General features: G+C 41.8%; 4 protein-coding genes and 1 long non-coding RNA gene across 10 annotated transcripts; 3 read left to right on the top strand and 2 right to left on the bottom strand.

The window, feature by feature from the left end:
* The first annotated feature begins 9,083 nt into the window (after positions 1-9,083).
* On the top strand, positions 9,084-57,662 carry timp2a (TIMP metallopeptidase inhibitor 2a). The gene is made up of 5 exons (XM_034194563.1): positions 9,084-9,213; positions 40,026-40,126; positions 40,239-40,347; positions 45,633-45,757; positions 55,583-57,662. The coding sequence occupies exons 1-5, from the start codon at positions 9,084-9,086 to the stop codon at positions 55,778-55,780; spliced, it is 663 nt and encodes a 220-aa protein (XP_034050454.1). The 3' UTR covers positions 55,781-57,662.
* An 11,686-nt stretch (positions 57,663-69,348) lies between these two features.
* On the top strand, positions 69,349-140,132 carry cyth1b (cytohesin 1b). 3 transcript variants are annotated; one of them, XM_034194154.1, is made up of 12 exons: positions 69,349-69,430; positions 121,239-121,321; positions 123,603-123,667; positions 127,905-127,971; positions 128,475-128,593; positions 128,921-129,114; positions 133,820-133,968; positions 135,917-136,029; positions 139,394-139,472; positions 139,608-139,679; positions 139,814-139,968; positions 140,046-140,132. In XM_034194154.1, the coding sequence occupies exons 4-12, from the start codon at positions 127,912-127,914 to the stop codon at positions 140,122-140,124; spliced, it is 1,020 nt and encodes a 339-aa protein (XP_034050045.1). In that variant the 5' UTR covers positions 69,349-69,430; positions 121,239-121,321; positions 123,603-123,667; positions 127,905-127,911; the 3' UTR covers positions 140,125-140,132. The 3 variants fall into 3 exon arrangements, with proteins under 3 accessions (XP_034050045.1, XP_034050043.1, XP_034050044.1); XM_034194152.1 differs by lacking the exon at positions 69,349-69,430 and adding an exon at positions 92,645-92,992; XM_034194153.1 differs by lacking the exon at positions 69,349-69,430 and adding an exon at positions 114,544-114,708.
* On the bottom strand, positions 77,196-78,016 carry LOC117531118. Its single transcript, XR_004566530.1, has 3 exons — positions 77,933-78,016; positions 77,476-77,622; positions 77,196-77,355 (listed from the first exon to the last, which is right to left on the bottom strand). It is a non-coding gene; the product is annotated as an uncharacterized LOC117531118 (long non-coding RNA).
* A 5,633-nt stretch (positions 140,133-145,765) lies between the features above and the next one.
* Positions 145,766-198,793, bottom strand: LOC117531115 (CDP-diacylglycerol--glycerol-3-phosphate 3-phosphatidyltransferase, mitochondrial). Its single transcript, XM_034194150.1, is given in 13 exon segments — positions 145,766-146,619; positions 154,313-154,434; positions 154,521-154,669; positions 155,009-155,300; positions 158,584-158,615; positions 158,618-158,655; positions 158,657-158,780; positions 162,761-162,942; positions 166,011-166,200; positions 166,297-166,396; positions 172,067-172,144; positions 178,027-178,237; positions 198,617-198,793. Coding segments are annotated over 12 exon segments (1,632 nt in total). The 5' UTR covers positions 198,733-198,793; the 3' UTR covers positions 145,766-146,619; positions 154,313-154,314.
* On the top strand, positions 198,200-213,330 carry socs3b (suppressor of cytokine signaling 3b). 4 transcript variants are annotated; one of them, XR_004566529.1, is made up of 4 exons: positions 208,175-208,407; positions 208,983-209,316; positions 209,731-211,562; positions 211,849-213,330. XR_004566529.1 is itself a non-coding variant. In XM_034194157.1 (3 exons), exons 2-3 carry the CDS (start codon positions 209,200-209,202, stop codon positions 210,286-210,288), a joined length of 675 nt encoding a protein of 224 aa, XP_034050048.1. In that variant the 5' UTR covers positions 198,200-198,324; positions 208,983-209,199; the 3' UTR covers positions 210,289-213,330. The 4 variants fall into 4 exon arrangements, 3 of the variants coding, with proteins under 3 accessions (XP_034050048.1, XP_034050046.1, XP_034050047.1); XM_034194157.1 differs by lacking the exon at positions 208,175-208,407 and adding an exon at positions 198,200-198,324 and having other exon boundaries at positions 209,731-213,330; XM_034194155.1 differs by having other exon boundaries at positions 209,731-213,330.
* The last annotated feature ends 14,793 nt before the right edge of the window (positions 213,331-228,123 follow it).

Below are 228,123 nucleotides of genomic sequence, written 5' to 3'. Positions count from 1 at the left end.
GTAATGGGAGCTATTGACTGCACATGTTGCTATAAAGGCGTCATCACATGATGAATGTTTTTGTTGATAGGAAACAATTTCATCAATGTAAAAATCATATGTGATGTGCAAATGCATTGGGTTGGGTTGGGAACCGGCCAGAGGCTGGCACAGTGCATGATGGGTGACTTCTTAGAGATGCAGTCACTCAGGTCTGTGGCCACTGGATTAGTTTAAAGGCATCACCTTTGGTGGGGGCGGCACCAGGCTGCTCTGCGACATCTCCACTGGACAGCCACGGCCCGCTGTCCCCACCGCATGGAAGCGTCATGTTTTTGATGCCGTGCACATCCTTTCCCACCCGGGAAGGAAACCATTACAAAGACTGGTGGCAGCCAAGTTCATCTGGCATGGGCTCAAAAAGGACATTAGAGCCTGGGTGGACTCTTGTGGTGACTGTCAGCGCCCCAAGATCATTTCACAGTACCTAAGTGGAAGTTCGATCACATTAATCTGGACCTCATGAGCCAACTGCCCCCTTCCTCAGGTTTCACGCACCTCACCATGGTGGAGAGGACCGCCTGGAGGCCGTGCCGCTGGCATTCATCAGTACATGGGTCACCTGGTTCAGCACTTCATCAGACCTCTCTTCAGACTGAGGCTCACAGTTTACGCCTGAGCTCTGGAACGCAGTTGCAGACAGCCTGGGTGTGAAGCTCCACCGGACCATGGCGTATCACCCCTAGGCTAATGGACTGTGTGAGCACTTTCACTGTTCCATGAAAGCTACTCTGTGAGCCGGATTAATGGACACCAGTTGGATGGGCAAGCTCCCATGGGTGATGCTGGGCCTGCGGACTGCCCCCAAGGAGGACCTCCAGTCTTCATCAACAGACTTGGTTTATGGACAACCGCTACCGGTCCCTGGGAATTTCATTACCGACACCACCGCCCCCTGGTCAGCAGCCCACCAATGGAGCGAGTTCCAGGACCAAGCTGCGCTTTTCGCACCTTTGCCTACTTCACAGCACAGCTTCCCTCCTTCCTACACGCCCCCATGCCTGCAATCTGTGGATTAAGTTTTTATTTATCATGATGCTCACAGAGAACTGTTGTAACCTCCGTATGATGACCCTTTTTGAGTATTGGAAATGGGGGACAAAAACTTTGTGGTTGACATCGGCGGGAAAGCTCAATGTATATTGGTGGACCGCCTCAAGCTGGCCCACCTAGATCTTGACAGGTCCTTAGAGCTGGACCGGCCACCTCCATGGGGCTGCCCCCTAACCGGCCCAGCCGCCCAAGGCGCATGCCTACAGCTCCTTTACGCCACAGTGCCTCCGATGCCCCGTTGATGACGTTTTCCTTTTTGTTGTCCTTCCTGATGGTGAATTCTGAGGGGGCCTGTGTGGCGCACACGCAATGTACTGTTCGAGTAGAATTCACCAAGTCACCACATGTAGTTACATTGTGTGTCCGGCTCTATATGTAAACCTGTTCACACGTAAATGTCCACCACGTGTTATACTGTGTTCCCCGAAAGGACCCCTGCTGGGCGACGTCCAAAGCTGTCTGAATAATGTGTATTTAGTTGACAGGAGCAGACAGAGCTCTGCCTCCTGCTGTGAGTGAAAACTGCCGGCCCGGTCCTTTGATGTTTTACGGTTAAGAGCGAAGAAAGGAGCCAGCCGAGCCATATAAAAATCTGTGTGCGTGTTGTGAATGCTTTTTCAGTGTGCTTTTCAGCAAATAAAGTAACTCACTGTGCGTTCATGAAAGGTAGAAACTCTCTCTATTTCGCCTGGCTCAATTTCTACATAAAAAAAATTAAAAGGTATGTCTTGTTTTCAGTGAATTGTGTGAAAAATGACTGAATGTTTTTGAGTAATCACAATCCAAGGTACAATTTGGGAGGGGATGGGGACAGACTCTTGGGGGTCTCTATGAATGCATCAACTATGAAGTCAAATTTAACATTTCAAACAATGGTAAACCTGCCCAGCTGTAGGATATTTCCAGCATAAAGCTCAGTCTAAGAGATCTTCTGGTTCACATATTCAACTACCAGCATTGCCAGGATTACAAATCCTCTCTGTCTTTGAGGTTAAGGACGGGATACTGATGGTGGAGAACAACCAGTCTGGTCCCATGCTACATTACAGAGATTCTTCCTAAATATCCCCCAGTCAGTCTCCTGTGGGCTTCTCACAAGCAGATGATAAAATGATCATTCTTACTTGCAGGAGATACAAATTACAAATTTCACAAGACCATCATATTTTGTGCATTTGAAATGCTAGTGTATATACAGACCTGGCGCCAGCTTTAGCCATTAAATATGAAATTTTTATTTTGAGGTGGTTGCCATTACTGAACTGTCCACCAGGTGGGAGTGTACAGCAACTGGCAGAAGTCTTCCTTTTCATGCAGCCTCTCATCTAGATTATCCAGCCCACGTTTATCGCTCCTAAAACTGGATCCACTCACGTTTATCAATTTGTGAAGTGCTGACGAAGCCATTTTGCTCTGAACCTTAACATCAGGCTCTGATTGGCTGAGAACTCCTTAGGTTTCATGCAATGAAGTTGTTGGGCAAGCAGGGTGAATGTTGATATATCAAGACTCTATCATCACCAAGTACTATACAAATGCTTACAGTGTTTGTTGAAGCTTTTGTTGCAGAAAAACCTTCTGCAGGGCCATCTGATGGTGATAATTAATCAAAAGACCTACGTCACCATTATGTCCCATGCTTGTGAAACAGGTCTCACACATGGCTCAGGTTTTTGTGGACTCTGGAACAATGGCATGGATGCTTCAAAGGTTTTGAAATGTTTCAGAACAATCTTTCTGGTTTACCGTCATTAATTTAGTACTGACAAAATGTTCCAGTTTCACTGTCTGGTTCTGTTGTATACATATTTCAATCCATATTTGGCAACATAATGGGCATCATGTTACTCACTGCGGTTTCTAGCTTAACTTGCATGTGAAGGCAGGCACCACATCCAACAGATGGAAAGCACACCTACTTTAAAACATCTAAACAGAGTTGATCTGGTGCATCAAAATTACACCATGTTTTAGTGAGCTTGTCAGTCTGTGCCCTTTTACAGCTAGTGTGAAGGATTTAGTGGTAATTGTTTTTTTAGCAGAAATGGAATATATAGCATTTGCAACCATTTTTGTTAGCATATAATTATTTGTAACAATGAATCAACGTATTTTCATTGAAGCTTTTCAGGTTTCAAATCCCGCAAAACCTTGGAGAGGTCGCGGTGCTGCGAGATCTCAGTAACATTGAAAACTGCATTGAGACGCTCTGATCACGCTGCAGTTTAACCACTGCACACGGACAACACCATTATCATCGCAACATAAAACTATTTTTATATTATGCCTAAAACTCTCATGAATATATTCTCTGGGTTTATAGACGTTGTTATTGTGTTTATTTTATGTAAACATGCGAGAATCACAGGCTGTGAAGTTTGCTCTTTAACGTCTTGATTATTGTTCTTTACAACACTGTTTGTCCTCTGTTCCAGACTAATATATATAATATGTCAGAAATTCGGTTTGCATTTATTAAATTCCACACAGATTAAATGTAAAAGACACGGATTATTTGTTATAATTGTTTTAGCAAGTTTTCAGGGTATCATGCAGCAGTCTCTTATTAACGTGACGAAGAGAATAACAAAATTACATTTTTATAGTATAATATTCATTTACAACTGTCATTGTGTGGATTCTCTATGTTGTTTGACTGCAGCGACTCTCTGGCACGCAAGGGATTATGGGATATGTGAAAACCTCGAATGAGCTTAGACTGAACCCTTCATACAGTATGTATATCCATCACGGAAATTGGCCCGCGTATGAAAGCCACCATTGATACAGCAGCCCAAACTAAACATGCTTTCACATTTTGCAGCACAGCTAGAAGACTGAAGAAAAAAAGAGGACTCGCCATTGTGCCCCAAAATACTGTTGACTGGTCTGAGAACCCTTGTTTTTGTGAAACTAGTGCAGTGCCTGTAGGCAGCCAATCTGCTCTGTGTCAGCCTGATCCCGTTGGATCTCAGAAGCCAAGCAGTGCGGGACCTGGTAAGTGCTTAGATGGGAGACCTCTTTGGAACACCAGCGGCCGTGTGTGTTTCTCCAGGTAAAACTGGAGATGCGTCAGGAAGGGCATCCGGCGTAGAACTTGTGCCAACTACCAATGTGGATCTGATTGTATCCGCTGTGGCGACCCCAAACACAAAAACGGGAGCAGATGGATGGACAAGAACAACAGTGCAGTGCCTGTAGGAAGTTTGTATTCCTATAAAAAATTGGGAGCTTAAGTAGATTTCTCATGGATGGTTGTATGAGGCTGTGTTCGAAGGTGGGATGTACAAAGAGGTGTACTTATGTTATTATTTTAATATAGTATTTCAAATTGTTTAGTTTATCAATTATATGAAGGAATTCTATACTAAACAGGTTATTGGAAGAGATTCAAAATTAAACAGAACATTTAGGGCCATACTAAAAATACAAAATGGACGAAATGGATAGAAATGGGGACTGATAAATATGAAATGGGGTAAAATGTAACGAAATGGAGCAGAGTGAACCAGACTAACTCCAAAAACTTTTAATTGTTTGGCGTATGCTTTTTGTCAGATGCACTCAGAATATGTAGTAGGGGCAGGTGCGCCATTTGGCGTTCAAGAGATGAAACATCAGTCAATGGGTCAGTCTGCTCCATTTCGTTACGTTTTACCCTCATTTCGTTATTATCAGTCCCTATTTCGCTAAAAAAAAAGAATAAATAAAAGTACTTTAATTGACTCATATTTGGAGTCAGTCTGCTGCATTTCGCTACGTTTTACCCCCGTTTAGTTATCAGTCCCCATTTCACTTAAAAACAATTAAATAAAAGTACTTAATTGAATCATATTTAATCATATTTGGACTCAGTCTGGGTCAGTCTACTCCATTTCATGATTATCAGGTTCCATTTCGCTCCATTTCGTATTTTAGTATAGCCAGAACATTTTGAATATTTGAAACAGTAAATCCGAGTCAGTATCCCACCTCCCGAACATCCATCCATCCATCCATCCATCTTCTAACGCTTAGTCCAATTAAGGGTCGCGGGGGGCTGGAGCCTATCCCAGCAGTCATAGGGCGTGAGGCGGGGTACACCCAGGACAGGACGCCAGTCTGTCGCAGGGCCACAAATAGACAAATAGACACACCCACACACACACCTAAGGACAATTTTTAAAGATTCCAATCCACCTAACCCTGTTTATTTAATCTTGAACTCACAGCAAATATAAGATTTTATTCAGCTTATGTACTTACTGAAACGTTGTACAAGTTGTAGGAAAATATAAAATTTTACTCACCTTATGTACTTACTGAAACGTTGTACAAGTTGTAGGAAAATATAAAATTTTATTCAGCTTATGTACTTACTGAAATGTACAAACACTGGGAAATTTGTTGGTGTTAGCATAAAACGGATTTTAGCTAAGGTCTGCTCAGTGTTGTCAAGTTAAACTCAGTCGCAAGAAACACTGACAGCATGTGTTTCACAGTAAAAGTATTTGCTGGGACGCTGGCATTAAATGTTTTATTGTGAAATGGTGCAAGAAACATGAATTATGTGATGGTGTTTAACTTTGCTACCAGTAACATCAGGGTCGATGCTCGTCTGATGCGTGGAAACTGATGACGTCCCAACACATCCCCATTATATATTAAAAGTATTTTCATGAGGGGGATTTTCTGGGGTGGGGGTGGGGAGGCAGTAAATATTTGAAAAACAAAATCTGTCTCTGATATTTGAGGGAAAAAAGCTCATTAAAGTTTGCCGAATTTCCGCATCAGACTTCAGTTGTTGAGCACGGACCTAATGTCAGAGCATGGAAATAGCCACGCCATCTTGGAAGTACGAATGTTACAATAATCAAAATAAAGGTTTCAAAATAAATGTTTTGAGAATTAATTCCCCAAATTTTCATAATAAAGGATGTATGCATCCTATGCACAAGCCATATCCGAAACCTGAGGCCGATATAATAAACAGAGAGATATGCGAGCCACATACACACGCAGACGCGTCTTGACAGATGATTATTACATAAGAAGGCAGGGGAGCATGAAAACATTCGCTAAAGAAGCTAAAACGAAACAAAATTGTGACCGGTGTTCTATCGAGATGAGCTGCTCCATCGAGTTGACATCCCTGTAGTGCAAATCGACAGTTACGTGTGCTGAGTTGAACTCCCCCGTCGAGCTAGGCTCCTCGTCATCTAATGACAATATTTTGTTTGAAAGATTGCATGTACATCCATGTCTTTACATTTTTAAATTGAAAAGACACATTACTGTATTTTTATGTAAAGACAAAACTTACGTGGGTTTTCTTCAGTAGTGGAGTTCATCTCGACGGGTGACTCGAACGATATGAAAATATGGATATTACCAACCTATAACAAGGACTTGTACCAAGTTTCATGAAATTGCTGCTACAAGCATGAGAGGAGTTAATTTCAGAACGGCATGGTAAAGAGAGGTAGATAAACTTGACGGAGGGAGGTGTTAAAGTCTGGGGTGGAGAGAACATGCGGTTGCATGGTGGAGATCCTCTCGATGGGTAGATCATCTCTTTGGGACACCGGCAGCAGTGTAATACAATGACAAAACACCCCTCGTCTGGGGAGCAATGTGAGTGGATGCACTGGATCATCTGCCCACATTGCTCCCCAGACGAGGGGTGTTATGTTTTTATACCTCAGCCATGACTGTGTTTTTACGAAACTGATACATTAAACAAGATTATTAGTTTTTGAAAAGCCGGAGGCGAAGGTGATCCATCCGTATCTGTCCACCATCCCGAACGAGGTAGATCCGGTCATATTGCGTGTTTTGTTTTTTATACCTCCAAAAAACAAGATTAGAAATCATCATTTTCAGGTGGTATCTCGGAGGTCGTAAACCAAAGGATCCACATCCGGCTGAGATATAAAATGTGTAACCTCACCACTAGATGACACAAAATTCTACAAACTGTAGCTTTAAGTTGGAGAGAAGGTGACAGCATTTTGCATGGTTTTTGATTTGCTGCTTACATAAGCTGGCTGGGATGGACTAAAACCATTCATCCACTCATCTACATATTTGCTGTAAAAGATACATACACATGTGTGTGTGTATATATATATATATATGTATATATATATACGAGGTCTGTCAATAAAGTAACGGTCCTTTCAGAAGTTTCAGAAGAAGTCGGTTTCAGCATTTTATCTGGATATTCCACTGTTAAAGGAGATTTTTTTAATGAAAGACGTGCGGACGGGTCCGCGCGTCGGGACGCAGCCGCCACGATGCTCCGCCACAGGAAAAACACCTCTGTTGAAAGCCTTAAGGACAACTTGGAACATGTCCTGCCTGTTAAACAATTTCTCATATACTCACTCCACTGAAAGCCATCAAAAGCCGCCTGGATTTTACAAATGGTTATCAACACGGAGGTGTTTTTCCTGTGCCGCCGCACCGCGTCGGCTGCGTCCCAACACGCGGATCCGTCTGCACATCTTTCATTAAAAAAATCTCCTTTAACAGTGGAATATCCGGATAAAATGCTGAAACAGACTTCTTCTGAAACTTCTCTGTTCTCTCACGACGTCCTGGATCAATAGAGCCTGAAATGTGGAGGTTTTCAGCTTGAAACAGGCTGACGACGGCGGCTGAGAGCGCTGAGCGACGTCTCGCACCGTGGGAAGTCCTTAAAGCGACAGAATCACCTCAAAATCTCTCATCAGCCGTTAAAATTTTCACTGAAAACCAGCTTAATTTTTCGAACCGTGTCCACTTCGATGTGTCTCACAGGTTTAGAAAAAATTTTGATCAAACAAAGCGCCAGTCTCTCAGCAACTTCTCAGACAAAGGAATTGGACGACTCCTCCCACAAGGAGTGCTCATAGGCGAATGACGTCACCGACAGGCGTGGAAAAACTCACGCATGCGCACGAGGGTTCAAGCATGTCTGACGTAAAAACATATGAATGAAATCCGTATAGTTTTTGAAAAAAATATAAAGGACCCTTACTTTATTGACAGACCTCGTATATATATATATATATATATATATGTGTGTGTGTGTGTGTGTATGTATATGTGGTATATGTGTGTATGCATGTATGTGTGTGTGTGTATATATATATATGTGTGTGTGTATATATATATATATATATATATATATATATATATATATATATATATATATATATATATATATATATATATACACACACATACAGTACATATTCTATTTCTACCTCATATCTTGTCTTGTACTGTTACAAGTATTATTATTATTGCTTATCCTTGCACACGCTGTTTGATGAACATTTTCCTCTACTTGCACCCATCTTGTGTGTGTTTTTTTAAGAGCTGACGTAACATGTGAATTTCTCCTCTGTGAGATCAATAAAGTTTATCTTTATCTTTAAAAGCCAAGTTGTATTTGCTAATGTACACTAGTATCTAAAATAAGTGATAGATTTTTGGCTATTACTTACTAGCCCAACGTAGTAGTTAGTGTTCGAATTAAGCCTCTGTTAATTGGCATCTTTAATGAAAGTTTTGTCAATAAAGATTAAAAAATGTGTGGCTAAAGTATGAACAGATGTGTCACAGCAGCAGGAGAGGGCCGAGCGCCCCCTGCCGGTCCAGACGTTTCCAACGGGGGGGCGGAGTCTAACGGGCATCTTTATAAAAACACGTCGATCCAGAAACGAAAACAGTTCAGAGAGACCGCAGGAGACTAACTAGAGAAGTAACGCTGTGTTCCTGTGTCGTGAATCTGACGTTTTATTCCACCGGAGCCGCGTCAGCAGACCGTGCGGCGCTGCTGACGTCTGGAAGAAGAAGGAAAAGAAAAAGAGCGAGCGAGCGAGAGAGAGAGAGAGAAAAAAGAACCGGAGGAGACGCCGCTACGACTAATTTGACAGCAACGCGTCTCTGCCTCGAACAGAACGAAGGCAACCCACAACCACAGCAGCAATAATAATAGTAATTCTGCAGCAGCGCTGGTGAAAATGCCGTTTTCCTTTAACGGCATTCTGTGCGCGCTCGCGGTGCTGGTCCTGTGGCGGGCGGAGGAGCTCGCGGAAGCGTGCAGCTGCGCTCCGGTTCATCCGCAACAGGCTTTCTGCAACGCAGATATAGGTGAGTGGCATCGCCGCCGTCGCTGTTGTTGTTGTTGTTTTCTTGTTGTTTACAGCGGTGACGTCTCCGGTGTGTGTTGTCTGGGCTCGCGTCGCTGCTGAAGCCCGCTGAGAAAAAAAAAAAAAAAAAACGGACGGTAAAAAAGAGATGTGACCCTAAAAGAGGCTACAGGATCAAGCGTTTGAATTTTCTTGCACATTCACCCTCCACACTCACTTTATTTTGTTTTATTTTTTCAATCACGTGGATTCTGCAATGATGTGTTGTCTTTGGAAATGCGCAATCATCTGGGACTAATAATAGTACTGTACCTTTTCAGATAACTAACATCTGTTAAATATTTTATATTATAAATAACTTTAAATCAGTAAAATATATAAACACTTTTCCAGTCTAAAAATGCATAGCTAATTTGCAGAATGCCCCCATGCAGAGTCTGGTTCTTTCCCAGGTGTCTTCCTGTTAAAGGACAAGTTCACTTTTCGTGGTGATTTCTGTCCCTCTGTCCATCCCAAAAAGGGTATAAGCGTTCTGAATTCAACCCCTCTCATGCTTTTGGGAGGAATTTCATGAAACTTGGTTCAAGTCCTTGTTATAGGTTGGTAATATGCATATTTTCAAATCGTTCCAGTCGGCAAAGCTAGACTCTGTCCTTTTCATGTTTGGGTGCCTGCATTCTGAAATCAAGTCCTCTCACTTTTTTAGTAGGAATTTTGTGTAACTTGGGACAAATCATTGTTATAGGTTGATAATACACATATTGTAATATTGCCCAAGATTGACACATTTTGGCAGCGTTGTGGCCCTTGATTAACAAACCTAGACACTACCTGTTTCATGAGTTGGTGTCTGCATTCTGAAATCAACTTCTCTCACGTTTTTAGGAGTAATTTTGGGAAACTTGGTACATTTTCTTGAAATGATATCAGAATGTAGTAAGCAGTTGTACCAAAGTAGCATTTGCCAGTAGGGGATATTGCGCTCTCAGAGCACTCTTGTACACCTATATTTGCATTAAATCATTATTAGCAATCAAGCATGTAGGCACTGAGATATTAATTTATTTTCTACACCTGCTTATTCCAATGAAGGGTCACTGGGTGTATACCAGCAGTCATAGGGCAAGAGGCAGGGTGCATCCTGGACAGGATGCCAGATTATCGCCGGGCCACATACAGGCAAACAAACACTCTCATACCCTGACTCACCTATGGTCAATTTAAAGGTTCCAGTCCACCTAACCTGCATGTCTTTGGAAGTGAGAAGAAGCCGGAGCACCCAGAGGGAACCCACATAAACACAGGAAGAACATACAAACTCCAAACAGAATGGATGCGGGATGCAATCACATGACCTTCTTCCTGTGAGGCAACAGTGCTAATTGCTAAGCGACCACGCTGCCCATGTGAAAAATTCTGTTTTCTAAATACCAAATTTTCCAGAGTATATGTAGTGCAGCTTTTAAAATGTTTTATGTATTTATTTATTTATTTGTAGTCATTTTGGAGGACCCACGACTTATATACCGAAAATTATGACTTTTTCACATAGGGCTTTCCCAGGATTAAAAAAAAAACTCTGATAATAAAAAAATAAATAAATGGCAATAACAAAAATATACTGCAATTATGCACAAAAACCCAAAATTAAAGAGTTGATAATAGAGAAAAAATGTGTGACACACTATAGTAGAGAAGCTTGAATCTTCGACTGGACTGGGTTGCTTGACGCGAGGACGTTTCGCTTCAAATCGCAGAAGCTTCCTCAGCTAAAATTCTTGCTCTGGTGGTCTGACTTCTGTCTTGACTCTTGTAGAGAAGAATAATCAAGAAGTCACAAAAGCTGGAATTTTAAACCTAACCAGACCCCTCCTACCGAGAGGCAGACTGCTATAGGCTAGTGACTAAACAATAGCTTTAATTAGCACCTATTGTGCTCTAGTTAGCACCCTCCTAATGACAGGGCAGCTGTCCCTCCTAATGATGAGATGGACCCTCTCATGATGGCTCCCTTGACGACTCTGCTGATGATGTGAATGACTCATTACCATGAACAAAAGACTGAAATTGCTTTGACCTGAGTACCCCATTGTAAACAGGGGATAAAGCGTGTCTCAGACCCCCTCCCCGGTTAAGGCTGGGTTTTAAACGTTTCACAAAGAATGCCTCCTTGACCCCTCTCTCAAACCATTTCTTCTCTCTGGCTAATATTTTAACTTCCTTGTCCTCAAACGTGTGGTTAGCGTCTTTAAGGTGGAGATGAACTGCAGTCTGAGGTCCACTGGTGCCCTCTCTGCGGTGCTGGTATAGCCTTTTGTGTAAAGGTTGCTTAGTCTCACCTATGTAGTGTTCGTTACAGTTTTCCTGACATCTGATAGAATGCACTACATTGCTCTGTTTGTCGTCAAGGCTGTCTTCTCCACTCGCGCCTTGACGTCTTTCTCGGGCATCTCTCCCAGTCACTGGTTCAGATATGTTGATGACACATGGGTTAAAATCAAGCAACAGGAAGCTGAGGACTTTACAGAACACATCAACTCAGTGGACGCCAGTATCAAGTTCACACGTGAGGATGCCAAAAACAACCATTTAGCCTTCTTGGACTGTGATGTTACGATTGGAGAGAACAGGCAGCTCCAGACAGGGGTTTACAGAAAACCAACTCACACTGACCAATATCTGCTCTTTGGCTCAAACCACCCCCTTGAACACAAGCTCGGGGTGATCAGGACACTTCAACACAGAGCCCTACAGGTGCCCACAACTGCAGAGGGAAGGGCTAAAGAACAACTTTTCCGGAAAGCCCTCACAGTATGTGGGTACCCACGATGGTCCCTGGACAAAGTGCAGAAGTCCCAGAGAACAAAGAGACCAGATAGACAGGAGACGGAGACAAGAAGAAGAGGAGTGTCTCTTCCTTATTTAGCAGGAGTAGGGGAAAAACTACAGAGGATCTTCAGACAGCACAATATCCCAGTTTACTTTAAACCGGTTAACACCTTGAGACAGAAATTAGTTCACCCTAAGGACAGGATCCCTAGTTACAAACAGGGCAATGTATTGTATTCTATCAGATTTCAGGAAAACTGTAACGAACACTACATAGGTGAGACTAAGCAACCTTTACATAAAAGGCTATACCAGCACCGCAGAGAGGGCACCAGTGGACCTCAGTCTGCAGTTCATCTCCACCTTAAAGACGCTAACCACACATTTGAGGACAAGGAAGTTAAAATATTAGAGAAGAAATGGTTTGAGAGAGGTGTCAAGGAAGCATTCTTTGTAAAACAGTTGAAACCCAGCCTTAACCGGGGGGCGGGTCTCAGACACGCTTTGTCCCCTGTTTACAATGGGGTACTCAGGTCAAAGCAGTTTCAGTCTTTTGTTCATGGTAATGAGTTATTCACGTCATCAGCAGAGTTGTCAAGGGAGCCATCATGAGAGGGTCCGTCCCATCATTAGGAGGGACACCTGCCCTGTCATTAGGAGGGTGCTAACTAGAGCACAATAGGTGCTAATTAGAGCTATTGTTTAGTCTCTAGCCTATAGCAGTCTGCCTCTCGGTAGGAGGGGTCTGGTTTTGGTTTAAAACTCCAGCTTTTGTGACTTCTTGATTATTCTTCTCTACAAGAGTCAAGACAGAAGTCAGACCACCAGAGCAAGAATTTTAGTTGAGGAAGCTTCTGAGATTTGAAGCGAAACATCCTCGCGTCAAGCAACCCAGTCCAGTCGAAGATTCAAGCTTCTCTACTATGGAAACCACCTGGACAACTGAGAGCCTACACAAAAACAGTGTGACACACTACTTTGTGGCTTATGGTCCACCCCCCAACCACCACCTTTCACAGGCATTTTTTGACATTTTGACTTGTACTCCAGAAAATACAGTGAATACAAATTGCAGCAGCATCATAGGAAATGCAGTGCAATCAATGTTCTGTGCATTTTGTGAACCGGGACAAAAATATTTATTTAATTATTTGCGTATGTTGTACTCCCGATTCTGACCACAACTTGTGGAAGGGCACTGCGCACTTCTGATGCTGGAATAAGGCTCTAAACCTGATGTCTTGGCTACGTAGCATCCTTGCAAATTATTTGATCTGAAATGGTTTACGATTAGGATAAGGGTTGGCCTTAAAGTTTTGTGAAATGTGTAAAAACAATGCAGCCACTTCCGCACCAGGACTTTTTGCACACTTCTGAGAGTCTTGCACAGTAGCAGAGTTACGCCATGGTCCTTGCGCAATTTTCAAATATTTCCTCTTTTACACTACTGAACATCAACAGTGGAGTTCTAAAATATCTTGCACCACATTCTTCCAAAACTGAAGAAAGCATAGTGTAGCTATGTGTTCTTGTACTTTATGATTATGTCCAACACACAGGAAATTTTGCGTAGTAAAATTTACTCTGCTGGGATAGCATTTGATCCCAGTCTAAATAGAGTAAATTACACTCCATTATAGAGTGAATCAGCTTGACAGTTGTCGCAGACTGAACGGTCCACCCCCTAAACGTTGGTCCACCGTGCCTCCACTGTGCATGTGTCATGCTGGAGCCCAGCCGCCTGTGTGACACAGAGTCTCTCCACCCAAAGCGATCAAATGTATTAATGGGATTATTAACATCAGATGACAAGGTAAAACCTCTTGAATCATTCTAAAGTCAGTTTTAAGCAGAAACGAGGCTTTAAACTGACGCATTGAAATGTCCGACGCGCAGTGAATGCATTAGCTAACAGCTTATGCAGCTGTGCCGCTCTGATCACTTCCTTTGTCTGTTATTCTGGAATAATGCTGAATTTATGCAGACAGGATTGTTTACGAAAGCTTCAGGTATCTGTCACTGAGATAGATGATGACTGCAGTGCAGTTTTAAGCAGAAATTATATGTTAATCAGTGAACTGTGGCTGATGATGATGTAAGTGCAGTGAAGGCAGGGTGGATGGAGGACCGTTCGGTCTGCGACACCATCTGTTCAATGCAAGTGGTTTTATTCCAATAACAGTTGATTTTACACTGTTTTGAGTTGATTTAGCTCTGTGAGTATAATTCACTCTACGAGGGTAGGCTGAAAGTTGTAAGGCTCACTATAATGCAGTTAATGCATTACCCCTTCATGGGGAGCCTTAGAACTTTTCAGCCTATCCTCGTATTTGGACTGGGATCAAATGCTGTCCCAGCAGAGTAAATTTTACTCTGCAAAATTTACTGTGTATATTGCTGGTGATACTAAATTTCTGTTGTGATTATTCACTGGGTGTTGCATCCATGGTTAACAAACTAACCAGAGCTAACGTTTCAGTTTGACAAAGAGTTAATATACAAGTAACAAGTAACGGCCCTGGTGGCCACCAGAACTCTACAATGAGAAAAAAAGTCCTCATCAATCAAATGAAACAAAAGGCCTACTTCACACTTGCCAACCTGAACAACCACAGATACAATGAGGCAAATAAGTATTTGATCCACTGTCGATTTTGCAAATTTTCCCACCTACAAAGAATGGAGAGGTCTGCAATTTTTATCGTAGCTACACACTTCAACTGTGAGAGACAGAATCTAAAATAAATATCAGAAAATCACATTGTATGATTTTTAAATAATTAATTAGCATTTTATTGCATGAAATACGTATTTGATCCCCTACCAACCAGCAAGAATTCTGGCTCTCACAGACCTGTTAGTTCTTCTTTAAGAAGTCTTTCTATTCTGCACTCTTTACCTGTATTAATTGCACCTGTTTGAACTTGTTACCTGTATAAAAGACACCTGTTCACACACTCAATCACACTCCAACCTGTCCACCATGGCCAAGACCAAAGAGCTGTCTAAGGACACCAGGGACAAAACTGTAGACCTGCACAAGGCTGGGACGGGCTGCAGGACAACAGGCAAGCAGCTTGGTGAGAAGGCAACAACTGTTGGCATAATTATTAGAAAATGGAGGAAACACAACATGACTGTCAGTCTTCCTCGGTCTGGGGCTCATGCAAGCTCTCATCTCGTGTGTTAAGGATGATTCTGAGAAAGCCCAGAACTACACGGAAGGACCTGGTCAATGACCACAGTCACAAAGATTACATTAGTAACACACAATGTCATCATGGTTTAAAATCCTGCAGGGCAGCAAGGTCCCCCTGCTCAAGCCATCACATGTCCAGGCCTGTTTGAAGTTCACCTGTGACCATCTAAATGATCCAGAGGAGCCATGGGGGAAGGTCATGTGGTCAGATGAGACCAAAGCAGAGCTTTTTGGTATCAACTCCCCTCGCCGTGTTTAGAGGATGAGAACACCCCCAAGAACACCATCTCAGCTGTGAAGCATGGGGTTGGAAACATGATGTGTGGGGGTGTTTTTCTGCAAAGGGGACAGGACAACTGCACCGTATTGAAGGGAGGATGGATGGGGTCATGTATCATGAGATTTTGACAAACAACCTCCTTCCCTCAGTAAGAGCATTGAAGATGGGTCATGGCTGGGTCTTCCAGCATGACAGTGACTCAAAACACACAGCCAGGGCAACAAAGGAGGGGCTCCATAAGAAGTAGTTCAAGATCTTGGAGTGGCCCAGCCAGTCTGCAGACCTGAACTCAATAGAAAATCTTTGGAAGGAGCTGAAACAAGAAACCTGAAAGATCTGGAGAAGATCTGTATGGAGGAGTGGACCAAAATCCCTGCTGCAATGTGCAAACTTGGTCAAGAACTACAGGTAACATCCGACCTGTGTAATTGCAAACAAAGGATTCTGTACCAAATATTAAGGTCTGTTTTTCTAGTGGATCAAATACTTATTTCATGCAATAAAATGAAAATTAATTATTTAAAAATAATGCAGTGTGATTTTTCATATTTTTTTATTTTTTTATTTTTTTAGATTCTGTCTCTCACAGTTGAAGTGTACCTACGATAAAACATACAGACCTCTCCATTCTTTGGAGGTGGGAAAATTGCAAAACTGACAGTGGATCAAATACTCACTGTAAATATAAGCACATCACTTAACTTTATCTATTGTGTTTCTGAGCACCCACCATTTTTCCACATAATACATAATGCATCCCACCATTTGTGTGTGTGTGTGTGTGTGTGGGGGGGGGGGGGGGTAATACCACTGTGCCTGAAAAAATTCTTAGGGGAAACACTGGTATAACTGTTATTTTTATTATTCTAGCCAGTATATGTTACTGTGACTGAGTTTGAGCTGCATGTGCTTAAATTAAATGAGAGGAATTCAAGTTAAAATGATTATTCTGCTTACATTTGAAAATGCACGAAAATTAGCCATTACCCTCTAAAACCCTAAAATGTGGGGTGAAAGTCCACTCTAAAATATAAATATAATGCAATGCTTAAAATACCCTCGGGTGTATGAGCATTGTGTTCTTTATAATTTTCAGTTGTTTAATTCATTATTAAGATCCTATTGTCTTACAATTTGTACATGTTCAATAAAGCCCCTCTATCAATCAATCATGCACGCTAACGTCCATTAATTGTTTTGTAAATCCTTCCAGGTTTGTTATCAGGTTAAAAAAAACAGTGTTTTCAGTTTTAGAAGTGTTTCTTTCTCGCTATCTCTTACATAATATATGAGAAAGATATTGTTTCTAACCAAAAATGAAGCAAAGTAGGCGACACCAGGAAGTAACGTTGCCACACTAATTTCCGCGAGATCATGCCATGAATTTAGGTACAGAATCTTACTTTTTATCCTCTTAAATTACCTCTTACTATAGGTCAAAGTTAGCCATGTTTGAACTTGTCCAAGGTCTGTGTCCCAAGAATGTTCCCTGTGAATTTGAAGACTCTGGCAGTAATACAACCCCTGGCAAAAAATTATGGAATCACCGGCCTCGGAGGATGTTCATTCAGTTGTTTAATTTTGTAGAAAAAAAACAGATGACACAAAACTAAAGTCATTTCAAATGGCAACTTTCTGGCTTTAAGAAACACTATGAGAAATCAGGAGAAAAAAAATTGTGGCAGTCAGTAACGGTTACTTTTTTAGACCAAGCAGAGGGAAAAAAATATGGAATCACTCAATTCTGAGGAAAAAATTATGGAATCATGAAAAACAAAAGAACGCTCCAACACTTCACTAGTATTTTGTTGCACCACCTCTGGCTTTTATAACAGCTTGCAGTCTCTGAGGCATGGACTTAGAGTGACAAACGGTACTCTTCATCAATCTGGCTCCAACTTTCTCTGATTGCTGTTGCCAGATCAGCTTTGCAGGTTGGAGCCTTGTCATGGACCATTTTCTTCAACTTCCACCAAAGATTTTCAGTTGGATTAAGATCCGGACTATTTTCAGTCCATGACATTGACCCTATGTGTCTTTTTGCAAGGAATGTTTTCACAGTTTTTGCTCTATGGCAGGGGTGGCCAAGTTCGGTCCTCGAGAGCCACATTCCTGACACTCTTAGTTGTCTCCCTGTTCCAACACACCTGAATCCAATGAAAGGCTCATTAAAAGTCTGCTAACGAGTCTTTCATTGGATTCAGGTGTGTTGGAGCAGGGAGACAGCTAAGAGTGTCAGGAATGTGGCTCTCGAGGACTGAGCTTGGCCACCCCTACTCTATGGCAAGATGCATTATCATCTTGAAAAATGATTTCATCATCCCCAAACATCCTTTCAGTTGATGGGATAAGAAAAGTGTCCAAAATATCAATGTAAACTTGTGCATTTATTGATGATGTAATGACAGCCATCTCCCCAGTGCCTTTACCTGACATGCAGCTCCATATCATCAATGACTGTGGAAATTTACATGTTCTCTTCAGGCAGTCATCTTTATAAATCTCATTGGAACGGCACCAAACAAAAGTTCCAGCATCATCACCTTGCCCAATGCAGATTCGAGATTCATCACTGAATATGACTTTCATCCAGTCATCCACAGTCCACGATTGCTTTTCCTTAGCCCGTTGTAACCTTGTTTTTTTCTGTTTAGGTGTTAATGATGGCTTTCGTTTAGCTTTTCTCTATGTAAATCCCATTTCCTTTAGGTGGTTTCTTACAGTTCGGTCACAGACGTTGACTCCAGTTTCCTCCCATTCATTCCTCATTTGTTTTGTTGTGCATTTTAGATTTTTGAGACATATTGCTTTAAGTTTTCTGTCTTGATGCTTTGATGTCTTCCTTTGTCTACCAGTATCTTTGCCTTTAACAACCTTCCCATGTTGTTTGTATTTGGTCCATAGTTTAGACACAGCTGACTGTGAACAACCAACATCTTTTGCAACATTGCGTGATGATTTACCCTCTTTTAAGAGTTTGATAATCCTCTCCTTTGTTTCAATTGGCATCTCTCGTGTTGGAGCCATGATTCATGTCAGTCCACTTGGTGCAACAGCTCTCCAAGGTGTGATCACTCCTTTTTAGATGCAGACTAATGAGCAGATCTGATTTGATGCAGGTGTTAGTTTTGGGGATGAAAATTTACAGGGTGATTCCATAATTTATTCCTCAGAATTGAGTGAGTCCATATTTTTTTCCCTCTGCTTGGTCTAAAAAAGTAACCGTTACTGACTGCCACAATTCTTTTTCCTGATTTCTTATAGTGTTTCTTAAAGCCAGGAAGTTGCCGTTTGAAATGACTTTAGTTTTGTGTCATGTCTGTGATCTGCTTTTTTTCTACAAAATTAAACAACTGAATGAACATCCTCCGAGGCCGGTGATTCCATAATTATTTCCAGGGGCTGTAGAACTGGACTTATGCTGAACACAGTCAGACGGGCGGACGGACGGACGGACACCAGGTCTTTGCAATACCCGATGGCCATATGTTGGCCTCGGGTAAAAATGAGGGTAACACTACACTCTATAGTAAATTTCCAGAGAAGACTGTCAAGGAGAAGAAAAAGTAGTACTTAAAGGAAATAATGACTATATACTCACAGTCAGACTGTCAGCTTTAATTTGAGGGAGATAAAAGCTAAATGAGGTTAATGCTGCAGGAACTGCTGCACTTTTTTTGTTCAGTCTACTGTTTTTAAGAGACCATAATAGAAGTAATTTGACAATTGGGTGCTGAGCCGTTTCCTGTCTGTGTCTGTTAATTACCTCATTATGCCTTTAACAAATCAGCAGATGAAATGTCTGTTTGAGATAAAGTGTTGCATATCTTTTACAGTTTTGTTAATCATAATGAAATCTTTTTTGTTTTTATTGAATTTGTAACAATTGCTTTTGAAAGTAATAGCTTTAGTCTGAATGTTGTTTGTGCATGTGCACCAAATGGAAGTTTGGAGTATTTGGCTTTCTTGGAGTCTGTGGTTGGAGTCCTGCATGGAGCTTCAGTGGGGGAATCCATTGTTCTGCTGGGGGACTTCAGTGCACACGTGGGCAATGAATTAGACTTCAAAGCTATTTTGGCACTGCCTACCTGGTGACATAGCAACTATTTGTCGCTTGTCATTGTAAAACACCCAGTCTGATTGAAAATAAATAGTAGCTGCTTTCTTTGCTTCTGTGTCTTGTAGCTAATGTTACCAAGGGGTGATGGGGTCCCAGTCATGCTTGACAGCACTGTAAACAATGCTGTTGGAGCACCCTCTGCTGGAAAACTACGGTGCATCCGGAAAGTATTCACGGTGCTTCATTTTTCCCACATTTTGTTATGTTACAGCCTTATTCCAAAATGGATGAAATTCATTTTTTTACCCCATAATGACTATGTAAAAAAAAAGGTGTTTTTTGGGGGGGGGTTAGATTTTTGCAAATAAAACTAAGAAATCACATGTACATAAGTATTCACACACAGCATTTGCCATGAAGAGCTTCAGAATTGAGCTCAGGTGCATCCTGTTTCCACTGATCATCTTTGAGATGTTTCTTCATCTTAATTGGAGCCAACATGGGGTAAATTCAGTGGATTGGACATGAATTGGAAAGGCACACACCTGTCTACATATAAGGTCTCACAGGTGACAGTGCATGTTAGAGCACAACCCAAGCATGAAGTCAAAGGAATTGTCTGTAGACCTCTGAGACAGGATTGTCTTGAGGCACAAATCTGGGGAAGGGTACAGAAACATTTCTGCTGCTTTGAAGGTCCCAATGAGCACAGTGGCCTCCATCATCCGTAAATGGAAGAAGTTCGCATCCACCAAGACTCTTCCTAGAGTTGGCCGCCCGTCTAAACTGAGCAATCGGGGCAGAAGGGCATTACTCAGGGAGGTGGTCAAGAACCTGATGGTCACTCTGTCAGAGCACCAGCATTCCTCTGTGAGAGCCTCTATGGTAGAGTGTCCAGATACTGTGGTATGTAAAAGTTCGGGCACCCCTGATGATTTCCGTGATTTTCCTTTATAAAATATTGGTTGTCTGGATCAGCAATTTCAGTTAAATGTATCATGTAGCAGACGAACACACTGACATTTGAGAAGTGAAATGAAGTTTCTAGTATTTACAGAAAGTGTGCAATAATTATTTAAACAAAATTAGGCAGGTATATAAATTTGGGCACCCCAACAGAAAAAAGTCTTTGGTGTGAATGCCAGGCATCATGTTTGAGGAAACTTGGTACAATCCCTACAGTGAAGCATGGTGGTGGCAGCATCATGTTGTGGGGATGTTTTTCAGCAGCAGGAACTGGGAGACTCCTCAGGATTGAGAGAAAGACAAATGCAGCAATGTACAGAGACATCCTGGATGAAAACCTGCTCCAGAGCGCTCTTGACCTCAGACTGGGGTGACGGTTCATCTTTCAGCAGGACAATGACCCTAAGCACACAGCCAAAATATCAAAGGAGTGGCTTCAGGACAACTCTGTGAATATCCTTGAGTGGCCCAGCCAGAGCCCAGACCTGAATCCGATTGAGAGATTTGAAAGTGGCTGTGCACCGACGCTCCCCATCCAACCTGATGGAGCTTGAGATATGCTGCAAAGAGGAATGGACAAAAGTGCCGAAAGATAGGTGCACCAAGATGGTGGCATCATATTCAAGAAGACTTCAGGCTGTAATTGCTCAACAAAGTATTGAGCAATGGTTGTGAATACATATAGTACATGTGATTTCTTAGTTTTTTATTTTTAATAAATTTGCAAAAAAAAAGTTTCATTTTGTCATTACGGGGTGTTGTGTGTAGAATTTTGATGGACAAATTGAATTTACTTCATTTTGGCACAAGGTTGTAACATAACAAAATGTGGAAAAAGTGAAGCACTGTGACTAATTTCTGGATGCACCGTATGTAATGACACAATTTACAACGTCCATTGCATTTTCAGCCCACATACAGTAACTTTACTGGAGTTCCCAATCCTGGCCCACATAACCCAAAGTACTGCTTATTTTTCATTTGTAGCTGCTCTAACTCCATGTAATGAACCATGGCAGGTGTGTTTCATTGTTCAGACAGGTGTTGATTGGCTGAGTTGGTCTGGTCTGAGTAGATCAGGAGGAAATGGAAAAGATGCAGTACTTTGGTTGTGAGGACTAGGTCTTGGAAACACTGTGCTAGGCAGTAGACAACTTTACAAACACAACCAAACATCAAGTAACCTCAGCACCATAAGGCATGGCAAGTAAGGAAAAACACGACTTACTCGTCCAATAGCTTCAAGGTCAGGTTGGAATCTGTCTTAATTATTTTTTCCTCTTTTACCTCCTGTCAATGAGTAATCTTATACACCCTGCAGTGACGTGCGACCCAGAGTAGTACCATTTCATTGTTACGCAGATGATACCCAGCTTTATCTATCCATGAAGCCAGAGGACACACACCAATTAGCTAAACTGCAGGATTGTCTTGCAGACATAAAGACATGGATGACCTCTAATTTCCTGCTTTTAAACTCAGATAAAACTGAAGTTATTGTACTTGGCCCCACAAATCTTAGAAACATGGTGTCTAACCAGATCCTTACTCTGGATGGCATTACCCTGACCTCTAGTAATACTGTGAGAAATCTTGGAGTCATTTTTGATCAGGATATGTCATTCAAAGCGCATATTAAACAAATATGTAGGACTGCTTTTTTGCATTTATGCAATATCTCTAAAATTAGAAAGGTCTTGTCTCAGAGTGATGCTGAAAAACTAATTCATGCATTTATTTCCTCTAGGCTGGACTATTGTAATTCATTATTATCAGGTTGTCCTAAAAGTTCCCTAAAAAGCCTTCAGTTAATTCAAAATGCTGCAGCTAGAGTACTAACGGGGACTAGAAGGAGAGAGCATATCTCACCCATATTGGCCTCTCTTCATTGGCTTCCTGTTAATTCTAGAATAGAATTTAAAATTCTTCTTCTTACTTATAAGGTTTTGAATAATCAGGTCCCATCTTATCTTAGGGACCTCGTAGTACCATATCACCCCAATAGAGCGCTTCGCTCTCAGACTGCAGGCTTACTTGTAGTTCCTAGGGTTTGTAAGAGTAGAATGGGAGGCAGAGCCTTCAGCTTTCAGGCTCCTCTCCTGTGGAACCAGCTCCCAATTCAGATCAGGGAGACAGACACCCTCTCTACTTTTAAGATTAGGCTTAAAACTTTCCTTTTTGCTAAAGCTTATAGTTAGGGCTGGATCAGGTGACCCTGAACCATCCCTTAGTTATGCTGCTATAGACGTAGACTGCTGGGGGTTCCCATGATGCACTGTTTCTTTCTCTTTGCTCTGTATACACCACTCTGCATTTAATCATTAGTGATCGATCTCTGCTCCCCTCCACAGCATGTCTTTTTCCTGGTTCTCTCCCTCAGCCCCAACCAGTCCCAGCAGAAGACTGCCCCTCCCTGAGCCTGGTTCTGCTGGAGGTTTCTTCCTGTTAAAAGGGAGTTTTTCCTTCCCACTGTAGCCAAGTGCTTGCTCACAGGGGGTCGTTTTGACCGTTGGGGTTTTACATAATTATTGTATGGCCTTGCCTTACAATATAAAGCGCCTTGGGGCAACTGTTTGTTGTGACTTGGCGCTATATAAAAAAAAAATTGATTGATTGATTGATTTCAGCTCACCCACCAATTTCAGCAGCCCTGTTCCACCCTTGGGGACCCTCATGTGTGACAAAGGTGCAATGAGTAAAAGATATCCAATAGAGTATAGGCCCGAGGCCCATTGGTGCTGGTGCTTATGTCCGAATTCTGTGGTGTGATGTGGATGAGAGTCAAGACTCAACTTAGACAGGATGCAGGTTACACCCCCTTAAAAATATAAAACTGAGTAGACTGAATTCAGATTACTGTTTTGTCCAAGGACCTAGACTGCAAAAACTGTCCCTCTCAAAATAAGCCTAATAATCCGAAATCTAGCTAAATTGTCTTGTATTAAGCAAAAAAAATCTGCCGGAAAAATTTACATGATTAGAATTCTCAAAACTAGTAAAATGTCTAGGCACTGAATAATCAAAATGTGCCTTAAAACTAGACAGAATTCTTATTTTAAGATAAGATTTAAGATTGTTTTCCTTAAAATAAGGAAAACAATCTTATTCCTTTGCTTGGATGATTTGAAATCCATTGCCTTTCCTTGTTACTGGTTAAATACAGCTGGATATTAGCTGGAAAAACTTAAGAAAAAGTGAGATACATTTTCCCAAAATAAGACATTTTTTTTTCTTTTATAAAAAATGCTTGACAAGATTATTTTTCTATTTAGACAAAAATTCAGTAAAATTTTCTTTAAAGTCTTTTTTTGCTTTCTTAGATATCGGTTTTTGCAGTGTAGACAGGTAGCATGAGCAGGATCATCACCAAGTTAATGCCAGCAAGTAAAAGCCGGTCTGATATTCAGTCTTGTGTTGTGTGGGCTGCCAGAAGAGGAGGTACTGCTGGCCCACCACCAGAGGGCGCCCTGCCTGGAGTGCGGGCTCCAGGCACCAGAGGGCGCAGCCGCCTCACAGGAGCAGCTAGGGTGACAGCTGTCACGCATCACCTGCAACAGCTGTTACCAATCAGCAGGGGTACATCAGCAGGACGACGTCTCCACCTCTTTGCCGAGATATCGTTCTACCTGGAAGGTAATATTCTCAGCTGACTGCTTGACAGTAACCTTTTGTGATTTTTGTGAGTGATAACAGACCTTTTTTCCAAGGAGAGGTGGAGGTAGCTTTCCTGCCGTGCGGATTACTGGGTGCAAACGCGCCCACCTTTAATTGTGTTTTTGTTCCTCGCCAGCAGTACCAGGTCCGACACGCGGAGGCAGTGGCCACCTGGGAGTTCGGGACTTGGCGGCTCCAGTATTCCCGGGGTCTGGTGGCGGAGGAAATCGTGTGGTTCCGGTTCTGCTTTGGACAGGTGTCTCCTATCTTCGAGCCTGCCCACACCTTCGCCATTGCAGGTGCGGGCACTAGATGGCACCCTCCTCCCTTTACTCACACACAAGACACAACTAGTAACTCTGGTGGTGTCTGGAAACCACCAGGAGGAGATTGAGTTTTTTGTAACTTCTTCTACCTCCCGCGTGATTTTGGGCATCCCATGGATGTTAAAGCACAATCCCCGGATCGATTGGCCGTCTGGGGTGGTGGTTCAGTGGAGCGAAACCTGCCATCGGGTGTGTTTAGGATCCTCGGTTCCTCCCGGTTCCCAGGCTAAGGACGAGGTCAAAGTCCCTCCCAATCTGACGGCAGTGCCGGTTGAGTACCACGATCTTGCTGATGTCTTCAGCAAGGATCTGGCACTCACCCTTCCCCCGCACCGTCCGTACGATTGTGCCATTGATTTGGTTCCAAGCGCTGAGTTCCCGTCCAGCAGGCTGTACAACCTCTCACGACCTGAGCGCGAATCAATGGAGACCTACATCCGGGACTCATTAGCTGCCGGGCTGATCCGGAACTCCACCTCCCCGATGGGGGCAGGTTTCTTTTTTGTGGGCAAGAAAGATGGCGGACTTCGTCCATGTACTGATTACAGGGGGCTGAATGAGATTACGGTTCGCAACCGATACCCGTTGCCATTATTAGATTCCGTGTTCACCCCCCTGCATGGAGCCAAAATCTTTACTAAGCTGGATCTTAGAAATGCGTATCACCTGGTACGGATCCGGAAGGGAGATGAATGGAAGACGGCATTCAACACCCCATTAGGTCACTTTGAGTACCTGGTCATGCCGTTCGGCCTCACAAACGCCCCCGCGACGTTCCAAGCATTGGTTAATGATGTCTTGCGGGATTTCCTGCACCGATTCGTCTTCATATATCTGGACGATATACTCATCTTTTCTCCGGATCCTGAGACTCATGTCCGGCATGTACGTCAGGTCCTGCAGCGGTTGTTGGAGAACCGGCTGTTTGTGAAGGGCGAGAAGTGTGAGTTTCACCGCACATCTTTGTCCTTCCTGGGGTTTATCATCTCCCCCAACTCCGTTGCTCCTGATCCGGCCAAGGTTGCGGCGGTGAGAGACTGGCCCCAACCCACTAGCCGTAGGAAGCTGCAACAGTTCCTCTGCTTTGCAAATTTCTACAGGAGGTTCATTAAGGGCTACAGTCAGGTAGTTAGCCCCCTGACAGCCCTGACCTCACCAAAAGTCCCCTTCACCTGGTCGGATCGTTGCGATGCCGCGTTCAAGGAGTTGAAACGGCGCTTCTCGTCTGCACCCGTTCTGGTGCAGCCCGATCCTAGTCGCCAGTTAGTGGTTGAAGTGGACGCCTCGGACTCAGGGATAGGAGCCGTGCTTTCCCAGAGCGGGAAGACCGATAAGGTCCTTCACCCGTGTGCCTATTTTTCCCGCAGGTTGACCCTGGCCGAACGGAACTATGACGTCGGCAATCGAGAACTCCTTGCGGTGAAAGAGGCTCTTGAAGAGTGGAGACATCTGTTGGAGGGAACGTCCGTGCCATTCACGGTTTTCACTGACCACCGGAACCTGGAGTATATCAGGACCGCCAAGCGGCTGAACCCCAGGCAAGCCCGCTGGTCACTGTTCTTCGGCCGTTTTGACTTCCGGATCACCTACCGTCCCGGGACCAAGAACCAGAAATCGGATGCCTTGTCCCGGGTACATGAAGATGAAGTCAAAGCGGAGTTGTCGGATCCACCGGAACCCATCATCCCGGAGTCCACTATCGTGGCCACCCTCACCTGGGACGTAGAGAGAACCGTCCGGGAGGCCCTGGCACGAAGCCCGGACCCCGGAACTGGGCCGAAGAACAAACTATACGTCCCACCAGAAGCTAGGGCTGCAGTCCTGGACTTCTGTCACGGCTCCAAGCTCTCCTGTCATCCAGGGGTGCGAAGAACCGTGGCAGTTGTCCGGCAGCGCTTCTGGTGGGCGTCCCTAGAGGCCGACGTCCGGGATTATATCCAGGCCTGCACCACCTGCGCCAGGGGCAAGGCTGACCATTGCCGGGCATCAGGTTTACTCCAGCCGCTGCCCGTGCCTCATCGCCCCTGGTCCCACATCGGCCTGGATTTTGTCACGGGCCTCCCGCCGTCCCAGGGTAACACCACCATCCTCACGATAGTGGACCGATTCTCCAAGGCGGCCCACTTCGTGGCCCTCCCGAAGCTCCCAACAGCCCAGGAGACAGCGGACCTCCTGGTCCACCACGTCGTCCGGCTGCATGGGATTCCAACAGACATCATCTCTGATCGCGGTCCCCAGTTCTCCTCGCAAGTCTGGAGGAGCTTCTGCCGGGAACTGGGGGCCACGGTGAGTCTCTCGTCCGGGTACCACCCTCAGACCAACGGGCAAGCAGAACGGGTAAACCAGGAGGTGGAGCAGGCCTTGTGCTGCGTGACTGCCGCACACCCGGCGGCCTGGAGTACCCATTTGGCCTGGATCGAGTATGCCCATAACAGCCAGGTGTCTTCAGCCACCGGCCTCTCCCCTTTTGAGGTATGTCTGGGGTATCAGCCCCCGTTGTTTCCAGTGGTTGAGGGAGAGGTCGGTGTGCCCTCGGTCCAGGCCCACCTGCGGAAGTGCCGTCGGGTGTGGCGTGCCGCCCGTTCTGCTTTGCTAAAGGCCCGGACGAGGGCAAAAGCCCATGCAGACCGTCGGCGGACCCCGGCCCCTGCGTATCGGCCTGGGCAGGAGGTGTGGTTATCCACAAAGGACATCCCCCTCCAAGTGGACTCCCCCAAGTTACAGGACCGTTACATCGGCCCATTCAAGATCCTGAAGGTCATCAACTTCGGCTGCCGGCCTCACTGCGGATCCATCCTGTGTTTCATGTGTCCCGGATTAAACCTCATCACTCCTCACCCCTCTGTACTCCGGGTCCGGCGCCGCCTCCTGCCCGGATCATCGATGGCGAGCCGGCTTGGACTGTACGCCGGCTTTTGGATGTCCGTAGGATGGGCCGGGGCTTCCAGTATTTGGTGGACTGGGAGGGGTACGGCCCCGAAGACCGCTCCTGGGTGAAGAGGAGCTTCATCCTGGACCCGGCCCTCCTGGCCGATTTCTACCGCCGCCACCCGGACAAGCCTGGTCGGGCGCCAGGAGGCGCCCGTTGAGGGGGGGGTCCTGTTGTGTGGGCCGCCAGAAGAGGAGGTACTGCTGGCCCACCACCAGAGGGCGCCCTGCCTGGAGTGCGGGCTCCAGGCACCAGAGGGCGCAGCCGCCTCACAGGAGCAGCTAGGGTGACAGCTGTCACGCATCACCTGCAACAGCTGTTACCAATCAGCAGGGGTACATCAGCAGGACGACGTCTCCACCTCTTTGCCGAGATATCGTTCTACCTGGAAGGTAATATTCTCAGCTGACTGCTTGACAGTAACCTTTTGTGATTTTTGTGAGTGATAACAGACCTTTTTTCCAACGAGAGGTGGAGGTAGCTTTCCTGCCGTGCGGATTACTGGGTGCAAACACGCCCACCTTTAATTGTGTTTTTGTTGCTCGCCAGCAGTACCAGGTCCGACACGCGGAGGTAGTGGCCACCTGGGAGTTCGGGACTTGGCGGCTCCAGTATTCCCGGGGTCTGGTGGCGGAGGAAATCGTGTGGTTCCGGTTCTGCTTTGGACAGGTGTCTCCTATCTTCGAGCCTGCCCACACGACACCTTTGTGGATTGATTCTGATCTATTGTTGTAATCTGTTGTATTTGTTGTGCACATTCACAACAGTAAAGTGTTGTTATTTGACCTACACCATTGTCCGTTCCTTTGCGCCCCCTGTTGTGGGTCCGTGTACCGACACTTTCCCAACATCTTGTCCGGTATCTTGCTTGGTTACTCTTTTGTTTTTCTCTTCTCTCTTTGCCCCAACGATGCCCTGTTTTTTTCTTTGTCCATAGTGAGGATAGGTGCTGACTGAGCTCCACCTGTGTAAAAACATTTTGCGTAATTCACACTTCTTGTGACACATCAGAGTTACATAGCGCAATACCAACTATTTCAGATATTAAAAGTTGTTGTAACAGAATGATTTTTAACCCATTATTTTAAAGCAAAAAAAAAAAACTTTATATTCTTAAACATCTCATTGAAACTCTTTATGACATCAGTATAAAGAGTTATAGTTGTTAAATTAACTTTGATCTTCATAAACTCTGTTTTTTGCTCCTGTATGTCATTAATATATGCTTGTAAAGTCCCCTAAAATTCAGAATGGGTTTGGTTGTACCTCAGAGTTTTGACCTCGGCATTCGGCAGATATGAGTTCGAAGACGTTATCTGGATTGCAGGGCAACGTGGCAACAGAGAGGCGGATTAAGGGACATGGCTCCAAGGAGGGAGAGGGGCGAGATGAGACGAAGAAATCGGAGAGGTTTGTCTGTGAAGAGAACTTTCAGCCGATTGGATCTCAGCCGCAGAATCTGTCACACCACTGGCATTCCTCTGCTTTTTTTTTTTTTTTTTTTTTATTTTATTCCATCCGTCCTTCCTCACCCATGTGAGGGGTGGTGCAGGGAGGAATTACAGGAATGCTGCTGGGGTTTTCCCAGCTTGGGACAAATACACACACAGCCCACGTACCTAACATTAGGCCTGTAACACTCTGTTGTGGACTCGGCTTATTGCGACATGACAGCTGTGATTTCACGTGTGATTCAGCCTGTGCTGGCAAGTCTGAGATGCACATTGTGGACAACTGTAATTGTGTGTTTGTTCATACTGATTTGAAATGGACTACATGTGTTCATTGTCAGCTCTTGCAGAGGGGGCGAATGCATTTTTCAAGCGTTGCAGATCTGCTACACGGCAACAGTGGCTGACTTTATTGTCCAGCCTGAGGATGAAAGCCTGGCTTTGATGGATCTGGAAACTTCCAGCCATAACACCCACTGGGAGAAACAGAAACAAGCAGATATTATACTGCGGAGGTGAAGATGGGAACAAAGTTCAGCACTCAGTTGGGATTTGTAGGTTTGCAAAGAGTCGAAACAGTGGAGTTATACAACAAATAAATAATAGAACAACTGGGCTTGTTGTCTAGTTGCCAAGGAGCTGCCCAGATATCAGGGAATATCAGTTAAAAGTTTTGGTTTACTGTACCTCCACAGTCCTAATATTAAAGGTGTCTTCCATTTCAATTTTCCACAAAATTCAGAAAATTTGCTTTGGGTTGAAATCTAGTTATTATAAAGTGTCCATTATTTCTGTGGTATATCACAAAGTGTTTGAGTGATTCCACTGCAACTCTAAGTTTGCTCCGTGAGATCTTACATCTCCATCAGATGTCGTCTTCTTCTGCTTCTTCTTCTTTCAGCTGCTCCCGTTAGGGGTCGCCACAGCAGATCAATCATTTCCATCTCACCCTGTCCTCTGTATCTTCTTCTGTCACACCAACCATCTGCATGTCTTCCCTCAGCACATCAATAAACCTCTTCTCCTCATGCCTGGTGGCTCCATCCTCAGCATCCTTCTCCCTATTTACACTGGGTCCGTCCTCTGCACATGTCCAAACCATCTAAATCTCTCCTCTCTGACTTTGTCTCCAAAACCGGCCAACCTGAGCTGTCCCTCAGATATGTTCATTCCTAATCCTGTCCTGTTCTCATCACTCCCAAAGAGAATCGTAACATCATAAGGCAAATATGCGTATGTGTAAAGCTTCGAAGTTTATGCTGTATTCAATGGAAACTTGAAAAAAAATACATAAAGTTGCCTAATAAAGCTATGATAAAACATTAGTCTCTCTAGTGGGGATGGGAATTGATAAGGTTTTTATCAATACAGTCACCGATTCTGCCTGCCAGTCTGATTCGTTTTCAGTTCCCGAGGAAAAACGAAGGCCTACAGAAGTTATCAGTATCAACACAGCTGTTTTCCTGGTTGCTAAACAGTTTGATGTCATGATGTTACATTTGCAGTTGTGACACACGAGCTGGCAAAAGGCAGCACTGTGGTTTAGTGGTTAGCACTGTTCCCTCACAGCAGGAAGGTGGTGGGTTCACTTCCCACCTGGTGCCTTTCTGTGTGGAGTTTGTATGTTTTCCCTGTGTTTGTGTGGGTTTCCTTTGGGTGCTCCAGCTTCCTTCCACATCCAGAGACATGCAGGTTAGGTGAATTTGGAACTGCAAATTCACCGTGGGTGTGAATGTGTTTGTTTGTCTATATGCGGCCCTGTGATAGAGTGGAACCCTGTACATGTTGTACTCTGCCTCACGCCCTCTGACTGCTGGGATAGGCTACAGGTAAAAGAAATGGATGAGCTTGCAAGGCAGAATTGTTAAAAAAAAAAATACAACCTCAATTCCAATGAAGTTGGGACGTTGTGTAAAATGTAAATAAAAACAGAATACAATGATTTGCAAATCCTCTTCAACCTATATTCAATTGAATACACCACAAAGACAAGATATTTAATGTTCAAACTGATAAACTTTATTGTTTTTGTGCAAATATTTTCTCATTTTGAAATGGATGCCTGCAACACATTTCAAAAAAGCTAGGACAGGGGTAGCAAAAGACTGGGAAAGTTGATGAATGCTCAAAGAACACCTGTTTGGAAACAGGTGAGTGTCATGATTGGGTATAAAAGGAGCATCCCCAAAAGGCTCAGCCGTTTACAAGAAAAGATGGGGTGAGGATCACTATTTTGTGAACAACTGCGTGAAAAATAGTACAACAGTTTAAGAACAATGTTTCTCAATGTTTAATTGCAAGGAATTTAGGGATTCCATCATCTACAGTCCGTAATATCAGAAGTTTCAGATAATCTGGAGAACTTTCTACATGTAACCGGCAAGGCCAAAAAGTCAACATTGAATGCCCGTGACCTTTGATCCCTCAGGCGGCACCACATTAAAACCTGACATCATTGTGTAAAGGATCTTACCGTGTGGGCTCAGGAACACTTCAGAAAACCATTGGACTGCATTTATATAGCGCTTTTCCATCTGCATCAGACGCTCAAAGCGCTTTACAATTATGCCTCACATTCACCCCGATGTCAGGGTGCTGCCATACAAGGCGCTCACTACACACCGGGAGCAATAGGGGATTAAAGACCTTGCCCAAGGGCCCTTAGTGATTTTTCCAGTCAGGCGGGGATTTGAACCCATGATCTTCTGGACTCAAGCCCAACACCTTAACCACTAGACCATCACCTCCCCTGACCATCACCACCATGTCTGAATTGAAAATCTGATTCATGATTGGGGTTGACTGGAAAAATACAGAACCACTTCTCAGTTGTAACCAGTTCTCTATTCCCACTCGTTCTTCCTGGTGATTTATTTTGGCAAACCAAGTAAAACATTATAGCTGTCTAACTTTGACAGTAGACCTGTGTGAGTGTTGTCTGTCCAGCAGATATCCAGCAAAACCTTCATGTGAAATATATCAGACTTTATTTATCCTGAGTTGTTCCCAATGGGATCTTCGGTCGCCTGTGTTTAGATCCTTTGTCCATTTTCTTTATTGTCCATTCTTTATTTCTGTGTTTTTTGTTTGTTTGTTTGCTTGGTTTTTTGTTGTTGTTGTTGTTGTTGTTTGTTTGTTTTTTTGTTGCCATTTTCAATTGCAGTTGAAGGTCTTCTGGTTGTCTTTGGCTCCATGGTGCCGACACTGACCAGTGTTGTCAGGTTTGGCAAGATAAATAAGCAACCACAACTTCAAAATTAATCTCTATATTATTATAGCCTCTTACAGCCTCAATCTTAATATGCTAAGAAATTATTAAACTGAAATCATTCAGAGTTTGTGGGGTGGGGGTTTGTGGGAGGGTGAATTGCACTACAGTACTGATATTAACAAAGCAAACTGTCTGCAATCTGTATTTTTATTAATGTTTCCGCCCATGACTTTTAAATACAAAGCCCTGAAGTTGTGCATGATAAGCAGATTTGGAAAATCTGTTACTGACCACATTTGCCATTCAAGCATGGGAAAGTCCCAACGTTATGTGACGGGATACAAGCAAACTCTAACCGGTGGGGATTCTGCCTCAGGTGGGGACTGGGCAAAAGGCTGAGGCTAACCCGGGTTAAGTTCTTAACTTGGGCCAAGTTCTTCTGGGGGCTGATTTCTCTTATCATATGACATCACCATAGAAAGTGTCATGGTGTCTTTTTGCTGTATTTTAGCCACACAAGCAGTGGTTTGGAATTTTATTTCACAATAAGGAGGTTGTTGGTTTGTTTCCGCCAAAGCCCGATTCTTTTCTCTGTGAATTTGCGTATTGTGCCATGTGTGCATGGGTTTTGTTCCACAATTAAAACATGCACATTAGTTTAATCTCAAAATGGTGGCTTGTGGCAGGATTGAATTGCGCCTGAGTAAAGTACTTCTGGTGGCACAGTATTTTGAATACTTCCATTCATGTTGTGTCTACAAATGCAATCTCACTAGTCGCCAGGTAAGAAAAATTGCAGACTCAGTGGTACAAGCAATTTTTTTTAATTTTTGATAAGTGTAATTCTAATTTTACTGAAGATTTTGTTATGTACTCATGACCTTACTGTAATACTGTGAATGGACTAAGTTTTTGCGTTTGTTTCTTCTTTGAACTATTTCTCTGCTTATATTGGAACCTAGCTTTTGGTACTTTACTGCCACCACTTGGAATAAATTGTGTATCTCAGCCAAAGTTTGTGTTTGTACTCTCAGCCTCACAGGCTAAAGGTGCAGATGTGAATTATAATTCATGTCATTTCTGGGGTCATGAAGTGCAATAAGCCTCACCAGTATATCACTTGTTTTTTTTTATTATTATTATTATTAATAGAAGAGAATAAGTCAGTGAATGTCTGTGTATTTTAATTCCATAACTTAACTCCAGATATGATACTTATAACCATACTTGGGTGGCAGTTTGTATGTATATGTATCCCGATTCTGCAGATGTGATTTTGGATATTGCAGTATATTTGGATTTTTCTTTGCTTTTTGTAACACTACTAGACCATGAGGGGAAAAACTATAATACACTTCTAGAGACTGCATATCATAAATCACATTTATCTGCACATCACATTTTTGGTACTTTTCACCCTCTGCTGAATGACAGCGGTATAACATTATTTCTACATCATCTATAAGCACTTGAAATTGAATTATATTTATTCTGGACTTCAAAAATTGAGTATCAATTCTCCACCCCCACCCCTTACAAATATACTGTATCGGTCAGAGTCAGCCATACACTTGTGTGTGTGTGTGTCACCTCATTTTCCACAATAAACGGGCTATGTCAGACCACAAGCCACAAAAAAAAAGACTGCATCACGTGCTTGCCACACTGTTATGCACAAACACAAGATAACAAACTTCCCCATTGGAGACAAACAAGTTACCCACGAAGGGAACTTCCCCAGCTTCCCTGCCTAGGAAAAATACCCATTAGTTGGCTAGATGTGAAAGAACAGAGCCACTTGTGCTTGCCAAAAATGACCACTGAACATGCAACAGGATGTCTACAGTGATGGTGCAGGATCCCATATAAGGAAACGTTTGGTGCAAAATGGTCAGTAAGGGCCAATTGGTAGGGAATGCTTCTTTTCTTGCTAAACAATTAATGAAGTAATGGGTCTCAGTTTGCAGAACACATTGCGTGTTCTTTTTGACAGACTCCTGAACAATGTTCCAAACAACGGTTTCAAAACTTTCCAAAACAATGTTTCATGTTTGCCATCAGTTATTGGTAGTACAGACGAAAAATTTTGGTATCATCCCCAACAATGCATTCTGTCCACTCTAAAATTCCAGTTTTAATTTTCTGTTCTGTATTTCATCCTATATTTGTTCATAATGAGGATAATGTTTCTCCCCGCGAGATGTAGGCTAATTTGTAAGCTATGGTGAAGGTGCACGCTTATGGGTGGAGTGTACCGATGAGTACACGTCGCGTTCAGCAGGTTCCAGACAGACTACTTTTAAGTTGAAGCTAGAGCTGCAACAATTAATCAGTTAATTGATTGTTAATCAACTATTAATTGGCAATTATTTTTTATTAATCAATAGCTAAATACTATGATTTCAGCTTCTTAAATGTGAATAATTTGTGGTTTATTTTACAGTGCATCCAGAACGTATTCACGTCACTTCACTTTTTCTATATTTTGTTATGTTACAGCCTTATTCCAAAATGAATGAAATTATTTTCCCTCATAATTCTACACGCAATACCCCATAATGACAATGTAGAAAAAATGTTTTTTTTAATAGATTTTTGCAAATTTATTAAAAATAAAAACAAACAAATCACATGTACATAAGTATTCACAGCCCCTTTGTGGGTAACATAAAGCTCAAAATTAAGCTCAGGTGCATCCTGTTTCCACTGATCGTCCTTGAGATGTTTCTACAGCTTAATTGAAATCAACCTGGGGTAATTTCAGTTAATTGGACATGATTTGGAAAGACACACACCTGCCTACATATAAGGTCCCACAGTTGACAGTCCATTTCAGAGCACAGACCAAGCATGAAGTCAAAGGAATTGACCTCCAAGACAGGATTGTTTTGAGTCGCAAATCTGGGGAAGGGTACACAAACATTTCTGCTTCTTTGAAGGTCCCAGTGAGCACAGTGGCCTCCATCTGTAAATGGAAAAAGTTCAGATCCACCAGGACAGGCCTGTATACTAGAGTGTCCGAGCGGGAGCCACACCTTAGTAAAAGGCACACTTGGAGTTTGTCAAAAGAAACCTGAAGGACTCTCAGACCATGAGAAACAAAAAAATGCTGGTCTGATGAGACAAAGATTAAACTATTTGGCCTGAATGCCCGGCGTCATGTTTGGAGGAAACCAGGCATCATCCCTACAGTGAAGCATGGTGGTAGCAGCATCACGCTGTGGGGATGTTTTTCAGCAGCAGGAACTGGGAGACTAGTCAGGACTGAGGGACAGATGAATGCAGCAATGTACAGAGAAATCCTGGATGAAAACCTGCTCCAGAGCTCTCTTGGCCTCAGACTGGGGCGGCGGTTCATCTTTCAGCAGGACAATGACCCTAAGCACACAGCCAAGATATCAAAGGAGTGGCTTCAGGACAACTCTGTGAATTATTATGTTTTAGGTTTTTGTTAACCATTTTTCAGAGAACGAATGATAACACAAAAACTTTTTTCTCTCATAGTTGGTGTTTGGGTGAAGCCATTTATTGTCAAACAACTGTTTACTCTTTTTAAATCATAATGACAACAGAAACTACCCAAATAACCCTGATCAAAACTTTACATACCCCTGTTCTTAATAATGTATGTTGCCCCCCTTTAACATCAATGACAGCTTGGAGTCTTTTGTGGTAGTTCTGGACGAGGCTCGCCACTGAATGTGTCTTGGACTTTATTTACATCAGTTACGGAGAAATACAAACAGTGTGGAACTCTGTGGTAAATCTGCATGGAGTCATCAGTTCTCAAAAACTGACTGTGCAAGAAGGAGAAGAGTGAAGAAAGACACCAAGACAACCCAGAAGAAGTTATAGACTTATGTGGCTGTGATTGGAGAAATTGTGCACAGTGCAAATTTCTTTGTAACTGATACCACAAAAGTCTCCAAGCTGTCACTGATGTTAAAGGGGCAACACAAAGCATTAAGAACGAGGGTATGTAAACTTTTGATCAGGGTTATTTGGGTAGTTTCTGTTGTCATTATGATTTAAAAAGAATAAACACAGTTGTTTGACAATAAATAGCCTCAGCCAACCACTAACCATGAGTGGAAATTTTTTTGTGTGTGTTATTCATATTCTCTGAAAAATGGCAAAAAAAAAAAAAAAAAAAAAATTCTATCAGGGTATGTAAACTGTCATTATTTAAGTGGAATTTTCCAGAATCAGTTTATGTCTGTTTTTTTAATGGTTTCTTATATTTGAGGTTTCATCTTAAACATCCTCCAGCTCTTAAAATTCTAGGATTGTGTGCAGAGAAATTATCCAGCTATAAGCATAATATATGCCTGAAAGAGCTCATTTTAGACATATGTAATAAAAGTTAAGCCAGAAGTTAATTTTTCCTCAAACTACAACTACCCTCTCACCCAGGATTGCCTATTTTAAAAAACCTAGAAGGAAAAACTGATGTGCAAAATGTAAGTTGCTATGTCACCCACCAGTGTCACCAGTTTGTTTTTTATTTTATTGGAGTTGCTAATAAACATTTCAACATGTGTACTTTTTTGCACATTAAGCTTTGATAACAAAGGAAACAGAATCACAAGACCAAACATTTACAATATTGCAATCACAATATTTCCTTATAGTAAGTGCAACAGGAAGTTCCTTCACAGTTTCTTCATTTTTCACTCTGGGTTGCCACAACACATCCCATTTGCGTGTTGCTTGGGCAGAACTTTTACTCCAGATGGCCTTCCTGACACAACTTCATATTACATGGAGAATAGGTGTGTGTGCTTTTGAACCCAGAACCTTCCGCCCTGGACACAAGCGCACTAACCGCTTGCCACCGTAATGTTTTGAGGTGGAATCAGGTTTGTTGCCCATCTACAGTCAAATGCTAACTTGTATTTTTACAACAGAGAAACTCAGAGAATTATATCAATATCACAGACTTTTGTCCTTTTAACCTGCAACAGCATCTGTTGCAGGTTATAAGGACAAATGCTGGGGATTTCTGTGTGAGGGCAGCTTGTCCCTTGTTAAATGGCAGGATAAACAGGAGGCCCAGGTCTGGGCCGTGAGGAGCTGAAAGCAACCACATTAGGAACATCGGGTGATTTGGTGGTCAGTGCAATATGAGGAAAGAAACTGGTAGTTGTGTGTGTGTGTGTGTTTCATTCTATGGGGGTTTGCATGGAAAACATTGCGTAGTGTAACTGATACACATGTCTAAGTCATTAAGTGTTGTCCTGGTGAGGAGCGCGAGGGGAACAGTAGAAATGTGGGTCACCCGGTGGTTTTGTGTTGCGGTGTTTGGGGGGGGGGGCTGCTGCCTGCTGATTGAATGGCACTGATCAGAGGATTTTGAGATCAGTCTGCTGTTTGCTTGTTGCATCATCATACTGTGTCATTTGATCCCTCTTGCTTTCTTACAGAGCAAAGCTCAGGTAGACCAATCAGCTCCCGTAATAATCTCATCTGAATAACAGAGCAATTTATTTACAGTCAGTATTGTATACTGCAGTTTGCTCATTAGTAAATGAAGTCAGGAAATGAGAGCGGAAAGACTGAAAGGAATGTTGGAGAGAGTGCCAGCCAGGTATACCGCTGTGTGTGTGGCGGGCGGATATGGGGGTTTGTTTATGAGTGTATTCTGGCTGCTGTTTCATATTTGCATAAGCATTTGAGTGAAACTTGCATGTACAAGTTTGCTCTTATGTTTCTGGTTTTGGTGAAACTGATGACTAGTTTTATGAATAAGTAGAGAGCCGACTCATATTTAGATTTTGTGTGATTGCGTCCTGATTGGTGTTTCCTCTTTGAGTCAGGTTCTGAGTTATTGAAGTAACTGAAAATGTTAAGATCTGAGTCCAACAATTTTAAAATCTTTTCTTTTTTCAGGCTTTGTAAAGGAATGTAAAATGCAGTGTTGCTCATAATCATTACCAGGCCAATGCACGGCTAGGGACTGGAATCGAGAATCGGTTCCATTTGAGAATTCATTCCCCATTACTTCAGTACATTGGAATCATATGTTTCAGATCTTATCAATTCCTCTTATCAGTGCCAGCATGGTTTTCTGACAGCTTGTCATAATTTCAGATGTAACATCATGACTTCAAACTCTCTGTCTAGCAACCAGAAAAACAGCTGCATTGATACTGAAAACCTCTGTAGGCCTTCATTTTTTTCCATCCATCCATTCATCTCCCCATGTTCTAAACCTGCTTATTCCAATTCATGGTCACAGAGGGTTCATGGTGTCTTTCCCAGAAGTCCCTGGATGAGTCCCCAGTCTGTTGCAGGGCTGACATGTATAGACACACATTCACACCTGCAGTCAAGAGTCAGCAGTTCACCTGACCACCATGTCTTTGGGAGTGTGAGTAAGACGGTGCACCTGGAGGGAACCCACAAAAACACATGGAGAACATGCAAACTCTTGTTAACTTGGGACCTTCTCACTGTGAGGCAACAGTGCTAACCGCAAAGCCACTGTGCTGCTCCACCTTCATTTTCCCACAGAGAAAATGGATCAGGAATTGATAAGGGAGATGGAAAAAAGTTGGACTTTGGCTGAATTGATATCGAGTCCCGTTCCTATCCATGGCCCATCGTATCATTGCTTAGCTCTAGTTCCAACAGGTCCAAGTAGATGAGAGCATACAACTCCTTCTGGATGAGATTGCAGTTCTTTTCCAAGAGAAGTACCCATTCACAGTGGGAAGGATTGAATGTGAATGTAGTAGGGCTCCAGCTAAGGCTTATTTTTCATAGTGAATTAATCAAGAAATTAATTGATTATTTTCTTGATTAAGTGATTCTTGTTAGTTCGATCAAATGTCTATAAATGTTTTCCAGAACCCAAGATGATGCTTTCAAATGTCTTGTTTTGTCCAAAACCCATAAATAGTTTACTGCCAGATAGGACTAAAGAAACTAGTGGTCACCAAGGCAACCGCTGCTTGTTTGTGAGATCATTTTAAAACCAGATTTGAAATTTTCTTGAAGGCATAAATCAGTTTAGTCGTTATGAAGAGGAAAAAATGAACAAGTAGGTGCACATATAACAGATAATCTAATAATAATATAATACATAATAGAGGAGAATTGCTTATCTTAAACACAGAGTTTAAATTTGTTGCTTTGTCACTCAGTGGTGGTTACAGAAAAGCATCTTGGACCTGGAGTAAACTGAGGAAGAACCAAGAGAATGTGAGATGTTACCTTGGGACCCATCATTCCTCATATTTGCGTTTGTTCCAAGCGTAAAACGAACCCAAGGGTGTGCGCTAGCAGTTAGCTGTAAACATGTTTATCTCTGTGCCTGTTTTTAAAATGATCATTGGTCAGGTTTTCCACCCTGACTAAATATCTTTCACGTAGCCGAAGCTTGATGTCATCAGTCGGACCATGAGAAACGCGCCACACGTGCGCTCACAGATGCTGCTCCCAGTCTTTCATTTGCATTTACGTGGTCTCCATATTTCAGTTTCATTGACAGATTTTTGTGTCATGTTTGGAACCACAACAACTCATGTTGCAGGCCAAATCAGTCCATGTTTCTGGATCGATGAGCTGAGGTTTTTCTCTGTCGGGGCTGCTGTAGAAACTGAAGCTGAGCTCAGTGGCGACTTAAATGTTGCCAGAATTTCAAGCGTCACTTTTAAGAAAGAGTTGAAAAAATGTTACCTCATCCATTTTGGATGGCCGTACCCTCAAATTAAAGCTCAAAAACTGACACATACAATGAGAAAAAGAAATCTTTAGTGTCCAGTTATTCATGGTGCTCATCAAGTAAGATGATATTCTGCATGCTTTTATTTAAAAAACAGTTTCATCTGCAGTACTTCCATTGCCGTTCAGTTTGTGTCATTCTTGTCATTTTAAAACCATATCTGATTTTCCCCTTCTTCACAGTGATTCGTGCAAAGGTGGTAGGGGAGAAACAGGTGGATTCTGGGAATGACATCTATGGGAACCCCATCAAGAGGATCCAGTACGAGATCAAACAGATCAAGGTCAGACTACTCGTCCCACCTACATACATCTGCTTCTTTGTACCATCGTAAAAAATACTCAACTGTCATCTTGATTGTGACCTTTGAGCCGCTCTGTGTGGTTCCCTTGTAGATGTTCAAGGGGCCAACCCAGGACATTGAAACTGTGTTCACTGCCCCCATGTCCGCTGTCTGTGGTGTTACTCTGGATGCCACCGGCAAGAAGGAGTACCTGATCTCAGGTCGGTAATAAATAAAAATTTGAAACAGGATTTCTGTGTTGGCAGTAGGAATAATGTTTGCATTTATATGATGAAGTTATTACATTTGGTGATTATTTGGACATGAATGCAAAATCCAGAAGAAATTTTCAGAAAATTTAAATGTGCCAACGTGAACTGGAAATTAAATAACTTTTTAATATTGCAAGAGGACTTTTTGGATCTTGGAGCACCAACGCTACATTATAATTATGTCCCTGATTATCAAAGTTATTTTTCATTTTGCAAGGGCCCCATATTGACATTAAAATTTATGAATTAGAAAACAACAAAAAGACACGTTTTAAATTAAGGTACTTTGAACATGTTTGTCATGTCCCATATTTTTAAAGCGATAATAAGTCATTAATGAACTAACTAATTAATATTCATTGGTTAAACAGTATTAATTGGTAAAATCATAATTTTTTTCATTTTGTTTTGTTTTTAGAATATAAACGTGCAGAATACATGGAAAACAGGAAACAGAACAATTGTAACAGCTGAATAAATATCACATTTCTTATTTAATCTTTTTTTTAGTAGTTTATTAACATTTAACACATTTTAGACCTATATTCTTTATAATTTGGGCATCTGGCCGAACCTTGACATACTGGATGGAATCATAATAAACACCACCAAGTAAAAAGAAAAAAAAAAAACGAAAAAGCTGGTATCCAATAAACACATAAGCTATTTTTCCCCCAAAATATCTTTATTTGTTACTTTAATTTATTTATCACTTGGACAAAGCAGACAGTAAAACTGTACGGTATTACAGTATTTTTGATGGACACTGTTAGTTTGTTCAGACTTGTCATCAAGTATTTTTGTGTTGTTGTGGTTTTTTAGGCCCAAATTAAAAAACAAACAAACAAAAAAACCCACCTATATTTTCTGGTAATTACATGCTTTACTTTGGACAGACCTTATTTGTCTCAATGATGAATATTTAAATAAAAGAAAGAAAGAAAGAATGGAAATTCCAGTAGCCGCAGAGGTATTCACACAGACATGCTGGGATTCAGGTGTTGGTGAAACCAGCACAGCAAACAAGCTTGAGGTTTGTAGACTAAGCAGTGATTTTGTGTGTTGGAGGATGAATTGTTTGTTATTATGGGTAATGATACGCTGCTGACTAAATCCTGTGCAGACTGGGAGTGACATTGTCTGTCCTGGTACCGCTGGAGCTCTTGTGAACTGTAAATATATATTTAATTTTCGAGACACCTGCTGCCAAAACAGTGTTGTAAGATGATTTTTGTTTTTGTGCCCCCTCCGTGTAGCATCTGAGGTTAAGATAAATAAATAAAATAAAATGACAACAGTAGAACAGGTGGTACTAGTTGTTACAGTGATATACACACTGCAGAATAGGACTAACACTTTTCTGCTTTTAGAAAATACTAATCTTGAAACAAAACATTTCCTGTTGTTGTTTTGTGTTATATTAAAAATTATTAAGAAATGGGAACTTCCATACTTGCCAGAATATGTACTGACTAATATAGGGACTTGTTTTTCAACTCCTGTACTTGAAGAAGCATTAAGGGGAGGTGATGGTCTAGTGGTTAAAGCATTGAGCTTGAGCCCAGATGATCCTCGGTTCAAATCCCAGCCTGAAAAGCACTAAGGGCCCTTGGGCAAGGTCCTTAATCCCCTAGTTGCTCCCAGTGTGTAGTGAGTATGGCAGAACCCTCACATCGGGGTGAATGTGAGGCATTATTGTAAAGCACTTTGAGCATCTGATGCAGATGGAAAAGTAAATGCAGCCCATTTACCATTAAACAGTTAATGCACAATAACTAGGAGTAATGCACAAATAGTCAATGTTGCGGAGGCACCGCCATTTATATCAAACATGGCTGCACTGACTTGGTGCGTTTGACTACAGGCAGGCGGTATTAAACAAAATGTTCACTGCAGTTAGCTTTTGAAAGCAACTTACAGGTTTTTATTTACTCTGTGTTTGTATGTTTTAGTGTGTTTGTATGTTTGACGACATTTTTTGGATTTTTTTTTTTTTGTACTCTGTCATATGCTGCTGCTGCTGAATGTAAATTTATGCACTTTCTTCTTTGACAACAAAATCCAGTACAGGAGCCATCAGAAACTACAGCATGTTAACCTAGGCCTCCTTGGACATTTTCGTGCTGAAAAACGACTTTAAGAACCTTGGTAGGAACATTATGGCTCACAAACATAGACTGGAGCCTGCATGATATCACCTGTTGGTTTTCTATAGAGACACGGAAAAGCCGTAATGACCCCCTTTTCTGGGCGTTGTCGTGTTGGGAGCCCCGCCCCCACTGATTCACAATGAACTCATTAATGCATAAAGGGGTGGAGCGTAGTTGGCTCTGTGTGTGATGAAAAAAGCCTGAACACGCCACTCTCTCTAAGTCCAAAACACCAGCTATCAGCTAACCATCGGTTTGGGTGTTTATTAATTCATATTTTTGGGGAACTTGGAACTAGGGATGGTGCCATACCACGCTCATGTCTGATACAGATACTGGTACTTTCAGTATTTACAGATACCAAATCAATAATAAAATGTACACTCCATTAATGCACAAAAAATCTGAATTTAAAGTAATACAGAAAAACAGGTGCGACTCTCTTGAAAATATTGTCTTCATAATCATCATTAATCAGGTCACTGCAGTGTGAGGTCATTGTTCTTTTGTGTTTGAATGAAGTTGTGTTTGAAAGCAGCACAAGCAGTCAGTAGCAGATTGAGACAGAAGGAGCAAGGCACTTTGGATCTTCTTTTCTTCTTCTTCTTTTTATATATACAGTTGTATGTAAACGTTTGGGCACCCCTGATGATTTCCATGATTTTCCTTTATAAATCACTGTTTGGATCAGCAATTTCAGTTAAATATATCTTATAGCAGACAAACACAGTGATATTTGAGAAGTGAAATAAAGTTTATAGGATTTACAGAAAGTGTGCAGTAATTCTTTAAACAAAATTAGGCAGGTGTATAAATTTGGGCACCTCAACAGAAAAAACACATCAATATTTAGTAGATCATCCTTTTGCAGAAATAACAGCCTCTAAACGCTTCCTATAACTTTCAATGAGAGTCTGGATTCTGGTTGAAGGTATTTTGGACACTTCTTCTTTACAAAACATCTCCAGTTGTGTCAGGTTTGTTGATTTCCGAGCATGGACAGCCCGCTTAAAATCACCACAGATTTTCAATAATATTCAGGTCTGGGGACTGAGGTGGCCATTCCAGAACATTGTACTTGTTCCTCTGCATGAATGCCTCAGTAGATTTGAGCAGTGTTTAGGGTCGTTGTCAAGTTGAAAGATCCACCCCTGGCACAACTTCAACTTTGTCACTGATTCATGAAAATTGTTCTCAAAAATCTGTTGATATTGACTGGAATCCATGTGACCCTCAACTTTAACAAGATTCCCAGTACCTGCACTGGCTGCACAGCCACACAGCATGATGGAACCACCTCCAAATTTTACTGTAGGTAGCAATTGTTTTTTCTTGCAATGCTGTGTTCTTTTTCAGCCATGCATATACCGCCCCTTGTTATGTCCAAATAATTTTAGTCTCATCGGTCCGCAGCACCTTATTCCAAAATGAAGCTGGCTTGTCCAAATGTGCTTTAGCATACCTCAAGCGACTCTGTTTGTGATGTGTAAGCAGAAAAGGCTTCCTCTGCATTACAGCATCATCCAGCATCTCTTTGTGCAAAGTGCGCTGTATAGTTGAACAATGCACAGAGACACTGTCTGCAGCAAGATCATGTTGTAGGTCTTTGAAGCAGGTCTGTGGGTTGACTATGACTATTCTCACCATCCTTCGCTTCAGCTTATCTGAGATTTTTCTTGGCCTGCCACTTCCGGCCTTAATTAGTACTGTGCCTGCAGTCTTCCATTTCCTCACTATGTTCCTCAAAGTGGAAACTGACAGCTGAAATAGCTTTTTGTATCCTTCCCCTAAACTATGATGTTGAACAATCTGTGTTTTCATGTCATTTGAGAGTTGTTTAGAGGCTCCCATGTTGCCACTCATTAGAAGAGATGCAAAGAGGGGAAATATTTGCAAATGGCCACCTTATATACTTTCTCATGATTGGATTCACCTGTGTAAGGAGGTCAATGGTCATTGAGCTTACCAAACCAATTTTGTGTTCCAATAATTAGTGCTAAATGTATTCAAATCAATAAAATGACAAGGGTGCCCAAATGTATGCACCTGCCTAATTTTGTTTCAATAATTATTGCACACGTTCTGTAAATACTAGTAACTTCATTTCACTTCTTAACTATCAGTGTGTTCATCTGCTATATTTAGCTGAAATTTCTGATCCAGACAACCAATGATTTATAAAGGAAAATCATGAAAATTATCAGGGGTGCCCAAACTTTTGCATACAACTGTAAAATCCTTTCCTTTGTAGGTTAGCTTGAAGTGTTAATAGATTCTCGTTTCAAGTTGTGCAAGTTTCAAGTAATTTTACTGCAGAATTTTGAAGAAAACAATGCCAAAATCACCCCAACAATAAAATATGTGAAGTCAGTAATTCCTCCTGTATGACAGAAGCAGTTGGAAACAGATTGATTCAGAAGGAAGATGATGTCTTAACGTCTTCTGTTTTCCCCATCGTGGACAGAGATGCACCCGCAAGCACTCGCCCCTAATTACATAGAGAGTTGTAAGGAGGAACTGCTGAAGCCAGCGTTCCCCCCCACCCAACGCCATGTTTCTCATGATTTTCTTCATTGTTTTTTCTTTCTTTTTTTTTGTCCATCTTGAGCAGTGGGAAACACTTTCTCTCTGCCACTGCAAGAGAGATGTACCTATTTACAATAAGTGAATGGATCTGTGTGCTGACTGGTTATCAGTCGGTAAAGTTCCAGCGAAACGTGAGTCACTCTTCCTGTCTGGGAAGGCATGAGTCGTGCACGCACTGAACGCAGCCTCAGCAGATCTGTGAACTTGGAATATCTCCTGTTTTGACGTGTATGTGTGTGTGAGAGAGAGAGAGGCAGAGAAACAAACTGGTACTTTCACTAGGATGTGTGCTTTGGCCTGCACGTCTTAAAATAATGTCGTGTTGGCTAAGCTACAGACTTATCAGTGAGACTTTTTCTTTTGATGCGTGCAGTTCTCAGCAGCTGGACGTCTGTGTGCATATTTTACCCGTCACTAAATATATTGCTCTTTACACCTGAATTCCATGGCTTTCCCATCATTGTTGAGTTTTTTGTGTTCCCATCTCATTTTTTATAGGCAAAGTTGAGGGCAGCGGGAGCATGCACGTAACTTTGTGTGACTATATCATGCCCTGGGACTCCTTAAGTGCCACCCAGAAGAAGAGCCTTAGCCAGCGCTATCAGATGGGCTGTGGCTGCAAGGTAAGCTGGTACAAGGCTGTCTGCTGCATGCACAGTTTTATCTCCCAGACTAAAGACAAAACAAAACTGCAGGAGCCGTTCCAGAGCCTGAAACACAAAACCAGACATAACAGACCTCGCTGATGATGAGCTGGAAGAAAGAAGCCAGAGAATAAGGGAGTTTCAGAATGCCAGTTCAGTTTAGTTATTCAGCACCAAATCACAACATGCGTCGCGTCAAGGTTCTGTACAATCAAACAAGGTTCAAACCAGACCCACCCCATGAGTAAGCACTTTGGCAACATTCATTCATTCATTCATTTATTTGCTGTTGTTTATCTGGATCCGGGTCGCAGTGACAGCAGACTAAGCAGCTCACCCCACACTTCCCTCTCCTTGGCCAAGTCCTGTAATTCTTCCCGGTGGATCCCAAGGCATTCCCAAGCCAGCTGGGACATACAACCCCTGGCAATAATTATGGGATCACCGGCCTCGGAGGATGTTCATTCAGTTGTTTAATTTTGTAGAAAAAAAGCAGATCACAGACATGACACAAAACTAAAGTCATTTCAAATGGCAACTTTCTGGCTTTAAGAAACACTATAAGAAATCAAAAAAAAAAATTGTGGCAGTCAGTAACGGTTACTTTTTTAGACCAAGCAAAGGGAAAAAAAATATGGATTCACTCAATTCTGAGGAATAAATTATGGAATCACCCTGTAAATTTTCATCCCCAAAACTAACACCTGCATCAAATCAGATCTGCTCGTTAGTCTGCATCTAAAAAGGAGTGATCACACCTTGGAGAGCTGTTGCACCAAGTGGACTGACATGAATCATGGCTCCAACACGAGAGATGTCAATTGAAACAAAGGAGAGGATTATCAAACTCTTAAAAGAGGGTAAATCATCACGCAATGTTGCAAAAGATGTTGGTTGTTCACAGTCAGCTGTGTCTAAACTTATGGTTTAGACACAGACTTAAACATCAGTGGCAGGCCCTCCTGGTTGGGTCTTCGGAGTGAGATTGCATCAGAATTTTGGCTCTCTGTTGGGACTGTTTACACAGAGACTGCTACCTGCTGCTTTGGACTTGAACTAACAGTCTTTTTCAAGACTTTTTTACCTTTTTACTTTTTTTTTTTTTACTTTTTTACTGTGCTCCAACGCCTAAGGAAGACCTCTAACGGTCGAAACATCGCGACGGAGCACTTTTTATCAGCTAACTTTCATCAGCGTTGGCAAGCTAACTAGCTTGCTAACGCTTTCGTTTTTATTTTTTATTTATTTTTTTTTTTTAGCACTGTTGTCGTGCGTTATCTGTGCTGCTCCACAGCGTCTTTAGTCGATTTTTATTTTATTTTAGCACCGTTGTCGTGCGTTCGCTGTTGTCGTGCGTTGCCTGTGCTGCTTCATGGCCTGTTTGGTGCCTTGATTGGGGCACTCCTTCTGCTGAATCACCTCTAAATTATTTACACATTATTCACTTTGTGTGTTTTTAGGAATCCGCTAGGTTGCGTAGCTACTAGCTCTTAGCCGATTTAGCATGGTGGCTTCTCCTGTCTCTCCCGTACTTTTCTGCTCTGGGTGTGAAATGTTTAGTTATTCCTCGGCCTCCTTTAGCAGTAACGGTACTTGTAATAAGTGCAGCTTATTCGTAGCTTTGGAGGCCAGGCTGGGCGAATTGGAGACTCGGCTCCGCACCGTGGAAAATTCTACAGCTAGCCAGGCCCCGGTAGTCGGTGCGGACCAAGGTAGCTTAGCCGCCGTTAGTTCCCCCCTGGCAGATCCCGGGCAGTCGGGAAAGCAGGCTGACTGGGTGACTGTGAGGAGGAAGCGTAGCCCTAAACAGAAGCCCCGTGTACACCGTCAACCCGTTCACATCTCTAACCGTTTTTCCCCACTCGCCGAGGATCAAACTCTGGTTATTGGCGACTCTGTTTTGAGAAATGTGAAGTTAGCAACACCAGCAACCATTGTCAATTGTCTTCCGGGGGCCAGAGCAGGCGACATCGAAGGTCATTTGAAATTGCTGGCTAAGGCTAAGCGTAAATTTGGTAAGATTGTAATTCACGTCGGCAGTAATGACACTCGGTTACGCCAATCGGAGGTCACTAAAATTAACATTAAATCGGTGTGTAACTTTGCAAAAACAATGTCGGACTCTGTTGTTTTCTCTGGGCCCCTCCCCAATCAGACCGGGAGTGACATGTTTAGCCGCATGTTCTCCTTGAATTGCTGGCTGTCTGAGTGGTGTCCAAAAAATGAGGTGGGCTTCATTGATAATTGGCAAAGCTTCTGGGGAAAACCTGGTCTTGTTAGGAGAGACGGCATCCATCCCACTTTAGATGGAGCAGCTCTCATTTCTAGAAATCTGGCCAATTTTCTTGGATCCTCCAAACTGTGACTGTCCAGCGTTGGGACCAGGAGGCAGAGCTGTGGTCTTATACACCTCTCTGCAGCTTCTCTCCCCCTGCCATCCCCTCATTACCCCATCCCCGTAGAGACGGTGCCTGCTCCCAGACCACCAATAACCAGCAAAAATCTATTTAAGCATAAAAATTCAAAAAGAAAAAATAATATAGCACCTTCAATTGCACCACAGACTAAAACAGTTAAATGTGGTCTATTAAACATTAGGTCTCTCTCTTCTAAGTCCCTGTTGCTAAATGATATAATAATTGATCAACGTATTGATTTATTCTGCCTAACAGAAACCTGGTTACAGCAGGATGAATATGTTAGTTTAAATGAGTCAACACCCCCGAGTCACACTAACTGTCAGAATGCTCGTAGCACGGGCCGTGGCGGAGGATTAGCAGCAATCTTCCATTCCAGCTTATTAATTAATCAAAAACCTAGACAGAGCTTTAATTAATTTGAAAGCTTGTCTCTTAGTCTTGTCCATCCAAATTGGAAGTCCCAAAAACCAGTTTTATTTGTTATTATCTATCGTCCACCTGGTCGTTACTGTGAGTTTCTCTGTGAATTTTCAGACCTTTTGTCTGACATAGTGCTTAGCTCAGATAAGATAATTATAGTGGGCGATTTTAACATCCACACAGATGCTGAGAATGACAGCCTCAACACTGCATTTAATCTATTATTAGACTCTATCGGCTTTGCTCAAAAAGTAAATGAGTCCACCCACCACTTTAATCATATCTTAGATCTTGTTCTGACTTATGGTATGGAAATAGAAGACTTAACAGTATTCCCTGAAAACTCCCTTCTGTCTGATCAGTTTTTAATAACATTTACATTTACCCTGATGGACTACCCTGCAGTGGGGAATAAGTTTCATTACACTAGAAGTCTTTCAGAAAGGGCTGTAACTAGGTTTAAGGATATGATTCCTTCTTTATGTTCTCTAATGTCATATACCAACACAGAGCAGAGTAGCTACCTAAACTCTGTAAGGGAGTTAGAGTATCTCGTCAATAGTTTTATATCCTCTTTGAAGACAACTTTGGATGCTGTAGCTCCTCTGAAAAAGAGAGCTTTAAATCAGAAGTGTCTGACTCCGTGGTATAACTCACAAACTCGTAGCTTAAAGCAGATAACCCGTAAGTTGGAGAGGAAATGGCGTCTCACTAATTTAGAAGATCTTCGCTTAGCCTGGAAAAAGAGTTTGTTGCTCTATAAAAAAGCCCTCCGTAAAGCTAGGACATCTTTCTACTCATCACTAATTGAAGAAAATAAGAATAACCTCAGGTTTCTTTTCAGCACTGTAGCCAGGCTGACAAAGAGTCAGAGCTCTGTTGAGCTGAGTATTCCATTAACTTTAACTAGTAATGACTTCATGACTTTCTTTGCTAACAAAATTTTGACTATTAGAGAAAAAATTACTCATAACCATCCCAAAGATGTATCGTTATCTTTGGCTGCTTTCAGTGATGCCGGTATTTGGTTAGACTCTTTCTCTCCGATTGTTCTGTCTGAGTTATTTTCATTAGTTACTTCATCCAAACCATCAACATGTTTATTAGACCCCATTCCTGCCAGGCTGCTCAAGGAAGTCCTACCATTATTTAATAGGTATTAAAGGCACTGCGCTGCGGTGGTTTGAATCATATTTGTCTAATAGATTACAGTTTGTTCATGTAAATGGGGAATCTTCTTCACAGACTAAAGTTAATTATGGAGTTCCACAAGGTTCTGTGCTAGGACCAATTTTATTCACTTTATACATGCTTCCCTTAGGCAGTATTATTAGACGGTATTGCTTAAATTTTCATTGTTACGCAGATGATACCCAGCTTTATCTATCCATGAAGCCAGAGGATACACACCAATTAGCTAAACTGCAGGATTGTCTTACAGACATAAAGACATGGATGACCTCTAATTTCCTGCTTTTAAACTCAGATAAAACTGAAGTTATTGTACTTGGCCCCACAAATCTTAGAAGCATGGTGTCTAACCAGATCGTTACTCTGGATGGCATTTCCCTGATCTCTAGTAATACTGTGAGAAATCTTGGAGTCATTTTTGATCAGGATATGTCATTCAAAGCGCATATTAAACAAATATGTAGGACTGCCTTTTTGCATTTACGCAATATCTCTAAAATCAGAAAGGTCTTGTCTCAGAGTGATGCTGAAAAACTAATTCATGCATTTATTTCCTCTAGGCTGGACTATTGTAATTCATTATTATCAGGTTGTCCTAAAAGTTCCCTAAAAAGCCTTCAGTTGGTTCAGAATGCTGCAGCTAGAGTACTGACGGGGACTAGCAGGAGAAAGCATATCTCACCCGTGTTGGCCTCTCTTCATTGGCTTCCTGTTAATTCTAGAATAGAATTTAAAATTCTTCTTCTTACTTATAAGGTTTTGAATAATCAGGTCCCATCTTATCTTAGGGACCTCGTAGTACCATATTACCCCATTAGAGCGCTTCGCTCTCAGACTGCGGGCTTACTTGTAGTTCCTAGGGTTTGTAAGAGTAGAATGGGAGGCAGAGCCTTCAGCTTTCAGGCTCCTCTCCTGTGGAACCAGCTCCCAATTCAGATCAGGGAGACAGATACCCTCTCTACTTTTAAGATTAGGCTTAAAACTTTCCTTTTCGCTAAGGCTTATAGTTAGGGCTGGATCGGGTGACCCTGGACCATCCCTTGGTTATGCTGCTTTAGACGTAGATTGTGGGGGGGTTCCCATGATGCACTGTTTCTTTCTCTTTTTGCTCCATATGCATCACTCTGCATTTAATCATTAGTGATCGATCTCTGCCCCCCTTCACAGCATGTCTTTTTCCTGTTTTTTTCCCTCAGCCCCAACCAGTCTCAGCAGAAGACTGCCCCTCCCTGAGCCTGGTTCTGCTGGAGGTTTCTTCCTGTTAAAAGGGAGTTTTTCCTTCCCACTGTGGCCAAGTGCTTGCTCATAGGGGGTCGTTTTGACCGTTGGGGTTTTTCATAATTATTGTATGGCCTTACCTTACAATATGGAGCGCCTTGGGGCAACTGTTTGTTGTGATTTGGCGCTATATAAGAAAAAAAGTTGAGTTAAGTTGAGTTAAACTCTGGACCAAATACAAACAACATGGGAAGGTTGTTAAAGGCAAACATACTGGTAGACCAAGGAAGACATCAAAGCGTCAAGACAGAAAACTTAAAGCAATATGTCTCAAAAATCGAAAATGCACAACAAAACAAATGAGAAACGAATGGGAGGAAACTGGAGTCCACGTCTGTGACCGAACTGTAAGAAACCACCTAAAGGAAATGGGATTTACATACAGAAAAGCTAAACAAAAGCCATCATTAACACCTAAACAGAAAAAACAAGGTTACAATGGGCTAAGGAAAAGCAATCGTGGACTGTGGATGACTGGATGAAAGTCATATTCAGTGATGAATCTCAAATCTGCATTGGGCAAGGTGATGATGCTGGAACTTTTGTTTGGTGCCGTTCCAATGAGATTTATAAAGATGACTGCCTGAAGAGAACATGTAAATTTCCACAGTCATTGATGATATGTGGCTGCATGTCAGGTAAAGGCACTGGGGAGATGGCTGTCATTACATCAATAAATGCACAAGTTTATGTTGATATTTTGGACACTTTTCTTATCCCATCAATTGAAAGGATGTTTGGGGATGATGAAATCATTTTTCAAGATGATAATACATCTTGCCATAGAGCAAAAACTGTGAAAACATTCCTTGCAAAAAGACACATAGGGTCAATGTCATGGCCTGCAAATAGTCCGGATCTTAATCCAATTGAAAATCTTTGGTGGAAGTTGAAGAAAATGGCCCATGACAAGGCTCCAACCTGCAAAGCTGATCTGGCAACAGCAATCAGAGAAAGTTGGAGCCAGATTGATGAAGAGTACTGTTTGTCACTCATTAAGTCCATGCCTCAGAGACTGCAAGCTGTTATAAAAGCCAGAGGTGGTGCAACAAAATACTAGTGATGTGTTGGAGCGTTCTTTTGTTTTTCATGATTCCATAATTTTTTCCTCAGAATTGAGTGATTCCATATTTTTTTCCCTCTGCTTGGTCTAAAAAAGTAACCGTTACTGACTGCCACAATTTTTTTTCCTGATTTCTTATAGTGTTTCTTAAAGCCAGAAAGTTGCCATTTGAAATGACTTTAGTTTTGTGTCATGTCTGTGATCTGATTTTTTTTCTACAAAATTAAACAACTGAATGAACATCCTCCGAGGCCGGTGATTCCATAATTTTTGCCAGGGGTTGTATAATCCCTCCGGCAGTGGTGGGCACAGTTCCGCTAATTAGCAAAGCTAACTTTTTTATTAGTGGATCAGATTTTCAGCTAACTTCAAAAACCATCAGCAGACCAATTAGCTTCCGTTAAATTTAGTTTCGCTAACTTTTAGTCCGCTAATGTTTTTAACTGGCATAGTTAGTAAAACTGAACAGTCAAAAATATTTGTAAACCCTAAAAATTATACATGTTAGTTCCTGTGTGTGATGTGTTTTGCAGCAGTCAGGCAGCTGTGAGGAGCTGAGCTCAACCCTGAAATCCATAGAACATTGCTAGCTACTGGATGGGAGTGTGAATAGCATCCAGCTATCAGTTGACGTTAATATCAATAAACTGTCCAGAATTAGTTTGGTTTTTAAATCAAACTATAAGTCAAAACTGCTTTGCTTTTGATGCTTTCTGTCACACGATTGGGGCACTGTTTGTTGAATGTAAATGACTCTTCCTTACAGCAGTAGGCAGGGCGCACAAAGACAGAAGCGCTGACTCATTGTTTGTGTTGGGTTTGTGATCGCCTTTGATGCTGTTCAGAAGCGTTGGCAGTGTTTAAATTCAAAACTGGCTTGTCAGTAGCAGACAGTGTACCGGAGTCAATACTTAAAGTTAGCTGTGGCGTCCATAAATTGTTTTAGCACTTTATCGGTTTATCATTATAAAAGTGAACTTTTCAGTTAGCAGATTAGCAGTTATCGAAGCTAACGTTTTGGTTAGCTGTTGCCACCACTGCCCTCCAGCATGTCCTGGGACACCAGGCGGCATCCTCACGAGATGCCTGAGCCACCTCAACTGGCTCCTTTCAATGCAAAGAAGCAGCCGCTCTACTCAAAGTCCCTCCCAGTTAGGTGACCTTTTCACCCTGTCCAAGAGTGTAGTCCAGATACCCATCGGAGGAATCTTATTTCCACTTCTTGTATCTATGACCTTATGCTTTAGTCATTATTCATAGTTCATGACCACAGCTGAGGATAGGAGCGTAAATCCACTGGGAAATTGTCTCGCCTTCTGGCTCAGCTCGTTCACCACAACAGTCTGGTACACCGTCCGCATAACATCAGACGCTGCCCCAATCCATCTTTTGATATCACGCTCCAACTTACTCTCACTCATGTACAAGACCCCAACAGAGGATCATGGTCTAAGATTTGTAGGTGCTGATTCTCATCCACAAAAAGCAGAGATGCAACTCTGATACCAAACTGAACACCCTCTGGACCCTGACTACAAGGGGCATGTCTGGTAGAGTTGTTGTTATTATTATAGGAAGAAACCTTAAGCAGGCCAGTCTCAGAGAGGTGATCAACAGTTTCCACAGTTAGTTAACATCTTCATGCAGAGGTTTCCAAACTCTTACTTGCGCAGCATTCCAGGCAAATAAAAACTGAAACATTTCTGACCTCTTGAAATGGAATGGAACTTGAAGGGAGGAAAGAGGCCACATCATCTACCCAAGTTCATGGAGTCATTAATAATCACCAAACAACTATGAGATTAAAATAAAGATTGATTTTAAATCATGTTGCCAGTTTTTATTCAGTGGTGTTACACTAAATAGGTGGGCACATTGAAAAGGTTTCAATGTGGGTGTAAGTAATTTCAGAAGATTTACTTTTATGCACAGTGTTGATTACAAATGGTGACATTTTTTTTTATTGTGTGCATCTGGTGCCTAGGAGCTTTGGGGTCAGAAGTGGGGTGTTTTAGCTGGGAAATGTGCATACTCAGGGGGTGGGTAAGGTTAGACCTTACTCTCATGAAGCGCTGCAGGCCACCTTATGTTGTGATTTGGTGCTGTATAAATAAATGGAACTGAAATCTCAACATCCAGTTTTGGAAAACAGTGTTATTACTGTATGCTGTGGTGTGGCTTTTCCTTGGCATAAACTTTGCAGACTAACCGATGGAAGATAGTACTCCGGGGGCCAGAATAGCCCGCCATGCACACCCCCCTGACCACTGTTTTGTTTCTGAAGCCTGGATATGTCCACAATGTGAAATGGAAAGGTAAAAACACATTTGCACTACTACTTTATAAGTAATTTCTAACACAGAATCGCATTTTTTCACACTTTTTTTGGTGCGAATTGTTCACCGTCTTTGTTGCAGATGGGTATCTAATTTGTCTAAATTCAACAACAATAACATTTAAAAATAAAGTAATACTTTAATGGCAAGCCAGGGTGCTGTGGCCCACACTTTGGCAATCACAGGTCTGGAGGTTTGAGAGGTCCATCAAGAAAAGTTGCTCCTGGTGTGCAGTCGAGCACCTTACATGGCAGCACCCTGACGTGTGTGTGTGTGTGTGTGTGTGTGTGTGTGTGTGTGTGTGTGTGTGTGTGTGTGTGTGTGTGTGTGTGTGTGTGTGTGTGTGTGTGTGTGTGTGTGTGTGTGTGTGTGTGTGTGTTATCATGACAATTCAGGCCTTTTTTGGTAACACACCTTCAATATCTGGACACTGGGAAAAATGACATTTTCCACATCTTCATTTTTCCAAGCACTCTAAAGCATTCTAGACACCCCACCCCCACCCAACATGCTCCCAGACCAAAAATCTCTTCTGTCCCGAAATATCACAATTTGTGGAAAATAAGTGTTTATCATTTTTGTTCAGGTTCAATTTCACCACTTAGTGGGCAGTTTTGGAACTTAACACTTTAAACACACTTTCAGTGTGACGTTATTGTACTCATAAGTCACATAAACCTGACAGTGTCCTCATATGTAGCATAAAAATCAGGTTGGACCAAAATATAGCCCCAGCCAAAACCTCAACAGATGGACATATTCCTGTAAGCATGAATCAGAATGAGTTTGATTCCCAGGCCTCTAAGCGCTTGGGAAAGGTATGCTCTCATTTTTCACATTTCTGTCATGTCCTGATATGTCATGAAAATGTGTGTGTGTGTGAGAGAGAGAGATTGGGTGAATGTAAGGCATCACTGTTAAGCATTTTGAGTGTCTGCATTGGATGATGCCATAGAAATGTAGCTCAGTAGAGTGTGTTGGCAAGTTAAATTCCTAATTGTCTTTGGGCAAGACAAACCATAAAACCAAATGTTTATAATATCAACCCCACATGCATAAGACACTGAAATATAACTGATTGTGTGTGTGTTTGCAGATTGTGCGCTGTCCCTCTCTGCCCTGTGAGATCTCTGCTCCTGAAGAGTGTCTGTGGACGGACCTGATGACCGAGAAGCAGTTTTACGGTCGCCAGGCCAACCACTACGCCTGCGTCAAGAGAGCGGATGGTTCCTGTTCGTGGTACCGCGGTGTGGCCCCACCCAAAAAGGAGTTCCTGGATGCGGAGGATCCGTAGTGTCGTGACACGCCGTGCGCCCAACCGCCCGCTGCACAGCGTAAACATAATGTAAACCGCTCTATTATGCTATTAAAAACATCTCGTAAACAGGCGGAAGGGTTTTGTTTGTTTGTTTTTTTGTTTGTTTGTTTGTTTTCTTTTGATAAATGGTAATGACAGTGAGATTACCCGCTGGTCTGAAAACAGTCTTTAACCTCCCTTTGTGTTTGTTGTTCATTAGCGTGTCCGCCTGGGACAGAACAACTCAGAGTAGAAAAGGGTTTAGAGGCTGTTCTCAGACACAGACCGTCTTAAAAAAGGAAAAAGGAGAGAGAAAAAAAAGCATCATGAGACATAGACTGGTCAAGTGATGATGTAACTTCCTCCTGAGGCTGGCGTCAGGAGGACATAAATTCTTTTAGAGTGATATAAAAGCTCTGCTCTCAGACGACACCGACCAATCCCTGAGCTAGAAATGACCATACGTTACCCCGTCCGCTTCCACATTCATTATCTCATTCTGTCTTTGATTCCAAAGCCAAATTCAAAGTTGCCTTTTCTTAAAATAATCCATCTCCCTCTTTATATTAAGCACTGTTAGACATCTGTCCTGCTGGGAATCAACACGCATGTGGTTTCTTCAAACGGATCGTGATTCATCTCGTGACTCGTCTCATTTGCCGAAACCGCATCCCTGTACAGATTCAGAGAGAGCAGCCCGTGGCCACCACAGGCCTCACTGGACCAGTCTATGATGTGCGAAAGTGAAGACGAGCTCTCTAAATTTAAATGATAGTAAATTGAAACCTGACGGGGGAGGGTCAGGCGAAGAACTTGCACTGACCCAAGAACCAATCCAAACATTGCGAATAACTCTGCATCCCTCCTTAAACATTCTCACCCCCTCAACTCTGTAGCTGTACAGTACCTATGCATATAGTTTTGTTTTTACTTGATGATGATGATGATGATTATTATTTACTGCAGTAGAACTAGATTTGCACTTTGTGAGGCTGAGTTGTGGTAAAGGTCAGAGTCTGAGCACTCTGACGGGATCACTGTTGTTTTGCCGACTGTCAGGTCCACCTCAGGTGCAGATTTCACCTTATTTCAAGCGCTTTCGGTAGCCGTTATTACCCACAAATGCAGTTCACCAGCTTATTGTCGCTATAATTGTCACAACTGATGATGCAGTTAAAACAGAAGGGGCGCGTGAGAGGATATAAGGGATTTGTTTGCGAAATATTTGTGTGAAAAATAAGCGAAAACGGATGTTTGGTGTCTTTGTGTTACCTGCCAAATTACAACTGTAAATGCAAGCAGCAGGGTTTTTTTTGTTTGTTTGTTTGTTTTGGTTTTGTTTTTGTTTTGTTTTTTGGAGGGATGGTTTTGGTTGTTTTTTTGTTTGTTTGTTTTTTTGACTCGTCGATATACTCTCACCAGCCGTTTAGGTCTTTACAGCTTTGACTCGTCTTTCCTGTGCCGCACAGATATTAACAAAGCTTTATCGCTGTTTTAGAAAACGAATAACTCAACTGAAATTGAGCTGTATTATTTTTATTTTTGTTTTTTACACCTCAAGCTACATTAACGAAAACCTATATATGATGGGGTATTAAATCATAATTTAAAAGTAAACTCTTTCCATTTGCCATGTCTTTGCATTATTTCAGTGTTATTATTATACCTGTCGAGGTTTTTGCGTGCGTTTTTGTTGTCTTTGTCTATGATCTCTAGCAGTAGTGCCGAATTATAAGGTCCTCTTGCGCTGGAGTAACGTGAGAGTATAAAGAAATGATGTGTGAATAGAGGACTGTGCATGTATTTGATGCTTTGTGTAAGTCCAAGAGCAGGACAAAATAATCAGTATTATCAAATAAAAGTCAAACATTTGAAGAAAGGGTGTGTCTATGATTGTTTGGTTCTTGTGAGCGATGCAAGACTTAAGATTTAAGTGGAGGCAGCAACAAATGTTAAGTCTTTCAGATAACGTGATGGTTTGCTTTGATTTATGATCCATCTAAAAGGCCTGTTTAAGTTCTTGCCCCTGCACATCAGCGGGGTTCAACTTGGGATTTTTCCTAAAACAATTATTTGTTTCGTTTGCAATGGACTTGTGCTTTGGATTGCTGTTTTGCTGATAACCTGACATCTCCTCCATGGTTCCATCGATTCTACAGTCACCATGAACCAAAAAAAAGGCACGTAGTCCTTTACATCAAAATAAAAACAATTACTCGTATAACGCAATGCTAAAATACCCTCAGCTGCGTGAGCATTGTGTTCATTATAATTTACAGTTGTTTAACTAATTATTAACATTTTATTGTCTTACGTATAATTTGTGCATGTTCAAGAAAGCCCCTCTATCAATCAAAAACAATATGTTTTAAGAGCGGAAGCTGTGCAAACCAAGGAGTATTTGTAGATCACCCTCTGTGCATTTCCAGGTATTAATGAGACAAGTTTAACCTATAGAAAGTTAGCAGAAGTTAGTATGCAGGCTAACATCTGCAAAATGTCTCATAAATGACTCCAGAAGTGTTATTGGTTACAAAAAACAGCGTTTTCAGTTTTATAAGTGTTAATTTCTCACTAGCTTTTACATAATATATGACAAAGGATATATTTACACACAAAGTCGCCCTATTGACGTTTCAAATCCCGCAAAACTTCGGAGAGTTCGCCGCGCTGCGAGATCTCAGTAACATTGAGAACTGCATTGAGACGCTAAGATCGGGCTTCACTTTAACTGCTGCACACCGACAACAGCATTAACATTGCAACATAAAACTATTTTTATATTGCGCCTAAAACTCTCATGAATATATTCTCTGGGTTTATAGACGTTATTGCGTTTATTTTATGTAAACGTGAGAATCACAGGCTGTCTCTGTTATTTTCAGTGGGAGCTGCTGTGAGCTATGCTCGCTTCCTGATCATGTCGTTCTGGGGGAAAGTGAAGTTTGCTATTTAATGTCTTGATTATTGTTCTTTACAACACTGTCCTCTTAGTTCCAGACTAATATTATATATAATATGTCTGAAATTCGGTTTGCGTTTATTAAATTCCATGCAGATTAAACATAGCAGACACGGATTATTTGTTATAATTGTGTGACCATAGGACCTTTGTGACCGGGACGGTGGTGGGATCGAACCCGGACGGCTTGCGCTAAAGACCATTCCTCTACCAGGTCAGCCAAAGGGGAATTCCTCATTAGCCAAGCTAGCGGGAACATCTTTTCAATCAGGACCCGGGACCTTCTTCCCGCTACAATTGTTTTAGCAAGTTTTCAGGGTATCATGTATGCATTTTCTTAATGTGATGAAAAGCATAAAAATATATATATATATTTGTAGTATAATAATCATTTACAATTGTCATCATGTGGATTCTCTATATGTTGTTTGACTGCAGCGACTCTGTGGCACGCAAGGGATTATGGGGTACGTCAGTAGGGTGAATGTAACAATTTTGCAGCTAGCTACCAGTCTGTGATGTCACCATGCTAATGTCTGCAAAATGTCTTGTAAATAAGTTCAGAGGTGTTACTGGGTTAAAAAACAGCATTTTCAGTTTTAGAAGTGTTTATTTCTCACTACCTTTTACATAATATATGACAAACAGGATATATTTACACACAAAGAAACTGAGTTTTGCAGCTAGCTAACAGCCTGTGATGCCACCATGCTAACGTCTGCAAAATGTCTTGTAAATAAGTTCAGAGGTGTTACTGGGTTCCAAAAACAGCGTTTTCAGTTTTAGAAGTGTTTATTTCTCACTAGATTTTACATAATGACAAACAGGATATATTTACACACAAACAGTTTTGCAGTTAGTTACCAGCCTGTGATGTCACCATGCCAATCACAGATTAGCCTTTCTGTCCATCATTTGCCTGTATTTTGGCATGCTTGGCGCCAGAAAGTTATGTTGGATCCAAAAAGGCTAGGACCAAAAGTTATATTGGATCGGTTCCCACTGACCAATAGCGTTAGAGCTTACTGCCAACAGCTAGCCAATCAAAGCCCGGCATACGATGGTCAGGAACTAGCTGACAGACGCTGGTTGGAAAAAATGGCAACAAACACGTCAACAACAGCAGAAAATCGTCTGCCAGCGAGGTTTGCTGAGTTCACAGAGGAGGAACTGGTGGAAATATTGAACTCCAAGGATACCAAAAACACTAAGAAGGTAGACAAGCACACTACTGACATTTTAGAAACATTCATCTGAATCAATCATATTCTGTTCACAACAAAATAAATTGATCTAATTTACTTGACTCTGTTGTTTGCTTAATTTGGGAGGGGGGTGGAGAACATAACAATTGATGGATGGTAAGTCGTCCAACATAGAGAAATATTGGATTCAGAAAAGTTACATTGGACAAGGCGTATGTTGGACTCCTTACCATCCATTATTTGTATAATAGCTGAAGCTGCTTCAGGAAGGGTATGCCCTGTAAAACCTATGCCGAATTGGATCTGCTGCAGTGATTCCTTGCAAAACGGAAAAACTAATTAGAAATCTGCACAAATGGGTGGACACAGGACACCCCCCCCCTTTTTTTTAATGTCAAATGGAATATAAAACTACAGTTCTTGTTATTATTTAATGTGGTGAAAAGTGATGATGAAAGGTTTGTGCCTGTAAAATACAGTATTTTGGGCTACATGCAGGTAATGCTATGCACTGTAATGAGTGTCCTTCTAGTCTGGAGTATTATAATTGTAGACATAAACCTCAATTTCAAACTTATGCCCTAAATTGTTATAGTGATATACAAAATTAACACAGGCATATATATTTTTGGTGTCAAAATGAGTAAACAAGTTTAATTTCATGCCTCACTCTGTATTGTACTGTGAAAAATAAAGAGAAAGTACTTAAGTATTTAAAACCCTCAGCTTGCGTCTAATGTCAGCGTCCCCTGGAGGTGTGGGCGTGCGATGAGGCCTACTTTAGGTGTTCTGTTGGTGAGACCAGTGTGTGCTGGGAGACTGGCAGACAAATGCACTTTAATAAATGTGGTAATCGACTCAAGTAGGAAAATATTTGAGAAATGTACAGGCTGAGCCCAGAATGAGCGGTTTTCTCATCTCTGTTCATTCTCTTCTCAGTAAGTAGCATTGTAATAAAGGTGAAAGAGGTGAGTTCATTTCTTCTGATAGATTTATTTGTACACAGGGTTCACAAAGCAGGCTGTGAATCTAATTATGGCACCATTTGGCTTATTTAAAGTGTCCATGAGCTGTGGTTTTTATACTGTTGTTTGGAGCTTTGTGTTATTTTGCACTTGTTTGAGGAACTCTTAGTATGTGAAATGCCACAAATGCTGCAAACAGTTTCGCAGTCCTGTTTAAGAAATAATGAAATAGCCACAAATGAAATACACACACTTGTTCTCATTTTACACTCTACAGGTTTAACAGAAGCCTGCAACCCAAATAACCCTAGTTTGTCCAAATGAAGAAAAGTTAACGAATGTTAACCAATTGTGAAATTACAGCAGTTAGCAGTTAGGCCCAAATATACTTGGATTACAAAATATTTCTTACTTTAGCTGCTCATCATATATATATATATATATATATATATATATATATATATATTTTTTTTTTTTTTTTTTTTTTTTTTTTTGACCTATTTGTACTCAATGCAGTTACACAACAGAAGCAAAGAAAGGTTGTGTTGCCACCCAGTGGCTGTTAGTGGGACATACAAGTCTGTTTAAAAAAAAAAAAATCACCAAGTCAAACATTTCATTCTGAGAAGGGGGGGGGGGGGGGGGGGGGGGGATGCTTAAGAACCTTTCAAAAGCATGCTGTTCAGACATGATTCTGTATATATCATATAGCTACCTTAATGTAAAACTACATAATAGGTAATAATCTGATATTTGACTCCAATAACCTTGGCTTTCCCCCAAAGGATTGAACTCTATCTGACCTTGCCAGAGTAATTCTGGAATCCACCCAAGTTTGTGCCACATTTGGTACAAATCAGAATCAGAAATACTTTATTGATCCCAATTGGAAATTGGTTTAAATTGGGTAGAAAATGAAATTTCTCAACCTTTATCAAAATGAACATTTTAAGGGAGGTTTCGAGCTTGATCGTCATTGACACACCACATTTGGTAGAAAACACCAAAAGAATCTGGAAGGAGCAGGTAAACAAACACACAGGCAGCGACCGATGCATTTTTCACTGTCATGCCCAGTACCCATCTACAATCCCATTCCAATAAAGTTGGGACATTGTGTGAAATGTAAATAAAAACAGAATACAATGATTTGCAAATCCTCTTCAACCTATATTCAATTGAATACACCACAAAGACGAGATATTTAATGTTCTAACTGATAAACTTTATTGTTTTTGTGCAAATATTTGCTCATTTTGAAATGGATGCCTGCAACACATTTCAAAAAACCTGGGACAGTGGTATGTTTACCACTGTGTTACATCACCTTTCCTTCTAACAACACTCAATAAGCGTTTGGACTGATGTGGACTCATCAGACCACAGCACACTTTTCCACTTTGCGTCTGTCCATTTCAACTGAGCTCAGGCCCAGCGGCGTTTCTGGATGTTGTTGATGTCTGGCTTTCGCTTTGCTTGGTAGAGTTTTAACTTGCACTTGTAGATGTAGCGACAAACTGCGTTAACTGACAATGGTTTTCTGAAGTGTTCCTTAGCCCACGGGGTAAGCAGTGTTGTATAGTAAAGAAGTAAAAATACTTCATTACTGTACTTAAGTACGTTTTGGGAGACTTTGTACTTTACTTTTAATTCAGCTTACTTTCACTTTTACTTCACTACATTTCCGACCTTAATTGCATACTTCTACTCAGATACATTTTCTATGCACCATGCCGTTACTCGTTACAAAAAACACACACACACGCATGCACACACACGAAAAAAGTCATGTTTTCACCCAGAGACACCACTGATTAGGCTTTTTTGCAGTAGCGCACTTGTTTGTCAGGAAAATGATCATTTCTCTGCATTGATTACAGACCTGCAGCGGGTCTGTAATCAACTTTTCTGCACAGCGGCTTTGCTTTGAACCTTGAACCAATCGAAGCAGTGATTCGCAGGTCGAAGCAGTGCTTTGATCTTCGATTCGTGGATTTTATTTCGCTTTATCCTAATTTTTTCCTGCTAAAACCCTGAAGAACATATGTCTGTGAGTAAAATTTAATATTTTTATGTTAAACCGACCTGTTATGGTCTTCTGAAACAGTTGATTGATGTATTTTATAACTTAAAAACGGGACCGATGCTATCGCGTTAGCATGTCTATGGCGTTTTCAATGTTAAAGGTAGCATTAAGCTGTTTGCATCAGCACGTTTGTGTTGATTTGTGTTCGTTGTCGTAAAAGAGTCAAATTGTAATTTTTTTTATTTATTTTTATTAATATATTATAGCAACAACAATAATAGTCTACATAATTGACAATAATAGACTAATAATGTTACAACACAATTTTAGAGAAAGAGACAAAAAGAACCTAATGAAACAAAACACAACAGAAAATAAATACATATAGAAATAAATAACTGTTTCCTGTGAACACCTAGTGAGTAGCCTGCTCTCGTTTAGGTTTTGAAACCTTGTTTCTGAAGTGTTTTTGTGTGATGTGCACAATTTTCAGTATTTTGACTAATACTACCAGTCATTTACAAGCCTAGATAAACTTTTATAAAAATAAATAAATAAATAAAAAATCAGTCCGTTTTTGATTATTAACATTTACTTGTACTTTTACTTTCAATACTTGAGTACATTTAGTTGTACATTACTTGTCATAGTTAAGTACAATAAATACTAGATACTTTAAGACTTTTACTTGAGTAGCATTTCAGTCGGTTACTTGAACTTCTACCAAAGTCATTTTTTTAATGGGTATCTGTACTTTTACTTAAGTGTGATTTTGTGGTACTTTATACAACACTGGCGGTAAGATCCTTTACACAATGATGTTGGTTTTTAATGCAGTGCCGCCTGAGGGATCAACGAGACATAATCAGTGACTTAGAAATGTTCATGTTTATCTCCTGTTTTACAGTACTGGCTGTAAAACTGATGGCTTTTTTAAAATCATTTAGTTTGTCGACTTGCTTAGGGCCTCTGAAATGAAGTGATTTTGTCTACAAATAGCCATCATTCCTAAATGGTTAATGTGATATTTTGTATGAAATCCCTTGAATTAAAGCTAAAAGTCTACAGTGGAAGAACATCTTGATTATTTCATTGTAACATCACTGTGGTGGTCTACAGAGGCAAAAAATAAAAAAATTATCACTGCCCAAATACTTATGGACCTGACTGTACATCACACACTTTCCAAACAAAAGAGTTGGGCCTAAATAATTGGGTATAAATAATTTTATTTTTTTATTAAAACAAAAATCGTGCCATGTCCAAATAATAATGGATCTGTCTAATTTCCCTGTTGGTTGGAAAAGATTTAAAATAAATAAATAAAGTCCCTCAATTAGCAAGAGGATTTTGCTTAAAATGATCTTGTGTTTCTTATCTTATCGTATCTTTTAGCACTGTTGTCGTGCGTTGCCTGTGCTGCTCCACAGCCTGTCCTGTGGATTTTTATTTTTATTTTATTTTATTTTTTAGCACTGTTGTTGTGCGTTACCTGTGCTGCTCCACAGCCTGTCTAGTGGATTTTTATTTTATTTTAGCACTGTTGTCGTGCGTTACCTGTGCTGCTCCACAGCCTGTCTAGTGTCGGATTCCCTGTTTGGGAATCCGCTAGCTTAGCGTAGCTACTAGCTCTTAGCCGTTTTAGCATGGCGGCTTCTCCTGTCTCTCCCGTACTTTTCTGCTCTGGGTGTGAAATGTTTAGTTATTCCTCGGCCTCTTTTAGCAGTAACGGTACTTGTAATAAGTGCAGCTTATTCGTAGCTTTGGAGGCCAGGCTGGGCGAATTGGAGGCTCGGCTCCGCACCGTGGAAAATTCTACAGCTAGCCAGGCCCCTGTAGTCGGTGCGGACCAAGGTAGCTTAGCCGCCGTTAGTTCCCCCCTGGCAGACCCCGTGCAGTCGGGAAGGCAGGCTGACTGGGTGACTGTGAGGAGGAAGCGTAGCCCTAAACAGAAGCCCCGTGTACACCGTCAACCCGTTCACATCTCTAACCGTTTTTCCCCACTCGACGATACACTCGCCGAGGATCAAACTCTGGTTATTGGCGACTCTGTTTTGAGAAATGTGAAGTTAGCGACACCAGCAACCATTGTCAATTGTCTTCCGGGGGCCAGAGCAGGCAACATTGAAGGACATTTGAAATTGCTGGCTAAGGCTAAGCGTAAATTTGGTAAGATTGTAATTCACGTCGGCAGTAATGACACTCGGTTACGCCAATCGGAGGTCACTAAAATTAACATTGAATCGGTGTGTAACTTTGCAAAAACAATGTCGGACTCTGTTGTTTTCTCTGGGCCCCTCCCCAATCAGACCGGGAGTGACATGTTTAGCCGCATGTTCTCCTTGAATTGCTGGCTGTCTGAGTGGTGTCCAAAAAATGAGGTGGGCTTCATTGATAATTGGCAAAGCTTCTGGGGAAAACCTGGTCTTGTTAGGAGAGACGGCATCCATCCCACTTTAGAGGGAGCAGCTCTCATTTCTAGAAATCTGGCCAATTTTTTGGGATCCTCCAAACTGTGACTGTCTAGCGTTGGGACCAGGAGGCAGAGCTGTGGTCTTATACACCTCTCTGCAGCTTCTCTCCCCCTGCCATCCCCCTATTACCCCATCCCCGTAGAGACGGTGCCTGCTCCCAGACCACCAATAACTAGCAAAAATCTATTTAAGCATAAAAATTCAAAAAGAAAAAATAATATAGCACCTTTATTTATTCTGCCTAACAGAAACCTGGTTACAGCAGGATGAATATGTTAGTTTAAATGAGTCAACACCCCCGAGTCACACTAACTGTCAGAATGCTCGTAGCACGGGCCGTGGCGGAGGATTAGCAGCAATCTTCCATTCCAGCTTATTAATTAATCAAAAACCTAGACAGAGCTTTAATTCATTTGAAAGCTTGTCTCTTAGTCTTGTCCATCCAAATTGGAAGTCCCAAAAACCAGTTTTATTTGTTATTATCTATCGTCCACCTGGTCGTTACTGTGAGTTTCTCTGTGAATTTTCAGACCTTTTGTCTGACTTAGTGCTTAGCTCAGATAAGATAATTATAGTGGGCGATTTTAACATCCACACAGATGCTGAGAATAACAGCCTCAACACTGCATTTAATCTATTATTAGACTCTATCGGCTTTGCTCAAAAAGTAAATGAGTCCACCCACCACTTTAATCATATTTTAGATCTTGTTCTGACTTATGGTATGGAAATAGAAGACTTAACAGTATTCCCTGAAAACTCCCTTTTGTCTGATCATTTTTTAATAACATTTACATTTACCCTGATGGACTACCCTGCAGTGGGGAATAAGTTTCATTACACTAGAAGTCTTTCAGAAAGCGCTGTAACTAGGTTTAAGGATATGATTCCTTCTTTATGTTCTCTAATGTCATATACCAACACAGAGCAGAGTAGCTACCTAAACTCTGTAAGGGAGTTAGAGTATCTTGTCAATAGTTTTACATCCTCATTGAAGACAACTTTGGATGCTGTAGCTCCTCTGAAAAAGAGAGCTTTAAATCAGAAGTGTCTGACTCCGTGGTATAACTCACAAACTCGTAGCTTAAAGCTGATAACCCGTAAGTTGGAGAGGAAATGGCGTCTCACTAATTTAGAAGATCTTCACTTAGCCTGGAAAAAGAGTTTGTTGCTCTATAAGAAAGCCCTTCGTGAAGCTAGGACATCTTTCTACTCATCACTAATTGAAGAAAATAAGAACAACCCCAGGTTTCTTTTCAGCACTGTAGCCAGGCTGATAAAGAGTCAGAGCTCTATTGAGCTGAGTATTCCATTAACTTTAACTAGTAATGACTTCATGACTTTCTTTGCTAACAAAATTTTGACTATTAGAGAAAAAATTACTCATAACCATCCCAAAGATGTATCGTTATCTTTGGCTGCTTTCAGTGATGCCGGTATTTGGTTAGACTCTTTCTCTCCGATTGTTCTGTCTGAGTTATTTTCATTAGTTACTTCATCCAAACCATCAACATGCTTATTAGACCCCATTCCTGCCAGGCTGCTCAAGGAAGTCCTACCATTATTTAATGCTTCAATCTTAAATATGATCAATCTATCTTTGTTAGTTGGTTATGTACCACAGGCCTTTAAGGTGGCAGTAATTAAACCATTACTTAAAAAGCCATCACTTGACCCAGCTATCTTAGCTAATTATAGGCCAATCTCCAACCTTCCTTTTCTCTCAAAGATTCTTGAGAGGGTAGTTGTAAAACAGCTAACTGATCACCTGCAGAGGAATGGTCTATTTGAAGAGTTTCAGTCAGGTTTTAGAATTCATCATAGTACAGAAACAGCATTAGTGAAGGTTACAAATGATCTTCTTATGGCTTCGGACAGTGGACTTATCTCTGTGCTTGTTCTGTTGGACCTCAGTGCTGCTTTTGATACTGTTGACCATAAAATTTTATTACAGAGATTAGAGCATGTCATAGGTATTAAAGGCATTGCGCTGCGGTGGTTTGAATCATATTTGTCTAATAGATTACAGTTTGTTCATGTAAATGGGGAATCTTCTTCACAGACTAAAGTTAATTATGGAGTTCCACAAGGTTCTGTGCTAGGACCAATTTTATTCACTTTATACATGCTTCCCTTGGGCAGTATTATTAGACGGTATTGCTTAAATTTTCATTGTTACGCAGATGATACCCAGCTTTATCTATCCATGAAGCCAGAGGATACGCACCAATTAGCTAAACTGCAGGATTGTCTTACAGACATAAAGACATGGATGACCTCTAATTTCCTGCTTTTAAACTCAGATAAAACTGAAGTTATTGTACTTGGCCCCACAAATCTTAGAAGCATGGTGTCTAACCAGATCGTTACTCTGGATGGCATTTCCCTGATCTCTAGTAATACTGTGAGAAATCTTGGAGTTATTTTTGATCAGGATATGTCATTCAAAGCGCATATTAAACAAATATGTAGGACTGCCTTTTTGCATTTACGCAATATCTCTAAAATCAGAAAGGTCTTGTCTCAGAGTGATGCTGAAAAACTAATTCATGCATTTATTTCCTCTAGGCTGGACTATTGTAATTCATTATTATCAGGTTGTCCTAAAAGTTCCCTAAAAAGCCTTCAGTTGGTTCAGAATGCTGCAGCTAGAGTACTGACGGGGACTAGCAGGAGAGAGCATATCTCACCCGTGTTGGCCTCCCTTCATTGGCTTCCTGTTAATGCTAGAATAGAATTTAAAATTCTTCTTCTTACTTATAAGGTTTTGAATAATCAGGTCCCATCTTATCTTAGGGACCTCGTAGTACCATATTACCCCATTAGAGCGCTTCGCTCTCAGACTGCGGGCTTACTTGTAGTTCCTAGGGTTTGTAAGAGTAGAATGGGAGGCAGAGCCTTCAGCTTTCAGGCTCCTCTCCTGTGGAACCAGCTCCCAATTCAGATCAGGGAGACAGATACCCTCTCTACTTTTAAGATTAGGCTTAAAACTTTCCTTTTCGCTAAGGCTTATAGTTAGGGCTGGATCGGGTGACCCTGGACCATCCCTTGGTTATGTTGCTTTAGACGTAGACTGTGTTTCATAATTATTGTATGGCCTTGCCTTGCAATGTGGAGCGCCTTGGGGCAACTGTTTGTTGTGATTTGGCGCTATACAAGAAAAAAGTTGATTGATTGATTGATTGATTATCTACGAAGAGGAGGAAATTCACGGGTTGGCATGGCAACCTCATGCAATTCAGTAAAGTCTCAAAAAAGGAGCTGAGAGAAGAAGAGAAAATAATATTTGAATCTTTTTGGCATAAACAAGAAGACAGAAACAAATGGTAAACACCAGTACAAAGGCCCGCTGACTGTACTAATATTATCTCATGACTACTGTATGTGTCATCCACATTCAGATTTATTTAATTATTTATTTATTTGTCTTGTGCTCAGTGAGGTTCACCAGTAGATGGAAAAAACACAAGTACGGTTGCACAGATGATGATTTGCTTCTTCCAGGTTTTCCTAACCGTTAATATTTTTCACATACAGTCAAAGGGATGTTATACAGGTGATCATCATATAGCAGCAGTAACTGGGAACAGCGTTGTGCTCAATCCTGCAAGATGAATCTTGATGCTCTGCAAATACAGACTGTGCATTGTTATTTTTGTTTTTCCCTCCCCATCATTTTATATGCAAATTACACAGAAGTTCACTGCACGGGGCGGCTCGCGTTGCACCACCTACTCTGCCTGTGTTTGTCAGTACCACCTGCTGCCTGTGTGGTTTGGCTTCTCAAACTAAACCGCCTGCATTCCACAGTGAGCTGGAATCTAATTTGCAAGATTTCTTCATTACTATGAAGAGAAGGTGAAGAAAAGCTGGTTATTGGCGTAGAAAATGAACATTCAAAAATGACTGAGGTCAAACTGAGCACAAAGAGGTCAGCACACCACAGAGAGGAGAGGAATGGGACCGGATCAAAGATGTAAATAGATTTAATGAGGGAATGTAAGGACAAAAGAAGGTTGGCTAAAGCCTTTGTAGCTTGACTGAAGAAGACAACATTTATTTCAACTTTTGATAATGAATTGTGGTTGTTTTCCAGATCCTGCCATATTCGGTGATTTGCACAAGAAGTTGAAAGTTGGTGATCGCTAGTATTTGTCAGAGTTGGGGGGAAATGGCATTGTAATACCAGGTACCTGCAGAAAAAGAGTAAATATTAAAATTGATGTCGCTATGGTTGGCATGTTAGGGCAGTGATTCCCAAAGTGTGAGCCGCAGCCCCCTGGTGGCTATGACAATACTGCTGGTAGGCCATGAGAGGTTGTTAAAAATCAAAAATAACAAGAGCAATCTGAGATTTCAGATGTCTACCAATCTGGATCCAGATCACCTCCAAAATTCAGTGGAGTCTTCCATCCCCTAATATCCATCTGTGGTGCAAATTTTGTGAAAATCCTTGAAGTAGTTCTGACATAATCCTTAAAAGCCTATATAATGTGATATCTTAATCTAGAATTTGGATCCGGATCATGATCACCTCCAAAATTCAGTGGAGTCTTCCATCCCCTAATATCTAGTTGTTGTGCAAATTTGGTGAGTATCCGTGTAGTAGTTTTGACATAATCCTACTAACTGACAGACCAATAAATAAATAAATAAACAAACAACCATGATTTTATTACGTCCTTGGCGGACATAAAAATGTTTTGATTTTTAATTTTGTAATAAAGTTTAAAATTGTCCCAAAATATTTTTGATAATTTGAAAAGTGTAATTGAGTATAACAAAATAAAGTCATGGGGTTTAAATTACGTTATTCTTCATTTATCTGATGTATCTGTGGGCTGACAATGCAGACAAAAGGACCTATCTTTCAAGTGTCATTGTTAGTTTCAAACAAAAGCAGTTGTCATTTTTACATCAAGTGCTCACATTCTTAAAACAGCAAATGTAATTGCTCTCATCTGTGTGCCCATGAATGTGTTGGTCTTAAAATGCTGTGTTGCTGCATTGCTAAAGCACAGCAATTGATTGTGCCATAGGCCACCAAAAACTTGGAGTTTTCTTACTACGTACATTGCACAATATTCGGGTACACCTTGCATACGCAGGTTAATGGCACGTACAGTCTGCTTGTACACACAATGAAACTGAAGCGTAAGAAAAAATCTGAAAACTTCACTTTACTGCTTCACCTCAGGGAGCTTTGGTGGCTGCTCTCCCCTTGTATGCTTTGACGTGTTACAATCTGGTCCATTAACTTGCCTGGAACCATCTCACTTGAGTCCACTGTTTATATAACAGTGCACAAGGTTCCAGAGTACCCTGGCTAGTAAAGGAGATGACAGATGATATCTGACGTTTTCACGCTATGCCCAAAACACACCCATGACTAATTAAGGGAATAAATACAGCCACTTTGCACCTTGCGCCCTACTTTGCTCTCACAGGTCAGGTCTAGAAACACGTACTGGTGCTTTGTATTGTTGCAATCATTACAACATGGTACTCCCTTGGGTCTTGATGATACCCACCCAGGTAGACACCCAGCACATCCCCACCCCTCAAAAGTTACAGTCGCAGCCAGGTGATATGTGGGCAACCCCTTTGTCCTTCTCCTGTCAGATCATGCCCAGAGAAATACATCACACTGCCAAAATGTTGTTGTTATTGAAAAATGTTAAAAATCAAACCCAAACCAACTGTGATAAAAAAATGAAATGCCTAAAGCAAAGAAGCAAATATCAAAGACGAAATAAAATACCAACATGAAAAGAACACAGAATCAAACAAGAGAACAGAAAAGTGATCAGCAAGAAAATAAAGGCAGAGACCAAACCAGAACGGAACTTAACAGGTGGCTAAAGTATTACCAATAATACCACTAATGACTATACAGGAAATAAATGATCAACGGAGAATAAAACCAGTGACAAAAAGAAAAGAGATAATCTGAACCGAACAAAAACGAGACTTAAGTGACTAAAATGTAATGACCAGATAAATACAACCAGTGACTAAAATCAAAGACAAATGGCTCAGATAAAAAAAAGTCAAACCATAACATGAGCCAGATCCAGGGCAAATCATGACAAGCTGATGTTCTCTCACAATGCAAGTGACATTCCTCATCTGTCTTCTGAAGTAACTGTTCATTTGACACAGTCATTCCAGTGGTGTCCAAGGATCATCTAAAAACATCAAGTAAATGACAAAGTGGAGTTAGACACACCCCAAATGGACTTGTTCTATGAAATTTAGGCTGTGTGTCATAGATCATGAGTAAAGTCAAACGATGACAAAACAAGGACATGCCCCCTGTAATATAAGGAGCACACTTTCAACACAAAATGCTATCAAGACTCAAGTCCAAAGAGGGTCTTTTTCCTTTATATATATCAGGACGATGCTCCAGCTCACAAACTGGTGGTTCCCGTGGCTGCTGTGTGTGACTGTGACTGAGCCTGGCCACATAAGGTCAATAGTCTCTTCTTTTATGATGAGGATTTCTTGAAGTACGGTGATTCAACTAAGATCCCCGAGAGCAAAATCTATATTGTTCTACAACTTAAGAGCTTTATCTGAATCTCCACTAAATACTACACAGTCAGTCACGGGGGCTGGGGGAATCAGCTTCAGCTGCTTCAAAGTTAATGAAATTAACAGCACGTGCACTAGAGGGGTAACAATGAGACAACAGCTCATCATGTTTTCTGACTGATTTTTCACTAATTTTGAATTTGACTATAGGGTCAGTATCACTACTGGTAGCATGGTGTGGTACCTGGACCCTACAGAGGATACTCAGGTAGTCCATCCATCTATTAGGCAATGGGGTGCAATCCTTGAACACAGTCAGACCCTACACTAGTACAGAGGGTCCTGGGTTCCTCTTGGTGCACGACAATACCAGCCTCATGTGATGAGAGTATGCAGGCAGTTCCTGGAGGATGAAGGAAATGATACCACTGACTAGGCCCCATGCTTACCTGACCTAAATCCGATAGAACACCTATGGGACATTATGTTTCAGTGCATCCGAAACCACCAAGTTGCACCTCAGACTGCCCAGGAGCTAAGTGACACCCTGGTCCAGATGTGGGAGAAGATCCCCCAGGACGCCAGCCACCATCTCTTTAGGAACATGCCCCGGCGTTGTCAGGCATGCATATACAGGTACGTGGGGGCCATACAAACTACCAAGTACCATTTTGAGTTGCCGCAATGAAATTTTGGCAAAACAGACAAACTTGCCACATAATTTTTTCACTTTGATTTTCAGGTTTAGATTAGATTCTTCCTGTCTTTGAATTCAGCCCTCTGCAGGTGGACATTTTCATTCCCATCAAACGATGCAGCATCCATCTATTCCTAACACGCCCATATCAGGAAAGAATCAGCAGAATTTTTTTCCTATTAAGATCTCACTCATGGTACACTGTGGCCCAAACAGGAAGTGTTTAATCCACAGTGAAACAGGAAATGTCAAATGTCAAACACTTCCTGGATTGACAGATGAAATCCCATGGAATCTCAAGGGAACTCAGTGGCAAGCTCACACTCACACAGGAAGTGCCAAATTTTCAGTCACAGTGAAACAGGAAATGTGAAATGTTGAACACTTCCTGGCCCAGGGTTTCACTGGACTCCCCTGAAATCTGATTGGACACAGATGATTGACATGTCACGGTACCACATGTCTGGTTGAAAGCCCTGCATTTTGAAATTAGTGAGTTACACTGACTGCTAGGTTCCTCCTGTCCAGTAGTTGGTGCTGTGTACCATAAAAACTTCTAATCCACCTTAGTAGAAGAAGAAAAATGTTTGCCTCAGATTTGAACTGAACACGTCGTTTAAACTATGGACTTCTAATGACACCAGACTTATACTGGTGAGTAAACGACCATATTTTATGCCAGAAATGAGGTCCAGGTTGTTAAAAGCAGCATTTCTCCTTTAATTCAGGTTGCCTTATACACACATGTTTAAACTAACAGACAGCAGTTGGTTCATGCTCTGTTGGCTTATTAGTGCAGCAGATAACTGAAACAATCTTTCAAATGGTGATACAAGCATCAAATTCAGCACAAATACAGCTTAGACACTACACTTAAAAAAAAATGACTGGTGTGGAAGACTGGCCCCTCAAGACCCTTGACCTTGTCTGCCAGTCGCCGTGTGTCCGTTGATCCCAGGGAAGGTGGAACCAAAGAAGTCACGACACAAAAGAATCTGTTCAGATTGCACCCTGCCTGATTTACCGTTCTGAACAGTTTTATTTAAAACAACATTGAGTAGTAAAATCAGTCTTACACAGAGCTCTGTGGATCCTGTTCTCAGCCCTGATGTAGCCTTGGCTCTCAGCAGGCGATAAGAAGAACAGTCCCCCATGCTATCTATCATTCACTTAAATAGCCTCCTCTAACAGTGATTCAGCTATTCTTGAGGTGTTGTTTTGTCCCTTACTCTCATTGGTCCAAGAGGTTGGTGAGAACCGTCTGCTTCTGGGAATTCTCCTCCCTTCACGTTGTGTGGCATAACTGTCTCGGAAGCAGAGGTTTCCAGCACGCCACTTCCCTCGAGTGTTTTTACCACACTCATCCCTGACTGGCCTGTGCAGGACAGGTCATGGCCACATGCTTCAGGCTTCCTCCCTTGTTCCTGTGAGAATCTGCAAAACAACTCTATGTGTGAGCATGAACACACTTCGTGAGATTATCCTTAGCCATATTTTAAATGTCAGCAGGCTAGTGTGCACAGATGTGCCTGCAGTTCAACACTTAGTTCCACAGCAACAATATAGACGGGGCACATCTTGTCTAGACATTCCACTGATACCACACAGGCCGCATAAGCAGTTACACTATTCCCACAATTAGGCCAAAGTAGAATGACGAGTACAATATCTTCAGCACATAATGTGCTCTTACAAACAAGCCCTAAATGTAATAAATGCATATTATACTAATATGATACTGGATAGTGTAAGCATACATGAACACAATATGATCATAAAACAGTCAAAAACATATACATTTTAATCATACAGACCGGATGATTTATTCTGGTTATTTTTGAAAGATAGGCACAAGAATTAGTAGCAGAAAATGCAGTAATACTCTTCACTGGCCGCTTGAATTTTCAATAGGTAGGTAGGGGTCAATTGAAGAATTAGACAGGGGTCAAAATTTAAACATGCTCCAATCAAATTGAAAACTACATTGCATTACTTGTCTGATTATAAAGATTCCAAAAAGGTATAGTTTGGGCTATCTGTAACTGGATGTTATGGAGTTGTGGGGCAAAAACTGCAAGAATGGTGACAAAGGTCCATTTCAGTTTGTACAGGGGTCAAAAGGTAAAGCGTTGCACTAATTTTGGTAATTGTTGGTTGAGTTAATAGGATTAATAAATGGAATAGTTTTGGCAGTGCTGAATGTTTGGTCTCCAAAGTAAAGGTCAAACAAGATCAGTGTCCATTGGATTCTATGACATGTGACATATGTTACCCTGTAACATGAACTAAGCATGACACATGATGCAAACGGTTACTTTTTAAAACCTGATTAACTCACCCAATAATTTGCATCATTTTTTTTTTTTTACCAAAATTGGAGCAACTTTTGACCCCTCTACAAACTGAAGCTGATCTTTGTCACCATTCTTGCTGCTTTTACCTCTTAACTCCATAACATTCAGTCTCAGATTGCCCAAACTATACCTTTTTGCAATCTTTATCATCAAGCAAATAATGTAGTGTAGTTTTCTATATGATTTAAGCTTCTTTTAATTTTGACCCCTGTGTAATTCTTCAGTTGACCCCTACCTGGCTGCCTATTGAAAATTCAAGTGGACAATCAGTTTTTTCAAAAGAATTCATGTCTATGGATTATTTGTGCCGAATTTGATGCTTGTATCACCATTTGCAGGATTCCACTCTAAATGTTCTCTTATCTGCTGCACTGTATATGAGATGTAAAATGCTCCTCCTCAGTGTTTCTCAATTGCCCTCAAAAGTATTGGAACACTTGGCATTTCACACATTTTAATTTGTTTATTCCATTTCAAATATTTTTTTTTTCTAAAATTATCTTCCTTAACTAAAACTGAAAGCAAATCTCTACAACTTGATATAAATTAATTAAAAATATAAAATCCAGCTTCTTGATGAGGTGGTGTACAGGAGGATTTTCTTTAAAAGAAGACCTAAAAGTTCAGCTACAATTTGCCAGAAAGTTTTGGTTAAAGAAACTTTTGTATTTCTTCATAATTGATGTAAATAAAGTCCAAGACATATTCAGTGACTTGGAAATGTTCATGTTTCCATCACCTGACTTGTCTGAAGAAAACTGGCAATAAAATTGATTATTATTTACAGGTTTTATCAAGTTTTAGAGATCTGATTTCAGTTTGAGTTTGAGGAAGATAATTTTAGAATTTTTTATCCTTTATTTTTTTGTATTTCTTGTATTTAAAATGGCATAAACAAATTAAAATGTGTGAAATTCCAAGTGTTCCAATACTTTTGGAGGGCACAGTATCCTAACCTTATGATGAGTGCAAAATGAGTGTGGTATTATTACTCTTTTGTTTAAGAATTGTAATTTTCACTTTTGCCGCACTTTGCGTCAAATCATAGTCATATCGTATATCATATTGATATGACAATATTAAGATACGATAATTTGGCCATATTTTACAGCCCTACTGTCAACTAGCTGAAAACTTGGAATATTAATTTATGTCTACATTTAAAACATGCTTAAAGTGGCAGAGGGTTAAGAGGGCTGTAATTAGGGATGTTGTCAGAATTGGGCAGCGCAGTCTCATTTGAGGGCGGGCGTTAAAGAGGTAAAATATGACGCATATGATGCAGTTTTTCTACTTCTGGGGACAGAAACACTTTCTCTGAGTTTTTAGGCAAATTACATGCAAACAAAGTGAAACTGCAAAGAAAAAGTGACGATGTGGTGGGAAAGTGGACATGTGTTATGGTTTGTTTATAACTCGGAGCTCAAACGTGTCGAGTCGATTGTGTAGGCGAGAGAACACAGCTACTCTGGTTAGCTGTGTAGGCTAACGCTTACCGACACGACCGCTCACATTTGTCTCGTCTTCTGTTCTATACTGGAAACCAAAAAAAACCTGCACTTTTCGTGACTGCTTCAGTGACTGCAGCCGAAAACAAAACACTCCACCATTTTCCCGTGTGAAGTTGTGCTGTGTATATATTCCCCAACGGGAGCGGCTGTCCCTATATGTGGTCAAATCCCGCGATATCACACAGGGTTCAAACAAGACCTCGCTGCCCTATAGTCACCAAAACCATCAAACAGATGAGTTAAACGTCACATCAAAAAATTTAATTTTGACACCTCCAGACAGTTTGTAAAGGATGATGTGAACGTGAAGAAGATCAGACTAAAATGTAACCATGTGTTCCCACCCATTCCCCGTACTTTCTGCTCAGGACCACATGTCCTACAGGTTTGGAAACACTTTTAGTGTCTGATTGTCCACCGAAGACACAGTCTGGTAGTTTTCAGCCAACACCTGACTGTCGTCACTAACAGCTCCATGTCCTTGAAAACCAGGGTGGAGTTGTCACGTCCCTGCTGTTTTTAAAATAATCAAGAAACATTTGCACTCAGTGATTTTACAAACAGGCCAGCAGGACTTTGGAGCGTGCACTGGAAAAGCTGTCATGAAGCAGACAGCAGAACAGAAGAAGCAGACAGGAGTCGTGTGAACGTATGAAATAAAGACGAAGGCCTTAGTCATCGTCCATGTGAGCGTTCACGTCTCCTCCAGCAGCTACATGGTGGCACTCGTGTCACTGACACACACTGAGAGAGGGGTGGATGTTCTCAGGAGGTCCATAACAGAGGAGGCTGCGCTGACTAAGGACCCTGCTGGAATGCTGAATACTGACAAGGACGTCCCCTGGAACAGACACAAACAGACCAACAATAATCACGCGACAGAAAACATGGCGTCAGATATTCATTTGTCACATGGCAACATGTTGTCTGCTTGTGTTTTCCACAATTCTGGAGGACTCACAGGTGCTTCAGCCTCAGCACATTTGAGACGTTCCTTCAGCCTGTGTGTGGAGCGTCTCATCCTCTCCATCTCTTCATGCTGCCTCAGCAGCTGATGCTTCTTCTTTCTGGCTGCTTTGTTATTTTCCAGGAGACACCTGATTTCAGCCTGCAGACATAAGCAGAGTGAGAAGGGGAGACTTCAGACCACAATGATGGAGAAACTCCATTTTTAGCCATTTTATCCTCTTGGAGATAACCAAGAGGATGAAATGGACCAAAAGGCTTTATGACTTTTTCCCTGAGCATGTGGACGCCACTACAGACACCCATCATCAAAACACACTGACGGACAAGAATGCAAATAATCATGAAAAATAAAACCTCAGTGAATAAAATTCAGTTTCTGTCCTCTTAAGTTCAGCTGTCATGTATGTCAGTATGTTCATGAGGGTTTTGTGTTTGTAAGCCACAAGTACCTTCTTCTGCTGGAGGTTCTGAAGAAGGTCCTTCTGCTTCTTCGTGATAGGAGGAATTTTTTTGCTCCTCCCCCATGTCTCGCATTGTGATCTTTTTACACTGAAGCCAACCCAGCTGTGTCTCTGTTTGCTCCTTAAGAGCTTTGTAACAAGCACGCAGCTGGACGTTCTGGACCTGCAGACTCTTCTCAGTCTCCTGGATCAGCTGCCGTGCCATGTCCATGGTGAAGTTGGAGAAACTCTGCTCCCCACCAGAGGACACACTCACATTCAGAGACTGGAAACAGAAGAATGGGATTAATGTCTACATTTATGCACCATCGATGAATAAATCAATAAATCATCACCTGTTCGTGGTTACAAACTCTGCACTGGAAACAACAACAATGTGTTGGCAGATGTTTGTGTGCCTCACCACAGTGATGCAGGGTTCATCCAACACCAGTGAGGCAGCCGGACTTGCTCCATCTTCTTCTGACTTCTCCTGGCAACAAGACTTTTCCAAAGTCTTGTGAGCCTGAGACGGCAGAGGAGAATGAATCAGACTCTCCTCCACCTCTTCCTCCAGCACAGATCCTTCTGGGTTCAGAGAAACCACAGGTGCATCTGATCCACCGTCTCCTCCTGCAGGCCACAAAATGATGAGTTCAGGTTCACTTCTCTGTTGCATTCACTGACTTGCCAATTTGTGCATTTTTACAACAAAGAAATCAGAGACTATATGTTGTGTTTGATAGTTACCATGAATCCTCTAAGTTACAAATCAACTTATAAACTGGAAGTTCTCAGCTCTTTGTGTGGTTTTACAGACCTTCCTCACTCATGGATGTGATGACATCATGGCAGACAGAGACATCTTGTGCAGCAGCACCTTCTTCCTCTTCCACCAGCATCTCCTCAGCTCTCACCTCCACACATTCCTCTTGTTCCTCCTCCTCCTCCTCATTCTTGCTGGCTGAGGACTCCTGTGCAGAGTTGCCGCTGCGGCCACTGAGGAAAAGTAGCAAAATTAGACCAATGTGATGTTTCTTTTCATGCTGACTTTGTAAAAGTGAATAAAGCCAGTTAAAACAATGTTCCAAAAGCAGCCCAATTCTTACCAGATGGAAAAGGTTTCATGGCCAGCAGAGGAGGACACACTCACATCCTGAGAGTGGAAACAGAAGAATGAGATGGTCAGTGGTTACAAACGATGTACTGGCAGCAACGATGTGTCAGCAAATGTTTCTGTGACTGTGATGTTCTCTCACCTTCATGCTGCTGTGCTCCTCCAAAGGCAGGTTTTCATCCTGGCTAGTTCCACCTTCTTCTGATTCCTCCTGGTGATCAGACTCGTCCACAGACTCTTGGAAAACAAATGTTTGAGACGAGTGGACGTCTGCGTCTGATGCACCGTCTCCTGCAGGGACAGAAAATGATGAGTTCAATGTATGTAGTGAACATGAACACCCTCCATGTTACAAGTTAACTTATAAACTGTAAGTTCTCAGTTCTTTGTACTTGGTTTACAGACCTTCTTCACTCACAGATGCAATGACATCACTGCAGACACAGACATCTTCTGCAGCAGCAGCTTCTTCCTCCATCTCCAGCCTGTCCTCAGTTCACCCTTCCAAACATTCCACTGTTTCCATCTTCTCCCCGTTCCTCCTGGCTGAGGACTCGTCTGCAGAGCTACTGCTTCTGAGAAAAAGTTTGAAAATTAGACCAATGTGATGATTTTTTTTAATTTCCTGTGCCACTGAGAAGAAACACTCATACCAACAGTTTGGTGCTTGTACAAGTGATTTAAACAGAGGTGTCAAGTAACGAAGTACAAATACTTCGTTACTGTACTTAAGTACACTTTTTAGGTATCTATACTTTACTCCATTACTTATTTTTCTGCCTACTTCTGACTTCTACTTATTACATTTTCACACAAGTATCTGTACTTTCTATTCCTTACATTTTTAAAACAAACAGCCTCGTTACTCTTGGCTTCAGCGCCGGTGGATGTGCGCTGACCGGTGCGGCTTCACCGAGGCCCGAGGTGCCAGCGCAGTTCCACCGGCGTGGCTTTACCGAGGTGCCAGCGCGGATTTATCTGACCATGAGTCCGAAGAAGGCACTGACGGCGGAGGAGGGAGACGATATCAAGAAGTCCCTGGACTTTTTGTCTGAGGAAATTTCTGTTATTAAAATGCAGCAGAAATCCATTATGGAGCTGGTGGAAGAAGTGAAGGCTCTCCGGATCCAGAATGCCGAGAAAGACCGGCGTCTGGTGTACCTGGAGAACCGTGTTGCGGAGTTGGAACAGTACACAAGGATGAACAACGTTTTTATTACAGGAATTCATATTAAACCTCAATCCTACGCACGGGCGGTGTCAGAAGACATCGGAGGGGAGGCCAGTGAGCAGGAGGCCAGCTCAGTGGAACAACAGGTGGCTGACTTCCTGCAATCTAAAGGTATTCAAATGGACTGTAATAACATTGAAGCGGCCACCCCCTGCCCAGGAGAGAGGATGGAGACAAGCGAGCAGTTATAATGAGGTTTGTCAACAGAAAACATAAAATGGCATTGTTAAAACAGGGACAGAAACTCAAAGGAACAAACGTATTCATCAATGAACATCTGACCAAAAGAAACGCAGACATCGCCAGGAAAGCTCGTCTCTTAAAAAAGCAGGGAAAAATTCAACAGACATGGACATCCAACTGCAAAACATTCATCAAACTGAATGGAACACCAGAACAAGCGAAGGTTATGGTAATCAGGAACATCGAGGAACTGGACAAATACGACCAATAAGGTATGAGGACACAAACACATCACAACACCATGGCACAGACCAGAGGAACCTATTCATCTACTACATCATCTACATCTGGAGACAAGAAGGATATAACTCACAGGATTGCTGATCATGGAAAACTTGAACTGAGAACATTTAAATACACAGACCACAATGTATTGGACTTGGAGCACGATATAGACCCGGACAATAATTTCTTCTCAAATATTAATGACAGTTGTTGCTATTATACAGATGAACAGTTTAATCGGATCATTAAAACAGATAACAAATTATCAATAATCCATTTCAACAGCAGAAGTCTGTATGCAAACTTTAACAACATTAAAGAATATTTAAGTCAATTTAAAAAAAATATTTAACATAATTGCTATATCAGAAACATGGATCAATGAAGATAAAGGAATGGATTTTGAACCAATCGAAGCAGTGGTTCGCAGATTGAAGCAATGCTTCGACCTATTGTTTCGTTTATTCTTTCTTTCTTTCGCTTAATTTTCCCCCGCTAAAACCCTAAAGAGCATACTTCTGTGAGTATTATTTACCTTTTCTATGTTAAACCGACCTGTTATGGTCTTCTGAAACAGTTGATAGATGTATTTTATAACTTAAAAACAGGAGCGACGCTAACGCGTTAGCATGTCTATGGCATTTTCAATGTTAAAAGTTCGGGTGCATTTATTTTCAAATTGTAATATTTCTTAAATTTATTTTTGTTTATATATTAATAATCTAATGATAATTATTATATACAATTTCAGAGAAAGAGACAAAAAGAACCTGAATAGAAACACAACAGAAAATAAAATATAAAAGCAACTAACAATGAACATACATACATACATACAGAAATAAATAAGTGTTTCCTGTGAACACCTAGTGACTCTCACACCTCCATTTCATCCCTGTTTTATTTAAGTTTAATGACAGTTTGTTTCGGTCAAACCATATTGTCAATGTGTTAATTTCTTCAGTGATTTCCTCCAGAACTTTCTGCCAAACTAGAAAACTGCTGCATCCTAGTAAGAGCAGAATACTACTGGAATGAATCTGAATAAGGAAAGTTGTTTTTTTTTTTTTTTTTTCTCTCACTAAATGGATGCTGCACTCACTGCAGTTTATTGTCTGGAATAGTCCCAGATTGCATTTCAGAGCTTCTAGAATTGAAACATTTTCATGAAGGTGGTGTTGGGGAGTAATTTTGGGTTTTGGGTCTTGGGCCACATGTAGAACAAATCAGTTTTTAAATTAAGCTTTCAATTCATATAGTGGCATCTACCTTTTTTTTTTTTTAAGGTTACTTTATACTTTTATACTTTAAGTAGGTTTTGGAGCACATACTTTTTCACTTTTACTTGAGTAAAGAGGTCAAGTTGATACTTCAACTTTTACCAGAGTGTTTTTAAACTGCAGTATCTATACTTCTACTTAAGTAACAAATGTGTGTACTTTTGACACCACTGGATTTAAAAGAACCTGCTGCATTCACCATCATTTCCATATATTTCAAACACTTTTTACGGTCGTGCACAATCAAGTCTGTTGTTGTTTAAACCAACATTTTTCAATAACTGACTGTATATAGTTCAAGTTTGAAGCCATTTTCACGCTGACATTTCAGGTGACATGACATGAACAGCACTCACTATTGGTTCCCATTTCCTGGCTTCAACAAGTCCCTTAATTCCACTGTTTACACTTCAAAATGATGCCATGTTCTTGATTGAAAAAAATAAGATATGAATATGAAAATGTTTGTACATGAGGCCCAGTGGTGGCACTAACAATATCTTGAACATCACACTGTCACCTTGAAATTGACTCCAAGGTCACTGTAATCGACTGCTGTCGGGGAATCACCCAAGTACACCCTTATGCAAAATATGAATGAAAATGGTCAACTGGTTCTTGAGATATTGCGCTAACAAGCTAAAACGGATGGACAGACAGACATACTGATTGCTACTAGGGTCACCACCCGTCCCTTAAAATATAGAATTGTCCTTTATTTGACAATTAGCTGTCATGAACAGTTTCATGTTTCTAAAGTACTTAAAGCTTTAAGTTCGACTAAATGTTTTTTCAAAATTAAACATAATGGGTGGACCTTAGGAGCTGTGATGGGCATCCTTTATTTTCATTTCCAAAAGCTGGCAACCATAATTGCTACATCCCCCCGTATTTCATGCTGGGGGGATAAAAATGTGCATGAAGACACTAATCCTCCACCTGGTGCAAACTCTGGAGATTTCTTTGTTTGTTTTTAGTTAGGTGATTTCACCATCTGCATGATGTTAAATTCAGGATTTGATTAATTGCAGTCTGTTTATCTACTTGTACATCAACTACTGCGGTATGTAGGATAGAAATGTAAAGTTTTGTCATAAAACATACTGCATCCAGCTCCCCCAAAATAAAAAAGTCATCACATTGAGGCTCACATTGACCCATGCAAGGCACAGCGTCCCCTGCTGGCCAGTTTAGAAATTCCCTGAATGCATGCAGATATCTGCAGCTGCTCATCATATATGTGTTTTTCCAGGCAACAGGCAGCTTTCTGTGGACAGGATGAATCTACCTGGATGATGGACGAGCTCCATCAACAGACGAGTCCCTGCTCCACGAGTGCTGTGGTGACCCGACTGGTTTCTCCGTCTCCATTGATGTCTGGTACTTTCGTCTATGTCAAAAAAACAAAAATTCAAAAATCCACTCAAACATTTTTGTCCATCAGTGACAAAATGACACATTTGTTCTGCGTTTTATCTCATTTGAACCACTGCAGATGTCCGATGTAATGTGAATGTGTTTCCTGCACATACAGTACCATTTGAGCAGCTGCTATTTCCTCCAGCTGTGCCTCCTTCAGCAGACGTTTGTTGCAGGTCTCCTGTTGCTGCTTTTGTACACATGCCATTTTTCTAACGGTCATATTTTTTTGGAGCTCTCTTTGATTGGCAAAGAAGTCCTGCAGGTTGCGTCTGATCCTCTCAGCCTCCTCCCTCTGTGCCCCCTTCTCTTCTGCCTGACGTCTCTTCCTGTCTATTTTTTGCTGGGCCATGTATTTTTGGACTGCATCAACATCGTAGTAATGCTTTTTCTGTCCACCAGCTGAACATTTACAAAAAGAGGAGATGTTACAAATGGAAATATGTGGCCTAATTTTCATATTGAATAATAACAACAGGTGTATCTGAAACCATTTTCTGGAAATATTACAAAAATACAAGCATTGGGCCTAAATTTGACCTTGGCCTGTGACCTTAACTTTCAGCCAAATTTTCTCAAAATCAAAGCACTTTGTCTTTGGCTGGATCATAGTCATCCAACCAAGTTTGTTACTAATGAGGGTAACCCTCTGAGAGTTATTTTGTTCAGACATGGACACACAGGGCCAAGAACCATGTCCCCGTTATCTTTACTGCTGTGTGTGGTGGGTATAAATGTGAGGACAGAAAATGACTGAATGGAGAAAAAAAAAAAAAGAGTGAAACATGAAACACTGCTCGTTAGCTGAGTGTTACATTTTTGCCTTTTTGTCATGTCTCAGTAAAAATAAGTGATGGTTACTGACAGAATCTGGAGGTCCAAACTCCAGAAAAGTGACTGGGAGCAGAGTTATTTCTTGGTTGGAGGAGATTTTACAATTAATCCATTTTGAAAATGTTTGTGAGGGTACTTACATGAGTCATGGTTTGAGGCTCACTGCTTGGTGCAGCTATCATCTCTGAAAATAAAAATCAGAGTAAGAGTCAATCATATAAAACTTCTGGACATACACACACACACAGAGTGTGGAAGACATGCAAAAATAAAAAAACTGACACAGAACATTTTCATAAAACAAAAACTTTAAAATAGACTCCAACAAGTGATAACAGCTGATCAGTTCATGCAAAGAAATGTGTCTGAATTCTGTTGTACTCAGATTTCTGCCACCACACATGTATGAGGGTGATTCTTTAACTACAGGCACTATTGGCCTTGTAAATGTAATTTCTACCACACCATTGCCTTACAATATAAAGTGCCTTGGGGCAACTGTTTGTTGTGATTTGGCGCTATATACATGTGCTCTGATGTCACTGTTTATCTCCATAGAAACTACCCAAACAATCTTTCATACAAACGGTTTAAAAGGACATTACAGTGTTGTGGTGGAAATTACGGCAATAGTGTGGGACAACTACATTTTGTTTAAAAAATTCACAACAGTTGTATGACATTGAATACCCCAATTATGTTTTGATTATTTTACTGATATTTTATTTAGAGATATTTTAAAACATTAGAAAAAATGTTTCTTTACCATTCATTTTTATCATTGAAGATCAAAAGTCTGGGTGTGGGACAAGCACAAAACGGCAATATTTGCATATAATGATGCTGAAAAAAGGTGAAAAAGTTATCATAGACTCAAGAGTTTTCTTAAAAACAAAAAAAAACCAACAAAAAAAACAATCATCTATTTTATATAGCTTTGATTAAGACCCCCACAACAGCACAAAATGCTACATCTTAATAAAATTTTGATTTACATCACATGTAGATAGGTGGGACAGAGAGTATCACCTTTTTAAGCCTTTGCTCCGCCTCCTTTTCTATTCATGGGTGATTCTTTAACTACGGGCACTATTGGCCTTGTAAATGTAATTTCCACCTCACCATTGCCTTACAATATAAAGCGCCTTGGGGCAACTGTTTGTTGTGATTTGGCACTATATACATGTGCTCTGATGTCACTGTTTATCTCCATAGAAACTACCCAAACAAGCTTTCATACAAACTGTTTAGGGACATTACAGTGTTGTGGTGGAAATTACGGCAATAGTGTGGGACAACTACATTTTGTTTTTTAAAAAAAATCACAACAGTTGTATGACACTGAATACCCCAGTTATGTTTTGATTATTTTACTGATATTTTATAACATTAGAAAAAACATTTCTTTACCATTCATTTTTATCATTGAAGATCAAAAGTCTGGGTGTGGGACAAGCACAAAACGGCAATATTTGCATATAATGATGCTGAAAAAAGGTGAAAAATTCATCATAGACTACTAGAACAAATTTCTTAACACACTTTCATTGTAAAGATAACTATAAAAGTGTGAAATTTCCCCGTTTTTCATACAATATGATCAAAGGACATAATAAGTGCCTGTAGTCTAAGAATCACCCATGAAGAAGACAAATGGAAAACTACATGAGAAACACGTCATTGATCTGGTGAAGACTAATCGTCACCGCCGCCACTGCTCCTTCCAGCAGGGGGCACACTGTCACTGAGGGGCGGAGCTCCTGCTACCAGAAGCCAACCTGCTGCTTTGCTCCTTGGTCTGAAAGGACTAGACTTGACATTGTCCACATCGTGCAAAACAGAAACAAGAACTGTTTCAAATAATCGGTCCGCACTAGAGTCCCTTTATACTCAGAGTAGTGACATGATGAGCCCTGCCCCTCCCCCCAAAAAATGGTCATGTGACTCATGGTGCCATCTTGGGGCCAAAATAGCGTTCACTGTTGAGCTATCTGCATGTAAATCCAGCTTATTTATTTTTTCTTTGAAAATGCCACGTTGTTGACACTCACAAATAGAGACAGCAAGGAGTTCAAGATGTTCTGTTTCAGATAGTCAATCCACAGCAGTGGGAGCCATTTTTTTTTTTAGAACCCTTTTCTGGTGCTCCTCAGTGAGTCATTGTGTAAAGCTCCCCCCCCCCATATGAAACAAACGGTTGTGATTGGTTCGGCCCCGTTTTCATCTGAGAATTAATCACAATAAATGTGAGGGGAACTGTGAAGTAAATAGGTCTGGTTTGCCAGGCGACAACTTTATCGTAAAATTGCTAATGATGATCATTGTTTTGTAATGAGTCATAACATTTTGTTGTGGACCAATTTCAGTAAAGCCCCATTCAAAAAAAAAAAAAAAATCTTCTGTCTGTTAGACATTAAACAAGAAATACTTGAGAAATGTAGTTTTCCCACAGGAACACTGCATAACTCACCCTGACAGCTGACCGTGGGAGTGGGCGTCTTCTTGGGGCAGAGTGGGACAGGTACCATTTTCGCCTGTGACCACGGAGAAGCATCAAAACAGACTTTTATGTGCCTCATCTGCAGGGAGGAGACACAGATCTCAGCATTTATGCTTTAATGATTTTTTTTTATTATTATTATTTATAATGAATCCATTTTGAAAATGTTTGTGAGGGTACTTACATGAGTCATGGTCTGAGGCTCACTGCTCGGTGCAGCTGTTATCTCTGAAAATAAAAATCAGAGTAAGAATCAATCATATAAAACTTCTGGACATGTGAGCAATTTTTGAGGTGCACACGCACACAGTGTGGAGGAGAGACAAAAAAAAAAAAAAACTTGACATTGTCCACTTCATTCAAAACAGAAACGAGAACTGTTTCAAATAATCAGTTTGCACTAGAGTCCCTTTATACTAAGAGTAGAGACATGATGAGCCAAAAAACAAAACAAACAGACTGCATTTGTATAGCGCTTTTCCATCAGACACTCAAAGCGCTTTAAAAATAATGCCTCACATTCACTGTGATGTGAGGGTGCTGCCATACAAGGTACTCACTACACACCGGGAGCAACTAGAGGATTAAGGGCCTTGCCCAAGGCCCTTAGTGATTTTCCAGTCAGGCTGGGATTTGAACCGATGATCCTCTGGTCTCAATCCCAACGATTGAATCGTATGACTCGTGGTGCCAAAATAGCGTTTGCTGTTAAGCAATCTGCATGTGAGTCCAGCTTATTTATTTATTTATTTGCTGAAAATGCCAGGTTGTTGTGCATATGGATGCACAAACAGACACAACAAGGGGTTCAGGATGTACAGATTCCCGTCGTGACACGGAAGTACAGAGTTATAAAAGCATAAATCAGGCTTTAAATAAATCCTTATTAATTGTAAATTTTTTGTAAACTTGATATCTTAACTATTTTTTATATTTATTTTGCTGAAAACATAAAATGTTCATTCTGTAATTCAGCACAATTGGCCCCAAAATGGCGCCGTGTTCTTAGTTGTCACTACTATCTGTATAAGGGTGATTCTTTAACTACGGGCACTATTGGCCTTGTAAATGTAATTTCCACCACACCATTGCCTTACAATATAAAGCGCCTTGGGGCAACTGTTTGTTGTGATTTGGTGCTATATACATGTGCTCTGATGTCACTGTTTATCTCCATAGAAACTACCCAAACAATCTTTCATACGAACTGTTTAGGGACATTACAGTGTTGTGGTGGAAATTACGGCAATAGTGTGGGACAACTACATTTTGTTTAAAAAAATCACAACAGTTGTATGACATTGAACACCCCAATTATGTTTTGATTATTTTACTGATATTTTATTCAGAGATATTTTAAAACATTAGAAAAAACGTTTCTTTACCATTCATTTTTATCATTGAAGATCAAAAGTCTGGGTGTGGGACAAGCACAAAACAGCAATATTTGCATATAATGATGCTGAAAAAAGGTGAAAAAGTCATCATAGACTACTAGAACAAATTTCTCAACACACTTTCATTGTAAAGATAACTATAAAAGTGTGAAATCTCCCCTTTTTTCTGTTTTTCATACAATATGATCAAAGGACATAATAAGTGCCCGTAGTCTAAGAATCACCCATAAAGGGACTCTCATCTACACCAGTGTCAGCTGTCTTTGTTGTTTAGAACCTTTATCTGGTGCTCCTCAGTGAGTCACAGCATAAAGCCCGTCCCATATGAAACAAGCGGTTGTGATTGGTTTGGTCCTGTCTGGTTTACCAGGTGAAGACTTTATAGTAAAATTTCTCACGATCATTGTTTTGTAAAGCGCCATGACATTTTGCTGTGGACACATTTCAATAAAGACCCATAAAAAAAAAAAAACTTCTGTCTGTTAGACATTAAACAAGAAATACTTGAGAAATGTTGGTTTCCCACAGGAACACTGCATAACTCACCCTGGCAGCTGACCGTGGGGATGGACTCCTCCTTGGGGTGGAGGGTGACAGGTACCATTTTAGTCTGTGACCGCGGAGTAGCATCAAAACACACTTGTATGCGCCTCATCTCTGCTGTTCACCTGCAGCCCAGAGTCATAATGTCATAAAAGATACAAGAACATACACTGCTTCCTGATCTGCACCACACTGCACAAATTTAAATTTACGCAAACTTTTTATTTTTCCCGTAAATGGGGTGAAACACCACAGATTGATTTTAAGGTCTCAAATATTACAGCAAATTTAATGAACAACAAAATTAATTCAAAGTCCACAAATTCTTCCTTTAATAAAGATCTGTTTGATGTGATTTACTGATTGTGATTGTGTACTGATGAAGTTAAAGTCAGTAAACCTTTCCTCTCTGGCAAAGACAGTCAAGACAAGGCTGTTCTCAGTATCATTAGCTTCTTTTTTGTCACAGGGTATTTTACATTATAAATTTGTTTATGTGGGCACTTTTCATTTCAAAAACAACGCTGAAATCCACTGAAAATAATGATAAACCTAAAAAAATAATAAATGAAGCAGAAAACACTGAAATCATCTGATCTGTTGAAAATTCACACACACACACACACACACACACACACACACACACACACACACACACACACACACACACACACACACACACACACACACAAAAAAGACCATAACATTGGCGCTCATAGCTTTCAGTCTGTTTTTCTTCAAAATCCTCTGAGTTGTGGAACTTTCCGGGTTTTTGTATTTTCCAGAAAGCACTTATCTTAACAGACTTGTGGAAAATATACAGAGTTGCCGATATTAACACATATTTGATGTTTTTGTGAGCTGTTAGCTTTGAGTTGGTCACGCATAGAAATACATTGTGGCAGTAAGCTAGCAGAGAGGTTTGTTTTTCCCCAGAAGCAGGTCTGAAATATGGATTAAGGATTTTGGATCGCCCTCAGCATCCTTTTTAATGTGCTTAAACTCCAGGTGATGTCATGCTGGGTAGCTAGTTCAAGTTCAAGCTTATTTGCCATTTGCAGTATTAAAACGACATTGGAAAAATGGTGCAAGGAGCTCAAAAGTGCACTAGCAAGACATACACAAACAAGAGTTCTCTATATGTCCTTGTGCACCCAAACCATGATGATATAACCTGGTCAGATCCATTTCTAAAGGGGAAATGTATCACACTGTCTCCTGGCTTGTTGACTATAGCCAACATTTATGTGTCAAGACAATATTGAGTGCTCGTTTTACAAATTGTGGCCACGTTTCAAATGGCAATAAAACTGATTTTTATTTACAGGTATTATCAAGTTTTAGAGATTTGCTTTCAGCTTGAGTTTGAGGAAGATAATTTTAGAAATGTTTATTCTTTATTTCTTTGTATTTCTTGTATTTAAAATGGCATAAACAAATTAAAATGTGTGAAATTCCAAGTGTTCCAATATTTTTGGAGGGCACAGTATCCTAACCTTATGATGAGTGCAAAATTAGTGTGGTATTATTACTGTTTTGTTTAAGAATGTTTAATTTTCACTGTGGCTGCACTTTGTGTCAAATCATAGTCATATTGTATATCATATTGATATGACAATATTGAGATACGATAATTTGGCCATTCTGGGTTTTCACGTATCCCGTAATCCCTTGTGTGCCAGAGAGTCGCTGCAGTAAAACAACATAGAGAATCCACATGATGACAATTGTAAATGAATATTGTAAGTCCCTTCGGCTGCTCCCTTGTTTGCACTCGGTGGTCGCCACAGCAAATCCAAGGTGGATCTGCATGTTGAATTGGCACAGGTTTTACGCCGGATGCCCTTCCTGACGCAACTCCACATTACATGGAGAAATGTGACAGGGGTGAGATTTGAACCCGGAACCTTCTACACTGAAACCAAGCGCATTAACCACTTGGCCATCTGTTGTGTGGGCCGCTGAAGAGGAGGTACTGCTGGCCCACCACCACCAGATGGCGCCCTGCTTGGAGTGCGAGCTTCAAGCACGAGAGGGCGCCGGAGCCACTGGGAGTGACAGCTGTCACTCATCCTCAGCACCAGCTGTCACTCATTCATCTCATCACCATCACCATAAAGGCCGGACTGCAACTCCACCTCCTCGCCGAGAAATCAACTACCAATCAGGTAATTTTCTCTGCTGACTTAAATTCGAGTATTAGTCTGATCTCTTTTTGCAGTCGTTTTCCTGGGACGGATACCCTGTCTGTGGAGTTGGCGTTTGGTGTGGACTGCGACGGCTTCGCCTCACACCCCACCCAGATAAGTGGTTATCTCAGGAGCTGCACGAGTGTGTGATTGGAGGTGGAGGTTCTCCCTCCTTTACTGAATACAGACTGTGGGATTACTGAGTGTGCAAACTCACACTCATCTGGACTGTCTCTGTTTTCTGCCAGCAGTACCGGGTCTGACTGCTGAAGACAGCGGCCACCTGGGGTGCAGGGCTTGGCGGCTCCGGTGTTCTTCAGCTCCGTTGGCGGTGGAAGCTGTGTGGATCCGGCTTTTCTCTCGCCAGGCGTCTTCTATCGTCGAGCCTGCCCACACGTCACCTGGTGTATGATTGACAGTCACTGTATTGTTATTGTCTGTACATCGTTGTGTGATTCACAACATTAAATTGTTACTTTTTGGCTTATCCATTGTCCTTTCATTAACGCCCCCTGTTGTGGGTCCGTGTCACGACACTTTCACAACAGCCATCACTCCTACCACAATTGTAAATGCATATTATACTACAAAAATGTAATTTTTTATGCTTTTCATCACGTTAATAAGAGACTGCTGCATGATACCCTGAAAACTTGCTAAAACAATTATAACAAATAATCCGTGTCTGCTACGTTTAATCTGCGTGGAATTTAATAAGCGCAAACCGAATTTCAGACATACTATTATATATATTAGTCTGGAACAAAGAGTACAAACAGTGTTGTAAAGAACAATAATCAAGACGTTAAAGAGCAAACTTCACTTTCCCCCAGAACGACATGATCAGGAAGCGAGCATAGCTCACAGCAGCTCCCATTGAAAATAATGGAGACAGCCTGTGATTCTCACATATTTATATATCTCGCATAAAATAAATGCAATAACAACGTCTATGAACCCAGAGAATATATTCAGGAGAGTTTTAGGTATAATATAAAAATAGTTTTATGTTGCGATGTTAATGGTATTGTCCATGTGTGGCGGTTAAAGTGAAGCGTGATCAGTGTCTCAATGCAGATCTCAACTGATATCTTGCAGCGCGGGATTTGAAACCTGAAAAGCCTGAATATTATACAGCCCTACTGTCAACTAGCTGAAAACTTTGAATATTAATTTACCTCTACATAAAAAAAAATGCTTAAAGTGGCAGGGGGTTAAGAGGGCTGTAATTAGGGGGGTCAGCTGAAAAACAAAAAAGAAAAACGTGCTTCACTCATTCATGTCCGCGACATATGCATATTCATGAATTTGTTTCAACATCCATGTAAGTATTTTCTGAGAAAATAATCAAAAATGTTATCAAGCTAACAAATTGTAATGCCAACAAAACCTCCTTGATGAACACAACAATACATAACTCATTCACAATCTTCTCCTTTGACCACCACTGTTATAAGAAAACCCATTCCTAGCACAAATTATACCTGTAACAGAGACAAATAAGATGTTGAACCTTCTGACAGCCTTCATATGACTCAGGGACTTTGGTCACATGCAGTATAAAGACGTCCAACATGTAGTTTTATTCCCACGGTGTGTATCTGAATACTTCACTGTGGGTACAACTCTGACTCAACTATTCTGATCGGTTTTGATGATGTGTGTGTTAACAAGTGTATGTATGGCAACCAAATTCAGCAGTGAGGTCGAGCATGTAGATAGTGAGGAGGAGGAGGGAAGATAGAGAGAGAAAAAGGGAGAGAGAGAAGAGAGAGTCTCTGAGTTCTCTGAGAGTCTGACACAGTCTATTGGCAGGCGTGGGGAAATACCGAAGCCTGGATTTTTCAAGCACTGGGAACAGAGCTCCAGTCGTCTGATTTGCCCCCCTGTCACAATGATGCTGACTTAATGAGGAGTAAAAAGTAACAAGATGCTTGGAAGATACAGATATTGGCAGCCTCAGCACCATTTGTCACAAAGTCCTGAATAACCACGTTGTTGTGATGGGGACAGTCAGTGAGCTGTGTGCCTCCAGTTTCCAGGCATTTCTGTGTCCGACTGTCCGACCTGCAGCACCTGCTCCATCTACAGGTAAGCATTTAACACCTTCTATTATAAAAACATTATTATTTTATGTTTAGGCAGCGATTTGTGATGGAATCTGCGCTTTTGACAAGATTTTCTTCAATCGATAGATCTTTATTCATATGTGCGCAAAGTATATGTACAAATCACATTACACACAATGACAATAGTGACAAGTCAAATAGGGACAATAGAAACTAAGCTTTTTGAAACCTCAAAATGAAGCAATGCCATTTCAAAACACTGGGAACAGTAAAGTAACCAAATGCTTCAGAAATTATTGACTGTTTCAAAGCACTGATAATTGGAAATGAATCAACATTCAGAAATGATTTGCCACTTCAAAATACTGGAAACAGTAAATGAACCAACTGCTTTAGAGCTAATTTGCTATTTCAAACCACTGGAAACATAATTTAACCAAATGCTTCAGGAATCATTCCCTATTTCAAAACAATGGAAACAGTAAATGAACCAAATGCTTCAGAAATTATTGACTATTTCAAAGCACTGGTAAGTGGAAGTTAATCAACAAATTCAGAAATGATTTGCCATTTCAAAATACTGGAAACAGAAAATGAACCAACTGCTTTAGAACTGATTTGCTATTTCAAACCACTGGAAACATTAATTTAACCAGATGCTCTGGAAATTATTCCCTGTTTCAAGACACTGGAAACAGTAATTGAAATAAATGTTTCAGAAATGATTTGCAATTTCAAAGCACTGGAAAGGGTAAATGATCAAAATGCTTCAGAAATTGCTTGCTATTTCAAAACATTGGGAACAGTAAATGAACCAAAAGATTCAGAAATGATGTGACATTTCAAAATGCTGGAAACAGCAAAGGAACTAAATGCTTTAGAAATGAGTCGCCATTTCAGAACACTGGAAAGGGTAAATGAACTGAATGCTTCAGAAATGACTCAGCATTTCAAAACACTAGGACCAGTAACTGAACCAAATGTTTCAGAATTGTTTCATCATTTCAAAACACTGGGAACAGTAAATGAACCAAATGCTTCAGAAATATTTTGCTCTTTCAAATAACTGAGAACAGTAAGCGACCACATTCTTTAGAAATAATTTATTTCAGAACACTAGAATCACAAAATGAACTAAATATTTCAGAAAAGATACAGTATAACACTGGAAAGATCAAATGAAACATATACTTCAGAAATACGAATTTCTGAATCGTATTTCCTGTGTATAAATTTCAGTAGCACACTTTTTTCAATGTTTGTCCATCTTCCCATATTGTGTGGAACACGTGTGCTGGCTAACTCGAAACAGTGCTGTGCTGTCTGTGCTGCGTGACAGGTTGAATCATGGAAAAATAAGAATGTTGAAGAATTTCATGTGTGTATCTAATATTAAGAAATGCAGGTAAATATTCACACACAGAAAACCCAGGTAATAGCTTTCATTTACGTAATATCTCCCCAGGAGAATTGAATTGCTAAGCTAGGCTAACAAGTTTAAAGGTTCTGGCTTCTTCTAAGATATGTCTTCGTTATGCTTAGTGGTACTGTATGTAGCTTTTTTACTCTCTCACTCATCTTCAACCACTTGGGGGGGGGGCTATCCCACCACTGTCATACGGCGTGAGACGGGGTACACCCTGGACAGGACGCCAGTTTGTCGCAGGGCCACATACAGACAAACAAACACATTCACACCTGTACGCACACTTAGGGACAAGTTAAAGTTTCCAATCCACCGAACCTGCTTGTCTGCGGATGTGGGAGGAAGGCAAAACACCCAGAGGGAACTCACACAAACACGGGGAGAACATGCAAACTCCACACAGAAAGGCCACAGGTGGGAATCGAACCCATGATCATCTTGCTGTGAGGCAACAGTGCTAACCACTAAGGCACCGTGCTGCCAGTATGTAGCTTTTAAAGATTTTTAAATATTTTTTGATAAAGTGTGGCTGAGGATGAGGTGGGCACCGAAGTACCCCCCCCCCCCCCACAGTTATGCTCCTGTTTTGACATTTTTTTGAGCTTTAAGAACACATTTGCTCTTTTACTTTGCATCATATTTTTATTTTCTTACATTCTGGAGTTCAAGAAAAGTGCTTTATGAATAAATTATTGTCATCATGATTGGTAACACTATTTTCTTCACATTTAGTTGAACAACATGTCTCAAAATCACAACCAACAGTGAGACCTGGAGAGCAGGACTGGCACAAAGTGCAATCAGTGTTCGGTTGCCGTGGTGATTTTCTGTTGGGATGTGAAGGCACTGTGTGTGTGTGTGTGTGTGTGTGTGTGTGTGTGTGTGTGTGTGTGTGTGTGTGTGTGTGTGTGTGTGTGTGTGTGTGTGTGTGTGTGTGTGTGTGTGTGTGTGTGTGTGTGTGTGTGTGTGTGTGTGTGTGTGTAACAGTACAGAAGAGAGAGTTTGTGCCATGTTGTTGTTTTTGACATTTCTCATGTACACACATGAGTCAGGCTCGGTGTGCTGTTTGTGTGTGTGTGTGTGTGTGTGTGTGTGTGTGTGTGTGTGTGTGTGTGTGTGTGTGTGTGTGTGTGTGTGTGTGTGTGTGTGTGTGTGTGTGGTAAGACGGTGGGCTCCATATGAGAAAATGACGCACACACATCAACCCTCTCCAGTGGGTGATGCAGTGACATAATCGACATCATTGCCCACTAATATCTGTCCACAGTGGTGCTTTTATACACCATCAATAAACTCAAAATGAGGTTTCACACAGTAACACAATAACAGGTTATTTCCACTTGACATACTTCTTTTTTTTTTTTACACTTATTTTTCATTTTCTCTGTTTTTCTCCTTTGTGCGTCTTTTTGTTGCCTTTGCAGCAGTGATGTCTCACACATCCTTTAGCCACGATTTAACTAAAACTACTGTCTGTAAATTTGATTCTAAACAACCGTTTTCATACTTTCTCTACTATATTACAGCAAATTCTTCTCCTCGGCCCTCCTCCTGATTTTGTGTCCAAACTCAGAATAAAGCACCAATTCAAGAGCACAGCTGCAATCCTTTCCTCTCTCCTTCCCTCTGTCCTCTCCTCTAAACCTTTCTCCATTCCTCAGACGGAAGCCAAATACAGTTCTTGATATCATTCTGCTGCTTCTGTGTATATAATGTTTTTGTTAACTACAGTGTTATTATATAGTTACAAGAATGTTTTAGTCCGCACATTGTGCCAGGATTGGTATTCAAATCACAAAATTATATTTTGGAAAAGATAGTGTTGAGAGTGTTATCATGGATGTGACATCACACTTCAGAACTCTATACCCTTGTGGATGTAAAACATCGCAACAATGGCACAATGTAATTTGTATGGGCCCCACATTTATCACAATAACCAACTATCACAAAATTAATAATGTTTAAGATGGTGCAAATGGGCAGTGTGATGTCAGATGAAATTATTTAAATTATTTATGATTGAAATATTTCATATAAGAGATAAATTAGAGTATGATGGGGCTGTACATGTGTGTGTGTGTGTGTGTGTGTGTGTGTGTGTGTGTGTGTGTGTGTGTGTGTGTGTGTGTGTGTGTGTGTGTGTATACAGAGTTCAAGTAGGTTTAATAGATGACGTTTTAATAGTTGAAATTTTTACCAGATGTTGGTAAGTAATCCACACATACAAAGAAATCAAACCATAGATGTCCATAAATTTAATTATTAGATTAGATATTATTTTAGATTATATTAGATAAGAGATTAGACAGAACTGGATTCTCTTAAGGAAATTGAGGTTCCAGCAGCATTGGACAGTAGTAGCACACAGGGTAAGAAGCACACAGAGCATCAAAAGCAGATGTTAAGAAATAGTTTGCAAAAAGTAAATACAAATATAAATACCAGAGCTATGGCTTACTGGCTCCAACTGCTCCTCTCCTTTACCTCCTCTGTCTTCCTGTTACTCCTCCTCCCCCTGAGTGAGGAGTTGTACAGTCTGATGGCCTGAGGGACAAAGGAGATTTTCAGTCTGTTTATCCTGCACTTGGGAAGGAGCAGTCTGTGGATGAAGAGGCTCCTCTAGTTGCTGATGACAGTGTGCAGAGGGTGACTGGCATCATCCACAATGTCCAGCAGTTTGTCCAATGTTCTCTTCTCTGCCACCATCACCAGAGAGTTCAGCTTCATGCCAACCAGAGAGCCAGCCTGTCTGATCAGTTTGTCCAGCCTGGATGTGTCCTTCTTGGATGTGCTGCCCCCCAGCATACCACGATGAAAAAGAGGATGTTGGCTACCACGGACTGGTAGAACATCCACAGGAGTCTCCTGCAGATGTTAAATGATCGCAGCCTCCTCAGAAACTACAGCCTGCTCTGTCCTTTCCTGTACAGGTGGTTGGTGTGGGTTGTCCAGTCCAGTTTGCTGTCCAGCCACAGTCTGAGGTACATGTATTATGTGTAATAATGTAAAATGGCACAGGGAAAGTATTGAACATGCTTCCTGAAATGTATTTAATGCTTTGTACAAAAGCCTTTGTTGGTATTGAAGCTTCAAGATGCCTCCTGTATGGATAAACTACAACCCCAATTCCAACAAAGTTGGGACGTTGTGTAAAATGTAAATAAAAAAGAATACAATGATTTGCAAATCCTCTTCAACCTATATTCAATTGAATACACAACAAAAACAAGATATTTAATGTTCAAACTGATAAACTTTATTGTTTTTGTGCAAATATTTTCTCATTTTGAAAATGATGCCTGCAATACATTTCAAAAAAGTTGGGACAGTTGTTGGGAAAGTGTAGGTACACGGACCCACAACAGGGGGCGCAAATGAACGGACAATGGAGGAAGTCAAATAACACTTTACTGTTGTGAAAGGGCACAACAAACACAACAGATCACAACAATAGACAAAAAGTCAAATCACAAAAGGTGTCGTGTGGGCAGGCTCGAAGATAGAAGACGTCTGTCCAAAGCAGAACCGGAACCACACGATTTCCTCCGCCACCAGACCCCGGGAATACTGGAGCCGCCAAGTCCCGAACTCCCAGGTGGCCACTGCCTCCGCGTGTCGGACCTGGTACTGCTGGCGAGGAACAAAAAACAATTAAATGTGGGCGCGTATGCACCCAGCAATCCACACGGCAGGAAAACCAACTCCACCTCTTGTTGGAAAAAGAGTCTGCTATACAATACACAAAGTCACAAAAGGTTACTGTTGAAAAAATCTCACAGCCAGCTGAGAACGTTACCTTCCTGGTAAAGCGATATCTCGGCAAAGAGGTGGAGATGACGTCTTGCTGATATACCGATGCTGATCAGATGAGTGGTGACAGCTGTCATAGGTGATGAGTGTCAGCTGTCACCCCGGCTACTCCTGTGAGGCGGCAGCGCCCTCTGGTGCCTGGAGCCCACACTCCAGGCAGGATGCCCTCTGGTGGTGGTGGGCCAGCAGTACCTCCTCTTCAGCGGCCCACACAACAGGACCCCCCCCTCAACGGGCACCTCCTGGTGCCCGACCAGGCTTGTCCGGGTGGCGGCGGTAGAAATCGGCCAGGAGGGCCGGGTCCAGGATGAAGCTCCTCTTCACCCAGGAGCGTTCTTCAGGTCCGTACCCCTCCCTGTCCACCAAATACTGGAAGCCCCGGCCCATCCTACGGACATCTAAGAGCCGGCGCACAGTCCAAGCCGGCTCGCCATCAATGATCCGGGCAGGAGGTGGTGCCGGACCCGGAGTACAGAGGGGTGAGGTGTGATGGGGCTTGATCCGGGACACGTGGAAAACGGGATGGATCCGCAGTGAGGCCGGAAGCTGAAGCCTCACTGCGGCTGGACTGAGTACCTTGATGATTTTAAACGGACCGATATACCGGTCCTGCAGCTTAGGGGAGTCCACTTGAAGGGGAATGTCCTTAGTAGACAACCACACTGCCTGCCCTGGCCGGTACGTAGGGGCCGGGGTCCGCCGACGGTCTGCATGGGCCTTCGTCCTCATCTGGGCCCTCAGCAAGGCAGAACGGGCGGCACGCCACACCCGACGGCACTTCCGTAGGTGGGCCTGGACCGAGGGCACACCGACCTCTCCCTCAACCACCGGAAACAGAGGAGGTTGGTACCCCAGACATACCTCGAAAGGGGAGAGGCCGGTGGCTGACGACACCTGGCTGTTATGGGCATACTCGATCCAGGCCAGATGGGTACTCCAGGCCGCCGGGTGCGCGGCTGTCACGCAACGCAGGGCCTGCTCCATCTCCTGATTGGCCCGTTCTGCTTGCCCGTTGGTCTGGGGATGATACCCGGATGAGAGACTCACCGTGGCCCCCAGTTCCCGGCAGAAGCTCCTCCAGACGTGCGAGGAGAACTGGGGACCGCGATCGGAGACGATGTCTGTTGGGATCCCATGCAACCGGACGACGTGGTGGACCAGGAGGTCCGCTGTCTCCTGGGCCGTCGGGAGCTTCGGGAGGGCCACGAAGTGGGCCGCCTTGGAGAATCGGTCCACTATCGTGAGGATGGTGGTGTTGCTCTGGGACGGCGGGAGGCCCGTGACAAAATCCAGGCCGATGTGGGACCAGGGGCGATGGGGCACGGAAGCCCTGCGATGGTCAGCCTTGCCCCTGGCGCAGGTGGTGCAGGCCTGGATGTAATCCCGGACGTCGGCCTCTAGGGACGCCCACCAGAAGCGCTGCCGGACAACTGCCACGGTTCTTCGCACCCCTGGATGACAGGAGAGCTTAGAGCCGTGACAGAAGTCCAGAACTGCAGCCCTAGCTTCTGGTGGGACGTAGAGTCTGTTCTTCGGCCCAGTTCCGGGGTCCGGGCTTTGTGCCAGGGCCTCCCGGACGGTTCTCTCTACGTCCCAGGTAAGGGTGGCCACGATAGTGGACTCCGGGATGATGGGTTCCGGTGGATCCGACAACTCCGTTTTGACTTCATCTTCATGTACCCGGGACAAGGCATCCGATCTCTGGTTTTTGGTCCCGGGACGGTAGGTGATCCGGAAGTCAAAACGGCCGAAGAACAGTGACCAGCGGGCTTGCCTGGGGTTCAGCTGCTTGGCGGTCCTGATATACTCCAGGTTCCGGTGGTCAGTGAAAACCGTGAATGGCACGGACGTTCACTCCAACAGATGTCTCCACTCTTCAAGAGCCTCTTTCACCGCAAGGAGTTCTCGATTGCCGACGTCATAGTTCCGTTCGGCCGGGGTCAACCTGCGGGAAAAATAGGCACACGGGTGAAGGACCTTATCGGTCTTCCCGCTCTGGGAAAGCACAGCTCCTATCCCTGAGTCCGAGGCGTCCACTTCAACCACTAACTGGCGACTAGGATCGGGCTGCACCAGAACGGGTGCAGACGAGAAGCACCGTTTCAACTCCTTGAACGCGGCATCGCAACGATCCGACCAGGTGAAGGGGACTTTTGGTGAGGTCAGGGCTGTCAGGGGGCTAACTACCTGACTGTAGCCCTTAATGAACCTCCTGTAGAAATTTGCAAAGCCGAGGAACTGTTGCAGCTTCCTACGGCTAGTGGGTTGGGGCCAGTCTCTCACCGCCGCAACCTTGGCCGGATCAGGAGCGACGGAGTTGGGGGAGATGATAAACCCCAGGAAGGACAAAGATGTGCGGTGGAACTCACACTTCTCGCCCTTCACAAACAGCCGGTTCTCCAACAACCGCTGCAGGACCTGACGTACATGCCGGACATGAGTTTCAGGGTCCGGAGAAAAGATGAGTATATCGTCTAGATATACGAAGACGAATCGGTGCAGGAAATCCCGCAAGACATCGTTAACCAAAGCTTGGAACGTCGCGGGGGCATTAGTGAGGCCGAATGGCATGACCAGGTACTCAAAGTGACCTAAGGGGGTGTTAAATGCCGTCTTCCACTCGTCTCCCTTCCGGATCCGAACCAGGTGATACGCATTTCTAGCTTAGTGAATATTTGGGCTCCATGCAGGGGCGTAAACACTGAATCCAACAGGGGCAACGGGTATCGATTACGAACCGTGATTTCGTTCAGTCCCCTATAATCAATGCATGGACGAAGTCCACCGTCTTTTTTACCCACAAAAAAGAAACCTGCACCCATCGGGGAGGTGGAATTCCGGATCAACCCGGCGGCTAAAGAGTCCCGGATGTAGGTCTCCATTGATTCGCGCTCAGGTCGTGAGAGGTTGTACAGCCTGCTGGACGGGAACTCACCGCCTGGAACCAAATCAATGGCACAATCGTACGGGCGGTGGGGAGGAAGGGTGAGCGCCAGATCCTTACTGAACACATCTACAAGGTCGTGGTACTCCACCGGCACCGTCCCTAGATTGGGCGGGACTCTGACCTCCTCCTTAGCCTGGGAACCGGGAGGAACCGAGGAACCTAAACATACCCAATGGCAGGTCTCGCTCCACTGAACCACTACCCCAGACGGCCAATCGATCCGGGGATTGTGTTTTAACATCCAGGGGAACCCTAAAATCACACGGGAGGTAGCAGGAGTCACAAAAAACTCGATCTCCTCCCGGTGATTTCCTGACACCACCAGAGTTACTGGTGGTGTCTTATGTGTGATTGGAGGGAGTAGGGAGCCATCTAGTGCCCGCACCTGCACAGGCGAGGTAAGCGCCACCAGAGGGAGCCCTATCTCCCTGGCCCATCTGCTGTCTAACAGATTCCCTTCAGAGCCCGTGTCCACCAGTGCTGGGGCCTTCAGGGTTAAATCCTCATAAAGGATTGTAACTGGGAGTCGTGTGGCAATGTGGGTGTGTCCCACGTGAATGTCTCGGCCCACCCCTAGCCCAGTTTCTAGGGGCGGGCGTTTGGTGTTTAACCGCTCGGGGCAGTCTCTTACCTGATGCTCTATCGAGCCACAAACAAAACACGCTCCGCGGGCCAGCCTCCTCTGTCTATCTGGTGCCCTAAATGTGGCCCTGCTCGTGTCCATAGCTTCGTCAGCAGGGGGAGCTGTAACCACACGGAGCACAGGGGCCGTGGAGCGTGGGGAGGGCGGAACGCGGTCGGAACCGGAAGGGAGAGGGACGGCACATGCCCGGCCACGCCCTTCGTCTCGTTCCCGACGACGTTCTTCTAACCGATTGTCTAATCGTATTACGAGATCAATAAGCCCATCTAAATCCCGCAGTTCGTCCTTAGCCACCAGCTGCTCCTTTAGAACCAATGACAGTCCGTTTACAAAGGCGGCGCGGAGGGCAGTGCTATTCCAGCCGAACCTCGCAGCCGCGATGCGGAAGTCGACTGCATAGGCAGCTGCGCTCCGGCGCCCCTGTCTCATTGACAGCAGCACGGCTGAAGTGGTCTCTCCTCTATTTGGGTGATCGAACACTGTTCTGAACTCCCTCACAAACCCATCATATGTCTGAAGGAGCCGTGAATTCTGCTCCCAGAGCGCTGTAGCCCAAGCGCGTGCCTCACCGCGAAGCAGGTTTATTACATAAGCTATCTTGCTGGCATCAGTCGCATACATGACGGGGCGTTGTGCGAAGACGAGCGAACACTGCATAAGGAAGTCCGCGCACGTCTCCATACAACCTCCGTACGGCTCTGGTGGACTTATGTATGCTTCCGGGGAAGGTGGGAGGGGTCGTTGAACGACCTGTGGAACGTCACTGTTACGCACAGGGTCGACAGGAGGGAGAGCCGCAGCAGCGCCCTGAGGGCGCGCTTCCACCTGCGCGGCGAGAGCCTCCACCCTGCGGTTAAGGAGGACGTTCTGCTCGGTCATTAAATCCAACCGAGCCGTGAAAGCGGTGAGGATCCGCTGCAACTCACCGATCATTCCTCCTGCGGACGCCTGTGCGCCCTGTTCTTCCATTGGCCGTTCAACAGCCGGTTGACGCCCCTCGGGATCCATGACGTTGGCCGAGATATCCTGTTGGGAAAGTGTAGGTACACGGACCCACAACAGGGGGCGCAAATGAATGGACAATGGAGGAAGTCAAATAACAACACTTTACTGTTGTGAAAGGGCACAACAAACACAACAGATCACAACAATAGACAAAAAGTCAAATCACAAAAGGTGTCGTGTGGGCAGGCTCGAAGATAGAAGACGTCTGTCCAAAGCAGAACCGGAACCACACGATTTCCTCCGCCACCAGACCCCGGGAATACTGGAGCCGCCAAGTCCCGAACTCCCAGGTGGCCACTGCCTCCGCGTGTCGGACCTGGTACTGCTGGCGAGGAACAAAAAACAATTAAATGTGGGCGCGTATGCACCCAGCAATCCACACGGCAGGAAAACCAACTCCACCTCTTGTTGGAAAAAGAGTCTGCTATACAATACACAAAGTCACAAAAGGTTACTGTCGAAAAAATCTCACAGCCAGCTGAGAACGTTACCTTCCTGGTAAAGCGATATCTCGGCAAAGAGGTGGAGATGACGTCTTGCTGATATACCGATGCTGATCAGATGAGTGGTGACAGCTGTCATAGGTGATGAGTGTCAGCTGTCACCCCGGCTACTCCTGTGAGGCGGCAGCGCCCTCTGGTGACTGGAGCCCGCACTCCAGGCAGGGTGCCCTCTGGTGGTGGTGGGCCAGCAGTACCTCCTCTTCAGCGGCCCACACAACAACAGTGGTATGTTTACCAGTGTGTTACATCTCCTTTCCTTCTAACAATACTCAATAAGTGTTTGGGAACTGAGGACACTCATGATTGGGTATAAAAGGAGCATCCCCAAAAGGCTCAGCCATTTACAAGCAAAGATGGGGCGAGGATCACCACTTTGTGAACAACTGCATGAAAAAATAGTCCAGCAGTTTAAGAACAATGTTTCTCAACATTCAATTGCAAGGAATTTAGGGATTCCTTCATCTACAGTCCATAATATAATCAGAAAATTCAGAGAATCTGGAGAACTTTCTATATGTAAGCGACAAGGCCGAAAACCAACAATGAATGCCCGTGACCTTCGATCCCTCAGGCGGCACTGCATTAAAAACCAACATCATTGTGTAAAGGATCTTATCACGTGGGCTCAGGAACACTTCAGAAAACCATTGTCAGTTAACAGAGGTCGTCTCTACATCTACAAGTGCAAGTTAAAACTCTACCATGCAAAGCGAAAGCCATACATCAACAACATCCAGAAACGCCGCCACCTTCTCTGGGCCTGAGCTCATTTGAAATGGACAGACACAAAATAGAAAAGTGTGCTGTGATCTGATGAGTCCACATTTCAAATTGTTTTTGGAAATCACGGACGCTGTGTCCTCTGGACAAAAGAGGAAAAAGACCATCCAGATTGTTACTAGTGTAAAGTTCAAAAGCCAGCATCTGTGATGGTATGGGGATGTGTTAGTGCCCATGGCATGGGCAACTTACACATATGTGATGGCACCATCAATTCTGAAAGGTACATCCAGGTTTTGGAGTAACACATGCTGCCATCCAAGCAACGTCTTTTTCAGGGACGTCCCTGCTTATTTCAGCAAGACAATGCCAAGCCACATTCTGCAGGTGTTACAACAGCGTGGCTTCGTAGTAAAAGAGTGTGGGTACTAGACTGGCCTGCCTGCAGTCCAGAACTGTCACCCACTGAAAATGTGTGGCACATTATGAAGCACAAGATACGACAACGGAGACCCCGGACTGTTGAACAACTGAAGTCGTACATCAAGCAAGAATTGGAAAGGGTTCGACCTACAGAGCTTCAACAATTAGTGTCCTCAGTTCCCAAATGCTTATTAACTGTTGTTAGAAGGAAAGGTGATGTAACACAGTGGTAAACATACCACTGTCCCAGCTTTTTGGAAATGTGTTGCAGGCATCCATTTCAAAATGAGTAAATATTTTCACAAAAACAATAAAGTTTATCTGTTTGAACATTAAATATCTCGTCTTTGTGGTGTATTCAATTGAATATAGGTTGAAGAGGATTTGCAAATCATTGTATTCTGTTTTTATTTACATTTTACACAACGTCCCAACTTCACTGGAATTGGGGTTGTAGTCATATGCATTGCTCAAGTGTGATTTTGGCCCATTCTTTCACACAAACAGTCTTCAAATCATAAAGGTTGAACCTGTTCTATGAACTCTGATATTTCTTTCCATAGATTTTCTATTGGATTCAAGTCAGGTGATTTGCTGGACCATTCCAGCAGCTTTATTTTCATTTTCTGAAACCAAGTGAAAGTTTCCTTGACTGTGTGTTTGGGATCACTGTCTTTCTGAAATGTCCACCCTCGTTTCATCTTCATCATCCTGGTAGATGGCAGCAGATTTTTATATTAATCTTTCCTTCAATTATATGAAGTTTGCCAGTGATGTATGATGTTCCCACTATGATGTTCCCACCTCCAAACGTCACTGTTGGAATGGTGTTTTGGGGATGATGTGCAGTGTCATTTGTCCTCCAAACATGGTATGTGTTATGGCATCCAAAGACGATATTCTTCCAGTAGTTCACAGGCTTGTCTAAATGTTGTGCAGCAAACTTTAAACAAGCTTCAACATGCTTTTCCTTCAGCAGTGGAGTCTTGCATGGTGAGTGTACATACAGGCCATGGTGGTTGAGTGCATTACTTATTGTTTCCTTTGAAACAATTGTACTTGCTAATTCCAGGACTTTCTGAAGCTCTCTACAAGTGGTCATTAGCGCTTGGACAACTCTTCTGATAATTCTTTCCACTCCTTTATTAGAAATCTTGTGAGGAGTGGCTGGTTGATGGTGAAATGATGTTCTTTTCACTTCCGGATTATGGTCCCAACAGTGCTTGCTGAAACATTCAGATCTTTAGAAATCCTTCTGCAACCGATGCCATCAGTATGTTTTGCAATAATAAGGTTGTCACATCATGAGATGTTTCTTGTGTGACACCTTGGTAATGAGACATTATTTTATAGGCCACCAGTTGGGACTGAACCAGATTATATTAATTTGCACTGACAAGGGGCAGGACTGCTTCCTAATTACTGATAGAGTTCAGCTGTTGTCTTGGCATTCCATGCCTTTTTTCATTTCCCTTTCCTCAGGTGTTCAATACTTTTCTCTGTGGCATTTCCCAATATTACACATAATTTATGGACATCTATGGTGTGATTTCTTTGTATATGTGAATTACTTGGGTTGTTCCCCACATCTAGTGAAATTTTCATGTCAATGGCCCCTTTACAAATATATTTACTGAGAAAAATTATGACGTGTTCAATACTTATTTGACCTGCTGCATATGAAAACCAGGCTCAAGTCTCTCACTTGCCGTTTGGAAAGCTCTAGTCTGGACTTAATATATTCTCTTTTTAATAAAGTCTTTTTCTGTGCTGCTGTACCATGAAGATGTGAGTGGTGCAGCAACAGACAAACTTTGTGTTCAGTCTTCATTCACAGCCACTGATGCCTGTGAACCATTATTTGTTTTGTGAATGTATCGATGGAAGTGGCAGCTGACTGCAGCCTGACAGAGATCAATGACAGCAGTCAGCGAGTATAGCAAGTGGATGTTTTTTTAAAATATGGTTTTATTCATTGTACAAAAAAACTAAGCAAAAAATATCATGCAAATAAGCTGTTTTGGGGCATTTAATTTTATATAATTTTACCTTAATATGAATATGCCTCCTGGGCATGGTGGTATTCTGCATCAAGGGATTGTTGGTTGTCCTCTAGCCTACAGTTAGCCCTTTCTTGGAGGTTGGTGGAGGGATTTGCATTTCAGCCACCATATAACATTTCACAAACCTCAACACTGACAAAGAAAATCTCATTTACACTCAATGGGAGTAACTCTTCTGTCGGTGTTGTGAAGGTGTCGTAGCACGGACCCACAACAGGGAGCGCAAATGAACGGACAATGACTAAACCAAAAGGTAACAATTTAATGTTGTGACGCTACACAACGAAAAGACACAGAAAATATGCACAGTCAATTAGCACCAGGTGACGTGTGGCAGGCTCGAAGATAGGAGACCCCCCCGACGAGAGAGAAGCCGTACTCCACACGGCTTCCACCACCAACGGTCTGAAGAACACCGGAGCCGCCAAGTCCTGAGTCCCCAGGTGGCCTCTGTTCCCGGCTGTCGACCCTGGCACTGCTGGCAGAAAGCAAAAACAGGATGTGTGAGTGTGAGTCCGCACACTCAGTAATACACAGTCCAACACTGATGGGAGGGAGCACCTCCACCTCCAATCATACACTCAAGCAGCTCCTGTCAGTCACTTATCTGGAGGGAGTGGGAGGCGAAGACGTCGCGGTTCCCACAACACGCCACTCCTGTTGGGAAGGTGTCGTAGCATGGACCCACAACAGGGGGCGCAAATGAACGGACAATAAGTAAGCCAAAAGGTAACAATTTAATGTTGTGATATTACACAACGAAACGTGTCTTAATGTTCACAGTCAATAAACACCAGGTGACGTGTGGGCAGGCTCGAAGATAGAAGACGCCCGACGAGAGAGAAGCCGCGTCCCACACGGCCTCCACCACCAACGGCCTGAAGAACACCGGAGCCGCCAAGTCCCGAGTCCCCAGGTGGCCTCTGTCTTCGGCTGTCGACCCTGGTACTGCTGGCAGAAAACAGAAAGATGATGTGTGAGTGTGAGTCCGCACACTCAGTAATTAACAGTCCAGACACCGTTAGGAGGGAGCACCTCCACCTCCAAATCACACACACTCGTGCAGCTCCTGATCAACCACTTATCTGGGACGGGGTGCGAGGTGAAGCCATCGCTGTCACACCAAACGCCAATCCTCCAGACAAGGAAAGCACCAGGAAAACGGCTGCAACAGAAGTTCAGATTACTATTCAACGTATAAGTCAGCAGAGAAAATTACCTTAGTACTGGTAGTCGATTTCTCGGCGGGGAGGTGGAGTTGCAGTCCGGCTTATATGGTGGTGTAGATGAGTGACAGCTGGAGTAATGAGTGACAGCTGTCACCTCCTCTGGGTCTGGCGCCCTCTCGTGCTTGGAGCCCGCACTCCAAGCAGGGCGCCCTCTGGTGGTAGTGGGCCAGCAGTACCTCCTCTTCAGCGGCCCACACAACAACTCCGACAAAACTGTCCCACAGGAATAAACGGCTGCAAACAGAGATCAAAACGTGGATTAATCCAAATACTGCAGAGAAGGATTACCTCAGGAATGGTAGTCGATTTCTCGGCGAGGAGGTGGAGTTGCAGTCCGGCCTTTATGGTGGTGATGATGATGAACGAGTGACAGCTGGGGCAGGGGATGAATGACAGCTGTCACTTCTTCTAGGTCTGGCGCCCTCTCGTGCTTGGAGCCCGCACTCCAAGCAGGGCGCCCTCTGGTGGTGGTGGGCCAGCAGTACCTCCTCTTCAGCGGCCCACACAACAGGACCCCCCCCTCAACGGGCGCCTCCTGGCGTCCGCCCAGGCTTGTCCGGATGTCTTGCGTAGAAATCGGCCAGGAGGGCCGGGTCCAGGATGAAGCTCCTCTTCACCCAGGAGCGTTCCTCAGGTCCATACCCCTCCCAGTCCACCAGATATTGGAAACCCTGGCCCTTAGGACGGACGTCCAGGAGCCTGCGCACTGTCCAAGCAGGCTCCCCGTCGATGAGCCGGGCAGGAGGCGGCGGTGGTCCCGGAGTACAGAGGGGCGAGGTGTGGTGTGGCTTGAGACGGGAAACATGAAAGACGGGGTGAATCCGCAGTGAAGCCGGGAGTCGAAGCTTCACTGCAGCCGGGTTGATGATCTTGAGGATCTTAAATGGTCCGATGAATCTGTCTTTCAATTTAGGGGAGGCGACAGACAGAGGGATGTTACAACGGGGGCTGGTACCCCAAACATGCCTCAAAAGGGGAGAGGCCGGTAGCAGACGAAACTTGGCTGTTGTGGGCATACTCGATCCAGGCCAGATGGTGACTCCAGGCCGCCGGATGCGCGGAGGTGACACATCGGAGGGCTTGCTCTAACTCCTGATTAGCCCGCTCTGCCTGGCCGTTGGTCTGGGGGTGGTACCCGGACGAGAGACTTACGGTGACCCCCAGCTCCTTACAGAAACTCTTCCACACCTGTGAAGAGAACTGGGGGCCCCGATCCGAGACGACGTCCGACGGTATCCCATGCAGCCACATGACGTGGTGGACCAGGAGGTCTGCTGTCTCCTGGGCCGTCGGGAGCTTCGGGAGGGCCACGAAGTGGGCCGCCTTGGAGAACCGGTCCACTATCGTGAGAATCACGGTGTTGCCCTGGGACGGCGGGAGGCCCGTGACGAAGTCCAGGCTGATGTGAGACCAGGGGCGATGAGGCACTGGCAGGGGATGGAGGAGTCCCGTCGTCCTCCGGTGGTCCGCCTTACCCCTGGCGCAGATGGTACAGGCCTGGACGTAGTCCCGGACGTCAGTTTCCAGGGACGCCCACCAGAAGCGCTGCTGGACTACTGCCACGGTCCTGCCTACTCCGGGATGACAGGACAGCTTGGACCCGTGACAGAAGTCCAAGACAGCAGCTCTTGCCTCTGGTGGGACGTAGAGTCTGTTCTTGGGGCCGGTCCCCGGGTCCGGGCTTCTTGTCAGGGCCTCCCGGACGGTCTTCTCCACGTCCCAGGTGAGGGTGGCCAAGACAGTGGACTCGGGGATGATGGTCTCGGTGGGGTTCGACAACTCCGCTTTGGCTTCTTCTTCATGCACCCGGGACAATGCATCTGGTTTTTGGTTCTTGGTCCCGGGGCGGTACGTGATCTGGAAGTCAAAGCGCCCGAAGAACAGAGACCAGCGGGCTTGCCTGGGGTTCAGCCGCTTGGCGGTCCGGATGTACTCCAGGTTCCGATGGTCCGTCAAAACCGTGAAGGGCAACGACGCCCCCTCCAGCAGGTGTCTCCACTCTTCAAGAGCCTCCTTCACCGCGAGGAGTTCCCGATTGCCGACATCATAGTTCCGTTCAGCTGGGGTCAACCTGCGGGAAAAAAAGGCACAAGGATGGAGAACCTTATCAGCCTCCACGCTCTGGGACAGCACGGCTCCTATCCCTGAGTCAGAGGCGTCCACTTCAACTACGTACTGGCGATCAGGATCAGGCTGCACCAGAACTGGTGCAGTCGAGAACCGGCGTTTCAACTCCTGGAACGCGGCTTCGCACCGATCCGACCAGGTGAAGGGGACTTTGGTGGAGGTCAGGGCAGTCAGGGGGCTAACTACCTGACTGTAACCTTTGATGAACCTCCTATAGAAATTTGCAAAGCCGAGGAACTGCTGTAGTTTCCTACGGCTTATCGGTTGGGGCCAATCTCTCACCGCCGCAACCTTGGCCGGATCAGGGGCGACGGAGTTGGAGGAGATTATGAACCCCAAGAAGGACAAAGAAGTGCGGTGGAACTCGCACTTCTCACCCTTCACAAACAGCCGATTCTCCAACAACCGCTGTAGGACCTGACGTACATGCTGGACATGGGTCTCAGGGTCCGGGGAGAAGATGAGTATATCGTCCAGATATACGAAGACGAACCGATGCAGGAAGTCCCGCAAGACATCGTTTACCAAAGCTCGGAACGTCGCGGGGGCGTTGGTGAGGCCGAACAGCATGACCAGGTACTCAAAGTGACCTAACGGGGTATTAAACGCCGTCTTCCATTCGTCTCCCTCCCGGATCCGAACCAGGTGGTACGCGTTTCTAAGATCCAATTTAGTGAAAATTTGGGCTCCATGCAGGGGCGTAAACACAGAATCCAACAGGGGCAACGGGTATCGGTTGCGAACCGTGATCTCGTTCAGCCCTCTGTAATCAATGCATGGACGGAGTCCGCCGTCTTTCTTGCCCACAAAAAAGAAACCAGCACCCATCGGGGAGGTGGAGTTTCGGATCAGCCCGGCAGCTAAGGAGTCCCGGATGTAGGTCTCCATTGATTCGCGTTCCGGACGTGAGAGGTTGTACAGCCTGCTGGACGGGTACTCAGCGCCCGGGACCAAATCGATGGCACAATCATACGGTCGGTGCGGGGGAAGAGTGAGCGCCAGATCTTTGCTGAAAACGTCAGCACGATCATGGTACTCCTTTGGCACCGCCGATAGATTGGGGGGGACTTTGACCTCCTCATTAGCTGTAGTGCCGGGAGGAACCGAGGATCCTAGGCACTCCCGGTGGCAGGTTTTGCTCCACTGCGTCACAACCCCAGACGGCCAATCAATCCGGGGATTGTGCTTCACCATCCATGGAAAGCCCAAAATCACTCGGGAAGTAGATGGTGTGACGTGGAACACTATCTCCTCCCTGTGATTCCCAGACACAACCAAAGTCATTGGTTGAGTCTGATGTGTGATTAATGGAAGCAGGGTGCCGTCTAGTGCTCGCACCTGCAATGGTGCCGGCAGAGCCACCAGGGGGAGCCCTACTTCCTTTGCCCATCTGCTGTCCAGCAGATTCCCTTCCGACCCTGTGTCTAATAGTGCTGGGGCATGAAGGGTTAAATCCCCACTCAGGATTGTTACTGGGATTCGTGCAGATTTGCGGGGTTTTCCCGCGTGCGTATTATGGCCCACCCTTAGCCCAGTTTCTAAGGACGGGCGTTGTAGTTTGACCGTTTAGGGCAGTCCCTCTGCATGTGCTGACATGAGCCGCAGATAAAACACTCCCCGCGGGCCAGTCTCCTTTGTCTGATGTTTGTTTTTACTTTGGCCCTGCTCGTGTCCATAGCCTCCTCAGCAGGGGGAGCTGTAGCCACACGGAGCTCTCTGGCAGTGAAGCGTGGGGACGACGTCACTTTGTCGGAACCGGAAGGAGGAGGGACGGCTCGTGCCCGGTCACGCCCCCCGGCCTGCTCCCGACGATGCTCGTTTAAGCGGTTGTCTAAGCGTATAACTAAATCAATAAGCCCGTCAAAATCCCGCGGTTCCTCCTTAGCCAGTAGGTGCTCCTTGTATTTTGAGGGAACAACATTATGGACATGAGACAGGTTTCCCATTGCATGATCCAGCACACAGGTGCCTCGAGGTGAGTGCCCCAACATCTTGAGAAGAACAAGAGGATGCTCATCTGTCCAATAACCACAGCAGACAGAAGACTACTTTAAGGACATGGGGATGGACTGGTTATCTGCCTGAGTGGTTGCTAACCAGGACACTGGGTGGTTCTGTTGTCTGGTGGTTATTTTATACTGAAAAATATTCAGACCATAAATGAACATTTGAAGAAAATAAAATTCTTCATTTTTTTATAAATAGGTTGTGGAATAATTTGGCTAATTTCTTATGGTGTTGACGGTATTGTGCAATCCATGATGTGGTGCACTATCATAACATTGATGACTATGATCCCAGTGTACCCCCCCCCCCCCCACCCCTAGCTGTAACTACAGTATTTCCCTAGTTATCAAAGCTTAATGAATAAAAAGCATTGTGAAGTGTACATTAACATTTATATTTAGCAACTCAGTTAAAGTATAAAATAAACTGGTGGCATTGCTGTGTGATGTAGCAACTTTCAGTTTGTGAAGCAGGTTTTTTTTTTCCACAGGGTTTTGGAAAAGAGTGGTAATCCTGGGCTGTCGGGTAGGGGCGGCCTGGCCTTTTAATAATCTCAGTTGAAATTAAAACATCTTGGGGTATATCTGTTCCATATGTCACAGAAGACTAAAACCAATGATGTCAGGCTTGAATTCCGTTTATACTGTAGCAGGAACATTTCTGTTGGCACTGTCATAGAATTATGGGACTTTGAGTATGTTGAACAAATGTGAAAGGTAGATAAAAACTGATATGTATGCCTTATGAATCATGTAGAATGCAAAATGCAGGTAAATCATGTAAATATGTAAATTATGGAATGTTCTTATGTCTCTCTATAAAGTCATGAGTGTCTTCCTCATGAACGTCTTGATGTCTCACAACTTCAGTATGAGACTCAAGTTGTAGAATTCTCCCTGCTAGGGAGGCTAAAACTCTCTCACCTTCATCAGACATCTTGGTTATATGAAATGATCTGGATCCTGCATCTAGAGGTGGGCGGACCGATCCTAAAATCGATAATATCGATACCAACACTGGTACTGATATTAGACGATCCTCGTGTAAAAAGATCCATACTCAAGCTTTTTTTCTCTCCACACGCACTGACTGCTGTGCACACAGATTCATCAAAGTCTACTCTCTGTCTGTAGGAGCAGTGCTGTGCTGTGTCACACAACATGGAGCAGCACACCCTTGTATTGTGGTTTGTCAGCCTGCTACCTCAGGAGATTTTGTTTTAAGTTGTGTTGAGTGATATTTTTTTAAACAAAAATGTTTTATTGTGATAATAAAGTATTTTGTTGTCAAGTACAATGTTTGGTGAAATTCTATCCTAGGTCCTTTGGATCTATAAACCTTAAATATGAAAAAGTATTGGTATCGGTATGGATATCGGCGATACTGGGCCTGTATTTACTTGGTATCAGATCAATACCAAAATTCCCGGTATCGCCCACCTCTCCAGGATCCTGCACTTGTCACCAGGGTAACACAAAATCGGGGTGTGTCATTGGTGGGGCCGAGAAATGGGGGCTTCTGATTGGATGAAAAGCGGGGTGATACAAAGCCTGGTATTTTCAAGGTCTTTTTTTTGTTTTGTCCTGATTTTATTGCCACAGTTTCCAGGGCAGCAAAACTGATATATATATATATATATATATATATATATATATATATATATATATATATATATAAAAATATGATTTATCAGCCCGGTTTTTTCTTGCATCTCATGAGGGCGGGTTATCGGGCAGATTTTTGTTGTAATATGTGATATCGCACAATGGAAACGATTGATCTGCTGTGCCGACCCCTAACGAGAACAGCTGAAAGACAAGAAGATGTGATATCGCACAATATGACACCTTTTAATAAGGATCATATTTATATATACAGTCTATGTATTTGACCAACGACTGTTTTCTTTTTCAAATCTGCTCCTTGAAAGTTAGAACCTGAATGGAAAAACTGCATGAATCAATTAATTTAAAAGTGTCAAATTGTTTCCATCATCTTCAAAACAATTACCTTAAATGCAAAGTAAGTCAAAAGATGATTTGTTTTATTTATGTATTTATTTTTGAAACTCCTGTAATATTATGTCTTTCACAGATTTTTTTTTTTTTACTCAGTATTTTATGAAACACAAGTGAGATCTGCGAAGCGTTCACAAGAATATTTTATTTGCACACATGCAAACATCTTTGTCTGGAGTCTGGCCCTCACGCCAGTTGCTGTTGCATCAGTTTCATTTCTTGCACGTGATTGAACATGCAATCCTGTATTCAGTTTATAGGCCACCAGTTTCCTTTTTGCTTGTCAGCCTGAAGCATCTGCAGGAAAGAAACGTAAAAGCACACAACGCTGTATGACGCACGAGTCAGAAAGAAGGGGAGGCAGGTATGCAGGGACGCAGACGGCACACACATTAAACTTCTTCCTTCTGCGGGAGTGACGAAAGATCAGAGAAAATATCAATATTTCCAAAATACACTGAAGCAGATACTGCTGGCTCCATGTGCACAAGGGATTAACACACACAGATGTGTGTGTGTGACATCTTTCCTTGCGGCTCAGAGAGGAGACAGGGTGGAGTTTCGATTGTGCTTTAACGCTCTCCGATTGGTTCTTACTATTTTAGCCACGCCCCACGCCATCCGTCCTCACACCGGCCGGTGGCCCGACAGTCAGAAATACAGCCGTCACCGCGGAGCTCCTGGTTTATTGTCAAGTTGTTGCGAATAAGTAAAGCTATTAAAAAATTTTTAGGAGAAGGAGAAGTTAGTCTTATCTTCAGAGGCGGTTTGAACAACAGTATAAACATGGTTTTGAAGTCAGAGGATGGAGTTGGTAAGTTGCCTGACCCGCTTAATTTAATGTTAATCACCGCTTGGCTAACCGGGCTAGCTGGTTAACTAGCTAACAGCGTTAGCTAGACTGTTACATCTTCACTGTTTTCGTGTTCTTCGGCATCATTGAGTGATTCTGTGCTCGTTGGCAGTCTTTTACTGGCACAAGGGATCTATTATTATAGTTTGGACTGAGGTCAGGGAATGCGGAGTTTTTTTCTTTGCTAGTGTATAATTCAGGTCTGTAAATACACTGATTGGAAGTTAAAGAATGGCCTTTCTGATCCATGGTTACTTCAGTTTACCTGGCTGTGTGGATTTTATCATTTCATATGATGTGACAGACAGCAGGAGAAACTCAGTTTGGAGAGGAAGTATTTGGCAAAGTTCATTTTTTAGTTCCTCCACAGCTGTACTGATGTTTCTTCTGACAGTTTCAATTTGATTTAAAGGGATCTTGTTTAATACTTTATTAAAACCACTTCCTGTTGTATTGAAAACATGCTTGTATGTAGAGATCTATAATCAGAGATTTTTTTTAAGTGGCATAGCTGTCTTCTTAGACTTTTTCTATCAACCGTTTTATTTATTTATGTCTTAGTTCTTATTTGTGTGCCAAGATTTTGTTTCCCAAAACATGAGTGAATGAATCTTCAGAATAGTACAAACACCTCATATTTTAATTGTGCCACCTCAGTTTTTTATTGTTGTAATGAATAAGCAAAATTAATCAATAGTATTAGTTTTTCTTGTTCAGTGATTATTAATTCTATCATGAGGGAAGCCATTGGTGTGGGTCTGCGGGAGGGATCACAGACACTTCCTTCAAAGTCCTCATTTTCAGCTTGCACTGTGCTTTGGGCTGTGATGGTGACCACCTCACGTTTTCTTCAAACTAACTTGGACCAAAGGAAGTACCTGCTTCCAAATGAGCAAAGGGTGTATTTGAAGATTAAAAGTTTCTTTATTTATTATTTTGCACTTTGGTAGAGGTCACTGTAGATCACACCCCAAAGTACCAAAACTTCATTTTTGCAGTAGGGCTGTGGAATCAGAAACTGAGGAAAAGTTTACTGACCTTGATTTCGTGGACGATGCTGTGATTTATTTATTTATTTATTTATTTATTTTTTTAGAATCAATGGATACTTGATTGCTTGAGAAGTAGAGTTAGGAATCAGAGGGTCTGGATTTGTTATCTTATGAGTATATGGTGAAAGTGTTGCACTAGACATTCACTTATCTAGCCGGAGAAGCCCAAGTGGATGCCCAAGTTTCACCTGGCTGCGGCAGATAGATAATTATTGTAAAGATGCAGGGGACTGTGTCCCTGGGTGGTTCCAAAGCGGTTCTGTAATGTTGTTGATATGGCAAAGCACAATACCAGTGTGTGCTCCTACGCTTGACTTGACATGAAGTTTGGTGTGACAAAAAAAAAATCCTTGTCAGCGGCTAGTTTCAGTGTTGTTATGTCCCCAAACAACTTTCTTCAATAATTAGTTATGTAAATGCAAATCTTTACAATTTTAGTAATTATAGCATGGGAAATTAATTGTGCTGAATGTCGATGAAGCTCAAAGTTGACCCACATCACTTTTTTCGGTGTTTTTTGAGGGCCTTGTGTACAAAGTGACCTTACCTCTCCAACCTGTTTCATACACTTTACGACAGGGATGACGTTTTATCGATTGTACCAGGAAAAGTATTTTGTCTGCTTTAAATCTTTGACAACTTGCCTCAGTCATTTCAACGTTTGGCATTTTTAATGTAATGTTTGTTGAACGAGTGTGATATGAAGACATTAACAGCACTGATCAGTTAACATTGTGAACATGGGGAAACCCCACGCCTTTACTTTGAGGGCGGACCACTGGTAACCTGGTTTGGTGCACCTAATATCCATGTGGATGACAGTGATGGACAAATCAAAAGGTTATTATTATTATTATTACTACAGCGTTTTACTATAACTTTTGTCCACCTGACAAGGGGGAAACTTCACTTCAGAGACTTTCTCCTGTCATTTCGCTTCCTGAGACCACAGTTCAAATTGTCCCCACTTTGGCTTGCTGACATTTTTTCCTTTTCTGTGTCAAAGCATGCTTCATTTTCTCTTTTGTCTTGTTTCTTTTATTTGTCTGCATGTCATTGGGAAGCCTGAAGTAACCAGGGACTTTGCCCTAAGATCAGGATAATATCTGGTTTTTAGCTGCTTGTGCTCAGGCCAGGGAGTAAGGAAATGTAATGTTCCCTTATGACCAGTGAAATGGACAATGGGTGCCTTGTGATAATTTCTAGAATGCAGATAATACTGTTGTCATAACCAAAATAACTTGCCCGTGGTCTTAGGTCAGCTGTCAGTGAATCACTGAGCACAACTATTGACTGAGACATTGTTAATGTTTTTTTTCTTTTCATATGAGGCATATTTGTCAGTGATTTTACGCGTACATATGACATACGTAAAATGAGAGCTGAAGTAATCTGTTTGTATAACTGTGGCATCAACAGTTATACGTGGGGGAGCCTTGCCTGACACTCGGCTCACTGAGGGAAGGAGGAGTCACAGCCACCGGGGTGGGAGTTCAAGGGGTCTCACACACCATCAACCAGTCTGTGTCCTCACACACTTGTCCTAACCCCCAGCTGGCTGCCGGCCTGTTGCTGTCTCTCCTCTGCTGGAATGACTTTGAGGATTAAAGGGCGGGCAGTCAGGACCACATGATTGACAGTTAGGGTTGGGATTGTAAAGCAGTGCTTGGACCAAAATGGAAAACAGCAGACTGGACTGTAGAAATCATGCTGGAGATGCTTCATCAATTTTGTTTCTCGATGACTTAAAGTTTTAAAGCCTTACAACTGCATTTCTTCTGCAATGGGAACTTTGGGCCACAGCTGGAGGTGAAGCTGCTCACAGATAGATTGATTTCAAAGAGATAAATGTCCGGATGATCACCGACACATGGAGGAGTATGACACATTTAACTTCTACTTTCCTGCTCTTTTGCACAAACCTGCGTCAGTGTGTTTGTGTCATCAGCTCTTCTTCAGAAGCCAACAACCAACCGGACGCTCAGCCAGAACATAACACTAACTTCTCACTGAGTGCTGTGATTTTCATTTGGGTGCATTACTGAACCAACTACATCTTCACAGGATGTTGCATAGTAGATGACTGTAGAAGGAGGTCAGGGAGAAGTTTGGGCCTGGATATTCTGCTTGTCTCGAGCAGTATTGCTGTGATGAGGTGTCTCGTTACTTACCAACACACAAACACTGTGTGACCTCCAGACTATGCAGCACAGCTGGTCGATGAAGGAGGAGATGCATAGTTAGTTATGTCAGGATGTGTATTTCTGTGTGTGGTTGCTCAACATTGTTTCATACACCTGCTGCTTGTCGTTTCCTCTGTGATCAAAAAACCAGAGATGGGAAGTGAGCATGAATGCCAGTTTCTGTGCAACTCTGCAGTCTGCACACAATGTATGTTATTCTTGTCACCGGGTTTATAATAAGAGCTGCTCTGGCCTACTTAGACCTTTCTCTCTCTGGACCATGAGGACGTGTATACAGTATGCAAATGATACTTTTAGTTTTTTGTTCACGGCTGTGGCTTTTCTCACGTCACTTAGATGCTGTGGATTTGAATGGCAGATTTTCAGTAATGAGAGTCTGGGAAACGATTCTAAGGTTTGTGATTACAATTAAACCAATGTTTGTGCTAGACACTGTATAAAAAAGTTTTTGTCCTGTTGCACAGTCTATAAATAGGCAAACAAGTAAATTTTTAGTGAGAAATGGGTATTGCGTGCAGTAATAAATTAGCTTAATATAATTGTACCTTTTACTTTAAATTCACTTTGTTTCCCTCTTGTTGCAAAGGTTTAATTAATTTGTAAACACTTTTCTTCAAAGTGATGTGTATAAATGTGGAAAAGTACAACATGAGGTAGCAGTAAATCAGGTTACTAGAGAATAAAAAGAGCTTTCATTAAAACATGAGGCTCACAGCAGTCTTCAGAATTCTTTTAAAGTGTCCCTAGGCTGTTTTCGGGACACAGTCAAAACCTTTTCACTGTGGTGTTCACTAGTGTGGTTAACAGTCTATTGACAGATCAAGCAAACAAGCAGCAGACTAAAAAATAAAAATACATCTATAGAGAACTAGAGGTTGGCTTAGGGGGGTTCTGAACCCTCGAACTTTGCATCAGGATTAACAGTGTTGATGTAATTTACATAATTTCTATAGTTCCTTTTTATAAATTTCAACATTGCACAACTTTTGTCGATATCATGTGAAAACAGATTAGAAGGACATAAGGACATTTGTGTAGATTTAAAAAAATGGACAGAACATTAACAAGACTGAAAACAAACAGTTTTTTTTAAATGTCATCATGTCTCTTCTGAGATGTACAGCGCTGGCACAGCTTGATTTGTGTGGCTGTTTCATTAACCCTCAACATAAATTATTCATTTTCTGCACTTAATGAAGTTGCTACAACATTTAGTCATATTGTGACAGAGGTGGGAAGCTTCAAAATAGTTTTGTGAAAGAAAAACAAACAAACAAACAAAAAAAAACCATTACATGCCCTTCAACTATTACAAATGTTTTGTTTTTTTCCCCCAATTTTTCAAACAAGAAGTCACTGATTTGATTGTCTTCCTCCTTCCATTACCATTGTTGTGCAGATGGTAACATGTCTGTGTGCACATGAAGCTCTGCCCTGTCACAACGCCTGTATATACTTATGGATGTGCGAGTAGGAAAAAAACGACTCAGTGATTAATCAATTATCAAGATTGCTGGCATTTCATTTAATAGTCTAATGTCAAAAGTGATGATTTCAGTTCTCATACGTGCCATATTTTCCAGACTGTTGCACTGGAGTATTGGTCACATCTGTCCAAAAATGCTTAATGATAAGGGGAAAAATGTAAGCTGCATCAATCTATGATGTATTTATTGAAACAAGGTGCTTCTGCCTCAAAAAGAAGCAAACATGAATTTAATTATTGGATTATTTACTTACCAGAGGCTCCCTAATGCTGTCAGAAGTGGGAAATCCCAACTTCACTGAGTAAAAGTACCACCATTTATTGCGTCTGCCTGTGTACCTAAAGCAAGCGATTTCACTGGTGAACTCATCTATCTGCCTGAAAAGCTGAGCTAAGAATCAGCCGTTTTAGTCAGTAGATGGAACAAATGTGGCAGGACCTACACTCACTGAAGCAGAGGTTTTCTGCTTCTGGTTATTGTACGAGGCACAGAGAACTCAAGAGTAAACTGCTTTTTGTCACCTCTGAAGAGACAAAAACATCAAAGCAGAGCTAAGCATGCACTGTCTCACTAAATGTAAGTAAACTTTAAAAAATGTCTATACATTTAAAAAATTATAGTGAGCCTTACCTTAGCCTAGCTGTCCCCTTCATTGTGGGTCTTGCTGTCCAACAACGTGCAGACACGCTGAGTGTCGAGTTGTAAGTTGTATAAGGGTTATTCCCTCTCTCTATTTAAGAGCATGGTCTTTCAGTTAGAGGGCATGATTTATTATTTTGACTCTTTCTCCAAGGCCCAGCAGACCTTCCTCATTCAGAGCTTCTTCTTTTTGCTTTACAGTGGTTGACATCCAGCTTAATATTACTTTACTGCCACCTTCTGCTCCGGACTGTGGATCAGACAATACGTCATTCAGATCTGTAGGAGCAGCTTGTCGTTAGTAGACACTGCCAACTTGTGGCCGTACATAAGAATGAAATGTTTTTTGACATATAAATTGCTTTGAAATATAAGTCACAGAACCAGCCAAACAAGTTTAAAAAAAAGTATGACTTGTATAGTCCAGAAAATACACTACAGAGGCTGTATCGTAAAGTTATCAACAGCCTTAAGAGTGACATTGGTTAGTTAACTGTTTAGGAACACTATGTATGAAACCAGACACCTTTGACTTTTACAAGCAGTCAAACCATAACATTGTCTCCATGTGTGTAGACTATAATTTTGATGAGAAAGTGATTTTCTTCTATTCCTTTTTGTAAAAACAATAGTGTTTTATGTTCTCATTCACTTACGAGTGCAGGATTTCAGCCGTAACCCATCTTTTAGATTTCCACAAACAGGACAAGCAGCAGCTGTTTGCCCACCATAACTTGAGCTATACAAGCTTTATAGTCCTTTGACTTGCATGAGTAACATTTTTCTATAGTCACATAATACGACCCCTAAAGCAGCTGCTTTTTTGCGTGAATAATTTTTCTCTGGAATGAATGAACCTTTTTCTGAAGAACAGCTTTAAAGGAATGATTCCGCTTCTTACTGAAATATTCCCTCTGGTATAATGTTTAATAATGTAAGTGTGTGTGACTGCATAACACAAGGGAGGCTGATCTGTTTTGTGTTTGAATGTTGGTGGTAATTTGATGTAGAAAAAAATGGCATTGCCATGGTGACCAGCACAGTGGGATTCTCAGATCTTCTTCTGTGTACATATTTGATCTTTGTGTTTAAATGTGGTCTTTTCTCAGTGCCTGATGACCTCAGCCCAGAGGAGAGGAAGGAGCTGGAGAGCATCCGCCGTCGAAAGCAGGAACTACTACAAGACATCCAAGTAAGAATACACACAAAAACATGGTCTATTCAGGTCCAGTCTTACTGCAGTCCAACTCTTCCATCTCTTTTTGATTTTCTTTCTGAAAGAAAAACAAGCATTACATTTCTTGTAACATTTTTTTTAAGTTTTAAAATCGCACTTTATTTAAAACAATATAATATTGGCTTCACACTGAGGAAGCACATGAATTAGAAAATCCTACTTCTCTCTTTCGTCTTTGTGTTCACGGGTGGATTTGTGGCTCCACATCGAACATAACATACTTCAGGAGCAGCATGTTTGGAAGGTGGTTGTTTGAACACCAGAGTGTTGCTTTTAAGACAGATGATCCTCCCTGTGTGGGGTCATATGAAGTGGGGGTGGACCACATATGCCAACAGCTCAACCCCAATGTCAGTTCCCTTCACAACCTTAAATAAATCAGCAATGTGACCTTTCACCTCATGAAATATTCATACCATTGAAACATTCATTATTCAGCCATGGTCATCACAGCAGTGCGATCACAATATTGATGATTATTTTGTTATGAATCATGTTTCCTATTCCCTTGTTGTTATTTATTATGATTGTATTGTATTTAATGAAGTAATCTAATAATCAAGTGTCAGTCCATGTGGGCATTGCCCCTGTCCATTGCCTGGAAAACCGTGCACCAGACCTGTTAGATTCTCCTTGTGGGTGGTGAGCCCACATGGCAGTGACTCCATTTTGTTTTTTTGTGCTGAGCCCAACCAAGTCCTGTGGTTTATGACCTGGCCACCAGGCATTCACCTGCAAGCCCTACCACAGGCCTGGCTAGAGGAGGTTGCCACGGTTTCTGTAATCTGGGTGAGGTGACACCATCCCTACATTTGTCCATCATAACGGGTCTTTGTGAAGCCCTTTGTCTGTCTCCTCACCTGGTACCAGTTTTCCAAAGCTGGAACGTGAGATTGCTAGACTGATTGGGACAGTATCTGATGTTTCATGGACGCTGTACTGGACCAGACCATCGTGGTGAAGAAGGAGCTGAGCCAGAAGGCAATACTGTCAATTTACCCGTCAGTCTATGCTCCCATCCTCACCTATGGTCATGAACTTTCAGTTATGACTGAAAAATAAGGTTGTGGATACAAATGACGGAAATGAGATTTGGGTATTTGGGCTTACACTCCTGGACAGGGTGAGAAGCTCAACTATCGGGGAGGGATTCAGAGTAGAGCCGCTGCTTCATTCCATCAAAAGGAGCCAGCTGAGGTGGTTTGGGCAGCTGGTGAGGATGGACCCTGGTCGTCTCCTCAGGGAGGTCTTCCAGGCATGTCCAGCTGGGAGGAGGCTCTGGGGAAGACCCATGACATTCTGGAGAGATTAATTTTCCCAGCTGGTTTTGGGAATGCCTCAGGATCCCCTGGAAGAGTTACAGGACTTGATTGAGGATAAGGAAATGTTGGATGAGCTGCTTAGTCTGCTGCCACCATGACCTGGCTAGGCATCAGGAAATTAATGAATGAATGAATCTAATAATCTAAATGTTTTTCAGTGAGTATAAAACAAAAATGCCTTCATAAAACTATAGAGCCCCCCCCCCCCCCCCCCCAACACACGATAGTTGTGTGACTAGATTAATGAACTCTATCAGAGGTTGGCTGTTCTCTAAGCGCTGCCTCATCTTATCTAGGTGGCTTATGGGTGATGCTGCATCATGTCATGTTCCAGCAAAGGAAATGGAGGATGTGTAGTCATGGAAACCGACTGGAGGAATCCAGATAACTGATGTTTCCTTTAGGCAGCAGACTGTTGTGATGTGGTTGTTCTTTGTGTTGTGCACATTCTTTAAAGTGATTGTAGATGGAGGCCTGTCTCAGTTTTGTCGTCTGCAAAAATCTCTCCATTTCCTGTTCTGTTGGGCTTCAACACCCACTTCATCCATAACCACAGACTCTACTCGCTTACAACATGCAAACTAAACACTTTGATCTCATGTATTCATGTCTCAGTCCTTCACACACTCGGGAGGCACTGAGAGGGAGTAGGGTGTTTAATAAATCTGGGTCAGAATGGGGGTGGGGGTGGTCTGACCCCAGAACAGGTGCTACAGCTCCCAGACACTGTGACTGTAATGTGCCACATACCTCCTGCTGAGAGAAAGCCTGAGTTGTCTGCACTTTCGGAGTCTCAGGTTGTTTGCGTGCTTCGTCAGATCAAAGTATCGTATTATTTTTCCAGTTGTTTGTTTGTATCTGAAAAGCTTCTTTCTTCTTTTTCTTATCTTTTTTTCTTCTGTTTCTGCTGTCAGAGACTGAAAAATGAGATCGCAGAGGTGACCAATGAGATCGAAAACCTGGGCCTGACTGAAGAGAGGTAAAGTATCTCTCAGCCGTACTTGTGGCGGAGCGTAGGCGGCTACAGGCCACTCAGCTTTTCATTTAATGGACACTCACAACCAAAAAAATGCAGCATTGTGGTATTGATGATGGGTTTGTATTTGTTTGCTGAATAACAAATATTTGTAATATTGCACAATAAGGGTACATTAATTAACATTAGTTAATGCAGTAGTAAGCATTAAGTGAAAGTGAATGAAGAGTTAACTGTTTAGTAATCATTTTACTAATGCGTTTATGTTAACTAAGGTAGTAATTTATAAATTATTTAATAATTTATAAAGCTACTCAAGGCCATCAAAAATTACTAGTTAACTCTTTATTCACTCTTAATGCTTGTTACTCCATTAACTAACATGAATACCATTAATAAATGATTACTAAACAGTTAGTTAACTTGTAATTAGCTGTTGGTTGTTTATTACTGCATTAACATGAATAACATTAATAAAATGCTAAACACAGTGAACTCATAATTAACTGTTAATGTTTATTACTGCATTAACTAAAATGAACACATTAATAAATGGTTACTAAACAATTAGTTAACTCGCAATTAGCTGTTGGTTGTTTATTACTGCAGTAACATGAATAACATTAATAAAATGCTAAATAATTAGTAAACATAATTAACTGTTAATGTTTATTACTGCATTAACTGAAATGAACACATTAATAAGTTATTATTAAACAATTACATTTTAGTTAACTGTAAATTCTTACTACAACCCCTGGCAAAAATTATGGAATCACCGGCCTCAGAGGATGTTCATTCAGTTGTTTAATTTTGTAGAAAAAAAAAAGCAGATCACAGACATGACACAAAACTAAAGTCATTTCAAATGGCAACTTTCTGGCTTTAAGAAACACTATAAGAAATCAGGAAAAATAATTGTGGCAGTCAGTAACGGTTACTTTTTTAGACCAAGCAGAGGGAAAAAAAAATATGGAATCACTCAATTCTGAGGAAAAAATTATGGAATCATGAAAAACAAAAGAACGCTCCAACACATCACTAGTATTTTGTTGCACCACCTCTGGCTTTTATAACAGCTTGCAGTCTCTGAGGCATGGACTTAATGAGTGACAAACAGTACTCTTCATCAATCTGGCTCCAACTTTCTCTGATTGCTGTTGCCAGATCAGCTTTGCAGGTTGGAGCCTTGTCATGGACCATTTTCTTCAACTTCCACCAAAGATTTTCAATTGGATTAAGATCCGGACTATTTGCAGGCCATGACATTGACCCTATGTGTCTTTTTGCAAGGAATGTTTTCACAGTTTTTGCTCTATGGCAAGATGCATTATCATCTTGAAAAATGATTTCATCATCTCAAAACATCCTTTTAATTGATGGGATAAGAAAAGTGTCCAAAATATCAACGTAAACTTGTGCATTTATTGATGATGTAATGATAGCCATCTCCCCAGTGCCTTTACCTGACATGCAGCCCCATATCATCGATGACTGCCTGAAGAGAACATGTAAATTTCCACAGTCATCTTTATATATCTCATTGGAACGGCACCAAACAAAAGTTCCAGCATCATCACCTTGCCCAATGCAGATTCAACATTCATCACTGAATATGACTTTCATCCAGTCATCCACAGTCCACGATTGCTTTTCCTTAGCCCATTGTAACCTTGTTTTTTTCTGTTTATGTGTTAATGGTGGCTTTCGTTTAGCTTTTCTGCATGTAAATCCCATTTCCTTTAGGCGGTTTCTTACAGTTCGATCACAGACGTTGACTCCAGTTTCCTCCCATTCGTTCCTCATTTGTTTTGTTGTGCATTTTCGATTTTTGAGACAAATTGCTTTAAGTTTTCTGTCTTGACGCTTTGATGTCTTCCTTGGTCTACCAGTATGTTTGCTTTTAACAACCTTCCCATGTTGTTTGTATTTGGTTCAGAGTTTAGACACAGCTGACTGTGAACAACCAACATCTTTTGCAACACTGCGTGATGATTTACCCTCTTTTAAGAGTTTGATAATCCTCTCCTTTGTTTCAGTTGACATCTCTCGTGTTGGAGCCATGATTCATGTCAGTCCGTTTGGTTTAACAGCTCTCCAAGGTGTGATCACTCCTTTTTAGATGCAGACTAACGAGCAGATCTGATTTGATGCAGGTTTTAGTTTTGGGGATGAAAATTTACAGGGTGATTCCATAATTTATTCCTCAGAATTGAGTGAGTCCATATTTTTTTTTCCCTCTGCTTGGTCTAAAAAAGTAACCGTTACTGACTGCCACAATTTTTTTTCCTGATTTCTTATAGTGTTTCTTAAAGCCAAAAAGTTGCCATGTGAAATGACTTTAGTTTTGTGTCATGTTTGTGATCTGCTTTTTTCTACAAAATTAAACAACTGAATGAACATCCTCCGAAGCCGGTGATTCCATAATTATTGCCAGGGGTTGTATGCATTAGCATGCATACATTGACAAATGTTTACTAAACATATTAACTTATAATTAAATCAACTGTTAATTAATGCAGTGATTTTCAACCTTTTTTGAGCCGCGGCACCCTTTTTATATTTACAAAATCCTGCGGCACACCACCAACCAAAATAATATTATAATTCTATTACCTCTGGTTTTGCGCAAAACCCAATTATCGCAATAGAAAATCGATACAGAAAACACCGCATTTCGAAAATCCTCAAGCATTTTGCGCTCTGATCTCAAGTAGGGCTGTCACGATTAGGAATTACTGGAGACGATTAATTGTCAGACAAATAATTGCGATTGACGAATATATTGTCTATTTTTTTTATTTCAATTATCAGCTTGAAACAGGCTGACGCCGCCTGAGAGCGCTGAGCGACGTCTCGCACCGTGGGAAGTCCTTAAAGCGACAGTATCACCTCAAAATCTCTCATCAGCCGTTAAAATTTTCACTGAAAACCAGCTTAATTTTTCGAACCATGTCCACTTCGATGGGTCTCACAGGTTTAGAAAAAAATTTGATCAAACAAAGCGCCAGTCTCTCAGCAACTTCTCAGACAAAGGAATTCCGACGAGGGGCTGGACGACTCCTCCCACAAGGAGTGCTCACAGGCGAATGACGTCACCGACAGGCATGGAAAAACTCACGCATGCGCACGAGGGTTCAAGCATGACTGACGTAAAAACATATGAATGAAATCCATATAGTTTTTGAAAAAAATAAAAAGGACCTATACTTTATGGACAGCCCTCGTATATTCTCGTTTTTAAAGATATTTGACCGTTTATTTCATCTCATGATCTCATAAATTCAGCATACGACGCGCACATGGTGTGAACAGGACGGTAACGGCAGAATCACACCTTTAGAGAAAGTTCAGAGAGAAGTAAAAGCAGCTTCACTTTTTTTTTTTTTTTTTTTTTTTTTTTTTAAACTTGTTCACTCGGGTTAAAATTCTCTCTGCTCCGCGCTCGCTGCGCACTGATGGTTCTCAGACTGTAACGTGTCGTGCCTGCATTCAGGAATCTCCCTCACGCACCCCCCCCCCCCCCCCCCCCACGCAGTCTGCAGCCTGTTGACTCCGCGCGCACACACACACACCGACAGCTCCGCATTTTAGACGGCTTTTGAAGAAGACGGCCACTGTTTTAATCGGCCGTCTTATCCAAACGGAGGCTGCAGCACAATGATGTCAGATTCTGAGTCGTTTTATGCTTTGTGGATAAAATAAATAATTCACGGTAATCGCGAATATGAAAAATAATCGCGATTGACGAATATTGTAATAATTGTGACAGCCCTAATCTCAAGTTTTTTTTTTTAGACGTGTCAACACAGTTGTGAGCGAGAAGGCCCAAGTCTGACCACGGTGACATCAGCGGAGGTCAGGCCGCCTTCCCCGCACACCTCCACAGCCAACGCGGTTTCTCCTTCCCCAGAGGAGCCATGCTCCATGAGCAGCTGAGATTCACGCTGTAGTCAGCAACCCGTAACCATGGAGACGCACAACGCTATGTGCGCAAGTATGTCTATTATACTATAGTACAGCGCTTTGCTGCCATCTACTGGAATAGAAGAGCATTACATCATCTGCCACACTATTACAGCACATACACCCGATAATGGTGATATTTGATAATTGCCCACGGCACCCCTGACGATCGATCACGGCACCCCGGTTGAGAATCACTGAATTAATGCATGAACTGATGTCTCTTTATGTGCCCTTAATGTAAAGTGTTACCAAAATATTTCTCCATCTGCAGGAAAAGCATGCAGAGGAATAAACAGATGGCCATGGGCAGAAAGAAGTTCAACATGGACCCCAAGAAGGTGAAGACTGATCTCAGGCTCCTCATTAACTAGCAGAGCAGAGTTAAGATGCTTCCTCTCGCAGTTTAATCCAACGAGAAATTAATTCTGCTCTGAACCGCTTAAAGTGAAAATACTCCTGTGTGACCATGGTGACGTGGACGTCAGCAGGTCAGGGCATGGAAACAGTCCAAACTGAGTTGTGTGGGTGTGTCCCGCATCACCAGTTTCCACGGCAGCACCTACATATCAGTTTGTTTGACATGACTCAAGAGAAAAATGCTGTAAGCACTTTAGAAGCAGTGAAATTGATTGGGATATGTTTTCATTCACCACGTGAACTATATTTTGGTACCAGGAGTGTTTTTCAGCAGATGCTGTCAGATAATGTTTCCACGGTGTGGAAGACCACCCGTGTGAGGTGTTAGCCAGAGTAGAGTAAAAACACATTTTTTGAGAGCTTATTGCAAAACAAGATGTGGTGTTTGTATCCGATTGTCTGATTTTTATTCTCTCTCTCTCAGGGGATCCTGTTCTTGATTGACTGCTCCCTACTGAAGAACACCTGTGATGACATTGCTCAGTTTCTCTACAAAGGGGAGGGGCTTAATAAGACAGCGATTGGTGACTACTTGGGGGAGAGGTGAGCCGTGCTGACGACGTTCCTTCACACTCGTTAGTGTAGAAACTGTTCCTCCAAAGCAGCTGATATTTTCTGTTTGTGGATGTTAAGAGCCCACTTGGCAAATTAGCAGCTTACAGCTTAATCAATGATCTCTTTTTATCGGATTAGTTTTTTCAATTTCAGTTAGTTACAGCCAGCTCCTCTAGTTGGCAAGTCTGTGAGGTACAGTCAGGTTCATAAATATTTGGACGGCCAGTTTTTGTACTTGTGGATCTGACTGTAAATCCAGCTGCATGTAGTTCTTTATCCTGATGTAGTTTGTTCATGTTTGGATATTTTCCCCAGAGATGACTTCAGCATCGAGGTTCTACACGCGTTTCTAGCCTTACATGAGTTCACCGATCTTAACTTGGTTCAGGCTCTCAGGCAGTTCCTGTGGAGCTTCAGGCTGCCCGGCGAAGCTCAGAAGATCGACCGAATGATGGAGGCCTTCGCCCAGAGATACTGTCACTGTAACCCTGGAGTGTTTCAGAGCACAGGTACATGCTTGTTGGGGGGCCGTGTGGATTACAGCCCCCCCCACCACACACATGCACGCACACATACATATGTATGTATGTGCGCTCCCAATTGGACTGCACCTATATAATAGAACCAAAGAAGTTTGTACAAACAGCAAAATGGGTTCAGCTGATGCCAACAAGAAAACACTCAAAATAAAACTAAGAAAACAGAGGTTTTATTTGCAGAAGCCCACACACTTTCTCTTAATGTTTTCACGCAATGTGCATCTGATCAAATCCATCTCAGGTGAAAACATGGAGCCCAGCTTTTGAGTGTGGTGGTGTGTGGGGGTGGAAATGAGAGTGGGGACTTTGAATGTTGGTAGTATGACTGGTAAAGGGAGAGAGCTGGCTGATATGATGGAGAGGAGAAAGGTAGACATATTGTGTGTGCAAGAGACCAAGTGGAAGGGAAGTAAGAGCAGGAGCATCGGCGGTGGGTACAAGTTGTTGTACCATGGTGAGGACAGGAACAGAAATGGTGTTGGGGTCATTTTAAAGGAAGAGTATGTTAAAAGTGTGTTGGAGGTTAAGCGAGTGTCTGACAGGGGAGTGTGAAGTTGGAAATTGAAGGGGTGATGATGAATATCATCAGTGCATATGCCCCACAGGTCGGTTGTGAGATGGAGAAAGATTATTTCTGGAGTGTGTTAGATGAGGTGGTGGAGAGTGTGCCCAAGCATGAAAGAGTGGTGACAGGAGCAGACTTCAGTGGGCATGTTGGTGAAGGGAACAGAGGTGATGAGGAAGTAATTGGTAGATATGGTATCAAGGATAGGAATGGGGAAGGACAGATGGTAGTTGATTTTGCAAAAAGGATGGAAATGGCTGTGGTGAATACCTACTTTAAGAAAAGGGAGGAGCACAGGGTAACATATAAGAGTGGAGGAAGGTGCACACAGGTGGACTACATTCTTTATAGGAGATGCAAACTAAAAGAAATCACAGACTGTAAGGTGGTAGCAGGGGAGAGTGTCACTAGACAGCATAGGATGGTTGTTTGTAGGATGACTTTAGAGGTAAAGAAGAAGAAGAGTGAGAGCTCAACAAAGGATCAGATGGTGGAAGCTGAAGGAGGAAGACTGTTGTGTGAAATTTAGCGAGCAGGTGAGAGAAGCACTAGTTGGAGGGGAAGCAATTTTGGACAACTGGAAAAGTACTGCAGATGTGGTGAGGGAGACAGCTAGGGCAGTACTGGGTATGACATCTGGACAGTGGAAGGAAGACAAGGAGACTTGGTGGTGGAATGAATAGGTCCAGGAAAGCATAAGGAGAAAGAGGTTGGCGAAAAAGTTTTGGGATAGTCGGAGAGATGAAGAAAGTAGACAGGAGTACAAGGAGATGCGGCGTAAGGCGAGAAGAGAAGTGGCAAAAGCAAAGGAAAAGGCATATTGCGAGCTGTACAAGAAGTTGAATAGTAAGGAAGGAGAAAAGGACTTGTACCGATTGGCCAGACAAAGGGACAGAGCTGGAAAGGATGTGCAGCAGGTTAGGGTGGTAAAAGATGCACGTGGTAATGTGCTGACAAGTGAGGAGTGTGTGCTGAGAAGGTGGAGGGAATATTTTGAAGAGTTGATGAATAAAGAAAATGAGCGAGAGAAAAGGCTGGATGATGTGGTGAGAGTAAATCAGGAAGTAAAAGAGATCAGCAAGGAAGAAGTGAGGGCTGCTATGAAGAGGATGAAGAGTGGAAAGGCAGTTGGTCCAGATGACATTCCATTGGAGGCATGGAAATGTCTAGGAGAGATGGCAGTAGAGTTTCTAACCAGATTGTTTAATAAAATCTTGGAAAGTGAGAGGATGCCTGAGGAGTGGAGACGAAGTGTGCTGGTTCCTATTTTCAAGAACAAGGGTGATGTGCAGAGCTGCAGTAACTACAGAGGCATAAAGCTGATCAGCCACAGCATGAAGTTATGGGAAAGAGTAGTAGAAGCTAGGCTTAGAAAACAGGTGAAGATCTGTGAGCACCAATATGGTTTCATGCCGAGAAAGAGCACTACGGATGCAATGTTTGCTCTGAGAATACTGTTGGAAAAGTACAGAGAAGGACAGAAAGAGTTACATTGTGTGTTTGTGGACTTAGAAAAAGCTCATGATAGGGTGCCAAGAGAAGAGTTGTGGCATTGTATGAGGAAGTCTGGAGTGGCAGAGAAGTATGTTAGGGTAGTGCAGGACATATACAAGAATAGTGTGACAGCGGTGAGATGCGCAGTCAGAATGACAGACCCATTCAAGGTGGAGGTGGGATTACACCAAGGATCAGCTCTGAGTCCTTTCTTGTTTGCAGTGGTGATGGACAGGTTGACAGATGAGATCAGACAGGAGTCCCCATGGACTATGATGTTTGCAGATGACATTGTGATCTGTAGTGAAAGTAGAGAGCAAGTTGAGTCTAGTCTGGAGAAGTGGAGATATGCTTTGGAGAGAAGGGGAATGAAAGTCAGTAGAAGCAAGACTGAGTACATGTGTGTGAATGAGAGGGAGCCCAGTGGAATAGTGCAGTTACAAGGAGTAGAAGTGGTGAAAGTAGATGAGTTTAAATATTTGGGGTCAACTGTTCAAAGTAATGGAGAGTGTGGTAGAGAGGTGAAAAAGAGAGTGCAGGCAGGGTGGAGTGGGTGGAGAAAGGTGGCAGGAGTGATTTGTGACTGAAGAATATCAGCAAGAGTGAAGGGGAAAGTTTACAAAACAGTAGTGAGACCAGCTATGTTGTATGGTTTAGAGACAGTGGCACTAACAAAAAGACAGGAGGCAGAGCTGGAGGTGGCAGAGCTGAAGATGTTGAGATTCTCTTTGGGCGTGACAAGAATGGACAAGATTAGGAATGAACGTATCAGAGGGACAGCTCAGGTGGGACGATTTGGAGACAAAGTCAGAGAGGCGAGATTGAGATGGTTTGGACATGTGCAGAGGAGGGACCCAGGGTATATAGGGAGAAGGATGCTGAGGATGGAGCCACCAGGCAGGAGGAGAAGAGGGAGACCAAAGAGGAGGTTCATGGATGTGCTGAGAGACGACATGCAGGTGGTTGGTGTGACAGAGGAAGATACAGAGGACAGGGTGAGATGGAAACGATTGATCTGCTGTGGTGACCCCTAACGGGAACAGCCGAAAGACAAAGAAGAAGAGGGGTTTGGAGTCAACACTGACCCAGAGTTGGTTTTCATCCTGTTGAACAGGAAGCTAAGTACTGAAAAGCTGAAACAATAGCGCAAATATCTTTTTGTCGGCTAAAGTTAGCTCATTTTAGCTTGCCTGCTAACACCAATCAGTTGCTAATACTGCTACCTGGCTAAGCGCGGAGGGTCCACTGCTCCTCGGGTCCACTGGTCCTAACCTCTTTATATTATTTAATGCTGCATATTACAACCCCAATCTGATTTTTAAGTTCACAAATAAATGTAATACTTTCAAACAGCTACAAACCAGACCCAGTTTTGTTCAGTTTACAAAAATGAAACATGATTCTGTTGACACACACCATTAATTACCTTTAAATGTATTGTTGTTTATAAATCTGTTGAACTGAAAATCAACATCCATCCATCCATTTTCTTCCGCTTTATCCGGAGTCGGGTCGCGGGGGCAGCAGCTCAAGCAAAGCCGCCCAGACCTCCCGATCTGAAAATCAACAAATATTGGTAATTCACCATAATTAAATGGGTTTATTTTAAATTGTGACTGTTTTGTGTTCAACATATAGCCTACCATAAATGTAAAAACAACTTCAACATACTGTCCTTAATACTAGGACTAGTGGATCCCAGGACTAGTGGGAAGTTTCCTGGCCAAGGTAGTAGGAACACTGTTTGTCTTTCACCGTTATACTTTGAAACAAAGAAACTGTACACATTTAGCATGATGGTTAACACCACCGGCACTTGTAGCTCAGGCATCGCTGACTGGACTCATTGTTATTACTAGAATAGTACAGTGTTAAGTTCATTCAAGATCATCAGTGTTAAAAAAAAAAAAAAAAGTCTGGTTTCTTACCTGACTGATGAACGTGAAGCTTTAACGCGAAAAGCCACCAAACACTTCCTCCTCTCTGCTGCCTCTAGGAAATTCTTGTCACAGCTGTAGAGGGATAGACTGATAAATCCCTTATTGCATAAATTGTCATGCTAGGCAAGTGAGGCCGTCAAGACCAAAAACCTTTAGAAATAATCCACTGGTTTTGCAGCTGGTTTTGAGTGGTGAAATGTGTTTTCACCTGTTTGTCCTGATGTTGTCTTCTGCAACTTTTCTTTGTGTTTTGGTTATTTCTGTAGGGTGTGTTCTGCTTGGAGTTGCTGTTTTGCTGGTGTTGGCTAAATCCATTTTGTCGTCTGTGCAAAATTCCTTGGTTCTGCTATACAGGAATGTGAGAGGCACGGGAGCGTGCACATGCTATGTAAACATAGCTGATGCGCCACAGGCTGTGGGATAGGCTGCTATATCAAATCCTACCACTAGATGTCATCAAAGCCACCTTTTATATTATTAATAAATGGCATTTTAAATTTTGAAAAAAATTATTTCTTGGAAAGAAAGGCGAGGTCCGAGGTGAGTTCTCAGAGAGCTGAACACCAACAGTGTTTTTTTATGACTGGAGCTGTATTAAAAAAACAAACTTATCTCTGAGTAATAAATATTTATTGCTGTAGTAAAGCTAACGGCACAATGTCTGTCTGTCACACAGACACGTGTTACGTGTTGTCGTTTGCTGTGATCATGCTGAACACAAGTCTACACAACCCAAACGTGAAGGACAAACCTTCTGTTCAGAGATTCACTGCGATGAACCGAGGCATCAACGACGGAGGGGACCTGCCCGAGGAGCTGCTCAGGGTGAGACAAGTTCATCTTCTTCAGTCATTAAGTCCACTTGCTACAGGAAAACAAGTTTGCTTTGTAAACAAACGAAGTACCTGCTGCACAGCCTTAAGGTGCACAATGTGAGCAGGTGATGGTAACACATCTCCCAGACAGGAACGTCTCTACGATGTTTAAACTATGCCGACTGAAGAGAGATTCACACATATGAATGTATATAAACTGTGTATTCTCGTGTCAATGACTGTAGTATTACAGTCATTCCTAAATAGTATTCTATGTGAATGCATAGATGCAGAGGTAAAAATTATTCATCCATCTTCTATACCCACTTACTCCAGTTAAGGGTCACGGGTGGGGGGTGCTGGAGCCTATCCCAGCAGTCACAGGACATGAGGCGGGGTTCAGGACAGGACGCGTGTCTGTTGTAGGGTCACATATAGCCAAACAAACACATTCACACTCGTGTGCACACGCACACACGGACAATTTAAAGTTTATGTGACCCTTATTAGACTCTTACAGGTGGCCCTTATTTAATGACAAAGGCAGCAAATATTGTACGTGCTGGTTGCAGTGAAAATCAGAGTAAAATGGGTCATTCCAAACATTGTTCAGAAGAACAGCATCCTTTGATTAAAAAGTTGATTGGAGAGGGGAAAACAAAGAAATGCATAAAATGACAGGCTGCTCAGCTAAAATGATCTCCTATGCTTTAGAATGGAAAGACGTGAAAGAAAACTGAAAACCATCATTCAAATAGATTGAAGAATAGCCAGAATGGCAAAGACTCAGCCAATGATCAGCTCCAGGGTGATCAAAGAAGGTCTAAAGTGAGTACTGTAACAATTAGAAGATGCCTATGTGAACTCAAGCCATTGTCAAGAAGCCCCCACAAAGTGCCATTGTTGGGGAAAAACAAACAAACAAAAAAAAAACGACATGCTGAAGAGGTAACAGTTTGGCAACGACACCTTTACTGTCCTAAAGAGAAATGGTGCAACATTTTGTGGATTGATGAAAGCAAAATGGTTCTTTTTGGGTCTGGGGGCTGCAGGAAGTTTGTCAGACGACCTTCCAAAAGTGAATTCAAGTCACAGTCCACTGTGAAGACAGTGAAGCATGGTGGAGCAAGCATCATGATATGGGCATGTTTCTCATACTGTGATGTCGGGCCTATTTATCGCATACCAGGGATCATGGATCAGTTTGAATACATCAGAATACTTGAAGAGGTCCTGTTGTCTTATGCTGAAGAGGAAATGTCCATCAAATAGGTGTCTCAACAAGACAATGACCCCAAACATACCAGAAAGTGAGTAGCATCTTGGTTCCAGACCAACAAGATTAACATTGTGGAGTGGCCAGCCCAATCCCCGGACTTTAATCCAATAGAAAACGTGTGGGCTGACATCAAAGATACCGTTTCTGAGGAAAAACAAGGAAATGCAGAGAAACTGTGGAATGTAATCCAATTGTCCTGGGCTGGAATATCTGTTCACAGGTGACAAGTTAGTCGAATCCATGCAACACAAACGGAAAGCAGTTCTCAGAAACAGTGGTTATACAACTAAAAGTTCAGTGATTCACACAGAAGCTAAATCTTCAAGCATTTTTTAGTTCATACAGTAAAAGTGCGAGTTTGCTCACGTTTTTTTTTTTTTTTAGGAATTATGCTAGTTTTTACACACACAAACTATGTGCAAACTATTAGTGTGAACATAAATAATCATCTTTTCGTCACACAGTTGAGTGTTGGACTTTATCATTAACACATCATTAACAAACGAACACTATGGTAGATCTGTCTGGAGTTGGAAGTGTGCAAGAAACCACCAAGAACACTCTAGAAGAGTTATAGGCTTCAGTGCTTGTGATTGGAGAAACTGCAGAGTGCAACCATTATTGTCTAGGCCTACTGCACTACAAACATTCATTGCTGCGTTTCTCCTCCACTCTGTAGAACCTGTACGACACCATCAAGAATGAGCCCTTTAAGATCCCAGAGGATGATGGGAATGATCTCACACACACGTTCTTTAACCCTGACAGAGAGGGCTGGCTGCTGAAGCTTGGTATGTATTTGTTGAGATGTCACCAGGCACTCGAAGGCCCTCCAGTGGGCTCAATCTGCAGTGCAACAAACCTTAAGAAAACAAAAAACTCTCATTTGTAATTGAGTGATATTTTGTTGGTTTCTTTTATATCTGACTTGTCTTATGTTCTTATTCTGTTTGTTTTCCGTGGGTTGTGACTGCAGGAGGTACGTATGTATTATTACAGCTTCACTGCCTGCCTTGCTTCTGACCCCCTCCCCTGCTTTTTACCCACAGTGCCTTTGTGCACTTTAGCGTCTGCGACTTGGCATCATGTGTGTGCAGAGTCATCATAATTTGCTTCTGTATGTAACCATCTTTCACAGTAGCTCCCAGTTACTCTGGGACACACTGCAAGCATCATGGCCTGTGTGCTTCAAATGCATTTGTTTGGCTGCTGCACTTTTCTGGTTCTGGTTAATTTAGCTGATACAGCCAACAGCACACTCATGATGAATGTTTTATAATATATAAACTTATACAAATACATAGACTCACACTCTGTGTATTTGTTAGATATTTGTTTAATCCAGATGCTGCGGGGCACAAGAACTCCATGTGGGTTTAGTTGAGGAGCGTTTGGAAAAGTCAAGAGCAAAATGAGTTATCCGGTTGTTAAGCGCTGACGTAACGCATCACGTGATAAATCTGTTTCCGGTACAAAGACCTCCAAGTTTACAATTAGTTACATCTGTTTGATCCTTTTAAGGATTTACAGTTTAAGTTTAGTTTGTTTGCATTGTGCGCAAACCTCCGTCCCTCCCTTCTCCGCCTCTACCTCCGTTAACCGCATTCGTCTGGTTCTATGGTCAGAACACAATAAAAAATGTTTTTTTACTTTACATATGTTATTATGCACGGCTAAAATATACATGTCTTTCTTAATAAAAATTTATTACAATAAACAGGACGTTAAAGTGCAAACTTCACTTTCTCCCCGAACGACATGAACAGGAAGCGATCACAGCTCGCAGCAACTCCCATTGAAAATAATGGAGAAACAGCCTTAGCGTCTGACATTTTTACATAAAACAAACGCAGTAACAATGTCTAAAACCCAGTTAATATATCCAGAAGAGTTTTAGGCACAATATACAAAGAGTTTTATGTTGCGATGTTAATGCTGTTGTCCGTGTGCAACGGTGTAAGTGCAGCCTGATCAGATCGTCTCAGTGCAGTTCTCAATGTTAATGACAGTGTGCCTTTTTTGTTTGGAGCCAGAAGTTGAAAATCACGATGCGTTACGTCACACTTAACAACCGGATAGTAACTGGACAGCAGTCATGGCTATTTTTCAGTCAGATTTTTTTTTTTTTTTTTAACTACGAGGTCTGTGATAAAACTAATGTACCTTTTTATTTTTTTCAAAAACTATATGGATTTGAATCACGTGCGATTACATCAGACAACCTTGAACCCTCGTGCGCATGCGTGAGTTTTTTCACGCCTGTTGGTTACGTCATTCGCCTGTGGGCTGGCTTTGACTGAGGAGTGGTCTACCCCTCCAGTCGGAATCTCTTTGTCTGACAACTTCCTGAGAGACTGGCGCTTTGCTTGATCAAAATTTTTTCAAAAACTGTGAGGCACATCGAAGTGGACACCATTCGAGAAATTCAGCTGGTTTTCTGTGAAAATTTTAACGGCTGATGAGAGATTATGGACTGTTGCTGTCGCTTTAAGGACTGCCCACGGAGCGGGACGTTGCGACGCGCCCTGAGCCGCCCTCGTCTGCCTGTTTCGAGCTGAAAACTTCCAAATTTAAGCCTCTGTTGACCCAGGACGTTGTGAGAGAACAGAGAACTTTCAGAAGAGGTCGGGATCAGCAGTTTATCCGGACATTCCACTGTTAAAGGAGATTTTATTAATGAAAGACATGCGGACGGGTCCGCGCGTCGGGACGCAGCCGGCGCGGTAGCACAGGAAAAACACCTCCGTGTTGATAACAATTTGTAAAAACCAGGCGGCTTTTGATGGCTTTCAGTTGAGTGAGTATCTGAGAAATTGTTTAACAGCTGGACATGTTCCAACTTGTCCTTAAGGCTTCCAACGGAGGTGTTTTTCCTGTGGCGGAGCGCGGCGCCGGCTGCATCCCGACGCGCGGACCCGTCCGCACTTTCTTTCATTACAAAATCTCCTTTAACAGTGGAATGTCCGGATAAACTGCTGATCCCGACCTCTTCTGAAAGTTCTCTGTTCTGTCACGATGTCCTGGGTCAACAGAGGCTTAAATTTGGAAGATTTCAGCTAGAAACAGGCAGACAGCGGCGGCTCAGGGCACGTCGCGACGTCCTGCTCCGTGGGAAGTCCTTAAAGCGACAGCAACAGTCCATAATCTCTCATCAGCCGTTAAAATTTTCACAGAAAACCAGCTGAATTTCTCGAATGGTGTCCACTTCGATGTGCCTCACAGTTTTTGAAAAAATTTTGATCAAGCAAAGCGTCAGTCTCTCAGGAAGTTCTCAGACAAAGAGATTCCGACGGGAGGGGTGGACCACTCCTCACTCAAAGCCAGCCCACAGACGAATGATGTAACCGACAGGCGTGAAAAAACTCTTGCATGCCCACGAGGGTTCAAGCTTGTCTGATGTAATCGCACGTGATTCAAATCCATATAATTTTTGACAAAAATAAAAAGGTCCGTTACTTTTCTCACAAGACCTCGTATTTGTTTTCCATGTGAGTTCTTTCACAGTCACATGAAGTCCAGTAAAAGTTGTTAATTATTTAATGTTGCCTATATGAAGTCAAAATGACTCATTCTTCTGTCTACGTTAGCTGCGTGCTGCAAGTGGGGTGCGTTTCTAGAGAGGTACACATGATGCAACACGTGCATCTGGAACGCGCCCCTCATGCTGGTGATCAACTGTGATGCTTGGAGTGTGTTTCAGGCCTGAGGCTCTTTTGAGATCCTGCCATTGGGATGAAATTAATGTTAAAAAATTTTATGTACAAGTGGCTTGACTTCCGTTTAGGGCAACTTATCTTAAAACTTCACTTCCGCCATGCTCAGTACTACTTTCTCTGCTTGGTAAAATGTCAGGGTAGCAGACTGTGAAAGTTGAAAGCTTTGTACGTGTGCTGTGGGGACGAGATGGTCCTGCTTCATTCCTTTTTCATATGAACTGAAGGAGAAGCAGCTGGTCATGTAATCGTAGTAGTTACCCAACGTCGTCAGTGATTTCCCTAAGGAGCGGGGATGTTCAGAAGAGCCTGATTCTTGGACAGCCTGCTGAATTTGGCTTTAACTGCTGATTTATGTTGCCAGTGTGCTTCACAGCAATGTCGTAGCAAAGCCTTTGCGCTGGCGTGCTCATTGGTGTCTCGCCACCCTGTAATCTCTCCACAGGCGGTCGAGTTAAGACCTGGAAGAGGCGTTGGTTTATTCTTACAGATAACTGTCTCTACTACTTTGAATACACCACTGTAAGTACTTCCTGCTTATACTACGTGTGCATCTTTGTTTGGGCTGAGAACAAGGATTTGGAGGCATAATTACACCAAATGTCGATCTCTCTCACACACACACTTAGCATTTTCTGCATTGTTTGTGTCTAAAAGGATAAAGAACCCAGAGGGATTATCCCACTAGAAAATCTTAGCATCAGAGAAGTGGACGACTCTAAGAAACCAGTAAAACACTCAACACAAACCTACAAACATTTATAGAAAAAAGGATTCAATCTCCGTCCAAAGATTAAAAGAACAATTAGTGTTTTTGTGCATCAGCAGTTTGACAAACACTTCATGTGGCTGCTTTCTCTCAGAATTGTTTTGAGCTCTTCATCCCAGACCAGAAGGATCAGGTGATCAAGGCCTGCAAGACGGAGGCAGACGGCCGTGTCGTCGAGGGCAACCACACGTTTTACAGAATCTCTGCCCCCAGCGCAGAAGAGAAGGAGGCGTGGATCAGCAGCATCAAGTAAGTCACGTTTCTGTCTGACTCGGGCGTTTCTCTGCCGCGAGGACTTTGTTCTCACTTCACGTGTTGTATTCCAGAGCTGCCATCAGTAAAGATCCGTTCCATGAGATGTTGGCGGCACGCAAAAAGAAGGTGTCCTCCCCCAACGGACTGTAGAAGCAGCCAAGGATCAGACAGTGAACTGAAGTTGCTGCTACAGCAGAGCAGTGCGCTCCTCTGGACCGACATCTCCTTCACAGCTTCAGGACCAACACCACGCTCTCGAAAGGGAAGGTCTTCTTTCCATTGCTATACACTTTTTTTTTTTTTTTTTTTTGTAAGTCTAGTGCTTCTCCAGGATTGAAACGATGGGTTTTGTTGACGTTTTAAACCCGTTGTAGTGAAAGATGCGACTCGCCTCAGTTCTGCCGCAAACACGCTGCTCCAGGAAAACTGAGAACAGGAAAGCAGAAAAGGTGCGAGTACTACCTGAAACATGTTTGATCATGTGCACAGGGCAAGAAAATGCCAAGTGTACTTCAAAGACTAAATGCTGAAGAGTTTTTTTTTTTTTTTTTTTTTTTTTTTTTTTAAGGCTGAAATTTTTCTTTGTTCCATCCTGTTTAAATTCAGTCCGTTCTTAAACACACACAAGATTATCTGCTGATAAGCACTGAGGCTGTGTCACAGGTGAACCCGTGTGTGCAACCTGTGCACGTGTCCTGTCCTCCAGATATCGAATTGCCACTACAGGTTATTGTTACCAAGGTTGAACTGGTGAGCTTGTAGTTTTTAAAAACCATTTCCAGAAGAAAAACGGTAAAATATTCACCACAACATTTGGGATTGTGTTGCCCACAGAGGGTGACGGGACGATTTTGGTCTTTAAGCCCAAAGTAAAAAGTAAATGTTATTCGCAACTGCTTCCAAAAAAATTAAAACAGTCTACTGTCTGTGACAGGTTCCGCTGGCCTCAGTTTATTCCTGTACATTATTAAACAAGGTGTGTTTTTTTTTTTTTACAGTGTTCATTGTTAATCTGATTTTTCTCATGCACACGTTTGACTTTAGGTGCAGTGCAGCTGAAGTGCTTCACTGTGATTCAGCAGTGCAGCTGTAAAACTTAACACATTCAGCTGCACCGAAGCCGTGCTGGGAAGTACGACACAGATCCACTTTAAAAATAAAAACAATAAAAAAAAAAATACTGAATCCTTTTTTTGATAATAGTCTCTAGTCTCAGTTTTTTATGTGGTGTTCCAGCATCCTGTTAAGATGGGACTATTGTGACTGCTCACAAGCTTTTGTACAACGCCCCCTACAGTTGACTTGATTTGGCTGATGTGATGTAGTTTGCTTGTTCAGTAGAAATGTGGCTGCCTCAGTCCATGACCTTTTCATTTCAGTGTCATCTTAGTTGTCATATGAAAGCTTTTCTTTTTGTATTATTGTCTGTTTTGTCACAGCACTGTTTACACAAGTTGAGATGCTTCGCTAATATATTTATGCAGATTTCTTGTAACTTATTGAGTTTTTTTTTGCTCATTAAACTTTTGCAAATCTGTATCGTGTTTAAGTTAGGAACTGAAACAAGTCAGTTTCTGGTCATATTTTAAATATCTGAAATCATGCAGGAGTTTAAAGCAGGTACTATGCCAGCCTTTTTTTGTTTAAAATTTTATGTACAACATTTAAAGCTACTGTGTGTAGGATTTAGTGTCATCTAGTGGTGAGGTTTCAGATTACATTATGCTATCAATCTGTCACTATTGTTTGTCTTTTTCGGGGACAGGGATTCATACTTAGACTCGTTTTATCCTATTCGGGTGATTCTTTAACTACGGGCACTATTGGCCTTGTAAATGTAATTTCCACCACACCATTGCCTTACAATATAAAGCGCCTTGGGGCAACTGTTTGTTGTGATTTGGCGCTATATACATGTGCTCTGATGTCACTGTTTATCTCCATAGAAACTACCCAAACAATCTTTCATACAAACTGTTTAGGAACATTACACTGTTGTGGTGGAAATTACAGCAATAGTGTGGGACAACTACATTTTGTTTAAAAAAAAAAAAAAAAAAAAAAAATCACAACAGTTGTATGACATTGAATACTCCAATTATGTTTTGATTATTTTACTGATTTTATTCAGAGATATTTTAAAACATTAGAAAAAAACATTTCTTTACCATTCATTTTTATCATTGAAGATCAAAAGTCTGGGTGTGGGACAAGCACAAAACGGCAATATTTGCATAGAATGATGCTGAAAAAAGGTGAAAAAGTCATCATAGACTACTCGAACAAATTTCTCAACACACTTTCATTGTAAAGATAACTATAAAAGTGTGAAATTTCCCCTTTTTTCTGTTTTTCATACAATATGATCAAAGGACATAAGTGCCCGTAGTCTAAGAATCACCCATTCACCTTATTCAGGAAGTCAGGGTGGGCAGCTTCATTTTGTCAAACAACTTGCAGTTTGCCACTGCGTTTAATGATTAGCTACATGGGAACACAGTACGCTGGAAGTGACCAAATATGAGCAGCATTAATTGTTCAGTTTGTGGGTCCCACAACAAATGGAAGAAGAGGAAACTGTTTCAGAACGATGTTTTGAACATGGAAATGAGAGATCTGAGTGCTGTGGACGAGCATTTAACTTGTTCCCTCCTCCATCGAAAGATGAGGATCTCCGGTGCTGGCTAAAGGCACTGAATTTGAAAAATCCACCCGAACTGTTCTTATTTTTTTTTTTTTTTAAGTTAAAAATATGGGCATACAGTAGTGTTCAGAATAATAGTAGTGCTATGTGACTAAAAAGATTAATCCAGGTTTTGAATATATTTCTTATTGTTACATGGGAAACAAGTTACCAGTAGATTCTCACAAATCCAACAAGACCAAGCATTCATGATATGCACACTCTTAAGGCTATGAAATTGGGCTATTAGTAAAAAAAAAAAAGTAGAAAAGGGGGTGTTCACAATAATAGTAGCATCTGCTGTTGATGCTACAAACTCAAAACTATTGTCCAAACTGCTTTTTTTTTTTTTTAGCAATCCTGTGAATCACTAAACTAGTATTTCATTGTATAACCACAGTTTTTCATGATTTCTTCACATCTGCGAGGCATTACTTTTTGTTGGTTTGGAACCAAGATTTTGCTTGTTTACTAGTGTGCTTGGGGTCGTCTTGTTGAAACACCCATTTTAAGGGCATGACCTCAAGTATTCTGACATATCCAAACTGATCCATGATACCTGGTATGTGATATATAGGCCCAACACCATAATAGGAGAAACATGCCCATATCACGATGCTTGCACCACCATGCTTCACTGTCTTCACTGTGAACTGTGGCTTGAATTCAGAGTTTGGGGGTCGTCTCACAAACTGTCTGCGGCCCTTGGACCGAAAAAGAACAATTTTACTCATCAGTCCACAAAATATTCCTCCATTTCTCTTTAGTCCAGTTGATGTGTTCTTTGGCAAATTGTAACCTCTTCTGCACATGTCTTTTATTTAACAGAGGGACTTTGTGGGGGATTCTTGCAAATAAATTAGCTTCACACAGGCGTCTTCTGTCACAGCACTTAAAGGTAACTCCAGACTGTCTTTGATCATCCTGCAGCTGATCAATGGGTGAGCCTTTGCCATTCTGGTTATTCTTCTATCCATTTTGTTGGTTGTTTTCCGTTTTCTTCGACACGTCTCTGTTTTTTTGTCCATTTTAAAGCACTGGGGATCATTGTAGATGAACAGCCTATAATTTTTTGCACCTGTGTATGAGTTTCCCCTCTCCAATCAACTTTTTAATCAAACTACGCTGTTCTTCTGAACAATGTCTTGAACGTCCCATTTTCCTCAGGCTTTCAAAGAGAAAAACATGTTCAACAGGTGCTGGCTTCATCCTTACATAGGGGACACCTGATTCACACCTGTTTGTTCCACAGAACTGACAGACTCACTGACTGAATGCCACACTACTATTATTGTGAACACCCCTTTTCTACTTTTTTTTTTTTTTTACTAATAGCCCAATTTCATAGCCTTAAGTGTGCATATCATGAATGCTTGGTCTTGTTGGATTTGTGAGAATCTACTGGTACCTTGTTTCCCATGTAACAATAAGAAATATACTCAAAACCTGGATTAATCTTTTTAGTCCCATTGCACTGCTATTATTCTGAACACTACTGTACATAAGCGAGGGCCAGTTTTTCATGTCATCCTCCCACTCTGTTATGACTTGTGGGTGAGCCAGAGTCGTTCCCTTTGGGCTTTTCAAGAAGGCTTTTGGTTCTACCGGTGTAATGACTTCCATTTTTCTATATTGAAAACAACGCTCACCGGAAGTCATAAGCCAAAATGGAAATGCCTCTGTTGTAAAAGTGGGTGGGGCTGAATAAGGTGAATATAATCACAAAAATAATGCAATGCTAAAATACCTTTGGCCATATAGGCATTATCTTCTTTATAATTTTCAGTTGTTTAATTGGTATCCCAGTGCAAACTTATATATATATATATGTGTGTGTTCAATAAAGACCCCCTATCAATCATAAATAATATTACATTTTAACAGCATCTGCAGGAGGGTGTGCACGTGGTCATACATGAGCTTTTGACAAGAGCAGAAGTTAACATGCATACATCTGATATCTTGTAAATCACTCCAGACGTGTTATCGGGTTACCAAAACAGCGTTTTCAATTTTAGAAGAGTTCATTTCTCTCTTGATTTTACATAATGTATGACAAAGATATATTTACACACAAACAAAACCGTTTGCAGCTAGCTAGACCAGCCTATGACGTCACCACACTAATATCCGCGAAATGGCTTGTAAATCACTCCAGAGGTGTTATCAGGTTCCAAAAACAGCGTGTTCAGTTCTACAAGTGTTTATTTTGCGCTGGCTTTTACGTGATATATGACAGAGGTTATATTTACATGGGTGATTCTTAGACTACGGACACTTATGTCCTTTGATCATATTGTATGAAAAACAGAAAAAAGGGGAAATTTCACACTTTTATAGTTATCTTTACAATGAAAGTGTGTTAAGAAATTTGTTCTAGTAGTCTATGATGACTTTTTCACCTTTTTCAGCATCATTATATGCAAATATTGCTGTTTTGTGCTTGTCCCACACCCAGATCTTCAATGATAAAAATGAATGGTAAAGAAATGTTTTTTCTAATGTTTTAAAATATCAGTAAAATAATCAAAACATAATTGGGGTATTTAATGTCACACAACTGTTGTGATTTTTTTTTTTAAACAAAATGTAGTTGTCCCACACTATTGCCGTAATTTCCACCACAACACTGTAATGTCCCTTTAAACAGTTTGTATGAAAGATTGTTTGGGTAGTTTCTATGGAGATAAACAGTGACATCAGAGCACATGTATATAGCGCCAAATCACAACAAACAGTTGCCCCAAGGCGCTTTATATTGTAAGGCAATGGTGTGGTGGAAATTACATTTACAAGGCCAATAGTGCCCGTAGTTAAAGAATCACCCACATACAGAGTTTGCAGCTAGCTTGACCAGCCGCTGATGTCACAGTGATGCTCTACTCTGATTGGCTGTCACCCCTACCCATAAAAAAAAAAAACAGAACAGAATGAAAGAAGACTTTTTAACCTCTTAAAATAGGTCACATGTAGCCATCTTTGAACTTGTCCAACATTTGTGTCCCAAGAATGTTCCCTGTAAATTTGAATACTCTGGAAGTAATAGGCCTGGACAGACAGACAGACGTAAAGTCTTTGTGGTTCGGCCATATTTGTGGTTCGGGTAAAAATGTGGATTCTTGATCTGGTTAGCTTGCAGTAGATGCCAGTAGACCATTTCAGAGGGGAGCAACCTTTGATTTCTTTTTTCTTCAGTCTTCTAGCTGTGCTGCAAAATGCAAGAAAGTATTGTGTCCCTTTTGGGCTACTGTATCAACGTGGTGGTGCTCCCATGTAGAAATCAGAGACTCATTCTAAACTTGTGAAAGCATCAGTTCATTATTGCAGGTAATTCTACACTAAAGAAATGACAGTTATGAATGCTGTATTCCATTTCTGCTAATAAATACCCCTAAATCAGACACACTGTAGTTTTAACCTAAAGAGTAAAAACAAACTACACCAGACAAACACTGCACATTAAAACCATTTTAAAACTCACTTTATCTTTTAGAATACAATAACACTGTACAATTAGCTCTGACTCAGACATGTAAACACAGTAAAGCTCTTTATTACGAATGCGCCTGAGGCATCATAAAGACCTGTCACCCCCATCCAATGGTGACCACGCACCCACCACAAACACAAACCATGCTGCTTTCTCGCAGAGTTAATCAATTCTGGAAATGTACACTGACAGAAATGTTTGTCCTAAATACATGTTAGTGCTAACAGAGAAAAACCACAGTGCTTTCAAGTCCTGGTTTTTGAGCTGTAAATAATTTCACAGACTAGCAGGTAGACACGCCCCCATCTGGAGCTTTGTACCTTTTGAAGTTGTGCATGAATGTCCTGGTGACTTGCTCAAACACAAAGACGGCTCTCCAGTCTATCTGACTGAAATCTGCAGGAGAGGATATCCAACTCCACCGTGACCTTTAACCTCAGGACTGAGGAGAAATCACATGACTCCCGCACACCTTAAACACACAGACAAACACACACAAGAGAAATGTTCAGCATTTTGTTGGTGTCCAGTCTGTCTGCTAAGGTTTGTATTTGAGTTAGTTTGTGGAAAACAAAGTTCAGTGCTCTATAATAGGAAATAGTTCTCCAGTAGAGGGCAGGCAAGTGCATCGATTCCCACTGTGTAGAGGCTGTGACCCAGTCAGAAGAGAGTCTGGATCATGTCCTGCCTGTGGTTACTGTGGTCTAACAACAGACAACCTGTTCTGCTGATACGGTTGAACCGGTAACACAATTGTTGTTTTTTCCTCTGACACAAAAGTGCTGAAACAGCCTGAGACAAAAGTCGCTGCTGGCTTTGTTTTGTCATAAATAAAAGACATCATCCAAACACCAGTTCAGCCAAAGACTGCTGAACTTTAAATCTAGATTTCTTGAAACAACAGTGCTAAATGAGTGTAGAACTTTAGAAGTTAAATATGGTTGGTCAACATCAACAAAAGCAATGAAGCCCCCCCCAGGGGAAAAAACCCCCCCAAACAAACCAAAGAATCAAACATCTTATGACAACAGTACAAAAATTCTATGTTTCTTTCACAGTTACATTGTCAGCAGCTGACTGTTTGAAATGGGCATGACATGGAGCCTGTAGAGCACAGAACAGTAATGGACAGATGAGTCCATCCCCTTCAGGTTAATGCAATAGCTCAAAAACGATAATGTGATCTCATAATTATCCAAATAAAAAGGGCATATAATGAGGAGAAATGCATTCAAGTAAAATTAACTTTGATGCACCAGAAAACCCTAAAACCAACTTTGTTTTGCTTATGTGATGCCCAAGAAATGAGTCTGCCAACTACTGGATGATTAGTTGATGCTGGGTTAATGATGGATCAGGAGCAGGTGTGGTTGTTACACGTTACACACACAAATGTACTAAATCAGAGATGCTATTATACAAATAATGTTTATGAGTTCAAAGGTACAAATATTTCATTCAGTGAAAGACTCAAATTGGGAAGTTCTAAAATATTTCTTCCATTGACAGAATGAAAAAAAAAAAACAGTTATTTGTTTTACATTACAGCTAAAATAGATCCTTGTCATTTGATATTTTATTCATTTATAAACAACAGAAAAGGGGCTTACACTTTAATGTGCGCCACTGGTGCTTTGATGTCAACAGTCCAACACAAACTTTAACTGGAGCCCAAAATTGTTCTCGGTCAACTTGCAAAAAACAGATAGTTCTAACTTAGTGTACTTCCTCAGTCCAGCGAAAAATCATGTCAGAAATTTGTCCATCTTTTCATCCTAACAGGTCTTCATGCCGCCAGACGGCTCACAGTGTAGTGGATTTTTTTTTGAAGAAGAATAATTAGCGCTGTCAATTACCTCGTTCAAATCCTCATCCTTCAGCAAAACAAACTCTGCCATGTTTAGCTAAATGGCGCCCCCACCAGTATGTGAGTGTGCGGTCGTCGCAGTGTGCAACAGTACAAAATGTATGGAGCCAAATTTGCACAGTACATGTAGCACAACACAAATGGCACAAATAATCCATGTCATGTGACATACAAAGCACCAATCAAATAACAAGGATCCACTCAGCCGTTATATAATACTTTCTGATTAACAGTGATTGCTTTCAGTCCTGCCTTCACACAACCCTGCAGAATGGATTTGTAGGAATTTAGCCACAAAAAAAAAGAAAAGAAAATGTGAGGGAGGACACTGAGCAAGGTACACAGTGAATGGGGTGTGAGAGAGAGAAAGAAGAGTGTGTTGCTGCACAGAAATAAGCATTTTCTGATTAACAGCTGTTAATTCTAAAACTCAGAACACAATCACATGTAATTTTTGATCCTACGTTGTCCTTTGACCTCCACATTACAGATATGAGGACTGCTTTCTTTCAATTGTGACATATAGCGAAGATTCGTCCCATCCTGTCTATGGATGATGCTGAGACCCTGATTCATGCGTTTGTCTCTTATTGATTGGACTACTGCAATGTTCTATTTTTTGGTTTACCAGAGTCCAGCATAAGGGGTCTCTAACTGGTTCAAAATGCTGCTGCCAGACTTTTGACACAAGGCAGAAAGTTTGACCACATTACACCCATTTTGACATCACTTCACTGGCTTCCTGTCCCTGTGAGATCAGATTTTAAGGTTCTGCTACTAACCTATAAAATTATTCACGGACTGGCACCTCCTTACTTAGCTGACCTAATTAAACCCTACATACCGGCCCAGACTGCATTCTCAGGATGCAGGACTACTCTGTTTCCCTAGGGTGAATAAAAAGTCTGTGGGTCACAGAGCATTCTCTTATGGTGCCCCTGTTCTGTGGAATGATCTCCCTGCATCAATAAACAGTCAGATTTTGTGGAGACTTTCAAGTCCAGACTTAAGACGCACTTATTTTCCCATTTGTATGCCTAGCATACTGGCATAGTATGTTACTATGCTTTTTACTCTTTCAATTCATTTTATTAGGAAATGGGAGCAGGCTGTGGCCTCAACTTTATCTAAATTCTGGGTCTTTAAGTGACGCTTAGGGCTAGTGGCTGGCGATCACCTTAGTATTTCTTTTGTTTTTCCTGTTTACTTAATGCTGACAAATTATACTGTATTTGTTATCTTTCTGATGCCTGATTGTTTTTTCTTCTCTCTGTTTGAGGTGCCGCTCCATCCAGACATGGGTGTGGTGTCTGCTTTGGAAAACCTGACGTTCTGTGCACCAGCAACATTTCCTGGATATTGTATTGTGAACTGTTTTGTAATTTGTGTCGGTAGCACGACTCAAGCAGAGGGTCACCCGTTTGAGTCTGGTCTGCTTGAGGTTTCTTCTTCAGAGGAAGTTTTTCCTCACCACTGTCGCCTGTGTGCTTGCTCTGGGGGTTGGTAAGGTTGGACCTTACTTATGTATAGCGCTATGAGGCAACTTTGTTGTGATTTGGCGCTATATAAATGAAAATAAATTGAAAATGAATTGAAATGTCCACACAACACTTCTTCCTACTCTCCACTTTTGAAGACACATGTAGCTGGGTGAACTTGTTTGTCCATTCTTCTTTCCAGAGCCTACATCTGATGGCCACTGCTGCTTGTGCACTAATGCAGAGCAGAATACGACTCAAAGGTTACACCTTTTAACGAACCGCTGACGGTCATTAAGCTGACAGTCTGTTAACAGCACCAGTTAATTAAGATGACACTGACTGAGAGCAGCTTTTCATTTCAGAGAGAGAAGGACGTCGTCTTTGTGTCTTGTGCTTCTGGAAACAGACATCTGCTGAAAGATTATCTATTTTGGTCTGCTTCCTGCTGGCAGCAGATCATACTCTGTTTTTTGTGTCACTTTCAGGTAGAGATAATGCCACTCCTTTACCGTCATTATCTGGCTCCCAGCACTTCCTCCTCAGACAACAAACAGCCGCCGCAGTGTTTGCTCCTTTCTCAGCTGCTCAAGATGTTTGTGAAATGGAACCCTTTCAAAGTTAACTGGTTTTATGGGCGGGATTCCCACTTCAGGGCGGGATTCCCACTTCAGGCCCGGTGAACCCTGTGACTCGTGCAGACACCTCACCCGAGTCCTGACAGGGCGCAGCGTCCCAGGCGCAGGCTTGGGCAGACCACACTGTCAAATCATCACCAGAACACCACACTGACTCACGCAAAGTGAGTCAGCTGGCACCGTGTCCTCGGCTCACTTGGAAGACTGGGCATGGCTGCTGGGAAGACGAGGACAGGACCCAACATTTGGGAATCACCACAATGACTGTGGGCATTTCTAAGAAACCGCAGTCTGTTTATGCGCCGTGTGTCTGGTCATATCTTTTGTCCATTTGGTACAAATCACAGATGGAATCGCAAACCACGTTTTCATAAAGAATTAAAAACAGCAGAGCAGTTACCATCACTCTGCTTTCATGCTTTCAGCTTCAGAACAGTGGTGGTCACAGTTCAGCTAATCCGACAGCAGACAATTATCGAAGCTGTTCTTGCTATGGGATTAGCTTTTCAGGTAAGTTTTAAAACCATCATCGGACCAATTATCTTCCGATAAATTTAGTTCCGATAACTTTCAGTCCGCTAACATTTTCTTTGCTGGTAAAGTTTAATGGTCATAAATGTTTGTAAATCCTGAAATCAAACATTTGTTGTGTGTTTATAGCCACCGAGCAGACTGGTTGCCTGTCGCTTGCTGATGGCGTCATCATTAAGCGCAAAACGTGATTGGCCGGTCGCCGCAGGGAGCATTGTGGGTAGTGTAGTTCAGGTTCACTTTGGACGTTACAGCGAGTTGCCCGCTCGACACAAAAACAAAACAGACTAATTTTCACAATTTTATTTTATTTCTTTGTGGCTGTAATTTAAAAGTTAAGACTCGGTGGGGGAGAGGAGCTCTCACGGTGCAGCTGTGTGTACAGAGGGAGGGACTTTTCTTCACGTTTAAACACTGTTTTGGATTTAAAAAGGACGTTTTATGTGGATTATTTATTCAGATGAATCCCACTGAAACTAACAGGTAAGAATTTATATTTATTACGTGTATTTTACTCTGCCAATCAATGCATTAATGGATGTATTTCAGTTATTTATTTTGAAAGAAGATGACAGTGTTTGGGGTTTTATTTTTTTATTTATTCATTTTTTGTGTGTTCTTTGTGTTTGTGATACTTGAATTTACCCAGCAGCCCCTGCAGCGCTTAAAGTGAAACTGGTTTATCAGAAGCTGACAATGTAATCTGATGTGGCCGTGTACAAATCAGTACTAATAGTTATCGGTTATCTGTAATGAAGATAACTTTTTTTAGAAGTTTAATGGTTTATCGTCATAAAGATAACTTTTCTTTTTTTTTTTAAATTTCAATTTATTTTCATTTATATAGCGCCAAATCACAACAGAGTTGCCTCAAAGCGCTTCACACAGGTAAGGTCTAACCTTACCAACCCCCAGAGCAACAGTGGTAAGGAAAAACTCCCTCTGAGGAAGAAACCTCAAGCAGATCAGACTCAAAGGGGTGACCCTCTGTTTGGGCCATGCTACAGACATAAATTACAGAACAATTCACAGAACAATTCATGGACAAATATACAAGAAATGCTGTTGGCGCACAGGACAGGAGGGTCCAGAATTTAGGTAAAGTTGAGGCTGCGGCCCGCTCCAATTACTAATAAAATGAATTAAAAGAGTAAAAACCGTAAACAAAACTGTACCAGTATGCTAGCCATATAAAAAGGAAAATAAGTGAGTCTTAAGTCTGGACTTGAAAGTCTCCACAGAATCTTACTGTTTTATTGACGCAGGGAGATCATTCCACAGAACAGGGGCATGATAAGAGAAAGCTCTCTGACCCGCAGAGTTCTTATTCATCCTAAGGACACAAAGTAGTCCTGCACCCTGAGAACGTAAAGCCTGGGCCGGTATGTAAGGTTTAATTAGGTCAGCTAGGTAGGGAGGAGCCAGTCCATGAATAATTTTATAGGTTAGTAGCAGAACCTTAAAATCTGATCTCACTGGGACAGGAAGCCAGTGAAGGGATGCCAACATGGGTGTAATGTGGTTGTACTTTCTGCTTTGTGTCAAAAGTCTGGCTGCAGCATTTTGAACCAACTGGAGACCCTTAATGCTAGACTGCAGTAAACCAGAAAATAGAACATTGCAGTAGTCCAATCTAGAAGAGATCAATGCATGGATCATTTATCTCTTCTAGTTATCTGATTAATGGTTATTGAAGCTAACTTTTTGGTTAGCTGTGTCCACCACTGCTTCAGAGTGGATTGTATTTAATAAACTTGCAATTATTTTTTACACCCTGGACAAAACAGTTACGAGAAATCAAAATTTTTTCATATAAAAACCCCCCCCAGATTTTGTCAGTTTATAATTGATTAGAGTTGAATTACAGAAAGCAAAACAAAAATATTTGATTCTTGTCAGAATTGTAATGTTTGTAGATGATTTTTTTTTTTAAGATTTTATGTTCACTTGCTGCTGATGAACAACAACAAAAAAGCAAACTTTTCATTGTTTTCAAACCTCTAGGCTGCCTAAAATGTTTTGCACAGTACTATGCATCAAAGAACAATATGTTCGGTTTGGTAGGAAATTATTTGAAAGATTATTGACATTAGTTCAAACTACTTCACACACTGATCAGCTTCTATGTACAGAGAGAAAACCAGCAGCAGTGGTCTTCATGGCCACCAGACGTAGGCACTGGAAATGAAAGAAACTCGACAAGCTCATTCCAAGATACATGCAACTTTAAGACCACACATATGATGATACAAAGACAGAATGAACAAGTGTCTGCTTCAGCTACATCCATCCATCCTTTTTGTAAGCCTGCTTATTTCAGTTAAGGGTCACGAGGGGAGTGGAGCTTATCCCTGCGGTCAGGGCCGGGTTACATTCTGGATATGCGGCTAGACTGATACAAAATTTCTGAGGAACTGCTATGACTCACCAGACTTAGGCCAAGTCCTGCCTAAATATTAGGCACAGACCTCAGTTTAATCAGTACAATATAGCAGCTCCCCATTGTCCTTAAAATAAATCAACACCTCTAAAACACATTCATTAAAAATTTCAAACCTCTTGAAGGGAGGATTTATTGGGCAATTGTTGTATTATAGTTCACTCATTTTATAGAGGTGTACCTCAAATTGGCAAGTGAATGTCTAAATGAAAACAGCTGGGTTTGCTTTCCAGATTAGGGGAGTGGCAAGATGCACTGATGTGTTTGGCACGTTGTCTGCTTTACCTTTCCCTGGTGGTTTTAGTGTTTTTGTTTGGTTGACAATGTTTCCCTTCTTTGGATTTATAACATCAAGCATGACTGCTTCTGAGACGCTTGCTGGAGTTGCTAATTGGTCCACAAAAATGAGCGAGTGTTTCTCGTTTCTGTCAGCTGTACTTTTGTGTTAGCAGGGGAGGGAGCTCAAGCAGCAGTCTGACAACACAAGTGTGGCACCTGAATGAAATGAGGAATGACCCCTGCTGTACTTTAAATATATATTTCCTAATCTCCTTGCACAGGAGTCACCAACCCTGGAGAACTCCTGCCCTGCATGTTTTCCACGTCCACCTACTCCAGTTACACCTGATTTTTTCAAAGTGATGTCTTTCACCTTTTAATTGGCTGAGCACACCTGATAGCGTTAATTGCCTGGGAGTGGAACAGGGAGAGTTAGAAAACATGCAAGGCGGGGACCGTCCAGGAACAGGGTTGGGCTCAGCTAATATAGAGATTAGGACAAGAGTAAAAAAAAAAAAAATTATAATAATAATCCACATTTGTCATGAGAGAGGCCAAGGCTGGTAGTCATTTACAGGTGGATGGACTGGGGCAATGCAAATGAAGTGGCTTGTCCAAGAACACAGACATGTTGCTTGACCGGGAATCGAATCCAGGCCTACATATACTGATAACCAGACTCCTATTCCTCTAATTGCACACTTGTCATAAACATGTTTAAAACTAAAGGGTTGTCACTGGAGCTACAGAATTTTCTTTAATGCAGTCCATCAGGAGTCAAATGTGCCACGTTAGCGCAACAGTTTCAAATAGGAGGAGGAATACGCATCAAATCTGGGAACTTTACTTCCCGGAAAATTTCTGCAAAGAAAACAAAGACTGAGGAAAGTAATAGCTGTTGTGTGCATGTGGGTATGTTGGCGTGTTATCACCTTCAGAAGAAATTCTTGATGAGAGGAGTGATTAGTTTCACCCAAAGCTTGACGTAACGGTCAGGCCTCTCGAACGTGGCGTTGGACACCTCTGAGGAGCGCCTGTACAACATTTCCTGCTCCTGAGAGGCAGACACATTAAACCCAGGTGTTTATCAGCCTCTCAGCTGCAAACCACAAACTATGAGGGGCAAGAAGAAAAGCAGACCTCATGCAGCTGCAGCTGCAGCTCCTCATTCTCCGTTACTATGGCGATTTGGGCTTCCAGGTCACGCTGAACCGAGCGATAACCAAAATTAGGTGAGCCAATTAGAGTGAGACATGGCCGCTCACGCCCCTGGAGGTAGTACCACAGGCCTGCAGGAGAGAAAATGTCAAGAATGAAGAATCCAGCAGAATAAAACACATCTGAGAGAGAAGACGAGAAGAAATCCCCAGCATGTATCCAAAACCCCAAAGAGCGAGACAGAGTGAGTTTGCATCCTTGTCCCAAGGCTACGGTGGGAAGGCTTCACCCGCTCTCGCTTCTCACGCTACATACCTCTTCAACCGCAAGTTTAAAAGAGTAGCAAGAACAGTGAAGGTGACGTGTTTTATTATTTTCCCGAGCCAAAATGTCTGGAGCGCTGATTTAGGTGTGTGGCAAGTGTGAGTGTGGATGCAAACAGGTGGTGGGTGTGCGTGTGGGCCTCCCACCCTTGGCGTGGAACGTCCACAGTGGCCGGTGGTACTCGTGGAGGTGCACTCGCCCCTGCTGGCCCAGCCGCAGCACCTGGTTATAGAACTGACGGGCGATGTAGATGTAAGCGGCGGGGATCGCCCCAGCCACTCCCTTGGCCCCAAAGAAGCCGTTAACTTCCGGGGACGCGGTGAGGATGCGGTAGCTGGCTCCGGCCCTGAGGACCAGCCTCATGTACGCCTGCGTTAGGTTGAAGTACCCAGATGTTAGAAACACTGTGGAGTCCGTCCCTGCGTCGGTCAACAAGCGCTGCAGGTGCAATAAGAAACAACATAGAACAAGTTAGAACTCATTTCTGAATCTAACTACCACTTTATGACCACGTCACAAAAAACACAGTATGAGCGTCATGTTTTTTGTTTTTTTAAAATGCTGAAATGGATGAGAACCCCATAAATTATCTAAGATGCAAAATTCCACACAAAATGAGGCTTTATACTTCGGATTCCTCAAAAAAAGTACCACATAAGAAGTACAATTATTTTCTGAGTAGTTTTCAGAGTAGTACATAATTTGCTGGAGGGCGATTTGCTCAAAAGCGGTCAATACATTTTTTTTCCAGAGAAAGGGAAGCATCCGTTATTTTTTCTGAAAAAAAAAAAGTCCAAATGTGAAAATACTAAATGTCTAAAATGCTTAAAAAAACAAAAGTATGAATGTGTGACCGTGTTGGGGAGGGACGAGACGTAGTCAGATTTGTTGTAGTAATCCTGTACAAGACTCTTTTGGGGTACTTTCACATCTGAAAGTCCGGAACAAGGTCCAAACCAAGGTTCATCTTCGTATTTGTTCAAATTGCATTTGGAATAAAGAGATTTTATGATGTACTAACGTCATTATCTATAGGGAGGTGATGGTCTAGTGGTTAGGCGTTTGGGTTGAGACCAGAGGATCCTCAGTTTAAACCTCTCCCAGACCGGTGGTGGGGGTCACTAAGGGCCCTTATGTAAGGTCCTTAACCCCCCCCAGCTGCTCCCGGTGCACAGTTGAGCACCTTGCATGGCAGCACCCTGACACTGATGTAAATGTGTGTTAATGAGTGAATGGTAATTGGACTGCATTTATAAGTGCTTTCCCATCTGCATCAGATGCTCAAAGCGCTTTACAATAATGCTTTACATTCACCCTGATGTCATGAATGTGAGGCATCATTGTAAAGCCTTTTGAACTTCTGATTCAGATGGAAAAGCACATTATAAATGTAGTCCATTACCTTATATCTGTAATTTGCAACTCCCCATACTTAAGACTGATTGGTTTGTAGGCATGAGTGCGCCTGACGTTGGCTTGTTGTAAATTTGTCAGGTAGTTCTATTTGAACAGAGAAAAATGAATGAATGGGTCCTTTTGGTATAACTACACTGTTAGTTATATTTTTGTGAGGACTTACTATCAAAAGTGAAAAATTGTCAACTTTTATCACCTTCCACAATGACAAGCATCTTTAACAAGATGAACACCAACGCAGAGCCACCCGATTATAATCAGGTAAATTAATTAAATTATTGTACTTTTTTCTTTTTCTACTGTTTAAATGGGTGACGACAAAGTGCATCAATTTCCTGTAATTAATCAATCAATCAATTTTATTTATATAGCGCCAAATCACAACAAACTGTTGCCCCAAGGCGCTTTATATTGTAAGGCAGAAGCCATACAATAATTACAGAAAAACCCCAACGGTCAAAACGACCCCCTGTGAGCAAGCACTTGGCGACAGTGGGAAGGAAAAACTCCCTTTTAACAGGAAGAAACCTCCAGCAGAACCAGGCTCAGGGAGGGGCAGTCTTCTGCTGGGACTGGTTGAGGCTGACAGGAGAGAATCAAGAAAAAGATGCTGTGGAGGGGAGCAGAGATCAATCACTAATGATTAAATGCAGAGTGGTGCATACAGAGCAAAAAGAGAAAGAAACACTCAGTGCATCATGGGAACCCCCCAGCAGTCTAAGTCTATAGCAGCATAACTAAGGGATGGTTCAGGGTCACCTGATCCAGCCCTAACTATAAGCTTTAGCAAAAAGGAAAGTTTCAAGCCTAATCTTAAAGTAGAGAGGGTGTCTGTCTCCCTGATCTGAATTGGGAGCTGGTTCCCAGGAGAGGAGCCTGAAAGCTGAAGGCTCTGCCTCCCATTCTACTCTTAAAAACCCTAGGAACTACAAGTAAGCCTGCAGTCTAAGAGCGAAGCGCTCTATTGGGGTGATATGGTACTATGAGGTCCCTAAGATAAGATGGGACCTGATTATTCAAAACCTTATAAGTAAGAAGAAGAATTTTAAATTCTATTCTAGAATTAACAGGAAGCCAATGAAGAGAGGCCAACATGGGTGAAATATGCTCTCTCCTTCTAGTCCTCGTCAGTACTCTAGCTGCAGCATTTTGAATTAACTGAAGGCTTTTCAGGGAACTTTTAGGACAACCTGATAATAATGAATTACAATAGTCCAGCCTAGAGGAAATAAATGCATGAATTAGTTTTTCAGCATCACTCTGAGACAAGACCTTTCTAATTTTAGAGATATTGCGCAAATGCAAAAAGCAGTCCTACATATTTGCTTAATATGTGCATTGAAGGACATATCCTGATCAAAAATGACTCCAAGATTTCTCACAGTATTACTAGAGGTCAGGGTAATGCCATCCAGAGTAAGGATCTGGTTAGACACCATGTTTCTAAGATTTGTGGGGCCAAGTACAATAACTTCAGTTTTATCTGAATTTAAAAGCAGGAAATTAGAGGTCATCCATGTCTTTATGTCTGTAAGACATTCCTGCAGTTTAACTAATTGGTGTGTGTCCTCTGGCTTCATGGATAGATAAAGCTGGGTATCATCTGCGTAACAATGAAAATTTAAGCAAAGCTTTCTAATAATACTGCCTAAGGGAAGCATGTACATAAAGTGAATAAAACTGGTCCAACCACAGAACCTTGTGGAACTCCATAATTAACCTTAGTCTGTGAAGAAGACTCCCCATTTACATGAACAAATTGTAATCTATTAGATAAATATGATTCAAACCACCGCAGCGCAGTGCCTTTAATACCTATGGCATGCTCTAATCTCTGTAATAAAATTAGTTGGAACCATACAAAAAGTTTTTTCACACTGCAAACCAACCAAACCATGATTCACTTTCTGTTGATTGCCCCAAATTCTGGTCCAGGCCGTGGTACGAGGCGGGTCTCACACCTACTATTTTGGTTCAGACCTAACTGAAAAGTCTGAAGGTCTGGACCAAACAAAGCAGGTGTCAAAGCACCCTTAGATTGTGGTACCTGGATTCCCTCCTCCATCTAAAAGTTGGTGCTCATATAATGACTCTCAGATCCTTCGCTCCACCAAGAGTTTTTAATGGGCAACCAGACATATTTATACTGAGCCTAAGAATCACGCTGCAGTCCTGGTCCGTTGTACAATGGCTGCTCTACAGCATCTTCACCTGATAATCTGTTCATGTTTGTGAAAGAAAGTGCAACAAAAATATTGATATTTTAAATACAACTACATACACGGCTCAGGGCCCAGAGCCTCACCTGTGTGACCTGCTCATCCACCTGGATTCCAGAGGCTTCATCTGGATCAGAGGAAACACCAAAGTGTCCTCTTCCCTCACTCACTCCCTCATCCTCAGAGTCGTCAGCGAGGCTGGACAGCCACTGCCGCATGTGCGCTGCATTCACGACCTCCATGATCCGACTCCTGGCCACAGCTGAGAAGTCCTGTCGGTTTCCTGGTTGCCATGGAGATGTATGCGCACACACACACACACGCAAAGCTAAGTAGCGGGATAAACTGCTCTCCGGGTCACAGTAAATTTATGTCCACTGAGAGGCATGAAGCAGGATATCGACGGGAGTGGAAACACAACCTCAGCTCATGAGCCATTACTTCATGTTGAGTGTGGCCACAGGATATGCTCGTCAATGACTCGCTGGCTAGTGACCAGATATGACTTCTAATCAACACTTTAAATCAATGCATAATAAACTGGAGGTAAACACAGCAACAGTGCATCAGCTCCGCGGTAAGTCACCAACTCAGGAACTAAGCGGGGTTACATCAAGCACAAATTCTCCAAAAAGGAGGGCAAGGCTTCTTTTTTTTGCATGCATAAGATGCCTCAGAATTAGAAAGTGCAGACTCTCACTGCTCATAAAAAGATCAGGTCTCTGCTTCAAATGTCATTTGTACAGCAATTCATAACTATGCATTTCTGAACAGCAAGTTCAAATGAACAATCTGGACCGTTTTCATGTAGATTGTAAGACAAATGTGAATGTACATCTGCTCTAATATTTCAATAATCTAATATACCACCAGAAATAGAAGTAAAATGTAGAAAATGTATAATTAGGGTTCAAACAATTCACAAAATGAGCTGAGGATCCACCGACCATTCCACAGGCACAGCGCGTCTGAAATTTTCTGAATATTGAACACCTCTGTCCATTTCTGCTGCTGGAAATACATTAGTAAAGTTAAATGTGTAAAGCTACTGCTGATCACTCATCTTCCCTAAATTTCTTCACAACAACAACATTTCCACATTACAGTAAAGCAGGACCAAAGCAAAATCTTTTACTTTGAAAATCACAGACACAGAAGTAACAGAACACACATCTCATGAGCGCCACTAGATAGCTTATGGCAAGCTAAAACTGGACGCATCTCGTTATGGCCAAACAAACTGTCCCAGTTTCTAGATATTCTGTGTTTTGTACCGCCGGCAGGCCAACATGCTTGATGAATTCCTGTGCAAAGTAGTTCCCAGATAATTGTGATATATTCCTGTGAGATAATGAGTATATCTCATCTAAATTAATTCTAGAATTTACCAGTAATAAAATTATAAAGATAACTGAAGTTTAAGAGTGGCTGTAATAAATAATTAAGCAACTTAAAGTTCATGAGCAACTTCACCTGTTATTGCTCAAGCACATTGTAAACATTAAACACAATGGAGTTTGATGCGGAGAGTTCAAAAAGATATGATTGGAATGTTTGATTACTATTTACAGTTGGTGATGAAAGACTTGGGTGTTAACTTTGTGTTAAAGTCAGAACTAGAAGCTGCACTGAAAGAGATCTATCTGGGAAGAGACCACATTCTGTATGTCGTCGCTCCAACGAGAGCGGGCACGCTGAGCAGGGTAGCGCAAGTAGTCCGGTGAGCTCAACCTGTGGGCACGAGCTATCCCACAATGGCAAAATAGCAGAGATGTCGCTCCAACGAGAGCGGCACTCTGAGCAGGGTGCTTACAGAAGTCTGATGACTCCCCACACAGGAATATTGGAGTGATTAGATCTATGGTAAATGGACTACATATATACACATATAGCGCTTTTCCATCTGCATCAGATGCTCAATCGCTTACAATAATGCCTCACATTCACCCGATGTGAGTGGTTCTGCCATACAAGGCACTCACTACACACCAGGAGCAATAGGGGATTAAAGACCTTGCCCAAGGGCCCTTAGTGACTTTCCAGTCAGGCTGGAATTTAAACTGAGGATTTTTGGTCTCAAGCCCAACGCCTTAACCACTAGACCATCATCTCCCCTTGTGAACAAGATCAAGGACTCTGCAGCTGGAGGGCAGATGAAACTATGGTGTCATTTGATGTGACTTTGTTGTTCACCTGCATGCCCCACTGCTGAGGCCATCTCAGGTGTGAGGCATGAGACTGCTGGAGCATGTGTCTCTGCCTGAAAGGACCAAACTCACACCAGACCACATCTGCCAACTCTTGGAGATCTGTCTTAACACCACGTATTTCCTGTTTAGGGGGAATTACTACAGGAAGATCCATGGTTGTGCGATGGGGTCTCCGGTATCCCCATTGTGGCCAATCTGTACATGGAGCGAGTGGAGAAGACAGCCTTGACGTCGTTCACGGGCCATCTCTCCCAGTCACTGGTTCAGATATGTCGATGACACATGGGTTAAATCAAGCAACATGAGTCGAGGACTTTACAGAACACATCAATTCGGTGGATTCCAATATCAAGTTCACACGTGAGGATGCCAGAAACAACTATTTATCTTCTTGGACTGTGATGTTACGATTGGAGAGAGACAGGCAGCTCCAGACAGAGGTTACAGAAAACCCACTCACACTGACCAATATCTGCTGTTTGGCTCAAACCACCCCCTTGAACACAAGCTCGGGGTGATCAGGACTCTCAACACAGAGCCCTACAGGTGCCACCAACTGCAGAGGGAAGGGCTAAAGAACAACAACTTGTACGGAAAGCCCTCACAGTATGTGGGTACCCACGATGGTCCCTGGACAAAGTGCAGAAGTCCCAGAAAACAAAGAGACCAGATAGACAGGAGACAGAGACAAGAAGAAGAGGAGTGTCTCTCCCTTATTTAGCAGGAGTAGGGAAAAAACTACACAGGATCTTCAGACAGCACAAAATCCCAGTTTACTTTAAACCGGTTAACACCTTGAGACAGAAATTAGTTCACCCTAAGGACAGGATCCCTAGTTACAAACAGAGCAATGTAGTGTATTATATCAGATGTCAGGAAAACTGGCGGGTCTCAGACATGCTTTGTCCCCTGTTTACAATGGGGTACTCAGGTCAAAGCAGTTTCAGTCTTTTGTTCATGGTAATGAATCATTCACATCATCAGGAGAGTCGTCAAGGGAGCCATCAGGGGAGGCTTCCATCCCATCATTAGGAGAGTGCTAACTAGAGCACAATAGGTGCTAATTAGAGCTATTGTTTAGTCACTAGCCTATAGCAGTTGGCTTCTCGGTAGGAGGGGTCTGGTTTGGTTAAAAAAACTCCAGCTTTTGTTGGCTTCTGGTTTATTCTTCTCTACAAGAGTCAAGACAGAAGTCAGACTACAGAGCAAGAATTTTAGGGCTGAGGAAGCTTCTGTGATTTGAAGCGAAACGTTCTCATGTCAGCAACCCAGTCCAGTCGAAGATTCAAGCTTCTCTACTCCCCTTGGAGGTGATGTCTAGTGGTGCCGATGGTCACTTTTTTAACTTCATTTAGAAGTTAAAAAAGGTGCCGATAGGCTTCCTTGGGAACTTGATGGTTACAGACAAGAGACAGATACTGGACAGAATCTTCAACTAGGCGGTTGCTGACTTTATAAGATGACATAAAAACAGATTTTGGACAAAAGGACTTGTCTAATGACAACTCTAAAAGTCCCCTTTTCCTTTAAATAGCTCATTATAAATTTCAGTGCCAGTGCATTCTTATGACCAACTGTTTGTGTCTCTCACGAGTTCCCACTCCATATTGTCTTCCAGCAACAATGTGACATCACAACACTATTCTTGGTGTTTGTTACCACAGAAGGTCGGCCCTGCAGACATGATGTCCATTCATTCTTCAATCTAACTCACTGGCAGCCGGCGCTCCAGTTACGGACACACAAAGAGAGAAAGAGTGTGTGGACAAAATCCTGACAATTTCCACGTCCAGAATGCACAACTTGCCAACCACAAGAGCTCTCTCCATCTTTCTGCTTGTATTTAGAACACCACACACACACAGTCTTTCTCTCTCTCTGACCATCATTTATTTGCTTGCCTAAGCTTTCAAGCTCCATTAGCAAAATCCATCAGTTCTTCCAGCTGAAAACCCAACAGTGCCACCCTAACTCAGTGTGAAGTGTCAAATGCTGTCAAAACACGCTTGAGTGTACACCTAAGCGAGCACGTGCTCGGGTGTTTTCCCCATACCTTTATACGGGTGCACCATGCCCTCCAACAGGGCTGACCGAGTTTATCCGGCTGAAAGCTGCAATGACACATCTCCCACAGCTTCCACCAGCTCTGAGAAGAAGTTGGCGACTTCGCTGCAGTTCTCCAACAACACGTAACGGTCCTGTCGGTCAGTGAAGTAGGAGTCACTCAAATTGGCCCTAAAAGTGTAACAGAAAAAAAACAAAACAAAACATTTTTTTGTTAGATCAGCGAAAGGGACAACGAGCATGAGACGGGAGAATCAATCAATCAATTTATTTATATAGCGCCAAATCACAACAAACAGTTGCCCCAAAGCGCTTTATATTGTAAGGCAAGGCCATACAATAATTACGTAAAAACCCCAACGGTCAAAACGACCCCCTGTGAGCAAGCACTTGGCGACAGTGGGAGGAAAAACTCCCTTTAACAGGAAGAAACGTCCAGCAGAACCAGGCTCAGGGAGGGCAGTCTTCTGCTGGGACTGGTTTGGGGCTGAGGGAGAGAACCAGGAAAAAGACATGCTGTGGAGGGGAGCAGAGATCAATCACTAATGATTAAATGCAGAGTGGTGCTACAGAGCAAAAGAGAAAAACACTCAGGCATCATGGGAACCCCCCAGCAGCTTCTAAGTCTATAGCAGCATAACTAAGGGATGGTTCAGGGTCACCTGATCCAGCCCTAACTATAAGCGTTTAGGCACCAAAGGAAAGTTTTGCATTTGAATTACCTGAAGGCTTTTCAGGGGAACTTTTAGGACAACCTGATAATAATGATTACAATGTCCAGCCTAGAGGAAATAAATGCATGAATTAGTTTTTCACATCACTCTGAGACAAGACCTTTCTAATTTTAGAGATATTGCCTAAATGCAAAAAAAGCAGTCCTACATATTTGTTTAATATGCGCTTTGAATGACATTATCCTGATCAAAAATGACTCCAAGATTTCTCACAGTATTACTAGAGGTCGGGTATGCCATCCAGAGTAAGGATCTGGTTAGACAACCATGGTTTCTAAGATTTGTGGGGCCAAGACAATAACTTCAGTTTTATCTGAGTTTAAAAGCAGAAATTAGAGGTCATCCATGTCTTTATGTCTGTAAGACAATCCTGCAGTTAGCTAATTGGTGTGTGTCCTCTGGCTTCATGGATAGATAAGCTGGTATATCTGCGTAACATGAAGATTTAAGCAATGCCGTCTAATAATACTGCCTAGGGAAGCATGTATAAAGTGATAAAATTGGTCCAAGCACAGAACCTTGTTGAACTCCATATTAACCTTAGTCTGTGAAGAAGACTCCCCATTTACATGAACAATTGTAATCATAGTAGATAAATATGATTCAACCACCGCAGCGCAGTGCCTTTAATACCTAGGCATGCTCTAATCTCTGTAATAAAATTTTATGGTCAACAGTATCAAAAGCAGCACTGAGGTCTAACAGAACAAGCACAGAGATGAATAAAATAAAGGTTTCAGTTTGCAACCGTGCACACACTGGCAAATTAATAGAGAAAACAGTTTATCTTTTTACAGAACTGCATCACAGACCAAAAAACTGCAACCCGATGTCCACATGAGCAAATTGAAACAAAAGTTTATTTTTAAACTTTAGTGTGTTCCCATTGCTACAAAAATTGTGGACAATTTCCCCTCAATTTAATTAAAGAAACTATCAGTTATAAACTTACAAACCTCTTTTTCAGTTCAAAACAGGTCAGGTGTGGTACCATGACCCGCCACATTCCGCAACCCTACGGAACCGCTCTGGGTACTGATTAGCAATCATTACAAACCCCACTTCCCTGAAAGTGGCCATCTATCCAACACAGCCAGGTGACACATGGGTGATCAGATCAGCTTCAGAGATCTTCTGATCTGATCTTTGATCTCCGACTCCTCATCGGCCTGCACCAAGTGAACTGAAACTTAACAGTCTCTGAGAGTCGAAAAAACAATGAGTGTCTCAGGTGACCTAAAGAGAATTGTAAAAACACTTGGTTTAATTATCGCGCGATCAGCAGCGTCTGTCTTGTGGTGTGGTTTATGTACCACCAGGCACTAGATCTGCAAAGAACTCAAGCTTGTGTTTTTAAACTGAATAACATTTGATGAGCAAATTGTTAAGATTCTTGAATAAGTAGTGTTAACTAAATAAATAAAAGAATAAAAAAATAACATGTAACTTCTGTTAATGTATTTGTCTCTCTATATGTGTCCCTGTGATAGATTGGTGTCCCCCACCTCATGCCCTGTGAGTGCTGGGACAGGCTCCAACCCCCGTGACCCTAATTGGAGTAAGTGGGTATAGAAAATGAATGAATGAATTTCTGTTAAAATAGAATGTTTAGATATTTCAAATTTGACATGTAGTGAAATTTAACTATGTTTAACTGCAAACAACTTCATGTTTTGTTCTCAGGATATCATTGGGAAATTTTAAAATAAGTGAGGGAGCAAAGTGAGTATGGTTTTTTTGTTTTACATTTTTTCCTAACCTGAAATGGCACCAACTGGTGCAGTTTCACAAACAAAATTCATTGAAATGTAAAGTCAATGTCTCAACATGATGCTAACTAAAGCTGAGGTTTCCTTTAGTCTGAAATAAATGATGGCACGTTTGAAAACAGCTTTTACAAATTGATTCTTACTCCTCATCCCTTGACTGTTTGTTTTGCCATCAGTGCAGCCGTATCGTGTTCAACAAGAGAGGATTGTTTAACCTCAGGACCAACGTAAATCTCACTCACTCGAATGGCCACAAATCACCATCTGATGACGCGGCCCGCGTCTTCTTCTGTGGAGTTTATTGGCGGTTGGCAACCAACACTTGTGCATTACCACCACCCGCTATTCAGGGTACAGCGCACACGGTTCACATGAGGTGTCAAAATACTAGATCCAACAGGTGAAATTTGCAGATCCATGGCCAAATGACATGCTTGACTGTTCTATAGTTGCACATGAATGCGTTGAATTGTGTACATTTTTTGTACAATTGCTGTTTTCTTTTTGTAACCAAGTGTGAAGTTCTCACCTGCATTACTCTGATTTGCCTTCATGGACTAAACTACTTCATGGACAGTTCCCCCAATTCCACCGAGAAGATCACAGATGTTCATCAGACAGAAAAAGTGATGAAGGCGGCTAAAAGTTGGTGACCGCTGATAAATGGATGAACGCATTCTGCACAGGTGATCATAACGTGCTTGCAGCGTGCGTGCAACAATCAAACGTACTGTACCCGCTGATGATAACGCTGTCGTCAAACAAGTAGACTTTGATGTGCTGGACTCCAATAGTCTCATTGAAGCGCTGTGGCACCAGCAGGCGCAGCAGCCCCCTCAGGTCTGGAGTGTGGTACAGAGACACTCGCATCTGAGACCCGAAACGCCGCAACAGTGGCAGCAGCATGGTCCTCGAGTTAATCTCACCTGCATGGAGGAGGGAAAATAAAGGACCATATCACGGTGCTCTGCGCGTTCTAACACCAGAAAGATGACAACAGAGCTCCTTGCAGCAGAACCAACCTCGTGAGCCGCGTGTGTAATCGAGTAAAAAGGAGACTTTGAGGTCTGGGGTGGGATAGGTTTCCTGTGAGCGCTTCAGAGCTTCTTCCACGCAGTCCACCTGCACCACATTAAAAAAATAAAGCAGCTTTAAGGGATGGATTCACAACTTAAGTAAGTATCGGCCAAAAAAGAAACTTAAAACAGAATTTACAGTCTCTTAAAACAAAAAACAAAACAAAAAAAAACATTGAACTGAGTCTATGCAAAGTAAACACAGATGCTTAAAGACGGAGTGCAAACGGCATTAAAGAAAAAAGATGACATGAAAACTTGTTTAACTCAGTCTAGTCCAAACTCAAGACAAAGGCTTCTATTCATCCAGAAAAACAAAACACAAATCCCAAACAAACCACCGTGACACTGCAGGTAGTGTCGCTGATGTTTGCCCTAACTGCATGTGTCACACCTAACATTCCAAAAGATAGTCAACAAATAAAAGAAGGGATTACTGCTAATTAACTGACATGACAACATTCATTCGAATGCTGGTTGCAGGAGAAAAGCAGGTGGAATCTTGCACTGCTGGAAGCAGGTGAAATGTCTGTTACAAGATTTGTATTTGTTTGAAGTGTTTTGATTTTTAAACAAACACTAAATTTTGTCCAGGCAGGTGAACAAATCAGGACTCTGCACTTTGCTCCACAGGTCACTTGTCATGCTGGAGAAGTTTGGGGTCACATCTACTTGTCACATGGCAAGTAAACTAATTTAACCAAATAATCCAAATACGGTTGTGCACAAAAGTTTACATACCCTGGCAGAATTTTTGGTTTGTTGGCCATTTTTCAGAAAATATGAATGATAACACAACAACTTTTTTTCATTCATGGTTAGTGGTTGGATGAAGCTGGGTGTGTCTTGGTGGCTTTCCTAACTCTTCGCCTTCTTGCACAGTCACTCAGTTTTTGAGAACTGTCTACTCCATGCAGATTTACCACAGAGTGTCATACTATTTGTATTTCTTCATAATTGATGTAAATAAAGTCCAAGACATATTCAGTGACAGTTTTACCATCAGAGAGCCTCGTCCACAACTACCACACAAGACTCCAAGCTGTCACTGATGTTAAAGGGGGCAATAACATGGTATTAAGAACAGGGGGCTGTAAACTTTTGATCAGTCATTTGGTTAGTTTCTGTTGTCATTATGATTTAAAAATTGTAAACAGTTGTGTGACAATAAATGGTTTCACCCAACCACTAACCATGAGTGCACAAAATGTTTTTGTGTTATCATTTGTATTCTTTGAAAATGGCCAAAAAGGTATATATATATCTCAAGTACCTGCAGATACAGAGTCTCAATCCAATAGTTGTATTTTCCAAGATGTTGCACTTGCACAGAAACATTTGCAAGCACATTAAAAATAAATCCATTGTGTACACTTGACAAGTTAACAGCTCTGCCACTCATTGGGGGAAAATCACTTTTAATAAAAGCTACTTCTTTCTGTTTCCCCCAACATTAAGTAAACCAGTTTTTTTATATTGTTCCCGAATAGAGAGGGAGGTCTGTTTCTCAGGGCCATCAAATCTCTGTACTCACAGAGTGAGAGCTGTGTTTGGGTCCTCGGCAGTACGTGGGACTCATTTCTGGTGGGGGTTGGCCTCCACCAGGGTTGTGCCTCGTCACCAATCTTGTTTGTGATATTGATGGACAGAGATCGAGGTGTAGGGCAGGGGGGAGCAGGGTCTTCAGTTTGGTGGGCCGAGGATCTCATCACTGCTTTTTGCAGATGATGTGGTCCTGTTGGCTTCATGAGCTTGTGACCTCCAACACTCACTGGGTCAGCTCACAGATGAGTGCGGAGCAGCTGGAATGAGGATCAGCACCTCTAAAGCTGAAGCCATGGTTGTCAGCAGGAAACCGATGGATTGTCTACTCCAGGTAGGGAATGAGGTCTTGCCCCAAGTGAAGGAGTTCAAGCACCTCGGGGTCTTGTTCACGAGTGAGGGGACAATGGAGCGTGAGATTGGTTGCATTCACTCCACCGTACTGTTGAGACGAAAAAGGGAGTTGAGCCAAAAGGCGAAGCTCTCGATCTACCGGTTAGTCTTCATTCCTACTCTAACCTATGGCCATGAGGGTTGAGTCATGACCGAAAGAACTAGATCACGAGTATAAGTGGCCATAATGGGTGGCTTCCAGGAGGGTGGCTGGTGTCTCCCTTAGAGATAAGGTGAGAAGCTCGGCCACCCACCAAGAGCTCAGAGTAGAGCCGCTGCTCTTTCGTGTTGACAGGGGTCAGCTGAGGTCGTTCAAACATCTGGTAAGGATGCCCCTGGGCGCATCCCTAGGGAGGTGTTCCAGGCACGTCACGCAGGGAGGAGACCCTGGGGAAGACCCAAGACTACATGGAAAGATTATATCTCCAAACTGGCCTGGGAACGCCTCGGTATCCTCCACTCAGAGGTAGTTAATGTAGCCTGAGAAAGGGAAGTTTGGAGTCCCCTGCTGGAGCTGATGCCCCCACGACCCAATCCTGGATAAGCAGCTGAAGATGAGATGAGATGTTCCTCAATTCCACTTAGCATAGAATTGAAGGAGTAAAACTAGGACACTCAGCTTAATACTGATGGAATGTTTTAGTTATTATTATTACTGTAATATTATTCGTGGTAGTAATATGTGCAAAATGTCTTAAAAATGTCTTCAAAAGTGGATCTTTACACTTTAATGGGATGGGGGCTGTTTCCACCCCGATACCTGCACCCATGTCACAGATGGTCACAGTCTGTGAGCAGGAGCAAAACCCACACAGGGATAAACTTCTTTACTTATGTGTAAAGGACTACGCTAAGAACTTTCCATCACATACCCATCCAAGAGAAACACATGCGGTGCATATTTTAAGGAAAGAAGAACAAAATATATATTTTTAAAGTTTTCATCCCGGGAGCACTGCCTAGTATTTTTTGCTTCAGCACTGCACTCTGAAAACGCAATGCTGATGATGTGTTTGATTAAAATAGAGGTGTGTTGGGTATTTAATGTGATGCAGCGTGTTAATGTACTTTAAAAACATTTGTGCTCTGGTGCTTGAATGCAGACACCGAGCTGTGCGTGCATGCTCAATCAGACACCACATGAGACGAGGGTGAGGGTGAAACGTGCATGGATTTAGGAATTGGTTTCAATTGTCCAAAATGAGTCGATCAGAGCAACGCTTCTGTCGCCCCGAACATCGTAGTGCGGTATGGTGTGTACTCCTGTAGATCTTCATTCCTCAGCACACCTCCGCTCAGACATCACAGCAGCCGCCCCATCCTCCTCTTCCCCACCTCACACAACACTCCTCTATTCGTCACTGTGGACCAGGTCAGCGGCCCACCTTTGAAGACAAGTTTTAAAAGACTTTTTTCCCCTTTTGCACATTATTATTGTTATGAGGAGTAATGTACTTTACAAGTAGTTTAGTTTGTAAAATAAATAAATATGTTAAACTGCCACACGTATACAATGGATTGATTTTAATGTGCTTTCTCCCTGAAAGTGCAATTATCTCGAAAAATACAAGTATTGGGCCGGGACTCAATATCCGCAAATACTGATCGGGGGCAAAAACCAAAAGAAAAACAACACTTGATTAAGACATTCCTAAACAAACCTTAATTGTGTAAATAAAACTCCTCACTGAACCACAAGTACCAGATTGTTCTATCAATTAATTTGGCGGCTCTTAACTCACTATTTACCTCATTTAGGGCAACAGTGAAGGTTAATTCCAAACCTACTAACTGTAATTAATTTTATTACTGCCATCAATCACAACATCACTTCTGCCAAGCTGTCAGTTGTACCACATTCTTTGACAAATTGTATGGAATAACCGAGCTTGCAGACATAACAATTGCAGTTCGTTACTGATTCTCTGATCGATTTCAGGAATGAGAACAAGACATCTAGAAAAGTCCTTAAAGTTCTCCAAGGGAGCTCTTGGGATTTATGCAAAATTAGACCTGTTTGAAACCTTATTTTGGCAGCCAAGCAGACGCTTGAAAAAAGTCAGGAATAGGAATTTTTTAGGACCGTCATCCAGACGGTCCTAAAAAAAATCCAAAATTCAGGAAAAATCCTGAAAATTCTCATGGCTACGCTTTTCTGTGTACAAAAGTGTAGATCTACACAGGTCTTCAGCATCAATAAGCAGTTTTCCTTGTTTGTAGATACAGAGTTTGTCTGTGTGATATCATGACGCATGGGCTTACACAACACCAAACTGTCAGAAAACATGGTGACATTGATTAGAGGAATTAATAACGTCTGAGGCATGAGATTCCAACAGACTGAAAAATTTGGAACCAGTTCTCCATTCCCAATTCTGTGTTTATCCATGGACTCTACAGCGTGAAGAGTCTAAGGCCTCCCCCATCCCCCAGGAGATATGCTAGTCTGATGCAGGTTACTCCCCTAGCCAAGGCCTGTACCCATTTACCCCTAAGTGGAATGGAACAACGCAAGAGTGGCTTGTCCAAGGCCCCAGACAGGTAGTGTGACCAGAAACCAAAGCCTGGTCCCCTATTGGTGGCACCAGCTTCAAACACCTCAAGTTTAACAGCAACTAATTCTGATCTGGTTCATGAGAAGCACTTGATGGAAACAAGATCAAGCTCCAAAAGGGATAAACCGGCTTCTCCCGATCTGCCATATTAACTGCTTACATGTAAATCAGTGGTTGTAATCTTTTATGACAAATTCTTGAATTAAACTTGTATTAAACATACATACACACACACACATATATATATATACATACATATATATATATATATATATATACATACATATATATACATACATATATATATATATATATATATACACACACACACACACACACACACACACATATATATGATTTAAACTTTATTTAACAAAACTTTATATACCACCTTAGGAGGCTAGCAGCTCTGTTATACCCATACATGTAATTGACAAATATGATTAATTTTTTATTAAACAAAAACAAGTTAAATATTTTCCTTCATGTGCAGTCACGCAGTGTACTACCTTTGTGTGAAGTTTCATTCTACAGATCATTTTAGGCAGAGTTAGGGTGGAGTATAATAACACTGGCTTTTATATTTGTGCGAATGCTTCCATTACATATACTGCGGCTCTTTCACACATAACTAAAGTGGTGAGTGATGACAGGCAGACTAAGGACAGCGTGGCAACATCACATTTAAGCATGTCAGACTCGTTTGCACTCTTTCCCGTAACACATGCTCTCGGCTGTTTTTTAAAACAATTTAGAATGGGTGGGGGGGGGGGGGGGGCAGAACATGAGCATCAGCCAGATTGCGGTTTGGTCTACGCTAATGTTATGTTATACTTTCCAAGCATGAAGTGCTGCAAGCTATCGTACGCCAATGCTGGGCTACTTTATACCCATAAACCCTTGCATTTTGGGGGTCATTTCCTGTAATTGCCTTGGACTACATTTTCCTTCTTAACCACAATACAGTTCTGTGGAAGAAGAATGTAACCCAAACTTTCAGGCATCTCTCACCAGTTTCTTTGGCACGTGCCTGTGCCAACTGCTGTGTGCCATTGCTGTCACACAAATAAACAAATGTCTCCAAATGCTACGCTCCAGCCCCCCTGTGACCCTTAATTATGTAAGAGAATATTGAAAATGGATGGCTGGATGTCTCCAAATGCACTTGCTCTAAAGCTTGAGTATGTGTGGAACTGCCCACATGAGGGTAACAGCACATTCCTCACCAGGTCTTGCTCCAGATGACCTGTACCCAGATACAAGGAGGCCATCACCACACGCCTCCTTGCCGTCTTGATGCGTGCCTGATAGGAGAAAGAAAAAACATCACAACACTGCGTGATTGTGCTGAGAGCGTGGATGGGTGTGGTGGCCGTGGTGACATGCACATGATTTCCTACCAGTCACATGTACTGACCGTAAACTAGCACAAACAATGTGATTCTCAGCAAGCTGCCAAAATGCATTTAGCCGCTGTCAAGCAGAACACATTTTTTAAAAAAGGTAGATTTTTGCACATAGAGAATCATAACTAGAAAGTTTCAAATCAAAATAGAAAGAAGGTGTTGTTTTGTCTACAGCGATGAAACGTTTTTAAAGCAACATCTCATTTCCCACAAGCTTTAATATCCATTTGTCGCTCAGTATGAAGGGTGCCAAACAGAGAATCAGCTCTGCAGGTTTGACTGCAGACAATCAGATAATAGCTGATGATTAGGAGGTAAAGATTATGGATCTTACACGAAGGGAAAGTGCTCTTATATACATCAATCATGTGAGAGAAAAGCACCCGCTGAAGTACCTATCGTATGAGGAAGCGGTGCGTAAAAACATTTGTGTGTTTCATATAACCATCTACGCCACAGATTCACAGCTCCACTACATAAACACAAACATTTACACAAACACAAATTATAACTTACTCCAGCTGCTGGGGTCCTCAACACTGAGGCACCTCTGTGCTGGATCAAGCAGAGATTCACACCACATGGCAAAAATGTAAAAGTTGATGCTCCCTCACAAGTTAGACTCCTTATCCGAGTTTCCCAAAGTAACCACTCATCTGACACAAAGTTATTCCAACAACACCGAAGGATCCTCTGAGGAACGCAGTACCAGAGACAACCGGTCATCACACTAGTTCAGTGGTTGGTGTCCAAGTCCTCACAATCATGCAGTAAGATAGGAAGCACCAAGACCCTAAAGACTTGGACTTTCATATTCTCCTGCAAAGACATCAGTATCGCCAAACCCCTCCATCCAGCAACTTCATGACTCCATGAGCTCTTCCCAGGTGTATCCCCAAAGACTTGGGCCCCAGAGACTTGAAAGTCACTGTCAAGATAAGTGAATGTCCCAACAAGTTCAAACTCTTTCATCACATACAGATAACACTTCTGATGGCCAGGTCCAGGGATGTCATTAAAAGCCAAGATCTCAGGCTTTATTCAGAATGCACACTTCAAACTGGATTTAAAGTATATCCCATTCAAATCAGATCTCAGTGAATCACAATCCACACTAAATTGGAAATTGGATCTGGTCACTTGCTATACAGCATATAGTAAATGACCAGATCCAATATCCGTGTTCACATTGCAATTCACACTGTCTAATCCACACTGGTTGCTGTAGTAACTGAAAATCACAAACACACTAAGCGGAGCTGAAATGATGCCATGTAAATACACAAACACACGAGACGTGTGACACACGTATCCGTGTCCATTTCACATGTGAGGCGTTACTCACCTGGAATCCCATCTCAGGGTTTTTATATTTTTGGAGTAGATTTTATAGGTTAGCATTGGGCGTGTGTGTGTGTCTGCATTAGTGAAATTTCATCTGAGCGTTTCAGACAAAAACAGATTTGCAAATAATTGGATTTCACATTTCAAACTACATATGAATAAGTCTTGAAAAAGATTTGAAAAAAATTAGGTGCATAAACCAGATTTTTACTGGCAGTCTGAACAAGGCGTTAGTCTTGGTCCTGGACAACATTCCAAATTCTCACTCAGCTTCCCAAGTGCTGCAAATAGGTTATCCACTGACTCCACAAAGATCACAGCATCATCCATGAAGGCAAGGTCATTAAAAGTTTCCTCAGCAACAAAGGGCCCTAGTCCGGTGGTATCCACAAACCCAGTGAAAGTACTGAACAGTGTAGGAGCCAGAAACTATCCCTGATGAACTTCCGTTTTCACTAACCTCACTCTGCACAGCGCTTGATGTCCAGCAATTTCTTGGGGAGCCGACAAATTCTCAGGATGTCCTACAGGGCATCCTGATCAAATTAATCGCATGTCTTGCAAAAACCAACACAGGCTGCTAAGAAGCATTGCTGATACTCAGGAATGTACGAACACTTCAAATAAAATTACTTGCATGCAAACTGTAACTTGCGTTATCTTGAAATAAACTGTCATCTACACATCATGTTAACTGTTCACACCAAAAAAAATTCTTCAAACAAGTTATATTTCAGCCATATATATTACACAGTGAGGAAAATAAGTATTTGAACACCCTGCGATTTTGCAAGTTCTCCTACTTAGAAATCATGGAGGGGTCTGAAATTTTCATCTTAGGTGCATGTCCACTGTGAGAGACAATCTTAAAAAAAACAAAAACAAAAAAACAAAAAACAAATCTGTTAATCATAATGTATGATTTTTTTAAAGAATTTATTTGTATGTTACTGCTGGAAATAAGTATTTCAACACCTGCCAATCAGCAAAAATTCTGGCCCTCAAAGACCTGTTAGTCCGCCTTTAAAAAAAAAAAAGTCCACCTCCACTCCACTTATTATTCCAAATTAGAAGCACCTATTTGAGGTCGTTAGCTGCATAAAGACACCTGTCCACCCCACACAATCAGTAAGACTCCAACTACTAACATGGCTAAGACCAAAGAGCTGTCCAAAGACACAAGAGACAAAATTGTAGACCTCCACAAGGCTGGGAAAGGGCTTCGGGGCAATTGCCAAGTAGCTTGGTGAAAAAAGATAAACCGTTGAAGCAATTATTAGAAAATGGAAGAAGCTAAACATGACTGTCAATCATCCTCAGACTGGGGCTCCATGCAAGATCCCACCTCGTGGCGTATCAAGGATCCTAAGAAAGGTGAGGAATCAGCCCAGAAATGCATGGGAGGAGCAGGTCAATGACCTGAAGAGAGCTGGCACCACTGTTTCCAAGGTTATTGTGGGTAATACACTAAGATGTCATGGGTTAAAATCCTGCATGACACGGAAGGTTCCCCTGCTTAAATCAGCACACGTCCAGGCCCATCTTAAGTTTGCCCATGACCATTTGGATGATCCACAGGAGTCAAGGGAGAAAGTTATGTGGTCAGATGAGACCAAAATAGAACTTTTTGGTCTTAATTCCACTCGCCATGTTTGGAGGAAGAGAATGCTGAGTACCATCCCCAAAACACCGTCCCTACTGTAAGCATGGGGGTGGATGCATCATGCTTTGGGGGTGTTTTTCTGCACATGGGACAGGACGACCGCACTGTATTAAGGAGAGGATGACCAGGGCCATGTATTGTGAGATTTTGGGGAACAACCTCCTTCCCTCAGTTAGAGCATTGAAGATGGGTCGTGGATGGGTCTTCCAACATGACAATGACCCGAAGCACACAGCCGGGATAACCAAGGAGTGGCTCTGTAAGAAGCATATCAAGGTTCTGGAGCAGCGTAGCCAGTCTCCAGACCTAAACCCAATTGAAAATCTTTCGAGGGAGCTCAAACTCTGTTTCTCAGCGACAGCCCAGTAACCTGGCTGATCTAGAGAAGATCTGTATGGAGGAGTGGACCAAAATCCTTGCTGCAGTGTGTGCAAACCTGGTGAAAAACTACAGGAAACGTTGATCTCTGTAATTGCAAACAAAGGCTACTGTAGCAAATATTAACATTGATTTTCACAGGTGTTGAAATACTTATTTGCAGCAGTAACATACAAATAATTATAAAAAAAAAAAAAAAAATCATACATTGTCATTTCCGGATTTTTTTTTGTTTGTGTTTTAAAGATTATGTCTCTCACAGTGGACATGCACCTAAGATGAAAATTTCAGACCCCTCCACGATTTCTAAGTGGGAGAACTTGCAAAATTGCAGGGTGTTCAAATACTTATTTTCCTCAGTGTGTGTGTGTATATATATATATATATATATATATATATATATATATATATATATATATATATACACACACACACATATATATACACACACACACACACACAACACACACACATATACACACACACACACACACACACGAGGTCTGTTAGAAAAGTATCGGACCTTTTTTATTTTTTGCAAAAACCATATGGATTTGAATCACGTGTGATTGCATCAGCCAAGCTTGAACCTTCGTGCGCATGCGTGAGTTTTTTCACGCCTGTCGGTTGCGTCATTCGCCTGTGAGCAGGCTTTGTGTGAGCAGTCGTCCACCCCTCTCGTCGGATTTTTATTGCGAATAAATGTCTGAACGATTTGGACCTTTGCCACATAAATTTTTTCCAGAAACTGTGAGAGACCTTCAGGTGGACACCATTCGGAAAATTCAGATGGCTGTCAGGGACCATTTTATGGGGATTACACAGATTAAGGAGTGCTCCAGCCGGTTTAAAGACCGCCCACAGCGTCTGAGAGCGCGGCGCACTCCGAGCGCCAATCGACAGGCTGACACAACCAGATCATTTCCAACGTGAAGGCTTTGTTGATCCGGGACATCGTCTGACTTCCACAAAAAAGGCATAAGGCGTGGACATCAGCACTTTTTCGGCACATTCCACTGTTACAGGAGTTTTTTTTCATGGAAAAAGAAGCGGACGGATGCGCCACCGTGCCACTCATGGCGCGGGACAAAACCACCTCCGTGTTGGTCTCACAGGACGACTTTGAGATGGATTTCAGACGGCTGTCGGTGGCTTTTTAGTCGTGTGACTATCTGAGAAATTGTGCATGAGCTGGACATGCCCCAACATGTCCTGTGAGGCTTCATCACGGCGTTGCTTTGCGCCATGCGGCTCCGCCGCCGCATGGAATTCCTCCGCATGTCTGTCTCAATGTGCCGAAAAAGTGCTGATGTCCACGTCTTCCTGAATTTCTGTGCTAGTCAGAGAACGTCCTGGATAAAACACAGCGTCCAGTTGAGAAATGAATGGCACATTCCGCTGTTACAGGAGTTTTTGTCATGGAAAGAGGAGCGGAGCCGCATGGCGCAAAGCAACGCCGTGATGAAGCCTCACAGGACATGTTGGGGCATGTCCAGCTCATGCACAATTTCTCGGATAGTCACACAACTAAAAAGCCACCGACAGCCATCTGAAATCCATCTCAAAGCCATCCTGTGAGACCAACACAGAGGTGGTTTTGTCCCGCGCCATGAGCGGCACGGTGGCGCATCTGTCCGCTTCTTTTTCCATGAAAAAACTCCTGTAACAGTGGAATGTGCGGAAAAAGTGCTGATATCCACGCCTTATGCCTTTTTTGTGGAAGTCAGACGATGTCCCGAATCAACAAAGCCTTCACGTTGGAAATGATCTGGTTGTTTTAGCGGGGTGTCAGTCTGTCGATCGGCGCTCGGAGTGCGCCGTGCTCTCAGATGCTGTGGGCGGTGTTTAAACCGGCTGGAGCAGTCCTTAATCTGTGTAATCCCCATAAAATGGTCCCTGAAAACCATCTGAATTTTCCGAATGGTGTCCACCTGGAGGTCTCTCACAGTTTCTGGAAAAAAATTGATGCAGCAAAGCTCCAAATCGTTCAGACATTTATTCGCAATAAAATCCAACGAGAGGGGTGGACCACTGCTCATACAAAGCCTGCTCACAGGCGAATGACGCAACAGACAGGCGTGAAAAAACTCACGCATGCGCACGAAGGTTCAAGCTTGGCTGATGCAATCACACGTGATTCAAATCCATATGGTTTTTGCAAAAAATAAAAAGGTCCGATACTTTTCTAACAGACCTTGTGTGTGTGTGTGTGTATATATATATATATATATATATATATATATATATATACACATATACACACACACACACACGTAATACTAAATGATACTAAAAACCATGTCTGCATTATATCACCATAGAGATATTCAACTGTAATTCTTTGTTCCTGCACAGTTACCCAGAGTGTTTGTACTGACAGTGTTTAGTGGCCTACCTTCATAGCCTGGTAGAACTGGTCTGGTGAGGTGAGAATATGGATGTGTGCACCGGGCACGCGGAAGGCCGGCGCATACTCTGCCAGCCATCGGAAGTGGGTACCGAGGCTGTCTGTTCCCTGAGCTCTGGCTGAACTTGTGGGCCTGGAGTCACTTTGGGGGGCCGCGTCAGTTTCTGCCAACAGGGGAGCCAGCAGGAGAACCGATGAGCTGTGGGAGGCGCAGACAAGAAGTCTATGCAGAATACTATGATTCAATATTTCATCTAGATATGAAGTTAAGATATGGTCAATGTATTTTTGACAATGACCTCTGATTTGACCTTGCCCTTAGACCTATGACCTTGACTAGGCCTGACACTATCATTACTATATCAACTTATCCTTCGATATGTAAAGATGGGCATGATCATTTTGCTGGCCTCAATATATTGCCCTTTACACGCATGTTTGTTTTCATAAGTCACACCACTTCTGTCCGTCTCATCTCCTGCTTTCTGCAGAAGACGGGGTCAGCCTGCTCTCTGAGGCGCACAAGCATCAGCAAGGCAGCCAGTCGAAGTGAAAGCATTATTCCACCCATGAACTTTGGCAAAACAAATGAAATTGGTTAACTTACCTTTATCTTCCAAAATATGAACCTAAAAGCCAAAGCAGCCCGACCCACATTGCGTTGAATGACTCTCCCCGTATGAGATCAGACCTCGACCTGCGGTATTATGCAGACAATACCAATAATGTAAGATTTCACTGCTGGACTGTCCGCCAAATAACGACGCTGCCTACAATGATTTTAAATCTTTACAGAGTACCCTTTTATGAGATGCTCTTATTTGCACAAAATTCAAACAAATATAAAATTGACAAAATATTGAAGGAGATCTGGTGTGACACTCAAAAAAATTAAATAAAATAAAATGATCAATAAAAAAAACAACGTACTGCACCACAGGTTCATCCAATGTGAATGACAATAAATGTTATTAAAGTCATTAAAATTTTAATAAAAAGTTTACATTTACACTGTCACACGGTGCTCCTCTGCCCGACAGCAGCTCTGAATGTCACACAATTAAAGCTACAGTACGTAAATTTTGAATACAGCAGCAAATACAGGATGTTCCAAAAAGAGTGCCACAAAATAAATATATATATATATATATATATATATATATATAACCATATACAACCCCTGGCAATAATTATGGAATCACCGGCCTCGGAGGATGTTCATTCAGTTGTTTAATTTTGTAGAAAAAAAAAGCAGATCACAGACAAGACACAAAACTAAAGTGATTTCAAATGGCAACTTTCTGGCTTTAAGAAACACTATAAGAAATCATGAAAAATAATTGTGGCAGTCAGTAACGGTTACTTTTTTAGACCAAGCAGAGGGAAAAAAAATATGGACTCACTCAATTCTGAGGAATAAATTATGGAATCACCCTGTAAATTTTCATCCCCAAAACTAACACTTAAATCAAATCAGATCTGCCCGTTAGTCTGCATCTAAAAAGGAGTGATCACACCTTGGAGAGCTGTTGCACCAAGTGGACTGATATGAATCATGGCTCCAACACGAGAGATGTCAATTGAAACAAAGGAGAGGATTATCAAACTCTTAAGAGGGTAAATCATCACGCAGTGTTGCAAAAGATGTTGGTTGTTCACAGTCAGCTGTGTCTAAACTCTGGACCAAATACAAACAACATGGGAAGGTTGTTAAAGGAAAACATACTGGTAGACCAAGGAAGACATCAAAGCGTTAAGACAGAAAACTTAAAGCAATATGTCTCAAAAATCGAAAATGCACAACAAAACAAATGAGGAACGAATGGGAGGAAACTGGAGTCAACGTCTGTGACCGAACTGTAAGAAACCGCCTAAAGGAAATGGGATTTACATACAGAAAAGCTAAACGAAAGCCATCATTAACACCTAAACAGAAAAAAACAAGGTTACAATGGGCTAAGGAAAAGCAATCGTGGACTGTGGATGACTGGATGAAAGTCATATTCAGTGATAAATCTTGAATCTGCATTGGGCAAGGTGATGATGCTGGAACTTTTGCTTGGTGCCGTTCCAATGAGATTTATAAAGATGACTGCCTGAAGAGAACATGTAAATTTCCACAGTCATTGATGATATGGGGCTGCATGTCAGGTAAAGGCACTGGGGAGATGGCTGTCGTTACATCATCAATAAATGCAGTTTACGTTGATATTTTGGACACTTTTCTTATCCCATCAATTGAAAGGATGTTTGGGGATGATTAAATCATTTTTCAAGATGATAATGCATCTTGCCATAGAGCAAAAACTGTGAAAACATTCCTTGCAAAAAGACACATAGGGTCAATGTCATGGCCTGCAAATAGTCCGGATCTTAATCCAATTGAAAATCTTTGGTGGAAGTTGAAGAAAATGGTCCATGACAAGGCTCCAACCTGCAAAGCTGATCTGGCAACAGCAATCAGAGAAAGTTGGAGCCAGATTGATGAAGAGTACTGTTTGTCACTCATTAAGTCCATGCCTCAGAGACTGCAAGCTGTTATAAAAGCCAGAGGTGGTGCAACAAAATACTAGTGATGTGTTGGAGCGTTCTTTTGTTTTTCATGATTCCATAATTTTTTCCTCAGAATTGAGTGATTCCATATTTTTTTCCCTCTGCTTGGTCTAAAAAAGTAACCGTTACTGACTGCCACAATTATTTTTCCTGATTTCTTATAGTGTTTCTTAAAGCCAGAAAGTTGCCATTTGAAATGACTTTAGTTTTGTGTCATGTCTGTGATCTGCTTTTTTTTTCTACAAAATTAAACAACTGAATGAACATCCTCTGAGGCCGGTGATTCCATAATTTTTGCCAGGGGTTGTATTACAACTGAGCAAAAAGGGAAATAGGTAGAATTCTACTTTGAGACCAAATCGATCATACAAAGCCAACAACAATATCAACGACAAAGTCATTTTGCAGTTAGAAAAGCTCCAGACAGAAAGACAACATGGATTGTAAAGACGTTTCAAACTGATAAAACTGTTCACAATGTTAAAGGGAGATCTGGCTGAACCAGAGGAATGGTGCACATATTGAACACATCTTGTGAATGCCAAATTCTTAGAAATTGAGGTGAAATTAGAAATGAACATTGGAGATAAAATTCCCTGAGATATGCTTCAAGATGACATATGACAGATATCAGTATCCAAGTGTTTACTTTATTTCTGTGGCACTTTTTGGGAAACCCTGTAGTATGAGGGTAGGCTGAAAAGTTCTAAGGCTGACTATGATGCAGTTGTCAAATTGAACAAATTCAGGATTATTTTTCTACATAGTCTCCCTGTAACTCCACACACTTCTTCCAGCGGTGCTTGAGTGCTTTGATTCCCTTGGCATAGAAGCTTTCATCTTGAGAGTCAAAATAGTCCTCAACGGCAGCCATCACCTCATCATTGCTAGCCAAGTTTTTTTCAGGTTTGGGAACAGATGAAAGTCCGAGGGTGCCAAGTCAGGGGAGTATGGTGGGTGATCTACCAGTTCGAATCCACACTCGTGGATAGTGGCCATGGCCACTGTTGACTTGTGAGCTGGGGCATTGTCTTGATGGAACAGCACCCCATTCGTCAGCTTTCCTGGTCGCTTCTTTTTGATAGCCTCGCGTAACTGTCTCAGTAGGTTAGAATAGTACTGTCCATTTATGGTTTGTCCCTTTTCAAGATAGTCCACGAACACAATGCCCTTGGCATCCCAGAAAACTGAAACCATGACCTTCCCCGCAGATGAAACGACCTTGGCCTTCTTTGGAGGTGGTGACCTTGGGTGTTTCCACTGCATTGATTGTTTTTTTGTCTCTGGTTCAAAGTGGTGAACCCAACACTCATCCTGGGTAAGAAAATGTTCCATGTAATTGGCTGGATCCTCTTCAAATTGTGCCAAGTTTGCCTTCGATATGACTAGCCTGGTGCGTTTCTGATCAGGCGTCAGAAGACGTGGCACCCACCGAGCTGACACCTTTGACATTCCAAGTTCTTCATGCAGAATGTGTTCAATTCTCTCATGGGATATTCCCACAGCATCTGCTAGCTGATTAATCGTCGATCGTCTGTCGTCCATCACCATTTCATGAACAAGGTCAATGTTTTTCTGGGTTGTGGCTGTTGCAGGCCGCCCAGACCTTGGGTCATCTTCAAGGCTCTCTCTGTCCCTCTTAAATTCAGCTGCCCACTTCTGCACTGTAGATATGGAGGGAGCTTCATCCCCTAATGTAGCAACCATATCCGCATGAATGTCCTTGGGCTTTAACCCCTTCTTATGCAGGTACTTAATCACACCGCAATGCCAGATTTTGTCCATTTTTGCCGTTTCCCTGTACCACAAACTTTCAAACTTGGCTATGAACCACAAACTACCTCACAACCTGGAAGAAAATAACAGTTAGTCATCAGAAGAGTTGAACTTAATGCATGCCAAGTTTGATTGAACTGGCATTTCTCCTTCTTGGAGAGCCTTAGAACTTTTCAGCCTACCCTCATATATCCATCCAATATTAATGTGTTTTTAAAGTGTAGGTGACAAAACAAAACAAAACAAAAAATCATTAAAAATGATGAAATGTTGATATTTTTAAAAGTCCTGAGCAGTAAAAGTCAATAAGTGCAGAGATGAAGGATAAACAACAGTTGTCTGAAGCCTGCACTCTATTTTAGCCCTCAGCCGTGGCCATATTATTGCTACGTCATCACCAGAACAGGACCTGCTGATTCAAGCTCAAATCAACTGTAAACACAGCAGAGATCGAGCTGTTTTCGGACGATTTTTTTTTTTCAAATGTTGAGCCTTTTTTTTGTTGTTGTTGTTTTTTTAAAGTCCAGTCTGAAGGTGATTCTGTAGCTGTGTGAAATACAGCCTTATCGTTTTTGAGCCTTATTTAGATGACAATGAGCGAGACTAAACACTGGAGTAAAACCTTCAGTCTGACTACAGTGACAATATTGACAGAGTTCAGAGCACAGAATGATGATTATAAAATAAATAAATAATGCAGGTAATTTCGGCATGCAGCAGATGGTAAATTTTGTCCTTTTTTCCCCACAGCTCTGTGGTCACAATCCATTGATAATTTTTTTTTTTAAGTTTGTTTTACTGTCCTTGACATCAGAAAATGTGATGAGGAAGTGTGGATTTTTATTTAGTTTTTTTTTCTTAGAAAAAGGTACATACATTTCAAATCTGAAAAATGACATGAGGGACTGAAAATATCAGTTTTTAAAATAAATGTTTCCTTTTTGAGTACAGTTAATGTACTGTACATTAGTAGCGTAACACGTTATTAAATATTAAAACCATTCACAGAAGGAGTAAATAATATAGTCTTGCCTATCCATTTCAGTGAGATCACCTTTAAACTTATCCACCTTTACAAAACAACATCTGAAAATAATTTCATTCCTTCTGTCTTGGCTGAAGAAAAGTCCATTTGTCACACAGGAGTTTGGTGCCAGGTTGCAGCGCCTGTTGTAATCTGTTATTGCGACTGATGTTAAAAGACTCCCAGATTTCCTCATCTGCTTATAATGTCTCACGCGACAAAAATATGCCATGATCCACAAAACGGAAAAAAAAAAAAAAATATATATATATATATATATATATATATATATATAAATAAATAAATAAATAAATAAATAAGTAAGTATTTGAACACCCTGCAATTTTGCAAGTTCTCCCACTTAGAAATCATGGAGGGGTTTGAAATTTTCATCTTAGGTGCATGTCCACTGTGAGAGACATAATCTAAAAAAACAAATCTGGAAATCACACTGTATGATTTTTTTAATTTATTTGTGTGTTACTGTTGCATAAAAGTATTTGAACACCTGGGAAAATCAAATTGTTTAATAATTTTAGTCTCAAATATTCAATAAAACATGGCATAATAAAACATTTCAATAAAACATGACCAGCCTTATGCCCTCTACAGGCTGGTGTGTATCCCACTTTCGAATTGTCTGCAGATCTGAAAATGTTAAATTTTTTTATGCATCCTACAATTTTTATTGAAAACAATAAATCTGATTTATCTTATCTTATAACGTGTCACCTACACTTTAACTTTTTAAACATTATTTATGGCCTATGCATAACATCAAATGACATGAAATATAACAAAAAACAAAAAAATTGAAATTTACATCATATTTAACTTCATATAGTAGAGAGTTATTTTGCAGGGGTGGTGGCCAAGTGGTTAATGCGCTTGGTTTCAGTTCAGAAGGTTCCGGGTTCAAATCCCACCCCTGCCACATTTCTCCATGTAATGTGGAGTTGCGTCAGGAAGGGCATCCGGCGTAAAACTTGTGCCAATTCAACATGCAGATCCACCTTGGATTTGCTGTGGCGACCCCAAGTGCAAACAAGGGAGCAGCCGAAGGGACTTACTTTTATAGTAGAGAGTTATTTTCACATGGAGATTAAACAGTATATTTGTGTAAAATGTATGTATAAAGACACTTCTTAAATCTAATTTCATAAATAACATAAAACCTGAAAGCAGCACAGACGTCTTACAGGGACTTTATAACAGCAACTAAAGAATTAAAAATTCCCATCCAGATAGATAGATAGATACTTTATTGATCCCAGAGGGAAATTCAAGTTTTTTTTTTTTTTTAGATAGCCATTCATTCATACAATTCAAGATGACTCATTTGCCTTTTACTGCAGTGCAAAATACAAAGTGTAATGGACATATCAGTTATAGCCTTTATCATTTTCTGTAAGTTGTAAAAAAAAAAAAAAAAAAAAAAAAAAAAAAAAAAGCAGCACTGCGAGATGGGCGATGAGTGGGATTCTTTTAAGTGATCGCAGTTTCAGCTTTTCATGTCAATACAGAGGTGACAAAGGATCAATCAACTATCACCTCAGATTACGGCCTCGAGCAGCATGACTGTGAACATGAACACGGGGAAAAAAGGTTAACCTAGATTTAAGGTACCAAGTCTTATCATTCCGCAAGACAAATGAAGATTATAGGACAGCAGGAAAGCAACTCAGCCACATGGGGTGTGCAGCCAGTACATTCCGAGTGCCGGTCCCAAGCTCGGATAAATGAGGAGGGTTGCGTCAGGAAGGGCATCCGGCGTAAAGCAAGCCAACCCAACTATGCAGACTCAGAATCGAATTCCCATACCGGATCGGTCGTGGCCCAGGTTAACAACGTCCGCCACCGGTGCTATTGCCCAACAGGGTGCCGGTGGAAATTGGGCTACTGCTGGGCGAAGACGACGACGAAGAAGAGGAGGAAAATGTTGCCACGAACAGCGGGAGAAGAAGAAAACTAGAAGGGTGGAAATGAGAGTGGGGACTTTGAATGTTGGTAGTATGACTGGTAAAGGGAGAGAGCTGGCTGATATGATGGAGAGGAGAAAGGTAGACATATTGTGTGTGCAAGAGACCAAGTGGAAGGGAAGTAAGAGCAGGAGCATCGGCGGTGGGTACAAGTTGTTGTACCATGGTGAGGACAGGAACAGAAATGGTGTTGGGGTCATTTTAAAGGAAGAGTATGTTAAAAGTGTGTTGGAGGTTAAGCGAGTGTCTGACAGGGGAATGTGAAGTTGGAAATTGAAGGGGTGATGATGAATATCATCAGTGCATATGCCCCACAGGTCGGTTGTGAGATGGAGAAAGATTATTTCTGGAGTGTGTTAGATGAGGTGGTGGAGAGTGTGCCCAAGCATGAAAGAGTGGTGACAGGAGCAGACTTCAGTGGGCATGTTGGTGAAGGGAACAGAGGTGATGAGGAAGTAATGGGTAGATATGGTATCAAGGATAGGAATGGGGAAGGACAGATGGTAGTTGATTTTGCAAAAAGGATGGAAATGGCTATGGTGAATACCTACTTTAAGAAAAGGGAGGAGCACAGGGTAACATATAAAAGTGGAGGAAGGTGCACACAGGTGGACTACATTCTTTATAGGAGATGCAAGCTAAAAGAAATCACAGACTGTAAGGTGGTAGCAGGAGAGAGTGTCACTAGACAGCATAGGATGGTTGTTTGTAGGATGACTTTAGAGGTAAAGAAGAAGAAGAGTGAGAGCTCAACAAAGGATCAGATGGTGGAAGCTGAAGGAGGAAGACTGGTGTGTGAAATTTAGCGAGCAGGTGAGAGAAGCACTAGTTGGAGGGGAAGCAATTTTGGACAATTGGAAGAGTACTGCAGATGTGGTGAGGGAGACAACTAGGGCAGTACTGGGTATGACATCTGGACAGTGGAAGGAAGACAAGGAGACTTGGTGGTGGAATGAAGAGGTCCAGGAAAGCATAAGGAGAAAGAGGTTGGCGAAAAAGTTTTGGGATAGTCAGAGAGATGAAGAAAGTAGACAGGAGTACAAGGAGATGCGGCGTAAGGCGAGAAGAGAAGTGGCAAAAGCAAAGGAAAAGGCATATTGCGAGCTGTACAAGAAGTTGAATAGTAAGGAAAGAGAAAAGGACTTGTACCGATTGGCCAGACAAAGGGACAGAGCTGGAAAGGATGTGCAGCAGGTTAGGGTGGTAAAAGATGCACATGGTAATGTGCTGACAAGTGAAGAGTGTGTGCTGAGAAGGTGGAGGGAATATTTTGAAGAGTTGATGAATAAAGAAAATGAGCGAGAGAAAAGGCTGGATGATGTGGTGAGAGTAAATCAGGAAGTAAAAGAGATTAACAAGGAAGAAGTGAGGGCTGCTATGAAGAGGGTGAAGAGTGGAAAGGCAGTTGGTCCAGATGACATTCCAATGGAGGCATGGAAATGTCTAGGAGAGATGGCAGTAGAGTTTCTAACCAGATTGTTTAATAAAATTTTGTAAAGTGAGAGGATGCCTGAGGAGTGGAGACGAAGTGTGCTGGTTCCTATTTTCAAGAACAAGGGTGATGTGCAGAGCTGCAGTAACTACAGAGGCATAAAGCTGATCAGCCACAGTGAGACCAGCTATGTTGTATGGTTTAGAGACAGTGGCACTAACAAAAAGACAGGAGGCAGAGCTGGAGGTGGCAGAGCTGAAGATGTTGAGATTCTCTTTGGGAGTGACAAGAATGGACAAGATTAGGAATGAACATATCAGAGGGACAGCTCAGGTGGGACGGTTTGGAGACAAAGTCAGAGAGGCGAGATTGAGATGGTTTGGACATGTGCAGAGGAGGGACCCAGGGTATATAGGGAGAAGGATGCTGAGGATGGAGCCACCAGGCAGGAGGAGAAGAGGGAGACCAAAGAGGAGGTTCATGGATGTGCTGAGAGAGGACATGCAGGTGGTTGGTGTGACAGAGGAAGATGGAAACGATTGATCTGCTGTGGCGACCCCTAACGGGAACAGCCGAAAGACAAAGAAGAAGGACAGCAGTTTTCAAATTTTACTCAGTAATTACAAACATATATTTCATTTCATATTTCATTTCACAAGTGTTGAACATTCAGTAGATTAGTGGTGGATCACTGTGAGTAATGTAAGATTAATTACTTGATGAACTGAAGAATGCAGTTTGTGTGCATTTACGTCAGAACCAGCTGCTGTGATACAAATCGTGCAACACCTCATACTCAAGATTTACACTTGTTCTCTGGGTAACCTCCATTTAATTTTAAAATTTACTAACTACTTAAGGAGCCAGATCTTTTTTTTTTTTTTTTTTTTTTTACAAACTCAGACACAGTAAGATAGTATTTGTCATATGAGAGAAATTCTGTTTTCCTTTCATTTCTGCAATGTGTTTGGTCTACAGGGAAGCAGTTTAGGACCCAGAGCTTGCGTTTGGGTTGGGGACCATAAACGTAAGTCCCTTCGGTCAGATAGGTTTTATGCCGGATGACCTTTGTGACTCAACTCTACATTACATGGAGAAATGTCAAGTGGTAATAAATTTAAAAACCTATGATAGTGTAAACACTGACTCCCCAGTTGTAGTCTGTTTTAAGGGAACTCTGTTCTCAACTTTGTTTTTCCTTTGAATACCATCAAATCACAATGATTTGATGGCTCAAAAAGGCAAAAAAGTGAATATATATTCATAAAAAGTGAATATAGAAATGTATGTTTGCTTAACTGCACCATTTCTGTCTGTGCATCGACTATTCCTTTTTGTGCTTTTGTTTTATTTCACTGGTTTATTTTTTTGTTAGTATGACCAAAGCAGATGTCTCCCCGCTGAGTCTGTTCTGCTAGAGGTTTCTTCCCATCATCATGAAATGTCTTGGATTTTTTTTCTAACCACTGTCACCAATTTGCTGGCTCAAGGGGTGGGTAGGTGTAGACGTTACTCGTGTAGTGCATTGGGGCAACATGTTGCGATGTGGCGTGGCATCAAAAAATGAACAAGACCCCGAGATACTTAAATTCTTTCAGCTCTTTCGGCTCATGACCGAAAGAACGAGATCGTGAGTACAAGCAGCCGAGATGAGTTTCCTCCGCAGGGTGGCTGGGCGCTCCCTTAGAGATAGGGTGAGGAGCTCGGTCACTCTGGAGGAGCTCGGAGTCGAGCCGCTGCTCCTCCACAATGAAAGGAATCAGTTGAGGTGGCTCGGGTATCTTTTCCGGATGCCCCCTGGACGCCTCGCTGGAGAGATGTTCCGGGCACATCCCATTGGGAGGAGGCCCCGGGGAAGACCCAGGACACACTGGAGGGACTACATTTCTCAGCTGGCTTGGGAATGCCTTGGGGTTCCCCCGGAGGAGCTGGGGGAGGTGTGTGTGGATCGGGAGGTCTGGGCGGCTTTGCTTGAGCTGCTGCCCCAGCGACCCAACTCCGGATAAAGCGGAACAAAATGGATGGATGGATGGATCAAAAAATGAAAATGAATTTCAACACTGGCAGCATGATGGCTTAGTGGTTAGCATTGTTGTCTCAAAGCGAGAAAGTCCTATGATTCTGTCTGTGCAGAGTGCACATGGTCTCCCCATGTTTGCGCAAGTTCCCTTCAGAGGGTCCAGCTTCCTCCCAACTCAAAAGACATACAGGTTAGGTGAACTAGAGACTGTAAATTCACCGTAGGTGTGAATGTATTTGTCTGTCTATATGTGTCGGCCCTGCATTAGACTAATGGCCTGTCTAGGGTGTACCCAGCCTCTCGCCCAGTGATTGCTGGGATAGGCTCCAGCCCCTCTGTGACCCTAATTGGAATAAACAGGTTTAAAACGTGAATGAACAAATTTCAGATCCGAATGTGATGTGCACAGAGGTAAAAATTTCAAAACGTGTCATTGTCTAACTACTTATGGAAGTGACTTTAGAAACATGCCCATCCATTTTAATATGGCAACCTATCAACTGTAACTTACCAAATTAAAAGGGCATATAATGAGTACAAACCTATTCGACATTGGTGCTGGTAGATGAAATCAGTTGAAAAAGCAGCTTTGTTTTGCCTATGTGATATCCCCGGCCCAATGTCATGCTTTTTTTTCATGCTTGTACCACAAGCCTGCAATGGACTGGCGCGCTATCCGTGGGTGAGAGGATGGGGTCATAGACTCTCACTTAAGGCATCACCAACCCAATGGGCCTCTGTGTAGGACTTACTATGTCGCCAATTGCAAATACACCCTTTAAAAGAGCAGAGAACTATTCATTCTTTAGAATATTCAGACACTGGAATCAAAATGTGTGGCAAAGTAGCCTAATAACAGTGGCTTGCAAAAGTATTCAGCCCCTTGGTATTTCACGCATTTTAATTTGTTTATGGCATTTCAAATACAAAAAGTAAATCAGGCTTCTCAATATAACATTTCTAAATGATCTTCCTTAGACTCAAACAGAAAGTAAATCTCTACAACTTGATAGAAATTAATTTAAAATATAAAAGGCAAGATGATGGGTTGCATAAATAATCAGACCCTTTGATATAATGCCTGTAAATAATCAGTTTAATTGCCAGTTTTCTTCAGACAAGTCAGGGGATGGATACATGAACATTTCAAGTCACTGAATATGTCTTGAACTTCAGTTGTAAAGAAATGCAAATCCAAAAATAAATAGAACTACACAATTAAACAATAGATGAATTGCGACTCTCTGGCTCTGTAAAATAAATACATTTTTTAAAAGAATAACCAAAACTTGCTCTTAAATCAACAATGGGGTTTTAAACAAGTTCACATACTGGCTCATTTGCCTCTCTCATTCAACTTAAACCCAAAATGTTGATGAGGAGCTGTGTACGGTGGCCTTGAAAAACTTCATTTGGATTTCTTCTTCAAACTTTCTGCTTAGAATTATGTGATCTTTGGGAAAAACACCTATTAGCCTTAAGTAACATCATCTTCACCTGATCCAGCTCTTTGTATGCACAGTGGAGCTGACTGAGCCACGCCTGGGGTGACAGTAAAACGTGTTTCCATTAGACACAAAATATGCAAATGGATTTTACAAAGATGCGCATTGACACAGATATCCTTGGACTAAACTTGTACCGCATGAACATAAATCAGATAAACACCAGACTTCTGCCAATGTGAGTGTTGTCTAAACATAGATTGGAATTTCATTATCATTCTGACTCATCACAAGTTCTCACTTGCACTTCCCTGTGACCTAAAAGAGCAGCAATCTCATCTGAACACACCCAAAATGGAATTAAGTGCTCTCGTTATTCTTCTCCATATGAAAGACCATTAAAGACACTTTGAAAAGAAACATGTTCCATCTCTTTTGCAGTCTGTGGCAATGTTTCTTTTACATCCGCCTGAGAAATGTGTGCACTTGCAAAGCCGTGCCTTTGCATCCACTGCGTTTCAGCAAAAACATTTGAGCAGAAAAACACATTTTACATGCACATAGGCTGAAAACTTTCCAACTCTATTTTCCTCTAACTGATGTTCCATTTTAATCAAATATGGTGTGTATTACCTCAACTGAATGTCTTGACTGTAAAAAATAAAAATAAAACAGGTTGGCGAAGTGTTACAGTTGATCACCAGAGCAAACACAATAACTTTATGTTAATTTTGGATAAATGGTTTCTTGACAGTTGAAAACCTTTTATGTCATAATAAAGAGTGCTCTCTTAAAGGTGCAACATCTTTCAACCATAATCACATATTTAACTGATCCACACCGAGGGGAAACGGTCCGGCCATCCGGGGCCAGGGCTGGAGTACAGGGTGAAGAGAGGCACAGTGTGTGTGTGTGTGTGCGCGCTCAGTTTGCAGGCTGAGGTAGAGATGAAAGTTGAGTGAAGGCATCTACGAGGTATATTAGATAAAAAACCGACATTTTTTTTAACTATATGGATTTGAATGACGTGCGATTACACCAATCAAGCTTGAATCGTCGTGCGCATGCGTGAGTTTTTTCACGCGTGTCGGTGAAGTCATTTCCCTGTGGGCAGGCCTTGAGTGAGATGTGGTCCCGCCCTCTCGGCTGAATTCCTTTGTTTCACACGCTGCTCGAGACGGCGCGCGTTGGTTTATTAAAATTTTTTCTGGACCTGTGAGGAATATCCGAGTGGACACTATTCGAGAAATTCAGCTGGTTTTCGGTGAAAAGTTTAACGGCTGATGAGAGATTATGGGGTGTTTCTGTCGGTGTAAGGACTTCCCACGGAGCGGGACGTCGCGCAGCGCTTCCAGGCGCCGTTGTCGGCCTGTTTCGACCTGAAAACATCCTAATTTAAGGCTTAATTCACCCAGGACGTCGTGAGAGAACAGAGAAGATTCAGAAGAGGCCGGCATGAGGACTTTATGCGGACAATCCACTGTTTAAGGACATTTTTTAATGAAAGACGTGCGCGCAAATTCGCTGAGTCGTTTCCGTGACGACAGGAAAAACACCTCCGTGTTGAAAACCATTTGTAAAATTCAGGCGGCTTTTGATGGCTTTCAACAAGTGAGTAACTGAGAAATTGTTTAACAGCTTGGGCATGTTCCAACTTGCCCGTTAAGGTTTCCAATGGAGGTGTTTTTCCTGTCGCGACCCCCTGCGGTCGGGTCCGGCCCGACATGCGACTCTGCCCGCACGTTCTTTCATTACAAAATGTCCGTTAACAATGGAATGTCCGAATAAACTCCTCATGCCGACTTCTTCTGAAAGTTCTCTGTTCTCTGACGACTTACTGGGTCAACAGAGCCTGAAATGTGGAAGTTTTCAACTTGAAACGGCGAGACGCTGCCGCCTCGAAGCGCAGATCGCCGTCAGGCAGCGTGGGCCGTCCATACGGTGACACTACCAGACCAAAATCTCTCATCAGCCGTTAAAATTTTTACCGAAAACCAGCTGAATTTATCGAATGGTGTCCACTCAGTTGTGCCTTACAGTTTTGAAAAAAATTTGATCAAACAAAGCAGCAGTTTCTGAGCCATTCCTAAACAATGAAAAAAATTGACGAGAGGGTGGGCCACTCCTCACTCAAAGACTGCCCACAGGCGAATGGCGTAACCGACAGGCATGAAAAAACTCTTGCATGCCCACAAGGGTTCAAGCATGTCTGATGTAATCACACGTGATTCAAATCCATATGGTTTTTGAAAAAAATAATAAGGTCAGATACTTTTCTAATAGACCTCGTATACAATACAATATCTAAAATTGAAGTCTGTTTTCTATTATTTTTGGAGTCACCTTGTCAACCCAGGAAAAACTGGAAAACTTCATGCAACAATGATGTCGCATTTCTACTATCTGATGCCTCTCACTCCATCGGTTTCTTACTTGTGACCCTCATGATCTGATGGACCTTTAGTACAAAAGTTCCTGAATTCCAGGGTGTTAATTTGGGCCTCCTTCCTCAATGATGTAAAGTCTTTGCAGTCTCAAGGTCCTTATATTTTTGTATATTTGACTACAAGTCTTTGTGGTACCATAAATCATTTTGAAGTTGCTCCTAAGGAGGGACCTGAATTGCAAGATCCAAAAGTGTGATATGGAAGCCTTTAGGTTTTTTTTCCTCAGATGCCTAAAAACAGCCAATGTTTCCCCAATTAATTCCAATTTATGCTAATTTGTCATTCAGAAGATTTTACGAGTAATTTCACCAATTTCTGGAATCTTTTGAAATTTTCCATGTTGTTTGAAGAGCCATTCATGGTGTATGTAAAATGGTGACCCAATGAATAGGTGACATACTGTAGTGAAGAACAGGTGACATACAAAAGTCATAAAGGAGTCAAAGAATATTCATCTGTGTTATTGGCAATATTTTGCACTGATTTATTTTGATAATGATTTATCACAGGGACAAGGAGTGCGACTAAGAGATGAATACAATCATTCATATCCCCATTCCAGAGGGTGAGGTACAAAACTGAAATAAATATATTGTAACCATTATTTTTTATAACTACATATGGAAAATAAAGAAAATAAAGTAAATATTTAACTGACCTAACTCATATACTGTTTGATAAAACTGAATACATGCAGTAGAGGAAAATTTAGTCCAAGAGCATTTAATGTGTTTGTCAACTTTGGTACACAATGTATCAGATATGGGCAATTTAAAAAGACGCCACTACGCACTATTCACCCAACCTGCATATCTTTGGAAGTGGGAGGAAGCCAGAGCACCCTGAGGTAGTAATCCATGAAATCATGGGGTAAACGCCACGCAGAAAGGATCAAGTCAGAAGTAAACTTGAGGCATTCTAACTGTGACGCAACAGTGCAAACCACTAACTCATCGTGCTTCCACAAACCAAAATCTGAATTTAGAAAAAAAAAAAAAAACTGGCATGGTTTTAATACTCAGAAAATAATTAAATACAAGCTGCAGGTGGGCAAATAAATCAGTTTCAGTCTAGTTCTATTCATAATGTGAATACATCCTTTGGTGCAATCACACAAAAAAGGCAAAGGTTCCTCACATTTCTGACTCCATCAGTGTCCTACACTATGGTTCTATACTACATGGCTCCACTTAAACTGATGTACTTTGCAGTAGCAGGTGTCATTTTTGCAAGACATTACGGCAACTGGGACTCTAGGTGTAAACAGTGGAAATCTATGAACACACACAGCAGCGCTGTCAGATTCTGTTCCACGCACAACAAAGGTGAACACTGATAATCACAACACCCGATTAACAGATCTACTTTGTCTGGTGGCAGGTATTTCTGAAGTCCTTAATATTACATGTAAAATCTTCACCTTGTGTGGGTTTGTGTTTTTGGAAAATTACAGCTTGTTCTATAAAACATGCGACCTATGTCCTAGTCACTTGGACCTAGTGAACATACAGATGTATATAGAGGCTACAGTGCTGACAGCATCCTGTAAATGTGAAATTTATGATTTCACGTGGATGCGTATTTCTGATCCTTACAGCAGGTGTCAATGTTCAGCAGGTGGCCGACAAAACTGCATTTTTGACTGACCTGGTGCATCAAAATTAAACAATCCCATTTACAGCTGGGACAAGGACACAGACCGGTAGTGTTCTTCCCAGTCACACTACCCATCTGTAGCACAGATAGCTCAGCAGGATAAAGAGCTGCGCTACCAATATGTAGTACAACTTGCAAATTACTTTCTCTTAAATAGTTTGGAAAATGGATGGAGGTCTTAGGGTATTGGAAATCTGAACAATACTTTCACTTCCGGACCAAAGCATTACACACTCCCGGGAGTCTTGTGCAATAGGAAACTTCCGATGTAGTCCAGGTCCAATTCAGCAATAGTTTACACTTGCAAACTCAGTAAATTCAAAACCTTTTTCTTGAAAATTTTTAACCTTTTGCAAGAACTGTGTTTCAGAACATTGTTCCTGAATCTGTATCAAAAGGAAGACATCTGTTCTTGCAGTATGTGAAAGTGTAATTCTGCTACTGTGCAAGACTATCAAGTGCACAATGCTGTTGTCCAGATGTGGACATATTTAATTTTTTTTGCCTTTTTGTGCATTTCAAAAAATTTAACCCTAACACAAACCCCTTAAAATAAAATTTGGTTTGCTAGGCAGCTGAGGCAAGTTGAAAGCCTTACTCTAACACCAGATGTGTGCAGCTCACTTCCAAAAATGCTGGTCAGATTTGGCAATAAAATAAAAACAACTAGAGACATTCGTCACGAAATGCCCCACGCGCAGTACTATTTTCCATGTAAAGTGCAGTAATATGTACATGGGTGGAGTCGGTATTTGGTTGAACCCTCATGTGTTTGATGTAAACTGGGATACACAGTGGAAAAATTGGAGATTGACATTATATTTATTTAGAGGATGTGGCCAACAGTGACCATAAAAAGTCTGTACCCTTTGAACAAATGCAACTATTGGTAATTTTTTAAAAGTAGGTCAAGGTCACTGGACTTCAAACCCATGCGAAGTACTCCTCCAAGGCATGTACCCACCAAATATGAAGTTTCTGCGAGCAATAAGTGCCGAGGTACATTGCTGTGAACAAATTTCAGGCAAAGGATTTGACAGTTGTGACCACTGGTGACCTTGAGAAGCAGGTCAAGGTCAGCAGCCTTCGAACCCATGCAAAGTACTCCTCCAAGGCATGTACCCACCAAATATGAAGTATCTGCGAGCAATAGGTACCCAGGCACATGGCGGCGAAGGATTGGACACTTGTGACCATTGGTGACCTTGAAAACTAGGTCAAGGTCACGGCCTTCGAACACATGCGAATTACTCCTCCAAGTTTCTGTGTAGGCTCTCAGTTGTCCAGGTGGTTTCCATAGTAGAGAAGCTTGAATCTTCGACTGGACTGGGTTGCTTGACGTAAGGACATTTCGCTTCAAATCACAGAAGCTTCCTCAGCTAAAATTCTTGCTCTGGTAGTCTGACTTCTGTCTTGACTCTTGTAGAGAAGAATAAACCAGGAGCCAACAAAAGCTGGAGTTTTTAACCTAACCAGACCCCTCCTACCGAGAGGCCGACTGCTATAGGCTAGTGACTAAACAATAGCTCTAATTAGCACCTATTGTGCTCTAGTTAGCACTCTCCTAATGATGGGATGGAAGCCTTCCCTGATGGCTCCCTTGACGACTCTCCTGATGACGTGAATGACTCATTACCATGAACAAAAGACTAAAACTGCTTTGACCTGAGTACCCCATTGTAAACAGGAGACAAAGCGTGTCTGAGACCCGCCCCCCGGAGGCAGATGAAACTATGGTGTCATTTGATGTGACTTCGTTGTTCACCTGCATCCCCACCGCTGAGGCCATCTCAGCTGTGAGGTAGAGACTGCTGGAGGATGTGTCTCTACCTGAAAGGACCAAACTCACACCAGACCACATCTGCCAACTCTTGGAGATCTGTCTTAACACCACATATTTCCTGTTTAGGGGGAATTACTACAGGCAGATCCATGGTTGTGCGATGGGGTCTCCGGTATCCCCCATTGTGGCCAATCTGTACATGGAGCGAGTGGAGAAGACAGCCTTGACGTCGCTCACAGGCATCTCTCCCAGTCACTGGTTCAGATATGTCGATGACACATGGGTTAAAATCAAGCAACAGGAGGTCGAGGACTTTATAGAACACATCAATTCGGTGGATTCCAATATCAAGTTCACATGTGAGGATGCCAGAAACAACCATTTAGCCTTCTTGGACTGTGATGTTACGATTGGAGAGAACAGGCAGCTTCAGACAGAGGTTTACAGAAAACCTACTCACACTGACCAATATCTGCTCTTTGGCTCAAACCACCCCCTTGAACACAAGCTCGGGGTGATCAGGACTCTTCAACACAGAGCCCTACAGGTGCCCACAACTGCAGAGGGAAGGGCTAAAGAACAACAACTTGTACGGAAAGCCCTCACAGTATGTGGGTACCCACGATGGTCCCTGGACAAAGTGCAGAAGTCCCAGAAAACAAAGAGACCAGATAGACAGGAGACAAGAAGAAGAAGAGGAGTGTCTCTCCCTTATTTAGCAGGAGTAGGGGAAAAACTACAGAGGATCTTCAGACAGCACAAAATCCCAGTTTACATTAAACTGGTTAACACCTTGAGACAGAAATTAGTTCACCCTAAGGACAGGATCCCTAGTTACAAACAGAGCAATGTAGTGTATTATATCAGATGTCAGGAAAACTGTAATGAACACTACATAGGTGAGACTAAGCAACCTTTAAACAAGAGGCTATACCAGCACCGCAGAGAGGTCGCCAGTGGACCTCAGTCTGCAGTTCATCTCCACCTGAAAGACACTAACCACACGTTTGAGGACAAGGAAGTTAAAATCTTAGCCAGAGAGAAGAAATGGTTTGAGAGAGGTGTCAAGGAAGCATTCTTTGTAAAACAGTTGAAACCCAGCCTTAACCGGGGGGCGGGTCTCAGACACGCTTTGTCCCCTGTTTACAATGGGGTACTCAGGTCAAAGCAGTTTTAGTCTTTTGTTCATGGTAATGAGTCATTCACGTCATCAGGAGAGTCGTCAAGGGAGCCATCAGGGGAGGCTTCCATCCCATTATTAGGAGAGTGCTAACTAGAGCACAATAGGTGCTAATTACAGCTATTGTTTAGTCACTAGCCTATAGCAGTCGGCCTCTCGGTAGGAGGGGTCTGGTTAAGTCAAGGTCCCCGGCCTTCGAACCCATGCGAAGTACTCCTCCAAGGCATGTACCCATCAAATATGAAGTTTCTGTGAGCAATAGGTGCTGAGCTACATTGCGGCAAAGAATTTGGCAGTTGTGACCATTGGTGACCTTGAAAAGTAGGTCAAGGTCCCCGGCCTTCGAATCCATGCGAAGTACTCCTCCAAGGCAATACCCATCAAATATGACGTTTCTGTGAGCAAAAGGTGACGAGCTACGTCGTGGCGAAGGATTTGACAGTTGTGACCACTGGTGACCTTCAAAAGTAGGTCAAGGTCACTGGCCTTCAAACCCACGTGAAGTACTCCTCCAAGGCATGTACCCACCAAATATGAAGTTTCTGCGAGCAAAAGGTGCTGAGCTATGTAGCGGCGAACAAACTACTGCCGGACAGACGGACGGACGAAGGAACAGAGGGAGAGACGAACAACCCAGATGCTGTATGCCCCGTGAGCCTTAAAAATCATAAAAAAAGTCTGACTATGCTCCACTCTGCACTCTGCACCTAACACCATCAACCATCAATAGTTTGCAATACCGAAGAAAAAAAGTTGTGCCTTTATCCTCAGCCACATGTCCTATAATTCCAGTCTGACTTTCCCCATTCCGTTGTAGGAGTATGCAAATTTAACCACAGCTGGTCATAATTTCCAGAATCCATCCAGCAGGGGGCAGACACGTCTATGTGATATTTCATGGATAAAACAAAATCGCTTTTTCGATTGACGTGAGGCATCAAGGGAACCAACATCGAACCGTTTCATTCTTCATATGTACTCTTTTAATCTGGTGAGTCATAAAATGATAGGATTTATTGTTTTTGGGTTTTAGCTTGCACAAGCTAGTAGGGATGGACTAACATTAAGAAAGGAAACTCGTGCTAAACTCTCTCTCTCTACATACATACATACATACATATATATATATAAGTCTTCATATATATGAAGTCTGACCGTGTGTTGGTAAACATCTTTAGAAGATTTAACTCCTGCTTTGGCGGAAAAGCGCAGAATACATTTACACCAACATAAACATAACATCCTGCCGTCTACATCTCCGTGGGTTTAAAAAATGTTCTTACCCTCCTCGTCTGTCCCGAGTACGAAACAGTCGGTCAGTTATCCGAGTAAAAACGCCAAACAGAGCCGGTGAGTGCATCGAATGCGCGAACCTCCTCCAGGACGTAGACGCCGCCATTGTTGTAGCTCATGGTTTTGAATTAACTTTATTAATAACGATGGAGACAAGCGGCTCCACTTTGAAAATAACGCGTGTTACAAAATATTTTTAATCTCACAATAACAAAACTATTTTGGAAATAACACGTAACGGACGGTCTTTTATTTTAATAATTATTACGTTCATGTTATCAGCTCCTATAGTGACACCCAGCGACAGAGCTGTAATGTAAATACAACTTCTTTTTTTAGGTTCACATTGACCCGAATCTAAGTTTTGTTTTTCCCAGATGTGACGCACATCTAGGAAATTCCATGAATTGAAGCCAATTCGTGGAATTGAAGCCAAAATCATTATCATTTTGATGAATTTGTTTTGTGTGTGTGTATACACATACACACACACACACACACATATATATAATTGGTTTTCTTTTGGACTGTTTTGTTGTTGTTGAGGAACTTGGAAAACTAATTATTTGAAATAAGATTGTGTTTTTACTCAAAATTTGTGTGATATATCCGCCTTGACGTCATAGCGACTGCAGTCGTGGTGTCATCTGTCGTGACTGTTAAGAAAGCAGTGATATAAATATTATTAATTGCTACTTAAAATCTTAGCATAGTTTGCACATATTTATTTATTTATTTATTTATTTATGGAACTATTTATTTGCCGTTTGCACACCAAATTTATGCTGGCCATCTTTTAGTGGTTTCTCTTGATGCCTGTTTTTAGTCTTTTAGTAAGCTTCTGAGTGCCCGGTAGTGTCTGTGCTACGCTTTTGTTTTGCATATATGTTCGTTGTTAGTGTTTTCAGTGTTTTTATTGTTATTGTTGTGCCTGACTAACAAGGACGCCCTTTTCTGTTTGCTGTAAGACAAATCTACCTACTGGAACAAATAAACTCACCTGAACCTGAACCTACTTTTAACAAATAACTTGCTTTTTTGTGTGAGATGTTTGCATTCTTTATGTAATAGTAGCATTGCAAGCGTTAGTTTTTGCAAAGATGTTTGTAATAATTAATATCATTGAGTCAAGACTATAAAATAGACAGTGATCTCCCTACATCAATAAAACAGTCAGATTCTGTATAGATTTTCAAGTCCAGACTTAAGACGCACTTATTTTTACTTTCGTATGGCTAGCATACTGGCATAGTATGTTACGATGCTTCCTAACCTTTTAAATTAATTTATTGGTAAACAGAGCGGGTCTCTGTCTCAACTTTATCTAAAGTCTGGGTCTGTTATTTCTTCTGCTTTCCTGTTGCTTAATGCTGACGAATTTTACCTTAAGTGTAGTTTTTTGTGGCTGACCGATTCTGTTTTCTTTTTCTCTCTGTCCGAGATGCGGCTTGTTCCACGTGCTGGATTGGATGATTTCTGTGGCGGACACAGGACGGACTCTGCTGTAGGAACAGATCCAACGAGTGGCTCGATGACTCCCCCCACCCTGACGGTGGACTGGACGCCTGCATGGACTCTTGTCAATTGTTGTTGTGTTGTGTTCTGTATTGTGAAACTTTTTGGTAGAATGCCTTAAGCATTGGGTCACCCCCTTGAGTCTGGTCTGCTTGAGGTTTCTTCTTTAATATCATTAGAGGGAGGTTTTCCTTACCACTGTCGCCTGTGTGCTTGCTCTAGGGGTTGGTAAGGTTAGACCTTACTTGTGCAAAATGCTTTGAGGCAGCTTTGTTGTGATTTGGTGCGATATAAACTAAATAAATTGAAAGTAAATTGAAACAACAAAAAACACATCTGAGACATTTTCCATGTTGCTGACCCACAGCAAGCAGCTACCACAACCATTTTATGTGTTCCTTGTAATGACAACAACAAAGTTCAGTGATGTTACTGGTGGCAGCCACATTGTTTCCAAAAGATTATCAAGTGAAACACACATTTCAGTTTACCATCGTCTTCAATGCAGCATCAAGCCTACCATTTTGTCTCACTGGAGTTTGAAGTATTTATGAGTGGCGACTAAGAGTTTTGAGCCTGAAAACCAACATTTCTCGTGAATGTGTGAAGTTTGACTCACTCGGTGCAATGTCAAGAAATGTTTTTTTTTTTTTTTTCAGAATACCAAAGATGGAGAACCACGCCCTACTTTTTTCTGGGTCAGGTTCAAAACTTTTCCAACACCCCTCATATCTTTCATTCAAGGCGACTGTTTAGGCATATCTGTGCATACTGTGGAAGAACATCCTGATAAGTTGATAATCCTGATAATCACCTTCATTTCCTGAAGAAACTGTGATAAGAACAACACAGGTTCTATTGAAGCAGCCAGTTGTGTAACTTTGCCTCTGTGCCAACTTTCAAATATTTTTAACTTCTACTGAAATTGCTGTGATTGTTCTTAAATGCATCAATGTACCACTTTTTCCCCCTGCTATTGTGTAGGTACATTCTGAATCTAAGGTGGAACTTGACTAGCATATACTAAGGTACTCCTAAATATTAAAAAAAGAGAGAGAAAGAGAAAATAGGGGAAGAAAGAAGAAGAGACAGAGCCACCTAGGTGCCTGGTCTTGAGAACCAGGGATGGTAGGTTTAAAAGCTTTTTTATCCCATGGGAACTCTCCCTACCCACCCAAGCGGCTCAAGAATATAAACAGCACATACATAAGTAACATTAACACAAAGAGGGAGGAAACAACATATACAACAAATATCATAACTACATTATATTATAGGAGTTAATACCTGAAACCTAAATGTTCCTACAGAAAAATTTAATCATAAAATATTACATGATTACCCAATTGGGTAATCATGTAATATGTCTATCTTCCCCCTGTCTGTGCTCAGCACAAGTCCAGTCCTATTACTGCCAGAATCTTCAAATTTACAGGGAGTATTCTTGGGACACAGATCTTGGACAAGTTCAAAGACGGCTCACCTTGACCTATTTTAAGAGGTTAAAAAGTCACATTAAGTGACTTAAGTGATTGTTAAGTTGTTGTTTTTATTATTGCTGATCTGTGTGCTGAATAAATTCATTTATTCATTAACATTCTGTTTTAGTCTGTTCAGTTTTGTTTTTAAGTGGCGGGGGTGAGAGCAAATCAGAGTAGAGCTGTACTGTGATGTCAGTGGCTGGTTTTTCCAAACCCGCTTTGGTTTGTGTGTTTATATGCATGTTTCTCATATATTATGTAAACTCTAGCGAGAAATAAGCACTTCTAAAACTGAAAATACTGTTTTTGGAACCCAATAACACCTCTGCAGTCATTTACAAGACATTTTTCAGATGTTAGCATACATGCTAACTCAGCTAACTTCCTATGGCGTCAAATTTGTCTCATTAATACCTACAAATGCACTGAGGGTAATTGCTTGATTTGAACAAGTACAAATTGCACATAAGACAATAGGATCTTAATAATTAATTAAACAACTGCAAATTATAAAGAAGAACACAATGCTCATACGGCTCAGAGTATTTTAGCATTGTGTTATATTTTTGAGAGTTGTTATAGTATGGCCCTGATAAGATCACACATGATGAAAGAGTTTTTAAATTTGTGAATGGACTACAGTTATATGAATATTATTTTAAACAAGGTTGGTGGAATTCAACTTTTTTAAACGTAACTGCAGCTGATTAAACTTTAACTTCAGTACAGTGACGTCTGTTGAGTTTTGCATCATTTGTAGGGGACACAGCAATTGTGTTTAGATTAAACATCCGTAATGGTGTAAACCACAGCTTCCGAGAACACAGCAACAGGGTTTAAGAGATCACATAACAAAACTGATTTGCAATTTTCTTAAACAATAAACCGCCGCTCATTGAAATGGCAAAGCTTTCTGGAAACATTTGGCTGAACTTTGGTCTTCATTTCTTCAGCCACAATCAGCCGCTTGTTAACATGCAGAACAAAGCAAATGGTATGTAGACTTTAGATTACCTTAGTTATGTTTAAAAGGTTGTTTCTCTGGAAAACACATTAACCTTGACGATGCAATGACAAAACACCAAGACTTTCAAAAATATGAACAAGATAAAATGTTCTTTATTAGGACCAAGGTGAAAAGAATACTCAGCTTCAAGTGCTGAATTAGTGGTCATTAGTATTATTGTATTGCGTATAGCAGCTATATACATTGAGCAAAGTGACAAATAAAATAAAAATATATTGTTTGTTTTTTATAGTGATTTTTTTCATTATGTATTGAAAAAGTTTTTCTGTTTATGCTACAAAAGTACACCATCTGATATACTTTGAGTAGAAGTTACTGCCTCCTATGAAATCCAAGTTGAACCTAGAATACTGCTAAATTAGAGACAAATTGTAATATATCATTTTTATTGGAAACATTTTGAGTAATTGATAACTAATCAAATTCTTTGCCCCCTTCAGTGAATGATCTGTTGGTGGCTATGGATACAGTGATGCCACTGCTCAAGCTGAGTTCTGTATTTCACACAGCTGATCATTGTATACTGTTGGATAGAACTGAAATATTATTATTGTTACTGAGTAACCATACTTTGCCAAACCATACACCTTTCTGGTACCCTTCTTTATTGTGTTTCTGACAGTGATGGAAGTCATAGTTGAAGCCCAACCAATGTGATAGCATCACTATAACCTAGGTGCAGATCAGAACAGATCAAATGTGTTCAGCTAATCAACAGATGACTGAGCTGATCTCTGCACTGATTAGTTCAGGGACAAATGGAAAATGTGCAGCACTTTAGGTCCCAAGGATCAGGATTGGAGAACACTGGCCTAGAGACTCACAAAGAACATTTCCTTGGGCACCCACCTATACCACCACTGATGGTCACCCAAACTCTAACTCAAACTACAATGTCTTTGCAGGCCTTTAGTAACTTGTTCAGTGACATGAATGTCCAGCAAAGTTTCTTTAATGTTTGCTAGTCAAGCAAGTTTCCACAATAGTCAGTGCTGGCACCAATGAAAATCTGGTACATAACACCGCAATTGAACAGTTTTGAACACTATAAAATATTGCTGACTTATAATGAGCATTGTTAATTGTTGACAACTGGGGAGTTTCTGAGTTTATTATTTATGTATTTATTTATTTATTTTTTGCCTAAATTTGTCCACAATAGAAGAATTTAAATTTGTACCAGTTTTATACTATAATTGAGTTTTAGTAGATATCACTTACAATGCAAGAAGATGGATACCGCCACATTTTATAAAGTCTGGCATTGAATTGGTATTGAAAATTTCAACACTACTGATAACAGACCTGACTCACAAATGTCTTTATCTTAGAGTAGGTTCAGTTGTTTGCAATAGTCACATTGAAACTATTAGCAATCCAGCCTAGTTGTGCTTTACTTATTTTTGACAATTGCGTCATATGAGCAAACCCCTTTTTCCACAAATTGCTGACAAGGAAAGACATGGATATCAACAGAATGCCTGTAACAGTATTGTAAATGAACTAAATTGCAGTGTTGTAATTATGTATTCACGCATTTGAAGATTATTTACAATTTGCACACGGTGATATCATTTAATTTCTACAAGGACTATTTATTGAATGTTGGTAAACATCCACGGAAGATTCAGTGTCCATGTTTGAATTGTTCACAAACAAAAAGGACCAAACCACGCATGACGTGCTTTTTTTTTTTATCTTTCTTATAACTTAAGTGCAGTTTTGTGTTCACTGTGTGCAACAAATTTCTTGCACTTTGTGCTTCTTTTGTTGTTTTAAATTTGTTGTAGTTGCTAGAACGAATGGTTGCCAACTGAACTGGAGCCACTTTCATTGGACCTTGCTCTTGTGAAGCGACTTGACGGTTTGTATTGTAATTTGGCACTATACAAATAAACTGACTTTGAAACTGAACTGTCATCAGCGGTAAACAAACTGACTGGAGCAAATTTTTAAGACTGTCACAGGGTTGATATAAACTGGTCTGGTATATTAAAAAACACACCTAGCTGCCCATTTTCATTACAGTGTGGTTGTATCACTAACAGACCACCAATTACAAAGTACACTGCAAGTGTTATTTTGAGCACACATGAGATTTTCCAGTCCCAGTACAGTTACTCACCTTCCTTTACGCAGCCCTGGAGTGGCTACAGTGGGGAAATATATACAGTAGTGTTCAGAATAATAGTAGTGCTATGTGACTAAAAAGATTAATCCAGGTTACCAGTAGTTTCAGTAGATTCTCACAAATCCAACAAGAGTAAGCATTCATGATATGCACACTCTTAAGCCTATGAAATTGGGCTATTAGTAAAAAAAAAGTAGAAAAGGGGGTGTTCACAATAATAGTAGCATCTGCTATTGACGCTACAAACTCAAAACTATTATGTTCAAACTGCTTTTCTAGCAATCCTTTGAATCACTAAACTAGTATTTAGTTGCATAACCACAGTTTTTCATGATTTCTTCACATCTGCGAGGCATTCATTTTGTTGGTTTGGAACCAAGATTTTGCTCGTTTACTAGTGTGCTTGGGGTCATTGTCTTGTTGAAACACCCATTTCAAGGGCATGTCCTCTTCAGCATAAGGCAACATGACCTCTTCAAGTATTTTGACATATCCAAACTGATCCATGATACCTGGTATGCGATATATAGGCCCAACACCATAGTAGGAGAAACATGCCCATATCATGATGCTTGCACCACCATGCTTCACTGTCTTCACTGTGAACTGTGGCTTGAATTCAGAGTTTGGGGGTCATCTCACAAACTGTCTGCGGCCCTTGGACCCAAAAAGAACAATTTTACTCTCATCAGTCCACAAAATATTCCTCCATTTCTCTTTAGGCCAGTTGATGTGTTCTTTGGCAAATTGTAACCTCTTCTGCACATTTCTTTTATTTAACTGAGGGACTTTGCAGGAGATTCTTGCAAATAAATTAGCTTCACACAGGCATCTTCTAAATGTCACAGCACTTACAGGTAACTCCAGACTGTCTTTGATCATCCTGGAGCTGATCAATGGGTGAGCCTTTGCCATTCTGGTTATTCTTCTATCCGTTTTGATGGTTTTCCGTTTTCTTCCACGCGTCTCTGTTTTTTTTTTGTGTCCGTTTTAAAGCATTGGAGATCATTGTAGATGAACAGCCTATAATTTTTTGCACCTGTGTATAAGTTTTTCCCCTCTCCAATCAACTTTTTAGTCAAACTACGCTGTTCTTCTGAACAATGTCTTGAATGTCCCATTTTCCTCAGGCTTTCAAAGAGAAAAGCATGTTCAACAGGTGCTGGCTTCATCCTTAAATAGGGGACACCTGATTCACACCTGTTTTTCCACAAAATTGACGAACTCACCGACTGAATGCCACACTACTATTATTGTGAACACCCCCTTTTCTACTTTTTTTACTAATAGCCCAATTTCGTAGCCTTAAGAGTGTGCATATCATGAATGCTTGGTCTTGTTGGATTTGTGAGAATCTACTGGTACCTTGTTTCCCATGTGACAATAAGAAATATACTCAAAACCTGGATTAATCTTTTTAGTCACATAGCACTACTATTATTCTGAACACTACTGTATGTTTTAGTACACAAAATGCATTTTGTTCCTGTTTTGATGAGCTAATTCCCGCAGTGATTAATCGAGATCAAGTACTCTACCTTGTGCCATAGACGGTAATCGACAAACCCTGTGTGACTGTGACATCACTCATGTTTTCTATAGAGACCCGGAAGAATAATTTTGAACCCTAAAAATTGCTGCTCTGGGTGTCGCCATGTTGGCAGTGCTTACTTTTGCCTACATCACAGCCAATCCATATTTGAATAAAGAAGTGGAGGTGGTGATTCCCTGCATGACCTGAGAGGGACAAATGAAGCCCAAACATGCCCCCATCTTAAGAGTTACCAAACACGCTAAGCTAAGAGGCTAACCTTGGTTTGTGTGTTTATTAAATTATATTTTTGGGGACTGGGCCGTGGTTCTCATAATGTGTGGCTTTGGTGTGGGCATTAAAAATTATGACATACTTATATTCTAAGTAATCCTGGATTAAAGGAAGTAATGTATGCTATCAAGCTATTTCAATTTTGTTTAATTTTAATTCAAATTCAATTTATTTTAATATATATAGCGCCAAATCACAACAGAGTTGCCTCAAGGTGTGTCACACAAGTAAGGTCTAACCTTACTATCCCCCAGAGCAGCGTGGTAAAACTCCCTCTGAGGAAGAAACCTCAAGCAGACCAGACTCAAGGGGGTGACCCTCTGCTTGGGCCATGCTACAGACATAAATTACAGAACAACCAGCTACCGATAGCAACCAAAATGAAATGAGATGAAATTTTCACTTGATGAAAATACTGGAGCACAGGCGTCTTGAAAGATCTGTCAGAACAATTTTACACATTCTATATTATTAGTCATGTAATACACCTTCCGGTGCAACCTGGACACATTGTCAGTGATGTACCCGAGATTATCTGGTATTTCGGGTTTTAATACCAGCCACCCTCCTCCGGGCAACCCAGCCGGAGGTGGTCAGGCCCCAACTTGTGTCCAGGTAGTTCACATCGCCACTCATCACCCTTCTTAATCCAAAGGCAATGGGAAGCTTTTTCAGTTGCTTCAAAGATGTTCTTAATGGCTCATCTCTGTTGTCCACAGATACAGATTGAAGTTATCTGTATCAAAATTCTCAGGAAGGACAGGCACGGTCCTCCAAGCAGCTAGCAGCCACAGCTAGTGGACTCTGAGTGAATGGCACTCTGAGTGTGGCTCCACACCCCTAGTTATGCATAACTTTACCGGTTAAAATGTCTTAAACTAAGGAGTTTTTTTTTTTTTTTTTAATCCCCTAGCTATAGAGCTCGAGCTAGCTGGCGAGACCAAAACCATATTTTTATACCAGGCTGTAAAGATGTTCATTTCTACTTTAAAGTGGACATTTTAACATGGGCTTCTATGGGAGTCTGCTCCTTTCTGGAACCAGCCTCAAGTGACCAGTCAAGGAATTGCAGTTTTTTTTCTTCTTGCTGTCTTACCTTTTTTACATCCCAAGCTTACTATTTGCTCTCTTCCATCTTCAACCACTTATCTGGGATCGGGTCACGGGCATACTCATTCTTTCCTAAACAAAGTTAAAACTAAATCTAAACCGGAACTTATCCTATAAACATCTATTAATGATGTGTAACACGATGAATAGTAGTGTGGAAATTTAAATGAAAAGGCTGTATTTCTGTCAACAAAATGAAAATTCACATTAAAGCCACAAACATTCAACAATGTTGACACAAACATAACTCCATACATAAAAAAAAAAACCTGCTTGTGCATTTTCATTAACTTTTATTCACCTTGTCGAGAAGGGAAGCCACCAAAATACTAGGAAACAATACCAGGAATACCAGATCACGGTTATTATTTTGTTGGCAATCTGCCAGTGGCGCGAGCACGCGCACGTTTACTGGAAGAGCCTCTAAGGGGAGGGGGCGGGGCCTGACGAACATACGGTTACTCGGAACAGCCTGGAGTAACCTTCCACTCCAGACTGGATCTCACTCCGCTTCACAGTCCGCCGCTTAACCCCCAAAACAACAAGAATAAAAAAATTAAACCCACGCAGGGGCACTTTTTTGGATTTTAATGCCTGAATTAATAATTTATCTAGCACTACTCTCGGGTAGTTTGCATTTTTTATCGGCTTTCGACGAGCGGCTGCGGCGCACGGCAGAACACATCCGCGAGGTAAAAGAAGAAGCTTGTTTTATGGAGCGGCGCGAGCGCCTGCTGCAGTGTTGCCGCTGCGCTGCCGCTTCTTTGCCGCTGATCTGCCGCTTCTTTGCCGCGGGTCTAAATTCGCGGTGACTGTTCCGTTATGGCGCCTCTCTCCGTTACGACGGAGCTTGCTGCTTTAACTTCTACAGTTAAACAGGATAACGGGGTTTTTAGTCCAAAGAGGCAGTCAGACTCTTTCACCGTGACCCCGTTTCGCAAATCTCTTGTTGCGGTGCGCGCGATCGAAGACAATTGAAAGCAATCAGGCTCCAGTGTCTGTCTGTCTGTCTGTCTGTGTGTGTGTCTGTCTGTGTGCAGAGCCCAGCAGGCTCAACACCAGCGTTCATTTAAACTAAATATAACCCGCCGTCTGCTGCCTGGACTTGTCTCATGCATTTGTCACAGTCGCCATAACTGCATGTTATAGTAACCGGAGAGCTGTAGTGTGGGAAAGTGCTCACTTATTTATGCCATGAATGTTTGTGAATGAGTGTGTGCAGGCTGCATAGTGTTTAAATGTCTAACGTCTCTGTGTTTGTCTGCAGCTGTGTTTAGGTGCTCTCTCCCAGCCCCTCTCTGGATGCATCGGACTCCCCTGCCCCGGGGCCCTGGACCCGGTGTGTGACACCGCCTCCTTCGCCCCGTCCTTCCTCTCGGGACTCTCCTTCTGCCCCCAACGCCCTTCCACCTGTCCACTTCGGGGTTCAGACCCTCGGCCCCCTGCCTCTCGACCAGCTGGAAGAGGCAGGGGGCCATGGCGCCATGGTGACCTCCGGCCGACGCAGCCCCCTCGCCATGAGCAGCGAGGGCAGGGTTCAGGGGTCGAACTGTACCCCGCATCACTACAAGCTTTTCAGCTCACATGCACACTACCAGCAGGTAAGTCGCACATTTGCATCACACGGGACATTAGACTTTGGTGACAGCCGCACTTCCCACATGTGTGAGAAACCATGACTGCTCCTGTAGGTCAGTAGTGGATAGCGCTCTGGACCATCAGTTGGATATTGTAAGTTTGATTCTTGGCAGAACCTTTAATTGTTTGTTTTCAATCCATAACACAGACAAATGTGTCCTTTTTTTTTCTAAACATGTTTCTGTTTTACAACAAACACAAGGACCAGCTTACTTTAAGTTTACGGTTTGTGCAGTCGCAAGTTGTCCACCTGTTTGATCTCCTCATGTAGGAAGTGTCGTTCGCTCCAAGGCTAAGCTTCCATCTAACGGACAGTTAGCTACAGCCAAAAAATAGCACTGATGTGATTATAGCGGGTCATTTTATGCTTCTTTCAGGTGATGCACGCACTGCATAAACTCCAGGAGAGTGGCTTTTACTGGGGGGCAGTGGGCGGCAGGGAGGCCAGCTCCCTGCTACGCTCCGAACCTCCCGGCACCTTCTTGATCCGGGACTCCTCTGATCATCACCATTTCTTCACCCTTTCTGTCCAGACTGCCCGTGGAACAAAGAACCTGCGCATTCACAGCGAAGGAGGCGGCTTCTTCTTGCAGCCAGACCCCCAGAGCACATACATGCCCCCGCGGTTTGATTGCGTGCTGAAACTCATCACGCATTACATGGGGAAAGGACCAGAGGCCGTAAGGAGCAGAGAAGGAGAGTGCGGGTCCAAAAATGTCGGGGCAGAAACAAAAGTGCACCACGTCTATCTGATCCACACTGGGGGGGAAAGGATCCCCTTAGAGTTGCGCAGACCCCTCTCCACTTCTCTGTCCACACTGCAGCACCTGTGTAGGAGGACCTTGAACAGCAGAGGCTTCGGGGGGTCGGCGCATGCAGAGCAGCTTCCGCGCACGCTTCAAGGCTTCCTGGAGGAGTATGATGCGCCCATATGACTGACAGGAACTGCAAAGGTTCCACTACATTAACCAGGTTACTGAAGGACGGGACGGTCAGACCAGTTCTCAGCGCATGTGTGAACATGTGCACCAAAGGTGACTGACCAGAGTTCGCCTCAGATCACAGTGAAGGAAACCATCCACCGACGTTCTCCCATGACGGGCTGGGATGAGCATCATTCCGGTAACCGCGGATACCTCGTCCGTCCTACCTTGCAAAAACTGACAGCTAGCCGAGTGGCAGATGAAGCCAGAGTTGGTCAAAGGTGAAACTCGTAGTATGACCGCGACGCAGAGCGGAGCCTCTTAGAAGATTGATGTGATTGGTATATGCTAACGATGACAGCAGCGGCGTGATCGATGGACCGCCTGCCTTTGGGTTTCACTCCCCTGTCGGCCTTGGCATTTACGACACCTCGAACGCCGGACAGAGAGAAAGACGGTGAAGTCCAGAAAGGCTGAGAGGGAGCGTAAATGGGAGGAGATGCGGAGTGAAAAAAAGAAAGAAAGAAGCAATTCCAACTGAGGGGCCCAAAGCAGAGCGCGCGCTTGTTTGCCTGAGTGTGTGTGTGTTTTGTAGTGATTCCCACATTTCCATTTCTGCTTCCCGCAAGTGTTGCCTCATAGGGAGCGAGAAGAGCGGACATGCACGTTGGGTGTGCACATATACACAAGGGTAAAGGCGCACATGGAGGTATTGTTAGCGTGGGAACAAAGACAAAGAAAAAGCTGCTTTACAAAACATTGTTTCCCTTTCTTGCCTAGTTCCGCTTGCCGCTTTTAGTTCAGAGTCCGTGCGCGCTTTGGCAGCAACAGACAACAGGCCGGTCTTACCGAGACAAAAGCCTCAGCATAAGACCAAACAAAAGCAAACTTTTTTTGTCCAGACTGACTGGATGTCAGCTTCTCCGTAAGGCTCCATGGGACACGTCGATGGGGGATCCCGGCACGCTTGGTGGGGGGTTGGAACTGGAGACAACAGGGACTGGATGGAGGAGGCAGGAGAGTGGGAAATGGGATCAGGCGAAGGGAATCTGAGAGGACAGAGTGCTGGGGTAAGAGCGAAGGGGGAGGGAACATACTGGTATATAGCTAAACTAAAACGTGATTGATGTCCCAGACTTGGAGGGAACATTTACCGGATTCCGCTCCTGTAAAATGTAAAACCAGGATCTCAAAGAAGCTCTTTGTTTAGGATGAAAGTGCAGGTCAAGTCTTAATTCTGTCTTAAATCCTTTCGAAATGACTTTTTTCTTTCTTACTTGTGTGAAGTCGTCGTGGCGTGTTTGTATGTGTGTGAGCTGCTCTGGCCCCTCTAGTTCCTTCATACCGCGATAACTTAAGGAGGAAATGAACTGTGACGTGGACTTCATAGTCCTTCTGAGTGCACAAAGGCTTCTCACCCTATCACCTTCCATCATTACCCCTAAAACAGGATTGGACAGTTGGGTTTGTCTGTCTGAATGTCAAGGGAACAAAACAAGTCTTCCTGATGAAATTCTTAAAACAAAAAGCCTTTTGTAAAACAGTGCAAGACTTGGATTTGATCAAAACAAGTTTGTGTGTGTGTGTGTGTGTGTGTGTGTGTTTGTGCCTGTGTATATTTGTGCCTGTGTATATACCAGAGATATTACTTACAATACGTGATAGGGCTGCAACAACTAATCAAGTCAAGATTATTAACAATTAAGTATTTTAACTCATTTTGATAAAATTAACAGTTTTCCTTCATATTAGCATGGGGCAGGAAGTTTGAAGTTGACTTCTAACTTGATCGTTGACTGATCATAACCAAAATCAGATCACTTCGTCCCGTTCGTAGCCCCAATATACCTACCACTTTTTATCAAGATCAGTTAAGGTGTATTTAGCATATCTTCCTAACAAACATACATGCATAGTTACAGAGATAAAGGTGATCACAAGGACATGCACCTTGGGCGGTGCCGCTACAAAAAAAAACACATTATGCACTAAAAACACATTAGCGGTTGGGTGGGTATACTTTTAAACAGGTTGTGTTCATAATGGGAAGCAGTCGAAATGTTATGGCAGTATTGTGCAAAAATTTCAGGCACATAGAATATGCTCAAAATTGGATAAATGACACCCCCCCCCCCCCCCCGCCCACACACACACACACACACACACACACACACACAAACAAAAAAGGGTAAATACTACTCATAAATAAGTCAAATGTTTGCATTTCACATTCTTAAATGCACAATTTTTTATATGTCTCATGTAATTTATAGTATTTTTTTTTATTATGTTTTTTTTGTGATTTGTTACTGCTTACTGGAGACTGTCTTTATGTTCTCATGTGCCAGGCCGTACAGTAAGTGAAAAGAGTGTGTGTGTCTGTGTGTGTCAGTGGTATTGATATGTGTAATGAAATGGAAAGAAAAACAACTCTGTGTGCGCTGGGAATGTAGGGACATTTTACATCAGATTTCTTGCTGTTGCTGTTGACACATAAAGAAAAAAGTAAACAGTATTTTTTATCAAAAATCTAAAATTTTGCACAGTACTGTGTATGGAATGACCACAACATACATATAAATTTGAATATTTCTTTGTTTTTGGAATAGATAACTATATGAATTTAAGATAGTATTTTTGATTACATTTTGATAAATTGATGAATTAAAAAAATCAACTGATTGTTATACAAATAGTCATTTGTTGCAGCCATAGTAAGTTGGATTGTAAGATTTTCACCTCAGAACAATTTCATGGTCTTTCCTTTGCTACAGATGATACAGTTTTTGGTCAAATCCTTGTCTTATTTGTGGCACGACAACACCAAGTTTACATGTGTCACATCGATGCACCACATGTATGTGAATCATTTGTCTTTTGTAAAGACTCTGGCAAAAATGCTGGCCACTAGTCTGGCGAAAACAAGCTGTAATAACCTGAAATGAAAAGCATTACAAAAAAAGAAGAAATAAATGAAAGGAACATTGCACATATTTATATTTCTAAAATATTTCAATAATTTATATTAAAGAGCACTATTTTTACAAAAGTCAACGCATTTGCACGGTGTGTTAATTCTTCACTTCCTTGGCTGCCCCCCCTACCTCCCTCCCTCTCCCCCACTCACAGTCACTGAGTCAATATTGAGCGGATAAGGCCTAACTTACCGTAATGTATTGTTTGGCAGTCTGTATTCCAGCAATGCCCATGCCCACAATGAGATTATTTACTGACAAATGGGATTTCCTAGTTAAACAAGTGTTTATTCAGTCTACAGGCTTTTAAAGAGCTCGGCCAGACTGTGCACGACTTTGAGGATCCGCGCTCCTAGGGTTAAAATTACGGCAATCATCACTTCTCGTTTTCTCTGCTGGAGTGTTGTGGGTAAATTCCATCTGCATCAGAGAACATATGGGCAAGAGTAGTCGGGTGGGTGGGTGGGAGGGAGGGTAATTTGTCATGCACACCCCACAGACACTCAGCAGTAACAAAGAGTTTCCCAGAAATGCAGAGTCGTGCACCTCTCTGGCTCTGACACAGCAGTTACTGTGTGGAACGCCGACTTTGGGGTGGGCCTAACGGGAAAGGAATGCAGCCGGGTTTTATACATCCTGCTTCAGGGTCTGAGTGAGGACGGTGTTCTCCTCTAGAGTTCCATATGGGAGGACGTATACAGTGGCATGCAAAATGTTGGGTGCTCAGATTGTCATAGATTGTCATGATGTAAAAAAAAATGTATCTATAAATATTTCAAAAATGATGCCCTTTAAGCACGGTGAGAACAAATCTCTTCAACATTACATAAATTACACAGAAAAATAGGCTTACGTACAGGCACCCTTGAGTATAACAACTAAATCATCACTTTTACACAAAGGTTTGTTTTGACAAGTAGAAAGCATACATGAACATTTCAAAACGTCGCTATGTCTTGGTAATCATTAAGAAAACAAAACAATATGGTACTGTGTTGCAAATCTGTCAAGAGGAGGCTAGTGAGGGAAGTCACCAAGGCATCGATGACAACTGGTGCATTAGATAAGAAAATATTTACAGAGGAATCCTTCAAATGGTGATGCAAGCACCAAATTTGGCACAAATGCACCTTAGAAATGACTCTTGAAAAAACATAGTGTCCACATGAAGCTTCAGTAAGTACACAGTAAAATCATCAGTGTTAAATTAACACTGCCAGTGAACATATGGTCCTACTCTGGTCAGAGTGGGACCATATGTTCACTCAGTGTTACTTTTACACAGGTGATTTTACTGTGTAGCGAGGTAGGGGTCAATTGAAGAATTACACAGGGGTCAAAATTTAAAAATGCTCCAATCATATTGAAAGGTATCCCATATTATTTGTCTGATCATGAAGATTTCAAAAGGTATAGTTTGGACTATCTATGACTGAATTCTATGGAGTTATGGGGTACAAAATAGCAAAAATGTCAGTTTGTACAGGGGTCAAAAGTTAAAGTTGCTCCAATTTTGGTAAAAAAAAAAAAGTGATGCAGATAACTGGTTGAGCAAATAGAAATGCAAAAAGGAATAATTTGCACCATCTGTCATGTTTAGTTATCGTATTACAGGGTAACATATGTTATATGCCATTGAATCCAATGGATATCGACATTGTTTGATCTTTACTGTGGACACCAAACATTCAACACGGTCAAAACTATTCCATTCATTAATCCTATTAGCTCAACCAATAATTTACATCACTTGTTGCCAAACTTGGAGTAACTTTAACTTTGGACCCCTGTACAAGCTGAAACTGACCTTTGTCACCATTTTTGTTATGTTTTACCCCATAACTCCATCAAATTCAATCTTAGATACTCCAAACTATACCTTTTTGGAATCTTTATAATCAGACAAATAATATGGTATAGTCTTTAATATGATCAAAGCATTTTTAAATTTTGACCACCGCGCAATTCTTCAATTGACCCCTAATCGGTTGCCTGTTGAAAATTTAAGTGGACACCCTGCTTTTTCAAAAGAGTAATGTTTAAGGTGTATTTGTGCTAAATTTGGCGCTTTTTTCAGTTATCCGCTGCACTAAACAGGCTTCTGTGGCTTTGGAGAGACTGGGCACATCTGTGGCATCACCATTTATACAACTTCATGGTGGAGTGGCACAGAGGAGAACTTGACATTTCAGGTTCAATTTACCAGAAGGCACATGGGAAACTCAATCCTTGATTTTATAAGAAAGTCCTTTCTGTGTTGCTTCACCCTGAAGCTCTATAACTGGTACTGCACAAAGCAAAAACTGCACATTGCATGGTCTCTCCAGTTAGAGCCACAGGTAACTGTAAATGCTTTAGATTTGTTGTGTCTTGATGGCCTACCTCACTGATCCGTTTCTCAGAACTGCCTACACTAGATTTACCACAGAGTACCATACTGTATGTATTTAACAGTTGATGTAACTGAGGTCAAATATATATTCAGTGACTTGAAAATGTTTAAAGGGCAACATTTTTATAGGTTTTAACATAGAGAAGCGCAAATTCCTCTTATGTTAATTTTAAGGCCTAAAAATTCTCCATGTGGAAAGGGCTAAGGATGCACAAAGTTTGGCATGCGGCTCACCTGTACATGTGAGTGTTTGAGGCCAAAGAGGTGAAAGGGTGCACGTGGGGAAGATTTAAAAATGTGTGTAGTTTTATGTCCCGTCAGTACAGATTGTACAAGTGTAACAGTAAGAACTGGGTTACAGCTGATTTAAATGCAAACAAAGGATAAGTTTACTTTTTACAGCTGTAGTTAAATATTGCCAGCAATCAAGGTGCTGAGTGCACTACATATTGTTGATTGCTTTGTTTGGGATATATATATATATATATATATATATATATATATATATATATATATATATATATATATATATACTGTATATAAAATTGTTTTAGAACATGAGTCCATACACTCAAAATAGTAAAAGAAATGTTAACTTACTTTTTATATTGTCAGCAAATTAGTGGTACAAACGTTTGGAGAGATATGTCCACCTCAGTGTATTTTGTTCATATATTGGTTTATATCAACCCTGTATCAATCTGCAAAGTTAGTTGGTTAGTTTAGTTCAGATGTATATATCACAAGCAGTATACACTAACCTAGTTATGTCAACCTATTCACACAAAACTGAAACACAAGTTTCAGATCTTAAAATTGAAAAGCAAGTTCTCACAAATTGTTACAATAATTGCATATTGTATTTCACATTTAAACATCTAGGTTTTGTGGGACATGATGATATTACCAGATTTAGTAAATACAACATTTTATTTTTACAGTGTATATTGTAATCATAATGTACACATTTAAAATTGCACTATGCAGTTTTAAATTTTGGAAAAACAGTTTGAGTTCATTTGATACCCGTGCATTTCCATATCAACAATTTTTTTTTTTTTGGAAAAGGGGATTTCTCTCATCCAGTGAAATTGTTAGTGCTGAGTCAAGCACTCAAAAACTTTATTATCAACAGTACAAAAATAAAAACGTGAACTTATCCAGTACATGTAACATGCTAACACACCGCAAAGAAGAAAACAAGTTTGGAACCATCTGAAACTAACAAAGTATTGTTAGAAGTTGTTAAAAATTCATTTCATGATTGTTTATTGTGTTTATAACAATGCTATTTAAAAAGGACCCATATTCTCGTGTTGAGCTGGGAAACAAAATACAGTTTTTCCACTGTTAACACAAACTCATATTATCTGTGTGAGTTTTGGTTATAATATTGTTGATTTTTTTTTTTAATAAAGAAGAAGGAATGAACCTAACATGTATTTTTTTTTTTTTTTTTTTTTTTTTTTTTTTTTTTGTAGAGCTGGGACGAAAAACAACTCAACAATTCGTCCAGCAGTTGAGAGACATTTTGTAACTCCATCTATGTAATTGAATACTATAAAATAAATATATATTTTAAACAACTGTTAAGTCTGGAGAAATGAATAACAAAATGAGCCTATTTGTATTCATTTCTAGATGTGCATTACTATTTTTTCACATTCAAATGCAGTAACTTTTTACAATTTGTGAACTTAAGTTACACGGGCTTTTATTAACGTTATTACATTTGCTGAGCATTGCTTGGTTTTTCCTCCCTTCTCAAAAATGTATGTCTGATACAGTCTACAGTGCATCCAGAAAGTATTCACAGTGTTCCACTTTTCCCACATTTTTTATGTTACGGCCTTTTTCCAAAAATTTCATCCAAAATGGATGAAATTCCTTTTTTTTTTCCCCTCAAAAGTCTATACACAATACCCCATCATGACAATGTTGAATAAAGTTTGAGATTTTTGCAAATTTATGAAAAATTAAAGAAACTAAGAATTCATATAAGTATGCACAGCCTTTGCCATGAAGTTCAAAATTGAGCTCAGGTGCATCCTGTTTCCACTGATCGTCCTTGAGATGTTTCTACAGCTTAATTGGAGTCCACCTGGGTTAAATTCACTTGATTGGACATGATTTGGAAAGACACACACCTGTCTACATATAAGGTCCCACAGTTGACAGTGCATGTCAGAGCACAAACCAAGCATGAAGTCAAAGGAATTGTCTGTAGACATCCAAGACTTTTCCAAGAAGATTGTCTCGAGGCACAAATCTGGCACAGTGGCCTCCATCATAAATGGAAGAAGTTCAGATCCACCAGGACTCTTCCCAGAGCTGGCCACTCGTCTAAACTGAGCGATCTGGGGAGAAGGGCCTTAGGGAGGTGACCAAGAACCCAATGGTCACTCTGTCAGAGCTCCAGTATTCCTCTGCGGAGAGAGGAGAACCTTCCAGAAGGACAACCATCTCTGCAGCAATCCACCAATTAGACCTGTATGGTAGAGTGTCCAGACGGAAGCCACTCCTTAGTAAAAGGCACATGGCAGCCCACCTGGAGTTTGCCAAAAGGCACCTGAAGGGCGCTCAGACCATGAGAAACAAAATTCACTGGTCTCATGAGACAAAGATGGAACTCTCTGTTCTTAGTTTTTTATTTTTAATAAATTTACAAAAATAAAAACAAAAAACTTTTTCATGTTATCATTATGGGGTGTTGTGAGTTGTGAGAATTTTGAGGGGAAAAAATTAATTTACTCCATTTTGGAATAAGGCTGTAACATAACAAAATGTGGAAAAAGTAAAGCACTGTTAATACTTTCTGAATGCTCTGTAAATCTTACGCACCAGCATCTCAGAGGCCTTGCAGCATGGGTGACTCCCAGTTGTTGGTAGGTTTTCCATGAAATGAAAATATTGTCCTATTTTCACAGGTTTGTTTTTTTTTTCCTCACAGTTATTCCATTCCCTGAATGCCCAGCAGTACGTCTCTGGGCTCCATTTCATGAATCACTTGCTTAATCCTTTGAAAAATATATAATTAGCAACTTATTTACTGCACTGAACATTTGTTATTTATAAAGCAGGAAAAAAGCCAAACTGTGATCAATTTAAGGTTCTTAAATGTACATATTTGCTGCTTTTCTGGTGTAGATCACCTGGTTTTGACCATTTTAAACAACCTAATCTTTAAAGTACTTAAAAACCATTTCATATATGTTTAAAATGGATATTTTTCAGTATCTTCAATGTCTTTCAACCTTAATAACCTCTCTTATCCTGGATTTAAAGCTACAGTGTGTAGGATTTAGCATCATCTAGTGGTGAAGATGCATTCTGCATTATTTTTTCACTCCTTTGACTTTGGGGATTTTTTTGTGATAAGACACATGAATGATCCTCCATTTAACAAAAAATAAGGCTTTTCAAACCTCGTCTCAGACTTGCTCATCTACATTAACAACCAGTAGACAGCTCATAGCAGAACAACTGCTGATTCCTTTCCTTTTTTTTCTTTGGTTTTCTGGCTGAACTGCAAAATGTGAAGTGAATATGTCCCTTTTGGGCTGCTGTACCAATATGGTGGTGCGACATGGCAGCTTCCATGAGGTGGCCCGCACCCATGTTACGACAACACATCAATCAATTAATTGATGCAAGAAAGAGGGTTATGAATTATAAATTCCATTTCTGGTACTAAACTCCCCTAAATCGTACACACTGTAGCTTTAATATGGCGAATTGAGAGGTTTTAAACCACTGTACACCGTGACCAGACTGCATCTTCAACCGCTTATCTGGGATCGGGTCGCGGAGTGACCCAACCGGTTTAAAGTAATTTAAATGACCCTAAAAGGGTTTAAATCATATACTAGCTATTTCTGAAATTGTGTTAAATTGCTATAACCCAAAGCAGGGGCGGAACTATGTTTTTTAAAAGGGGGGGAGGCATGCCTCCCTAGAATATTTTGAAATTAAGGGTGCTGTTTTCTTGCAATCTCAGGCAGCTCAAGCATGTATTTTGGACATTTTGAACAGGTAATTGCTATAATTTTATTAACAAGTTGAGATGGATGATACATAAAAAAATTAATTCAGTTTCTGACATCAAATATCACAGTATTGTTTTATACTCCGCATAATGGTCAGGTTCCACATTAACAACCAAGCAGGCAAGTAGAAAGTTGGAAATAGCACATCATTAATTTGAGATATTAATGAGTCTTCATTGTTCAAGATGATTTCGAAATAACACAGAGGTACAGAAGATGCGCCTGGAGTGAGTCATAACAAAGCGTTTGACAACATCCTCAGTGTTAAATTACTTCGCCTTTGTGTAGGTAATGTGGTGTGGTCATGTCTCCACTAAGTTCTGAGGTACTCGCTGTTCCTTTGTCAGTTGATGTTTGTGTCCCAATCAGACGCTTTTCCAGCGCCGGAGCCTCTCTGTGAAGTAAAAGCAATGTTGACAGTTCCTTATTTCATGTTACCACAATCACGGACAAAATAATTAGTCACACTACACAGTAAATTTTGCAGAGTAAAATTTACTCTGCTGGTATAACATTTGGTCCCAGTCAAAATAGGGTTAAATATACTCTACCACAGTGCAAATCAACTCTATGACAGTGTAAAATCAATTCTTATTGGAGTAGAAACACTTGATTTGACAAGACGGTAGAGCTCATTTCACTCTATAATAGAGTCTTAAGAAAAAAAACAAAAACAAACTGTTGTCTGTAATATAACCTTGCATGATGTATAGATAATTATCAAAGGTAATGAACACTGGAGAAGGGGTAGGATTAAATAAGTTATACTTCTTCTTACCCCTTTTCAGACATGTTGATATGGGTGTACTTGGATTCACATGTGTGTGTAGGTACAGTATATTATATGTGCAGAGTATGGGTATATAGATAGGGTATAATCATTAGGAAACTTATTTAATTTACTATTGATTACCTTTATTTATCTTATTTGTAAATATTCACAAAAAGGAAAGATGAAAATAGAAATGGGAAAAAAAACTGATGAGTTGTGTATATGTAAATATGTATGTATGTGTATGTATGGATATATTTAAATCTCTTTGGTGTTAAAGATATGTTGATGTGGGTGCATTTATAATGTTTTGTTCATATGGTTTATGACATATCTGGAATAAATTAACTTGAACTTGAACTTGACTGGGACCAAATGTTATCCTGGCACAGTATATTTTATTCAGCAAAATTTACTGTGTACTTATTAACCAAAACATATGGCATTTTCCATTATCTGTACTTTAAATACCAAAAATCATAGACTGGGACTCATCTTGAGAGAATCTGGTGATGACAAATCTGTGTCCCAGAAGTGTAGTTCAAGCTCAAGAAGGCATTGTCTCTTGGGAGAGTGGTGGAAGGAAGAGTACATCTCATTGATGATGTCTATTTTATTTCGGAGAGCTTGAACAGAGGTTGACTTCCCAGTTGCTAGATGCAAAACATGGGAACTGCAATGAGTAATATATTGTGCGAAGGGGTTCTTCTCCCTGATTAGTGCTCCGGCTCCTCTCACCTGACCAGCCAATGCTGAAGCACCATCGAATGACTTGCCTCGCATGTGCTGCACATCCAATCCCTGTTTAGTGAGGAGTCCCAGGATAGACCTAAGACAGCACTGGCCACCCCTTGTCCAGTGGCCCTCTCCAAATGGATGAAGTCAGTGAAGGTTTCTTTGATGTGGGGCTCCATGTCAGTTATATCGACGTATCTCCTGGTTTCCATAGGGGTCTGTTACCTCGCCAGCCATGATGCTGTAGTAGTCCACCTTTTTCAGAGGTGCCAGGATTTTCTCACACAAGTGATTGGCAGTGACGGCAATAAGCTGGTTCTGAGTTGTTTTCTGGGTGTAATGCTGGTTCTTCGTTCCCCGCTCTAAATGCTGATGCAGGACAGGGTCAGTCTTTGCAGTGTTTTCTAGGATTGTCAAGAAATGGCCTGTTTGTTGCACGGTTAGCTGTAGAGTCGCCCCTGTGTCCTCTCAAACGCAGCCCCTACGTTCCACACAGCTTGATTGTGTCAGCAACCTTTCTGACACAACTTTTGGCTGGCAAATTGTAACATAGCGGTTTAATTTTTGGCGTAGCCCCCCCAGATCCACCAGTGTCCAAAGGTAAACTGGTTTACACTGGATCTTTTTGGAGTTTGAACTGCTGCCCAGATTTTCTTTTTTAAATCACTGAACGTAAATTCCTTGAAGATAATCGAGTTGGGCAAGTCACTAGTTTCCTTTTTAACAAAACATTTACCCATAAAAATAATACAGCCATTAATCAACACTGGAAAGAATCGTGACTCATTAGTTATACCCTGAGTTTCTTCATCTCACACACACGCGTGCGCACACACACACACACACACACACACACACACACACAACACACACACACACACACACACACACACACACACACACACACACACACACACACACACACACACACACACACACACACACACACACACACAGTTGCCATTCCCTGCATACCTAGTGTTCTGTCTGAGGCTGACTTCCAGGAAAGAGGCACTTTAATTGAGTTTTTACAGCTTGCCTGATGTTGGTGTGTGTATGTGTGTGTGCGTGTGTGTGAGAGAGAGAACAGAACAAAACAGCAAAATGATGACACTGAACTGTACTGCTGACAGTTTTTAATCTGAGCAGAAACTGATAATGCTGCACGTACACACGCAGGGGCGCCGTCATGATTTCCAAACAGCCTGAGTTTAAGTAAGTCATGATCATGTCAGTGTGACTGTATTTATATAAATGATCCTGTATAAACTATGTCGTATGCACACATCTTTTACCACAGGTGTATCTTTGTAGTTTGGTGATAAAAGTGTATTTCTGAAGTCCTCAGTCAGCCTTACATTTTATTTATAATTTGTTGGAATCAATTTCCAAATCTAATGAGATTTGGAAAACAAGAGTTACTTATATTGGATACATGTAGGAGGAAACACACAGCCATAAAGGTGCCTGTTCAGCACGTACATACAGTAGTGTTCAGAATAATAGTAGTGCTATGTGACTATAAAGATTAATCCAGGTTTTGAGTATATTTCTTATTGTTACATGGGAAACAAGGTACCAGTAGATTCAGTAGATTCTCACAAATCCAACAAGAGCAAGCCTTCATGATATGCACACTCTTAAGGCTATGAAATTGGGCTATTAGTAAAAAAAAAGTAGAAAAGGGGGTGTTCACAATAATAGTAGTGTGGCATTCAGTCAGTGAGTTTGTCAGTTTTGTGGAAAAAACAGGTGTGAATCAGGTGTCCCCTATTTAAGGATGAAGCCAGCACCTGTTGAACATGCTTTTCTCTTTGAAAGCCTGAGGAAAATGGGACGTTCAAAACATTGTTCAGAAGAACAGCGTAGTTTGATTAAAAAGTTGATTGGAGAGGGGAAAACTTATACACAGGTGCAAAAAATTATAGGCTGTTCATCTACAATGATCTCCAATGCTTTAAAATGAACAAAAAAACAAAACAAAACAGAGATGCGTGGAAGAAAACGGAAAACAACCATCAAAATGGATAGAAGAATAACCAGAATGGCAAAGGCTCACCCATTGATCAGCTCCAGGATGATGAAAGACAGTCCGGAGTGCTGTGACAGTTAGAAGATGCCTGTGTGAAGCTAATTTATTTGCAAGAATCCCCCGCAAAGTCCCTCTGTTAAATAAAAGACATGTGCAGAAGAGGTTACAATTTGCCAAAGAACACATCAACTGGCCTAAAGAGAAATGGAGGAATATTTTGTGGACTGATGAGACTAAAATTGTTCTTTTTGGGTCCAAGGGCCACAGACAGTTTGGGAGATGACCCCCAAACTCTGAATTCAAGCCAGGCGTTACACAAATAAAATAAACTGAATCGCTTCCCACCTGGTCCTTTCTGTGTGGAGTTTGTAAGTTCTCCCTGTGTCTGCGTGGGTTCCCTCAGGGGGCTCCGGCTTCCTCCCACATCCAAAGACATGCAAGTTAGGTGGATTGGAAATTTAAATTGACCGTAGGTGTGAATGTGTATGTTTGTCTATATGAAGCCCTGTGATAGACTGGCACCCTGTCTATGGTGTACTCTACCTCATGCTCTGTGGCTGCTGGGATAGGTTCCAGCCCCACCATGACCTTTAAATGGAGTAAGTGGGTATAGAAAATGTATGTATGTATGTATGCATAAAGTATGAAACAATAGCAAGCATATGTTTGAAAAGTTTTACTATTGCCAGATTTTCTAGGAAACGATTTACTTACTTAATCATCTTATATATTTGAAAGAAAAAAATTAAGAAAAACAATCCAAATGTTGAAAAGTAAAAAAAAAAGAAAGAAAAAAAGAAAAAGTAATAAATGTAACTTCTACTGGTATTTGTAAAAATGTTAGTGGTTGTATGAAGCAGGCCTTGAGGTCTGAAGGCCTGATGCATGTTTGTCTGACGGCTTTCAGGGTTTTGCCTGTGGATTTTTTAAAAAAAGTGGTCTGAACAGTAAAACTTCTAAAAATGACATAAATGCTCAGTGAGCAGCATGTAGGCCTGCTCTATCCACAGAGGTAATCAACTACTTCCTACAAATCATCTGATTGTGTTCACACCATAGAGCACTATAGAAGACCTACACATGAGGTCCATCTACATTGATTCAGTTCCCTTTCTCAGGTGTACTCAGGAATGGGTGCACCCTGCATGGTGTTTGACATTCAGTCCCACATCAGACTCTAACTCACAACCTCATGTATGGAAAGTAGATGATAATGGTGTGAAATGCTCTACCGCCTGTCACTAGAAGGTCTCTTGATATCAGGGAGGGAGGTATCTGCACAGCACTTCACATTCACCACCCCCCTAAACCTCACTCCTACACGGGTCACGGCACCAATGTAACATGCATCATGTTTGACATTCCCAGTTCCACAATGGACTCTAATGAAGAATCTCAGGTTTTAGAGATAGACGCTGTAGAATAAAGGCCAAAACGTGAGAGCATAGAGTTGTACATATAAATGCTAGAAGGTGGTGTCCCAATATCATGTACTATCACCACTGTGCCAATATAGGAAGTCATCTGCCACTACCAAAAAGTCCAAGAAGCAACGTAAAATACCAGGATGCATGTGTCATCATAATACTGTACACTTGTCCAGCCTTATTTTGTTTGTATTTCAAAGCTAAGTGATATATACACAACCAGTCAAAAATTTGGACACACTTTTCCATTCAGCTGCACATTTTATTAAGCATGTCTTATTGAGCAGGGTTACCACTATGTAGAGTTGGAGTCAATTCATGGTTGGACTACCTGTCCGTGTACTTGGACAAGAAGCTTCATCCGCATTGTCCCGGTCCACCCAGTTGTAAATGGGTACTGGCCTTGGGTGGAGAGTAACCAGCAATGGACTGGTGTGTTCTACAGAAGGAGTCCGCTTCCCACTACCAACGAGCCTCAGGGCCTATATGGGACTTACGTCTGTCTTCTATCTTCTTCTAGTTCAGAAACACAGAAAAAAATACACCAACATCAGCGTATTTTGTGTTTACCATTTTTCGGATTCGCAATAGTTTGCCATCCTTTGTGATGGTGGTGCACTCACATGACACAGTGACTCCACCGTCTAGCTTTTCCACTCTATGGTGAGCACCCATAGTTCTGTCTTGGTTCTCATGTCTTTGACTCGCCCCCGTCTGTGAAACCTCCTCCACCACAGAGTTCATGCACAATAATCTGGTGACAAATGTGCCTTTAGATTATGACCACCAGAGCACACTGCAGTCTCCAGGAAAACAGGCCCAATTACACAAAGGAAGTTTTTATTTGAAAACATTTCTTATTTCATGATGAGTCATTGCTTATTCTATGGACAAAGAAATCTGCTCCGCCAAGTCTGCCATACTTGCTCAACAACTTTGTAAAATACAAACAAAGCTTCAAGGAGGGTAATCCCAGCACCAGTGAGTAAAAGTCCTACTATCTATTGCTTCCACCTATGCACCTAAAACAGGATTTCACTGACTGCTCATCTATCTGCCTGAAGAGTTGAACTAATTAGAATCAGCTGGCTTAGTGGGTGGATGGCATATATATATGATAGGACTTTTATTCACTTAAGCGAGGATTCACACAGTCCTCACAATCAATAAATGTTTGGCTACAGACTCTGTTTTGAGAAGGTGTGGTTAGACAGAATGCCTGGATGGTTGAGGCTATTTTACACCCACTTACCCCATCTCATAGTGGTCAGACATAACTATAATTGTATGCATATTTAGTAAAAACCCGTCAGAGTACAGTACTTACTGTATGTACAATTCCAAAATCATTTTAAAACTTTTAATACTGTTTGAACCAGTTTTAGCACTAGTGGAGACCCCAGAGCAGAGAACAACACTGGTGAAAACTTTATTTGTAGCTGATGAAACTATCACAGTTAAAACACACAGAACCAGTATTTTCTTCAATAAAGGCATCCATCTGATAACAAGATGGCAATGTGGTTGAGGACACAGGTGGATATTCGGTGCACAGAAAAGCAGTCTGACAGACTACAATGTTCGTGAGGGAAGTAGCAAATGGTGAATCCAGATAAACAGGCACAAGGTCAGAACACAGCTATCAGTCATACCAGGTTGACAATTTGGTTAACAGCAGACTAAACCTGGAAGATACAAGGAGGTAGTGGAAGTCAGCAACAGGAAAGAAATGTGAGAAAGCAGGTATGAAAGCAAGACAATGTGGCACTGGAGTGAAGGGCTATGGATGGATATATCGTGCGTGACTCAACCAGGAAATGAGCGTGCATGTGAAACAGGAACTTGACTGCCACTGAAACAGGAAGGAAGCCAATGACACCATGTCAAAATAAAAGCATGAGCAGAACAACAACATGTAGGAGATTCAAGAGGATGAAAAGTAAATAGAGATAAATAAAAAACATATGAAGAAACAGAAATGGACCACTTTAATTTTTCCTTCTTCACCATGATAACCTTTCCACTTGGCTGTTGTGTGGCTAAACTGACATATCAAGATGCTGATTAAACAGTGTAATTATTGTACAGATGTGTCTTGGACTGGTCTCAAAAGGGCTCTTGAAAAATCTTGGGAACAATATTTTTCGGCAAAGAAGCCGGATATGGCAGTTCTGACCTGGCATGGTCACAAGTCTTCTGCAGTTTTGAGACTGGTTGGAGGTGGCTTATGGTACTGAAATGAACATTCAGTTCAAAAACAACACATTTGTGACATTGTGTTTTGTGATAAAACTGCATATTTTAACTGGCCTTTTATTGTAACCATTTCAAGACACATGTGCAATAATCAAGCAGTTTAGTAAGGTGACATGCCACCACCCAGGTAGACAGATTATCTTGGCAAAGGAGAAGAGCTCATTAATAAGGATTTTAACAAACTAGCAGAAATACATGTTGGTTAGAATGCAAAATGCAGAAGATAAAGAAAATAAATGCAGTGACCACATTGTTCACAACTGTGAATTCCGCTTGTCAGGAGAAATTCCATCCTTTTGGCAAACTTTCGTATCTTAAACCTCAAGAACTGTGAAACTCTCAAAACTGAAATTTGTATACATTAATATTGGGACATCAAAGCTCTGTTTGCAAAAAAAACAAAAACAAAAACAAAAACATGCATTTCTTGTATTTATGAAAACTTTTTTTTTTAACTGAAATTTGAGTTTCAAGTAGGAAATGTACCAGAAGCCCTAAAATGCTAACATTGCCCACTAGATGGTGCCAAAAGCTGCTGAAATCTGCAGCAAGGCGTTGACTGTTTATTTGTTTGAGAAGTAACTTTTGGTAAAAAATAAGATGGGCTGACAGCCAAAAAGCAACTAACAAGTTGGACCCTTTGCCCTTATGGGCAACTTAATTGTATTTGTCAGAGAATGAACTGTTTGAACAAGACCCTGTAAATACTGGTAATGGGTTATTCTCACATTCACTAAAGCCCAGTTATCCTAACACATGAGAGGCGTGGCTGCTTTGAGTGACAGCTCTTGCTTTGACACTTTTTTCTTTGCTTGTATGTTGTCGTTGCTGTTGGCCATCTCCCCGTCATTCATTCATTCAGTAGCGAGAGGTGGGGGTACAGGCGGGGGATGCTAGAGACAAACACACTCACACCTACAACCAACTAAAACTTTCCAACTCATGTAACCTACGTGTCTTTTGACGTGGGAGGAAGGTGGAGCGCCTGCAAAGTTGAGGAGAACATGCAAAATCAATCTGAGCTGAGCTTCAGTGTTCCGGCTTCATTTGATCTCACCCATGCTCACAGACGCACAGACAGACACAACAAGCATTTTATACAAGGATATGTCAACAAAAAAAAACCTTTTGTGTGCATAGATGAAAGTGTTCCATTTATGTTTTTTGACCGTAACTAAAAAGTTTCATGCTCAGGTTGAAGCAGCATGAAAT

The sequence above is a fragment of the Thalassophryne amazonica genome, chromosome 18, assembly GCF_902500255.1.
Source record: "Thalassophryne amazonica chromosome 18, fThaAma1.1, whole genome shotgun sequence".
NCBI classification, from domain to species: Eukaryota; Metazoa; Chordata; class Actinopteri; order Batrachoidiformes; family Batrachoididae; genus Thalassophryne; species Thalassophryne amazonica.
The sequence above is the reverse complement of the archived record's forward strand: the minus strand, read 5'-3'. Positions and strand labels throughout refer to the sequence as shown.

Bases quoted from the DNA above. Each gene is read 5' to 3' on its own strand.
- timp2a (XM_034194563.1), top strand. From the start codon at position 9,084: ATGCCGTTTTCCTTTAACGGCATTCTGTGCGCGCTCGCGGTGCTGGTC. The intron at 9,214-40,025 runs GTGAGTGGCATC...CCTTCTTCACAG, and splicing joins TTTCTGCAACGCAGATATAG to TGATTCGTGCAAAGGTGGTA. The intron at 40,348-45,632 runs GTCGGTAATAAA...CATTTTTTATAG, and splicing joins GAAGGAGTACCTGATCTCAG to GCAAAGTTGAGGGCAGCGGG.
- cyth1b (XM_034194152.1), top strand. From the start codon at position 92,905: ATGGGGACAGTCAGTGAGCTGTGTGCCTCCAGTTTCCAGGCATTTCTG. The intron at 92,993-121,238 runs GTAAGCATTTAA...GTCTTTTCTCAG, and splicing joins AGCACCTGCTCCATCTACAG to TGCCTGATGACCTCAGCCCA. The intron at 128,594-128,920 runs GTGAGCCGTGCT...TATTTTCCCCAG, and splicing joins GGTGACTACTTGGGGGAGAG to AGATGACTTCAGCATCGAGG.
- socs3b (XM_034194157.1), top strand. From the start codon at position 209,200: ATGGTGACCTCCGGCCGACGCAGCCCCCTCGCCATGAGCAGCGAGGGC. The intron at 209,317-209,730 runs GTAAGTCGCACA...TGCTTCTTTCAG, and splicing joins CACATGCACACTACCAGCAG to GTGATGCACGCACTGCATAA.